This window comes from Oreochromis aureus, linkage group 15 (genome assembly GCF_013358895.1).
Source record: "Oreochromis aureus strain Israel breed Guangdong linkage group 15, ZZ_aureus, whole genome shotgun sequence".
In the NCBI taxonomy this organism is placed as follows: Eukaryota; Metazoa; Chordata; class Actinopteri; order Cichliformes; family Cichlidae; genus Oreochromis; species Oreochromis aureus.
In genome coordinates, this window is record NC_052956.1 from 35473215 (window position 1) to 35732560 (window position 259346).

General features: G+C 39.4%; 2 protein-coding genes across 3 annotated transcripts; one reads left to right on the forward strand and one right to left on the reverse strand.

Annotated features, from left to right (window-relative positions):
- Positions 1-1401: 1401 nt before the first annotated feature.
- LOC116335562 (adhesion G-protein coupled receptor D2) lies at positions 1402-90136 on the forward strand. Of its 2 annotated transcripts, none has more exons than XM_039599127.1 (25): positions 1402-1532; positions 1627-1663; positions 2576-2600; positions 3375-3608; positions 3861-4502; positions 7993-8100; positions 8261-8334; positions 9030-9320; positions 10896-11007; positions 11140-11286; positions 11444-11546; positions 11708-11816; positions 12062-12117; positions 12310-12436; positions 14112-14215; positions 15925-16027; positions 16553-16706; positions 16944-17077; positions 17271-17386; positions 18542-18662; positions 40734-40775; positions 44341-44394; positions 48313-48457; positions 67976-68052; positions 86668-90136. In XM_039599127.1, the coding sequence occupies exons 2-25, from the start codon at positions 1628-1630 to the stop codon at positions 86803-86805; spliced, it is 3252 nt and encodes a 1083-aa protein (XP_039455061.1). In that variant the 5' UTR covers positions 1402-1532; position 1627; the 3' UTR covers positions 86806-90136. The 2 variants fall into 2 exon arrangements, with proteins under 2 accessions (XP_039455061.1, XP_039455063.1); XM_039599129.1 differs by lacking the exon at positions 86668-90136 and adding an exon at positions 68748-69285.
- Positions 89592-156900, reverse strand: nr5a2 (nuclear receptor subfamily 5, group A, member 2). The gene is made up of 7 exons (XM_031759322.2): positions 156221-156900; positions 152897-153015; positions 149071-149212; positions 138995-139701; positions 117442-117561; positions 113503-113650; positions 89592-91725 (listed from the first exon to the last, which is right to left on the reverse strand). The coding sequence occupies exons 1-7, from the start codon at positions 156300-156302 to the stop codon at positions 91478-91480; spliced, it is 1566 nt and encodes a 521-aa protein (XP_031615182.1). The 5' UTR covers positions 156303-156900; the 3' UTR covers positions 89592-91477.
- Between the last annotated feature and the right edge of the window lie 102446 nt (positions 156901-259346).

A 259346-nucleotide genomic window follows, 5' to 3' on the forward strand; every position in this document is an offset into this window, starting at 1 on the left:
AAGAACCTGAAAATAGCCAACATTTATTTGTCAGCCTAATCAAACAGATGTTGGCCTTGGATCCAAACCAGCATGTTTGGTGAATCAAATTTCATAACTTTAAATGCAAATATAAATTTTAAATTTTAAAAATCATATGCACAAGTTTTACAAACAACAAAGTTATTTGCAGCCATTTACCTTTTACCCCCCCTTTTTTTTTTTACAACCATTTTAAACTATTTATATAACAATCAGGTTTTCTGCATTCAATAAGATGCCACACAAATTATTTGTGCCACTCCAAAAATTTCTGTCCACTATAAAGAAGAACATCACAAACCTGATACCTGCAGGCCTGACAGCAGGAGGTGTATCACTCCTGTTTTCTACCTGGAGACAGCAGTCACCTCATTGTTCTGACACACAACACAAAACTATCCACAACACTACACACTAACTACACAAGACAACACATTGTTTTGCCCCCTAGCTACAGGTGTTGTGCCGAAAAGTGATCGTTTGCCAGAAAGTGATTGCCGCCCGCGGGAGTGCGCACAGCTGCTTAAAGCTGTAGCGCCCAGATTACTTACAGCTACTTCCCTGCCACTGATATAAGATGCGGTAAGCTGAAGACAGCTTCAACCGTCTGTTTGTTGAAAAATAGTAATGCGACCGCACCGCATTTTCTTGTTAGTAACGGTAACAGCATTGCAATGATAGAAATAGTAATTAGTTAGATTACTCGTTATTAAAAAAGTAACGCCGTTAGTAATGTGGTTACTTGTAACGCTGTTATTCCCATCACTGATTGTTAGCTCATAATTTTTTAAAGATGTCCCTGCACTACACTCCCTAGTAATTACAAAGCAGCCGTTCTTCTAGTTTCAGCTCCAACAGCACCAGTTATGTATACAGGGACGTAATTTCCAGGGGGGTTATGGGGATTGTGCCCCCCCCCCAATAATCAGACCCAACCAATATAACCCCCCCCCCAATAAAATTATGAATTATCTTGCATAAATAGGCTGTTGATTTTCTTTACTCAATTTCAGGTATTACCAGCAAAATAGTTGCATGTTTAATCATCTGGGAATTTACCCAGATTTATTTATTTATTTAGACAGAGATCTTGACCCCCCCCCCCCCCCCAAGGTTCAGCACAAAGTTACGCAGATGTTGGATGTATATAAAGTTTTCCTTATCCTCATAATAAATTTTGAAAATCTATAGATTGTCCAGTACAATTAACTTGGACTGCTAGATAGATTTACATTTGCTGATGAGTGGAAGCCTAACATTTAAAGAGACCAGTCAAAAGCTGTAAGGCCTCCGGAGGTCCCCGAACCTTACTTTTATAACCCCGCTCTCAATAACACCCACGCCTCTGCTGCCTGCCTCTGCATCCTCCTTGCATGCTCTCGGGAGTCTGCTGCGGCTGGTAGTCTTCTTGTACTTTAGTAAGCGGCTGTGAGCACACATCAGAGAAGAAAACTTGGGTAAACTCTACAGCTTGAGATGTGAAGACGCGCAAAAAGGAGCGAATAGTTCAGGTAAAAACAACTACTTTTCTTAACTGAAACAAGGACTCGTAGGAGCAGGAAATCGAATTGGATTCCCTGCTAATGTGCATATATTTAATTTCAGGATGCAAAGGATATTGTTCTGCAGTCTGGGCCTGCTTGTGAGTAGCTGGCACATCTTTGTGTTTATGTTTTCCTCTTATTACATTTTTTGTCATCTTTTGAATGAGCTTATTTCTCCTCAAACAAACTGGCGCAAAAATGGTTTTATACCTGAAGCGGTTCACTTGTTTCGAGAAGGTAAAGCAAATCAGAAACCTTTTATTAGTCTAGAGGATTCATTTTGATCGCTGTCACTTTTTCTCACTTGTCATTTTTTTTTAACATGTCTTGTGAGCAGTAATGAGTTACCAGCTAGCGCCATATGACACCTTTTTTGTGTAATTTTATTCCTGAAGTAAATAAATAGGTTTTCCCAAAAAACAAAAAACTATCATAATTTTGGTGAAATACAATGAACGGACTTCTGTGAAAGTAGCACAACTGGATGGTCAACAATTTTAATAATGTGTACTTTATATGAAATAGTCATTAAAGGAATACTTTACAAAAAACACGAGGAGGCTAGGCTGGCAGTGATATTATGGAGGACCACGAGTGCCATAATTATTTAACCAAACAAGTAGTTAAATTAAAAAAATAAATAAATATCATTAAATAGTTGAAAAATAAATGCATCATTAATTATGGCAAATTAATCAATTGGGACAATCATTAATTGATTAAAATTCAAAGTAAGTAAAATATGCATTAAACATTTTAAATGAAGTGAATTACTACTTAATCATTATTTATGTATTGAATTAATTAATTACTTCAAACTTTAATTAATTCCCGGCCCAATTAATTATTTAATGACGTATTAATTTAATTCATTTTGGCACTCGCGACGCTCCTTAGTGAACAGGTGTTCGCTCAAATTTTGTTAATATACTGCAGTGATACGCCCAGTTATCTTTATTATTTTATACCTTTAAAAATGAGCTACATAAACACCTGTGCTTGTCTTACAGGTTTGCTTTCACAGCTATAAAGCAGGTGAGGCTCTCTCTCTCTTTCTTCACCCATGATTTAACTAAACTAGGAACTGCAGTCATTTATGATACATATGATTAAAATGTGTGTGTGTGTGTGGGGGGGGGGGGGCGTATTTTGTTTTCTTTCACCCCAATGATGAATGATCATGAATCAACTGCTTTGTTTGTCTGAAACTGCTTGTCAGTTAATTTTGAGCCTCTCATAATGTGCAACTGCAAAACCACTTGAATTAAAGCTGAAGGTCTCCACTTGCACTTTAGTCCCAGGTACTACAGTTTTTTTATTTTATCTGGAAAACGAATGCAAGGTAACTAAAATAAATATAAGAATAAGTGGGATGCAGGTGGGTTTTTTGTTTGTATGTTTATACTATTTTCTGGCTGGTGGTTAGTTGTAAATAGCATAAAAACAGCATAAAAACCTAAGTTGAGTACTGGCAGGTGCTTTAAACCCTAACCCTCCTCTGCCTGAACCGAGAGGCTTGGAAAATGGACATCATTATTTGGCTGGCGACTCACTCAAATGTTGAATGGAAAATTTCATTAGATGTCATTCGTATGATAAACAAGCATGTCTGGCCTGTTCTCGCAAATATAGCAGTGTTGGCACTGCTGATATTGTAACCATAATAACAACAATAACAAAGCCCCGGTCAGGATCTGGGCAGGATTAAAACTTCACTTGAATCTCAATAAGTTTTAATCTGTATTTTACCACTTCAGTCTGGTCACACCTTCTTACCTGTCTTCTCACATTTCTTCTTTTTTTGAGCAGCCTTTCTCCTGGAAACCATCACCCAGACTTGTGATGTATCCTACTATGCGTATGTTCCTGACAGCCTGCAGTGGAACAGGGCTGGAGAAATGTGTAAGCAGCGCTCTGGGGCGTTAGCTACTGTCTCCAACGCAGAAGAGAGCCGGGAGCTTACCAAATTTTTAAAATCCTTGAACATCTCTCAGTCTGTGTGGATTGCCAAGAAAGTCATAACACGCATCACAAGTAGATTTAGTAGGTTTTTTAAAACTTTGCATTCACATTAGTGCTGGTCCTTTTATAAATGGTTTTCATTTTGCTTTTCTTGTCCAAGACAAATTCCTGCTTACTTAATCATTTAAATGTTTTCCAGCTGTTTACAGTAAGAATAGGATTGCAAAGTGATTTTTTATAATTAGCTCCTATCTTTTCCAATATTTGTGACAGCATTTTTCCTTAATAGTCTTTTTTTTTCTCTCTCTCTCTCTGTGTGTGGTGACACCAAAGCGCCCTCCAAGACCCTCATTTTAAATTTCACCGGCTGCTCGAACACGACGCATGCCCGTCTCTTGTACAAGTTCCCCTCCATGGGATCATTGACCATTTGCACCCTTCTGCGCTTCAATCCGCACTGCTCTGGACGTTTCACAGTCTTTTCTTATTCCATTCCGTCATATATTAATGAGTTCCAGCTCCGTGCAAACCTGAACCAGGGCAAGCCTGTGCAGCTGGCTCTGCTCGTCCATGGCATTCACGGGCCTTACCATGACGCCTTCAACTATGATGACTCCTGGCACTCTGTCTGCGTTTCTTGGAGCCAGAATGGTGGACGCTGGGCAATATATGCTCATGGTCACGCTGTATCTGCGGCTGAAGGCCTAAACAGTACGGACAGCATTGGACCTGATGGCCTTTTCATTATCGGGCAGGAGCAGGACACCTTTGGGGGGTCATTTAAGAGTGACGAATCATTCTCAGGGAGCATAACAGAACTCCACATTTGGAATCGGGTACTGAACAACAGCGAAATTTCCAGCATGGAAAAGAAGTGCTCACTCGTTTCCTCTGGGCTCATGTTCAAGTGGAGCGAAGCAGCAATGGAAATAGAGACCTCCCTTACAAAGCAGTGGAGTGACAGCCCATGTCAAGGTACATTAATCAGGATGCAATCAGACAACATGGTCAAAAGCTGAAGGGTTTTTAAAGGCTATGGCAAAGCAAATTTTTTCACCAACTAGAGGAAAGTATGGAGTTTTGTGTTATTTAGCCTATAAAAGACAAAAGAAACTCAATCTATCCACAAGATCCAGCGGTAGAATTACTTATACTTGGTGTTTGCAGTTTAAGTAGGTTGGCACTGGGCCTGGGTGGAGCTGCTGTACAGAAAAACGATTACAGAGAGTCCATTTGAAAGTCATTTTTGACTGTAATCATTTCAATAACGTCAGACATAACAAAAGATCTAAGCTGGCCTGTTGTAGTAAACTCCACCTATATTACTGATATAACCCTCAGTCTCTGTCCCATCATCTTCTACACCCACATCATTACCCAGTCGTAATGTGATCACATCTAAAAAGTCAAAAAATGCTTTGACTGCTAGAACCAGAAGCTGATGTCAAGTAATGTCATGAAATAGTGAAACTGTTTAACTGCACAGAAGCAGTTTAATCACAAATGATATCTCTTAGTATTAAAAAAATGGAACTAAAACTGTTAAATGTCATTCATTTTATTTTTATTGGCTCTTTTACAAAATCAGATCATTTCCAGATTTAAAAAAAAAACTATACGTGTAAATATCCTATGATCACATGTTACGTTGTGTTTGCTAAAGTGGCAACCAATGACAACCATTTAATATTCAAGTTTTAAACATTAGTAAACAAACACAGGCACACTTTTTCTCTCAGCATCTGTCTCCCTCCCTCCCTTCCTTCCTCCTAAGGGAGCTAGTGACCAAGTTGTAATTGGCAGCTGGTGGGGCTCCTGATGTTTCTGGTAAATGCTTTTTGACTCATATCACCCCGAGTCCCACCCTTCAAAACAGACGTCTCCCCTTCTGACATCATGGTCTCTAATGAGCAGTGAAATTCCAAAAATCTCCCTTTCCCTGCTGGAGCCGAGTGTGTAGAAAGGCAGTGTGTTGGAATTCAGTCACTTATTTTCCCTCACACAATCAGAATTTAATTGCAGGTCTTTTAAAGACTATCTCTGTGTGTTTGTGTGTATTTAATGTAATCAGTGTAATGTTTGTAGGGTGACTGTTGCCTTCCTTCAGTTACTGGACTTGAAAAATCTTGGCACTGCCTGCTACTCTGTCAGGCGGGTCCATTTTTCCCTCTCTCTCGTTCTCATCAAACCATCTCAGACATACACAGTCCAGTGTCAACATTAAAAACTCCTGCCAAATAGTGGCTAGATCACCATTTGTACATCCAGAGCGATTATGGCTTGGCGTGGACTTCACAAGGCCCCGAAAAGCATTGTGTGTTATCTGGGACAGAGGCGTTAGTGGCCGATCCAGTCCTGTGAGCTGGAAAGCGGAGCCTTCAAGAGTTTACACATGTTTTTCCAGCGCATACCACATATGTTCAGTCATATTGAAACCTGGAGAATATATGGGTCAAGCCAGCACCTTATAATCTCTTGCTTCTACTGTTGTGGCAACAAGGTATAACATGGAAAAGTCCTCTATGGATACAAATTATTATTATTAGAAATAATATCAGCTTTACACTTAGAAGTTAAACATTGTTTTATTCTAAATAACATCATCTACCAGTTTATAACCATGACTGTGCTTTAGCATAAATAAAAGCAATAACTTTGATGTACAGGTCCACTCCTACTCCGTTTGAATTGAATGCCAGTTCATGCCAAGACCAGTTTCATTCAGCTTAGCGCTCAGACTTTTCTTTTACTGGAGAGCCACGCTAAAAGCGGTTTGGTATTGTGTTGCTGCAACAAACAGGCCTTCCTGGGTGTGATCAATTCACTAAAAACTCAAAATACAATAATGAGAATATCGTTGGTCACAGTTACATATATTACTTTTAATATTAAATGCCAGCAAAAAGATGCTTTTGAGCCGTGACTCTCCTTAGTGTACCATATGTCGTCAGTATGGTTGCCTGTGGTGCTCCAAAACCTGTATTTATCATTCATCGTCAATTGGGCTTTTAGTAATCCTCCAAACAATCACAGTTGTTGGCTTTTGAATTGTATACTTTAAGTATTAATTGTATACTCTTGTCTTTAGCTAGAGCAGGACAGTGTCCCACTTTACCTCAGTCTATTTTAAAGGAACTCAGCCCCTGGAAACGCATGTTTGTTTCCTGGGGCTTTGTTTCCATAGTATAGTTTTAAATAAAGCAAAGTCTTTGAGCTACAACATAACATGCTGGACTATCCTCATGTATTAACCAGAAATGTAAAAACGCACCCTCCCAATATTATGGCCTACGTAATGTAGCTGTTGCCCTACATCATGTCCTGTAATGTCGACCCCTCAGCCACCCCAGCATCCACCTGTAGGCTCCTGGGGATGTTTAACTTTTACTCCCTAGTTTCTACTATGTGTGCCTGTAAGATCATGGATCAAATCATGTTAAGCGACCTAATCATTTGTAAGATGTCATTTAATTATTAATAACTTTTTATAAATTAGTTTTGTTTAGTATACAACTTCCCTGGCCGTTTGCTTCCCCGTCTTAGTTTTTTTTCTGATCCTGGTATCAAATTCATAACAATCATAAATTCTTCCTCAGAAAAGCTACATTTGATTAATGTAGTTTCTGCTATTTTTAATCAAATATAGGCTTCAAAAGATTTGCTGATCATTGCATTTTGCTTTTATGTACATTTATTTACATTAAATAAAACAGATTTAATATCATGTGTTGCAGACCAAAGTAAAAAGCTTACGATAAGACATAAGTGTCCAGATTATGCTAGTAGTGAATAAAAACAAAAAAATACATAAACATATATATATACACACATATATATATATATATATATATATATATATATATATATATATATATATATATATATATATATATATATATATATATATATATATATATATATATATGTATATTTACATAAGATACAGTGTTTTAGTATACAAGTAAAATCTTTTCATATGAATAAAGTAAAACAGATTTTAAAATGCTACAATGGAAGAATAGATGCCTAGAGTGATGCATGCTGAGTACAATTTTGTAAATATCCAGAAGCATTTGCTAACTATAAATGAGTAATTTGAAACTATGTTTATTTTAGTATTAGTGCAATATTTATACTTAGCCAAGTTAACAAACTTACTCCATTTCTAACAGGGAGTGCAGGTCAGGTAATGCCTATCTGGGTCAATTTGAATTCACCCAGTTACACCTTACTATATTGTATTGTATTGTAAGACTTGTTGTTTAGTTATAACAAGCTTTTTTTAAGCACTGCTGTGTATTTTTAGTTTCCTGTTTGAAATATCTTACATTTGCAACATTTCTCTATTTTGTATTATCCAAACTACTGTCTATCAACATAATATCAATACTGATATTTCCCTATGCGATTTTCAACAGTTTAATATTATGTATAAGCCTCACTATTCCCTTCACCATGTTTGCAGAGAGCCATAGAACCAATGAAGAGTGCGGCATTTTTGACCCCGTCAAGGAGCATTCCGACCTAGCCGAATGCAACTCCTCCAGAGGAGCTGTCTGTCAGTGTAGGCGAGGTACAGATAATAATTATTATGCATCAACTAATGTGATTGAATTATGTAATTGAGTTTTCTTGTTTTTAAATTATTTTTAAATAGGTTGTTAGGGTGCTGTGTGTGCTTTTGTGTGCTAATGGATTGCAGCATATTATATTATATTTGTCCGTCTCTGCAGAGAGGCTGGGTGTTTTCAGTTTACCAAAGACACCCTTCTTCAGGAGGCTGAACAAGGATCTCATCAATAAACCTGTGAGTCAGCCAGCTGGGCTTTGAGGTGGTTATTAGGTAGTGCAGTAGTGGTACAGTCTGATAAACTACCTAGTATTCATGTTTGTGAGCAGATCACCAACTTAGAGTAACACGTGTTAAACAATCCTCAACAAAGAATATTCTTTGATCATTTACGTTTCATTTCGCTCGCTGGGCCCACGTCCTCATTTTGGGTTTTACAGTGTTTTAGTAGGTAAAGGTGAATGGCCTGGACATGAACTGAGGTGCGATTTGGGGAAGGCCTCAAAGGGGACTGGTGGCGGCTCCCGGACCTGGCAGATCCCCATATTACTAAATTGAAGTGAAGAAGTTAAAGAGCACATAAACGAGAATGAAAGCTTGTAGAACTGGGGGAACATATATAGATAAGAACCAGAAGGAGCATGTCTGAAATTCCGATACTTTTTCTCCAATTAAGCTGTTTTGTGGAAGATGTATCCAAGACAAAATTGACACATTTAAGACACTCTTGGAGCTATCTGATCCAATTTTAGGAGAGTCATCATCTCAACTGTATATTTGTTAGGATCAAAATCCCAGAGAATCACCTAAGAATGCTTGGTTAATAGAAGTGATTGAAGTAGAAGAGGACCAGTGAATCAGCAGCGCTGCGCTGTAGTTAAGTGTATGCAGTTAAGTTAATCTTATAACTTTGTTCTATTCTGTTTATTCAGGTAACAGGGGGGGTGGGTGCTAACAGCTCCTGGGACAAATTGACCTTGCTGCAGCAGCTGACCCAAGCTGTCCTACATAAAATAGAGGGAAGTGGCCCGCTCCTCCTGACCGCCAACGATGTTCTCCACCTCTCTCAGATGATGGACTTAACTCCACCACCTAGATTTTACTCCGCCGGAGATAATGCCACAGAGGTCATGGTGTCCATTGCCACCAACTATCTAAATATTGCGAGTCTGATCCTGGAGCCACGCATGGCTTCACAGTGGATGGGTCTGACAGATGATGGGGTGAGGCGTGATGTTTCTATGGCGATATCTCTGTGAAATCCTCCAATCTTTTTACTTAATTAAAATTGTGTGTTTAATAACATTTTACCTCCTTAAATTATTAAAAGCATTGTAGCAAATTAGTGTACCCTGGGATTTAAGAGGATAAGGACTGTGAGAACCTTATTTAATCCATCAGAAAATAATTTAAAGTTGTTTCTTAAATATACATAAGAAACCTGTTTGCATCACCTAACACAGTCTGTGTTTCTATCCTTTATTTATAATGCAAATTTAGATTTAATTACTTGCTGGGTACACCCTGGATATGTCACCATCTATATCTATTCCAACACACAGAGACAACTATTCATGGTCACGTTGCACATAGGGCTGCCACAAACGATTATTTTGATAGTCGACTAGTCACCGATTATTTTTGCGATTAGTCGACTAATCAGATCATGCATCCATTGGATGTAAAACGTTAACGTACAGCTTATTTCACCAGCATGCATCTGCTCTTATATAACTATCATTAGCTTAAAGCTTTAAGTGTTTAAGGTATGTGCTAACTAAAATTAAAGACAAGAGGATAGTTTATTAAATTTTAATGACATTTGTAGTTTGTTTGGTGGAGTTTAAAAAACTCAGCCGTCTGCTCCTTGCTATCTAAAATATAACAGGACACCGGAGTATATTCTTGAGCATCTCACACTTCTGATAATCAGTTGTCTGCTTGATGTTTATTCAGCTGTGTAAAAACTATAACTTTAATCTCAGCCAACCCGATTTACTCAGGAACAAATAAAATACTAAAAAAAAGCCAAACAATATCATTTTTAAGTTATCTAAGTGACTTATATATCATGTTTAACCTGAGTAGTGAAAGACGGCGGTGGGTTTGAAAACGATTTGCCGGGAGTCCGGTGTTCTCACCGGCTCTAGTGAGCCGTCAACCCCGGCTAGCTATCGAGCTGGTGGGTAACAAACGTCTCAGGAAACGTCGGAGCGCTTTTGAAAATATGTGATGTCTTGATAAACTGAGCAAATATTTGAGGTTTACACAGCTACATTCTCGCCTGAAAATATGTTAAACGTTTATTTTGTGACCCAGAAAGAATAATAAGAGTGATATTAAAACTAACTAGCTGCCGCCATTGTTGAAAACTGAGCAGGGCCGCGCTATGAATTCTGGGACACAGCTTCTTCTTCTTCGGGGTTTAACGGCAGCTGGCATCCTTGTACATGCAGTGCTGCCATCTTCTGTTTCAGTCCGTCATTACACTCTTAAATCCTACTACTTACTCCTGCGTCTTTTGGGATCTTACAAAGCTTCAAACGACGCGTCGACTATTAAATTAGTTGTCGACGATTTTAATAGTCGACGTAATCGTGACTAGTCGACTAATCGTGGCAGCCCTAGTTGCACATACAGGCAATTACATAGGACATAATAAAGGCCCCAGCCAGCTGGTGCATACATAACCCAGGACTCTGTTGCTTTGAGGCGCCCTGCTTACTTACTTAAATATAATTTACTCTCCAAAGATAGCTCTTCACCTCCATTAACCTGTGTTTGACCGATTTGTTCAGGTCAACGTTGGCCCATTTACTCTTGTCAAGACCATTGATAAGTTCACTGAAGCTTTTGCAGAGATGCTTTGTACTAAGGGAAGAAGCTTAAGTCTTTCTACCAAGAATATAGGTGAAAGGACACACACACACACACACACACACACACACACACACACACGCAATGATCCAAACATTTGGTGGCTCTTGGCTTTGTAACTTATGGTTTCTGTTAATATTTTCATTGCATCTGCTTGGCTGTCAGATGTGTACATGAAGTGGCAGAAGCTGTCCCAGGAGAGCTGTAATCAAGTCTACAAGCCATCTGCGGTTGGCTCTCACAAGCCCAGCAGCAGTAGCCACGATGAGTTGCTTATTCCTGAGACCGAGCTCCAGAGGTTACACACACTAGGTAGTAAACACAAACATACAGAAATGCACTTGTTCTAGATGCTGACCTTAACCGTTAGTTTACACTACAAATGCTATATACACATATTACATTGTTAGATGCTCACCTAGATGAACCAATGACCCACACAGTGTTTTTGTCCACTATCTCTAAACAGGATATGAGGAGGTGATATTTATTCATACCCATTACAACCAGCTCAGTGACATTGTGTCAGGAACAAAGGAGTCTGCACTGAGTCAACAAGAGAATGTGAAAAGGTTTCCTGTTGTTTGTTTCTCTGTTTTTAATGAACTATAATTTCTTATCTTTGTGGTCTAGTTTCAGCCACTTTTACTTTAAAGCATGGGGATTAATCTGATGGTTGTAGTTTGAATTGAAGTTTTCATGTGTTTTTTGTAACCATTACCTGTTTTCCTAGAACTCTCCCAGGAGATCTAGCATCGGCTATCATATCAGCCACGGTCCGCCATGCCTCGAACCCCGAAACCATACCTGTTGCTGTCAAGTACACCCTTTCATCATCCCAGGTGGCGCAGTCTATTGTGCAGAGGATGTCACACAGCATGATATTAGCACCTATGCAATTTTCGTTTATTAGAAATAAGTTGCAGCATTTTATTTTACAGTAATTTTCATCTCTTAGCGAGCAGCACATGGAATAGAAAGAAATAGTCATTTAAAAAATAAGCCAAAGTTTGATGACCACCCACAGATAAATTAAAACAAGAGGATAAAGATTAAAACAAGTGCAAACATATGATTCTGTTTGTAGGTGGAGTATTCAAAGAGAGTTATTCCTGTTTGTGCCTTCTGGAATTTCAGCCTAATGTAAGTTTGACCAACAGCACATTCACATAAATATGCCTGAAAATTGTATTATTTCAATTAATTCAATAAATGATGTAGGACGTAGCGTATTGTTTGATGTTTTATAAGACATGTCACTATCTCTGCAGGATGTCTCAGTCCTAAATATGAGTGTGATTCTTTATCAGTGAGTGTGTTTGTGTTTGTGTATAGGCACACGAATACCAGTAGCTGGTCCAGTGAAGGCTGCACAATGATCCTTGATGGCTCTAGTGTCACGTCCTGCCTGTGTAACCATACAACAAACTTTGCAGTGCTGATGAATTACCTCGAATCACAGGTAACTTGAGCTCGATTGTGATGCCCCCATTTAAATCACAAATCAAGTTTTAGGTTATTTGAGGTAAACTGTAAACAGTTTTGTAAAGGTATGAGTTATGTGGTGCATTTTTTTACAACATGTATATTATGATACATTTTATAATATTAATAAAAAAACAAAATCAGGTCTTAAAATGAGGTAAGTACAGTCTCAGACGTCTTACATTACACCACATCTTTATTAATTTATCAAAAATTAAGCCAAAATGCAAAAGCAGTGTATGATAAACTAAGTGCACTGTTACTGCTTCCATACATATTAAGATGGTAAGTACCTGCTAAGCAAATAGAAGTGATTACATGATCATTGATAAGTGTGAGCACCTCTATAAAGAGGTTTTAGCAGTTTGCTGGTCTGAGGCTTTCAAATTCAGATAATGTTCAGAGAAAACCCAAATGCTACACTTCAGGCCTCAGTTATGATGTTAAAGTTCATGAAAGTACATTTCATGAACATTTAATGCATTTCATGCAATTTTGCATTTGCAAAATTGCAGTTGTGCAAACCGTGAGACACAAGTGGAGATGTTTGGCCATAATGCACAGAACCGCCTTTGGAGAAAACTAAACACAGCATGTCGGCACCAACACCTCATACCAACTGTCAAGCACAGTGATGGAGAGGTGATGATTTGTGCACCTAGCAGCTGTTGGTAAATGACAAATGTAGCACTTTTCTGCTCTACCTGAGCACTCAAAGCACTTTGTACAACTTACCTTATTAGCCCATTCGCACCTATTCATAAAGGAACGTTTTTCTATGCTTTTTCTAGGCAAGGGTTTTCTATCTATTGCACACCTTCATACTCTGATAGATTCAAATGAGGGCAACTTGGGCTCAGTATCTTGCCCAAAATGAGAAAACTGTGAGAAAACAATTGAAGTTACTTCAAGTTATTGCTGATAAAGGTGGTTCTACAAGCTGCTGGGCCTTAAGTTACACTTAGTTTTTCACATACTGCTTCTGCATTTTGCTCTAGTTTGTGTTAAATAAATAGTGACGTGATATAGTAAGTCTTTTATTGTTCATCTAAGACCTGGTAAGGAATACATTTTAAATAAATGTCCTAATACGGTATAGTATTATAGCTGATGGAGGATGTACTTTATTCTTTATTGTTGTAGGGTTTTTAGCTTACAATACAAAGCACCTTGAGGTGACTGTTGTTGTGATTTTATGCTATATAAATAAAACCAAATTAATTGTATTTGAATTACTTTTTACCGTGACTACATGTCTAAATCCAGCTCTAGTTTAATATTCGATCTTGGGGATAGGATTTGCAGTACACTGTGTCCGCCAGCAGGTGTCACTCATACTGCGCCTGTTGTGTTGAAGGATGTAGAATGTAGTACAGCTGTTTTCTCTGTTTACCTAAAGAACATAAAAGTTTGTAAGTTCATCAAAGAGCAATACCATCAGCAAGATTTTGAGTTTATAAAAATGCAACCATATATGTTTTGTCCTTTTAACTGACAAAAATTCAGCGATGACGTAAGAAATCACTTTCTTTCAGATCAAACGTGGGATTTTTCAGATATGGGACAGCTGCTCGTCAACCTCTAGGACTCTCTGACAACATTCTCCCTTCTTTTGTCTTTCTCCCACTACTTGCCTTTCCTTTCTGTTTCAGTGGAGTCCAGAGGAAGAGCTTATTTTGACCAAGCTGACATTCATTGGCTGTGGCGCATCTCTGTGTGCTCTGGTGGTGACCTTGATGCTGTTCACTGTGCTGGAGTAAGTAACTGATTTTTCCTGACCTGCTTGCCTATGATGCGAAAATAGCTGCCTGTTTTCTGTTTGGCTGAGCCACGAGACGCAAGGCAGCCTCACCTTCTTTTGTGCTGCTAAACACAGCAGTCACTTTTTACACATGGTGTCAAGCAGATGCAGTGGTTCTGCTATACATATTTTATGTTGTATACTGTATTGTATTGCTCAAGTACCCACATAATTTTGAAAACAGGATCATCATTATTTCCAAAGTGAAAATAGCAAAAAACTCTCTGTATTATAGTGGTCTTGAAAATGCTAAAAGCTTATAATTTGGACTCATTATATGGAATTTATGTAGCACAAATATCATTTAGGCACTTTTTGTGTATCTTTTACACCTTTTTGGGCATTGCCATGTTATAAGAAAGACATGCTGAGATAACTGATCAGTAGTATTGTTGCTACGGCTCTGTTCCTAAAGCTATGATAGTATTGACTTGCGCTAATCCAGTAATTACTGTTGTCTACATGTGAGTCCACCCTGAAGGTTTATGGTGGCATTCTGCAGCTGTTAATTAACATTACGGTCATTGAGGGATAGCGATCAGCTGGAGAGGAGCTGCCTCGGCAATTTACGACTGCCCTAAAAACAGAGAGCGCAGCCTCGCGTTTCACGTGCGCTGATGTACATGTGTTTGTGCGCTTAAATTCACTCGCAACCAGAGACAAAGCTGAGGCGCACAAAGCCGAGGACGCTCGTATTCATGCGGCGGGATTACAGTGGTCTCAAGCAGTGATGCAGACATGAAATGAGCCTGATGGGCAGATAATGAGAGGCTCTCTAGTTAATTTACCTCTCAGCCAGTTTCAGCTGTCTCTTGTTTTTCTGTTTTCTGTTTGATATTTCAGTCTGAGATGGAAATATTCAATGTATTGAAGTCATGTAAAGATAATACGAGTAGTTGTTTTGATCTTTTTGGGTGTTGGAGGAAACAATGACATATATGGTTTCCTTATTGTGGTGCCACTGACATTTTCAATTAGTTATGCAAACAGGTGGGGGGTAAAATTAACTGGCACAAAGCACGTTGTCAGTATTTTACGTCACATATCAGAACAAAGTCAATCTGAATTAATGAGATTCTGCACAATTCTTAGAGTATCTCTTGTTCTGCTCTTTATTCTGTATGAAAAGCTTTTCTTTTATCTAATCCCTGCAGCCGCCTGAAGGCAGCATTACAGTTAACTGTTGATCAATCTGCAGCTATTTTTGAGAAGTGTAGCACCTGAGCATAGTGATATTATGTACCAGCATCCCTTCTTGTTTACCTTTATGTAATCATGTAAAACACGCAAGTGCAAGATCACTACACATATCATAGTGTCTGTTACAGCTGTCTGTTTCTTATGACCAGATATTTGGCTCATTTATGGTTGGTGGCTCCTCTCTTTTACATTTCGATTGATGTTACTGGTGACATGTGTTAATCAGCAGTGTTGCAAAACCAGAGAAATAGGGTAACAGTTGTGCTGATGTGGGACAGCTTCCAATTTCGTTGTACTATTGTACTAGGTATGACTGCACAATGACAATAAAGAGTTATTTTATCTTATCTTATCTTTGCAGTATGACTGAGATAGCATTGGATTGGTGCAATGCTGTTTAAGCAGGTTCCATAGCATATATCTTCCTTTGGATGAGGTTTTGTTATCCCCCTCTGTATCCACAGTATCCCCAAATCCGACAGGACGTCCATTCACAAGAACCTGTTCGTTGCCCTTATCTGTGCCCAGGTGATTCTGCTGTGCAGCGGCTCAGCCATTCACAACAAGGTAAATGTTATGTTGATTTTTAAAAGTAGGTTTGTGGATGTCATAACTTTTACAAAGGGTGTCATTAAATATTGTTAGAGTTACACCTATTTGCAGTATTTTCACAGTGAAACAAGCAAGTAATATAAATCTAGATTCAAGAAAATACAGAGCATTTATAACACCTACATATCAATTGTGCAGTACTTAGCTGAAGATTAGAAATGTTTGAATGTCTAAATGAAAAAACATGTCTTTAGTTGGTTTTTAATTCCTATTGCAAATAAATCATAATCATTAATTTATGCAAACTAACATTTCCTGAATAGAGGATACAAAAGCATGCATACAGTTATCTGTGATACTGAGATTGATAATGATGTCAATGGGATATTTCATCTTAAACATACAGTTTAAACATTTTTCATTTGTGTGTGTATTTAAGGACTGTAGCCATTCTTGACTTTTATTACTGAGTATCACCAATGCAAGTTTCATCTCATAATGACAAATCTTATGTTTATGCCTGTACTCGTGTGTTTCAAGGTGGCTTGTACGCTCGTGGCGGCACTGCTCCACCTCTTCTTCATGGCGGCATTTAGCTGGATGCTGGTGGAGGGTCTGCTGCTCTGGAGCAAGGTGGTTGCAGTCAACCTAAGCGAGGAGCAACATATGAAATATTACTATCTCATCGGCTGGGGTACAGTTACATGACCAAACCAAATTGTTCCTTATCGTTACGCATCCAGACGGGCTGCCAGGTTTTTGTTGTGGTTGCTGTGTGTTGTTGCAGTTTCAAATTTGGATGGACGTAGTTGATTTATTACACTATGTAATGTGCAGTGCTCTAACTGACTTTGTATATGTAGGATTCAACAAAACATCAGTGCTTTTACCTCCTCTGTGTGTATTTTTTAAAACCTCTCAATCTAACCAGGTCTGCCTGTGCTGATAGTCACCATCACACTAGCGTCAGCCCCGAGCAAGTACTCAGCTGATGACTACTGCTGGCTCAGTCTGCAGAATGGCATTATCTGGGGTTTTGCTGGGCCGGTCATCTTCATCATCATGGTCAGCAAATTTTATTTTAATTAGCTGAACTGATGTTGTTAAAATAGAGCATAACAGGGATAATAGTTTTGGACTATAAAACCTAATGCTACTACCTATCCTTAGATATTTGCATTTACTTTCATTTTTCGACGGTCTCTGTGGAGTCTTTGCTTCTTCCTCATTTCTGTACTCTCCTGATTTCATTTTGAAGGTGAACATATTGGTATTAACCAGGGTTGTGGTCATCACAATCTCCACAGCCAAGAGAAGGTCCATCATGTTGGCCATGGGAGCCAGTCCGGTGGAGCGAACGTATGAACAGATCAGGTACCAACCACAAGGAGGCACCATTTGTCCTCTTTTTAATATGTATTGGCCTCGGCCACAGGCCTTGAAACAGACAAGCTGTAGTCGTTAAGTGATTTTGTACTGCATTTTGTCATTTTAAATCAGTGGCTTTTGTTTATCAGGCAAGAGAGAGGAATACTTTTGAGTGGATTTTATTAGTGATAGCCATATAAAGGATTGTAATGTTATACTCTCAGTGTTTAATATTGTTTAAGTCATGCCAAATTGGATATACTGTCTTGCAACAGTATATTTAATTTGTGCTTATTTCATAGAAATAATTCAAGCTGTGGTGTTGTTCGGAATTGAAAAATTATGTTACTAACTGACAAATTTATTAAAAAAAAATAAATACATAAATACATATGATATGTTTGTTAACTTATTTTAGTTTGGATTAATTTAGTAGTAATTTAAAAACTAAAGTCCCGGAGTTTTGTACAGTTAACTTTCCTTGTTCCATACCATGTACCGTTGCTAAATCTGCCTTGGTACACTGACATCTCCGTTGCTGTTGCACTGTGATGTCCGTACAAAAGCACCATCCCAGGCTCCGTCCCTGCTGTCTTTTCACTTCAGTGTGATTGGAGTAAAATCCTGCAAGCTTCTATGTGATCCTAGCAGATGAAATCATGATTGTGGGCGTGTTTGACCCTACCTTAGTCCACTGGGGCTCACAGTAGGTGCTTTATGAAGGTTTTCAAAACAGGCCTTGAACTATTTGCCTGGGTGGCAGCCGTCTCGGAAACTCAAACACATTCCTCCGCTGAATAAACTAGGGCCCGTCGCATGCCATGTCATACACACGAGAACACACAGACAGCTGTTGCGGTTTGGCGGTCACCTAAGCGGAAAGCTAATTCCACTCTAAACAGAATTAAGGTGGATTTAAGGTGGGAAGTTTTCACCCCGTGAGCCTTCCAGCTGTATAGGGTTGTATATGGAACAACCGGCTCACCGGAGCTTCTCAGTTTTGACAAAAAAACTAATAAAAAGTTGGGAAAGTTGGAAATTGAATAGAAGATGATCAGAAGGAGAACCTGAAGGAAATAATTGAATACATTTTACATGGTTTGCTCAGCTCAATCAGCTACTTCAGATTGGTGTGATTGGTTGTTGTGTTTGTGGGTACAGGGCTGCAGTGAAAGCAGTGTTGGTGTTGCTGCCCATCCTTGGACTGACGTGGCTGTGTGGTGTTTTGGTACCTCTATCCATTGTAATGGCCTACGTCTTCATCCTCCTAAACTCCCTACAGGTACACACACACACACACACACACTCAGCTCACAGATGTTGTGTTCAGTGTGTAGAAGTCTCGAAACCTAAACAATATTCAGGAAAATAATATTAGTCATGACTGCAATACGCATGCAAAAGCTCGTCTGGGGATCTGTATTGATTATAGCGTATAGAAATAATACACTTGGTATTTACACTATAATTAAAATGAGATGTCTTTTTTCTTTAAACAAATCCAAGCATGCAGAATTCTCTCAGTTGTAATATCTCCAATGAGAGAAGTATGTTCATATCGCTACCCTCTTATTTTTGAAAATCTTGTCATAAAGAAAAGAAAATGGAATAAGGCTGTGGTGAAAACTTTTGAACAACTTGAAAAAAAGTTAAGACTTTTAACAGCTTTTTTTCATCAGTGAGAAACAGAAAGGTTTTCCATTATACATTGTAATTCTGCCCTTCTCACATGGTGAGGGTACACAGACTGTCAAGGTTTTTATTTGTCAGTGACAAGGCTGAGGCAGAAAGGGGAAAAAAAGAGCTGCGGTCTGGCTTGTGTTAAGGAGGTGCTTCATTTTAACAAGGAAAGTGGGTTTGTATTGTTTGTTTGATTATTTGTGTTTTATGTATTCAGAGGTCAGCATTACTCTTGTTTTTTTGTGCCTTATCAACGTTGGTTTTTAGGCTTTTAGTGCTAAAAGTCAGCAGTTCGACTGTCACAAACTTTGAACAAAGATGTATATATATTTTTTTTATTGGCACTGTTTAAAACAATACAACAAAATTCATGAGAGGTGTGTCTGTGGCCATTACAGCTCCATTTTAAAATGGTCACAATATGAAACAAACAAAAAAAAGAGTTATACCTCTGAAGCCTTACTTTCCTCAGCAGTGATCGCGGGGAAGCCTCGGATATGAAATCATGTAATTCTCTCACTGCAGCAGGCGGCCCCGGGTCAGCCAGCCTCGGCAGCGTCTCCAGATCTGCTGCTGCGATTTGTAGTTGTCTTTTAATCAGCTGTATCTTTAATTGAGTTGTATATTTAAAGGGAAAATCAATAGAGGTTTCAGCTGCGGTCTGATCATTAAGTCCGGCTCCTTGGTTACCATAAATAGTTTCTGTTTCTCCCTCATATCTCATTATATTTTTTTCTGTGTCGACAGTAATTAATGAAAAAGGTTTTCTTTCCTGGCTCTTATTATACAAATGCACTGCTTTGCATGCTAATGCATAACGTGGATTTCTATTCTTTTCCATGCATCGGCGTGTCTCCCGCTGTCCAGCCTCCGTTGTTCTCTTGCATCTCTGGTTTTCTTTCCAGCAATGTATTGTGGGTATATTGCAAAATGGCAAAGTTTGGGATCAAAATGTAAAATAAGCAGCCTCAGAGACAGCTCGCCTCAGGCCTTAGGTTTAAATAAAGAAATGAAATATTTGCAGTTACACTTTTGACATCACAGATTACAAATAAAATTTCTTAATGTTAAATACTTTCTTTGTCTTACTACATACTTTCAAAGGTAATGGATAGACCATGCATATTTCCTATGTGTGTTTGTGTGTGCGTGTCTTGGTGCTGTTGGGATTTTTGGGCAGCTATAAGAGGTCTGTGGTAATACCCAGCTGCTCTGTGATAAAAGAGCTACATAGTGGCTCTTTCAGGAACCCTACCAGGCTACACTCTGCTCTTTTGACCCCGCTGTTCTCACTGTGACAATTAAAGATGGAGAATCTTTACTTCACCTATGAAACGAGCTACCAGACAACCTGCTAAAAACAACGAAAATGATATAATTAAAAAGGTTTAAGAGGATTGTTGGTGTAAATGTGCTCAAACATGCTGATGTTTGTGCTTTAATTTTCTTTACTGACAAAAGTCAGATAACCTGGGGAGGAAAGGGAGTCAGGATGTTATTTTTACCTTTCCTATTGGCTAAAAGTAACTCTAAGTTGTTCTATCAGTGTCTGTCAGTGTCTGTTTGTGGGTCTTGGTCAAACTTTTGTCCATACTGAAATATCTTGACAGCTGCTGAATAAACTCTCACGACTCTTCATACAGAAATTCATTGTCTGCAGAAGACTTTTGATTTTGGCCCCACGTTGTTTAGCCGAGTTTGGATATTTTTCTCTTACACAGATGTGAAAAATCTGGTCCGTGATTCATTCTCCAGTGAACTGATCCTGTAATCAGGACAGTCACCATTAATAATTCCTCCTCATCCATCTCTGCTTGTAGGTGCCACTACAAACTGTATTTATTATTGTGCTATCTACTGTACAACATAAAGCGCCTTGAGGCGACTTTTGTTGTGATTTGGCGCTATATAAATAAAATTGAATTGAATTGAAATTGAATTGAACTATTATCCCTACACTTAGGGTCTGTGTGAGCATCTGTTTTAAACAAATTCAACAGATGAGGTCCATATATGTTTGAATAAACAATCTTAACTTGCAGAAAACACCGAATGATTCATATGAGTTTTATTTTTTGGTCAGCTGCAGTTAATAGAATGTAAAAACAATAATGACAGAAATAAAATAAAAGAATAAAAGCGCAAAGGCCAAAATGATTCAAATTTTCTTTGTAAATTTTTTATGATTTGAAGGTTTAGTCTCAAAGATTTCCTTGTCTTTAATTGAGCCTGTTTTTATATTTTAATTTAGTTTAATGACCCTCTTAATATGTTAATTAAACCTTGCGTTACAGTGTATCATTACGGTCGTGTAGATGCTGTTGCCTTCTATAGTATCACGGATCCCTTTGGTGTGGGAGAGTCCAGCAAAATATGGTCCCTCTGTAATGATGCTCGTAAAGATGATGAAATGTGTAAAACCTTAACAACGATGCATACACAACCTGAGCTAGTGAGTGGGAGATAGGAATAAGATTAAAAAAAAAGAAAAGCAAATAAATAAATAAGAACGTTCAGGTTTTTTAGGAAATCGTTTTTTATTTGCAGCTGTTGTATTTTCAATGGGCCAGCCAAAGCAACATAAAGCTTAAGCGGCAAGCCTTTACTGTTAAATCAATAAAACAGATAATGTTGACAAGCCTTTTTCATTGCTCTCCCTCGTGCCCTCCTCGCTCGTCTTCTTCCTGCTCCCTTCTTCCTGAAGTATGTCTACCCCTACTGTTATTTCTCAGTGCAAACCAGCTGCAGCGGGCCATTATGAGCAAACATACTGAAGACCGGGCACACAGATGCACTGTACGTCTGCTTCTCTGTGCAGCGAGGGCTCTGAATCTGAGCCCTCACTGCTGCTTCGTTTTGGGTGAAAGTATCCGACATGTGCGTGTCATCTGTGCAGAAGTTATTTGAGTTGTTTAATAATTCTGTCTGGCAAAACAAGAAGGCAGAAATGTTGATATTTTTCTTGATTGGTCCGATGGCTTGTGTGCAGTACCTTCTTGTAAAGCTATAGAGAAATATTTTTATTTTAGGGAGTTTTGGTCAATACTGCACTATTGTAAACACTTCTAATGCCCAGTAGATGTAAAAACCCACAGCAACAGCTGCAAGTCACATTTCATTTCAAACCAAACACACATCAGAAATGAAAAACTAATATATGGCATTTTAGTTTTTAAAGAGAACCATGTGGAGTTTGGAGCAGATATGATGTTCCCCCGACTCAATTCTAACTTCCTGCTCTGAGCCGGTAGTTTTTATGAACATCTTCACCATAAATGCAGACATGCCTCATCTGCCTCCTTATCAAGCTGGAGATAAATAGCAGCGAATAGCGTGTGCGCGCGTGTCGGCGAGAGAGAAAAGGGGAACAGGGGCTCTTTGGGGAGGCCATAAATTGCTCCATCCTCCGTCATCCAATCTCTTGGCAATGTCATTCAAAATCCCCTCACTATCCATTACCTGGGTATAATAGGCTCCTGGCCATGCAGTGTCCATCTTATTATTAGCCCATAACTTTAAACTATCAATAACTTTGAGGTGCCGAGAGAGACATTGGGTGGGCGGGGGGATGAAAAGAGGCAAGGGAGAAAACAAAGTAGAGAGGAAGGAAGTTACGGAGTTGGAAAGAAAATGTTAGGGTAACGATCGTTCTCAGTAAGTCGTGGAGAGCGCAACGAGTCCCTGTGGTTTGTTTTCAGTTTTTTGTTTTTTTTTTTCAAGAATGCATCCTTTTATTTCTGTTATGGCCATTCACTTCCTGCGGAGGGCAGCCCTGTGCCTTGTCATTACACTGCAAATATATAGAGAAATCAATGAGAGAATTTATCTGAGCTGTGTCATTCATAGCACATTAAGTTCTTTTATATCACAGGAATTGATGACAACAACATTTTTTTTTTTTTTTTAATGACACGAACGCGGCGACGAGTCTACAGGTGTTCTGTCCCTGTGGGATAAAGATGACTTTAGAAGAGATATTTGTACACGCCAAGGAAGAATGAGGCAGTGTATACTGGTCTGGTTTTGCCAAAAAGTTGGTCCATGTAACTGTCCCCTCCCCCCCGCCTCTGCCCCTTGCCTTTGCTTATGATAACATTGCATTGCACTCCAGTTACTTCATCTTAAATGCTCACAAAGTAAATAAAACACACTCCTGATAATCCAAAGGAAGACTGAGGTGTAATTTTAAAGCAGCTAAAGATTTCAAAAGAAATATTGTTTGTATTGTAATGAACGCCCCCTACTCAGCCCACTTACATCAACACACATTTACACGCGTTTGGCTGGTGGACGTCAGTATGCATCCATGATACAGATATGATCAATAGAGTCTCGCACCGCTTATTGATTTTTGCCATATGGGAGATTTGCTGTATAAGTGAGCCGTGCTTTTACAGCATCTGAAGCGATTGTTTGAGAAGAGGTGATTTCTCCTTTTTGCTCAGTAGGTCAGAGACTACAAAACATCAGAGAATATCTGTAAAAAATCTGTAAAAAAAATTGAGATAAAATTTGATGTTAACAAATTTAGTGTAACTGGATGTTACTGCATTGTCCGGACTTTATAATATGCTAACGCTCTGCTCATGCTGACTGAGGGAGCGGAAGTGAGAAACCACAGCAAATGTGTTTAAAGGCTTAAGTTTTTTGTTAGCTCAACCTTCCTCGTCACTTAACGAGCTCTCAGCTAAACAGAAAAGTACTTAATGTTGCCCCAAAATACGAACCGACAACTTTAACACAGAATCACCGATCCCTATCCAGTTTTTTTAAACCATAAGTCTGCCAGCGTCAACGCTTTATCCCTTTCAGGTAAAAATGTCTCAAACTGGCAACATGTATGTATTTAAAAGACCTCATATTCAGTTTTAATTCCACTTCCTGTCTGAATGTGAGATGAGGTTTTCAGGGGTTCGTCATTTTTAAAATCTTTGCACAGTCTATTTTTTTATGCTTTCATTGAAATTTGCCCAGTTTACAAGTACCAGCTCAGTTAGATATTTGCTGATAGATCAAGCAATGCCCTGCCTGTGGAAAAGTCTAATTTTGCTAACGGTTTTCAGCTTTGCCATGCAAACATCAAGTCAAAAAAATTTAAAAAAAGATTTTCATGTTCTTAAGAGCAATGCTCTGGCTTGTAAATATTTCAGAGCTCAAATTAATTTTCCGTTTCTCATGTTGCTTGTTTTTTGTGCAAACAAAGCAAATATTGTTATTTATTATATACTTTTTACCTCAATTCAAAATAATCTCACAAGAAAAAATGAAAAGAAGAAGGAAAGTGTATGCAAAGAACTGGCACGTAGTGGTACATGTGTGATCCTGCATTTCGAATTCTTGTGTAAAGTCTGGCTTTTTTTTTTTTTGCTGAACATAACGGCCCGTTAAGCATTGTGAATGTCTGTGTGCATGTGTATCTGGACAATGTGTGTGATCGCTTGTCACCGCTGCCATCAACGCCCTACAGAGTAAGGAGTTAGAAGTTATTTTAATTTCTCATTTGGCAGAAGAAACCAAAACAGCAGGACCTGGATCCAGTTTCACAGTCAGGCATCTCCGGCCCATTCATCTGGACCTGCACAACTGGCCCATTCACAGCTACAGTATTCCCCTCCTGTACTCCTTCTTATATTTTCCTACTGTACCATTTATAACTGCGGCTTATTTTTTGGAATGCTACTTTTTAATGTAAATATACACTAAGATTTTTGTAGAAGTTATGCTCGTGGAATTTCCATTCAATGTAATCAAACAAAGATTCAATGAAACACGTGCAAAATGTCAGTCAGCAAACGTTGAAGTGGTCCAACCTGTGTTGTAACACAGTTCTTAGTGCCTATAAACTCACTCTGCAAACTAACGCAGTGACACAGTCGAGAGTGTCGATGTGCACACATGGCAGAGCTCTCACTGGCCAGATTATGGAGGGAAATGTTTTTCATTTTGGACTGTTTGAGAAAACAGGAACCATATTCCCCTCAATTCCCCTGACGTCCTTATTCATTGTCTGCCGTAGCGCTGATCACACGCAATTTAAAGCAGCGGCCATCTCTCCCAGTGCAGTGGAATTTACTGGTTGCACAGAGATAGCAAGTGATTGTGAAGATTTCATCATTTCTAGTATTAGTTAATATGCTTTCACTAATTATTTTTTTTCTAATTATTAAATTGAATTTTAATTCCTTATGTATTGAAATAAACTAAAATACTGCAAATGCAACTTTGTAACATAAATATTTTACGTACAAATTATACAGCAGTGGATGATGAAATGTTTAAATTAATGTAGTCATAGGTAAAATCATGGAGATTTATTTATAAATCCATATTTTAATGAGTCTGTTGGATAATTATGAACAAACAAATAAATACACTCCTTGATTGTTTGCATTCCCACTGCCTGGGAAAATAACTTTCCCTTTGAAAAAGAGTCCACTGTTTGCGTTGCATTCTCAATTACCAGACGCGGCATTAAAACAATATTCAAACGGGATACCAAGGTCAGCACCGATTCCCACCATGCCCGTCTGAGATGGCACTTATAATGAGGATGTAGCTCAGCTGTTTTTTTTTTAAAGTAGTATATTTATAGTGTGTTTTGTCTCAACTTGTACTTTTATTTTTTTCCCCTGTTGCCTCTTTTCATCTTTTTTTGTTATATTTTTTTAATGTTTATTTTAGTTTAAATAAACAACATTAAAATTAGAGCTGTGCTGCAATATTTCATACAACCGCTCGTTCACCTGTTTGAAGGGAGGATTTCTTACAGATGGAGAGGCTTATTTCACAACCTTAGCGTCAAGGTTTGTGTACAGAAAATACTTTACAAAAATGTTCACCTAAGTACCTTTGAAATTAACTGAAAGGTAGACAAAAAAAATCAGCCTTCATTCTCATAGAATGTAAATATTAAGTCTAGGGAGTAAAGACACAGACCAGCAGAACCAAAGAACCAGCTGCAGCAGTTCAGATGGGGAAGGACTGATTGTTAGGGCGCGGAGTTCTCTTGGAGAGATCAGTTTTAAAAACTAGCCTGGGAAAATAAAGCGGCGAGAATAATAGGCTTCCTGTCAAAAGAGGCCAAAGAATTTCTGTCATTGCTCTTGCCGCCACCCCAAAGACCTCTCCTTGTGTTAAACCTGCTGGCATTTATTTGCCTTAGAATTACCTGCCAGCTCAATTTAGTAATAGACTGTGTCATAAGAAAGCAAACCATCCCCTTTGCCCCCTGCCCAATGATAACTGTGTGTGTGTGTGTGTGTGTGTGTGAGACAGAGAGAGACAGAGAGACAGAGAAAGAGAGGGAAGGAGTAAAAGAGAATAAAAGATTGCAATTATACTCAGTGGCCTTAATGCATGTTATAGTTTGTATTTGATTCCATGCTTTGATGCTATTAGTAATATTTATCTCTCTGTTTTTGTGCGTATATGTATGTTATCCCATCAGCTGACTCTAGACTTCATGACCTCACTCATCCATCACCTCTGCCGCCTTCCCCCTTGGCTAAGCCACACAGCTGACAGTGTCAGGAACAATTCCGACACCCAAAATTACCCATGTCGAAACAATGACCGTTCTATTTATAAGTTCACCGTCTTGCCTTTTGTATCGGCTGACACTACTTCGCACGCATACTCACAAATACAGGCAAACTCACGCGGCCGTATTGGTAACAGCTCGGGGTGACTAGGTTGGGGATAGTCCTGGTTTTTCTTACTCTGCCACGTTGCTGCAGATCTGTAGATTTGCCCGGCTTTGATGTATACTTCGTGGATAATTAGTGGGAACTGGGTCAGCGCAGGGCAAGAAAGCAAAACCCTGTTGTTCTTTTAGTGGGTGGGTGGTAAGGAGGTGCCGAGGCAGGGGGTTGAAGGGGGGACGAGAGTGTCGGAAGGTTAAAAGGCTGTCAAACGTCAGATCCAGTTTGCATGTGATAATAAAAAAAATCTACTTTAAAAAACAATGTATTTAAAATAGATAAAAAAATATGTGATAACTCCTGAAGCTGTCAAGCTGATAGATAAAATATTTGTTAATTATAATTTAATTTATATTGATTACACCTTAGCGATTACACTGACTGACAAACCAATGGGCCACAGACTTGCCAAACAACGTGCTCATCTGGAGGGACTTTGTGTTAAATTATGAGGCAGATAAAATGAAATGATTTGATCTAGGTTAACCAAAGCTGTGCTGTTCTTTTTACTTGAAAAGTAGCATGTGAATTCTCTCCTCATTTTGGCTAATGTATGTGTGCTGCCACTATTTCTGTTAAGTAGCTGTAATCAAGAATGTGAAGTACAAATTACAAATTAAACCTACAGAATATTCAGTCAATTTTTTTTAATATCTGATAGCTGACATCAGCTGGGAACTCGGTTAAAATGAGTATCCCTTTGAGAATACAGTAAATTATAATTTCACAATTTAAACATGACAAGTTCCCATTCAAAACTTTAATGAGGACTACCTGTACACAAAGGCAGGTCATTAAGAGACCATTTAGCTCTTTGTATATACCATGCAGAGATGATTTATGAGCACTATGTGGATGTGTCTGGGAAGCATGGCAGCTACCTGTGTATTTTACTACTAGTACAGTGTAGCATTGTGTGAAAACAAACAGTGCGATAGGAGCTGGAGAACAACAGCTCTGGCAGCAGGACACTGATTGGGATGTTGATGTCCCCACTGGCCTCTTGCCCTTCCTGCCGTGGCCCATAGCCAGTCCTCCACAGATACCCCGGGTCATTTCCTATGCATGTCAACGCACATAGATATACACTCTTCCCGTCGAGAGTTTACAGCCACATGCTGATTCCTATTAATCTGCTTCTCGTCGGGCCGGCGTGCAAGGAGGGTCCTGGAGGGTTTGTGCTGGACTGGGGGGGCCGCTGAAGGTGGTTAAGGCATTCACACACACAACCTGAAAGCCCTGTCTGACAGATTGCACCAGGCCTGGACTTCTTTTTACACTGAGCAGATGTGGTCTCCCACTTGTTTTCCTTAGTAATTATCCCTCATTAAGTGAAAGCATGTGCCAATCAAACAGCTTAGAGAGCAAGAGCAGAGCCTGGGACAGGGTGCAGAGAGAGAGAGAGAGAGTGAGGCGAGGAGGTGTATACCAGGATCTTTAGGTTTTTTTTCTTTTTTTTAAAGCATACTGTCATTTCAGAGTCATTGCTAGATTAAAGGCTATCCTTGCCTGTGCTGAAGCAGTTATAGAGCTGGCATTATTGTGTCTCAGTTGACTTTTTAGCAGTTACAAATCTAACAAGTTTAACACTTGCCATTTATCACATTAACTTTCAAACTGAAATATTGCTGTCATTCTCTGCATTGTCATCAAGGCTTCATTGGGAGGGAAGCATGCATGATGCATCTTTTTTGTAAAAAAAAAAAACGTATCAACAAATTTTCTACCTTTGGATGCCTGTTACATTGAAATGAACAAACAGAGCCCAGTTTTGCAAATGCAGTGTCATTGCTTCAGCTTGTGAGAACTTGTGAGAATGTGAGCTGAAAGCCATGTCTTCCAGTGGCGCAGTCTCTAAAATAACCTGCTCTGGAGTTGCAAAGGTCAAGGGTTTGAATCCCCAGAGTGCAGCAATTCATACATGGGCTATGTTTTCAAGTGCACTGAGGTTAACAAATACTGATAGTTTAAAAGCTATATCTATGTTTTTATGCTTTGCTTCTCTTGAAACACTGTTTTTACTATTAGTAATCAGTAACTTAGATTACTGTTACCTGATAAATGGTGGCTGCTTGGTTAATAGCCAAACATAACAAATGATTTACCAAGTCAGGGATGCAGACACTTTTCTTTGATGCTCATGTTAGCAAGGTAGGATTATGTTTATCGATATGTCAGCAGAGCTTGATAACGCAATATTGATATGTTCACAGGGGAAATACGAAATGCAGGACATTGGGATCATGCACAGGATCAACTGCAGAGAAGTAAATAAAATTATAAGAGGTGATAACAAAGGCAATCAAGAAAGAGTCCAAGCAGATAACCAAAAAATAAGGAGGCAAAAGTAATGGGGGCACAGGGTAAGGCACACAGCAAGATAAACAACTGGGAAGCACCAGTAATCTGCCAGATATGTGCATTAAGCAGCGTAGGGTAAGGCTGGGGTTACCTGCTTGCAAAAATGCAAATGGACAGCAGCTGACACCACTGCTGTAGTTGTTCTTAATGTGTTATTTTCTAGTCTGCTTGTAGTTGGCTTGTCCATGTGGAAAAATCTCAGTCAAAACAAGTTGGATGGCATGCTGAGCCCATCGATCACACTTTGATGGCAAAATGTATTCAACTCAGACCAACGCAAAAGAGCAAAGAAGAGTAACAATTGTGTAATAATGATGTCAGAAAGACAAACCAAACCAAAAATTGAATAAAAAAGAAAAAATCCAACACCCAAGACATTAAAGGAAGGTGACATGTTCCTAACAAAACAGGAAATAACACAAAATAAGAAAAATAAATAAATAAAAGAACTCGTTAACACAAATTAACATCACGACAAACAGAAGGCACTCGTGAGGTACTCTTGGAGCCCCCTGGTGGCCATACAACGCCTATTGCAGCTTTAAGTCTATTATAGCTTTACTCACACTTTACATGAATGTAATTTGTGGGACAAGCAAACTTTGAATTTATTTCTGAAAATCTGTGTTACTCGTTTAGATTCTCTTACAAACTGAATGGGCAGAATGTATTCTTTTAGTTATTTATTTTTAACTTGTGTGTCCAGCCATGGACAAAAACGATGAGCCTCACAACGAAGGGGGGCTGGGAGAAAAGATACAAGTCTCTTCCCAAAAATAAAAGACAGAAAAGAGCGAGAAAAAAAAAAATGAAGATATATGAAGTCTTCATGTCGATGAGCTATCATTCATTTTCACTTTGAAGTCCTGTGAACCGTAGTGAAGTGTGATTGCATGTGACAGTCGCCGAGTCTCCCGGTTTATCATGATGGATGCACCCTGCCACCGCGGTGGTGTTGTACCGCACGTGTATGCGCGTGCACGAACACAGACAGGCGGATGAATATAGAAAGACACAGAAGTGGGGTTATGTTGGGTAGGTGTACGCAGACACAGAACTACAAACCCAGCTTTTACACTCATGCACTCACGTGTAGATACACATTATTTTAGACCTTCTTTCTTATTGTCCTTTTCTCTCTACTTTTTATTTTTGGGGTGTTACTAACTCTTAGTGGTTTAATTTATATTTTTTTTTACATATAATTAATTTCTATGTACAATTTATTTATGTATGTATTAATTTAGGCAAATAAATAAAAAACACTATAAAACCCATATTTTGCATCCTAAAAGTGAAATTATTTCCACTTTTATCAGATGTGAGACAGATTGACAGCAGATTGATGGAAATGCAGTAGGTATGTGAAGCTCCTGCTGCTTTGTAAGGACACTACATTATAAGTTAGATGTATTACTTATATTTTATTGCTCTATTTCTTTATTTACAAAAACGTGACACTAAGTGTCTCGGGAATAGAAAACAACTTATTAGTTAAAAATAATTTATAGGTTTTTAGAGCACATTATTTTTTCATATGCTGCTAATGTGTCTTTAGTCACTTACGTCCTTTACAAATACAAGGTCACAGATTCGGCATAATAATAGATAATAAAGCAAGCAAGACACCAATCGGCAATTCACATGTCTAAACAAGGGAAAGAAGGTCCGTCTTTCTGTCTCGCTCTCTGTGATTTCTCTCGACAGACATCACTCACCTACACTTCTCAATCTTAACACGTGCCATTAACCTCGGCCGGGCTCACCTTAGTTGAGAAACAGCATAGCAAACGCATCCCATAATGGTACCTGGAGCAACGTTTTTCCTATTTTGCACCCAAAAGCAACTTGTTCAGACTTTGCATATTGCATCCATTTGTCATTGTTAGTCAAGGGCACTGCAACACGGTCTTGTCAGTGGTGCAATTTGCACAAAGTGTTCTGCTCAAATGTTACTGTGCATGCGTTACAGTTGTTTGTTTGCAGGTTCCAATGTACCTTTCAGGTGCTTTAAAACTGTTTTCATGCCCGCGAATGTATGCATATGAATAAGTCGAACGCGCACCAAGAACAATAGACCAAGGGCAAATGTGTCATAGTTCTCTAGGCAAAGCGTACACTCTTTATAGAAAAATAAATAATACAAACAAACAAAAACATAATGGTACGTATTTTGGCCCATTAGAGTTGGCACACTTTTTTGGAAAAATGGTAAGTTGAGGCTCAGGTGGTATTCAACTTCCAGACACTTGACTTTGATTCTGAGCTCGCTTGTACTTACATAAGAGTGCAGTTACTGTTTGGAAGCCACTAAGAGTGCCTGTGCTTGTGGTGGTATATTGGGAGTGTGTGTTTGTGTGTGTGTGTTATGCCTTTCCAGCTCCTCATTGCCACACAAAAATGGGTGGACAGTTAATGTCTGTTCATGTCTGTTAATGTGAACTCCTTCTGACTTGCACAATTAAAAAGACATCACATTAAAGACGTCACCTATTTGTCCTTCCCCCAAATATTCTGCGTTATTATGTACTGCAATGCAAAATAAACAGTATATATCATAAATTATATAATTTATCTATGCTATGATTGCAAATCTGTGCAAAATATCTGATACCTTCTATATTCTGAAAGCAGTTTAAATGGAAGAAGCTTACATGCAGTGATCCAACCACATAATACCAGGTGCAACATATTACTGTGTCTAATTCTGTATAAGTATACGGTTTAAGAGTGTATACAGTAATATGGTATTATGTCTGTTACTGCAACCGAGTGTGCATATATGCAAGGGCATAAAATCAGATTTATATTCGTGAGCGGCCTTTTCTCTAAACTTACCCAGGCTCCAGCTGCTGTTTTTAGGAGAACTTGTTCCCATCTGACCCCCCCCTTCGTCAGCGGGAAACTGTGAAATTAAAAAACAAGATTGACAGCAGGCTCACATACAATTTGACAAGAGGGCGCCCCAAAAAGGCCTGTTGGATACCTAAGTATTTTTAATTAAACAGCTTTCTGCACTGGCGGCCGGCTTTCCCTCAGCAGTTCAAAGACTCCTGCTTTGACCCATGTGTTAAAAGTTTGTATCAGTTTTCCGTGGCTGTGTTTTTCTTGGCGCCCAAGACACTCAACTCGAAATTGTCTTGTTTAAAAGCTAGTTTGTTTACAGTTCACTCTCGTTCTCGTGCTCTCTGTAGCGCTCCTCCATTACATTCCCACATGTGTGCCGTGTGATCAGGTTCAGGGTGTAGTTGCCAACTCCCGCTGATCTTGCGGCAGGCTTGGTTTCTGCAAATGCTCCGAAATTTGGTTTATATTAAAGAAAAATTGTCGGAAAAGCAAAAGGAGAGATCTGCCACGTGACAATTACTGTCTTAATTTGCCGTCATCCTGGTTTATTTAAACGCTAAAAAAACAAATCAAATGGAGCGGTCATCTGTTTTTCTGGAACTTCATCAATAACGTTCGTCCATCTGATGTAAAATCAATATGACACACACTGACACAATGCCAGAACAATGGCAAATGTGCCGTCATTTGTCATCGAGTGGTAATAAAGATATGTCACAATTGATTTTTGCCCATTTTTCCCCCCTTTCTCTTTATCTCTTGCTCTCCCCATCTCTTCCTTGCTCTTTTTGCCAGTAGCGGTGATGGAAAAAATAAATGAACGTTATTAGGACTAAAGCGTGGCCAGACTTGCCAAACTCAATTAATACTTGAACAAAGGCGCTGTAATAATGTGAAGACCTGTGTTTTCACTGAGACGCCTTACCAGACATTGTTAAAAGAAAAGACAAGAGATTCATAGACAGATGGATGGATTGTTAGGTGGGTCTCTTGTCCAGGAAGAAAGATTTTGTTTTGGCCTCTGCTCCATTTTTTCCTGTTTTTTTCTCTTTAAATATATTTAAACTGTAATTGCCAATCTGTAGAAAAGTGATTAAAGAAAAAAAGAGTATAGAAACTAAGATTTAACGTACAAATCGCTCCTCGTTGCTGTGCTTATAGACATCTGCTGCTGCTGATGTTTTCCTTTGTAAATTTTGTTCCTCCACAGTTTCATGTGGCTCTGTGGTGTAAGCGTGTGCGCTCCACTCTGTGTCCGTTGTGTGTATGTTTGTGTGTCAGTTTTGCCATTGCGGTTTGTTGCCGCTGGGTTGTGTGTACCCAAGTTGCACTGGTGGTAGTGAGCAACATCTGTTTCGGGCTTGTTGTTCCTCTTGGCTGCTTTTCAATTGGATTTCCTCAAGCAGGGCCAAAAGCTGTCACCTCTGCCAGGCTCTGTTAGCGATCACCGCCGGCCCCTATATTAAGTAGGTGGTTCAGGGCTAAGCTAATAACTCTCCCTCCTCTCCTGAGCCATCGCACACCAGCACTGGTGTTGCTGCTGGCTTCAGTGTGTGCCTGTTTGTGTGCGAACACTGACAGTTTTCCTCTGCAGCTACACACCCCGTGGAGGCAGGCTGGCTTGGGGGGTCCCCTCCTCAACGTGACAGCCCGACTGACTGGATGTGTGTATAGGGAAAGAAACAGGGAATCCTAAGGGCTCTTTTTTAATAGAATAACTTATCCACTTTCTCTAATAATGTGCAGTGAGAAAGAAACAGAAAGAAAACTTTGGCACATACCCAAATCAAAATTTAGCTTATTCCAGTTGTCAGGACTGGATGTATTTGGTTGCATTTTGCACCCAACAATCTTTTTCAATTGTACAAATTCTCTTTTAATGGTTGATGTCATGCTTTTGTGCACAACAGAGGCCAACTTTAAGATGATTGAGAGTGTGATGATTTATTTTCACAGCCATCTTTACAGTAGGGTGAACTGAGTTTGCACCAGTAATGAATACAGTGCTCACTTGCTGTAAATGCGAGCAATTTCAGCTTGAAAGATGTGATGCCACCCAAATCTTAAAAACCTGTTTGGTTTGTCTTTTATTTTTCCACTGCAAGCATCTTCTCTCATTCGTATCTTGAGCAGTTCTGGGTGCTACAAAGCATTTATTGGGCGGTGTTTACCTCAAACTGACAGAGTGGCAGGCTGCCCGTCTACCTGCCCTGTCTGCCTGCCTTCACTTCTTCTTGCCAGCATCTCTTTCCAGCTGGAGCAGTTGTGTGGAGCTGGATTCAAACCGAGGGCCTGCAAAGTATCAACTCCCTGTTTCACAGCTTTGACAGACACTTTGATTTGACATGCCATGAACAGTTAAAGTGAAAGTTATGTATACATGTTAATTAAACTGTTTATGTGTGGAGGGGTCAGAGACATTAGCAAGTCCCAGCGCAGAAGTGTGAATTTCTTTTCTTTTTCCCCCCATCACGGTGTTTTAACCTCTTCTGTCTCTCATTTCCTTAATGATTACCAGGTGTGAGGGCAGAATTTTTCCTCCCCTTTTTTTGCCAAGTGGAGATGCGGATAGCTCTATTTGTGAAAAGTGTCTCTGCGTGTTTGAATTTAGGCGAGGATGTTTGACGTCGGGCCCAGCTTGTTCAAAAGGCTCTCGTTTCTGGCAGAGAGTGACTCTGAAGCCTGGAATTCACTGAGGGGATGTGGAGGTGGTGGTCTTCAGTTGCTTAAGAAAAGGCTGTTGGTCTGTTTGAAATATGTAATTTGTGAAAACTGTATCTATTTTGATTTGTGATTTTCAGTTAGACAGTATAGACAGAGTTAGTATAAATCACTTCTGACATTAAGCAATTTCAGGGCCTAAAGCTCTCCTTTAAACTGTGTGGAGCATGTGCTTCTCGATTGCTCTAAAGCAAGAAACAAAGTGCGGGTAGTTCATGGACTAATTCTACATGTTTGTTTTTAATACTGGGATAGAAACTTTGAACTAGAAGTTTTTTCCTTTGTGCATCTCTAATGCAAAAATAGAGATACAGAAATGTTTACATAGGAGAATGAAATGCTTGAAGTAAAAAAAAACCCTGTTACTTGTCTTATAAGTTGACATATTAATTTTTGTGTACAGTAGTGTGCATAAGAATAAGCTTCTCATTTTTTTATAATTTGCTAGGAAAATGGGAAATACTGTACAGTTTGCAAGGCAGATACTACAATTGTAACAAGCTTGAAAATCTTTATTCTTCAGCACAACCTCAATACTCATAGGCAAGCTTTCTTTCCTGTCGAACTGTCACATTTGGCATTTTCTATAGATGCAACACAAGAAATGGGAGCAGATGTGTTTTTGTGACAGGTTGAGAGTAGCAAAATCCCTAAAGATACAATTTTAAATTGGTTCTTTGCTAAATTGTCTTTATGTCTAGACACAACATTGGTTCGTCCTTTGAGTTAGGTTCCCTTTTCATGCTCTATTGATTCATAGGTCAGTGTTAAGTGGCTTAAGTAAAAAGAAAAAGTACAACTGGAAGTTATCAGGTATAATGACTGGATTGAAAATAAGTGAAAAAGCAGCCAATGTCCAAAGAAAAACTCCTGGAAACTGTCTATAGAAATCATAGAAACTATTGCTCAAGACCACGGTTATAAAAATATTTTTAGAAAAGGGAATGGCTGAAAATTTACACATCTGTTGTATATAGATGTGTTTTACTGCAAGTCATTTGTACCACTAAATAAATAAAAATTGCAGCCATACTGGTTCTTTTTTCAATCAAACAAGCAGACAGAACAGCAGACTTCCTTGTCATTATATCTCATGTTAACGTTTAAGCTCCTTCTCATACTACAGGGAGCGTTGGGCTGACAGAGACAATACATTCCAGCGAGAAAGAAAAAGCTGCCCTGCCACTCCCTCTCCCCTTGCCAAGACACTGCCCTTCCACCTTAATCATAGTTTTCATATCTGTACATTGAAAATTTGTTTCCCAAGGACGGTGCCATAAAACTGCTGCTTTTTGAGATTTTTACCTGCCAGCTCTCTGCTTCCTTTCTCTACACAAGTGGGGAGGTTGATGGGAGTGGGAAACAGGGGCGCTGATAGTAAGTGAGGGGAGAAATGTAGAGGGATTGTTCTCTGGGAATTCTCTGAGAAGTAGAAGGGCTTAACATTGCATAAGCCATAAACAAATAGTATAATTTTTATTTTTTTTGTTATAGGAGAAAGTGGCTTTTTTTAAACACCCTCCCCCTGCAGCAGGCTTACTGTCAAAGTGAGGACAGCGTATGTGCTTGGGAAACTTGGAGCCGTTGTAGGGAATTTAAAAGTGTTCAGTGTTCATATTCAGGTTGGAGGTTTGTGTCACTGCTGAACACATGCAGGGGTGAATTCTCAGTGTTAAAGACAGAAAATACCTGAAAATGTGAAAATTGTGTTTAATTGATCATGTTGAATTTTTTCAATTATTTACAGTCAATTTTTGCAGCCCATCAGATCCCATCATCAAATTAAAACAATAGGAGAAGTTGTGTACACAAGTTGTAGCAGCCTTTAGTGGTCAGCCAGCGTGTAAATTATGTTTTAAATAATTGTCTTGTGTTATCTTGCTGAACTATTGTCGTACCGCACTGTACACTGTCCATCAGCAACCTTGTATTCTGTAGAAAATATTATTGAGCTAAACAATCAGTTGCTACCAGCTCATTCATTTTGTCTTGTCATAAAATCAAATGATTCTGAAATGTGAAAAAACCTAGAGTCAGATCTGTTCTCTGGCACCTGAATCTGTTATCTGAAATTCAAACTTCTTCATTATCTAATAACGCAGGAGTTGCCCGTCTTAATTCATGCAGATAGGCAAAAAAGACGTCTGTATTTGCCAAAGATCTGTAGTTTTTTTTGACATTTGAGGGAGTTAAGCTTCATTTAATATATTCTCTTACAAAGCAGACACTTAAAGACAGGAATAAAGCTTTTATTACAAGTATAACCAGCGGTTAATGGCTCACCTTAAATATTTAATGCACTCAGCTGATGCTTTTACGAAGAGTGAGTTGCAAGGACAACAGAGGTAAATTTCCAAAGGAGGTTGTCGACATCACAAACAGCCAGTAGTAAACAATATCAGGGCTAGCCACTTTAAATGGCTTGACTCAGAGTTCTTGAAAGTAAATCGATGTCTGACTTTGATTTGTTCTTTCTGCTTTCCAGACAAAACTCTCAGTATCTCTGATAAGTAGGATCGCGCGTGCACGTTTAAACAAATGCACTTTCCTGCCCAGCAGAGCGGATCTCTCCAGGGCGATGATGTTTTTGGTCAAACACAGTAACTTTTTAAACATACAATTGTTCCATAATTAGTGAGATGCTAATTAATTTATGCTCCCCTGTTTGATGTACAGTATGGCAATACTTTGAAAGCAACTGTGTTCGTTCTTTGCATAAATTTGTAGCGTTTTCTGCAGAGTTCAAAAGAAATGCGGCAGAGTTTAGAAAGGCACGCTTGCATTTAAATAATGCGCCCCATTTTCCCGTCTGTTTGTTTTTAGGGATAATATTAATGAATTAACATTTTAAACAATCCGTCATTATTGTTGCGCTGCCACTTATTTTTAACTCAATTAGATTTTAATAGATCATTTTTTCCTAATGTGCACACTATGTTCTCCCCACTTTGTTCACTGCACAACAAAAGATTAATTACAAATAAGAGGAATGATCAAAAACATGATAATCAAATTGCAACAATAAGTTGGGAATTGCAATTCTAATGCAATACAATAGAGTATGTGTTGCAAATTAACCACCCCCTGTCTGTTAGTGTGTGTGTGTGCTTGCTAACTTGTGTGCATGTGTCTGTGTGTGCAAACAGTATGGAGCCATGCTGGGTTTACATACATGATAAACACTTGTGCTTGTGCTTTTAAATAATAGTCAATGGACATCACAAGTTGAGATTTTAGGCTGCGTTAAAGTCACGTTTTACCTTATAGAGGCCTAATTATTATATATTTATCAGCAGAAGGACAGACACCTCAAATACAGCCCTATAGTAACAATTGTATAGTAACACATCGCTAGTGATGTGCATTTAGAGTCAGTCCATATCATTTTAAAAAAATGATAAAAAAACATATCTCTTGACTTTTCGAAAGCCTTTTACTAGCCGACATTAAATAATATACCCTCACCGTCCACTTCATTACGCACATCTAAAGTTAAACTGCTTCTTACCACAAACTTTGTGCATTTAGCCATGTAGACATGCTCATAATGCCCTGCAGAAGTTCAAACCGAGCATTTTCCTCAAAGAACTATATCTTTGAGCTGATAGAAAGGAAACAATAACTATATATAAATAGCCATTTATTACAACCAAGGTATGCAGAACAGCATCTCTGAGCACCCCATCCAGAGGGGCTGCAGCAGCTTCCACTCATGTCAGCCTGAAACAGGAATTGATACAGTTCACACAGGCTAAACAAAAGTGGTGACTAGAAGACAGGAAGGCTGGTCTGATAAATGGTTATTTCTCCTGCAACATTCAGATTTTAGGGTCAGAATTTGGCATAAAGAACACTGAAAGTGTGGATCCATCCTGCCTTGTATCAACAGTTCACACTGGTGGTAGTGTCTAATGGTGTGTGTGATATTTTCTTGGCACACTTTTGGGCCCCTTTAGTGCCAGTTAATCATTATTTAAATGCCACAGCCTACCTGAATGTTGTTGCTGACCATGTTAGGACCATAGTGTATGCACCATCCCATGAAGCTCAGGTCATTTTAAATTGGCTTCTTGAACGTGACAATGTCTTCACTGAGAGGACCATCAGGATGTGGTGGGACTGAAAAATTGGATGCAACCGTGTGATGTGATCATGCCAATATAGACCAAAATCTTGGAGGAACGTTTCGATCTCTTTATTGACTTTATGCCACAAAAAATCAAAACAGTTCGAAGGCAAATTAGGGGACCACCCCTGTATTGGCAAGCTGTACCTAACAATATGACCGGTAAGGGTATAGATTCAATTGGCTGCTAAAAAAAACTGCTGAAAAACGTCCAGGCTTGGCGTATATCTAGAGTAGCCTTTCACCTTTGCTGTCCACAGTCTCTTTGAGCTCGATGGCTGAGTGTCATCTAATGCTCGTAAACTGGAGCAGAGATGATAACAGATGAAAATATGATCTTGCTGTCACACTTGGAAAACAAGTGTGACAGCAATGGTCACACTGTGCTATGGAAATATTTTTGTTTTTGTTTTTATTTGTATCTATTTTTTGGCCACTTCACATGCGTATGTAGCAGACGTATCTCGGTGTGCGATTCCTTGTTGTGTCTTCAGAATGGCAGAGACAAGAGAAATTGTCAGTTGTACGCAAGGTGTCACCAGCCTGCGCGACAGACGGGGCAATTCAGTCCCCGGAGGACAATGTGGCCAGGTGAATTTGTAGTAGCTTGGCCTAGAGGTCATCATCGTCAGCCGCTGTCGCCCTGTCACTCCGAATGGGCCCCCAAATCATGTTGTCAATGGTGATGCATCGAGATCTTCCTCGGGCAAAAATTGGATGCTCCAAACTCAGCTTGATTGATGCATTGGGCAGGTTGTGCCTGCCTGTCTTCGGGATGTGTCCTTACCCTGGTTTAAAGATGAAGCAACAGAGACGTACTTGGCAGCGGTGAAAGCAGAGAGATGTACTTTTAAAAGTTTTTTTTTTGTGCTAGCGGTTTTCTTATCAAAGAATCTACCATATCTATCAGCCTTGAAATTTATAGGATTTTAACTGCCTTTTCATTTTTCTCGGTACATCTTTTGTGGCACGGTTCAATCAGTGTTCTGAGAATGTTGTTCTCACTGTTTTCATTGAGGCATCAGGATTACATTATGGCTCGAAGGCGAATGCACAGCTTGTACATTCAGTGGATGCCACAATGAAACGGAATGAAAAATAGCTGTTTTTCTGTGACCAAAAGTGCAGCCTTTATGCATCCAAGGGCATGGCATTCTTGGGCCCTGGGTACTAGCCGTGGAGTGTTGTGAACATGAAATATCTTCTTTTATGTGCCATTTTTTTCATTATGCTCCCTCTGTCTCTTTCTTTCTCCGCTTTCCTCCAATGGTTTTTCCTTGATGGTCTCGTCTGGCCCAGGTTGCTCTCTTTCTGTGTGTGTGTGTGTGTGTGTGTGTGTGGCTGTGTACACGTGAGTGTGTTTTAATAGACGCCACTGTTAATGCTGTCTTTATCTCCTCGTTTCTTGCTATTTGCGTAGATTTATGAGCACAGATTTTCTGTTTCTTTACATAATGCGTGTGCTCTGTGTGTGTTTGTTAGTACTCAATCATATAATTGTGTTTTTTATGTCAGAGAACACAGTATGAATATAGGCACTTGAGATTTTCTATTTCAATAAAACTGTGTGGAACCTTGGGTTGAAGCCTTTGATGGCTTAGCACAGCCTGCAACGGGGAAGAAGTCTTGCAGACGAAACAAATGCAAGCCGAGCTTTATACAGAGGTGGCCCACTTTGGATAAGTTGTCCTACTTCTTTCCTCATTACTTCCGACTAAAGTCTAATTCAGCGCTGTGCGACTAGAATAGACTTCAAATCAACCTTACCTGCATGTGTCGCTCCGCTCATTAGTTTTGATCTTTTTTTTTTCCTTCTTCTTTTATTCTTACAAAATTATAAGACAGAAAACAGGTGTAACAACTTTGTCCTCCTCTTCTTTCTTTCTCCCTTTCTCTCTTTCTTTGTCTGTGTTTACAGGGCCTGTTCATCTTTCTGATATATGGGGTGTACAACACAGAGGTAAGTCTGCATTGTGTCTCAAGGCTGTTGGAGTGAATGAGAGAAATGACAAGTTTCTGATGGGCTCCTTGCTTAAAATCAGCGTGGGTGGGGTGCGCCAGAGTGTGTGTGTGTGTGTGGATGGGTAGAGGGATGGGAAGGAGGGGAGGGGACATCGTTTCCATGCGAGCGTCCCACTGCCCTTCATGCTTGGACTAACTTATATGCATCTGAGTCCAACCATTTAACACTGACACGCTGCAGTTCTCAGCCACTCATTCCTCACCCACATTGGCTAATATTTCACTGCCTCTTTAAGTTTTTAAACTCACAGCCCTCCATTTAGCATCCTGACAAAGCTGCTGGCCAGGGCTTTGCAGGGCTCCAAGCAGTACCCGTAATCGAACCGAAAAAAAAAAGGTAGTGGTGGTGGTGGGGGGACAATATGCAACAAACAATATAGAATGAAGGGGTGATAAAATGCAATCTTACTGCCTTATTACCATTTACCAAACCATAGCTGTGCGGGGGTGGAGAATGGTGGAGCGTCTAGACAGAGAGTTGTGATTTAATGGATGAGTCGCATGTCACAAAAATCACTCTTGGTCAACTGTGGCTCTTTGTGATTCTGCATTTAAACTTAGGCCCACCTTCCAAAGTTGTGTGACAAAATAAAAAAATTCAAAAGTCTAAAAAATGTGCAAAAATAAAGAAAGCAACAAGCAACTAGAAAAGACTGTAAATCTGAATGTAAATGCAGCATAGGAAGCAAAATCTAAGACATCGTTTCTGCGGCTCGCTATTCATTTATGGTGAATACACATATACGCTGTCTTTTTGTTAGGCTTTTCTTTGACTGAATACACAAGGTCATTGGTCATTAGTCCACCCTCCTCCACTGCTCTTTTCTATTTCTCTTTCTTCAGTCTCATTTATTTCAGCTTTCTGTCATTATCACCTGGCTGCTGACCATCAAAGAAAACATCTCAAGTTTTCTGTCCTTTTCCATTTTGTTTTCTCCCTCTTTTCTTCTCATCGAGAGCGTCGAGAGCGGCGTCCCTGAGTCATAGCGACGTACTGACAATGCAGAGCCAGGCAGGGATGACCTTTCGCGCTGTAAAATACATCAATATAGCATTCTTGCTTAAGTGGCTTTTCAGTGCTCGGGAATTTGTTTTCTTACACTCATGTTGTCCTTGACCCTGAGGCCCTCGTGGTTTGTGAGCAGCTCCTCTTCAGGTTTGATTTTCAAGAGGACCTCACTGTTGTGGTAAAATTTTGGGGAAACAAAACAAAACAGAAAACCGAGTACTCTTGTAATTATTTCATCTGCTCCCACTGATCCCGCCATCACCTCTCGAAGAGTAGGGAGCTTTTCTTTTGTTTTCTACTTTTTCCTCCAGATTGTGACACTTGGCAGCGTTGGCTTTAGGTTTCAGCCTTCATGACCCCTTAAAAGAAAATATTTGCTTGGCAAAAATTTTATTATTTTATTTATTTTTTGTAAGGGTCCTGTGAGCAGGATATACGGTGTCCTGGCATTTTGATTCATTCAAAAGCTGTGTTGGCAGGGACTTTCAGCGACAGCTGGTATAGCACACGGCAGGTACACAAAACACACAGTGAGCACGCTGTGTGTAAAAACTTTGCAAAGTTGCTGTTAGTTGTTAACATTTAAAACAGATGAGTCTAACCGCCTCTGTGTCAGGAGATTTCGCTTTGATATTCTTAAGGTGGTGAATTAACTAGTGCCTGAAAGTCAGGACATGCTCCATTTATGAAGCCGGTTTCTAGGCTGAATAATTACAATTGTGTATGGTATGGAAGAGAGACTACATCTGCTGCTATTACCCTCAAAATGCATCGTTTTAATTGCTAATTACCTGACAGTAGCTTTCCATTATTCATTGCAATTAGCTTTTCCTTGGTGGTCACCTTGTAATCCCACGCTTTGATGACCTTTTATTTCCATCAGCTCCAAGGATGTCGGCAGGTGTTGTCGGGCAGACTGCTTTAATATGGTAATCGCTTAGCACCCATTTACATGGGAAACCATGCTTTGCATCCTTTGCATCATTGCGAAACCTTGAGTGCGCGCAAAACCCCTTAAACGCATAACGATCATCTAAAACAATGCCCTTCCCCTCATTGTCAAATGATTAATTAAGTTGTGTCATGTAATTGCCTCAGCTCACTGGCTGCTTTTGAGATCAGTGAAACCCCCGCGTCTCATTTTCCCCATTAAAATAATGTTAATATAGCGTCTATCCAACATCTGCACTGTGTTGACGACCTCCTTAGTATCTTGTCAGAAATAATAGAAGGGTTTTTGAAACGCGATGCTGGCATTGTTGATTCTGCCTTGTCACGAGGCTTAGGCTCTCTTCATTATGTCGCCCTTCAGCAGTGTACGTATGCAAAACATCTTCTGCATACACATGCTGTCTCTGAGACCGTGTGTATGCGTTCACTGTGGTGTCATAATTTATAACACGGCGTGACTTAATGAAGCCATAAGCCATAATGCATATTCACTAACGTTGTGGGCCGGGCTGGGACGGGCTGTAGTGATAAGTGCCCAGCCGATACAAATTTACAGTTAGTGCTGACAGAGGGCACAAACACAAGAGCGCGCACGCATACGCAAACATACACACGCTCACTCTCACAAGTACCAGAGGATTTTGAAGAAGACAGGAATAACTGAACTACTGGCAATTTTTTTTAACCTATTTTTATTTACTTATGTATTAGTATTTTATTAGTAAGCAGTGTAAAGAAATTTTAATAACAAAGTAATAACAGCGTCTCAATAGAAATGAAAGAATAAAGTTGGCTTAGTAAAGTCAAAGTATAAGAATAAAAAAAGTAAGAATTCATTTTTAATTTTACAAATTATATTTGTATCCTGTAATATTTATTTTACTGTACTGAGAAATTAGCAAAATGCAATTGAACCAAAGCAGCTTTTGTGCAAGAATTTTTTATCAGGATTTAATACTGTATTTTAATCAGTCAGTTTTTGAATTATTGTGAAATCATCGCCTATGTATATATATATATATATCTATATATATATCTATATATATATGTATATATATATATATATATATATATGTATATATATATATATATATATCTCAACTTCTGTCTGGTATTTTATGTGTTAAATGAAGGTGTGCAGTACACTGTTTCATCTGAGTGTAAAAATGTAATCTGTTCTGCTAGGGCAGTCCCTTCTCCTCCAATAGCTCCCATTTGTTGGTCCCGGCGCTCTGTGTTGACAGATGATAGCTTGAAGTCGTCTCCTTAGTTTGCCAGCTCTATGTGTCACTTTCAAGTCCCATTAGCCGCTGGGACATGCTGGAACACCCTCTCGCACACACATACACTATCCCAACCACTGCGTGTCAGTGTCTGCAAACTAACCCTCAAAATATGTTCCTTCCATTCCACATTTTATTCTCCCTTCTCTATTTTTACACTTTGCATACTCGCAGGTGTTTGCTGTGGAAGATATTTTGTTTTAATTCAGGGAGCGCTGCAGTTATCTCTTTTGCTCCCATTCTCTGTGTCTTTCTTTCAGGTTCGAAGCACGGTCAACAGGATCAAGGAGAGGAGAAAAGCGCTTAATTTTTCAGTATGTAATCTTCCATTTTCCTGTGAACAAGTGTGTGTGTGCACATCTTTATTCTGTTGTGTGTGTGTGTGTGTGTGTGCGTGTGTGTGTGTGTGTGTGTGATAAACACTGGTGTGACAGACTCAATTTTCCTTAAAGCGTTCGCTTCTCATGAAAAAAAGAAAGAAAAAAATCCCTGCTACAGCAATGCCACAAAGAGTCTCTGTACATCGGCTCAGCTAGTCGACAGTCCGTGTTAGATGCCCTTATACATCAAACATACACCCATAATAACCCCCCCTTCCCTGCCCTCCTCACTCTCCCCATTGCAGCACCTTCATCGTAGCAATGTCAAGCTCCACGGTGGGTTACAAGTTTCTAATCCAGGACAAGCCGTCCCCTGACATTAAACTGTCAGGCCAGTATTTATACCTTGGTGGACGCCGTTTGGCTGAAATTGTGGGATGCTGCACGTGTGTCTGTTGTGTGTGTATGTCTTGAGAGATTATAGCCTAACCAAAGGACATTAAAAGTAGTCACAAGTCTGTAGCACACACAAACATGCACATGTCAGACACGCATACGATTGCAAACCTTAACGCCTTGACAAACTCTCATTAAACTTATCCCCAACCTCATCTTGCAATTGCATACACAGGTGCATGTGCATGAAAAGCCTCTGCTCCCACTCGAGCACACCACACAGCACCTCCCTCTGCACTCTAACCCACATATGTGACCCACCTTATAATAAAAAAGGAACGCAATAAATAAGTTGGTTAATTAATGTTTTGTGCATGTGTCCCTGTATGCATGTCTATGCATTGGGGTTGTGTGTTTGGGAGGGTTGGGGGGGACTTGCCTCCTGGTGCAATCTGATATATTGGTTGCTCATGTTATCAGTGAGCCCCCCCCATCTACCATCATTTTTACTGCTTCCTCTCCCCTCTGTGGCGGCAATTTTCCAATCCTGCTGGGTCCCGCTATCAGAATGCGTTTTTTAGCCATCACCGTTGCCTGACAGTTTTTAGCTAATGCTATCTTGTGCCATAAATCCTGCTTGAAATACTGTATCTACCTGTCTTTTGGTTAGATAGGAGACATTTGGCTCTAGATGACCGCACATGCCCCCCTATATCCCCTTGTTGTAAAACATAGGATTGGGTATTGTGCCTTGCCGGGTGAGGGATAAAGAGGCTTCAGCGTGTTACTGCATATGGGGTCATTTGAAGACAAATGGCTCTTCAGAGATAGAGGGATTTATATGTTGCATTACTCATGAGTGAAGATTTACCCAGAAAAGGATGATTCACAGTAAATTCATTTTAGGAATTGAAAGTGGTTATTTAAATACAAAGGACCATTTTAAGCTTTCATTGTCCTCTTATTCCTTTATCGTAAACATTAAACGTATCCAGTACTAAGCCGAGTTATGTCAAAGCCACCGCAGTACTGACTTTTGGAACATGCCTTCATCTCTAGGCTGATTATATGTCAGTACAGTCATGTAGTGTCTCTAAACAGTGCAAAGGGTATAAATGCACAGTATTCTGCAAAAGTCTTGATACACCCATCATTTCTTTATATTTTGCTAAGAAAAGGGGAAATATGTACATAGATTTATTGAAATATGCAAAAATAAATGGAAAAAAGTATATAAGGCAAAAACAGAGTTTGAAAGTAGATATTTGGTTTCACTATCTTTACTCTTTAACGCAGCCTGAACTCTCGTAACCAAGCTTTCTTGTCATTTCTTATGCTTTTACAGCACTGGCAGTATGTTTCTTATGCTAAACAATGAAGCTGTTGCCAATCACACCTTTCCAGATTATGTGACTGTACTTTTCTGTGTTTATAATTCCATGAATGGTGGTACAGTCTCTGCCACCACCAGTTGAAATTCAGCCTCAAACCATGACAGAGCCTCCACCGTGTTTTATAAATGGCTTTGACACTCGCTGTTATACCTCCCTGTTTATCTCCAGGGGAGAAAAACCCCACACAGATCATGTAGAAGTCTCAAAAACCCACAAAACCTGTATCAAATATGATATATTAGGCATTAAGGGGTTAAGGAGATAACGTTCAGATGCTTTTATCAGCTGTAGATAGTGTTTTAGGCCTGCCACTTGTGACCCCCACCAGTCTAGTTTCCTCAAGGACACACTGCATACTGTGCTAAGATATGCTAAGTGTTTGGCTAATAGCTCTCTTAGTGAAATCACGTGGTTAGTGCAAAAATACTATTTTATGCCTGCAAGACTGCATTATCTTTGGAATTTTCCATAGTATTTTTTTGGTATTTTTCATTTCATTTAGAGAAATTGGAACATTTTTGTTCCTGCTGCCAGTAAGTATTTCTGTTTCTGTTATGTGTAGACTGGTTCATCATTTCAGATGCTTTTTTTGAATACTTTTTTGATTCATAGGTCAGTGTTCAGTGGAAATGAGGGGTGGCTCAAACCTTTAGACACTAGTGTATGACGGTCTGGTAAAAACATAATTTTTCGCTGGTGTTGCAATATTTAACTTAAAAGTCATTGGTCTTGCTATAGTCTGCTATAGTTGAAGAATTTGCAGGTGGCTAGATTTAAAACGACCAATTAATCTGCCATACATGGCTGTGAACTGTGGAAGAAAGCTGGAGCACATGGAGAAAAATCCACACAAGCACAGGGAGAACCACCTACTTTGACAGCTTCTTGTATAAATTCCACCAAACCTAATCACACACTATCCCCTCTTTAATTCCACACCACTGTTGACCTCTTTAGCCCTTTTCCTCTACATGGGTGTGGATCTCAAACAGGGTTTTTTTTCCTTGTTTGACCCCAGGGAGCACAGTTTTATACACACACACATACACACTGCCACTTTGAACAGTGTCGCCTGTCTGTTTGATACCTCGTACCTCTTGACCCACCCTGACCTTCTTCTTGTACACTCACAGCCAGATTGCTTTGTGAAATAAAGCTGTCAGTTGTAGGACCCAAATAAAAAACAACCCCCCCTTAGTGCTCCGTGCCCCTGACATCACTGAAATATAGATATAAATTGGAAGTGGATTAGTTTTTTGATCTTAATTCAAGTTTTGACAAGATATAGGAAGCTGCATGTAGAAGTTACAATTTAAAAGAAAAAAATGAATGGGACTAGAATTTGGTGTTTCCTTTCTTGTCTTTATCTGGTAGCACAAAAATATGTGTTGCTCAAAATACTTTTAATAAAATGCCATTTATTTTTGTTGCTGGCACTGCTGGTTAAAGTGACTGACAATGACATGTCGCAGTGCATGCATTTGCCTTTTTCTATTTGCAGTAAGACAGAAGAGCAGGGTATAAAAGACATTCCAGCCTGATATAGTACAGCACAAGACTTAGGAAACCCTGGAACCTTGTCGTTGGCCTCCTTGACCCCACAACTCTGTTTGAGAGCCATGCAAATAAGTGGGTTTTGTGTGATTGCAGTTTATTTTGGTCTGGATGGAAGATGCATGTGCATGGTGTAAAACAAAGAGCTCTTTCACTTAATTTTCTACATCAGCTGCTCTAGCTTAGTGCTCACAGTGTGGGAAGAATAACACAGTAGGTATCAATAGCCTATAGGATTTTTTGAAATCGTGATTAGGGATAATCAAGGGGAAAAAGGCATAATTTAATATGGGAATATCTACCACTGGTCCATCTGAGTTTAGTAAACATTTTCTAAATATATGTTTATGTATTTATTTTCCAGTTTTTACTTGAAAGTACTGTTAAAGTACTTTTCTTTAACATTTTAAAACTTTTAAATACATAAGAGTGCAAAGTGGAATAGATACAGAAGGCAGCAACATAAGAATGCTGATAATTGCAATTTAAAAAAGTATATATGACTAATTTGTATCACTAATGGGCAATTAATAAGCTGCTGATGATACTGCTTTCTTATATCTTATAGAACTGTGCCAGTTCCCGACCATCCAGTTCTGTTACCAACTCTCGTCCTGTCAGTTTCCCACTTGGAACAACTCCAAGCCAGGAAGAGGAAGGCTATGCTTGCAGCACCACGCTAGGCGCAGCAATGCAGGAAGAGAACAGCAGAGGTGAGCTCTGACTCCAGTGTCATGCAACTGTAAGTGGAGTTAGTACACCAACTTTGCATTGAGGCAGTGTTGTCTATCATTATCTTTCAGTATCACACTGCAATCATCGTTAATCAAAATATAATTTTGGGTCTCAGTCATTCAGTAACGTGGAAATTATTAGACCACATTCACAATCCTGGAAACAGTAAAAAATGAGAGAAATTGTAATGTCCAAAAATTATCGTGCAGCAGTGATTGACTTCTGTCTAGTGATAAACAGTGAAGACCAATCATGGTGCATGTATAGAGTTGGCAGTCATGAAGGAAACGTTCTGTTGTTTCTTCTGATTAACCAAAAAATTCATTAAAAAAGACTTTTGTCTCAATTTAAGCAGTAAAAGGGCCACATTTCCAGCATAATGATTCCACCTAGAGAAATGTAAAGCAGTTACTGTATTGTATTGCTTTAAATAGTAATCTTTGTCTTTTCTTGTATCACTTTAAAATATAACACAGTTGCCCTTTTGTTTGGCAGTTGAAAAAAGCAAAGCCTTCTCTGATTCAGTTTTCCACACAATCTTTTCTAGTTTTGCTCCAAAGACGTGCAATAGCATGCAGTCTTTGGAGCTAAACATAATAGCAGGTCACAATATTGCTTGCTAATTTGATTATTCTGCTGGCCTTACTTCTTAAAAAGCACAACCAACCCACCATCACTTAAAAAGAACAAGGAAGGTCACCTATTCTGTGATTTCTTTAAAAAGTATTATTATTTTTGTTATTTGAATGAAAGTTTCATTTCTTTAGAATAACTGAAATATTTTCTTGGCCGTGTGTCTTTGTACTTCATCTTTTTAAGACGGCAGCACCTGTAGCCTTGGTTGTCGAAATTTTCTGCTCAGCAGTAGAAGTTTTCAAGTGAAGGATTTTAATTTTCACTGAACACTTCAGTACAAGAATAGAAGAAGCTTTTTGAAAGATTTTTTTTTAAGGAAGCAGTGAGAGTGACGTGTTTAGAGGGGGAAGAGTGGCCAAATAAGCAGCCAAAAGATGTGAAGATGGGGTGTTATTGAATCCGAGACTCTAAAAGTTTATTTTCTGTGCACAGATTATGAATTAAAAACTAAACTGATAAAACACTAAATTCGTGGGGTGTAACAGCCATCCAATCAGTTTCGTCTTCATCATGGTATGGAATCTATGCATGGAGTTCAAATTGAAATGCTTTTCCATGATCTTTTTCCAATTTTTTTATGGGGCATTAGGAACAACGCTGCACTCTTAGCCCATTATTTCCAACAGCCCTGATCAGTGTCCAGTTGAATTGATTACATATTGCTTTGGGTCTGAAAGCCACATGAATAAATTAATGAGTAATTGATGAAATATTTCAGATTTTACATTTGCAAGGAAACACAGGACACTTTAAGTTTTAAGAGTCTCACGTATCATCGGATTATCTACAAAAAGAAAAATAATGCCACCTCCATACTAGTGCGACACCATCCCTGGAAGTGTACCTCATGTCTTTGATTCATATCACATTATTTTGAAGAAGAATACGATGACCTCAGTGCATATATTGAAACTTGGACATCACTATACTTGGACCTGGATTATAGGTCTGAAGGTTTGGTGTTGCAACTTGTGCGATCCCATGCAAGATGATCTGTAGTTTTGAATGCAGCAGTGTAAGTATATTCCCCCTCTAGCATATCTGCAAGGCATTACCGCAAAGCATTCTCAATCTGAGAGTAGCGGCTGGCCCTATTGAGTGAAATCAGACATCTAAAGTATTCTGTTAAACTTTAACACTAACCAGACACCCTGGATTCAATCTAGCTGCCTGACCCATGCTGCACTCAGCAGGGTTGAGACTCATTTTATTGTTGAAAAGATCGGTGATACCAGTTTCAAAGAACGGTAAGAAAGCGCTAGAGGTCAATCTCAGGTTTCACTCTGTCATTTTTATTCTTTTTGCTGATTTTCTTTTACTGTTTACTAAAAAGTCCAACAGTTTAAGACCAGTTTAAGACCTGTGAATCTACTTATATGGGAATATATTTGTGAATATAATGTAATTATGTATTTGACATGGACATGGACTCTACAAGTTAGAACCAAAACTGATAACTTTACAATCTTCAGAAGAACTTCTACAATCTCCCAAAAGACAGCCTTCTTTTAAAAGTGCTTTCCTCTATTTGGAGGCTTAGGACAACAAAATCACTAAAACTCCACAGGTCATAGATTTCTACTTATGCCCAAATACAAAAGTTTAAATTTGTAATAATTTAATTCTAAAAGCTAAACTTTCACATATTCTATATTTATTAGATATAAAGTAAAACATTTCAGACAGTTCAGACAGATTATAGTTATATTCAAAAATCGACTATCATTTTTTATTATGCTGTCTGAAACAAGTCTCTCTTGTAAGTTTGTGGCAGCCCCACAAAATCCAGAGCCTTAAGGGACTCAGGTCAAATCTCATCCACCCCAACTATCTCATTGACCTCAGCCACAGTAATGGGTGAGCCACCCCCCGCATCTCTAGACTTTTAGACTATACCTCCTTTGCAGGAGCCCTAAGATTCTTAAGATCCTCCAGGTACCTTCCAGATTAGGTCCTCTGCAAGATGCCCCAGTGCACCTGCACTACACACCTGGCCTGTACAGCATCCTTCCCTGCCACCTGATCCAACTCACCACCAGGTGGTGATCAGTTGAAGCTCTTCGGTTCAGTTGAATGTCCAAGACATAAAACTGTAGAACTGATGATACAATTACAAAATTATTTATTGATATGTAGTCTAGATTATCCTGTTGGACTGAACATGAGCAAACTTTCATTGGGACAAGAGCCCAATAACAGAAGGGCTTTGGACTGTTACTTCCCATGTAGTACGTGTCCACACAGATATATTTAGAATGAGTAAACAGTGCTTGTTGATTTACTTGAAGATGCTCCTTATGATTTTCTTTAATCCAGTGACATCTAAATGTTTGCTTTAGTGGAAAATAGTAAATGGCCTGTATTTGTATAGCGCTTTACTTAGTCCCTAAGGACCCCAAAGCACTTTACACTACATTCACCCATTCACACACTGGTGATGGCAAGCTACATTGTAGCCACAGCTGCCCTGGGGCACACTGACAGAGGTGAGGCTGCCGGACACTGGCGCCACCGGGCCCTCTGACCACCAGCAGTAGGCAATGGGTGAAGTGTTTTGCCCAAGGACACAACGACTGAGATTGTCCGCGCCAGGGCTCGAACTGGCAACCTTCTGATTACAAGACAAACTGCCAACTCTTGAGCCACGATCGCCCGTGGAAGGAAGGGAATTAAAGAAAAGTGGATTTATTCACAGGTTTTATTGGCAAAAAACACAAAATTGGGTCAAATTTGATTGCTGACCTAGAAATAGGAAAGAATCTTTCTCCTTTATTTACTGATTATTAATTGTTATCCTCATGATTAGATACGGTCTCTATTAGAAAATGTCCATTAGAGAATTAGTCCTTTTGTCGCTAACCATGTGTTGTTAGAGGACATAGAACAATCGAGCATCACATTACAGTCTAGGTCTTTAGTAGATAAATATTATGTGGGTAACAGTTTATGACTTGTACAATAATGATATTCACATTTGAAAAGTACATATGCTGTGAGTTATTGCTCCTTGTTGCTGTTCTGTGCACCTCTCAAACTGTGATTTATAGCATTTCCTTTGCAGCTGATCTGCATGATCCTCAGCAGTATTACCGCCTCTCTTATTCATACGGGGCACAGTAGTTAAATCAGTCTATATGCCACAGTTACATGACTGAACCTGCCATGCACCAAGACAAATTAAACTGAGCGGCAAAAAAATAATGTTTTTGATGTAACACAACTGTAGAAATAATTGAGTGTCAGATATTATTACTTAGCCCATTTGGTGCCCTTCCAATTTGCTTCTGTGCTATGAAGTCCACTGCAAATGCAATCACCTGCATGTGATTTAGTGGGGTTGTTGGCCCAGAGCTCATACACCACTACATTGCTATTATTTTGTAGCTATAACTTCTATTATTACTGTTCTAACACAGAGTGTGTGATGTTGTGAAAACACTAATATACTAGTTGATCCATTTCTCACAGTGACAAGGAGGCATTTCTTATGCTTGATTGAATCAGTAATAAATTCATAAAAATAAACAAAATCTGGCTTTTTTATAAAGTCACAACTTTATAATGATTATGTATTCCATTAAGGTACAAATAACAAACAGATAATTTTCTTTTTTCTAACAATAACCATTGGATCTGCTGAGTGATACTGGTATCTTACATATATACGTTCAAGCAGTAATTGTTTCTGAGTGGGTGTAAATTTCTGCATGATTGGGACAGATATTCAAAGCAGACAGTGAGCTATGTTAAGTAGTGATATTCAGTGAGAAATCGGAACAAAAGGGGAGTAGGTAGTGAAGTTTGGGGACACTGGAACTGAAAGGGATGTGCAGATGTTGGTGTAAGTGTTTTGTTTTTGATCAGAAGGCCCCACGTAATAGCTGTGTGGAAGGTTGCGAGGCCTTTTAAAGTGAAGTAATGCTAGGTCACTAGGTCACGTCATCTCTTTACTTTGTTATAGCTTCTTATTCAGCAATGACGGACAATTGCTCATCTTTCATTTGGTGGTTCGTGTTACGAAACTCAGAGGTTATTTAGCTTTTCTGTTGGGTCTCCTTTGCTTCAGTGGACTGTATTATGGAGCTTTCTATGGCTTTTTCATTCTTTTTTGTGTCCAGTTTATATCTAATTATTTCTCAATGTATTTTTATTGCAGTTCTAGTTGTGCACTTTATAGATTTTACTAAAGGTCTGATGTAATTTTAATTTAAAACCTACAGGCCCAGTTATAAACAAAGAGAAACTGATGGGTCACCTGCCCAAATTCTTTCGCTTTCCAGGTGACTCTAATGAAGAAAAGGTGTTGTGAAGTGTTGTGCAGTCTTATAAATTTATAATTGTAACTACAGGGGTCCAACAAAGAATGGCCACGCATCATACTGATGTCTTCGGAAATTTCTTTCTCTCTCTCTCTCACTCTTATTGTCTTCAGACACCGTGAAAACTGAAGAAACACAAAGTTTACAACATAAATGTTTTGAGCTTATCAGAGTGTCTCTCATGTCAGTGTCCATAAACAGTCTTGAGCAAGCAGAACAGAAAAAATGCAAAATAATGGATATCACTAAAATGTCCTCTTATTACCAATGTAGAACACATATGAAACAATATACATGAAACCATACCGTGTGCGCCTCTTGGACCACATGCAGACTAACATTAACGTTGAGGCTGTATATGCATCTGTAGCTCTGTATCCATGCTAGCTCCACAATGCCATGGTTGTGCTCTCAGCCAAACTCTGGTCATGTGACCATTACAAAGTCTACCTCATACAAACTTTACAGCACTTTACATATTTAACAAACCCATATTTTGTAATCACATATTTTAGACATGTTTTTTAAATCAATGTTACACTTTTATCATCTTATCTTATAAATAAATGAACTAAATTGAGCATGAATCTATCACAGAAACATATGAAATAAACAACTTTATTTTAGCTGTCTCAGGGACAGTTACAATAATAGTAAACCATATTTCTGGTGTCGTTTCCAGTTTGAGTAACCTTACTTGTAGGAACCATATGCCTGCACATTGCTGACATCTGACACCCTTTTCTCTTCCTCTTTTCAGAACATGTGTTTCTCAGTATATCTTGCAATTAGGGGCCTTGTCGATAGAAAGTGGTGTGGCGGTATATTGCATGCATCTCTCTGCAGATTACACACAGATCACACAGACACTACCAGAGGGTTGTCTCCCCCTTACATCCCTCCACCCGGACACCATCACTTGTCATGCATGTTTAGCCCAGTTCATTGACATGCAACAGGATCCCCTGCTCCAGAAATACACAAAAAATTGAAATATTCCCTTGTGGAATGACAGCATGTTTCAAATTCACGTGGGTGATTGCTGTAGTATCGCTTTCTGGATTTGTATGACAACGTCTATAGGCCAGTGACTGTGTGGGCTACAGGGCTGTGTCAAATGTCATGATAATTTCACAAATAAAACCCTAATTCATGTGTTGTTAAGCAACATTAGTAGCTGTATCATTACATTATGAACAGCAGTGAAAATATATGGAAGCTGATTTAACATTTACAAATGTTAAATCTGACACAGTTCAATTAAACAATATCTAAGCTGCTATTATGTGACGAACACCTGTTTGACCCTTTTATTTCTGCACGCTTTTTGTTTTAGTTTAGTTAGATGTGCATATGTAGATCTGTCAAAATGCATTACGATTAAAATTTCCTTGATTGCAGATTGTGTAAAATGAATTGAAATGCGATTACAGCTTTTCATAATGTCAAGTTGTGATATCCTTGCACCTTGCATACAGGCCGTTTGTAATTACTGTTTATTTTTCCACTCATAAGACAAACTTAAATAGCTCAAGTGTGTCTGGTGTTAGCTCTGTTTTGACTTAGTTTTTCTTTGGGGACACCAAACCTACTTCAGGAAGAAGAAGAAGAATCCATTGATATCAAATTGATAATTGCAACAACCAAATCACAGATCCTGGAGGAGAGGTGTGCATGTGTCTCTGTGACAGAGAGGTATTTGGCCTCTGAACGGCAGCTTGTGTTCAACGTCTCGCTGATACAAAGTGATGTGTGCTAATTCTACATCTGCTTTAACCAAACAGGGCTCAAAAGTTCAGCCAAGTCCCCCCCCAAAAATCACTTCCTCACAAGTTACCTTCCCTTGCTCTCTCTCTGTGCATGAATTAAATTGCATTTCCCTTGTATCAGTTTTGAAGAGATTTTGAAGTGATAGACGAATAACTGGATAAGTCTTTGGGGCTTGGTGTGTGCTTGTGCACGCACGTGTGTTTGTGCAAACTGAGACTTGGCTTGTTGGTTTGGATGTTTAGAGCATGTGTGGCCCTGAAATGGGTCCTGTCATGTGGGCTCAAGCTTTGAGGAGTTGATTGTAGCCTCGCAGTGTAAATACCCAAACAAACAGCCAGCGGTCAGTTTGCCATGTATTTACATTCCTCTTCCTCCCTCCAACTCGGTTTCTCTCACTCGGGCTCTTGCGTCTGATTTGTTAACTGGCATTCATCTTTCTTCTGCTCCGCCTCTGTGTGACCTGCTCCACTTCTGTGGTGTCGCTTTTCTACGTAAAAAATCTCCCCGAAATTCTTAGGCCATTTGAAACACTTAAACAACTGCATTTCCTGAACTTGTATTACATCCTGACATTTTGTTATTTATCACACCCAATAAGAGAAATCCCGAGATGAAATATTGAACCCATTTGGTTGTTCTTAAGTGGCTTTAAGCGCAACTGTTTATGCATATTCGCCCAACCGCTACCGAGCGTTCCAAGCTTTACGAATTTGTTTTCCACAGCTGTTCTGCATAACAGCTCCACGCTATCATGCGCAGGCGAAAGTCTGGTGGAGAGAATCTATTCATAATTCAAAGAAACAACACGGCACAAGCTGTGGCGTTGTCAGATATAACAAATTGAGGAGGAAAAGAGTTGAATTTGTATCTGCTTATGGAGGTTGACTACATTATACATACTGCAGGAGCCGCTGAGTGTGGGGTAATAGGATATATGATGGATGGCCAAGCTGCACGGGCTCCCATTCCTCTGGGTTATTCATCTATTTATCTGCTTATTTATTTATTCCTTCACCCAGAGAGACCCTCACAAACCTAAGATTTGCCTAAGGTGCATAATAGTTCAAAAAGAGGAACACTGGTCAGTATGGAAATGGATTTGAGTTCTTGAAGTCCTCTGTTGGTCTTGTGTCAGCTGCACTGATGTTCACTGGGCCAGCAGTTTGCTGGAAACTTTTTCCAAACCACAAATTAAACTCATATCGCACACACTGAAATACCCATACAAACTTCTCCAGTCGAATTTCAACACAGCCAAGTTTTTGTGTCTTGAAGGATTGCTGCATGCAGATGCTTTAGTTGTTAACGATGAGTCACATGTAACTCTTTTGCTTTTGAATCCACCGAAAGCATTTTCACATCTTTGGCTGCTCAGCAATCCCACGATCTATCAAGCATTTTTAAAAACGTGTAACATTACGTTTTAGTTTGTGGCGTCAAAGAGCATATTGGTGAAATTAAAGCTAAATGAGATTAAATCAAACCGAGACACCTGAAAAAAATATTACATTGATTTAATTCAGTAGCAGTCAGCTGTCCAACATGAAACCAAATCTTTAGGGATTCCTGTGACATAGAGTCAGCACCTGCCACATTTAATTGTCAGCTAAATGCCTTTTATGTTTAACCCTGTCACTGCTCCACTATCAAGGGTGTCATTCAAGGTCCTGCATTTGGCCAGGCGTAGGTCACCTCCCCTGGGTCAGGCTGTTTTGTAGGTTACCTATACCCCCTCCCAGCAAAGAGGGTACACTGTGCTCTAGTAAGTGTGCATTTCATAAAGCAGAGCCACAATATGCAAAATCAGCCTAAATTAGAAGCTGTATGTTTCCATTCTGTTAGTGACATATCCAGGGTATATTCTGCCTCTCACCCAAAGTCAGCTGGGTCCCTGAATTACATACATAGTTCAGAAAATCGGTGGATGGATTTCCATACTTTCTTTTTTTACTTGCACCTCTTTCATATGTTTACACACATTACACATCACACAAACCAATCTTTTCTGAAAGTATCTTAGCATAGTGCTAAAGCATTTACCACTACTTCCATCGCACAGCTGCCAGCAGTGCCTCTGAACCAATATCAGTTCCTCCGCCACCTCCCTCAGAACATTTTTCCATCATCCCAATCTAAACCGCCGATGGTAACGGCATAGCTGCTAGCTTACGACAAAGCAAAGTGGGGAAAAGGGAGAGAGGAAGGCAGTAAGGGGTTGGGGGTGGGGAGGTTAGGCCGTAGATCAGGGCAGGGAGGATGGCGGCGAGACCAGGAGGTGACAGGGGAATAACATCCCTTTCTCCTCAATCGACAGGGACCATAACTCCTGCCTCTCCAGGGACAGATTGAGAAAGGCAATAGCCCTAGGGGCTGTGAAGCACGGATGCTTAGGAGAATTGAAAGTTAAAAGAAAAACGCAGTTTGCCGAGCCACTGCCACTGATTGAGCCAACAGCAACACTCGTAGCCAGTGGAATTTTGTCTCATTTCTTCTAATTTTAGAGCTGCAATAGAAAGGCCCAAGTAGCATACCATTTATACTGATTCTCAAACGACAAGTCCCCGGGGTTATTGTTGAGCATTGCACAATTTTTAGAGCATGTTCTTCTTAACTAGGTGGTAGTATGAGCATGTCTTGCTTTTGCAGTGCCATGAAATGTTTTTGGATCGGAAAGTCAATAAGATGACATGAAAGTGCCTATATAGAGTTGCACTTCATCCTTTTACTTTTTTACTTCTAGTTTTGCATTGATCTTGTGAACTTGACCACTGTTGCGACACACAAAAATAAAATTTAACAGACTAAATCTATCCCTGTAAAATCTTTTTCAAGTTGCTGAAGTGTAGCCACATGATAGAAATGCTGACATACTTGCTGTACTAATTATATACTAATTATATTAAACATGGACTAAGTCAATGACATGCCAGTGCTAGTGTGCCCTAAACCTGCATTCTTTCTAATGACCTGCAGGAGGCATACACATGGACTTTATTCAATCCCACACAGGGGAAATTCACTGGTTACAGCAGCACAAGGGACAGGGAGAAAAGGTGAGGCAGAGATACATTAGACAAATAAAAATTGAAACAATAAATAATGCAAATAGTACAAGAAAAGCCAAAGTTTGTAAAACAGCTGAATTTGAACTGTAGAGGATCAAATTTTCAGGGCAGCCAAATAAACATGCTGACCTAGAGCATTACAGTTTCTTTGTTTGGTTTAACTTTCACACAAAAAGAATAAAAAGTGACAAAAAGAAGACTTGAAATGCATAAAAACTGTAGGGAAGTGTACTGTATGCCTTGCTGTGTTAAACATAGTAACTAGCTTAATTGAAACTAATTTAATTGAATCAGCAAATAAATCACAGCTCATCTCTCCCAATCATATTACATATTTGTATATATACAATATATACATATATACATATATGTATATATATATACGGTTGGTTGTTTTACATACATTTTATCTCCTTTTCTAGCTTTCTTCTCAGTTTTGGTGTCTTTCTTTTCTGTAGTTCTTTATCCATCTTCTCTCCTCCACAATCATAATGCTATCTTTGGGTTTGGAGCGGCTGGACAGCAGAGGGAGGCAAGGACGTAGCAGCTTTTATAGCTTGATCAATTTTACAGTGGCTTACCGAATAGCTTTTAATGCTGTCCTTTATTTTCAGTTGTAAGCTGCGGAGTGTCTGCCGCTCCAGGGCTGATGTAATGGCTCGCTAGAGAGAGAGAGGGAGAGAGACAATAAATTTTAATACATTGTCTCTGGAAAATTACACATGTTTAATCATTGATTTTTATTGGCTCATCATGATAACATTATACCAGTGGGTGAGAGTGGACTCATAAAAGAAAAGGGACTGAATTAGTTATGACATTTTAAAGACTGAATTTGAGAAAATTAACCACAGGCATAACCCTTTTTCTTTTGGTCTAATACACTGTTTATGGATTGGTGTGGTAACTATCCATCGACAGTTTGCCATTTAAACCAATTTGTAACCATTTAAATCTTACACTGCTGTGAACTGGAACCTTGCTGCTCTGCTCTTTAATCTGCCCTTACGTCACCTCTTCTTTTTGGGAATTCATCATTGAATGGAAATTAAATCTGTAAAGAAGGAAATGAAAATGATTTGCAACAAAGACCAGCGGTGTCAGTGTTTTCCAGTAGTCAAGTCAACATCAGTTTGAGATTAAGTCGACAGCAAAGACCAGCTGATAAGAGCCATTTGCCCTATCTTTATCCTTTACAGAGACTTGAAAATGTTCCCATTAATAACTGAAATTTAGTGCTATTAAGTTTGTGCAAAGTTTGTATAAATACAAAGACATATAGAGTTTATTTCTTCCTTACATTGCACCTGCTCTTTAGTTGTCCTATATTTTTTTAGCACACTTATTTGACTGTTAACCAGACGAAATTGGAACAAAAAAGCAATGCATGTTATTTATACCTGATGTAATGAAGCTCCTGACGTACCTGCACTATTATTATAATCTTTGCTTTGCTCTGCCTTTAGCGCTGTCACATTCTCTGTGATTTCACCTCAGTGACTACAGTATAGTGCAAGAAAGGTGAAATTTAAGTGTGTGCACCAAGATTTATCGACTGCATATAAAAAAGATATCAGGGTCATTAAGTCCAACTGTACTGCCATCAAGCTGATGAAAACTGGCAAACACATACTCTTCATAATGCCTGCGGTGTGTGCTTGTGTGTGTATAAGAGATGTGATAAGGTAGATTGACTTCTAATATAAATGGTAGAGGTGTCTACTGACACCCGTATAGCAGTGCCCTTTGTGTCCCTGTCTGGCAACCTTATTCTGTGCTTGTGTGTGTAGGGATACTAGATTTCTTGTGTGTGTGCAGCCATTAAAGATTTGTATATCCTTGTGCGTCTTTGTTTCTTTCTTAATTTGTTACCTTGTACTTTTAGATATTATTGTTTGAGATGCACAAGAGAGTAACTTTGGATAACTTAGGGGTGAATTGAGGGAGCAAATGTGTGGATTAGCTTACATGTGTATCCACAAATTTCTTCATGTATGTTTATTTGCTTCGCTGACACACACATGCACACACATACATACACACAGACACACACCACATAAAACACACAGGTTAGCCCTCCTCTACACCGGCACCTGCTCCGCTGAAGGTGAAAGAAGTGCTCACTTGAGCTCATTGAAAAGTAGATGTGACAGTAAATTTTTCAGGCCCTTGTGAGATGGGAGATCTTGTTATAGCATTCAGGATGGGGGTCAGGGCAGTGGCTGCTTGATGATTGAGGAAAAGAGAAGTAAATTCATTCTGCTTCGGGCACTTTGTCAAGTGCCAGTAGCTTACCGTTGAGAGCCACTCACCCATCACCGTGTTACGGCCCCAGAGGTCACATCCACCGCCATAAATCTGCCTCGCCTCCTCGCCTGCTAAACCTATTGCCTTACCCTGGCTGAGCACGAGTAGGGAGAGAGGCTGCAGCTGCTGCTAGTGCTGCTCATAGTCACTCAAATGAAAAAAAAAGACAGAAGGGAGGATATAGATTCTTCTTTTGATGCTGCTGATGGTGTAAGAGCAGGACACTGGGTGTGCTGTGTAAGAGCATGCGAGAGATGTGTCCATCGGGACGGATGGTTCTGTTGTGTGCGTTCATGTTTGAAAGGATGAAAGTATGACTAGATGTTTCTAAGGAGGGCTGTTTTTGTATTAAGATGCTGCCCTGCATGTTTCCACATAGAATTAGTTATGAAGTCACATATTTTATTTGTGTGTTTAGAGTAGGGTTGAGATTTGTGCCCAGTCTTCACTGGGGTGGCAAAATGTAACAGAAAAGTTGGCACTTTGAAGATGCAGAGTCAGCTCTTTTGAAACAACTGTGAAAGGAATAACTGAAGTTTGTAATCAGTTATTCTAATTCTGCATCTGCCTTACTCATCCTGCATGACAACATCAAATACCTTCTCATCCTACTCTAACTATATCCCCTTTGAAACTGCGTTCCCTCACCTGTCTAATGGGTTTCTCCTCTTCTAAAGGTCAACCAGTTTACAAGTTTTTTCACAAACGGTATTATAGAACTATAACTCTGAAAAAGTTGGGACAGTTTGTAAAGTTTCAACAAAAACAAAATGCAAACCTGTTTTTGTGAATCTCACAATGCAACATAGAAACCATACAAATATTCAACCGAGAAAATGTAGGAAAAAATAAGGTAATTTTTACTTTGATGACAGCCTGTGGTGGGGCGTGGTTCGTGGTGCGGCTGCGGGGGAGGCTGATACGCCTGAGCTCAATCAGCTCATCATGCCTCCCCTGCATGAAAGGAGTGAACTGGGTCCTGAATTGTTGTTGTTGTTATGTGCAGGACACTGCTGAAAAGCGACGTCCGTGTGTTTGTTAAGACAACAACAGGAACTAAAAGGAAAATGCTGAAAAGTGTTGAAACGTGGTCAGGTTCGTCATTCCTCTTCTATAGTGATGCCGAAACCCAGGAGCGTGGCATGGTAGAACTGTGACCGGGCCAGCCAGGGGAGGTGCTAGTGGCCACGCAGAGGGAGCAGGCGACGGTATTTCGCCAGGACCAGCTGCAGGACCAGTCTGAGCACCATATACAGCTAATAGCACTGCATGCAGTGATGTAAAGCACGCTGCCACTGGATTCTAGAGACAGTGGAGACGTACTCTCTAGAGAGTACAATGAACCCATCTGGGTTTGGTGGTTACCAGCTGCATGGTAGTTTTCAGACTACATTGTGCTAGGTGTAAAGTTTGGTGAAGGGAGGACTATGGAGTAGGGTTGAACAGGGTTTTTGGCAATTTAATGCTTTGTGGGAACATTTTGGGGATAGTCGCTTCCTGTTCCAACATGACTGTGCACCACTTTACAAAGCAAGGTCCATATAGACATGGATGACTGAATGTGGTGTGGAATAACTTGACTGGCCTGCACAGAGCCCTGACCTCAACCCGATAGAACACTGAGTGAGGACTGCGAGCCAGGCCTTCTCATCCAACATCAGTGTCTGACCTCACAAATGTGCTTCTCGAAGAATGGTCAAAAATTCCCATAAACACAGTCCTGAACCTTGTGAAAAGCCTTCCCAGAAGAGCTGAAGCTACTACAGCTGCCAATGGTGGGCTGACATCATATTAAAACCTAGGGATTATGTCACTCAAGGCAGACGAGCAAATACTTTTGGCAGTATACTGTATATGACTTCTTCTCTCCATGAAAGAGCTTTAACCTGCATTTCTGGGTGGCACAGCCAATGATTTCTGGAAGTGTTCCTGAGCCCATGCAGTGATTTTCATGACAGAGTCATGCCTGTTTTTAATGTAGTGCTGGATGAGGACCTGAAGACCACAGGCATCCAGCATGGATTTTTGGCCTTGTCTTTTGCGCACAGAGATTTCTTCAAATTCTTAGAATCTTTTGATGATATTATTTACCGAAGATGAAATATTTAAAGTCTTCCCAGCTTAATTTTTTTTGAGATTGTTCCACAATTTGTAGATGCAGTGTTTTTTGCAATTGACTCTTACCTGTCCAATACACTATTTTCATAACTAGTCATGTTACTGACCTGTTGCCAGTTAACCTAATTAACCTGAGCTTTCTTTTAGTGCCATTTCCTTTTACAGCCTTTTTTTGTCCCTATTCCAACTGTTCTGAGACATGTTGCTGCCATGAAATTCAGCATTTTGCATTAAATAGTAAAATGCCTCAGTTTAAACATGTGATATGTTTTCTGTGTCCTGTTGTTAATGAAATATGAATTCATGAGTCTTGCAAGTCATTGCAGTCTTTTTTTATTTACATTCCCCACAGCATCTGGCATTTGGCGGGCTTGGGATTTTTGGTTGTTTTTTTTATTTTCCAAAAGAGCTTCCTCATACTATAATTGGGAGAGAAGAAGAAATGCATGCCTTGTATGTTCAACATGGTAATAAGTCACTCAACTAAAAAATTCCAAGCATGTGGGTTATAATAGTACCACACATTTATCAAATGACACATTTTTGTCTTTGTGGACAACCTAAGAAATGTCAATAGATGAAACGGCTGAAAACCAAGGTATGTTGTTAGGAAGAACATGTTTGTCCTTTTTTGCTTACTGGCCAGATCCCTAAATGTTGCATTTCTCGTGCTTCCCCAAAATTGGTTCCAAGTCCATGTATGAAGACTTGATCCTAATGGTTGAAAGCCTTCAGACCTCTCTATTTCGTTTCTGGAAAATATCCCTTGTGAAGCCAGTATTAACTGGTGAAGGTAACATTAGTTTAAGAACCATGAACCAAGGCTAATTTTTTTTAATATATGCCAACTGTACTTTGAACTACCAAAACCATTACTTTTGTTATATGGACATGCTTGTCCATATATGTACAGAGTGTGAGTGATTGCTTCTTTCTGAACTTTGTCTTGGTGCACCATAATTACACCTGCCCCAACTCTATGTGTCCGTATGCATTCTTCTTCTGTATATTTGTGTATGTGTGTGCACGCATCTTCCAAGCTTGTTATATGTAACCGACAGCCTGCTTTCAATATAACCTCTTATTAGATGGTGATTATCCTGCCTGCATCTGGCTTTTTTCAGCAATTGACTGAAAGTTGGAAAGGCCAGGGGCATGCTGGGTGGAAAGAAGTGAAAACTTCCTGTACCTGGCCCTGGTTCACAGCTGTCTTTTGGAATGTAATTTTTTTTTTTTTTACAATAGCTTTAATGCAACTTGGTAATAATAATAGTTGTAGTTTAGCAATCGTCTTACATAATTGTGTTATCCTGGTTGGATCTTTATATAATCACCAGCAATCTTAGGAAGGTTACATTTGAGCAGTAAGTGAATAGTTAGGGGTGGGTGATATAGCCTCAAGATTATGTCACAATATTTGTAGGTATTTTGGGATAGTGATAAATAAAAAATGAATATTTTACCAGTGAGTGCAGCTTGTTGGATGACAAAATTAACAGCATTTTATATATATATGTAGTCATACCGTTTCCTTGGTTTTCTTGTTTAATTAGAAAGAAAACATCTGCTTAACACTTAAGTTAAAAAAAAAAGATATACCTGGCAGGATGCGTCTTGGGCCGAGCTTCTTAAAATTTTGCCTAAAGCCCTGCCTTTCCACCGTTTGGAATGGTATCATGCCATTAGCAAACCGAACCCCATCAATAATTTCTATCTATTATTTAATCTGCGTATCGTATGGTAGCAACTACAGTAACTTGTGGGCAGCACATCAACTGCTATTAATAACTTCTCATTGCATGACTTCATACCTTGGCTGTAGTCAACAGTGTATTTTTGCTTCAAGTGTTTATTGCATTTCTAACTTTAGCAGGAACACTTTTCTTGCATATTTTGCAGCGCTTTGTTGGAGGTGTGGACTCTAGCTGCCAAACCATTTCCTTACTATTGAAATACCTTTTAAGGCACTAAATCTTGATTGGAGGCTTAGACATGTATGGGCTTGTACTAGGAAACATAAATGCATTGCATTGCTATATCATCGATAGCATGAGACAATTTTTTCACACCAAAAAATTTATACTGGTATTCTTGCAGATGGGATGATATGACACCACTTAGTAGTAGATTAGAAATTACTAGATAATAAAAATTTAACAAGTAAATAATAATTTACTTGTTAAATGTTTACTTGTTAAGCAACTCAGCTTGCTGGATGCACAAATATAGAGGTTGCTCTAACAATGTGGGCAAGAATAAACTATATTTATATACTAATAGTGATAACGCTGCCTTGTAGGGTTTGAGCATTTCAGTCTTGACATGATTTTCACAGCTGGAAAGTAAGCTTTACACCTTGATGTAACGTTAGAGCCGATTTTGTGATTTAGCAGCTAAATATTGTAGAATCAGTCAGTTTCCTGACAGATATTGCCATTCAAAGAGATGGTTATTCATGTTGGAGTGATCGTCTGAACTCTGGTTGGTCATGTAGTATACAGTGGTTTGGTTTGTAGTCGTACAAACGCATATAAGACAACCATTAAAAAACAACAACTTACATTTAGATTACAAACTGCCATAGGTTCTTCTTGAAATTCTAAACTATGGTGTTACCCTGACATCCATCTCAGTGGCTTTTCTTTTTGTCAGACACAGAATTAAAAACTGTTATCTTGTAACTCAGTTAGTGTTTATCACCTTATAGCTGAAAGTATGTAGTTGGATTCAACCCTTTTACGTCACCATTCACCATTCACCATACATCACCATTAATAACTGAATTTTGATTGAATATTTTTTTCTAATGACAGAGTAATAGATAGCACTTACATTTCATTTGTTTATTTAATTACATAACTTTGTATCTATAGCTTCTATATCTACTGAATCCAAAAACCACAGCTAATAAATGTCACATTTGGATCCCTTCCATAGCTTGTCCTGTGTTTGTAGTGAAACGATAGCGGAGATGCTATAACATGCAAATTGCTACATGTCAGTCTGCAAGCTACTTTATATTGCCAAACACAGCCAAAATAGGAGGGAAAGAAATGGACAGTACACAGTGTGGCAGGATCCCGAGGGCCTGGCTGGGATCTTTGTAAGAGCCCAAACATCAGCTGTTCTCCAATGGGCTTCCAAAGAGCCATAACAGAGGAACACAATAGACTGGACAGATGGTCCCAAACAAACTGCACTGGGTTTGATGCTATTGAAAGCTGTTTACCTCATGCCAGACGCCAGCAAGTGCAGAGGATGCATTGTGTGATCATTTCTGGATGGCTGAATGTGTGCTTCTGTGTGTTTGAGTACCAGCTTCTGCTGCTTCTATAAACCCCCTGGTCTGTTTTAACCACCAAATGACTACTCATAGCTGGTAAGATGTGAGAGTGTGTGCACTTTTGTCATAATTAGGCTACAATCAAAGAAAAGACATGATTATTAAATGCAAACCATGAGTGATTTGCACTCAGTGGCTGCCAGCCAAGTCTCTGGGCCATGACAAACCTTTGGCTGATAACCAATAACCACACAAACATTAAACAGACCCCCCCCTTAACCTCTTTCTCTGTTTCTCCCTGCCTCCCATGCTCTCCTCCCTCATCTCCCCTTCATCTGCTTTCCTAAAGAGCAGTGCTGACACCTCAGAATGATGAACTCCTTCAGTGCTCTGACCTTTCTCCTTCGGACTAGTCACCCACCCTCCTGCCCTCTACCATGTAGATGAGACAGAGACAGATGAAGATATTTTGTAATGTGTGTGCATGTCTGGGGTTAGTGGGGATGGTGGGCGGGAGTGTCACGCAGTGACACAGTTAAATTAGTTTTGCTGTTGGTGGATGGTGGCCGTTCCACCTTCAGATCAGCAGTCAACCAGGGAGATTAATCCCGACACTGGGGGCCTGTTGAAGAGCGGTTATGACAGGCCCTGAACCAGAGGAGCGAGGCAGACAGGTAGACAGACAGAAAGGGCAGATGGGTTCACGACTATGATAAAACCGACCAAGATTGTGTCCATATATCTGTGTGTAACTTTCATGCTTAACATACAGATTGTCAGACAGCCGGGGACATAAAAATGTAAAAGCCGAGTTTCTGCCCTATGACATGTACAAATAATTAGTAGGTAGCAAAATTCCTACGATTGACTTATTAAAACATGCATCTATGTCTGCTGTTGCTGCTTTAGACAGTTTCCCTAGCAGATTTAACAAAGATTTAATTTTTATCATAGGCTAATCAAAAGAAATGAAGCATGATACCCAGTCGTGATTCCAATTTAAGCCTTGTTTATTAATTTGCAGATTATTAGCTAGCTATTAACTAGCCATGCAGAATTTTATATTGTATTTAAATTAAATTACTAGTGTAAATTAACCTAACTTAATTTTAACTAATTGATCTGGAATAGGGTGACTGATTCTTCAAATTGCTATTAGCAGTATTAGCACAAAAATACACATCTGTAATAAAAAAAAAGAACAAACCAATTATTGTTCTGCCTCAAAGTAATACATTTGGATGCGCTGTTGCATTTTTATAACTTACATTTTATTAGTTTCATGGTTATTGTAGTCTTATAAGTATATGGTTAGTAAAGATTTGAGACTGGAGCTAAATTCTGGAGCACATTTTACACCCAAAGGATGCCACTGCAAATCTTTTCGATCCATAGTGATATCAGGGTGTCATGTTAATTATTGATACTCCATTGAGTTCAGGTATTGTCACCATCTGAACCGTCCTTGAACAGTTACTATTCTTCTCATTATTCTCATCTCATGTAATAAAGGCCAAATGAGGATATCAGATACGTAGCATAAATTTAAGTGAATGAGTGACAGAGGTTGGTGAGTATAGTATCATTAGCCTTGTCTACCCATTTTTCTTTTTCTTTCTGTTTTAATTGACTCCAGTTTGTAATCCTGTCCCTTTAAGCCATCCTTTGTATTTCTGTCTTGTTTCCTTCTATAATTGGTTGAGATAAGTGCATCTTACGGGCCACGCAGATGGAAGAAATCCCTGGATTATTCGTACTCTGTTTAAGTTGAGGGTTCACATGAACACTAAAACAACTTTGTGTTGTTTATTTTAATAATTTTGCTCAGGTTATGCCATTTGTTGGAACTGATACCTGCAGATAGTTTGTGAGATAAAAGGCAAAGAAAAATAAAACTTAGTTGCTTAAAGCTCATGTGTATTCAGTTACTTTTCAGTAGTGGGAAACACTGTTGGCAGACCTAACTTTATGCATCTTTTTGTGTCTTTATGTCTTCAGTTGAGGTGTCCATTCCTTGTGTACCAGAGATAGTAGAAAATGGCCAAATGTCCGAAGGCACTCACCTGGATACAGAGGTATGTTACATATACTTTCAGTACAAGTGTGTTTAATCTCTTTAGCTCAAAAATGTTTGGACGACACATTGTGCAAGTTTTGAAAAAATGTTGTATTAGTTTAACATATTCAGACAGTTCTCTGGTTTTCTAGATTTTTTTTTTTGCATAAATCCTGTTAAGAGAAAAAGCGCCATTAAAAGCCTTCTATAGCTCATCACACTGTGCAATAAAACTCAAAGATTATTAAAATTATTAAAAACTATTACTGACAAACTGAACCAGGTACTATGATAAATACACTGACATTACACACAATGACAAAGAAGCAGCAGGAGTCACATGGTACTTACAGTTTCTCCTTCTACACATAATTGTGATTTCATTCAGACAATTGTGATTTAAAGCCATTGTAACATTAAATTTAACACAAAAAGAACATATTTAGTTAAAAAGATATAATTCAAATTATGCTGTAACATGCTTTTTTGTTATTCATTTGTAGTACAAGTTAAAATAAAAATGAACATAAAAAAACAAGTGATATGTGAGTGAATTTTATTTTACCACGGCCACAGTTACAACATTTTATATTAGTGAGATTTAAAAATGATAAAATGTCAGTGCTATTGCGGTTAGAATAGAGTAACTTTAATAAAAACTACTTATTAGGCATAACAAAGATGCTTTTTTATCTCCCACTCCCTCTTCCACAGCCTCACATGCCTGCCTGACTCTCCAGAATAAAATTAAAACTTCCAGATCAGCTCTCGGCATGTCCTCGTCCCCCTGGTGGCCAGCTCTAGAACCACACCACACATTACAACCCCCCATACACGACTGGCTTTATTATTTATAAAATGATCATTTTAAATGTTTTATATTGAATAGTAATTCATTGAATATCTACAGTTATTTTGACAGTGAAAAACTGCTTTTATAAATCTTGCTTCAGCAAACAAATGAACTTTTGTGTAAATGTCAGCTTTTATACATGCTGCTTGTTTATAATTAGCCATGCATGCTTTGTTCTTTCATTCACTGTGAGGTTAAATATCTAACACAAAGGCATCAGTCCATGCAGGGTTTTTTTCCCAGGTGTTATCCTACCGCATTCTGCCTCATAAAGTTATAAAATTAATCTGATATGATAAAAGGTAACTGTTGGGAAGTGTTGATAATTGTCTTATGGTGATTGCTAGCAGCGATTCTTATTTAATGTCATAAATCAATTCGTTACCTCCACCAGCCATTATGGTTTTGGTAATTTTTTAAGCATGTGTGCTTGCGTGTTATCATTTTGATTACAAGCACTCAAAAAAATTTGAATGAATTTGTATAAAACTTTATAGGGATGTCAAGTGGGGTCATGTTAATATTTCATTAAAATTTGATTTAGATCCACAAATGTCTTCATGGTCAAGTTAATGAATTATTGGTCAGAAATTGACAAAAAGCTTAGAAACAGTTATAGAAACACTTCTTACAAGTATGGTGTATGTTGTCACCTGTATAACGATGAAATATCATTAGCTGTTATACATAACAATTTAAATACAAGTACAATGCATAGTAGCATCATATGTTTTTGGAAAACAAAATGAAAATAAAAATAAAAATAACAAAGAACGCAAAATAAATATATATATACAAAATACAATACTGTTGCTTTAAAAGCAAATACTGTCAGGAGAATAAGCTTCTTGTCACTTTTTCTTATATATATAAGTGAAAGATGTTTTTGAGTTGTGTCATTACTTAACCTCATGTGTAGTTTGCACAAATGAAGAACGACAGTCCTAAAAATTGACAAAGTAACATCTGACTACAAGTCTGAATCTAAAACAAGATGGCAGACTGTAACTTGTCTTTAAGGTAAATACTACCTAAAAATCCCTCCATCCTTTCTTTTTTTCTTGCACTCTTTGAATTGCTATCACACAACAACTTTCAAACTGTCCAAAGCTGACTTTGCCAGTGTTGTTTTTCCTCACAGCCACTGGGTGGTCCATGCCCTTCTCTATCGCTTTCTCTCTCTTTGACTTTATGGCAGTTTCGCTCATTGTCAAGATCACAGTGTCTGTTTCTCTTTGAGCCCTATGGGACCCAGGCCCAGTCTGAAACCTAATACCTGAGTGTACACAGTCAAGTTCACACCACAGGTTATTGTGTGGAAGTGGGGTCTCAAACAGAATGTGTCGGTCAGGACCGGTGGATGTGAGCTGTTTACTGTGTGTGTGTGTGTGTGTGTGTGTGTGTGTGTGTGTGTGTGTGTGTGTGTGTGTGTGTGTGTGTGTGTGTGTGTGTGTCTGGTTAGTTGGTCAAGGTTAACTAAATGACTTGAGACTGATCATCTGGTTCAGGCACAGGAAAGAGTCAAAGACTGTCCTGGTTGGTGGTTGCAGTTGGAGATTTGTTTTGACTTGAAATTGAACTATCAAAGAAAACTTGCTAGAAAGTGTTGAAAATGTTTTCAGCTTTGTTTGATGATGTATTAATGATTTTATATGTATACTGTTAGGAATTATACTCCTTGTGCAAGGTTATAGTATTCCACCTTGCTGGTGTGTTGGGAAGTGTACTTTTTAAACATATTGGTGTTGTCAGGCTATGAGACCAAAAGTATAATAAACTTCCTATGAGGAAAAAAAAGGTTGGGATGCATATAAAATGTAATTATAATATGAATATAATCATTTGTGAATCCCTGAAAAATCATAGAATATATAACATATTATTAGAAGAAGCCATACTCTTTAAGTTCGCAGCCATGCTGTTGGCATACATGCAGACTGTGACTGGTGCAGTATCTTCTCTGAAAAACATTTACTCTCTGTAAAGCAGCATATGCTTCTCAGAAATCTATACATCGTTCAGCATTAATGATACCTTCACTGATGTACAGAACATACCATCACTGGGCAACTTGATCCAAGCCACATAGTCCTGTTTGTCTTTGGAATTTCAAGTCTCTCTGATTTGGTGCACTTTGACAGACATGTTTATATATTTATCAAATATAAATATTTATAACATGATAAAAAAAATAAAGTTGCTCTGTGTGTGCATCATTGGGAAAACACACATTTAAGACATATTTGTTGTGTAACGATCTTTATCTAGAAGTGTGACTAAACAGAAACACTGTAAGCCCATCAATCAACTGTAAAAATACTTTGCCTGCCTATAAAACAAGAGGCAGTGTCCTCTGTGTCATGGGATTCTTCTCCTCCCTTCAGAGGTCTGTTCAGTTTTGTTCTGCTCTGTTTTATCAAAACCTCACTCTTATCGAATGGGTAAAATATGTGAGCCTAGGCTCTAAAAATACAGGAAGAGCTACAGGAAAGAATCAAAGCATAGGCACCGCATTAAGCCAGCTTTAAGCCACCTCACACCGCACCATTTATGCATGTGTTGTGAGAAAATCTTAAATCTCATTCCAAATAAATGAACAATCCGGGTATAAACTAGAACATGCTTTTTTCCCTTCATTAATCAATTCTTTTAAATTGCAAATAAATATATTCTTTTTTAATAGATGTTTTTATCTTAACTCTTTTGATTCAGTGACACAAAAATCTGTGAACTTTAAAGCAAAAACCGACCACAGTAAAGATATTTCTAAATTCATCTTTTCATAGAAAAACTTCAATAGTAAACATCTGCTTTGAGATTAGATTTCATTCAAATTAATTTATTTTGTACTCTGTTCTCTTCAAAGTTTACTCTGTGCCTTATTTTAATATATGGTTTCTTTTGGCCCAGTACACAGAACAGAAAAACAGTATTCCTGGTTATGCCCAGCTGGGATCACCCCAGGTGACCTTTTCAGTCTGTTGAGTGTTTCAGTGTTGGACCTGTTAGCCACAGTTCCCTCTGAGTAACATTCACACGCGATTGGGAGTCCCATGACAGGCCAGCTGGAATCTCCAGTCCACCCCTAGAAACACATACAAATACTAATCCTCTGTGGAGCCACCACTGGCCAGCCAGCCTGTCAGTTCATTGGGAGGGTTTTGAACTATGTGTGTGTGTGTGTGTGTGTGTGTGTGTGTGTGTGTGTGTTGGGGATGTTGTTAGGGTTTCCTGTTTGGCCTGTTTTAGTTCTTCCTGGCAGGGCCCTGCTGGCATCGTAGCTGAGCTTTAGCATTAACAATACAAAAAAAAGTGTTGGAGATTTTGCAGTGGATATCTAATCCTTAATTATTTTTCATTTAAAAACATTGCCATTATGCTACTTAACAGTAGCATTTAATAGTGATTGCATTTTTGTTTCATTGGCTGCATGACCTGCTAATAAGCATTTATGACACTCTTCTTTCTAAGAACTGTAATTGACAGCCTACATAAGCAAAAATCGAATTTCTTTCAATGCAAAATATTATTTTCCTAATATTAATAATAACATGTATTAAACTTTACAATTTTTAATTTACAGGATCTTCCTTAAATAATTGAAAATAAAGTGCTCTGCTCCTTGAAATAAGTAATAATTAACTGAAAAAAGGTTGTCGATCTCACATATTTTACAGATTTATGTAATGGAACAAATGCCAATTACTTACATAATTTTCCAGTATGTTTATAAATTCACCACATGACAGGACATCCACCCTTTTCTCTTTTTCACTCACTTCCATAATTTTCCTTGTAACAGCTTTCAACCTTTGACTGAGGCTCGTGCCTTTACTAGCTTCTTTAAAATATCCATGTTTAGCTGGTTAATGGGGATTAAAGTGTACAATCGGGTTTGCAGTTTACTTTGACGAACTTTGTATCTTCACTCACCGCAAAGACCTTCCACGCCAACAACATGTCAGCATGTTGCTGTGACTGTGTGTGCAACTATTTGCCTGTGACCTGCGGGTCATCGGCCAGGGCTGAGAACGCTGAAAATTGATGGATTCCATGATCCTGGCCGCTCGATCTGTACGCCTCTAGCATTTAAGCTGTGTTATGATGTGCTTGTGATGCAAACCCTGCTAAATGTCCGCAGAAATGAATGAAATGACACTCCATCAAACCAAACAGGAGCAATTTCTCCGGACAGACATAAACACACCCCTTAACAGTTTTTTTTAGTCAGATTCTTGTGTCTCTTGATGACCGTGACAAACCGTTTGTCAAAGTTCAAGGTTACTGTGACTTTATATCTGTCCTTTTCTCACAAAGGTGCACCTGTAGGTGTTTCCATGTTAGCTCATACTTAGACTGAAGAGTGAATTGGTTAAAATTTGTTGGAGAAGTAACTGTTAGCCCCCAAAACATGTTTTTGGCTATAAATCGGGAATTGATGTGCTAATCATAACAAAATGTCTCACAAATGTCCAAATGAATAAAATGCTGATGTGATGAAACTCACAATGTGAAAAGAAAGAAATGTCTATAGTTTATGTACAGAAGAGATCATGACCATTATTTTTTGAATGGCTGTAACAAACAAACAAACCTTCCAGTTCACTCTTATTTAACTGTCAGGTCTTGGATCTACTCTAAAAATGTGTTTGTTTTGTTGCAGAACTATCAGAGATTACACTATTAGGAACATTTTTGATTCAAATTTTCTTTGAATCTTTTTTAGCTCAGGAACATTCTTAAGCAGTCATGATTTTATCATCTACTCTTTCTTGCCTCAATGATGCAAACATATTTGTTGTGTTTTGGAATACATATAACCATATGCATGCTGAATTGGTTTACCTCACACAGAAACACACATGCAGTTACGCTCTTCATGTGTTGGGGGTGGAGGGGGGCGGGGTGCCAGTCATGTTCCATTAATCTGAATCAACATGTAGTGATTGATCAATTAGCCCTGCTTAAAGCTGGGGCTCAGGCTGATCAATAGCACTGATCACCGGCCAAAGGTTTTTCATTAAGACCTGCTGCTCTGCATGAACAGACTCCATTAGCACAGACCAAATGGACTGTGAGGAATGTAAAACCTGTTGTGGAAAAACATATATACATCCTGCAGTTTTGCCCTTTATTCGATTTATATGCATGTTTGAGGCATATATTTAACGGCGTGTGTAATAATTTTATCTAATTTGCAAATCATTAGTGGTCGCTAAAACCGATTCCAACATAAAATCTTATTTTATGCCTCCTGGTACCAACGATGTAGGTATAGGTGGTTCAAAAACTTCAAAAATAACAAACAATTCATTCAAAATAATGTTGGTGTATCATGTTTTCATGAATGGACTGTGGGTGTGTGGAAAAGTACTGTGACCATATTGTCCCACATAATACTTGGTGCTTACACCGAGATAAAAAAAAGTATTTATTTATTTATTTTCACACTCTACCACACTCTGAGCAGACAGTCAGGGCTAATCAGACCTTATAATGTTGTAGTTTATACAAAGTCTGACAAATGAATGATATCAATTATGGAACTATTTTTTAATGGCCATGAATATTTTTATAGTATAGTCCTTTGTATGTAGGCAAAGACTTGCGTGCATATGTTTTACATTTCCTCATTTAATCCCTGCATAATCACTCATATTGCTTCTAAATATTGTTTTCAGTTCCATGGGTGGGCATGCCTGACTGTATTTCCTTTTTCAGCCCAGTCATTGTCAGCTTGTTTGTTAGTTACCTGAAAAAAGAAGCGGATGTCGCTGTGCCACAGCGATATGTCTGATCCACGACCCCATCAAACCCACGGGATCATCCGTAGCCTGAAACACAAAAACACTGGTCAGCCACCACTGTCAAACTCACCTTTCTCACCCTTTCCTTACCCTCAGTGGGGCCAGGAGCCATTGTTTCACTTAAACAATCCTTATTGAATTAAATCTGGCCACATGCTTTGTTCAGTAAGACCGATGCGTACTGCTGTCATGGGTCCTATCGTTAATGTGCCATCACTACACCTCATATCCTTAGCAGACACGGAGCTCCATTTCCTCCATCTGTAGGTGAATGTGTGCGCACATGTCCCTCTATGGGCGTGTGGGAGTGACTGAAACCATAAAAGTGTGCTGGTAGATACGGTGAATGAGTAACCAGGAGGATGATGGGTGGGAATGTGTCAGTATGTGTGAATGTGTGTATGTGTGTGTGCGTGATATTGAGCATTAAATCACTCATCAGAGAGAAAAGCAGATAAGCAGTTTGACATTAGTGGCTTTAGTCACTGTTAGAAATGCCACAGAGAAACAGACATATAAACACCCTAGAAAAGGCTTACGAAATCCATATTAAATCCAACTTATTCATCTCTAATGTAATAGCACTATAGCCCATGGTCATCCCAAAAAATCTTCAGCAGCTGCTCGATCAAAAAACCATAAAAGTCAATAAGAAATGTCATCAAAGCAAACTCCAACACCTTTGAGATGTAGTTTATATATTTTGATCTGTGATTCACTCGTATTTGGGGCGACTTGTTCTCCTGATTGTTTAGAGAGTGCTATTAATTTAAGGTCACAGGACTGGATCCTCTCACTATCAAGACCATGTGGCTATCCTCCTTACGCGCTTTGAAGTAAGTTCTCTCTGTGGCATTGTTTTTTTTTTTTGAGAACTTTTAATAAAACAATTAAAGGGAATATTAAATATTCCGAATTATAGGAAAAAATAACTAATGTGAAAAAAGTATTGCAATTGTAAAGCTTGCACCTTTTTGCCATTTAATGCCAAACATTAGGGAAGCAAGATTAACATATGTTTCAGGTTTGAGCAACAGCTAGGGAGGTAGATTTGTTTTTTAGGAGGGGTGTCATAATTGTGATAACACTTGCACGTGTTTGGACACATGTGGCTGTATCTCAGTTTAGGCGGGAAGGAAGGGAGTTGGTCATAGAGATACTGTGGCAGACAGGAAGAGATCATCCTCATGTTACCATTGCTGGGGTTAAGCACTCTAACTCCCCAAGCCCAAATGTAGTGTAGATTCAGAATATTCTTAAGAGATTTACACACTGGTGCATACAGTGTTACAAACATAAACGTCTTCTCCCTCATGGTCTCTCATCTTTTTCCTTTTTACAAGTGCCACACAACTATTTTGTTACTATGATAAATTGGATTTTTTTTTCCTTTCCTGGGATTGGATGGCAGCACGGACATTTCCGTGAGTGGTCGATGGGATGGATGCACGGATGACACAGTATCCACCCCCACTGGGGAAAGGAAGTCCCTATCAGAACAAAACAGGAAAGAGGCAAAGCAAAAACAAGTGCATGTCTTTTTGGACATTAAATCACTTCCTTTAGGACTCTGAACTGCTTGCCCCACCATCCTCAGCTTCCACCTATCAGCACACACACACGCACAAAGATGTGTGTGTATATGTCCATATAAAATTGCAAGTTATTCGGTTATTCATTTCTAAGCAGTAGCGTTGATAAACTCAACTAATTAATATCAATAACAAAGAAAAGAGACTAGAGGGCTCATTTAGAATTGTAAATTTGCTTCAGTAGTAGGAGCTGATGCCCTACAGCGTATGTCCAGCCTACCAGTCTTATTGCTTTAAGTTGCAGATGCGATGGGAATCATAGGATGTAAGTGGCATATAAATCCATGTATGCTGACAGATCATAAGCCCTGTCTGGATCCAGCGCCTTGATCTTAATCCAAAAACAAAAACAAAGAGACCAAAGTTCTTCTGTAGCTAATGCAGGAAAGGACAGGAAAACGGTTGCAGGAAAAGACAATGACCGGAGTTTTCATCCAGAACAAAAACACTAGTCTCACTCTGTCTTGGTAGTCGCTTTTGTCTGTTTGATACTTTGTGGCTCATTTCCGATATCTAGTGCAAGTCTTCTACAGATATTAGAAATGCAGCTCTCATATAGTGTTGTGCTCATCTCAGGGCACAGCTGTAAAAAATATGACTTCCTTCCTGAAAGCAATTTCCTGTTTATGTCTGAATGCAGGTCAGGAGAGGGGTATAGTGGTTCCTAACTCATCCACCGTCATGGTTCAACCCCAGACCTGATGATGCAGGATGTTATGAAGCTCATTGCCATTACCTTGAGCAAAATACCTGTCTAGGGTTGGCTCCTCCTTGAGCAAGACACTGAACTCCAACTTCAGTGCATGTGCATGACATGCATGTCTGCATCTTGATGTGTAAATTGTAAATTGCTTTGTCCTTTAAGGTATAAAAGGTCCACTTACATTTTCCAGTTCTGTCTTTTCTCTCTTTCTTCCTGTATACCAAATCGAAGCTGTCTACTTTAATCCACAAAACACAAATAAGCAGATATTCACTAAGCAAACACACTGTTGTGACATTATTTACGTTTTATTCTCTCCACAAGACTTAAGAGACTTCCTCCACACCCCCAAATTGTCTCAATTGCACACACATGGATCTTCCTGAGGTGCCCTGTTTGTTTCATTTTCTGCTGATTTGCCTAAAACAGGCAGCGGCCGCTGCTGTCAATGTTTAATTTAAGAGCTCATGTTCCCCTCTGCACGGTATCTTGTGGTCGGGAGCATAGATGGGCTTTATGGGGGGGTGCGATGGGTGGGTTGAGGGAAATTGGGTGGGTGGGTGGGGGGATTGATGGAGACCGGTAGGTCTCCGGGCGCCGTCATTAAGATGGCTCCTCGGTGTGGAGATGAGAAAGCATGCTCTGCACTCTGGGCTCATTGAAGATGCTCCCCTGCCTACTTGGAGCATCCATTATTTATAAGTTTTTACAAATTCCAACTGACATTTTTATCAGTTGGGAATGTCTGTTTCTTATTTGCCTACTCTGGGCGTGTCTGTCCTGCACCCAAAAGTTGGAATTTTAAAAAAAAATATAACCGGTTGGCATTAAAAAGCACTTTGCAGCTGGCTGCAGTTATCTTCGACATCTATAATTAGGTTTTCAAGTTTTAGTTTTTAAACAGTATTTTCATAATCAAAGGGAAATAGGTGATATTGTTTGTAACAAAGTGGCATATTGGGTGGTGGCACAGAATGAGTTATTAGTCATGTCTCCTTTAAACCTAATCACTTTGATAACATTATATTTAACTTTACCCCTCAAGATTATTGAACATTACAAGAAGTAGATGTCAGACATGATAATCATATATCCGAATAAAAGCATATGTGCATTACTGACCAACGCAGGTCTATCAGGAAGCATCTCTCTGCCGTCTACCACCCCTTTCTCGTACATCTGTGGCAGAGCCAGTATTGATCTTACCGCTGCCCTGTTTGGTGTTCACAGCCTCGGGCTTCACACAGCCTTACCTCAACTTACATACCTCATATTAGGCTCTCAGCTTGATATGCACTGTAAGGCTCTGAGACACTCCCACTTGTAAAATGTCAGCTAGGATGAACTCCCATAAAACAAGACAGAAAGCCCACTTACACACACATACAGATACATTTTTTAGGAATAATCTTTTGTAATACTGAAAATGTAGAAAGATTCAAATTAGAGGGAAAAAAAACAAACCTGTGCCCCACAGAGTGGTCTATAGTGGTCCATTGAGGAAGGCAGTAAGGTGAATGAGGGCATCTGACTGATCGGACAAGTATGAAAATCATGTAAATCTTACTCCATGGTCTTTGCAGTTACACCTCAGTTGAACAGCTATACAGCTTCAACCAAAATAAACTTCTGTCAAAGATTTTTTTATTGATTACACTCAATGACTACTTCATTAGTTACACTTTGGTAGTCCCAGGTTTTGCCTTCTGAACTGCCTTAATTCTGAATTGTGGCACAGATTCAACAAGGTGCTGGAAACATTTGTCAGAGGTCTTGGTTGATATTGACATGATAGCATCAAACATTGCTACAAATCCCACCACATCTCAAAGGTGCTCTGCTGTATACAGAGTGCCTGTGGAGGTCATTTGAGTAGAGTGAACTCATTGGCATACTCAAGAAACCAGTTTGCGCTTTGTGGCATGGCGCGTTACCCTGCTTGAAGCAGCCATCAGAAAATATGCATACTATGGTTATAAAGGGATGGAGGTGGACATGGTCAGCAACAATACTCAGGTAGGCTGTGGCATTTAAATGATGCTCAGTTGGTACTAAAAACCTAAGCAAATATCCCCCAAACCATCACCACCAGCGTCAGCCATTGATATAAGGCAAGAGGAATCCATGCTTTCATTTCGTTTACACCAAATGCTGATCCTAGCATCCAAATACAACAGCAGACATTGACTTATCAGACCACGTAATTAAAAAAAAAATCTTCTGTTGTCTGATTTTGGGTGAACCAGTTTCCTGTTCTTAGATAATAAGAGTGACTCTTGCGTGTGGTCTTCTGCTGCTGTACCCCATCTGCTTTGAGACATGTTGAGATGCTCTTCTGCATAAGATGGTTGTAATGAGTGGTTATTTGAATTACTGTTGACCTCCTTTTAGCAGTTTGGCCATTCTCCTCTGGTTTCTGAGATCATCAAAGCATTTTCAGCCAGAGAACTGTTGCTCACTGGATGTTTTCTCTTTTTCAGACCACTCTCTGTAGAAATGGTTGTGTGGGAAAATTCCAGTATTTTCCAAAACCCTCATACCAGCCTGTCTGACACCAACAAACAAGTCATGGTCCAAAGTCATGTAAATCACCTTTTTTCCTCTTTCTGTAGTGCCAAAATACAGCAAGTTGCCTCAAGGCACCTTCTATTGTATAACCCTATGGTAATAGAGAGAAAACCCCAATAATCAGTCAATCCCCAATGAGCTAGCATTTAGCGACAGTGGGAAGGAAAAACTCTTTTTAAACAGGCAGAATCAGGCTTAGGGAGAGTCAGCCATCTGTCATAACTTGTTGGGAGTGAAGGGACAGAAGACATATGAATAAACAGTGCTTTCCACAATCGCCAACATAATACACAGTGGGATAATATCTGTCGGACAAATGGTGTTCCATAAATCAAGCCTACTTCCAGAGATTTTTAGAATAAATGTCAAGATGCACTGGAACTGTTCTTACAGCATGCAATGGTCCAACACCTCAATAAGACATTTTTATTATTTTGTCTTCATTTTTTTCACCCGTAGTTTGTTACAGAAAAAAATGTCTTTCTTAGCATCTTTCTCAGGATTTGTGGCATAGTTTCCATACCACCATGTTTTGTTAAAGTTCATACATATACACACCCTGTCATTTTGACTTCAATACATAAATGGTTTTAAATGCTTTGCCCAAGGGCACCTTTGCTGTGATTGTCTAACCCAGCCAATTTGGTTTGTCTCGTCCATTTACTTTATAGCTTGTAGTAATGTGGTGTTCATGAATGACAAATGCACAGTCCTGACACTATTATCCTGAGTTTGGAAGGCTTATGTAGCTTAAAATGATTTTAAAGATTTAAAGTGACTTTGTGACATTAAGAGGTGCATATTACTCGACAGTGGTGCAGACTGCCATGTGGTGGCTTTTTGCCAGACTAAAATTAACCACAGACAGCAATGATTAGAGTCAAAATTTAAGATGCAATGAAAAAAAAAAACCACCCAAATATACAAGAAGTTGTCTTAAATGTATTTCATTATGTTTTCATGTAAATGTTCAACTTCTAGGGTATCAGCTGTTTGCTCACCTTTATTTCTTGTTATCTGTGGTTAAACACTCAATAAACAGCTGGGCAGACTGTTAGCTTTGCTCATGTATTCTTCATTGAAAAGCTGTGTTGTGCACACTGCGAAAAAAAAGGACACACCAACTCACCACTATAGGATGCTGTGTTATTTGTGGTGTAGTACAGTTAGAAGGCTATTTTGGGAATTTTGTCAAATTGATACAGTAACTTGATTGGAAATCTAAGGAGGCAAAACACAGCATTCACAGCTACGTAGGGCTAGGTCATGGTCTGGTGTTTGGGGTAGGCTGTGGTCTGGTGATGAGGGTAGCAGCTGCCTTGATGTCCAGTGCCAAGCATAGTAATAACATCCAACAATGCCCACGCAAAAACTTTACACTCAAAACTTTTCACTATCCTCACTATCAACCACAAAGCACAGAATCTGTAAAACTACATACTTATGTCATTAACGATTTAATACTTCTGAAATGATAAATTAGTGATTTACTGTAATAGATTGAGCTCAACCTTTGACAGCCTTAGAACTCTAGGTGATGATAGGCAGCCTTTCCTCTATTAACTTGACTTCTGGTCTTTATAAAACAGAGCTAGTGTCGAACAGATGCTGAGGGGATGTTCCCCAAAGATCTTCCATGGGGATTATACTCCTAATTTTACTTAGCTATGTTTAAGGCTGTGGTGTTGCTTCATAGGAGCTTCATTACAGTGTTACTGCTGCCTCTGGCAAAGGACTGAACCTCTTAAGAGTCTTAGTAGCTTAGAGAAACTGCTGCTGTCTCTAGAGAGGGACAGCAGACTAAATAATCAGTTTCCCATCACAGTGACAATGTGAGAGCAGCTGTTTGCATCTGAAGGCCTGCCAGCAATTGTCAGTTGTGCTCTGAGACACTGAAGGAAAGAAAAGAGGCACGAAGGGAGTGAAAGATAAAAGAAAAGTTTCTTTCTGCTTGATTCAGGCTTCTAAAGGGTTTTGATATTGATTTCACCAACAGACCTGTAGATGTGTGTCTAGAGAAGGGCTAAATCTGTCTGTGAAAACACGTTACTAGAGATAGAGACAAACACATGATAAATTTAAGCAGAATCTTGTATTTTTGTCAAATGTCTGTGTGCTGTATGCTAAAATAAACAGTACTTTTTGAGTTATGATGCACATTCTTCATTTGTGTTACACCAAGCCTCCAAACTCTAAAGTTGTTTTGATGGAAGAAGAATGCTTTTTTGTCTATTGTTTTGCTGTCCACTGAAATATTTCCTCTGGGATTATAATAAACTATATCTCAAGTATAGTGCATGTTTACATTGTAAAAAGTGTATGTGCAAATATGACAATGGTCCCCAGCTCAAGACTATTGCTGGGTGGTCACACATCTTTGGATGTGTGATAAAAACATATACATATATATATATATATATATATATATATATATATATATATATATATATATATATATATATATATATATATGTATGTATTTTTCCTCTGTCCTTTCTCATATCCTACACTGTTGTGCTAATGAATGAGGGCCGCAAACCTATGAATAGAGTGGCCACTCAATCAATCAAATGGCATCTCCCTCACTGATAAAACAAGGCTTGTCACCACTGAAGCCTCTCAAAGCACAGAGAGCTGGTGATCCGCATGTGAGGACTAGGTGCTGCTTAGAACAAAGACCAAAAACATATTTCCTTACCTTTGTGCTAGATTTATAAACCTCTGTTATAAACTGACCCTACTTCCATGTGGAGGAACGTTCCTGGCCATTAGAGCTGGAACTCAGGCTATGATGAGCAATTTTTAATTTACCAGATGCATGCTTTTTTTCAGCATTCATGCAGACAAGTTTTCAACCATGATTTTTTTTCTCTGGCACAGTCCAGTCACTGGTAATTGTAAGCAGCCTTACTTTTGTTTACTACCTTAGAAATTGGCGTATTATGCCACAGAAATTCATTATCTTTGTTTGGATAATTGACTACCATTTTGAAAGCTCTGTTGTTAGATGCAGCATCCAGCATGATATGTCAGGTGGCAACCACAATCATGACGCAGTCACAATTACCAGAAGACCATCAGAAAACGGCAGCGGGTAGAAGAAAAGTTGAAATATAATGAAACGGCGTAACCACCAGTCAGAAAACAGCTGCACCGGAACTGGGAGTGCAGAGACAGACTGTAGATTGAGGGACAGACGGGGATTGTTGCTTGAAGACGGATGGCCAAACTGCAGTGTGTAAGCCACACACAGATTTATAGTTTTACAGTCAGAGCAAAAGCTACTGCACACGTCACACTGACTCAGCTGAGACATGTCAGCATGTTTCCAGGCATATTGTAGGGACCACAACTATACGAGGGGTGTTAAAAGTAAAAATTTAAATTACAATGACTCGAAATGGCCCAAGAATCCACTGTGCAAAATGATCAGACAGGTTAAAAAAACATCTATGTACAGCAAGTACAATTTTCTTCTTGCTCCTTTTTCTGTAATTTTTTTTTAATTTAATTTTTTAATTATTATTATTATTATTATTATTTTAATCATCTTTTGTCTGTCTCACTAAGAAATGCTTGGAGGTCATAGCAAAAACATACATATTTGTCTGGATTTTTCCTACGAAAACAGTCGCTTTACCCAGAACTCTGCAGAAGAGGAACAGTGTCGTGATATTCAGGTTGTCATGTCATTACAGATGCCACATACCTCTTTTTGTAGCTCCCATAGAGGACTCTTTTTGATAATGTTCACGCAAAGGTCAAGATTCCACATGTAGTTATTCACCAGCATTCACCTTCGCCACTTGGCTGAGGTCTGGCATGATTAATTCTTTGTGTCTTGCCATCTCTCTGTGTGCCAGCTTCATCTTGCTTACAATAGAGCCAAGCCAAGCAAACACAGGAGAAAAGTGTGTGCCTGAAAGTGTGTGTGTGTTTTTAAAAGACATTGGTGCAACCGTTTTAACAGGGCGACTCTGTTTGAATTAGATGTTCTAACCCCCCGCTTGCTAAATGGATTTCTAAAGTGGCTGTAGTTGGAGGCTTTCAATCGGATGCAACCTTGAGTCCTTTTTTATGTGAGCTCTGTAGGATTTAAGTGCCGGTATAACATGAGCACGACTGAATGCATGCTCCTCATTTTTTGAAATTGAAAAATCTCCAAAGGCTCTCCCCATTGTGCAGGCAATTAATGGAATGCTGGCAGCGAGGTTCAGGTGCTTAAAAGTTGTATTTTTTTCCTCTCTCTCTCCTGATCTCTTTTTAATGACTAATAAAGGATAATCATCGTGGAAAAAACATCATAATGCTGTAGGCTTCCTCTTTATGCACAATGATGTATAATGCATGCTTTGAAATGAAACGGCAGCGGCCTTCGAACCACTCCATCTCCAAACCTTAGTGTATTTGTTTTGCATGCCACAGTGAGGCTTTTGCATAATAATTGTGAGTGTTCCCTTTAACAGTGCTTGCCTATTAATTTGATCTTTACATTTTTAAAGTTTGTCCATCAGGCCGCCAAACAATGGCTCCTCCAGTCGCTGTTTGGCGTAAGTGATTGCAACGTAGGCTAATTGCCTCTCTAAAGAGTTGTTTCCTTTTTTATCCTCTTTGTTTTTTATGCTTTAGAGTTGAAGCAGATGAATAAATATAAGTGATCAATAAAACCTTTCCCCTTAAATTTTTAAACAGCCTTTAACATGTAAGAACTCCCTTTCTTCTTATATGAGGTGAATATATAAAAAGCTAATATCAGTTTTCATGACCTTTTTGGAGAGGGTTTTTCTTTTGCTGTTTAGTTCGTTTTAAACTTAAAATGTCTTTGTGCTCTGCTTTTGCACCGATGATCAGGCGACCCTGGTTGGATAAAAAGGAAAGGTTAAAAAGGTTAAAATCACACAACGTTGTACTCAGAATTTAAGATGGTACAATGTGCCAAAAAGTCTTTTTCAATGGTTAAAGTAAGTTGTTTTTTATTTCCCTTTAAAGTATTGTTACTGCCAGAACTACTTTACAGGGAGTAAATTTGATCACTCGTTAATCGACATTGGGGGAAGAGGGGGCTTTTTTTTCAGTTGCTCCAGTAGTAAAATGCAAAGTTTCTGATAAGAGGGTAAACCACTGCCTACTTTTGGTCTAATGATATACAATGACTGAGTCGGTACATGTGGCTGTAGATATTTAATTCAAACTCACAGCTGTCATTATGTGTTTTTAATAAAGACAAATAATTAAGACCAAACATACAGTAAAAGTTCAGCTCTCTCGTAAAGTCACTGATTAATTTTATTTAGTGGTTGTGCTTGTCTCCGGCCTGTCGAGCCTCCGGGCCTGCCTGAAACTGGACTGAATATCAAATTTGCTTATTCCAGCATTCAGTTGCACGTTTTCTTGCAGTCTTGGAACCCATCCAATAGCTTTCTTTCTCTCTTTCTTTCTTTCTTTTTTTTCTCTCCTCGTGCCCTCAATCTCTTTCTCTTTGACTGTGCTTGACAATGCAGGGAAACATACAAGCGCATCTCGGTAAATTCGAGTGATGTGGTTCCAGAGTTTAAAAGCTTCACATAACACTAGCAGACACAACTTGGGGCTGTTTGTGTGACGGAAAGGAAAACTTGTTTAGAAACTGACAGCACTGTGTGTGAGAGAGATTTAAAATAAATAAATAAAAAAACTGTATGTGTGTTTATGTTGCTTTTGGCAAGTTATTCATTTGTATTTTTTTTCTTGCTCTCTGTGTGGTTATCTTTTGAGTTGGTTGGTTTGGAGCTGATGTCCACCTTCGGGGATGCACATAGCATGCATTTCTGAGTATTTTCACCTGAGGCTGCACTTGTTAGAGTCTGTGGATAAATGTATATACATTATTTATACAAATTCAGGGCGAGTGAAAGCAGGTTTAACACATTTACAGACAGGAGGCCAAGCACTGAAAGCCAAGCTCCAAGTGAGGATTGCAATGCTGTGTGAGGGGAATCGAGCTGGCCGCTTGCTCATCTGTGACCAGCATCTTTAATGCTGCGTGTGAACACAGACGGTATTATCTTTACCGCCTCAGCAATTAAATGATCCCTCATATCAGTTGCATCGTAGGAAGAAATTAAAACTAATAGCCTGTTAAAAGTTTGGTATTTACAAAAGGCTCTTAAGAAACCTCTTGGCTTTGTTGCTGAATTTTTTATTTTCTAAAAATGTAGAAAAGCACTAGTGACTGTTCAACAACTTCTTCTTCAGTTTAGAAATTATGTATGTATCTTTAAGAAAACATGAGAAGAGATTAATGAACCTAAGAGAGGGATGGGGAGAGAGAAAGGTTGGCTAGAAGGCAGAGAGAACTGCAAGGTGGATCAAACTCATGGCAGATCATGTCGTGTGGGGAGTAAAAAGACAAAAATAAAAAGGACTTGATGAGTATTTGCACAAAATTACACTTGCTGCCAAAGTACAGCTCTTTAGATCATTTATCAACCTCATGTCTAGATTCACATTGTAACAGTAAAATCGTGCTTTAATGTGAATATTGTGCTGCTGAAGGCTGTTGAGCACGAGTGAGCAGGACAGCTTTTTACAATTTAATCGCTTCTTCTCTGTATTTAACTTTGAGACCTCAACTGTAGACCTTAATTAACGTTCATTCAGTCACTCAATAATGACTAAAGGGTTTCATTTTAAAACGTTGTACTGTACACAATAGTTAGAAATGATTGGCGATTGCATCCGTTCGTAATATTGTTAAAAATTGTTGCAAATGTTGTAACAACAGTAATTTAATAGTGGGGCATAAACATGGATAGATGAATACTATAGACATGCAGGAGGGTCAAGAGTAAATGATATTAGTGTCATACTAGGAAACGTGACAAAGTAACTCACAGGACTCACAGGATGCGTGATATTCAAAATGTTTTTTGTTGTAGTTGCATTTTGGACAGCACGTTTTGGGCTCTTCCGCCAGTTTCGACTTACTTCAGTGACAAAGCACTAGATACTGTACTTCATCTGCCTCCCAGCATGAAACGAGAGTTACCATTTGTGTTGCATTGTTACAGTATAGATAAGTACTGCTTCCCGAAAGAAATTTCCCACTTACCCATCCCTCTCCTTCATTTAGGAGCTGCCTGCTTCAGAAGTGGATGCCTTGCCACCTGGCTGCAGTCTTCATGTTCCCATGGACCTCGAGTTTTCTGCTTCCTGTTTCCCCCGCAGCCCTACACCTCAGAAAAGCTATGATCTTGTCCACATAGACTGATCTGCCATAATGTTTTTGGTGTTTCTGTACTTCTTATTTGACATTTATCTGCCCCCCAAATTGTCCTTGATTGTTAGCCTCATAAACTTCCTTTACGACGCCTTGGATAATAACGTATCGCCTCATGTATGTATGTATGGTTATGATCTAAACTGAACAATTAATGATGTGTACATAATGATTTTAAATATGTTTGTCTTTTTTATCCAGGAAAACAATGTAATTATTTCTCATTGCTACAGGTACTCATGTTGCAATCATACACATAATTTCCCTAAAATAACAAACGAAGTGGAAGTGGGCAGCATTAGTGTGCAGAGGGAGTGAGAACCTGGTGTTATAAACATAAGAATTATTTATTGAGATATGAGAAAAAACTCAGTTAGCCCCATTGAGAGAAACTCCCCAGGACCTGGAAGTGATGGGAGCGTTCAGAATGTCAGCAAAAGGGTGAAAAAAGTCAAATAGCATTTAAATTTTTTGTCTCCATCTGTTGACAGTGCACATGAGCATATAATGCACACAAGTAGTTGTTGTTTGAATCCTGTGTACAAGTCTGTTTCACAATCACTACGTGTTCTACAAAAATGTGTTGTGAAGCAAACAGGTGGAATTTACACCATTTATTATAACTTCTCACTGTCAAGTTACCAGAAACACTTCCTCAGACCATTTATTTGAATATCTCCAAACATAATTGTCTTAGGTGTTGGAGCAGGACTGCAGTGATGATACAACAAACATGCAGTAAAAAGCAGGACTTATGCATTGCCACATTAGTGGCTTGTGTTGCCTACATGAGTTGTGGAGTTCACTGTATGTTACAATTAGGTCCGTAGGTTTATTGTGGATTTTAAATCGCAGGATAAAGATGTGATTGAAGTGCATGCTTTCAGCTTTAATTCAAGGTCTTTAACAAAAGATTTGCATTTACTGTTTAAGAATTACAACTATTTTTTATAAATAGTCTCCTATTTACAGAGGCTCAAGCTTTAATGACTGACACACAGCTACACAGACAGGTGTCGCCTGTTTCTTTGTTATTTTATGGCAAATGAACCAGACATAATATCTAAAGTTTAAAGTTTGTTGAATTTGTGTTTTATAGCTTTTCATTAGAATTTGTGTCAGTGCAAGTGAGGGAGTCCATCACTGGGCTGACAAAACAAAGTAATTCTGTCAGAGAGACTTTAGCAGTGTTCAAATCAACAGTCTGGTTCATTCTTAAAAAGAATGAATGCACTGACCCACTCAGCGACAGCAAAAGGCCTGAAAGACCAAAGAAGACAACTAACTTGGTTGATGACAGAATTTTTTTCCACAGTAAATAATAAAAATAACTTCGCATCTAAAAAAGTCATGAATACTTGTATTATCAAGAGACCCCAGAATGAATGGAAACACGGAGGGTTTACAACAAGGTGCAAACCACTGGTTACAGTCACGAATGAGAAGGCCGGATGAGACTCTTCCAGAAAACATCTTAAAGACCTGCACACTGTAAAAAATATTTAAAGAGATGAAACCAAGTTTTGCTTGTACCAGAATGATGGGAAGAGATAAGTATGGAGAAGGCGAGAAACAGCTCATGTTATCTGTTGTTATGGCATGAGCATGTATGGGTGGCAGTGAAACTGGGTCCATAGCGTTTATTGATGATGTGACTGCTGAGCAGGATGTAGCAGAAGTAGCAGGATGAATTTGGGCCATAGTCTTTGCTTAGATTCAGAAAAATGCCACAAAACTGAAGGTCGCTGGAGTAAAGGCCTTCAGAGCATCTCATCGGTGGAAGTCCATTGGTTCAAGACTTCAGGCAGTCGTTGACTGCAAAAGATTTTCATCCGCATATTAAAAACAATCTTTGCATTTGAAATGTTAGCTTGTTCAAATAATTTTGAGCCTCTAAAAATGGGGTTCTTTGTATAAAAATGGCATGTCATAATCAGTTAATGCAAAACTTTTGTTAAACTCCTTGAATTAAAGATGAAAGTCTGCACTTTAATCAATCCTCGATTGTTTGATTTAAAATCTATACTGTTGTGTACAGAAATTACAAAAATTGCACCTTTGTCCAACAAATTATGGACCTAACTGTATATGAAGTCTATGGCAGCTGCAGAACCTAAACACTGACTTTGAGAACGTGAATGAGAGGTAAGATTGTCTGACCAGAAGACAAAAATAATGATCGGATTCAGAAATAACTTAATGACTTTTCTGTACATTAAACATGCCACTGAAAGACTTCAGCTCATTCCATGACTTATTAACAAAATGCTGTAAAGATAAAAAGAAAAAAAAAACACAGCACAGGTTGATGTGGGAGGTAAGTGTTGGGACATTGTGATAAACAACTACTATACATATGGAGAAACTTGGCAAGAGAATAATTTAGGCTGCCGTGTTTTTTTTTTTTTTTTTTTTTTTTAAAGCTGCTTTTCTTAACTTGGGACACAATAATAGAAGTCACAGCTCACAGGGGAAATATGCAGTCTTTGGTATAAGAGCAAACTGGACAGAACAATGATGCAGGATGTGAATAAGTAAAACTTAACGTGGCACAGACGTCTTTCACACCTACTCACTTAAACACAATACTTGTTTCAATGTACAGACTTGCATGAACATTTAAAAGACTGAAAACTTGTGATTTTTCTTTCTTTCTTTTGTGTTATTTTTCTTTTTTTCCTTCTTTTCTTTTTCTTTTTTTTTTTATTGGAAAGCCTGTTATTTTTGCTCCAGACCTGCATCGTTGAACTACTTATGGAAACGAAACAAGAACATGCTACAGTAAACAAATTTATTTCGGCGTGGACACCTTACGTCATGTAACACAAAGATGGAAATATAGCGACGCAATAAATTATCTTCATTATTAAGCGTAACCAGTGACATACTATACATCAAAAATGTCAAAGCACTGTAAATAAAAAACAAACAAAAAAAAGCAAAAGGCTTTTACAAATAAAAAGGTCGGAAGCTAAAAGGAAGTCTTACACAGACATCAATGCTTAAAAAACCCCCCCAAATAAAACAAATGTTTGAATGCCAGCAGACACAGAAATTAATATTTTAAGTGTGATTCCTCCTTGATTTTAGTGTCTCACGACATAATTTAAGTACTGCTCAAAACAAATAAAAAAATAAAACACTATACACACACCAAAGAAAGCAAACCAGAAGGATCTTTTTTTTCTCATGAATTTCTTTTTTCTTTTTTTTTCTTTTTTTAGGAAATCATTGCTTTGCAATTTATGCGTCATCACAGTTCTCTCCCATTTGACCACATGAATGTAAACAACTGCTGAATTATTCTTTTTTTTTTTTTTTTTTACAACATTAATACTTTTTATATATATATATATTTATATATATATATTTATATATTTGTACATATTTTCATTCACATCTGCACGGTTAGCTAGCATGGTAATGAAATAAGGCAAGACTCACATAACTGTGACATCACAATGTTTTTTTTTCTCTTATAATACTGATTATTAAGGTATTTGTCATTTCCTTCATCTGTTCTGCAGCAGGCTTTGGTCTTTTCGGACAAAGGCAGGATCGTTCCTTCTCCGTCTCCAGAACCACATTTTGTTTTGTTCCAGTTTTAGTGAAATAGTGGACTTTTTTTTTTCTTGTTTGTTTGTTTGTTTTTTCGCGGGAAACAGGGCTATAAATACAATTTAAGCTGACATTAGTTAATTGAATTTATTTAACACTGGTCTTTCTGAGGTACATAGTCTAACATAACATGGAGAGATGGAATAGGAAAGGAGAACTGCATGGCGACCATGAGGAGCAAATGACTTCAATTACAAGAGAAAAAAAGACGTCTTCTTCTTATTCACCCATTTAGCATTTTGTTCGCTAACAAATTTGACTTTTATTTTTCAACTTTCAGTTCTTCCCTTTCAGTTAGGTCGAGCTGCCACTCATTTTTTTGTGAGTTAAAAAAACAACAACAAAAAAACAGACGTGATGGTAGCTGAGAGTCTCTTGCCTGGTTGACAGCTTGTCATTTTGCCCTTACAGTACCAAACAGCAACTAAAAGCCAGTTTTTATTGAGAGAGCGCAGAAGAGAATCATTGACCAAAACAAGCCACCGCTGTAGTCACAAAGCTCTTTTAAAGATGGGCAGTGTTATTCAGCTTCCCTTTTTTTGTCAGCACAGAAAGCCTCTCAATGGCATTACCAGCACTAAAACATTTGTGGGCTCTTGAATTCTTAAAGTTGCAGTCTGACAGTCTGATAGTCTTGCTTGTGCAGATGATCAGAAATCATCTTGTAGAGTCAAATGCAGATTCTGCTTCAAGTGTTTGTTTTTTTTTCTTTCTTCCTTTCAGCATTGTCTTTTTCTGTCTGTGGTTGAGGAAAAGCGACTTTTCTTTTTTGAGTTTTTACTGTTTTTTTTTTCTTTCTACAATAAAGGGATCCAAATGCTGTTTGTCTGTGCACGTTACGAGTCTCTGTGCACGTGTTCGTCCACTTCAAGTTGTAACTTGAACCACAAAAAAAAAAAAGCTCGATATAAACTCTGCTCCCCATCCTCTAGGTCACCACATAGTCAAGTGTGAGCTGGAGGTTTGGTTTTGGTGAAAGCATTATTTGGAGTTTCTGGACTGCTGCAAAACTGCACAGCTGCACTGCGGGTAGGAAAGTCGCCTCCTAAGCTCTTTTGGCGTGCAGCATTTCAATGAGCAGGTTGTTGCAGGGCACGTCGCCGTTCAGGTGTTTGTAGTATAGGTATTCTTCGGCTTGCAGGCTGATGGCTCGTATCTCGGGTAGCCGGAGGAGCAGCTGGCCAAACTTGTCCGTTTGCTGCGGGTAGTTGCACATGACGTAGTCCAGCAGCGCTGCGTTGACCTGCTCCTGGACGCTCTCGACCAGGTGAAAATTCTCCAGGTTCTTCACATCTACGGGAAGGAGGAAGAGAAAGGTTAGTTAAAGTCAGGCTCCACAGGAAATGTGGGTCAGCGTGAGAACAGGTGAGGGAACTCCAAACCAAGGTTACCCACACTCAAAAACACTTAAAAAAATCCACAGGGTTCATATTACAGACACATGGATTAGTTCTTTGGTTGTTGCGTATTTTCATCTGGCTCAAAATCTGGCACTCGATGTTGACGTATCCCTCCCTCCTCTTCTTTTTTCCTCATAATCGTCTTCTGGGACTACAGTGTAGAGGGAGTCAGGTAAAGGCAACAAAAAAAGAAGGTTCTTCTCCTGAGACACGAATTCCCCAAGAGCCCATGAATTATGCAGGGGAGAGTTGTAGTCGTATTAGCACCAGAGCTGCTCCTTAACCTAACGCTTTCACCACACTTTTGTTCCAGATTAAAACAATTGTGTTCCAGTTATTTTATTTTTAAAAAAATGTGCAGATAAAAGTTTGCAAAAGCATCAATCTGATGAATAATAACGCTAACTTTAAATAAAAGAGTAGACATCATGTGCAGGAATCCATCTCAAAGGAAAACCCCTTTTTTCACCATTAATTCCTCGTGCAAAATACATTTTGCATCTCTCTAAAACCCTACCTTTCTGCGCAGCTATAAGCACTTTTCCTTGACAATAATAAGCTCACTGGGGGTTTAAGCAGATTATTGCAAGACAAGACAAAAAAATTTGCTAAATGGATAATGGTGAACCAGAGCGCTGTGTGTACTTGTCATGATTATGAAGCACAGGGCTGCAGAATATTTAATCAGGTAGCAGCTCTGTGTGTGCGTGTGTGATCTTTTATTAATCTGTTTGACCCCAGGTCGAGTGTGCTCACAGTGGGCTAATGTGGAATGACAGAGTCTGTGTATAGTTGACACCTCCGGACCAGCACACACGCACACACTAAAATATACCACCCTTCCGACTTAATCTCTCAAACACGCACACACACCCGCACTAATCCATGGAAATACACATAATATTTCTTTCTTTCTCACACAGTACCCTCTTCCCACACACATACAAACTTACTCACACACACATGCGCCCCATCCACCCACCTAGAGCATTAGGAGGAAGGAGGGGGAGATAAATCAGCAGCTAATGAGGTCTAGAGAATGAGAAGCAGGTCCTTCAAGGCACTTCCATCTATGATGCACTCTACCATGCTATTGCAATCTGTATGTGTATGTGTGTGTCTGCCTGTTCTTGTGTTGCTTGTGTGTGTGCCAGCATGTACTGTGTTGATGCTCACCCTGACCTCTGAGTGACACGGCGGGGGGCTAAATAAGGCCAAGAGGAGGGCAGGAAAAGGGGGAGGGGTGTGGCCTGTGACAAAGGAGCCTCCAAACAAACATGACATGTGCTTTTTCCTGCTGCCACTCAGCTGTCTGACCCCACTCAGACTCCAGCACCGTCTTTCACACCACCAACACCTCAGAGAGGCCTTTATGTAGCCTTACATAAGCCAGCCCAGTAGACTGTCGAGTGCGCTTTAAGCGTTTCCACATAGACGTCCTACGCAGGTCAACAAGGAAAAAAGTCTTCTTCTTCTTCTTCTTTAAAAAAAAATCTACAAATGAAACAATTTAAACGTGGGAAAAACATTTAAAAGTTTCTGAGTCGCTCAGAAAGTTTGGAAAAAAATGCAGAAATCACTGAAAGTACTACTGTTTTGGATTTTTGTTGTTGACTGTTAAGTTATGTTTTGAGCGTGCGCTACAAAAAAGAATTATGCCGAGCATTTTTTAAAGGACTCAACATCTGTGGCATTGCTGTACGTATCAATGGACAACAGATGGGCATAGCTACATCTCTTCAAATTAGAGTGTTTTTTCTGAGAAATCAATAGACAAATACATTTATATTTTATTAAATTAAGTTTGTCAGCATAAAGGAAACAAAACTGAACCTACAGGAATCTTTTTACAGAATAGACATATTTGAATTTTAAGTCATGTGTCATTATAGCATCAAAAAAATCATTGAAAACTAACTTTTCGTGAACACACTGTCTGATAACTTCTATTACAGAATGAGTGTAGCTTTACTGCTAGCCATCCTCTCCAAACACTAAATACCACACATACATTAAAGAACACAATCAAATTTAAATAGAAAATTCTGTTTAGTATAATCAAGAATAAGATCTTCTTGGGCCATATAATATAAGAATAAATGTTTTCTGCAGAGCAAACACTGTAACAACACCACATGCTGGTTTGTCAGAGCATCTTCTGAGTCACAGCAGAGGCATGCCAGGTATTACCGTGCTTTCTCTGAAAGATTTGTCTCTGTTTTGTGTGTGACTACTTTAGTTAGATGTGTGCGTGTGTCGATGTTGGGGGGAGAAACTATGGAGAATTAGGATCCAATGTCTCTGTCAAGCTAATTAGGCAAAAGTGAGGCAATAAGACAGCATTTTAATTGCTAATTATTAGCAGAGCCTCTTTTGAAAAAATAATGAATCTGGGCTTCTAAAAAAAAGGGAAAAAAGGGAAAAGTACAAATGACAATAGCATAATATCGATTCTCTATTGGAAAAAACTGAAAAAAAGAAGAAAAGGGTTGAAGAGTCGTTTGTTTGAATTGTGCTGCTAAGCAAATTAGAAAAGTGAAAAGCTACTAGAGCTACTTTCGGCTGCTCCCTTAGTCACATGAGGCCTCCACAGCAGGTAGCACTGCATATTTGATTTGGCAGACCCTTCCTGACACAACACCAAAGGGATTTGAATCTCTTCCTGGGGCTTGAACCAGGGATCTTTGCTGCTAAGGTGATGTACATGAAGCCACTAAAGCAGAAAAGTGAACTCAGAGTAATTTAGTAATTCAAAGGCATGAATGCGATGAATTAAAACAAGCAGCAAATAAACAATTTATCAGTGATTCCCAGACAGTGGCAGGTTGGAGTATTAAATGTGCTAAGCACTCGCTCCTCTTCCTTCAGTGCCCCCCTTCATTCCCCCTCCCCTCTCTCTCTCTCCCTCTCTCCATCTCATCCTTCAGTCACTGTGGGACTAATTATCAACTTTTTTTCACATAAAACAGCCACAGTTCGTTGCAGTGCCGCGTCCGAATACTCAAAAGGAAACCCCGAGGTCCCGCAGAATACATTGTTTCATTTGACGGCCGATCATGCTGAAGCCAGCGACCTAATGCAAGAGCACACACACACACACGTACACGCACACACACACACACACACACACACACACACACACACACACACACACACACAGATTAATTCTCTCTTTCACAGAACCCGTGAAATCTCCGCTGTGCTTTTTAATTAGACTGGATCTGCTCTGTGCTGTGAGTGTATGTCTCTGTGTGTGCTTTTACACTCTTTCACCGACCCTTACAATCAACCTGCTCCAGGGACACGCACACACACACACACACACACACACACACACACACACACACACACACACACACACACACACACACACACACACACACACACACACACACAGAAACTGCACATTCAGTCATGCAAATGCTTGCTCCATTATTTCACTCTGATCACAGAGTTGCCTCACAGAGTGGACAATGTGTTGGGAAAAATATGACCAGAAAAATAAAAACAACACATACACTTAGTTACACCAAGGGTTTTCTTTTTTGTACATTTTTCTTAATTCTGTAATTATACTTAGACTATTTTAGTGTTATGTTCATCGGTAACAGGTCGCTGTAAATGAGATTCTTGTCAGTCAGGCCTGTTGTTTAAATAGTAACTATGGGACTGTGCAGTATATGGTGCCTACTGCGATTATTTGGGCATCTGACATCCCTGTCACTGGCCGAACTTCAGTTTGGGTGGGGTTAAAGTCAGTTGTGATTAATTGCTAGCTGAGAGCTTGGCCAGTTATTCAATCCTGCCCAAATTAATGTTTGTTAATTAGGTTCAAACGTTAGGGACATGTCATGTTTCATAGACGAAAGAAAAAGATCTTAAATACTATCAGTGGGGAGTTCACTTGATACGTTTACATTAAACTAGCACCTGTTTTGTGAAAACACTGTTATTTGCCCTGTAATGACTGCAGTTATTACAGGGCAAAACAACACCGTGTTCTCTTGCATTACACTTTAAGGGCCTCGATCAATAAACCTCTGAGTCACGTGCTGCCCATACACACAGCCTTTCAAAACTTCACAACATGTGTTTTCTGCCGGCTCCAAAAACAACACATAAAACTGGTGGGTCATAAATAGTTATTGAGGGAACTGCTGTCAGTAAAACTTGTCCAATTAAATGCGAGTGGAAGACAAACTCGTTACTTCCTGCATAGGCGGGAATTAGGTGGCTCGGCTCTTCCAATAGGTGCTCTCAAAGGCATTTATACGAGCTGATCAAAGCTGGAGGACCTTTTACTACATCTGCGGTGTGTCAAAGAGTGAGGAGCTGAACGTGCATCCCCGCTAACTCCTCTTTATTGTGCCCTACTGGACCGTTATCAAGTCGACGCTGTCCACAGCTACTTTTTCCACTATTAATCTGCCTTACAGCTTGGCTCCAATCAGAGATGGGGGCGTTGACAGACGAGAACCCGGCGACCTTTGACTCTGAGAGAAACATATGAGGACTAATGACTTACTAACTATCACAAGTGAAGTGTTGCATGATCACTGGGAGAACTCTGCTGTGTCTGTGTTTAAAACACAGGGCAGCAAAGGCAATCAAAGCAAATAAGAGCCACAGGGCAAGGAGCAATGGCCGAGCGGTTAACACTAGCACTTAAGTAGCCTATTATAAGAGTTATGTTGCTTTGCCCTGAAACATAATCTTTGATGAAAAACATTTTGTTTTACCCCCATTAGCCTCACAGCACCATAAAGTCGTGGCGTACACAAACATACATGCTGCAGATACATACGCTCACCTCAGCTCATATCAACACTCCACTGACTACATTTCATGTGGAAGTGCATGTGTGTGTGTGTGTGTGTTTCTTTTCTTCTACAGGATACTCTCCTTCCCCATTAGAGTATTACAACTATCTGTGCTTGCCAGAAAACAGGTTCCCCTGCTCCTTGGAGCTCTCAGCTACCTTGTTTTCCTCCAAGTCCCGTTTGGGGAATTCCCTTCTCAATATGAAGCCTCCACCTTAGAGGCGAGTGAAAAAATAATGGAGGTAAACTGCAGATATATGCCTCTTAACATTTAATGGGGGAATCTTTGAAACCTGATACTCCAAAGGGTAAAAGGATAACGAGTATCACAACAGTCTGATCACAGAATGTAAGATGAGGATGTGGAGGAATGTATCTATTGTCTGCTTTAGGAACGGAAATTGATCTCAGACAAAAACATCCAACTATGATGTAAACCACGGTGGTTAAGGCAGGGATATACTAAAAAACAGTATAGAAAAAACATAAAATGGATCACTTCTTCCAGGAGGTAGGTACACTGTGGTCATAAATAGATGAGCATGATTAGGAACTGTGGTGTTGTTCCTGGAGATGATGGTATCAGTGGAGACTCATCAGACCAGGCAACTTTCTTCCAATCCTCTATTGGCCAGTTAATGGTGAGCACCAGCGAACTGTAGCCTCAGTTTTCTGTTCTTAGCTGCACACCTTGTGGTCTTCTGCTACAGCAGCCCATCTGCTTCAAGGTTCAGAGAGATGCTCTTCTGCATACCTTGGTCATTGGTTTATTGTAGGGTAGCACCTTGAGGTAACTGTTGCTGCGATTTGTTGCTATATAAATAAAACTGAACTGAACCGATTTGAACTGCTCAATTTGAACTTTGGCACTTCGCTGTGATGTAATTGGCTGTGATTTGCGTTAATTAACATTCAAACGGATGTACCTAACAAAGTGGCCTTTCAATGTACATATTGGTTTGTGTAGTGTTAGGCTCATTTGTAAACAAAAAAGAAAGGTCTTTCAGGCTTGAAACGATGAACAAGTTTTCTTTTGTATTTATTCAAATGATTTTGTATTTACTCAGTGATTGGCTCACTGAATGCATACTTTATACTCGGGTATAAGAAAGGTCTCATTAATCTCTGTGCAGTGACCCTTTATCCTAAGTAGTGACCATTATTTCACCAGCATACATACTGTAGCTACATGCCCTTAAGCTAGCATAGAGCCCAATATCCAGAGGCCAAATTTCCTCTGTGCCTGCAATGAATAATAACTGTCTCACAGTTTCTGAAAACAGGCCACCAATGGGAACATGCTGTTGTCAGCTTGTCAGAAGAAAGCATTAAGGCTCAATTTGCCCGCCGACTCATCAAACCCTCACTTTCTCCTCTCCAGGGGCCAAATGCCATGTGGCTGTAAAAGAGAATTAAGCAGCTCCGGTCCAGTTGGGAATATATTAAGTCAGATCTAAACCTCAGCTGACAACAATGCTATTGTTGTTAAGCTAAACAGGTAGCGGCTGCTTGAGTTCTGTCGCCCAAGGATGGGTCGGCGGGCTCGGCGGGGTGATGGAGAGAGGTCGAGAGATATTGAAAGGGAGAGAAATGCGCCTAAGGTCTGATAAAATAAATAAGAGAAAAGGTGCTCGGAGCAGGAAGGAGACAAGCTTCTCTTATTGCCTATGCTGGCTGGAAGGTGCTGGGGATTTATCTTGAGGTGAAGGGGAAAGCAAATTTGCACCCTGAATCAGTAGGTCCTGTCTGTGGCTGCATTAGTAAGGGTTCCAACAGATGGGCACAGCCAGGGAGATTAATATCAGTGGGGATACATATTAAAGGGATAGTTAAGACTTCTCTACATAGAATGGCGCGGCAATGATATTGTCGTGTGGCTATTACAATAAATCACACATCCCGCAAATAAATATGTCCACAAGATGAGTTTGTTGGCCATGTTAACGATCGTATGGTTAATCAGATGAAAAAATAAATAATTGCCAGACGAATCAGCAATGAAAATAATCCTTACTTGCATTTCTAACATGCTTCAGACCTGCTGGGGTAAAAATCATATTGCTGGGGAAGAAAAAAAATCACATTGTCTCAGCATTATGAAAATCCATTTGCCAGAGGGATACTAAGAGACTTGAATCAACAATGAACCTGGTGCTTAGCCCTCTGTGGTCCCTCTAGTCCTCCCCACCTCTGCTTCTTATTGCCCCCCCACTTGTTTTTTAACCCCCCCCCCCTCCCCGGAGGTGGAACCAAAAGCCTTTCAATGAGCTGCCCTCAGAGTGAGTGATGCACCCACAGGTCCCTGCTCTCCCACCTTCCTGACGCTGCGTGGACTGTGCAGAAAGTTAACACCCCCTCGCCACTCACTAAACAGCTCCAAGTCATGTAGCTACGCACAGCTAATGATGCTAACGCTTGACTGACAGGCTGAGCACTAACAGGCAGCAATCCAGATGCAAAGTCCCTTCGTTTGGTGTAATGCGAGGAAATGTCGATGGAGAGGCGAAAAGGAAAAACAAAAAAGGAATCTAATGAATTAGAAATCAATATTGCTGCACCTGTGAGGTGGCTCTTCAGCCTCCCTGTGACTTTACCTTGTATTTCATTTGTACCTGTCAGCAACAGTAGGAGCAGGCACCGTGTGTTCCTGTGTCTGTCTGTCTGTCTCTCTGTGTATCAATGCATGCATGTGAACCTCGTTTAGATTCAGTGCACTTTTGCACCCGTCGGCTAATTACACCCAGGGTTTGTTTGTTGGTGGAGGGGAGGGCGCAGAGAGTGGAGGGGCATGTCAACCTTTCTTGTTTATGATAAAGTGACAGAAAATCATTGGGGGGTCAAGTATCGCCCCCCCCTCGCCAACCCTCTGCTGCCCTGAAAACTCCTGCAGCAGTACAGAAGGTGCATGGTGTGGGATGCCTCCCCTTTAATGAGACCATTAAAGGGCCCGTGTCCCCGTCAATAGATTTCTCTCATTCTTTCTCTGACAAATTTGAATTAATAATTCAGCATCAAGCGCCCGGGGATGTATATTTTCAGCATGAAGGACAGTTAATCCATAGTGTCAGTTTCCCACCTCGCTGTCTCTCACTCAGTCTTTCCCTCATGCGCTCTCTCGTCTTACATCCCACCCATCCCCTCTCCTTCCTCTTCATTCGGCTTCATTCTCTTTTGATGCCGGCAGGTAGAGTGCTGACTAAAGAAGAGTGCGCCACAAATATTCCACACCTTCTTTTGATTTCTTTGTTCTCTGTGGGATTTTTTTTGTTCCCCGTTAAGTTGACTGCACTTTTCACATAAGTGCAATTTGGGGTTTCATTTATTTAAAAGTACTGGATGACTGCAGCTCTCCCCCCCACCCCTCCAACTCAGAGTTAATGGGAGATGGCATGTTTGCAGGCTGCTTTTCAAAGCTGAACTGTAGATTTTACTGCACGCTCCCGCTGCGCCAAATGTTAGGACAGTCGTGCGCACAATTCGAGAAAGTCAGAGGAAATTAGTCATTTTGAAGATAAACCACAAGTATGCTTACTTATGTCCACACATGTTCTGGTTTGACGGTTTCACTGGTTTTGAGTGAATGAGTTTTAACAAAAAATACAAGGGCTCCTTCACTGTGCGGTCTCGTATTCGTCATTACACGCTGGAGTAGTGTCTAACTGTGAAAATGAAATTCCAAAAACAACAGACAATAAAAGAGGAACAAAAAAAAAAAAACACCTGCGCATTCACTTTCTTGAGGATTTCCAGATGTTACATTTTGTTCCTCTACAGAACAAAATGTAACATCTGGGAAAACAACACCAGTGTGCTTAAAAAATCAGCTGCGTAGCCGGGTAATCACTGTGAAACGAGTTGATTTTTAGCGTGGCTGCTCTCTGATTAAATTTGAGATCAGTGTGTTGAACTTGCTGTGAAGAAATGTATCTAGTAACATTCAAACAGCTTTTTAAAAAGTATAAATATATTATTATTCATTATTCTGTCAGTATTGCATCAGTGACAATTACTTTTATAAGTTATCTGCAGTTCTGTAATAATACTGATCGTTGTCCTGAGCATCGTATCAATTTCCAAGCTTGCAGTGTAATGCCAGGGGTAGCTTTTGCTATCAGTGCCAGGTGGCACTAAAGTACAACTTTATGCTCTAAGGCAGCATGCACAGGCACAAAGAGCTGGAATAGCAAACGCCTGCTACTGCAGAGCATTATTTTATATTACATAGCTTTGTTTTCTTATGATTTACTGTATGAGCGCATTCTGTTGGCGTGTCTGTGAGAACAGAAGGTTGATTGATTCATTTTGTTTCATCATGGGCCGCTTCTTGGCTCTCTGACCCCTTTCTTTAGCCACAATCACTCCTCTCTTTCTTGTTTTTCTCCCAACACAACATAAAGAATCGTTTTCCTTTCTGTGTACCAGCTCCACGCTGCTAAAAATAAGTTTCAGCACGAGAATGAAGAGGCACGAAAGGAGCTGTGATGGTTCAAGAGTGAGGGTGTAATGTCACCGGTGGGTGGGTGGGGGGGCTCAGTGAAGAGAAAGAGAGAGAGAGAAAGGGTGAGAGAACAAGAGACGGCAACTGTTGGATCATCTGTGCTTTAAAACATTTAATCACTGTCTCCGGTTGCACACAGACACACACACACACACAGACTAAAGCATGAACACACATATCATCTTAAAGCTCTGCTGTTCTGTGCTGTGACAGAAGTATCTTGTAACTACATTGTCCATAGACATACACACACACGCGTCCACCAGAACAGAAGCTCAAAGAGCAAAGGGTGTATAGACTTATAGCAGCCACCTGACCACCATATAGCTTACCAAAAAGTTTAAAGGCATGCCTCTGCACTATACATATTCACAGAGGGATGCAGAGACTGATAATCCACAAGCCAGGCAGTATTGTAATGCCAGTGAGCTCCGTTTGTAATATCAGACCGGTAGGTGTAGATGTAGGGGATTATTGCTGCTCCTAGTCTACTCAGCATTTTTCATGCAAAGTCACGCGCTTGCAAGTTTAGAGTCATTCCCATTGCTTAATCCTGACTTTTGATAGAAAGCAGTTCACTTATGGAAACTACGAGTTTCATTTAATGGGCTTTCCGAATAACTCAGTGCGTCATCCCTTTTATCTTTTTTCAATCATTACAACTCTGCGCTCACGCCTTTAGCATTTTGCATAAAGTAATGATTGTCTAGTGAGTTACACTAATGACACATCATGAGCTATACAAGGATCATAAATGTCTCGTCGTAAAGATTTTTTTCTTTTTTTTTTTTACACAACAACTGCAGCAATAACAGTGTAGCTCCTTCTGAGATATTGATCGAAAGAGTGAATGGCTTTACAACTTTACAAATGATTGACAAGGCTGGTGTGTGTGAAGCTTGGGGCCCAACTGATTACGTTTGTATTATTGAACACTTGACTGGCAATAGACTTAAAGACTTAGAGGCCACTCCTTTGGCCTAGATCGCAATGTGTCTTTGCGCACGTTTTCTTGTGTGTGTGTGTGTGTGTGTGTGCTACACGTGATGGCTACATGCTCTCTTTATGTAACCAAAAACATGGCAGTTATTGCGAAAGCATGACATTTAAATAATTTTGCTCCGATCACTATACTTTATGACAGTAGTAGTCAGTCTGGTGTGAACCATCAGTGCACATACACACACACACAGTGACCACAGTCCTCGTCTCGCAGCACTGTTATACTGTATTATGACTGAAATATTGATGCCTCTTCGATTCCTAGGACCAGCTCTGTTTTGTTGACTATTTGTCTTTCCTATTGTACGGCGCTCTGGGGGTTATGCTTTGTGACTCCAGAAAATTATCGTATTGTTTAAACTCATTGTAACGACATGATAAGTATGAGAAGCTGGTTGCTCTGATATTCTAAAGTCGGCGTGATAAGGTTCTGCGGAGTAAAACCAACAGGTCCTCTAAACCCGTTATTAGACTGCATAAAATCACTGCCAGGGACTAGATGATGCTTGAATCAAGAGAGGGATTATCTCATGCACTCTGGTGTATGCACAATTTGTTCTCCGAATCTGTTTTCCTTGACTAATGTGAGCCTGTTCTCCGCAGGGCCCCAGATAGCCCAGGTCTGTCTCCCCTACCCCAAACAGACATCCCTCAGTCTTTAATTGGAGACGAGTAGCAGCCCTGCTAGCGCAGCGTTGGGACCTGAGCTGCGGCCACTGAGAATGCATTAGCATTAGCATTGCAGCGGACCGACCTGTACATAATGATAACCTCAAGCTCTGCCCACTGGGAGCAGCTCCTGTTCACGCACGCACGCACGTACACACCAGCACACGCTCCCTTCCCCCTTCTACCCTATACACGCAGCCACGTAAACAAGCAAGTGTAATGCAGCCCCAGTGGTGGGCTTCTCGACGATCAGAGGAAGGTGGGGTGGAGAGAGAAAAAAATCAGTTGCCGCCGTTCGGCTGAAAAGTGTGTGTAATGAACTTGAGTTCCATTGATCGGGACTCAGAGTACAGAACCAGGGGCTGTTTGTCCCAGAAGGGCTGCCATACCGTTGCTCAGTAGCCCCTCATAAATGTTTGAGAGGCCTCAGCAGCTCCAGATCCACCCTACCTGGGTTAAGATTCTCTGTTACAACACACATATCCAGGTTGATACCGATGATGGATGGATGGTGGTTGAGGGGATCATCCAATATTTTAAGTTGATGACATTTAGGTGGTGTACTCTACAAGTGAGTCATGCTGATGGTAGTGCTAGAGAGAATTTTTTTCAAGCAGACAAGATTTTAAGACAAAAACTTTGTGCGCAGACGTGCAACTAAGTTGAGCATAGAGGCTAACATTTGCAAGGATGTGGTAATTAGGTTGGCATGCTATTCCTTCTCAAGCTCTAAGGCCCTCAACTGGCCCCTGAAAGCCCCCGTATGCTATAGACAGGATTGATATTACTGCAGATATCACTTAGAAAACACCTGATGTGCTCGGCCGACCATCCATGCCTCCTTTTGACTGCTAAGTATCAGCTGGCGGGAGGTCCTCCGCGTTATGCAGCAGGTAATAAAAGTTGAACATTGATTTTCTGTAGCAGCTTGTAACTGTTAATGTTGAGACATCAATAGCCAAAGCAAAGCGCTGGTGCCTTAATAGGAGGCCGAGAATGTGGAGGGCGCGAGCAGAAGCTGACTCTAAATCACAGAATCTATCCTTGCCGATCGATAGGACAGTAACTGCAAGTGTCCCTCTGCTTTCCTAATGTTTTATAATAAACTGACAGCCTGTAATAAGACCAAGGGAGAGGGAGAATGAGAAGGAGGGAGAAGGGAGGAGGGAGAGATAGAGGGGAACAGTTTCTCCATAGCCTATCTTGCCTTAAATCACCCCACATGGGAGTGCAGGAGAGAAACACAGGGTAAGGTAGAAGGGTGAATTTTTTTTCTGGTAAAAAAACCAACACTTTTACAGGAGCATTTGTCTGGATGTGCTCACTGCTAGAGTAGTTAGTGAGTGTATTGATGGAGGGGAGCAGAAGTTCAGGGGATATGTCCTGAATTGCTTTGGCAGGGCAGTGAGTTAAAGTGCATTAAATTCTGCTGCCACCTTGCAACAGTCATCATATTCAAGAAGTGAAGGGCTGGGCTGCACATAATTTGATTTTACATTCAGAGAGATCTAACTACTTTTGAAACACTACTTGTACAGCAGATGATGAGAGTTTTCATTACTATGCCGTTGCAATGAGGCTGCTGCTTTGGAATCATTTTCAAAGCTTATTTTTCAAAATGAAAGTGATGCTACAAGAAAGATTTAACATTATACATGATATAAGGATATTTGTATTATATGTGGTACAAAAACTGTACTGAATAAATAATAAAAAAATGTGCTGAAATTAAACTAAAATCACACACACTATAGCTCATAAATACAGCAAATGTAAAGCACTATAACATGCGTTATTATCTGAAATCCTTAGAATGCTGTCTTTTAAAATGTGTCTTTTGTCCTGTCTCCTTCCTCTTTCCCTCACTTGGTCACAGAAGATGGCCTATCCTTCCCTGAACCTGGTTCTGCTGGAGACGTGTTTCTGTTAAAAGGGAGTTTTTCCTTTCCACTTTCACCAAGTGCTTGCTCATTACTCTGATTATTCAGGTTTTCCCTCCAAACCTCTCTCACATGTTCACCACCTTTAAGTCAATGTTACACTGCATGCAATAACCTTTACACATACTGGATGTGTCCCAACGCTCTATAAACTTTTACACATGCATTTGAATTGTTGCAGTCTCTTTTCTATAAGTAATTTATTTATAAACAATAGAAGACATCATTCAAAACCAATATTTTGGGGTGTAGTTTTATGCAGCAATGTTGTTGCAGCAATCTACTTCTTGTGCCATCTGTGAATCTCTGCTGTCACATTAATTATGATACATCACAGGGATGACTAGGGAGTTGCGCCTATTCACATGTAATCAGCTTGTAAAAACTGGGAGGCGCATGAACAGCCAAATAGAGACAAAATGACCCCATGTGGGTTTGCTGTGTGCAATAGCACATAATGAGCATAAGCATGGCACCAACTCAAGAACATACTCTGTTTTAGGCCCGGGCTAGAGTTAAGCATTGGACTGTCTGTATTTACTGTCTGATAAATGTCACTGCTTAACAGTGTCAACATAAGTGTTATATAATTTTCTGCAATAATGGAAAAAAGATCTATAAATCACAGCCTGAGCTGTAAATGAAGGACTGGTTGGAGATGATCTGGATGGAGATGCTGAAAACTGAAACTGTACCCAGGTGAAGATATAGGGCTGAGCGTGAAGGTGGGGTTAGTGATTCTCACTCTGTCAGCCACCACCACCAAAACTCACTGCAACTTCTGCCTAATGACAACAGCCTGCAGTATTGCCAGGTAATAGTGGTGAGCTGGAGCTTTTATTGCTTGATAAAGTCTGAAAGCCTTTTAGACAGCCTCATTACATGGAATTCCCTACAAAGTGGCTGCCACCATCAGGAGCTGACTGCTCACCATGTTAGATTTCTTAGGATAAAATTGACAGAAAATATACAGAAGGATTAGGTTCATTGCTTTAGGGCACACTCCCACCTACTCCTAATAAGAAGAAAGAAAATGAAAGAAAAGTCAGGACACTCAAACATGATTAGCTGGATTTGGCTCCGTCGGAAACCAAGTTTGAACAACTTTTTTTCAATTTTTTTTTGTTTGTTTCCTGCATCAGAATGATGCCTGGAGAAAACAGACGGAGGGTAAAAAGATTTGTTTGAAAGGTAGATGAGAGTCCAATAGTTTTCAATCAGCACATGTTTGCCGAGCACTTCACCAAGCTTCAAAACAAAGTGATGAAAAAGGACTAGATGCAGCCGCTCAATGCGTGGACTGCACTTTATGAACCTTATACATATATAAGGTTCAATCACCACTATTGCATTTGACATTACTGCTGTCAATGGACCAGTCCACTGACTGAAACTAATTTATGGGACGCAAACATTTGTCAGAGCTGTCTGCACCGCCATGAACTCGTACACTGTGAGGCACCAGTCATGCCACATTTCAAACACATGCATCTCATACTATCCAGCTCTTTTCTCATGGAAAAAAACTATTGTGGTGAAATCACATCTGACCTGTAATACTTCACACATGAAACTGCCTGTATGAATTCTCTCATATGACAGCAACAATGCCAGATTTGTTGGTACCTTTCTCTGTTTTTTTTTTTTTTGTTTTTTTGGGGGGGGGATAAAAAAAAAAAGAGTGTTTAAGAATATTTAAATGAACAGTTTAAAATAATGATAAAAGTAGACAAGGTGAAAGAAAAGTCTGACACTTCATATAAACAAGGTTTCTGCACCAAGAACTACAAACGATTTTCTTCTTTGTTGGAATTCTACCCAATTCATTTATCAGATTTTACTTTCATCCATTATATTTTGCATTTGTTTTGTTCTCTTTCAAAATGAGACCAGTGCGTTCACTTAATGGTGCATTCCTTAGTAGATGTACATCATGGAGCCAAGAACAAAGACTTGTACACTGGTCACCTTTCGTCCGGGAAAGCCTAAAGTCACACAGTGCACATTTGGCTGCGAACCTTGTTCAGGCTATTGTAAATGCATGATTTACACAGTGTAATGTGCATTATCTAACTAGGGGAAACTCTTCTAACCAGTCATGCCAACAGGTTAATCTCTGACTAACAGTTCTAAATTGACATTGGGGTACATGGTATTTGTGTTTCCACGAGTGCAGCCTCGGAAAAAAACAAGCAACCTAAATGAGGTAAAGTGTACATCTACTGCAGTCCTATTAAATGTCCTAGTTTGCCTAACCCAATTTCAGCACGCAGCAGACCAGCTGTCAGGACGTTTGAGCGATTGTGCAATGGGCTGCCATGTCCTCAAAAGTCTTAACAAATGATTAACTCATTTACTTACTTAGTGACAGCAAATGTATTGCAATAGACAATAATGGAATGGAAAACAGTGATTAATTCACAGCATGTAATTCTTCAGTCAGATTAACGATCCAACTCTGGAATAAAAATGGACAAAGCCATGAGTCAAATGACCCAACTTAGCCTAGGTGTAAAGTGTCACTGGATACATTGTTAAATAAAGTCTAAAATCTATTGGATAATGACTAAATGTTGGAGTTATCAAAATCAGGGCAAAACTCCAAGATTGCTGTCATAAAGACGCCTCTTATATTTACACTCCTGTACAGTAAATAATTGTGTGCCATTCATATTATTAGCAGTCTTAGTAGATACAGTGGGGACTTTGTTTCTTTTCTATTTTTACACCGGTGGGTTCTGTTGTTTCTTTTAAGTTATCAGTTTCAGCATTTTTTTTCTAGTGTTTGCTTTATGATTGCCACATGTACACAGGGCAAAGTTTTAACAGATTACGCAGATTACATTGTGTTGTTTTACTGTCACTTTTTGTGTGTTACTGTAAACAACAGTGCTTTTATTCTCATTATTTATTTATTTATTAATTTAATGTATGCACTGGCTCGTCCACATGACTCCAGAGAACAGGAAAAGAGAATCATATTTTGTGTTTAGTCAAGACGAGGGCATAAGAACACATGTACACGCTAACTGTACTTTATTCACGTATTGATCAGGCCAAAGGTACACATCATGCTCCATTTTGTTGACTTTTAGCCAAGCGCAAGTTTGGCTCCAAAATAGGGAAAAAAACAATCTGTTAAACTGTTAGAACATTATTAAACACGGATTACTGAGCATGCTCTGTTAAATGGCTCAATAGAATAAATGTTGAACTGTCACTGCTTCTCAGTTTTAATCAATTCCTAAATGAATTTTAAATGATTGGATTCTTTTCAGGAAATTAATATTTGCCATGTTTTATGGGCATGTGAGTGTGTGTGTGTTTGTGTGTGTACGTGTGCGTGTAAGGGGGCTTGCGTTAGCCAGCTCCCCTGCTCACTGGCCAGGGATCAGTGCATTGATTCTGAGCAGCCTCGGCTGTTGCTTAATTAGGATGTACCTGTCTGGGAATTATATCTTTTTTTCTCTCTCATTGTGCAAGGAAACAAATATGATAAAGAAATACAGAGAGGGAGAGAAACTTGTCTGTTTTCATCAAGGTTAATCACGTTTTCTGCTTTTGTGTTGCTGTCAGCAGATTGGTGTCTGACCTCGCAGCGCGCAAAAAAAAAAAAAAATGGAAAAAATGTTTTGTGTGGGACACAAAACATGCTAATGAAAGATGTTTCATTGTATGGGGACGGGGGTGACGGGGTGCTGATGGGCTGTAAAAAGTGGAATTCAAATGGCGGGGATGGTTAAAAGCAGTACGTTGAATGAAAAATCTGCCATAATGGTTGTAATCTGAATTAAATTCAAATAATTTTAAAATATCTTCACTATCAAAGCAGTTACTGGATACTATTAGATATTCAACTAACTTAAATGTTATTTTTTTAAGTTGAATCCATCCATACATTTGATTGTTTGTCATGTTGGTCATGTTTAGGGATAGAAAAAGAGGTGCAGTGAAAGTTGGGTGAGGAAGTAAAGAAATAAATAGTGAATTAAGATGAATGAGGACCAATGGAGGTGGATGTGGTGATAGAGTAGTGATAGATTGAGCTGTACAAAGATGGATGTTAAAAAAAACAGAGAGAAAGGACAGAGCAATGAGACAAGAGACAATACAGAGGGCTGGATGGATGGAGAGGGATGAAGGGTGGGAAAGACTTGATGGGTGGGTGTCTCTAAACTCCAATCTCAGCGACTGACTAATCGCTTGACAGACGGCTAATGTGTTGAGTTGCTGAGGCAGCTCTTGAATCACTGGCTGCCCTGTCTTGATTTCTTATGAATGGACAACACTGCACGTTTCTGATCACTAAAAGAACCACCAAGTTTACTTTAACAGACTAAACAAAGCAGCATTGGTCTGCATCACTTCCAAAGATTACAAATATTCATATTTTTAGTTACACAATGCCTGAAAGAAAAACAAATGATAGTTCCTATTGTTGTTTTAATGGCAATAACTGGGTCTATTTTAGACACATAATAGCCATCCCCATTTAGCTTTTATTTGGCTGTTTTTAAAATTTTAATTTAATTTCATTTATTCCATCTCTAAAAAAAAAAAAAAAAGAAACATGCAAATAATGAGGAAAAACCAAAAACAATCAGCTGTACTTGTATTTAATAGAGGAATAATATAACCAATATACGGTTGCATTGCACAGAAAGCATAATTATGCATGATATAATAATCAATAGAAACTATTTTAAGCAACATAATGAATGATGAATAATGAACGATTACAAAGTGAGCACAGTTACACATTTTCAGCACGCTACTGCCCGTGTTCCTGCTAAATGCTGCAGTATGAGGACATTATTTAGGGCTACAGGTATGTCCACAAATGCGCTCTCTCCACTGGGACCATTTACCACCCTGCGCTGGTCTGGCAGGTACTCTGGTTCTCCTCTCAGTTCACAAGGATTGGCAGCACATGTCTCACCAAATTACAGCTGATGAGGTCTGAACCACTAAGCTGGGTTAACTGGTTGCTGGGTGAGCACTCTGTGACCTCTGTCTCTGTTTCTGCTTTCCAAGTTTGGAAACTATACATGATGAACCAGAAACACATCATGATGATTTAGGATAAAAGCTGATCATTTTTCCAGGATTCAAACTTAAAGGAGGGTCTACGTTCTTCTCAAAATAAAATCTCTTTCCTCCATAACTGGGGATGGATCTAGTAAGAGCAGCCACAGCAGCAGGAAGTCAATTCTCCCTAAAATATAAAGAGGAGACCATTTATTTTTACTCAGCCTGAATTCAAACGTGTCCCTTCACCTCTGGTAATGCTCTGTAACCCAAACAGCCTGTCAGTCTTTCTGTTAGGTCTTTAAGTCTATTAAAGGAAATCAAAGGCCCATTAACAGTTTCTTGACACTCGACGACTCGAAGTAATCCTTCTCCAAACTCTGATCCAGACAGCCCTCAAACTCTCACTGCCGTTATGTGTGTCCTTTGCTCAATGCCCAAGACGTACAATCATTGCTCACAGTCCTACAAACACTTAGTAGATCAATGATCTCAGAGTGATAATCTCCTCCTTGATAGAGGGTAAAAGCCTTCACTGAAGACAGGGAGTGACAGGGGAAAGTGAGAGGCAGTGATGGAAAGAGATAAAATAAAGCAATAAACAAAAAGAAAGCAAACAGGATGTATAACTTCGAAAACAAGTGCACATACAGATCATGACAAGTGTCTCCTCTCAGCTGGGTTGACATCTATATCTCTGTTTTTATTGACAACTGGCTTAACTAAAAGCTCCTCTGCCAGGGAGTGAATGACTGACTGCCCATGTACAGAAAGAGAGGGGGGATGACTCACATGGGAAATCACCAGCTGTATGTAAGTGAGTGAGTAAGTAAATTTTATTTATAAAACACCTTTCGCAGACATGTAGTCACAGAGCGCTATATCTCTAAAATCATAAAATCTAGGAATAAGTGCAATAAAAAATAAAATAGAATAAGAAATTGTATTGTTGGTACTAATGGCCCACTGCTTCAAGCTGAGTGCTTGCACAAAAGGGGAAGTTTATAGACGACAGACTTATGATCTGGTACTGCATGCATATACTGTAAATAAACTTCAGTAGAATCAGTGTAATTTAGTTATGGTTAAAGTTATCAAACCAGACAACTAAACTATTTCTCCAATTACCGAATAACCAAAACAGCACATTTGTGGGGGCTGGTTAAATGAAAGCATATTTAAATAAAGTTTGAGAAAGACTAAATTTACAGTTAATTATGGGTGCTACCAAACCCAGTGTCTTCCTTTTACTTTCCACCTTGTTGCACAAGAGGACACTTAAAATACTGCACTGCACGCCATGTTGGCAGTGGCTGTCAACTGTAAGGTGTGGGGCTCAAATGATAATCATAGCAGCGATGCATTGATAGCAGCTGTAATAGCAGCAGTAGCAATCATGATAGCAGTATCTGTGATAGGAGAAGCAAAGCAGCACAAACAAATCTATAGAGGCCACTTTATTAGTTTTGTAAAAAGCTGTCATGGCACAGAATCATTGGGTATTTCTCAGGGTTTAATCCCGTACCCTTGTTTTCGTGATTTAACATGCTTATTTAAATAGATGCAAATGTAGTGTGTGCTAAGTAAGTAGAGCCACGGTGTTAAAGTAGTGCAAACAGTTCCTAGTCTCAAATCTGTCGTAATGAACACATCCCTTTTAAATTAGAGAGTAAAGTGACCAGTATTTGAGATTAAATTAGGCTAATAAAGAGGAAGAGTCTAATCTTTTAGTTCAGCAGTCAGTGTACATCTACTTTTATGCCTCATTTCCCTACGACCCTTATTAACTGGCTCTGCCGGTAGGGCACAGACAGCTGTGTCGCAAATTAATTTGACCCTTCTGATAATGTGTTTTGATAAATAAATATACATACAGCGGCTCTACCACTACCGATGCTACGCACATTATGCACATTAATTCCCCAAAGTAAACATATCTGTAGCTCAGCCTTCTCACAGCCAATTACATACTCAGTTTCAGCTGTATGTGATATTAATCACATAATGTAATCTCCCGGCTCTACATAGCTCGAGCCTCTCTCCTCCCCTCATCCCCACCAACACCACCTTGGCTAACGCCGATCCCCTCAGCCAGCTCTACGGCGTCTGTGCCGGGCTTCTTTTGCGGGAGGCCTGGGCAACGCCGGAGAACAGGCACTGCCGGGGGCGATACACATCCCTCAGCTGGGCCTTTCATTATGGATGATGTTTCTGCCAAATTATTTAGACCCTGAGCCCCAGCAACATCCCCACCCAGTAAAAAACTGAAACAAATACATGCATGCACACAGATGTGTACACACACACACACACATTCCCTGTCTCTTTCTTTACAAATGCGCGCAAGCATTAATTCCTCCTGATCGCATATATGTGTGTGTATGTACAGTTCATTAGTGCTGTTTTATTTGTTCAGAGGTGTTAAAGAAGTGAAAGTGTGACTCTTGTGAATTACATGTTGTCAGAAGGGACTGGAAGCTAAGCATGAGGAAAATATTCATCACATGTATGCCAGTGTTGCTCTCCGTGCCATAGAGGGCCCTATGTTGACACTACTGGCTTCAGTAATGTGGGATGTTAAACAGGTTTGGCTCAGTGTGTGTGTGTGTGTGTGTGCGTATTCCTCAGAGGCAATTTGTTGCAGACTCGTTAGGAAAGAGTCAGAGATGACAGTCTCCTGGCAATGTCTGACCTCGGCTTAGAGATTGGAGAGCAGCTTTGGGATACAGACACACACACCAAGGAGAATGCATGCACACACACCACATGCCATCAAAGTTACCCTTCTTTTTGTCCCTTAACTCATCAAGCTTTATATCCCTCCACTTACCTTCCTTCCCAAATCCCATGCACTGTCTCTCCAAAACACTTCAGGCTGGTGCCAGCCTTCAAACAGCATGACCAGTTCAATTCCCACTCGCTCTTCATCTTCCTCCTATTTCCTCCTTCCCTTCCTTCACCCTTCTTTAGCTGAGATCCCTTCCAAATCCCTTCTTTCCTTTCCAAAGCTCTACAGCAAATTCTGAGAGGAAAAGCGGAATACCCCCCCCCCGCTGACCCCTTGCCCTCTCACCCGTTCCAAACTCACATCTCATTTCTCATGCACAGCTCGCTTCTCAAATACTGGTTATGAGTTACACTGCACTTGGCATAATCCTGCACACACTGTGATTCATGACTTCTAATATTGTTGATCCAGGATCTGATATTTAATTTGCATTTGTTGCAGCAAGTCTGCGATGCCAAACACCAACAGCTAAATTTCAGAAAAGAAAAATGTCAATATTTATTTTGTATTTACACTTCATATTGACATACTCTCTTTCTCAAGAAACTTTGTACTTTAGAAACTTGAAGATGCGGTGGAAGATCAGGTGAGAGATTTGCTGCTGGGAATGCCACCGATAGATTTATGTGCAAGAGCTGGCTAATAGAAAAAGTAAACCTGCCTATAGTGGATCTAAACTTCCATCCATAGTCCTATATCATCTCTATGGTTGCACTGTACTGAACTTAGATTTATTGAGAGTTGTACTCACCAAAAATACATTTAAATTTTAGACCCAGACGTATATACAAGAGCTGCCACATCCACCTAAAGAAGACCAACCACACCTACCTCACATCCATTTTCCCCTTTGTACCTTTCAGAACCACCCCTTCCTCTCAATTCCCATGTTCCTCCTAGCTGATATAAAATATATCTGACTTACCCAGGCTGAAAAGCACCAGGAACTTCAGGCAGACAAACTCTCGTTGATCCAGCTGCAGAGAGCGTAGTTTGGCCACCAGCTCCTGGGCGTGGCTCAACAGATTGTTGAGAGTTGCTCCTGCCTGTGAGGCAATCACTGCGTAGTCCACCTTAAAAAAAATAGGGAAAGAAGAAGGTAAAAATGTGTGCATTTAGGTGACACTAACTGGAGTTTGAGCAGAAGTTTTGAAAACATAGTTCTAGATACTAAATAGAACACAATGTCACTTAGTCGATCACTGATTTGGGAGTTTTACAGCCCCATAGTAGCAATAATTGGACAGTGGTTTGGTTTGGAAACAGCATGTCTGCGACAGACTAAATCACCCATTTCTAGTCTGTCACTTCTCTTTCAGTTCTTTCACATGGATACAAAAATGGCTAACGCGCTTCCTTAGGTCTAACCTATAAACATTAACACCCACTTACACACTCCTTTTGCAGGTGTGCTTCAAACCTGCAGCTGCAGCTCATTTGAATGGGAGGCAAGTCCTTAGTCGCCGCTCACCATAAGCAGGACCATATTAAATTTTTATACTTATTGACAATTCATTACCATAATTGACTGTGTGAGGGTTTCCAGGGGAAGGTGGATGTTGGTGTGAGTCAGGAAGAGGTTCCCTGCGAGCTGCCATTTGTAATTATAAGCAGCTGTGAGTTTGGATTTTACTTACAGTGTAAATAAGATGACTAGAATACTTTTTTTTCATCTTTTTTTTTTTCCCTTTGCAAATAAGAAAAGGGTCAAAGGGACATACATGTTGATAATGCACCAATTTTTTTATTTCTTTATCTGCCTTCCCCTCTTAGTTTACCTTACGTGTGCTTTTACTACACTGCACTCTCCCACTTTGTCCCGACGCCTCTGTCCCTGTCTTCCCATCTTAACACCTTCGAGACAGAAAGAGCTATGGCTCTGTGAAAAGCAAACACTGCCCCCCTTCCAAGGTGTCAATCAATTTACATAAAATCAACTGTGCATGAAATAAGTTCATTGAAGGATTGGACTGTTGATGGTGATGCCTTGGGTTATTGCCTCCCAGCCTTAAGTAAAAAGAGAGACCAAATAAAACGCTATAGTGTCACTATAGCAGACTTAGCACTAACTCTGGTGACCTGCGTATCAATCAATCAATCAATACCACTTTATTATCACCCCCGGAGAGACATAGAGGGCGAATATATGATTAAACCTTCAAATCTTAACTTATCATAAATATAGTCTTTGCTGAACATTAGGATGAATATGAAGGGTGAAAATAAGTTGGTGCTGCTATAGATGGAGGATGCAGATGGAAAAAAGACCTCGTTTGAAACCACAGAAAAGTGTGCGTATATATATATATTGTCATTTGAATTTAACACACACCAGGAGCACTCTTATAGAGCCGGCTGACTGCCACACTGTGAGGCCTTGCTAAATCATTCAACAGATCAGTCCAGCCTTTGTCATTTCATGTTTGCTCACATTTGCACAAGTTCCACTGTGTGTTTGATCCTATGACAGGATAAAGAACAAGCACTCATGGCCATTTCTCACTGCTGTTGGTGACATGCAGTAGTAAAGAGAAAGAAAGGCAGAAAAAAAAGAAAAAAATTAACAAGCAAGGGACAACAAACATAGGGACATGAGACCGGGCAAGACAGAAGGCAAATGACAGGCTGTAGCAGTTAATCTGCTAGTTCAATGGATTTCTCTTCAAATGTCAGTATGAATGGAGCATATGACTGGCAAGAGCAAAGAAGCAGCTTGCTTCAAAGCAAAAGGGAAGAAACATCTGTTTAAATTCTCCATATGAGCAAAGCTCTGGTCCTTCAGTCACATTTTTTTAATAAAAGCAGTACAATATCTCCGGTTAAACTTTGTAAATTTATTTCAGAATAAATGTGGTGATTTGCCTCAATGCACTTGAGGACAAAGTGCAATCAGTTTCAGTGCAACAATGGATTAATTACGGCATGAACTAAGGCCTGTCCTCAATGGCTGCTTTGTGTTATGGCATCATTTGGTTAATTCCTCATAATGCACTACATATGTGCATGCAGCGTGCATTCTGGCAATTCAATAGTATAAAATACCAGCTGTGTAATTTCGTTTGGGCTGCCAAAGGGAAAAAAAAATCCACCTTGTAAAACTGTAGTATCTGTTCAAAATTAAGATTTTGCACACTCTGCATTCTTGGACAAACGGCCCTCTGTTTTGCTGTTGGGACTATGCTTCTAATCTGATATAGCCACTCTGTGTAAAGCTTAGAACTACAAATACATGATCCTTTTTAAAAATACTGATATATAGTTTATAGACCAGAGGACTACATGTATTCCATGTACAACACAAATCTTAAGAATATCACAAATTTGCTTCTTACTGGGCACTAAGGTCAGAGAAGGCTTTTGCCAGACTCGGTGCAGCGCTCTCCCATCAAGTCCTGACTGTGTTTGTGTAGCATTTGCTTTGGGTGATGTTGCTACTGCAGTTTAAATATCCCTTGTATTATCACTGTGCTGTCACCCCTGGCCAGGTGGAGAATAATAGGAGATAATGAACTGTTTCAGAACCTCCCCCTACACACACACACACACACACACACACACACACACACACACACACACACACACACACACACACATGCATACATTTCCAAACACACACACACACCCTCAACACCAGCTGTTCATTAACCAAAGTATGCAAAACGAAACCGCCATCCAGCACCTCCCCTGACTATCAGCCCCTCCTCCTCCTTCTATTCCTGCACCTCGCTGCTCGGGCCTCTTAAAACAGCCTTATCTGCTTCGCCTCATCATCTTCTCCCCGATCCCTCCTCATCTCTTCTACTTTTGGCACCTTTCAGCCTTCTTCTACCTTCTTCTGCCTCCTTTCTTTTCTTCTCCCTCCTATTCTCCAACTTTAACTCAATCTCCTTCCATCAGTTTACTCCCTCCGTCCATCTGTTCAACAATCTCGCACCACTTCTTCCGCCTTTTTATTTATTTTTTTGCTCAAACTCTCCTTTACCTTTTACCACTATCATAGCACTATTTGTTATAGTTTGTAGTTCCCACTAGAGGCAGTACTGGCTGCTTCTTCGCCCATGCTCAGAATCGACTGTGACCTTGTCTTCATTCAGAATCACGGAATTAAAAGGACTCCCCCTGTACACAGTGCACACGCGCTCGCCAGAATCTATTGTTGTAAAACATTTGTCGAAAAGCAATGTTTTTGCAGTGCAAGACAATCAATAATGCATGACTTCTCAACTCACTGACAGCCATCTGATTGGTCAGAGGCATATTCATGATGAGCAGTTTCGCACCTTTGTGACCGCACACACTCTCTCTTTCTCTTTTAAAATGTGCCTTTGTCTGTGTGCGATTTTGAGAATCACCGAAGACCAAGGGAGTCTTCTATGTTTGCTTTGGGTTTGTGTATTTAAAGACAGCTTGCTTTGTGAGTGCTTGTGTGTGTGTGTGTGTGTGTGTGAAGCTGAAACACAAATCAGCACACGGCATTCTGATGCATTGAGATTTCTCGTTAGGGCTTCAGGCACCATCTCCCACCAACTTCCTCAAAGACCCCCAGTAAAAGAAAATAACACATTTAGCTGCATTCTTTATCTGTCCACCCACTCACTATGCTACAGCATGAGTGTCTGAGTGCTTTATTTATTCACTGTTTGAGTCTTCATGCTCTGAGAAAAACTGTATGAGCCTATAATCTTAGAAAGAAACCCCAACAATCAGGCGACATGTTTATGAGCAACCACTTGGCAACAGTGGGAAGGAAAAACCCCCCTTTAACAGGAAGAAAACTTTAAGGGACAGTTTTTTTCAGAGTTCGAGTGATACAAGATTGGACAAAAACAAAAAAGGAGTGGAAAATACTGGAAGTAGTTCTTACCTGTTGGCCAGTGACCAATAGGATGGAGCCCTCCTTGGCATGCACCACCTGGCGGAAAACGTGGTCGAGAATGAGGAGTTCACTCCAGCAGTTCTGCAGCAGCTTCATCTGGTCATCCACCTGATTAGAGATGCATATACAAAAATCCACATCAGGCCAGGTGTTTATTTTTCCGCTCTTATAAAGCTGTAACAACAGTCTCTGTTGAGACTGAATGCCAGATCTACAATACTTAACTGTAACTGTCATCAGTGCAGATTGCATGTCTTTCATTGCACTCCTTTATTAGATGTCAGGGCCTTTTTGTAAGTTATTTAGACAGGTTTGCAGTCATCAACACACAGAGTTGCGTGTTCAGGCGGGGCGTAGAAAACATGCAATGTGCGAACTGTACAAAATGTGTTTAATGTTCCAAAAATTAAAGTCTTATATCTGTAAGTCACTGAAAACAAATCATGTTTTAAACAGGAACTTGTGAATAAGCAAAGTCACACTGTTAAAATTTGTGGTTACGATTGTGTCATAAATACTGTAATCATTTTACAGGCTCCATGATCAGTCTATGAGGTCAGCTGCTCTAAACATTTTTACTGCATGTTGGGTTTTTTTCCCAAATGCTAAAAATGCCTGTTAGAAAACCCCGTAAGTCAAATAATCTGAAACTTAGAGCAGTGATAATATTGTATAAAGACCTTGAGAAATAAAGGCTCCAGCCAAATAGTATAGAGCCACCCACAGAAAAAAAAAGCGCTGAAAAAAGCTGAAGCACTTTGTCAGCCTTAGCGGCTTGTAAATATCACAGGCAGCTGTTTGCCGGGTAAGCTTTCTCACAGGTCAATCACTATTGATCAGTAGCGTACCACGGGCATTTTTTTTTCCAACCTTACACAAAGCTCAAAAGTCCCCTGTATGCACTCTAAAGCTTTCTCATGTGAACCTTTCCCCACACAGTTAAGCACTTTGCTGCGTGCCTGATTTAACAATGTTGCCAGGTTTATCTGTTTGCCCATTGCCAGGAGTTTCTGAGTGATTCCACAGATGATAATGATTAAGTAGCCCCCCCCCCCCCATTTGTTTTTTTCCCCCTCTAATATCAGCCATCTGCTCCCAGGGACCTGACAGGTAAACTTTGGAAGCTGACACAGGTGAAATAGTGGTTTTGGGAACCAAAACAACCCCCTCCATTGTGACTGCTAGTCTCTTCCCATGCCCGACCGTGTTAATCATTACTCTACATAGCTAGACTCAAAAAAAAAAAAAAAAAAATTGCGAACACATTGAGAGGGATGGAATGAGGAAAATGTATAAGTAGTTCTTTCTTTCTTCCCCCACCTTTTCTATCAGTAAACAGTGTGCACTTTGTGGCTTCGCTGGGAATAATGTGTCTTTCTGAGCACACGGGGGTCTGCTGCTTTGAGTATGTGAGAACTGTCTGTGATGGGCATCCAAAGCTTGCAGTGTGAAGAATGTGGATCGATGGTGTATCGCGGAAAGGTTTGAAAGGAATGTCTTTTTCTTTTTGGTGCTCCGTGGAAATCATAAAGGGTTCAGATTGTTTGATATCAAGTGACCTTAGTTACTCATTTCATGTCAACAACTTTCACTTCACTTTATTACCTTGTATGACACGACAGTGGATATGGCCTAATCTGAAGTCTATTTCTTGTTGATTAGGCCTGTTTTGACTGGTGATCCAGGGCTGTGGTAAACAGTGTTTGTTTACCTTCCACAAAGACACAACAATAGACAACACACTTGGTTAGACGACACGTGGGCTGCCTGACTATGCTTTTCTTGCACGGCAGTTGTCATTTAGTTGCTGTATTCCTCCTGATTGGATTTACTTTTTATTTTTTACCTTGATAGAGAGCAGCTCTTTGTATTTGTATTTGAATTGTCGCTCCCCTAACATAGTTTTTCTTTTCAAAAGTGATTTGGTTTTGTTTTGACCTTAAAAACAAGCATTTAGCGCTGACATTACGCCAAAGTAGGAAGGATTTCCTTTTTTCTGTGGGATTTGTTTGATCACATCTTTTTGTTGTTAACCAAAAAGTGAGGTATGAGTATCTGGCATCTCCTAACACAGGCATTACATCATTTTCTCTTACTACAAGGTAAATGTCATTAGTTTAAAAAAAACATATTTGAATTCAGAAAAAGTCCACATGGAGAGGATCGTTATGCTTCTAGCACACTTGTGATGGAATAAAATGACGCGTATACGAGAGATATGGCACGGTGAGAAATTTGCCTTGAAACGTTTCATGTCTCCCACTTCTCTTTCATCAGCTCGGCAGTGCTGCTGTGACTTTTTCTAGCGTTTTTGACAGCATCACGGGCTCTGTCTCTCTCCCGCCTCCTTTCTATATAAATCTATTTTTGTGGTTCCACTCTGGTAGTCACTCAAATGCAAGGGAAATGCCTTCATTAAAACCATCAGAAAGCAAGGAAGGCGCTCAAAAGAGGGTGTTTTCTATATTGTGCCCTAATCCAATTCTCTTTATCTCCCCAACCTCAGGATGTTGGAAGTGTGTGTGTTTGTGTGTGTGTGTGCGATTGAGTACATGTAAGGCCCAGGCTCTTCAAAGGACTCCACTGTATGTCACTGGTGCTGGCAAGTATCGGGATACTCATCAAAGGCCTGTCCTCACTCTGCCCGCCTGGAAGCTCTTCTCTGACAAGAGTCCTGGGTCATCAAAGGGGGGCAATGGGAGGCTAGACTGGGGCAGGGGACACCCGCTTGGAAGAGGGGGACTGGTGACAGACAGACAGACAGACAGGCGTGTGGGCGGACCAGGGGCAGGGGTTCAGTTCACTGACCTTTTAAGTTCCAGTGACACGAGTTGTTTCCCTGACAAGCTCTTCCTTTGCTCTGTCAAATGAGCAACAGTCACGGTGCCTGATCTTACCAACACTGCTGCCTGTTCGCTCAGATAAAATGAACTTTCTGACACGGCATCGACGACCAATTTGTCTTGTGTTTTTACACGAGGGCAAAAGGGACGAATATTATCTCTGTGCAAAGAAAACGCAGTCAGAAAAAAAAAAAACTGGACGACTGCCAACGGCTGATTATAAACATTGCCTAGTTTAATGTATTCACACCTTCGTATGGCGCTGCAAAGTTCAAATAAGCAGTTTGTTGTGCTCCAAAAGAGCAATAAAGCAGGTTTATATAGTGGTTTAATTCCTGTCTCACCACATAGTCATGGAATATTTAGATAAGGCTTCTATAATTGCCAACCGTTTCCAGCAATGGTGACGCATAGTAGGAAAAAAAAGCTGTTGTTTTTCCTTGATGCTTTTTCTTTATCCCTTCCTCATTTCGCCAAGACATAAAAACACTTGCTGCTAGGCTGATGTTCTTTACTGAAATTGGTTGCTTCCTCGAAAACTGTAAATATAGATAATGACGTAAAGATAACTGGCACTCTTTTTTCCCACTACAATGATTTCCTTAAATACATAAAGGCAGCTAGCACGAGTATCAAGTACAGCCAGGTCATTCAGTGCTAACAGATGAAAATGTTGTTTGATTAATAACTCAAATTGACGTGAACACATTTTGGTAAGTGTGCGCAGCAACGGTGCTACAGAATAAGTTCAAAGTTGGCACACATTCTGCAAAATGAATTTTTCTAAACAGAAAAGTTGAAAAAATGTAATACTGTTGGTGAGGCACTGTGAAGGTGAAGGAGAGAAGTATTTTTCAGGTAATAATGGAATTCCCTTTGAGATTTTAATTTCCACTAGCATCAGACTCAAGGTAATAAAATCTGATAATTACACACTGGTGAATGGACACAGCAGTGAATACTTTTCATAGCACATGAAAATACTTCACATGCTCACTTGTAAGCCTGACCAAAACCACCACAGACGAACAACAGGAAGGTCTTGTTCTTGAAATTCTTACCAAATGCCAAAACCACCCTATGAAATTGGTCAGATGGTGATTTAACGTTGCTATCATTTTGTGGCCAAAAAAAACATAAATGGATGCGAGCCATACGAACTTAGCCATACTCTATGAATTCAAGAAATAATTTAGGGCAACATGAATGAAAAAACACTTCTTCTCCTCCTTCAACTTTACGCATTTGAACAATCCCAAGTTGCTACCTGTCCTTGGATGAAGCAAAACTCATTACAGGAATTTAGCTTCTGAGCTTGGCGCTCATGCAGAAAACAAGCTCCCCAGAAATCGCTTCAAACTGGCCTCAAAATACACATTTACAGGTGCTTTTCAAGGTGTGATCTAGTTAATATTTCAATATCATCACCAATTTTTGGTTAAGAAATGAGAGAAATTCCGAGCAGGAACTTGTACTTGCAGCAGCCAGTGATGAAAAATACATATCCTCCAAGAAACCAATTTAACACCTTTATGATCGTTCAGGCGAGTGGGATCAATGCCCTGGATCAATCGCTTAGCCCATAGCTTTTGTTCAAAACCACTGGCTGAGATTAATGGGATTTTCCAGAGAGAGGGAGAGAGAGGTAGAAAAAGAAGGAGAGCCCAGTTGAGAAGGGGGGAATGGAACTGCCAGACAGGGAATGGGAGAATGAGAAAAGACTTGGGGGAAATTGAGAAAATAAAACATAGTGATTAAGAGCAGATATTCCCTCCATTTCTGGGCAAATGTAAATTAATTGGAAATGGAGCATTCAGATGCTCGCTGACAAAAGTAATGTTTATTCATAGCCCCCTGCTAAGAGTAGAGCAATTATCATGCTGCGTCGAGTCAAAACAGGCCAATGTACGAGAATCTTTCTCCCCCTTTCTTGAGGCCGGGTTTTGGTCTAGTGCCACGAGCATTGTTAAGCTTCGTACGGTACGGTGGGCTTTAACGAGAGTACACAGCTGGATCTGATTTTAATAAGTAGTTCCATTTTTGATGTGGCTTAATGAACAGATTAATAGAATCTCCTTCTGTGGAGCCTTAATGAATGGAGAGAATTGTGTGTTTTTTTTAACACAGGGGGGAGAACACACACATTCGCAGACCGTGAGTTTATTTGCCTCAAACGACTCGTACATAAACAATAGCTGTGCTTCTATCTTTCCTCTATCTCTGTTGGACAAGAATCAATGCTGTCTCGGAGTACTACAGGTGAGATTTGAAGCTGACATCAATGCCTGCGCGTCTCTAGCAGCCATTCTTTGGTGCAGTCTTGTCTTGGCATCTGTTCGCCTTGAGCCAAACAGGCCGTGTATTCACCTGGGAATGGGCATTAATTTACCTAGAACCGTGCCCGTTGTTCTCAGAGTGTGGCAAACACTTAATTACGCCGAGCTTGACGGTGTACCGAAGCTCGCTTCCAGTTTAGCTCGTTGATTTAATTGAGGAGTGAGTAACATCGGCAGCGACGTGTTTTTGGTGTTTTTCTTTTTGTGATTTGGACAAATTAGCCAGCAATGTATCAGGAATCATAAAATGGTTTATATTTATTTTACTTTTAGAGCACACACAACCCCGATGACCTGAGATAAAACCTCACTATCAACCTGTTTATTTCTTTATTGCCATTATAACATCTTAACAAAGACCAAGCTACAATAAAGGCACACACACAAAAAAAAAAAAAATCAGGTCACCATTTGATACCATCAAGGCAGCGTCTTGTTTTAGGTCAAACGAGATAGCACATGCCTACTGAATCCTGCTGCAAATCATTTTTGACATCCTTAACTTGCCCAAGCCACAAATAGAGTTATATCCATCAGGAAAAACAATAGACTGAGTGACAAAATCCCCTGGATGTTCCAACTATGGTATGTGAACTGGTGGGAGGGCCGAGATGGACGGACAGTGTTCACGATCCAGATGACGTCCCCCTTTTCTGTTCGTGCTGCAGAGTGAGAATAGAGGACCGGCATTCGCTCGTCTCACTTTAACAACGTCAGCTTTTGCTTATCGTGGTCCTCCAGTCCACGTTCGGCCTCGATCCTTCGGCTGGCACAGTGATAAGAATGTTGGGAAAATGAGCAGGTGGCAGGTGCTGCTGCTAGTCAAGCGGGAGGGGGCTACACAGAGAGCAGAGGAATGATAATACTGGTGGTAATGCACCCAGTGAAACTAAATTTGTCAAACTGCAGACAAGCTTGAGGAATAAAGCAACCAGAGTCAATAATTTCTTACTCGCATACGTATTTGTTGCCTTTTGAACTGATGCTTTAAGTCCCTTTACAGCCACAGACACTTAGTAAATGAAAACATTTAGCCTTTGCTGGATTAAAACAAGAGATTACCTCAACTATATACAAAATGCTTGTTGTTACACTCTCAACTTCATTGCAGCTGTGTCTATTGAACCTTAGGTTAACAGCACAAAGGTTCACTTGGCCTGGCTGTGCTATATAAGGTATCCAAGGCAGAGTTTCATCTTTATCTATATTTTACTATTTTGTAATGCGAAGTAAACACATTCTCTGCTCCTTCGTCCAGCTTTGAGCTGGCCTGCGACAGTACGTGACACTATATACTGTATATATATACATCGCACGAATGCCCATCAGCATGTCTATAGCACCTGTTTGTTGTATGTGTCTATCTTTAATCCAGCAGATCAGGTAATGGAGAATGCCGATGGGTTTATCTCCAACTGAGCATACAGAAATCCTAGACTGTTATTATGTCTCTTAAGAGCCATTGAGATGCCACAGGCCATCTGTGAGCTCAGAAATATCACACAAGATGCAGCAGGCCTTGCATCTTTCTTTCACTCCAAAATGAAAGCGCTTCTGGTGGAAAAGAGGTTCTTTATTATATCAGCTTGCGATGCGTGCTTTAAAATCGTACATGCTCTATTCATTTGTTTTGCAATCAGTCAGGCACAGTATTTCTAGTCTCACCATAATATAAATTCACTCACTGCATGTAGATGTAAAGGTTTTTCAAGAGGAGTGTCAAGCAGTAGAAAGTGCAAATCTTCTTTCCTCCAAGATACTATTCAGTACTCAGCAGTGCAGAAAAAACAAGCAGTTTCTTTTCAAAGTAAGTACTTTTCTCGTACTGCTTGGTCTATCTACCTACCTAGATGCTTTGAATGTGCATTTGTGTGTCTCTGCATATGCACTTACTGTGTGTTGGACTGAGAGCAAAAGCGGATTTGTGTGAGTGGATGTGCACTGTCCTCTGTGCGTGTGTGTCAGAAAGGATTCTTTGTGTTCCGGCGTGCGTGTGCCCTGATGTCTGATCGATATTGCTGAGGCACTGTGATTGATTGGTTCCCACGGTGACCGCATTAACTGACTCCAGAGGCCGACCTCTGACCTCTACAATACCACACATTCGATTGGCAATGCTCTTTCTCTCTTCCCAGCTTCGCATCGTCTCATCTCTACACATTCTGGCATTTGTTTTCTTGTCCAGGTCCCGCATTAAAAAACCCCAGCAAAACAAAAACTGAGACAGTGATTGGGTACGGACTCTTTCCCGCCCTGCCCTTGCTCACCCTGTCTTCTTCCATTCCGCTCCGAGTACATGTGTCCTGAGCCTTGTTGAGCTGAGAGGAAACAAGACACAGACCTGACGTGCACTCTTGCCTGGGCTTTACCTCAACACACACTGATGCCACTAATATAGCAAACTGCTGTGACGAGCATAATTAGTGAGCTTAATAAATATGTAAATAATGAATTATTAACATAAAAAGATGCTTTTAACAGCATAAACTTGATACAACAGCTGTTGCAAAGGGGAAGAAATAATGGATCATAGCGCATAAGGTCAAGTTGTTAGCTTTAGCCAGCCCTATGCACACAACTGCGCACACAGGCTAGGAGAAGTGTGGCACTACATGCGAGAGAAAGAAAAAACAAAGCATCTCTGCGGGCCTGGGTGTTGCAATGGGAAGATTGTCTTGTTTTCTCAAGGTCGCTGATGATGGCAACAAACACTCCTCTCTGTCTGATATCAGTGCAGGGATTTGAGGATGAACCAAGCACGCCCAAACTTTCCTATTCTGTTTTTACTTGATGCATAAGCATATGAAAGATGGAAAAATCAATAAGGCAAGAGGAACGGACCAGTGAGAGGCCAGACCTGAATTTCAATGGATATCTTTTCATGCATGCAATGTTTATTGTTGTCTGAAACAACTAGACTGTTTACTAGACATGCATAAAAAAAGTCTTGTAGGTAATGTCAGACATTTTTATTTTATAAGTATATAGGTAATGACTGAAAAAGGCTTTATTTTAATCTTGCACGTGGTTCAAAAACAGGGAGCTGCAGTAAATGTTATTCCGAGAGAGTGTGAGACACGTTGGCAGTTAATGAGAAAGAAATGTATGTACTGTTGCTTAATTTCTGAGGAAAGTTAATCCATGGGCGCATGACTTCGAGGCACTATTGTTTCCAAGGTACCTTAGAAATAGATAACTTACCCCCACCCCAGCCTGCGTGCACACACAAACACATACACACAGACTTGCACAGACACACGTATGCAAGAAATCTCAGGGCTTAGAGCTAAGAAGCTATCAACTAATTATCAAAAACACAGAGAAGCCCTAATCAATTATTCACATGAACATTAGACCGCTAATACACATGCAGCCCAGGGAATGGCATCTCCCAAAAGTAACCCTTCCTTTTACACTCAAATGCACACACACACACACACACACACACACACACACACACACACACACACACACACACACACACACACACACACACACACACACACACGCACACACACTTGGATGCAATCAAGTTAAGACCTACATAGTTGCAAATGGGTGCCAATAATATCCATACCTACATGAATGTTTCTGCCTTCCTGTTTCTCCACTCTCCCACCCCACCTCCTCCATCAAATGCAGTGAGAAAATGCGTGCCATAACAAAGTCAAACGAGTAACGCTAGTAGACTCTCTATAAGGTTCCTGGCTGGGAGGCACTGACCACAGAAATCCTATTGATCCATCAGCAACCCCCCACCCCCCTCGTAGATTCCCCGAGCACACACAAATACACACCCAGAGCTTAATCTACAAGGCGATTCCAAGGCATTAAGCCCCAGCCATTGGATTTTCACGCTGTGCAATCATTATTTGAGCTAATGCTGCAATTTATGACTTGGTGTTTGTGTGCTGGGTGTGAAAGGCATGTGGAGGGGATGCATGGTACGCTGGGGAGTAAAAGACTGTGAATATATGCAAGAATGGATTTGACTTTGTTGTGATTGTGCGCTGGCTAAAATTGTGGCTTTGGTTTAGTGAAAGGTTATGACAGTCAGATGTAAATGAGAAAGAGGGTTTAGGCACAGGAATCAACAAACAAGTCACAAAGTAAAGGAAAAAACCTTTACCTTTTACCCATAAGTGAAGACATCCTTTGGCCTCGTTATGCTGCAGGGGAGGGTGGGGGATGGCGTGGATTTGGCTCGATTTAGCCCCCTCAGAGCCAAATGTCATTGCAAATCAATAACAGAATGACAAAGCCCTCATCTATAGGGCCTTAGGGGTCACTTAATAGTTTGATGAGTATGAATATTATGTAAATCATAAGCTATGAATTTTCTAGTCACCTGATCTCATCTGCTCTGGTAGATTTGAGAGCAGGTTTGTTAGACTGCCCGCTCCACCAGCATCAAAATCAAAGAGCAAAATACAGGAATATCTTTTGGAAGAATGACATCCCGTTTAGAGAGTACCAGAGACTTGTCGAATCAATGCAAATGCATGCTGAAGTTGCTCTGTTGAAAAGTGGTGACCCTTTACATACAAAGTAAAAACCTCCCTGCGTATGTGTAAGTCTGCTCTGGTGTAACTGTTTGTGTGTGCGTGTGTGCGACTTCCATTGACAGATGCTGGAAAATTTGCCAATAATCCTTGTCTGGATGTCTGGATGTTAAGAGGAAAGAAAGACACGCAAAAGAGGAGCCAAAGAAGACAGGAGGCTGAAGCCTTCACCCTTTTGTATTATTCAGAACAGCAGAGACATTCTTCTTTAACTCGCTTGTTCTTCCTCTCCCACACGCAGACAGACATATACCCACAGACACACGCATATGCAATATACCTTAACCCAGCATAGAAGACCAGAGCTGTTTTAAAATGCACAGACTGACGCTGTGATGCTTTCTGTCTGAGAGGGTGGGAGACACATATTCCCATTAGTGTGTGACGCGCTGGGGGAGGATGGGGTTTTTTTCCCCCTTGTTTTGTTTTTTCCTTGGGGGGTTGTAATGGGGTTTAGGTGGTGGATTTTTAAGAAAACAGCTGTGAATCCACATTTAAATGTGGCGCAGCTCCAGAGATCACTGGGATCAGAGCCCTTGATGCACAAATTAAATATCTGAATTGCTTAATTGAGCCTTTCCAGAGCTCTTGTGATATGTAAACCGCCGAACACAGAGGAAGACGAGGCATCAGAACCGCAGTGCCGCGGAACAGATGGGGCCCTGCTTTTCCCTGAAGTGCATCTCCAGGCCTTCTCTGACAGAAACTGCCACGAATGCATCTGGATTCGGAAAAAGATATCTCTGTATAGCACGGCTGCTGTGGGCCTGGTGGTGCGGCTGCTCATGATGGGAAGTGCAGTGCAACATGTGGCGTGTAAAGCATTGCCCTGAGGGAAGGTGAGACTATGGCTTGCCACCTGAAAACCTTGCATTTTTTTCAGCTTCACTGGTTAATTTCTAGAGGTTTAATGACGTTGTCGACACCTCTCCCAACAAGTCCCCTTTCGGCATATTTGGTTTATTGCTCGTCATTGTTTCAGCTTTGCCCGAAAAGCCTTTTTTTAATCCCCCTCTGAGAGGGCGCAATCCGAAAAGAACGCAGGGCCTGTAATGGCTATTATTAGTGCCATGCCTTTATTTCACATGTATGGAATCGTTTATCCGTGGCTCGTGCCAGGTTCGCACTTATGGCTTTTGGGGAGAACAGAGAAAGAGACTGACAGATTGCGAGGTGAGCAAGAGGTAATGGTGTGAGAGTCATAAAAAAGTCCTGGTCTAGTGCAATAGAAATAAGAAAAGCAAGAGCAAAAACCGGCAAAGAAAAGAGCGGCTAAAGTAGGAATAGGGAACAGGTGCTTTTGTCCTACTTTGGCGGGAGGGCTCGGGCCGTTTTCTCGGCTGGGTCGCTGGCTGGCGTGCAGCCTCGCTGAAATTTCTCGCCTGTTGTCATAACACAGCCACAGTGTCTAGTGTTACTCCGACGAACTGCACGCATCAGTCATCGGTGTGCAAATTCAATCACCGTTGAATATAAATACCGCTCGAGTCTTTAAGTGTAAAACTAGCCAGCAAGCTGTTGACTGTGGTCCACCACTGTCTTATCTATTGTCTCCTGGACCCCCCGGGCCCCCTGAAGCTTCCCCACTCCCTGTCTAGAATAGATGAGCCATAAATAAGCATCAAAAATAGACATAGGGGCACAACTGTTGACAGCCTTGTGACGAAAGCAGCAGACACGGACCCAACTTGTAGGCAGGCTGGATTACACACAGATAATAAAGGCCACGTAAAATGGGCACATAGGAACCAAAGGGCACTCTGTGTGTATATTGCTTAGTTATTTATTTTTTATCTGACCTAAAAGCTAGGTGTGTTTTCTGGTAAATGTGCGAAAGACAATCAAGTCATTGTCTAAAGAAGATACTCACACTTAGATACCCAACCTATAAATATCTCCTTCTATCACTGTAGTAGGTGGAGTTTTCCACCATATAGAACATATGTGATGTAACATGCTTAAACTGTATGCACTGAATTTAAATCATGTAGATAACTGTTGAGTTATAATTATGTAAATCTGATATATGTTATTCAGCTACTCCAGCAATGAATACTGGATTTTACTTTATTTATAATATATAACATGCTGTGGTTCTGGCGAGCGCAAGAGAGGAAGATGAATTGGCTGACATGTTTGCATACTTTTGAATGGTGAATTTAGTTTAGAGGTTGGGGGGTTAGCTTAAGGTTGCAGCAGCCACACCTCAGCCCCTGTGACCTCCAGGAAACCCTATAGCAGGGAAGTATTTAGAAGCAAAATGCCAGGACTTGTCTCTGTATATTTCCCAGTCGTCTGACAACATAGTGCCACCCTGTGCGTCTGCAAATCACAATGGGTTGCATTTATCCTTTTTGGCTTTCAGTGTTTCTAATGGGAAGTTGGGGTGGGATGGAAAGGTTTCTGGATAAAAGGCAGATTTAACATGGCTCATAATTAGAAGCACAGCAGCATGTGTGTGTGTGTGTGTGGAGGGGGGTGGGGGTGGAAGGAGCGAGAAAGTTGCTTTGTACTTTGGAGTGTGTAAAATGTTTACACTCCCTTGAGTTGATTTGTTAGCAGCCCAGCCAGCTAAATCAAGTTCCAATATTCACTTTGTTTACCCAATTTCTTTGTCTTTTATTCCCACTTCCTTTCCCTTCTATCTCTATCTGTCCGTCTCTCCCGGCTGATTTGACTGACTGTTGCCAACTTGCGAAAGAACAACTGTGTTAGTTCGGGGGCCACAGAGGCTAACAGCACAGCCCAGTCACCTGCGCCACCGTCTTAACAAGCAGCATGACCTGCCAATAAAAAAGGCTTTTACCCTGATCATCCTCAAACAAGACTTAAACACAACCTGCTCTTTCTCCTGCCGGATGCCCAAAGTGCTCGCAAATGCGAATCAGCCCGTGTTAACTTGCTTGAAAATGAAAAACTACGAGAGGAGGTGGAGGCAATTTTTTTTATTTTATTCTATTTTTTTGCTTTTCTTTGCTGCTAAATCAGCAGTGGGTTCAAGACGAGAGGGGGGGAAATGGCGAAAGGCCGAGACAGACAGAAGTTTACAAAAACAAAAAAACAAATCTCTTTTACAGGTTTAGTGGGGTGGTGAATATCCAATGATGTCCATCTGTCAACAACCGAATGTCTCGTCAGTGCTCTTGCATGCCGAGTTCCAATTTCGGTTAAGAGTCGAAACAGTGGGAAAAAAGAAAGGTCCTTGTGAGAGAAAGAAGTGGCGCAAGGAAGAGATAATGCTGAGGACAGTTGAGTCTATCATTGCTCGGAGCTCTGTAAACTTGTACTTCATGACAGCCTTTCATCCCTCATCAAAGCAACAAGTAGATGAGCAGACTTTGCACATGCTTAAAACGACCCAACCCCCGTCGTCTCCTTAAAGCTGCCGCTCCTTTGGGACAGGTGACCTTAAATCTTCTCTTTTAACAAGTTTCCTGTTCTTCCTTCCGGCCTCCCGCCATCCCCCCGGGATGGACCTATGGGACCCGTCCAGTATTTGAAATGGCTGTATTTTGAAGCTCAGTCTAACTATCAGGGGAAGTGAAGAGGACATTGGAAATTTTGCTTTCTGTCAAATCGGCGGTTGCTTGCAGTCAAAGCAGCCTAAGTCGTATAGGCTGTTAAAAAATGCAGACTGCTATGTTAGGAAATAAATATTTATTTAGAAGAAAAAAAACAATATTACACTGTAAAAGCTTCAGACTAAGCAGGTGCTATCTTGTCACACTGGTCACAGAATAGCATGATTTTTATTATTTATTTGTACTGTTCTGCAACGGTCCCTCTGACGCAAATACAATATTTTACATGGATTTCCATGTTTCACTTGCACGTGGGACCTGTGAGAACAGCATTTCACGGTTTCCGTATCTTGCAGCGGGACACTTCAGTGTAAGGCTCGTATTCAGGACGTCCAAAATGGAGCCTTCTAGCTAAAGAACTGCCTCAGTCATGTATGATTTATGGTTTTTTGACTGCCCATATACTGTCTTTAAAACAGATCCAAAAAAATCGACTTTTCCCGTTTTGTATTGCAAAAAAAAAGAAAGAAAAAAAATCAGGAGGGCCTTTTTACACTATTTATGAAAAAGACAGAGTGATGTCTGTGTGATGGTCAATAATTTATGAATGAAAAGAGGCCTTTGTGAACCTACACCAACCTCTCCCTCCTATAAGTATCCCCCGAACTGCTGCTGCTCCTACCCAGTGCTGCTGATCAAAGAGATATTGTTACAACTAAAATAGCAACTTAAAAAAACACACAGGCGGCCGTAAGACCTGCCGGCAGCCAGGGAGACACATAACAGCATAAGGGAGACAGTGAGAGAGAGAAGGAAGGAAAGAAAGAAAGACAGAACATATAATAGACAAGTAAACAGGGACAAATAGCTAAAATAAGTGAGGCTGGTCATCTGCCGACTTCAACAAAAAAAGTCTGTGCAGAAGCAAAGGGGTGTATGTGTGTCTGTCACAGGGGGACAATACTGTACATGCATTTGTGCGTGTTTTAGGGTGGGTCACGCGCGCGCGTGTGTGTATGTCATCTATCACTGGACAAATGCTGGACTGTGGGGGGTGTTGGTGGGGGGTCGGGGGGGTGACGGTGGGTGGAGGGGTTGTCGGCCAGAATGCTGCTGCTCCTCAAATGAAATAATATATCTTTGAAAGCCTACGCCCCGCGCCAGGCCCAGGGCCCATATATCAAGCCCAAGAGCGTCTGGTGGATCTGCTCCAGGCCCATTAACCTTCCACCTGTTCCCTCCTTACACCCCGCACCCTACCCCACCAACCTACCGGTTCTCTTTTCACCCTCCCCTGTTGTCCTTCACTGTGCCCCCTCTTTTCCTCTTCCTCCTCCTCCTCTTGCCCTTGGTTGTTACCTCTCACAGTCCCTTGTTCATCTTCCCATGTACCCCCTCTCCTCCTCCTTATTTCCCTCTTTCTGTCCTTTTCTAGCGACCCTTCATTATCTTCCTGTCATATTTTCTTAATTTCTTATCCTATATCTCTATTATTTTCCTTTGGTCAGTTTTTTTGAACCCCTTCTTTCTTTCTCTTACTATTTCTGTAACTAATTTAAACATCCCGTGTGCCGTCTTTCCGCACACTTGGCACCATCCCTCTCACTGTCCTTTTCTATAGCTTCTTCCGTTTATCCCCTGTAAAGTAAGGGTGCCGTGGTGTGTGTGCGTGTTTCCAGGGTGCGGCACAACCTGCAAAATAATTCAAATTCAATGGAGCAGGGACACAGTTACAAATCTCTGCCAAACGCATGTGTCCGCCAACCCCATCACGCTTGCAGTTTGTCAGGACTGGCGGTGTTGAGAGAGGAGGTTGTTGCATGGTGGGGTAAGGGGTGGAGGGGGTTGACCTCTGTGACAAGACAGACATTGCAGCCTGAGGCTCCGGATCTCTGCGTGTGTGTGTGTGTGTGTGTGTGTGTGTGGATGGTGGTATAGATATACCACTTCCCAGGGTTCACAGATCACGCCTAAAACGACTTATTAATTTCCACTCAGTTATGGGGTGTGAAGAAAAAAAAAGAAAAGGTGCAATCACCGGTCAACGCAGTGCAGGGGCAATATACCCCCTCCTATTACACACACACACACACACACACACACTTAAACACACACAGAAACGTGCACATGCACCTTGAAAATAAAAGCTGCTTCTGAATAGGTTATAGAAAAAAGAGGTGGGGGTGTAGACTACATGTGTGCAGAAGGGAGAGAACCAAGACTGCAGGAAAAAAAAGACCATCCAGTCTGAACTTGTAAATATAATTTTACCAAAGTAAATTCATGTAATATTTATGGATGTAGATGGGAAAGAGGTTGAGGAGGGGGCTGAAATTATGCACCGGGGCAGAGCGGGGGCACATCAGAGGACCTTACATTATTCACTCAGGTAAATCTATTAGTTGAGAATATTCAGGTGTGAGATGTGAACATCAGCTCTTCTCTTGTCCCACCCGAGGGATCTGTCATCCGGCGTGATTGACTGACACGCAGCAGCTGAGAGGAGTCGATTAAACTGGAGGAGAAGAGTAAGCGCTGTAAATAATTCTACTGCTTAAAACTACTTGTCTAATTTGTTAGGCTGCTGCAGATTTCTGCAAATTTTGTGTGTTCATGAAACCTTTTGAAATGTATTTAATTATAGGAACCAATAAACTAAACTGGAAGTAAAATTTAAGTACAAAATAACACAACACAGTGCTAATTTGGTATCTTAGCGGATTGGTCTGTTATGATAACAACACTTTATTATAAAGCTCTTAAAATTTAAGTTATGATTTGTATTCAATTTGGGGCTTATTAAATTGTTTGTATTCCTGCCTATATTTGAAAGAAAGCTGACATAAAGATGTGAGGTATGACCTGCAACTCTCCTCCCTTTTCCCTCCTTCTCTCCTCCACCCGCTCCTCTTTGTTATTCCCTCTCCTTCCCTTCCCTCTCCCCCCCACTCTCTCCTCGCATTCCTCGTCTACCCATCTCTTCTCTCATCTCCCCTCTTTGTTTCACCTCTGTTCTCCTCGCCTGTCCTTTCCTCTCCCCCGCCATCTGTTTATCCAATATGGCCGTCCCATCTCAGCTGGGAGCTTTCCCAGGGAACGAGACTTCTAATACAGTTCCTCCTCAACATAATGGGCCTCAGTTCTGCTTTTGCCATTGCCGCTACATGCAGAGCAGAGCAAAACAGAAAACGAGAGAGAGAAACAGAGAGGCATAAAAACCTGTATGGATCTCCTCCAAACAACTGTCGCTGGACAACTAATAGAAACAGTAATGCCACATTTAAAAAATGTCACGGGTGTTTTAACTCTCTGCCATTTTTTTCAGGTGGATGGACTGAGTATACATATACAGTTACACAGTTTTTGGTATTTGAATTATCTTTTAAAATGCTACGTCACCTTCAGCAGATAATTGAAGTAACATGCAGTTCTTGCTCACCTTCTATGAGACATCTGAGATTTGAAAAAAAAATAGTACAAATGTCTTTGAAGCTGGGATCTAAAATGTATCTAATGGCTAATAATGTGGAAAAAGAAATGCAACACTGCCAGTGAGGCAAAATTTCATAGTAATAGTACAGTAATAATTTGGAAATGGTAGTTCACAATGCACATTACATCATGAGTTATCATATTGTTGCCCCATTTATATTCATTTTAGTCTAGTATTACTCACAATTACTGCTATGTTATTACAGAGCTGTACTATATTTTCTTTACTGTGCTATTGCCACAGAGTAGTAGCTTTACTGCACTACATTACCTATGAGCCTTTGTCTGATACGGTGCTTCCTTTTACTACATTAACTTCTGTATGCTGTGTGTTGACAAGGCACGCAAAAGCGCTTGTTGTCCCACCACCAAACACACATGTTTTTATTAAGGGGTGTAGAGAGGAAAGAGGGTGGGGTAGCTGTGGTGAAAAGGGAGTACAGTTAGGAAGGTAAGATATAAACATATGAATCATCAATAGTCCCTATCGCCCTGCTAAATTCTCCTTCCCATTGTGTTTGTGGTGGGAGTCAGGCTAGCCATCTTTACGCTGGAACAATGGAGGAGAGGGTAGCACCGGACCGCGGTATGAGTCACCCTCACCAACACGAACACACACACACACACACACACAGTCCAACTACACATGCAAACACTTGTATTCCAATTTTCAGTAAAAATAGGAACAGAGTGTTTATTTGTTTGTTTTTTTAATGGCTGTCTTCACCGGTTTTACAAAAACACATGACATCGTCTTTTTAGTCAAAGTGTTTAAATGTTGTCAAGGAGCAACTTAAACTATTTGATCCTTTTAAAAGTCTGATAATTTACCTCACTTGTGTACTTTAAAAGCATTTGTGAGACAAACCTTTACTTCTGTTACAAATTCATCTCTTTCAAGGGCGGTTTAATTTATTACAATTTCTTGTTTTTGTTTTTTTTCTGCAGCTTGTTCGTTGAATCACTTTGCTTTACTTGCACTTTCATTTTTGTGTTCTTGCTCTGTCTTGTTTTCAATAGCCCCTTTTTTCATGATTATTATAGTGGACACTGATTTATATTCCTGTGTAAAGCAAACTTTAGTTTACGTATTTCTAAATATCATGGGAGGTTACTGTTTTACATGAAATGCTTTCATGAAGTTGTTTGTTGGGAGGTTTTGTGTTGTATTTCCATCATTCTGCTTCATCTAGATTTGCTTCAGTGAGAGAATTCCTAGAAAGCCCTTCTGAAAAGTGTGCCTGCTAACACTTTACCTATGGGGGTCATTGATTTGTTCTTTATAGGGGTTACCATCACATGTAATACAGCTATCTGTGAAATCCAGTAGCACCAAAAAGCAATCTTTATGCAAAACTTTCAAGACCAAGCACTGCCTGTAGCTCCCTTTAAGAGCATAATAAAGATTTTTTTTTTCTGTACCATGCACAAATGTATCGGGGCAGGCAGTGGGGTTCATGGCAGGACAGGGGATGAGAAGGGTGGGGAGGGATATCACAGCATCAGCCCAGCGCCAGCAAATGTCTCCGAACGACAAACGCATTGTCAAACACACATCCCCCCCAGAGTGAACAAACTCTGGGATACACTACATTTAAGTGTGGAACACAGTGGATTAAGCGTGGTTTGTGTATACTTTTGTATACACAAATAAATCCCTTTTTTACCTTATTTACCCTTTGGAAAATAAGACAAATGTACTGTCAGTGGCTGTCAGAGAGGCAATAGAAACAGGTTTCTGCACGCAAGAGCAAAAACTAATCTTTCAATGAAAAATCATTAAAACCATTAAAACTGCATCTTTTGTTGGCAAACGCAGGGTCAAATTCTGATATAACTAACAGAACACACATACACATGTACCTACACAGTCACGAATCCACCTGTTTTCAACTCACTTACAATTCTATAAAACCCCGAACGCTGCCAAAGCATTCCCTCATCATGCCACTTTTTTTTAAACTGATTTTAAAACCAGTGCACCAGACCTGCCTCGATCTAATTGTCAATGTGTTAAACCAATCAGAACTGAAGTAGTGAAGTAGGCTGGCGGAGAGAGCCCACCCCAACTTCTCAGATCCAAGGTGTAAGAAATAAATGTTCCTCACGTCATGCCTCATTCCCAGAAGTAAAGAGAGGGAGGGCGAGAGGTAGTGCGCCGCACTGGAAAAGAATAGGGAGTGCTCTTTAGAAGGTCCCCCTAATGACTAAATATTTATGAGTCTTGTGACCGAGGCCAACTTATGGAAACTAAATCTTTAAACACTTTTTTGGCAGATGCCTCACACACACCCTTCCAGCTTGGCTCTACGACCAGAGAAATTCTTTTGTTCTTACGGAGCTAATAATAGTGAAAGGGGCTGTGCTTTATGGGTGAGTGGTGTCCGTGTCTTAATGTGGATATCTGTGTGTGTGTGTGTGTGTGTGTGAAAGTGTATTTATAACTTCCTACAACGCCACACTACTGCAGGGACAAACTTTTAATTCCACTCAGCTTCCTCTCTTTCTGGTCCCAGGCTCAACCTCATGTCTTATAGTGAGATTTAATAGTTAGAGGAGCTGATGAAGGATTTATACATGTCTTATCAAATCAGCAGTCAGAAATGAAACACTACAACCTGCACCATTAGCTGTACCAACACAGACACACACACATAGTCAAAAGGAAACAAAGATTTGTTTACAAGGAGATAAAGGTGGAGAACAGAGGTCGTGGGTGGGTTTTTCTGCTTAATTTGCATAGTAAAAATACGTAAAGGATGGCACCACGCATTAACACACAATTATTAAGCTCATGTGGCTGAAAAGCGCAAAGCAAATACTTTGTAGATTTTAAAATGCGTTCAATAGCAGCATCAGACAATCCAGAGTGAGCTGATCAGTTTGGCTAGCCCGTGCTTTGCATATTCTCCCCAGCATTGATCTTTCTTCACCAGTCCTCCCTGTAGCTGTTAATTAGAAACAAGCGAGGAGATGAGGACTGTGGGAAAATCTGTCAGCGCCGCAGCTAGCACATTATTCGTCAGGCCCTCTTGTGCTTCAGATGACCCTTCAAAAATAGGGGAAGTGGGGTAAGTTCAATTATCTCTCTTACTTGAGTGAAACGCGGTCCCACTTCCCCAAAAACCACTGGGTCTTGTGCAACACAAGCAGGAGATTATTTTTTGTAACCGTTTGGGGTAGAGCAAGAGGTTTCTCCTGCATAGAGCCCGGGTCATTTTCTACCTTTGTAACAGGCACTCGGCTCAATTACTATCAAGCTTCTGTAATATGGGTAGTCATTAGGCAAACATAATGACAGCCCATTCAGCAGCAAATCAGGGAGTGACAAACACAAGTGGGTGAGATAATTGAATTAGGATGAGAGTGAGAAAAATAGAGATGCTTGACAATGGAGCAAAAATGATCATTCAAAGTTAATTGGCAAGCCACACACAATTATTAGCTGTGGCCACACCCTACAAAGGTCCTTTGTGTGTCTGTGTGTGTGTGCCTGTGTGCGCTATGCATTTGAGGTAAATGCAAATACAGATCTCAAAAATGTCAATAGTGGGGACACGGCGCGTGCTAAATGTCAACATGTGTTTTTCAAGGACTCTTCTCTGTGCTGTAATTGGCTCTGTTTTTTAATATTGCATTTTTTCATTTGTTATTTTCCCCTTTGAAAACAAAATAATATTAAATATTTGGAGGGGATTTTGCAACAGGCCCTGGCCCATGAATATGCAGCTGAGCCTTCGGCGATGCGGTGTGAAACAAACAGAAAAAAGAATCAGACAAGGGGAAGAAAAACAGGTGAGGCACAGACTAATCAAATGCCTTTCATGTCGCTCTGAACATTAACCTTCATTCAGAGCAAATAAAGTGCAAGTGTGCAAACACACACCAGAAAATCTCCCTTGTGCTCTGTGATGAATAGGAGAAAGAATGATCACGTGTTACAGTGAAGCATTTGTGGATGGTATCCAGTGGTCAGTTGTAATTGTGATCGGGACAAAGGATACAATGTTGCCATTTTAATAGGCTTGGCAGATTACATAAACCTTGTAAAAAGCTGGGTTAGGAGGAGCAGAGTCTTAGGTTTAAGTCGGGAACTCTTATTTAATCAGAACTCAGTTTAAAACAATTTTATATTGAAATTAAAACGCAAAAGCCTTTTTTATTTTTGCTTTTATAATCATAGTATCACATGTCATCACACAGTGCTTGTCTATGTAGATCTGAGAAGTATTTAAAAGGGATGGTATTCTGTTCACGTAAAACCCTCAGACTAGGGCCTTGTTAATGTGAAATGTGCCTGAAGCTCACAGTCAAAGTTTTCAAAACCCATAGCAAAAATGTGTCATGCACGGGGTAAATACAACTGGCTGCTGAATTTTGATCAGGCAATGGGACACGCAGCAGTGGCAGCAATGGGCAGACCTGCCACTGCCCCCCACAGCCTTGTGCACTCAGTGTTAGCGTGCAGCCGTGGCATTAAAAGGGAGATTAAAGGTCTGCTGAAGATAAAGGATTAAGCACATGTTTGTGAACTGTGTAAAGTATTGTCAATTATGAATGGCAACATGGTGAAAGATTTATCAGTGGAAAGAAATGCAGGATAATTTATTAAAGGCATGAAGACTTACTGCAGATGGAATTAAAGCTTAAACAGTATGCTGTCATAACTGATCAAAATGATGGGCCAAACTATGAAAACAAGTGTTGGCTAATAATTCAATTTATGTAGAGTAAACAGCTTCTCACATTCAAATATAAACATATTTTAAAGACTTGTGCGCACATACCTTGAGTTCTCGGAAGAAAATGCTGCTGCGTGCCCACTCCACGATGGAGAAGAGTGTTTGGTCGGCCATCTTGCACATCAGGCCAAAGGTATTGAGCTTCTCGTGTTTGCCCCGGCTCGCCTGCTCCTGCTGTAGATAGGCTAGGATCTTGGCCTGAACCTGCGGCTCATCTGGCTCACATTTAAGCAATTCTACAATCAGGTGTGGGAAGCTGGGTGGTGAGCCCGACTGGTAGGCGTCAACGTACGCATAGCCCATGATGGATTCTGGTGAGCTGGTGTATGGGTCTGGGTACTCGGACTTGATGGTGCGAGTGCCCTGGAAGTGTCCGTAGGCTGCCTGGTAGCCCTGCAGGCTGCCGGCATGTGGTGGCATTGCCATGCTTACTGGTGAAGTGACAAACGGGCTGCGGTCGTAGTCTGTTGGGGGAAGGGCTGTGCCGTGGTGGTGGTGGTGGTGGTGGTGACTGGTGTGGTGGCCAGCGTGGTGGCTCAGTGGAAGGCCCTTGGAGGCTGCAGAGTGGATGTTCTGGATGGCTGAGGAGATAGTGAGGTCAGTGGGTACGGCCTGCATCACCTGGCTCATGGCCTCAATCTTCAGGCCGTTGGCTCGAATCAGCGCCTTCTTTTGCTGCTTGAGGGCTCGGTCACGTTTGTACATTGGGCCGAACTTGTTGCGACCGCCCCGCATGCGATCCGCTCGCACAGCTGACAGGCAGAGAGATGAAAAAGAAGACAAAAAGGAAACAGAAAATCAGCTGCATTTAAACTTCATATTTATCGTTCTTAAAGAGGTTTCATAGAAGAAGCAGTTAGTATATGCAATCCTAACTATTTTTCACATCTTCGTCCAAAAGTTATTTCGTCCAGAATGATAAATCCATCCAACAAAGAGATTCATAATCCGAAGAGACAATAGTCTGCTAGAGATTACAAGCGCCTGATAACCTCACATGTGCTGGTAAGTAGAAAAAGCCTTTAGAATACCATTCCAGACTGTAAAAGTAATTATGATGTTTGGATATGAACTTTTCATATGTAACTTGTATGTAGGGCAAAAGTTTTCCTGTGGTGATTGCACTTGACATTTACCCCTTGACTCTTAAACCCCATAGAGCTAACAGATAGCAATGTTACTCATTGACTAGAAACTCTATGAAACACTCTGCAGAATGATCGCTGTGCAGCTGGCTGTCTCGGTCTGCCATTCAGAAACTATTCACCTCAACAGCTAGATGTTGGTATAATCTCACAGGATACGCCAGCTCTCTTTCCAAAATACATGTTTTAAAAATGTATCTGAATATGAAGTTTCAAAAACCATTAAAATACCACTGTCAATTACCAGAATCTTTTTTCTTTTTAACAAAACTCCCACAAAAAAAAAAACAAAAAAAACAAAAGCTTAAAAGCCTGACAATAAGTACATTGTGTCTCTTTATTCTGGTGAAACAAACATACCCATGATGCCCCCTGTCTCCCCCCTCGGTGCAGGATCCTGTGGCGAGGATCACAACGAGTCTGTGCTGTGGGTATTTATAATGAACGAACTGGGCACACAGTGGACTGCTACGAGGGCCATGTGTGATCTGTCGAACTGCTGCCATGGGGAAGCCGCTCTGCTGTCTCTCAGTTGGGGGGCGCTGGTGTTAATTATTCATACTTAATTACCTCTTACTCTGACGAGGCTCGCTTTGCCCAGTGTGCAACCAGCTAACGGACTTCTGGGACACTATGCAGCAGAAAAACACTCACTAACACCAATATTTCAGAATATCAACTTGTGTTTTATTGTAGACTTAAAGGTCTTCTTTCTTTTAAAGAATTTCACATACACAAAAAGAATATGCTAATCAATGCACATATATTTGACCTGCTCATACACACTGAGTAATCAGCTATCATAGCGAGTCAGCCTCGATCCACTCCGACTCTCGATGTCTTGACGGATGAATGAAAGAACAGAAGAAGAAAATTGAAGAGGGGGTGTTGAGAGGGTGTGGTGGGGGATTGAAGTTCGGGGTTAAGATGGGCAGATACCCGCACAAAGGCATACATGAATAGACACGCGCTCACACGGACACCGAGCTGCCTTGGGAGTGATTTTAATGACCTCCGTCACGAAAAGTGCCTGTCACTGATCTGAGCGAGAGGAGCTGAAAGGACAGACGCACACACTCGCACAACTACATGCTGATTGTGTGTATCACCGTTTCATACGCTCACACGCAGAAAACACGTGCAAACACAGAGTCCTGAACGCAGAAAACATCAGACACAAAATGGCATAAAGAGACGGGGGCACGCTAGACAGTCAACTTGGCGACTGTCGTCTCGGCGACTTGATTTTACATGCAAACGTTCACACAATCGCGTCTTAACACGCTTGAGGTCAACCCCATGCAGTGCCCACTCAGCCAGGCTCAGGGATTATCATGACCCTTCAAAAATTGATTATACATCAAAAGAAAAAAAAAGAAGAAATCAGGAGCCATGTCAAATGTATCCATTATACATTATTTTGGAGCAACTTTAACTATTAATGATTCTCCACAACAGCGTAATTAATGAGCTGAGAAACTAATAGTTGGCCCTACTGGGAAAACAAAATTAAGCCCCGACTGCCTTTCTTGCCTGCCCACACCCAGGGACCCACATCACATCATGAATATCAGGATTGGGGGGTGTTGGTCTTGCCACACACACACACACACACACACACACACACACACACACACACACACACACACACACACACACACACACACACACAGACTCTTTGTGTCTAATTAAACAAGGTGATTTGCATTCATGTAACACAGATTAATATACAAGGGGGAGGGAAAGGAGGGAGGAGGATGGTACATGCCTGTGTATTGGGGTAGAGGATGAATGGGTGTGAGTGAGGTGGAGAAATGTTAAAGGGTTGGATGCTGCACAGACTCAGCCTATGATGAAAAACAAATCTTATGATGCTGTAAGTTTAAAGGATGAAAAGCATGAGAAAAAGGTCACTCCATTAAAAACCGAAATCTCCAACAGTAACTGAATTTCCTTTTAACAAAACTTTGCAGACTGTTGCAGACTGAAACTTAAACTTATTGGCAGCAGTGTCAGGAAAGGGATGTTTGTGTTGTTTCCGATTTTAGAGGCATAGACTTGTGTAACTGAATATTACATAAGACAATGACAACCACCTACAAAAAAAGCAACCAAGAAGAAAAAATACAGTAACAAAAGAACAAAGCGAGTGTACTGCACACACAGCTTGACTGACAGAGGTTGACAGGAGTTGTATGGAAATGTGATGAATATGTGGGTGATATAAAGGCAAAAATAAAGAGAATTTGACAAACCTGAGATTGTAAATGAAAAAGATGCGAGTGATGCAAGAGGACAATGCATATATGGAGACAAAACATTGAAAGTTCAATTCAGGTTGATTTATATTGCACCAATGCACCAAATATATGCAAGAATCACTTCAAGGGGCTTCAAGGACCCTGCAGTGTTCTTTAAAAAAACCCTAAAAATCAAGTGACCCTCTGTAAATAAGCACTTGGCAACAGTGGGAAGGAAAATCTCCCATTTAGCAGGAAGAAAGCTGTAGCAGCAATCTGAGCCTAGAGCAGCATAACTAAGAGAATCTCTTGCTTCAGCCTTAACTATAAACTTTGTCAAATTATCTGTCTCCCGAATCTAAACTGGAACTCTGCCTCCCATTCTACTTTTAGAAATTCTAGGAGCCACAAGTAACCCTGAAGTCTGAAGTGCTCAATTAGGATAATGTGGTACTATGAGGTCTTTAAGAGTTGATGGGGCGAGATCATTTACTACTTTGAATCTGGGGAGAAGGATTTTAATTTCAAATCTAGATTTAACAAGGAGCCAATGAAGAGAAGCGAGAGAAATATAGTCTCTTCTTCTTGTTCCTGTTCATATTCTCAGTGCAACATTTTTGATTAAAAGTTTTTAAAGAGCTTTTACAACAACCTGATAATAAGGAATTAAGATAGTCCAACACCCTGAATGACATGTCTTAGTCAAAAATGACTCCAAGATTTCTCACAGTGTTACTGGGGGTCAAAGTGGCCATCCAGAGTAAGTATCTGGTCAGATACCATACTTGTAAGGATTTTTGGGACATTATTTGGGACATATAAAATAACCTAAATTTTGTCTGAATTTAGGAGGAGAAAATTACAGGGGACCCAGGCCTTTATATCTTTAAAACATTCCTGTAATGGAACTTTTTGATTCTTGTCATATGGCTTCACAGCTAGATATAGCTGGGTATTATCTGCATAGCAATGAAAATGTTTGTAGTGTTTTCTAATAATATTGTCTAACTGAAGCATGTATAATGTCAAAAGTATTAGTCTTAGCACAGAGTTTGAGTCTATTAGACAGATTCAAACCACTGCACCCCATATGATTTAATACCCACAGTGTGCTCTTTGTAATTTCTGGAGTAAAATATTGTCATCAGTGGTTTGAATGCTGCACTGAGATCTACAGGACAACCACAGAGATGAGTCCACACAACTCTTAGTAGTGCTGTTTCTGTGCTGTGATGAACTCTAAATCATTATTGAAACTCTTTAAATAGACCGTTCCTCTGAAAATGATCAGTTAGCTATTTTATAACTGCTCCAACAGTAGTTATAAAGGAAGGTAAGAAAATTGGTCTATAGTAAGCTGAGTTAGCTGGATCAAGTAAAGGATGTTTTTTAATTTTTATTTTTTATTTGTGATGAAATTCAAAGTCATTACGAGTAAAAGTTAAAGGAATACTTGGTTCAACAGAGTCTGACTCTATGACAACCTGGCTACAATGATGAAAACAAACCTGGGTTTTCCACTATCCGTGATGAACAGTAAGATGTCATAGCTTTATGGAGGGCTTTTTTATAGAGTAACAAACTAGTTTTCTATGCCAAACAAAGGTCTTCTGAATCACTGAAATGCCATTTTCTCCCCAGCGTATGGGTTATCTGCTTTAGTATGTGCATTTGTGAGTTATAACCGGGCATCAAGAGTACGGATTTGTTGCCTCTTTTTCAGAAGAGCCAGTATCCAGTCATGTACAATGCAAAATTATTAACAAAATAATTATCCCATAAACTTTAATCATGGGAGTAAAGTTTAAGTAGCGGCTTTGCATTGTGTTGGGACATGTCATTGAAGAAGATCAAGCTTCATTAAATCTATTTTATCCATTTAAATTTATTAGACTTTACTTTAAGTCTAATCTTTGAGTTGATGTTACATTTTGAAAAAAGCCAGTTGAGTCTAATAATAAATTAGCTGCAGTGTGAGCGCTGATATTTTCAACATATAAACCAATGTTAAAATCAGCCACTAGAATTATTTTACCAGAACTGAGCATCAAATCAGATTAAAAGTGAGAAATTAGATAACAATGCTAAAAGGGAGGTTTTTCAATCAGTGCCTAGGTCTTTGCTTTATTATTAAGTTAGAGTGAAAGATTGCTGCCACTCCTCCTCTTCAGCCTGTGCTACCAGCATTCTGACAGCTCATAACTCGGGGAAGCTGATTCATTTAAACAAATGTATTCATCCTTACAAGATTTAGAAGAGAGTGACCTATTGTTTAATAGTCCATATTTAGTTGTTTTGCTATTTTGTACAGTTAAAATACTTCTAAGTTTCATTTTGATTTTTAATAATTAAAATGTATTTGCTGGTATTTCATTTTTTTAAGGAAGGAAAATTCCTTTTTTGTCTTCATGTACTAAGACTCAACTTTATTTTATCACTGTGTCTGAGCGAGGGGATATCATGGGTTAGCTATGAGGCTTTGGGGCCAAAGCTAGGCTAAAAGGCTAATGCGACCTTACATTCTGAGCTCACCCTTTTTAAATATTTGAGAGCACAACAAATGCATAAACCCAGGCACACATCATCCATAAATTCCAAAACTGACCAAACCATCATCTCCCAAGTGTCCAATGCCCCCTGTACCTCTCAAACCTGTACAAACACAAACACATGCACACACTGAATTTTTATAGCAAGTACAATATCTCAGCAGACACCTACACATAGCCACAAACACACTCCAACACATCACACATACAGCCCTCGGTGCTTATATCCTCTGATTTATGGTTGTTTAATATACAGGAATATTAAGCGTGCGTAGGTGAGGATCCCTGTCGGCTGCCGGCATATTAATGGGTCCCGCGGAGACTTGCTGACACCCTGTTTGTCATGTCGGGGCCCCGGCCCCTGCTCTGGATGCGCCCTATCCCATGCACACACATGAATACCTATGATACCTATGCATAAGTAATGGGACAGCTCCCCGGCTTCCACTGCGGGTACTAGGAGGCTGATGGAAGACAAATCAGAGCGAGGAAGATGGAGACAGGGAGGAAATAAAAAATTGGAACAAGAGGGATACAAGGAGGAATATACAAACACTCAGCTGGTGCTGCTAATTTCAGCTGAAGGGCTCTTAATAAATTTACATGTTACAGAGGACTGCAATGTAAAAAAAATTGCAGGAGTCTGGAGTTCAAAAACCTGATTCATATTTACTAGTTCAAAAAAAAAAAAAAAGCTGTCCGCTTTAATATGTGCAGGAAACTGTCAGTAACTTGTATTACATCATTAAGCTTTGCGTTCTTTGTGTCTGTTGAAATATGTCTGACGACAACTAAACATCTTGCATCTTCTCTTTCCTCACACGGCACACAATGGAACCAATGCTGATTTAAACTCTCAGTATCGCAAATACAACCGTTATGCCCTGTCTTTGATACATTCTTGAAGGAAATATTAAGCAGTTCAGTGAAGCATATGATGCAAGGCAACTACTGTATTACTGAGCAAAAAAGAAAACTGCGCCAGTGGGAGCTGTTTGGAAAGGGCACGCTTCATCAGCTTTAGTGAATGACGTTCTAATGGATCAAATCTTTTTTTTTTCTAGATATCTTATTGAGTTACTACAGCTAGACATGCTATACAGCAGATCAAGAAGCATGTGCCAGACCCCATCGTCACCATGTTTGCTTGTATGTTTTTCTTTCATTTTTTGTTCTTTAATGGTAAAAATCCTCCAAAAATAAAAAGAAAATGTTGCATTGACTGAATGACCACAAAATAGAAATTATTTACTGTACTTTTAATAAATGAGAAGAAGAGAAACACAGCTAAAATATTAGGGTTAAGATCACTCTCATCCAAATTAGTCTGATGGTTAATTGTTGGGATTAAAGTTGGGGTTAATTTAATAATTTAAATTTAATCTCTGCAAGCGTTATTCTAACTTTCCCAGAAAGAGGCAGTGTTTGTTTCAGCAAACATCTTGAATTTTAACAAACTGGGTCAGAGGTAAATCACTTATCCTGCAGCAAAAGCGTGCAGAGGAGAATGTGATGTGTTGCAGCAATGTTTAAATTATTTCCGTCTGACGTCACTGAAATGTAAGGGTTTTTTTGTTGTTGTGTCAGAACAGTCAGGACTGATCTCTTAGTCCTGGGATAAAGTGAAACACAAGCGGCTGCATACTGGTAACTATAAAGGGCATTGCAGTAACATAGAGCAGACTTGCATTCAATTTCTAAAAACTATTCTGAACTTGACAATAAATACATACCATAAATGTGACTGTGTAAACGGATTAGGGTTCCCACACACAGACACACAAACCTCTTTAGTGCCACCTCCATTACACTAGTCTTAAACGCTGCACGGCCTAAAAAGGGCCCAAAAATGCAGTTTAAGTCAACTTTCAAGTTTTCCTCACATTTGGTTTCCACTTGATGCCCTGAAATCACATGTTGCTGCAAGCTGCTGTGTAATGGAATGAAAAGATTGCAATAACAAAGCACATGACCCCAAACCTCCTTTTGCTATTGTACACATTCTTTCAGATGAAATGACAGCTTCTCCCTCTTGCCTGTGGCCTTCTGAACACCTTTCTTGGGCTTCTCATGAATATATGCATGTGTTTACCGGGGAGAGCTCTATGTGTGTGCAAAGTTTGTGTGTGTGTGGTGAGGGGTGTCAGCCGTTCTGCATGGGAGGTCTTTACCAGCTGTGGCAGGAGTCACCCATTGCAGCTTCTGGCCCCTGACAAAGTGCTGCAGGGCCCGTCTTGCCCCCGAGCTGAAAGTTACCGCCAGCAAAACAAATCAAACGCTACCCCCTCCCCACCCTTGTCAGCTGGAAAATGACAGGCCGGGACATTCTGCCCAGCGGCCATTCACTATTAACGGCAATTAATTACACCATACATGGCAGGTAAAGGGAGAAGCCTCCGGAAAGATTTTAGTTAGGCTGTCTTTGCTATACTTTCATCCTCTAAGGGTCTTATTTCTTTAACATATTAACTTTGCTTAGTTGCATGTGATCATTTCAGGGATCTTGGGATTTTTAATTTAGTTTGAATTTCAAATGGGTGAAGAATTTTGTCTTAATATCAGACTGAAACGAGATGAATAGCAGAACGGTTGCTTTTATTAAAAATACTGAAAGAAACTGTGCAGTCATTTTGTAGGACCAAATCAGCTGCAACCGTTAGCTTTAAAACTGTTTTTCTTTCAAAGCTGTAATTGAAAGATGACCTTCAGGCCCCTTTATTCACTCCAAATGTAATGATTTCAGAATAGAATACATTGTCAATGTATGTGTGGAAAAACTGGAGGTTTTAAATATTATTTTTGAAAAAGCTGAAACCTCCCCTTTTTTTGCCTGCAGTCCTGTCAGTTCTGAATGGGCATGTTTGACCACGGTTCTGAGCCGTGTTCAAATTAAACAAAGAGGCCTCAAAACAGCCAGCCAAAAGTATCATCATTACCATTCTCAGTCTGCTGCCAAGTCTAATATTTTATCTATTACTTTGTCTGGCAACTCTAAGTGCACAACGGCTACCAGATACCCCCAGCACCCCCTGACCCCGTGACAAACACTAATAAGCCATACTGGATTTCAAGGCACTGGTTTGAAATGAAAGGCTTCACTTTACAAGGTTCTCTGTATAGAGCGGATATTACTGAGATGTTCACCGTTAAATGTTTAAATAAATATATCCCTCTCCTTTCGTACGAGCATTCATTTTGTCAGAGCACATATTAACCATCTTCTAAATAGTGGATATCTCAATGGGAGGAAATTATTCACATGCATATTGATCATGGAAGAATACTTTCCACAAAAAGCTAATGTGCAGCTCAGCTGCGAATTAATGGAAAAAAGACTGGCTGTGTCATTTCACCAGAACTTGGGTAGAGGTTTTTTAAAACACCTCTGTGCAAGTCCAGAAGCACTCAACCTCCAATTTTAGCTGCTCGATGTTATAATTTTTTCCTCCACAACTTTCAGAAACAGTAATTGCAAACAGGCATCATATCTTGAAAAATATATGATGCAGCACACACAATGTAAAAAAAAGAAAGAAAAAAACCCAGCCTGTATCTGCTTTTCCACTTCTGCAGATGTTTACTGTAACATCGAGATCATATTTTAGTGAGTAGTGTTTACTATAAAACCCCAGAATAGACTAAATATGTGGTAAACTATTCATGAAGTTGTAAAAAAACAGTACTGTATAAGTGCTATAAAAAACATCGATATTCTGAGTAAAATGTAATTTTGAAGGACTTCTGGTCAAAGCGAACCTGGAGGCTGTGTAGTGCATTCAAGTGGCTTAGATGCTGACTTGTTATAGGCAGCAGTGGAATGTAATTGCGAGCACTTAACTACAGGAATTTTGAGGTATCTTAGCTGAGTATCTCCTGTTTTACTCCTCATGCAGTCTAGAAAACGTAAGAAAGATTATTTCTTTTTTCTCCACCACATTCATTCTATAGTTACTGGTTACTTTAGGGAATGAGACTTTACAAACAACACAAATGATTAATGGAGAAAAGACTTTTAACCACTACACATAATGCACCGCTGCTGCTGCACGTTCAACACATTGCTTCCCGACAGTTTCCCATGTTTAAGCCAAAATTAAATCAAATTACAGAAGCCAAACATCAGCAAAGCTTGTAATTCCTAGTTGAGTCGATAAGCTAAACTGCGTAACACAAATATGTTTTTGTACCTTCTAGCTTCATGCCGACGGTGAGGCACTTTTGGAAGCGGCAGTATGGGCAGCGCTTTCTCTGGGTCTTGTCAATCTGGCAGCTCTGGTTCTCTATACATGTGTAACGCTTGTTGTTCTGGACGGTGCGCTTGAAGAAGCCCTGTGGAGAGAACCAATTAAGACGTCAACCCGCTTGACCCCTGCAATGCAATGGTAATTGGCCCATTCACACTCCCAGACAGATGGAGAGGGACAGACTTAATGGATACACACACACACGCACACATGCAGACACACACATGCACACGCAAGTTTTAAAAGCTATATGCCCATTGATGTGGTGCTTTATAGACACGTGTAGATGCGATATATATGAAGCAGACACACTTTGAACCCTTAATGAAAACTGAGTATTTACAATTCATTTATATTCATGTAATAATTTATTTTGCTTTAAACAAAAAAAATGCTGCAGATATGCCCATTTCACATACTTTTACTTGACAGCTAATCTTTTCATTGCATTGCAAACTACTTCATAAAAGGCAGGAATTATAATTTGTTTCCTGTCAAAATTGCATTCATATTTTCAATATTCTCTGTTCAAGTAAAAGACTCTGGGAATTACAGAGTAAGCATCTTTTCAACTCTGCACTTAATTATTGAAAAATATGACCGCAGGAGTCCAAAAAATCCAATAAATTATATCCATAATTCACAGTTCCGGGATTACAGAGATTCATACCTGCAACATGGAATTTATTATCAGCAGCAGCAGTGAAAATCAAACGAAGGGAAGATGGTATTAACGTATTCTAGATCCATAACCTAGGAGGAGAATCCGTAAACCTGGTCTTTAAAATAAAATAAAAATAAAAAAGAACCTGTGGCTATCAATATTTCACCAGACACAAATTTAATTGACAATCTGCATTGCCTGACCTGTCAAAAAAAGAAAAAAAAAAAAGGCAGTGCACGCGGTTTTTGGATTATCGACTTCTCAGTGCCAAGAAATCCATGCTTCAGAGAGAACTTTCTCTCCAATTTTCCATTTAGCACACAGTGTGTGTTATAAATATCTGGACCAAAGTGGATTCAAACGTGCTATAAAAGACACACAGTACATCGTCAGGAGAAGCCGACGACACCTCACTGAAAAGCTCCAAGTTGAGGTTCATTTGCACAGCTGCAAGCAACTTTTGTTGCTTTGACAAATTTACAAAATAACTAACAAAATAAATTGCGCACTAATTGACATGAAATAAAAAAATCATTCTTCCTAGTGTGAAGGCTGCAAAAGTATCTAAAATTCACAAAATTCATGTTAACTTGGTGTCAACTTGGTATTTCTGCACACACACACACACACACACACACACACACACACACACACACACACACACACACACACACACACACACACACACACACACAAACAGCTACCAGGAAATGCAATTTGCTCTTTTTCACTACCAAACAGCAACTCAGAAAGAAAAAGAAATGAATTTCACTGTATTTCACTGCTTGATGTCCTCTGACCGTTTCTCCTGCAACACCATTTTTCTTTCTTGTGTCTTTCTGTCTCACTTGATAAATAAAAAAAATAAAAAAAAGATCCCTTTGAATGTTTGATATGAGCACCGTGCATCTAAGCACTGACCTCTAATTTGCTGTTTGCAGTTTCAGCATTTTCAGGTCATTCCTCTGTGCTCACACAGCTAGCCCCCCCAAAATAAAAAAAATAAAAACACAAAAAGAGCTGTTGACTAATGCAGCCCATTTCATTGTTCACTTATTTTTACTTCAACAAGAAGGTTACATTTTTACTTTACGCAGGCTGGTGTGTATGAACTGAAAGTGTCTGTGTGCACGGATAAACGGGATGTGTGTCTGTGTTTGCATGTACACTTGTTGAGTGCAAAGGTGGGTTTAGGGATGTGGTAAATCAATTGGGGATAAGAATCTGTATGTGTGTGTGTGTTGGGGGGATCTTTCTTTTTCTGTGTGTGTGTGTGTGTGTGTGTTGTGCATCTGTGTGTGTCAGCTCAAAAATGGAAGCCAAAGCAAAGCTCCAAAAAAATGTGACCCTGATAACGAGTGTTATTCACAACTTTGCTCCTGGGGCTCAAAGGGTGGAAGAGGAGAACGGTGCAGGCTCGCAAAAAATTGTGACATTACTTCAAAATTACAAAAAATCCAACAATGAAAGGAAATCTTTTATTCTGATAGAGCATAAGAAAAAAACTGTAATGTACATAAGGCCGAGACTAAAATGTAGCTGCTCTGTTTGTCCAGCTTTGTTCAGGAGACACAATAGATACAGATTGCTCTGCCTATCTAACAGAGTGTGTTTAATGTAAAAATGAATCTGTCGAGCACCGGTGATTATACTTTTAACGGGACAGGCTGCCTTCATTTTAGAGATAACCAATGACAAGCTTCAGGTGAGTATCAATATTATTAATGTTTCAGCAAGGATACACAGCACTTTATCAACGACCTCTTCATCTGCATCGTGCGTGCTTCCATACATGCAGAGCAGAGTGTTTCAGCCAAACTGGAAAATGTGTGGACTGGCTGTCCTGCGTGAGCCTTCGCTGAGCCTGGAAAGCAGCAGAGATGCCACTGACTGCTCCCTTCAAGCAAATGCTTAGCATTTCAAGGTCATAATATGGGATAAAATCTATAACATCTGCTTTGAATAATGACCACATAGGCAAGAAATGTGCACTAGCGCATCATTACTGAGAGCTGCAATTTTACACTGAATAGAGTTAACACAGAGACATTTGTCTTAGCTTAATTTTGTGCTGACAGCTTTACTGGTTGAGGGGAAAAAAAACTTGGGAAATGCCTGTTTGCTCTGCTGAGGGGAACAGTGGAAAGACGCAGAAAAAGACAAATAGGTTGCTGATAGATCTCAAATTAAGCTTTAACAGTTTGATTTGCGTGGCTTCATTATTAGCCTGCACATGGAAACATCGTGCTGTTGAGGTCTTAATGAACTTGTGATGAGAGTTTTAGACAGCAGGGTGCAAGCCTGTGCAAACAGAAACTCTGCTATTGTACGCTTTCCTTCGTGGGTTAAATCCCCCCCACCAAACACACACACACACACACACACACACACACACACACACACACACACACATACACACACACACCTCCTGTGGTTGGTGGTTGCAAAAAAAAATATTGCAAATACTCTTTGCCTGCTTTTGAACTCCAGTGTCTTTTCCAAGCCGTTCCACACTTTACAAAAATCCTCTGACACTCACAGGAAGAGTTTGTTAGATCAACTGTCACAACAATATTTGACCCCTGGCCTCTTTACTGTTGGTTTTCCTGCAATGTTAATGGTGAGGAGCTGAAATGTTGCTCTACTATTACACTTTTTGGAAATCATTCTTTTAAAAAAATCTGCTTAAATGCTTGTCGTGCAAAAAAAGAGAGAGAAGGGCAGAAATGACACCATCCAGATAAGCAGTGTTTCTTTACAGTGGGCAGCCCGTAGTATTTAGGAAAAATGGCTGACACAAGAGGAAGTATAAAATCAGAGAGCACATTAAAGTCATGAAGACCACAGTTTAGTCTGTGTAAGCCTCATAGTGACACATGTTGATGCCCTACAGGGACTTTAGAGGCTAATACAAATAACTGCACATATATAATTAAATGACACTGCACAAAGATAGACAAGAGTGCACTTGAATATTTTATACATCAAAGCAGTTAATCAGAGGTCACCACAGGCACACAGTACCATGCACACTTTATGTTAATAGGCAAATCTTGCTGAAATAGTGCGGCATTTGTTTTCTGTTTAGGGAATTGGGGCACCAACCTTGCAGCTTTCACAGGTCAGAAGTCCGTAGTGATAACCTGAAACCTTGTCTCCGCACACGGGACACATCTCGTCCAGGTCTTCGTCATATGAGTAGTCCATCATTTTTAACTGAGGGGCTGGAGGAGAACACACGGAGACACACACAGAGATAAGTCTATTTAAGTGCCGGGGAATCTCTTTTCCAAAAAAGCCCTCTTTCATCCATCGTGATGGATGAAAGAGGGCGGGGAATCGCGCGGCCAAAATGAATGAGATTTTTCAAAGTTCTCGAAGACTTTTTTTTTTTAAGGTTAAATTTGAGGAGCGAAAAACGACGAATAGTAGATTTTGGATTGAGAGAGTTAGAGGAGGGTTAGAGTTGAGAGGAGGCGATCATTTATTACTCCCTCTTCCTCTGCTCTTCTACATCCGTCTCAGACAGGAGCCAAAATAATAATAATAATAATAATAATAATAATAATAAAAGAAGCTCATGAAAGTGAGCCTCATACATATGCAATATGTATCCGAGTCGTGAAATCGCTGGGGGAAATCGAGAGATATTAGACTTAAGAATTGGAGGAGAAAATGTTACCGCCCACAAACAAATGAAGACACACAGAGAAGCCCTTATCTCTGCAGGCGAGGGAGAAAAAACCCCCAATCCAAGCCCAACTTGAACCAACATTATTCTTCTCTATTTAGGAATCAGCCGCAGTACAACAGGCCATTTAATTTTATCTGCTTTATAGTGGTACAAACATTTTATGTGGCGCTGTGCGTTGCATTTTAAAAGTTCTCAATTCATAATTTTCCTGGTTACTGAGTTTTAGCCATTATTTATACTGAAGAGAAAATAATGACAAAGGCTGGAAATAACTAATTATGTAATTTTAAATAAGGGAGGAAAAGCATAAAAATTCCCTCACCTTCCTTGCAGATTTCCCCCCTTTTCTCTTTAAAAAAAATATTTAGGTCTTAATAATCTACATACCAATATGAATATTTCTGAGGTGTCTAGCCCTCTTTACCCTGTTAAAAATACCCACCTGCATAAGTCTCTGTGTGTGACAGCGCTACAAGCAAACAGGCATGCTGACATTTACAACAGTTGCCTTTATGGTACTAATCATAAAAAGCAGGCAGGATCAAAAAGGAAACCTCAGTGGATATGGCTGTAAAAGTGGAAATATTTTGTCAACTACGCCTTCCAATGCCTTTACATGGGCTATTAGTACTGCTCGACTTCAAAATCCACTCATCTGCTCTCTCCGAGACCTATTAATTAGACATGATTTCTAGTTTGTTAGCGCGTTGCCCTGCTGGGATCCGCGTATTCCAGCTGAAGCAACAAGTTCCACCAAGCTCCCGTTTTTTTTCCCTTTCTTTTATTTCCTTCCACAGAAATTCAAAGCAAGCTCGATTTTCGAACTTTCTCCTCCGTTAAAGCGCAAGAAGGACACGATTTTAAAGGCCTGTCCTTACGACTTACCGCAGGTGCATTTTGGACACCTTTTCAAAAAGAAAATAAACACTATCTGAGCCCTGGTTGCAGTTCTGATGACGCAGTGGAAAGGAAATAATAAATTAAGATATCCGAGGGGTGTCCGTCCTGAGGCCGACAATAATGAATATTTATTTTACAGGATCCTATCCAAATATTTTCTTTCTTTGAATTGTCATTGCTACAATGTTCCCATTATTGTGTACAGTGAATTTCGCCTTTTAATGAGCTCTAACAACACATGATGCGACGTTATGCCTGTAATTATAGTCCAAATAGTGTTTTTTTATGCACAGACAAATTGAATATAATTCAGCACCTCGTTGTATAACTGACAGACGCAGGTGAATGCATACAAAGTCTGTGCAGATTACCTCCAGAAACACATCGCCCGGCCGTCAATCATTTACTGTTCACTTGCTCATAAAATAACAAAAGACAAACCAAACCAACAAAAACAAAAAACAAAAACAAAAACAAAAACCCAACAACCTCCAAAAAAACCTGGTGATTCTGAAAGAAATTAATTTCAGTCGGAGCTTCCTTGTTTTAGCTGCCTGTAAAAAAAAAAGTGGGGGAAAATAAGAAAAAAGGTAAAAGGGTTCGCAAACAAGCCACTCATTGTTTAAAGTGAGAATATGTTATCAACGTCTCATAAACCGAGAGCGGACTAATTGATTGTCCGGTCATACTGCCGTGGAAAGACATGCTGGAAATGATCAGGGTTATATGAGTTTAACTTGGCAATGAGGTCAGAATTTCTTCAAAAATTTAGCTGCTTAATGCGCAGCCTACTGTGGAGATCAAAAAAAGAGATTTTTACGGCATGCCACTAGGAATTTAAATAATTATGCTCATTCTGAAAAAATTACAAGGGTCCAAAAATTTGCTCTTAATCACAAAAAAAAGACCCCGATTTCGAACATCTGAAGGCCTTACGCAGTTCTCCTCGAATTTGAGGTAAAAACCTCCAACAAGAACAGTTTAAAGGGTACAAAAATGATTCCACACTACAGCAATTAAAGCAACACCTAAAACCTAGTGATTTAGTTTAACTTCATTTTGCAGCTGTATTTAATTTGAGAGTAGAATCAACTTGGCTATACTGCGAGAGAAAGCTATTGCCAAAATAGGTGTTGGCACACAATTACCAAGCTCTTCTTTACCGTTTGTAAAGTCAATAAACTAGCTCATAATTATTTTCTTCTTGGGTAAAAGTTTGCTTTCCTTGGTCAAATATTTTAATCTTAATCAGACACTGACGTTGTCCAGTTTTGCTTCGACGTCAACAACTCTGCCACAGCAGTTTTCTTTAGAGACAAAACCACGAGCAGGTTTGAGATATTTCTTATTCTGCTAAGAGAAAGTCATCTGTTTCATTCTAAAATCAGAGAAATAAAAAAAAGAAATAAAAAAACTCAATGTAAAATTAAAAGTTACATTGACAGAATACCTCTGCTCTGTTTCTTGCTTTTTACGCGCCGCTGCCGCTCGCTCTAAGCGTGAATGACAGGTAGGTACCTGTTTGATCGCGGGCCAAACTTTTAAAAAAAGTGCTTCCAAGTTGAAGTGGAAGAACATTATCGAAGCCTTTTGAAGATCGTATTGAACAATAATAATAATAATAATAAACCCTAATAATTACCTGCTACGTACGTGGAATCAACGCGTTCCTGTATTAGCATTTGACAGATCGGTAACTGTTCCTCATTATAAGAAAAAAAGGTAACGAATGTACATTTTAGTGAGTACACTCTCAGCCGGAAAACACTCCACGAAGACAGCGAAGTGGAAGCTTCGGGCAGGCTACCGAGATTCAAATGAATGACAGTTCTTACCCTGCATGTTCCTTGGCATGTGCCCCTGTTCGCCATACGATCGAGAGAGTCCCAGGGATTCAGTCTCGAATTTGGGCAGCATGACAGCACTGCCGGCCTGAGATAGAGACTCCGCACTGCACGGCGGGACACCTGGACGTCAGAGACAGGCGTTTGCACAAACACCCCCCGAAAGACTGTCCCGAGCGACTTCTATCGTCCTATTTCTTACTTTATGCTTCTCTTTCACTTCCAATTATCAGATAATGCTCCAGCGATAAAGCCAGATTAAGACTTTTTTCTAAACGACAGGCTTTCATAGCCTATGTGTCACGCTGCTTTGACTTAGCTACACTGATTTAAAAAAATTAAAACGCATTTACGCAAAAAAGAAAGGAAAAATCTCAGAAATAGCGCAGAAGAAAACGGAGTGATTCCTTCTACACTAAGTAAGAAGCACTTTCGCGAAGAGTGTGGGAATCACTCTGCACTTAAGAAAACAGCACAAGGTCCGGATTAGAATGCGATGGTAAGTTTCCCTTTATCTTTTCCAAAGTCTTTAAAGCGCGTCAGCCATTAATGTGAGACTGTCAGTGTAACTTTCAGCCTTGAGCAGACAAGCACGAGCCGCCGGGGCCGCCCTCTTCTGTGCGTAAAGTCGGATTCGGTGAGTCGGTCGGACTGTCTGGAGATGTGGAGACCTCTCCTCCTCCTCCTCGCTGCTTTGTTTACTCCGCTCTCTCCAATCCGAGACGCATGCGGTCGTCTGACATCATCTTCCTCCGATCCAATCAGGAAAGGAGACCGGGAAACATCGCCTCAAACTCTCCGGTTCCATCTCTCCAAAAATCTCATCTATTTAATCCCGTTAATGACGGACTTTAAAAGCGGAGGGAGAACAAGGAAATCAAGAGAAGTGATGCAACTGTAGTGAGATCCCCGACTGCGTCTGGGCGCACGGAATGCAAATACAAAGCGCAAGGTATGTGGATCAGAGCGCTTTAGCACACGCACGCAGAAGGAGCGTGAGAGCGCGCGTTCCTATATGCTAAAGTAATTATTTTTATATTTATAGATATACAAACTTTAAAAGATGAACTGTTGTGATAAAATGATACTCTTTCTTTCTGCCTTTCTTTCTTCTGTGTGCGTGTGTGGGTGCTTGTGTGCGTGTGTGACCACTCCATCTTAAAATACAGGTGAAGGACATTGTAAATTCTCCATAAGGCCGTATAAATTTCGTGGAAAACTCGAGCATCACCGGCCTCAGGCTTGAAATGACCTCACTGTCTAATCAAATCGCCCGGTTTAGGCAATAAATTATACCTTTGCTTCTGAATCATTAACAGTAATTGTCTGATCAATTAGTGATCTGACGTCACTGCCCGTTTCAAATTAAATACACGCAAAAAAGAATTACACTACAGCATCCCCGTGATGCCCCACGACCACAATCACAAAAAGCACGTCTAACTTATTTTAGTTCGCAGACCACAGAGAAATATCCCGCTTTTGAATCAATTAGAATTCTGAACTATTTTCTGTCTCGTTAAGGAAACGATCCGGATTCCTGTTGTCTGCGCATGTCTCTTAGTGAGTTACTAAACTCGGAAAACGTTATTGTTTTGAAGTACCGTTTAAAGGAACGCCACAAAACCTTTAGTTCCCGCAGGTGCGTATATACTAGTCCAAAATCGGTTTCGGGCTTTCCTAATCACTGTTGTGGGTAATTTAGTCATGAGGAAAACTGACATAAAAGTGATCCATATATTTGAATGGCAGAATACCGTCACTTCAAAACATTCATGAACCAGAAATGTTTGTGTGGAAATGGCGGTGGTGTGTTTTTATGAGTGAGGGAGACACGTAAAGTCACCAGACAAATCTGACGTACGTAAAAGGGTTACAGAGGGCACACACACAAATAAACACACACACAAACGCACACACACGCCCAATATAGGGCAAAAAACCTGCTCATTATCAGAAAACGCAAGGAGCACAGAAAGGTGAGGTCCCACTGATGACAACCATTCCTCTTGTTTTAATATATAAATATATAACTGATAACATATTTTACAATAACATATTTTCCTTGGAACACCAAGTTCCATACTCACTGCACTGGTCAGGTCCTCTTTGGAGCATTGCCCGTTTCTCCCAAAATGCTCTCATAAGTGAGTTGTCCCGTCTTTGTGAGGATGCTCTATGCAATGTATTTGTGTGGCTGTTAACATTATCCTAACTCAAACTTAAATTTTACAATAAACTTTAATGAAGTCATCACACTAAAATAAAAGCTATGGGGGCTTGTTTTTCTGTACCTGCAATGTTAATCTGTAAACAGACTGATGCTCCTACTTCATCGGTATGCTGTTCAATTGTACTTCATGTGTTCACAGGTTCTCTATGTGTGCTCACATACACACATAAACACAGGCATACAGTAAGTTTCCGTTATACTTCCAATGAAAATGTTTTCTTTAGACAGTGAACTGGAGTTGTCTTTGGAAAACAAGTGAGATGTAATATATTCAAATGCACAAAAATATAAAAAATCTCAAACTGAGAACTTTGGTTTTGAAATGAAAGTAGTTACCCTGCAAAATAATCTCTGTAATCCACACATAAACAAACACAAACAGGTCTTTTTTCTTTTCTTTTTTCTTTTTTAAATTTTAGACAATGACTTGGTGGCCAGCCTGAGGTTCTTAGGTTTGTCAGGATCCTGGGTGGTGGTGGTGATGGGGGTCCACCAATCAGCAATACATACTCAGTACTGAGTTGGGATTGGTTGAAACTGTGTTACTTGTAGGCAGTGGTGGGTGGAGTCAGAGGTTGACAAGCAGGAGAGGACAAGTAGGGGCTGAAGGGTGAGGGGGGTAGCAGGGTAGGTTATAAAATGACACAGAGACTGATAAGACCTGTGGCAAGATAGCTCTACTGGAATGATTAACTTATTCAGAGAGAGAGAGAAAGAGAGAGAGAGGCCCAGTGAGTGATGGTGAAAGGTAATAAGAAAAGTAGAGGCACAAAGGAAGTAAGGAAGGATAAAGATTATGACCAAACTTTGAAGATGAAACATGAAGAAAATAATGTTTGATCATAACAGTCACAGAAACTGTGAACTTAATTAGATAGATAGATAGATAGATAGATAGATAGATAGATAGATAGATAGATAGATAGATAGATAGATAGATAGATAGATAGATAGATGCACAGATATGTAAGTAGTAGTACTTTATTGACACTGAGTCTTTACAGTTTACAGTCTGAGGTTGTAAAATGACACATTAAATGACGTACAAGAGTACAACTCAAACTTTGGACTAATCACCTCCCATGTTATGGTTCCAAGTTTGGATTTATCTGATTGGCACAGGCACAAGCACACACAGTGACAATTTGAGCAGCAACACTGCAGGCTGTAAAAATGATCTTTTGCATGCATGCATGGTAAATAAAAGCGCAAAAGAATTAAAAACTTCATGCAGTCTGTCTTTCACATGCGTGTCATGTTTTTTGCATGGATGTTTTCATTTGTAGGGCTGACACCTTGTATGGTCTCAGCTTGCGTGTGAGTTTTATGAGGGAGTGTGTGTTTGTGTGCGCACTGTGTTCATGAATGAGTGTATTCCTGTGTGTACAAGTGTTCTGATCAAATAACAATAGCCTTGGAAATGTACAGCAACACACACTAACATCATTAAATTATAATCAACCCACATTTGCTATTCATAAGCAGGAAATCACCCCCTCCACCACCACTCACTGCCAGACACAGACACCCACATACACACCTCTCTCCCCTACCTGCTACTGTTTTCTGTATCGAAGATGTAATGTAAACAGTCATTTGTTCTAAAAATACAGCAGGACTCAAAGTACAAAGCAACAACTCACAAACAGAACTTCACTGAGGTAAACAAAACACGAGAGAAAGATGTAAGGAAGTAGCTGTCAGTAGCTTTGAGGTTTCTGCGCTGTTCTTAGGATGGCAGTCTACAGGAAAGAGACCTCTGATGTTGTGCCTGGAATCTGGTGGAATCTATCAGTTTGGGGGTTACGGCTCCTAATGTTCCCATTACCACTGGGACCACTTTGTTTTCCTGTGCTCCTTCTTTCTGATGTTGCTGTCCACTGGGATTGCCACATCTATCACAACTGTGGTCTTGTGCTCCTTGTCAACCACCACTATGTCTGTTTGGTTTGCCAGCAGCTGCTTGTCTATCAAGAACCTGGAGTCCCACAGGACCTCAGCCCTGTTGTTCTTAACCACCTTTGGGGTTGTCTACCATCAGGACCTGGGTCCTTCTAATCCACAGGCAGCACAGAGGTTTCTGTACACTATTCCAGCCGCTTGACTGTGCCTCTCATTGTATGCTGTCCCAGCCTGCATCTCACATTCTGCTACAGTGTGCTGGACAGTACTCCGGGGAACCTTTGCACAAGTTCTGTTTGCTGTGGTAGACTTTTGCCTTTATGGATCTGATGTTTGGGCTTGTTCTTGCGCTGCCATAATCAAAGCCTTGGTGCTGTCCTTTAGGTCAGCCTTTTGTAGCCACTTGTAGTTTTTCTCAATGTCAGCTACTTCCTCTAACTCCACACCCCATGCAGATGCTTAATCTTCCACAACTGTTTCCTCCTGTTCCTCCTCACTGTTTTTCTTCAGCTGCCATCTCAGGAAGTATTCACAGATGCTCCGTGTTTCATCCTGAATTGTGGCTGTGACACTCACTAATCCTCGCCTTGCCTCTTTCTGTTGTTTGTTGAGGCTCAGGGTAAAGATCACTGTGCACTGGGAAGAGTTTTTGTTTCTTCACACCGGTGGTATCTATCTCCACCTGTGGCCAGCGTATTATTCCAGCTGGGTATGTGGTGACCCGTGGGACATATATGTATTGTTTGCCTGGATTTTATTCCCACTATTAAGCTGCCCTCTCTGCACCTGCCTTACCTTCTTTAGGTATTTGGCAGTAGCTGACCTTCTTGCATCTTCTTCATGGTTCCTGTTGGCCTGTGGGATACCCTTGTAACTGCCATGTAGATCCACTATTTTGCCTTCAGTCCAGATCACCTTCCCTCTTTTTGCCACCATCTACCATCCAGTCACCGAGTCGAAATCCCAGTGTTCTTGCTGTAGATAATGGTCATATGAATCTTGCTTCATGTCTTCCGTGTACAGAAGGATGCCGACGGTTACTCCACCCCTAACTCTAAATCTGTAGCTGCTCTTTGTGACAAACTCTCTTAGGGGGTTGAGACATATGTAGAATAGCCACAAGGACATCACTTTGTTATATTTTGTGCTTGAAGGTAACTTGTGTGACTGCCTTGGAGGTGGCCTCTAATGATGTCTTCCACAGTCCAGTTGAGTTCCTGATGAATATCATTAGGGCACATTTAGTCTTGTACAGAAGGCATTCCGTGTGCCAACGTCAGTTCATTGAATTCATCTATTGTAGCAGGATGGGAATCATTCTGTTGTGTCCATCCTGCTTAGTTTAGGTTGATATTTACTCTTCCTTTGATTCCTGAAGGTAAAACATTGACTCCTAATCTCCTACATGCTCCTTTAAATTCACCAGCAAGTCGCAAATCTTGTCTGCATAAGAGGTTGCAAGAAGTAAACAAAGAACATGAGAGATTATTAATCATTTGTAGAATATGAGGTGTTGTGAATCTTTTTTGCTTTTTTTTTGGAATGAAGACGATGGGTTTTATCCACCAACCAAAAGAGAGAAACACTTCTACATAGCAGTAGCACAGCTATGTAGAAGTCCAGTTTGGTTTTGATACCCTATATTATAACTTAACTGATTTATTCTATGTTGTGCATTTCTTGTAAAGCCTTCCATGTGGACAGTTTTGGGGCATTGAAGTCATGCTGAGAGACTGAAGGTTAATTCTACTCCTTTTTCTAGACACTCTCTATGGGAACATACTCTGCCGACTCTCAGCTTTCAGTAACCATTCAAAGCATCTGCTATCAAACATCTAGAAAAAGTAGCAACTACATTTTGATTGTGGTTCTTGTGTGAATTCTATCGCTCTTACACTAAAAATCACAAATCAGATCAAAGAGTTATTAAACTTATAATAATACAAGTACAGATTAATGATTAAAGCTGTATTACATGCTCGCGATACTGAAATTAAAAGTGTGTGATGGAGAGACAACATCAAAACACTCCATATGCTTCTCTCCAAGGAGTTCTTTTCAACAAGCTCAGTTTTTAAAATAAAAAGATATATTTCATGATGTGTTTTTTACATTCTTGCATGATACCCTTACATTGTTTCTTATTGTCTAATTCTCTAATTCCTCACTATGTCTTGTACTCCTTTGACTTTCTATTGTGCCCCCAGGTCAGCTGCTGTTACCTGCTGGTCCCCAGTTCTTTGGATGAAGGCAGTCAATGGAGGAAACAGAGTGTGTCAACAGCAAGTGTTGACATTTGGCTTAGGAGATAAACCTCACAGGGGATCAAACAAAGACTGGCTCTTTTGACTGGAGAAAGGAGTGTGTATGAGTGTGCGTGCGTGCACATGTTTGTGTAAAGATGTTTCAATGTTGCAAGATTTCTGCTGACGTCCTGAAGTCGAAGGACGCTGATAATTGTCTGAGGGCTTTGGTTATCTCCATGTCAAAAGGCTGAGTGAACTTAAAAGTGAGATGAGGTGCACAACACACATGCAAAGATGTTTTAATTATTCATAGTTTTACAAAAAAATAAAAAATATGAAAGATATAAATATAAAAAAGTAAAGAGAATATTTTCTGACACAACTGGCATCTATGTGCTCAAATACAAAGTCCCACAGAAACACACGCTGTAACAAGTGAAAGAATTTTTGACTCTTTCACCGCAGAATGAGAAAAATGTAAAGATCATAGAAAGGTTCATTTCTAAATGACACTTAAAAGGAGGTAGAATCTTCCAGTGGTTGAATAAAGAATGGGCAGCGTTATTTCTCCCCTACAGAAAAGCTGCCGTGTCAATAAACATGTCCAGAGACCAGCATTAGTACAGATACATATCAATATGCTCGTTGCTACAGGGAATGCAGTGTTACAGGTTATTCACATGATTCCAGGATGTCTTTCAAATTTCATCTAAAAAGTGCGTGACAGATCATTCATTCATGCCTCTATATTTCTGATTTCAACCCTGTTTAAATCAGCCTGTAGGTTTAAATACTCAAAGCCAAAAACGTTTGTATTTTTCCTGCTGAAAAAAAAAAAAGCAGGGGCTCTGACTAAGGAGCTTGGCTCTTCTTACACAATATATAATGTTTTTAATGTGATGGGAGTTTATTTTTCACACATGCCCTGTCTGGAGATGCTAACAAAATAGGCAACTGATGTTAGGTTGCACTATAGACCGAGGGAGGACATGAAAACACAGTAATCCAAACCCAGTCGTTGTTTATTGGTTTTGAATTGGCCTTAGAGCTTCAACAATTTCTGATGGTCGTTTAGACATAGCTGTGGTCTGTGGGCATACATTCAAAACTAGTGGTAACGCTGGCCATACCCTACCTTCAATGGTTGCACAAATATATAGGCATTTTTCTATTGTGTTCACATGGGAAATAAGAATTTAGTCCACTGGGTCTCAGTTCCTCTGAGTGCATGAATAGCCATATGCCCACTCTTGCAGCCAGCAAAAGAAAACTGGCCATGCTTTTCTCTTAGTGGAGCTTTATAAAGTTAGCTCAAGCAGCAGCAATGGAAGTTCTGTATAAGGCTAAATGTCCTGCTAACATCCCTAACATAAAGGACAGACAAGGTGTCTGTTTTTGTGTACTTTTGAAACATCACAATTATCGAAAATCCATTAAATTTGGTACAGGTTGTTCTTGAAGGTCAGGGGTTGCAGTAAATTAATATATAAGTTTGTGTGATGTGGCATGAACCGCAACACTCTACATAAAAGCCAGATATGCTACAAGCCTTCATCCATTAAGGCCACACTGTGGTTCATCTGTTGGTTCTCAATTCCACTACTGAATCTTCATGTATTCATTTAAATAAATGGGTTGTAAATTTTAATAAATAAATAAATAAACTGACGTAAGCACTATAGTAAACACTTTATCGAAGAGGATTATGGTCACTGTAAAAGGGAAAAGGTGGGGACGTCAGAATTCAGAACAAAAAAGACATCACTTTTTTCCCCTGTTGCCCCCAGTCCTCTTACATAGCGCTTCCATATACAACACAAGGTGACTAAATGGCAACCATCCATTGATCCAGTTTCCTAAGCCTTTATTCGGGTGAGGTTCCAGGGGAGCTGGAGGGTATATCTGAGCACTAGGTGAGTGAAAATCTACACTGTGGTGAAAACAAAATGTATCTAAATCATATGTTTTGTCCATCACAGTAGATTCAAGACTAGACATTACATTTCCCCAACAGCATTTAGACAAAAATCTTGTGGAAGGATGCTGTTCATTCATGGGTGACACAACACTTTACAAAGACGTATTTATTTTGTCACTCTTCTTCACGTTACACTTGTGGCGCTTGTTTGTTTCGCTCATGTATGAAAACACAGACATGCATGCTAATTTATCATGCTATTCTTTTAATCTTCATTACATCACTGTGTATAGTGAAATGGAAAAATTGCTGTTCATACATAATAATATATTATTCAACAAATTAATAATCTAAACATATTTTTATCACTCTTCTGTAACGTACACGTAATGTCAAAAATGTACACGTAGCATAGACGTAATGTCGTCATTCATTTTGAGATCAGCTACTATGTACATCTAATATATACATAATTTGTAAAGGTTGGAATGTTATAATAATAATTCCCAAAAGCTATATAGAAAATCCTGATAATCCTGGTACCTTAAATAATTTATAAAGTAAGTTTCTTGGAGTTAATAGACATACCTATGCAACAAACATTATAATAAGATTAAAAATCCAGCAAATGATCTCACAGCACTGGCAAATATCCATGCACAAATTATTGCTGTCTTATAGTCATCTCCTGCCTTCAATAGCTAAATAAAGGAAACAATAATTAGTTAAGTCACTATTCTGATAACCAGAGTGTACTGTGCAGTGAACACACATCATTTGAATAATTTTTTAATGTGCAACTATTGAGTAGATAGGAGACATATATAGTGTAATAGTCACAGAGTAACACAGGCAATAGTACAGTCAGCTTTGTGTTGTGGCTTCAAAGTCTGCTCTAAACCCCAAGAGAGAGAAGTTGGTGGTATGCTGTCATTCTGTGTTAGTTTCACTTACTGAATGTTATCCAGAAGACAAACTGTAGCCCACTTATTACACATAACCGAGGATGACTGGAGAATGCTAGCCACGAAGAAATTGGGTTTATGTTGATGAAAATGCTTTTGTCATGGGACACGCGTCATTTACATTGCTGACAACAGACTACAGCAGATGAGTGCAGGAGGGAATAAGACAGTTGAGGTTGCTGATGTTATATATGGAAGATTATAAAGAATTCAAGTGGAGAGTGTGAGAAAGTGAGCGCACACACACACACACACACACACACACACACACACACACACACACACACACACACACACACACACACACATACATACAGTTTACTCTGGGATAGCATAACATTATGTCCAGAGAATGTCTAGGAATGCTGTGGGAACTGTGACTCATACAACCTAGCCACTTCTCCCAAAACACACACATATGTCACATACGTCCACACGTCCAAGATAATAGTTAATCTGGCATCTTGTTGGTTTGTGTCCAGGCTCTTCTTTAGAAACAGATGTCTAATTGTTATATCCACATTCAGACTGCTCCAACTTGACCATCGACTTCTTTTTACTTGTTTCTTTAATGTGGGCTGCGACTGTGAGACAGACGGCAGATTAATTTGTACATAAGAGTTAGGTTAATATTAGCAACTGTGGCCATTCACAATACAAATTCCAGGCACCCTTAGTCAGTTTTGCCTTATGTCCTCCTGCATGAACAATGCATGCTGAGACCCGAGAGCTGTTGTAATCTTTGTCCCGGCACTCTCAGTAGTGCACAAACACATATTTATTGTGTATTGACCCTACAAAAACACATACACAAACTCATTCATCCTTTCTGTTGTGCTTGTCACTTTTTTTTTTGTCTGTCTCTAGTGCTCTGTTAACACACATGCATTTGTTCACACACATAAAAAAAACACAGCGGCTGCTGGATCCATTAGCAGGTCATGCAACAGTCATTGTTCATTGCTTCCTATAGGCTTCTATTTTCTAGCGCCAACCGGAGGAACAACAGTCCAGGCACATGGTTGGGTTGAAACTATAATAAACAAAGCAAAGCCAAACAGTTTATTTTGCTGCAAAGCGAATACAGCATTGATAGTATGTGTGTTAGTATACTGTGTTTGTTCTGTTACACAAACATAAACTAATAATGTTGTATATATGAGTGTATATTAAACCTTTGTGGTTTCTTATCTATTTGCATTTGTTTACAGCTGCTACTATTAGCATCGTCAGGTGAAATTCCAAGCTGAGGCCCTGTAGGAGCGTGCGAGTGCCAAAAACAGCTGCCGAGGGAACATCAGCTCATAGCATTGTTCTCCTTAGACAGTTCCTATCATGCATGATTACGTTTTAAGTTTTTTCTAAACTGCGGATGTCTAGCCAGGACACAACTAAGAAAATCGGAGAACATCTGCTGTTGATGAATGTGATGACTTCCATCACATATTCATTCAAGGAAATCCAGTTAAGATTCTGAAATTTAAGACACGGGAAACAAATGTTTTCTGTGGCTTCTTATACATCTGACAGTTTTGTCACTGTGAATTAGAAATCCAAAATAATTTTAATCAGCCCGACGTTACCAGCTGGGAAAATATTAGTCTGCGATTTAAATATCTTTTTCTGCAACATCTTGCCAGCTGTGTTCACATGAATATGAGCAGAGACTTAAGAGTCTAATAAATTATATCCTATTAAATCACCACATGCATGTGTTGAATCATGTGTTACTTATGCAGTTTTTAAACTTGCTGTTCTTAGTCACCACTAGACATTACTGCTGTTCAATGAGATAATCTCTCTGCTTGTCAGTCAGTGACATGTGATGTGTGTTTCACCTTAATCCCAAAGGTTTCAGTAAGCCAGTAAGTAAGTGCCTCAGTAAGTCAAGGTGTGGTGAGCGGGTTGAGCCAGAATGGCAACAGACAGGGGAAAACTGCACAAAGTTGCCACTATATATAATACAATAGGAAAGAAGCAAAGAGTCATTGAAAAATAATATGTAAGGTTGATTATTTGAGTACAAAAGCAAAAAAAAAATCAGTAATTAGGGCAGTGTTAGCCACAAGGTGAATGTGCGGTCATTCATGACAGAGGTGCATTTACACATACAAACACACACCTGACTATAAATGCTCGTGTCTGTTCGTACTGCTGTTTACTCAGGTGAATCCTGGGATATTGTGTGGGTTGTTGACTTTCTTTTAAATTCTTCTACCTGAGACAGACACACTGATTCATACACACACACACACTGACGTTGACTCAGGGGTCAGTGTGCGGTTGGCTGTAACAGTCTGGACAGTGAAAAAGAAAAAGTGGATGAGATGGACTGCTCTTACTCAACCTCCCTGTAGCACTCACACACACACACACACACACACACACACACACACACACACACACACACACACACACACACACACACACACACACACACATACAGACACAAATACTAGTAGCTTCTTGACTGGTGTCTGTGGTTGTGGAGCGGTCAGTTGTAACAGACACATAGTATCCCCTCTGGATGACCCTTTACGATTAACACAATTACACACTCACACAGACATGCACAGATCCATGCCCAATGGACCAGTCATCTGCAGAGCTGCTTTGCCATTCAACACTACGCTAATGACACAGAACACCTAACAGGCCATCAAAGAAATACACACCTCCCACTCTTCCACCTTGCATAACATTAAGATGTCCACTGCAATCAATTTAAATTTACATTTCACACATTAGGCAGAAAGTCTCAGCGAGTCCAATCAATGAAGTCAAATGTTTGTAAAATCTTTTTTTATGTATGGAAATATTCTGCATTTCATGACTGCAAAATAATTTTTTTTGAGATGCACATGATTTATTGAAATAAAAAAAAAAGAAACATTTAAAGTAAACCGACAGCCAGGGAGCACATTTACACCGGAAAGATTTGCTATTTCTGGCTATGTAGTTAATATAAATAATTGTGAATGCCAGGACAAGCACTTCACATTTTTTGTTCCTGTGAACATTTCTGATCTTATCTGATTGCTGTCAGGTTTGCAGAGTTTACACCTCAGTGTGTCGCTATTCAATTAAGGAAACTATTGTGCTGGGTCTTTAAGGATAATGGCTAATAAAGCTTAATTGGAGCACAGAGGCTCATAAAATCCAGCAAGTAAAGATACTGATAAAGCTCCTTTATGGGTTAGCCAAGTTGAGGGGAATGGGCATTGTTCTCACATGATAAAGTCCTGCACCAGTCCAGTGTATGTTTACTTGCTTCCCTGTGACGGTATAATTTTTGGTGGCATGTTCTTCTGTGTGTTTGCTCACCTCTAAGTGACAGGCAGAAGTGGGTGATGTGCAGGTCACTTGTTAATTATGGCAGCTTTCGTGTCTCTGTGTTGCTATGTGTACTAGGACTTAATGGAGAGTAAATACAGAGATCCTAACCATTAACTGCAGCAAAATGTTTGGTCATGGAGACACTTAGAAACATTATCTATAGCCAGTTCCTGTTTCTGACTGAAGGAATTTGATCCTAACATTTATTTTCCTTTCTTTCTTTGATTTTTTTAATCTCTTAATCATATCCATGTGAGCACACAGTGTGAGAGGAAGACAGCTGTTGCATTTCACATAACCAAACCTGGTGGATTTTTTATTTGTTCAGAGTAAAAGGTTCTCCCTTGCAAGTGTAATTTTATTCTCCAATAAAAGAAAAAAAAATTTAAGTAGTGACATCTAATTTTACTTCAAAATACAAAGATCTGATATCCAAGCAGAGAATGTAGATTGTTTATTTCTTAGAGCATTGTTAGATGTCTGTAGGGGTCATGCCTCTTCCTAGCACTGGAGACTTGTCAGATAAGCTGCTCTTCCTTTCCTGTAGCCTCTCAACAGCTCTGCAAACACCCAGAAGACTGGATGAACCAATCAAAAACAACATGGCAAATTTTTGTTATATTTTGAAAATCCATTCCATCCCTCATTTCTTAAGTAATTTTTAGCATTGCAGGGTAGCTGGAGCTACGATAGGGTGAAAGGTTGGGTACATGCTGGATAGATCGCCAGGCCACTGCAGGGTCAACACAGAAAGGCAGACAGCTATTCACACTCACATTCATATCTAAAGGCAATTTAAAATCACCAGTTCATGTATTTTTTGTCTTATAGCCTGTGGTGAGATCACAGAAATTAAAATTAGCCATTCTTTTTTATCAACATTTAAAAACTCAACTAGCACACTGGGAAGAGATCTCAAAATAAATTATGGCTAACAGTAGAATTAAATTTGCAAATGGCGATAAAAAGATTGGCTGTATTCACAGATTGAGTTTGAAACAAATGTATTAGATTCTGATGTATTTGGATCTAAAATTGTAATTGTAAAACAGTTCTTACACTAAAGATGCCACAGATTTTGAAAGATTTCACTTTTAAGAAAAGAAAGAAAGAAAAGCAAGGAAATGACAAGTGGCAAAAGTAAAGGTCACAGAAAATCAGTGGCCTGTGTAGGACTAAACATTTACACTGAAATACATGTAAGCCCAAAAATACTGAAGCACAAAAAGGCTTGAAGGATCGTGTCCCTTCCCAACCCAAGACAGTGTCACAAACACACTTCTGTCTGAGACTGAATTTACCGATGTTAAGCTGTCTGCTTGCAGGTTTCAAACGAAAAACAACATGGCTTCTCATTTCTCTCTCTTGATCCACTGTGATGACCCTAAACACTCAGCGCATCATTTATATATATATATATATATATATATATGTATATATATATATATATATATATATATATATATATATATATATATTTATACAGATTTTGTGATTTTTGACACTTTTAATAATTTTTATTCTCACAAAACCTAAATCAATTCCACAATACATTTTAAGCAATGAATTGCAAAAAATGATGGATATAGGAAATATACAAAATTAAAATGTATATATGTAAATTAATATTTGATTCTTTGTCAGAAGGTTCAATAGAAACTTTGTTTGAAAAAATGTAATAATTTTCTGGCAACTAATTCGTGGTTCTGACTTTAAAGGGTTAAAAGGAGCAGCAGATAGAAAAAGAAGAAGAACAACTTGTACAAAATATAATTTAAAAAAAGTCTATCAGACAGAACTATCAATCATATAAATAATAAGCTGTCACACTCATAAACCCTGTCTGGATTGAATTTCTTGATTTAAAGATGTTACATGAAATCTATAATTTTCCCCGTAGTTCTGCTTTCTGGTCTGGCAGTATTTGATTTCAGCAGCAGAAGAAGCTCCTGTAGTGTAAAGATCACCGATGCATTTCTTGTAATTCTACAGTCCTGTCCAACAGCACTAATACTGTGTTTAATCATCTATTGAAGACCTCACCTGCTTACTCTCAATTAAAGACCATAAGCTAAGTGTCGGACATGAAAAGCGTAACATTCCTCACTGAAACCGAAGCAATCATTCTGCAGTCTTAGTTGACATGAGGAATGGAGAAAAGAGGTTGGCCAGCGAGTTTTCTGACAGAAGTTTGGACAGGAGGAGAGTTGAGTTCATTTTAGCTGGACAGAATCCCTTCAGCAATGAATTATTCATTCAGCCAAACGGCCAGTCAGCCAATTGGTGCGGCAGCCTTTGGGCTCTGTCTGTCAGTTGATTAGCTAGGTCCGCCACCAAGATTCATTCATACAGTTAACAGGGCTGTGAGCTGGAAAGATGATCATTTACCATCAGTGTCGGTGCTTACATTTAGATCTTCTACCAACTAGCTGTTGACTTAATTAGCTATCTTTGTCTTAGTGGCAATAAGAGCTAGAAAGCTAGCAGATGTACAAAGTCAGATTTGCTAGTAGTGTTGTGTCTCGGAAAGGCAGAAGGACCGGAAGCATGGGGTACGTTTGATGTATATCCTTCTGAGCGTATATGTAGAGTCGGCGTAAGTGTGCATCTGTGTGCGCTGTGTTATGGACCACCCGTAGGCCTCGAGCATCTGGGTGAGGCTTGGACCTCGATGAATTATAGTCCCCCCTACGAGATGGTTTTGTGGCAAGTTGGTGGGGGATGGAGTGGGCTTGGGTTTGTTACACCTGCGAGCTCTGTCATTGCAAACCTCAAGCCAGTTCCCTGATTTGGGGAGGTACATGTGTTGGCCAGGGTGCAAATGACTCCCAGCTTTCCCCCCCCTGTAGGCTCGAGGGGAAATCTCACACATATGGTTCATATACTCGTTTGTTTAAAAAGTGAAGAAACTTCAAGAAGGAGCATGTTTTAAGGAATGAGAAAATTCTGGCTTTCCAGCTGGATGTGGGATGTGAGAGCAATTTTCTGAGACATGCAGACAGAGTCCCCTGTTGTGGAGATATATGTGAGCTGCCCTTTACTGGAACCCCAGCAGATATAAATGACACTTCTCATCTCTCCGGCAGTGGGCCTGCGACTGTTACCAAGCGTTTGAGGTGTTTTACCTCGTGCTGATGCAGATAAATCTGTCACCTGGTGGAATCCGTCTCCAGGCCCACAGTCAGGGGGAACAAATTGTGGCTTTTGGTTGGTGAGGGGAGAGAGGGGCAGAAGGAAGGAATGAAGGAAGGAAGGAAGGAGGAAAGGATGGAAGGAAAAAAGTGAATAAAACAGCAAGAAAGAGAAGTGACCTGTCAGCTGAACCCATTTATCATCTAGACAAAATGGTTGCCTTCATGTTTTCCTGCTGACCAGCTGAAACATCCTGTGGTAAGCAAGTTTTGAGGTGTGTGCGTTGCTGGGTTTCTCCGTTTTTTGTTTGTTTTATTTTTATTTTTCATTAATTTATAAGCTTATCAATATGACTAACATTTTCTTTTGTTCTATCCCAATGCTTCCTCTGTTTTCTTTGCACATGGTGCATAAAGACTGTCTTCTGCGTCTTCTCCCTTGGCATCAGTATTTAAAAACGCTCCATGGGCTTCAAATAAGATTAGGTCACTGAAGTCTGGCATAAGTACAGAGTCAAAAAAAGGAAACTTGTGTGTGGTATTTATAGAATGTGGTGAGACGGCTTCTTTGGTCACTCTTAATTATTTTTTCCATACAGCAGCAGGACCCGTGATCCGATGTTGTACAGTTGTGCGTAGCTATTAAAAGTTGGTATGCTGTGGACCACATTAATGAGGACCTCCAGTTGGAGTGGTCAGGTGGAGTTGGGCCTTTAGTGGCCAAAAAACTGACAGATTCATCCTCTGGAGAAAATGGTGAGCCAGTTTTGGTTTGGCAACGCTGTGTGTGCGCATGTGTGTTGACGAACATGTCTGGGAATTGTGCTATATGTTCGAATATATGCACAACTACACATCAGTACAAACTCGGATATGATTCACAATTTTTAATACTACCTTAAAACTGATATGTGTGGCTCTTACACTTAAAGAGATGCATGTTAAGAAAAATGCAAAACCCTGCCGTGCCCTGGCCCAAAAAGATCAGTTAAACTGTTCTACACCAAAGTCCAGATCTTGAAAATGTGCTCAAATAGAGGCCAATAGAGACTAAGCTAAGCAGTCTAAGTAATATTAAAACCAAGGTATTAGATTATGATAATTCCTTTGACTTGCACTTTCTTTTAACATGTTTTTAACAAAGATATAACATACTGTAAATCATAACTGCATGACAAATCTCACATTTGAAGGAAACAGGGGATTGCTGATAATTACTAGTTCAGTTGGTGACAATGATGGATGAGTTTATGTGAGCTCACTTTAAAAATGTCTTCATAGAAATATGTCTGTAAATTCACCTAAATGGAAGTATTAGCATAAGCTATAAACCTGTGATTGAGCTAAATATTGTGAAGCAACTTTGTTTTCCATTTGGTCTTCACATGCAAGTAGTTTGATGTTCAGTGTCTGCCTCTTACTTTTTGAGCATAATGCAAAGAAATAAATTTTTAAGAAATTACATTTACATTTAGATTTCTTACCCTTCTCTTCACCCCACTGGCCCCATTCGAGTGTGAACGACTGTCTCTCTGTGATAGGCTGGCGACATGTTTTGGCTTATGATAGGTGGAACAGGCTAAACCCTTCATGTTCCCCCTTTGTGAACTTGATTTGGATAAGTGGTTAAGGATAAGTATATTGATATTATGCTTACGCATTTCCATTTTTTAATAAAAAATAAATTAGTTGGGATTCGTTTGATCTTACTTTTTGTTTTTGCTTTTTTGTTTCACTAGAAAATAACTTCATCAGTTTTACAAAAAAAACCCCTTTTACTTATGCTGTCTTACTTCATATAATCAATACTCTTTGATCTGCTCTGCACTATTCAAAATGCATGCTAAAACATCTGAAATGCAGAAGCTTTGTCAACCTTAAACAAACCATCAAAATCGCATACATTTCCAAACAGTGCACCATATATCTCGATGTTCATGTACAGTGTGCAGTGAATGATGGCCATTAGTGATGGCCTGTCAATAAGCAGCATGGGCAGGAAATAAAGAGATCCCCTCTTTCCCCAATAGGCAGCAACATAAAGAGAGGTGGGGTGGTGGTGAGAGTGGGGTGAGCAGATAGATCATAGTAACAGCCAATAATAAATGGATCATGCTTCTATGTTTTTAAAGCCAGTGGCAGCTGTATTGAATGGGAAACCTTGTGTGGGGGAGAAAATAGAGGTTTATTGATCAGAGAGAGCATGTAGGGTGGAGTGCAGTTGGGGCGTGGGGGCTTTGAGGCCTGTCGTCCTCCAGGAAAATGATGTTCTCACTGAGTTTTCTATTTCATAGACATCCAAACCCCCACACCTCCGCACAACGCTTCGAGTCACTCACCCTCATGTCACGTGCATTCCCACAGCACATATGCACAGATATAAACATCAGGCCGCGGCCACACAGAGAAGTAGTAGCCCTCGTTCGTGTGTTTGTTTGTGTTAAAGGTCAGGTCAGATGGGATATTTCTGTACCCACCTTTGTTGTTTTTCTCGTGGTCATGAGGAGTACTGCGAAGTAGGCTGCAGCAGTAAGTGAAAACACCCACAGTGTCTGTGAAAAACGAATTGTTATTTGCCTGCAAAAAGGCCCACCACCTTCGAGCACTGCTCCGATGTGCTGTGCTGCAGGAAGCACCCTTTGCGTTGGAAGTGACTGCAGTGTTTTCACATAAATATCGTTTAAATGTCACAGTTCTACTGGCTGAATCAAAACTTCTATGATTTCATTCAATGCAGACAAACTACATCTGGATGCCAAAGGAAAAAAATGCATTTTTGTTTTTTTCTAGAAGTTTTTAGAGATCTTCTTTGTATCTTGTTATTGAGTCTACAAGCTTCAGGCGCTCTGTCGGAGGGTGGATCACTTCTTTCCAAAGATATTTCCTCATTTGATGTTTCGATGATACTAAAACATCAGCCCAGAATCTCCTAAAGGTGTGTAATTGGGTTGAGATCTGGTGTATTTGAAGGCCAAGCATGTGACACATCATTCTGATACTGATCAATGAGCTGGATGGAGGCGTTGCCATCCTGGATTAGACCACGACAGAAATATTTCATCAAGAGGTAAAGGTGATCACTCAGAACAAGTTGCTATTGATTTATATCGATCCTTCCAAATAAAGGTACAAGCTGGTGCAAATCATGCCGGCAAAATCACCTTTGCAGCATTGAAGAGCCACCAGATCCCCTATGGTTCAAGGGTTAACATTTTTCCTTTAATTTGTCACATGTGTTTCTCTTTAAAAAAAAAAAAGAAAGTACTTTCCAACATGATTTGGTTTAAAAATGTTAGGCGCCGCTCTCTCTCTCCATAAAACATTTAACACACTCATGCTGTGGTGGCGATTTCATTTGGAGTAACGTTCATATTTATTTTCTCAGTTGCCCTCGCCAAGCTCAAATTCCGAAAAGGATTTTCTCTCATTTGTTTCTTCTCTTTTTTCCCTGGTATTATTTTTCGTTCTTTTTGTCTCTCTCGCTGCCTCCAAAACCCCAGTCGCATGCAGACTGGGTTGCCGACCAATTTAAACAGCAAGGTTTTCGGCAGCTAAACGTCGGCTAGCAGCAGTTCTGTGGTCTCTGCAGTACTTTCTCTGTGGCCACACAATTAAGGATTTAGGTGTGGCGATAGGAAGAATGTGGAAATTGGATCCTGGCAGCACACACCCTACTAACTCTCTGTTTCTCTCTTGCCCTTTTTCTTTGACTTCACCACTTTACTCTTGTTGTTTCCTGTCTTTGTAAGTCCTTGTGTCTCAATTGCCTTTTCCCTCTTTCTCTTTGCTCCATTTCTTCCACTCTGTCACTCACCCATTCCTCTCCAAACACTCCTATTGCCCTCATTATTTCCTTTTTCTTCATAAATGTATTTTTGCTGTCCCTTTCTTTTTCCGCAATCTTCTTTCTCTTTCTTTTCTTCTCTCCACCACCACCATACTTCCTCTGTTTTACTCTTGTACCCTCATCCCATCTCAGCTGCACACTGAACCCACGAACAAGCATTTGGGTTTTCCTCTTCCCTTCCCCACAGACACTGAACCTGGAGAGAGAGAAAGCCGAGAGTGTGTGTGAAAAAGGGAAGTAAATGTTGGGTGCATACATTTCATAGTGAAAAAGGGAAAAATTTGGAAGCAGGACTGCAGAACATAACTTATATGGGATTGCATTTTGCATCCTAAGATAAACGGGTTTAAGCAGTTTGAGCTTAATAATTTTACTGTACTTGCAGTTATACAAATATAGCAGAGGACTGATTGCACCTTGTGCAATTTCTCAGACATGAAGGTCTGCGTTTTTAAACGTGTTTCTGAGTTCACATTTTAATTTTTATATAATGAAATGAGGCGGCCAAATTGTGTCCTGTCATTCTTTTGGTAGGGAGGGTATATTAACCTTTACATGCCTTATCAAATTCACAGATACTTGAACATGCCATCTGTAATGTGTGAAAGCAATGGGAACCCATCCATCAAACAGGATCACACTGGGCTCTTCCTCTTACCGGATCTCTGTTTGTGTGTTTTTCTTATGCATTGTGTTCAGTACAAAGTCACTTAAAAAAAAGACAAAGCAAAAGAAAATAAACACACAAAAAATACGTAGATAAAGATTGTCATGGTAACATGAACTGGTCAAACTTAAAAAAAAGTATTGGAGAAGCTACAGAATTTTAATACTTAAACCACGGTGACCCCCTTCTGTTCTATATAGCAGTATTTTTTTTATATTTATTGTAATTTTCCACTCAATTGTTAATGAAATATACAAAAAAATGCGTAGTAACGTATACTCAGGTGACACGGACACCTGCCTTTTCACCTGATCTCTTAAAAATCCACTTGAATAACATTTAGTGGATGCTCTCTCTCATAAAGAAAAAAGCAAAATTTTTTAGATGAAGTTTTTGTTTTTCTCTTTAACTGCGCTTCCATGAAGTACTTGTCTTCCTTTAGTCACATAGACTGGGCTGTTCTATAATTTCACAGGGTTATAATACAATTCTGTTCTCATTAAAAATGAATTCTTTTGGCAGTTATACACTGAAAACTAAAAGTAAAGTTAGCAGCATTGGTAACGTCAAACTCGGGTACATCATTAACTCAACCTAGGCCTGATCTTCAGCTAAGACTGAAGATTTTTTTTCCTCACTGTCAAAGCAGAAGCTGCAGAGCACCTTTTGGTAGTCCAATGCCATTGGACAAGCCTTTGTAGTTGTGAGTATAAGCTAAAGTTAATTTAAGCAGATTTGAAAAGGAAAGATTTCTGCTGAAGGATGCTGGAGAAACTCAGCTCACTTGTAGTCCTGAAGAATAATGTAGACTACATTACAGAGGTCGTTTGACTTATCCATCCATCCATCCATCCATCCATCCATCCAACTTCCTGTGTGTTTAACTTGAAGTCGTGGGTGAGCTAGAGCCTAACGTCAGTGACAGGAGGCGGGATACACCGTTCTGGTCACCTTCGTCACCTATCTCATGGGTCGTTCGCCAGGCCCCTGCGGAACATCTGGAATAACTGACAGCTGCATGGAAAACCAAATTCTCCTGCATACATGGAGACAACATTTTGAAGGATGTTGAACTGCAAAACCCTGGCGTAGCATTAGCTACTTTTATGAGTACAATGCTCATCATGCAGATACAGAGTGTGTTGGTTAAACCAGTGGATCAGCTCACAGGTGAGCAAGTCATCTACTTCAAAAAACTGGGCTCCTGTCCGTTGAATTTTCCAACCAATGATTTGCATCACGCTCTTGTAATATAGTGTTCCTCCTCTGAGGCGGTTGATTATAAATGATCTTTGTTTGGCCATCTTCTAAGATGCTGTGTAGTGTGTATGTGGAGCTCCGTTTTATATAGTGTGTCTGGAAAACTTTGCTGAAACCACTGGGGATTGGAGCAAATGCGCTACTGCTTCTTCAAAAGAGAACAATTTGTGGAAATCATTCATTTAAAAAAATCCTGAATGGTGTCATTAGTTCCTGTAACCTGTTCTTTCACATATATTCTCATTCAGATGATCCCATCTAAAGTTTGGCAGTCAGCTTCGTTATTTTCAAGGAAGTATTTTATCGCACTGTTCTGATTATCCAGAAAGTGGAGCAAAAAGTTTGAGGCCAGTTTGAGGCCAATGACATAAGAAGAGAGGGACAGGCGATGCTTTTTAAAAATGGCAAATTGTTTTGGCCACTTTTTGATTGAAGCAAACATTTTCATATGTGGTTTCAGCTGCAGTCAGTGGAGGTGCCCCAATATATTTAAAACATGCAACATATCCTAAGGCTAAGATTCTGCTTCAGTTATGAAGGTTCCCCTCTGCTCCAGGCCTTTCACGGAAGATCACTGTCCCTTGTCATTGATTTTAAATATTATTTATTATTAATATTCATTTTTTCAGTTCAATGTTATATCAGCAATTGCCACATAATGTTTATAGATTGTTCAGTATTGATCTATTGGTAAACAGCAAACAATTGGACAGTTAATTTAGGTAATCTGATCAATTTCCACAAACTCCACAATGTTAACAAAATATATTATATATATATATATATATATATATATATATATATATATATATATATATATATATATATATATATATATATATATATATATGTATATATATGAACTTGAAATGTGAACTTTTAGAATTTATTGCTTGTTTACAAATTTATCAAATTCACAAGACCATCCTGCCTTTTGACCCATAAACTTTCCTCATTATTCTCTATGCTGTCATCAACTTATGATCCATGCTCCATAAAACCGCTTCATTCATCACTTCCAATTAAATCAATTATCATTCCTGGAATTGGATCTCGACAAATCACAGCGGGCAATGGGCAGGTAGGCATAGGCCAGTGGGGGCATTTGGACAAGCAAAATGAGACAGCGGACAGATAGAGTCATCCTTCATGCTAAGTGGGATTGTCCTGACGCAGGCTGAGATAGACCCTGAGGTGTAATGGACCCCTTTGCCTTGACTTCCTCTGGCCTCAGTGACTGTCTGAGGTGGAAAGTAGACCTGTGTCAGACAGCTGCTGACTAGTTTGACTCCAAAGTGAAATAACTGCCATTTAAAATATTACAAAGTGATTGATGCTACAAATTTTCAAACGCGCCTACATTTTAAAATGACAGTATGTTTTATTGGTAATAACAAAATAAACAGAAAGTACACAGTCTCTTAAGTGTTTGTTTTTTTTATACACACTATATTAACTGTATCGTGTTCAGTGTAAACTATTGTTTATTAAAAGTAAAGGAGGAAGTCGTTGTTATAGCACTCCAAAAATGGGGAAAGCCTTTATAATACAATACAATACAATCAAGATAGCTATTACTGTAATACTGTAGTTCACTTGGCCATGGTGTTGATATTCTTGCTGTATAAGAACAGAACTTAAGAAATGTATTCAATGTCTTCTTAAATACCTTCTCACGTAACTTTGGATGATCTGCTTCAGATAGCTTCACCTGCTCTAAGCTTTGTGTGAACTTGCATGAACTCTCTCTTGCTGTGCTGATATCTTAATAATGTATAAATGATATAACGAGAGCTCAGGGCCAGCGTCCTTCAAATGATTTGGAATTCCTTCAGTACAATATTTGTTACAACATTTTAAACATACTTTGGCCCATTATTTCCTTCCAGCCTCAATCCTTTTACTCTTACTACTGGTGATCCATTTCAAAAGTTATTTTCTACCTTAATTGTCTATACATATAATTTACATCTGATGCCTTGTTCAAGCACTTTTCATTGACACCAAGTAGATTAAACAAAAAAATGTTTAATCTAGACTTGACATTGTCTATATATAAGTAACATTCTTTGTCTGGCACGCATATGTGTTTTTTTTTTAATGTGAATTCTCTTAACACCTTCCTGTTATTATTATTAATTAATTAATTGAATTAAACCCTTTCAGAACATGTTAATAATCTGTCAAAGATTTCCATGCTTCTTTTTTGTCATCAAAATGTATTTGTTTTGTAAAAATAATTAGCCTTATTGATTTGCAGTTATTTCTCACTCGCTGGCACACAGGCAGAATGAAAAAAATAGAAAACAATTTAAAAAACGTACAAAAATGTGGGAAGAGGGAAGCATTTGAAAGACTTGGTGAGAGAGAGCGGCAAAGAACAAGAGAAACTGAAGAAGAGAGCAGAGAGAAAGTAAAGGAAGGGAGAGTGAGGTTGAGGCCTGTGGTGGATTGTGGGCTAGGGCTGCTGCTGCCTCAGCATAGTCAGCCGACGGGTCTAGCCTGAGGTGATATGTTTTCCTCAGGAAATATCTGCGGAGGCTAGTGGGTCTAGTGCTGGGAGCCGTGCCGGCCCTGAGCAGCCAGGGATGATGGGGGGTGGGGGAAGGGCGTGGAGGGGGGGTGGGGGGGACCAGCATGAGGGCTTATAGCAACCCCAGGAAAATACTCCCTTCCTGGGATAGAGATATGAGTGAGGCAGACCTAAACAGACATCCAATGTGATAGAATTTTTATTTCAGTGGTATGAATACATTTGAGACAAACGGTCGAAAAATCATAACACAGGTTTTTTGATTACATTTTTGGCCACTTGGACATTGCCTACGCTTCTTTCAGTTGAAGGTACAGTACATGCATTGGCAACAGCTATGTTTTTCCAGAATGCAACAAAAGAGGGAGTCCTGACATCTATATATTTGACATCGAACACTAGTGTTTTTACATATCCTGCAGTCATAAAACTCTCTCAGCACATAATCAGTCCTTCAAAGGCTATTTAAACTAAAAATATACAGTTGTATTCTCTTGAACAAGTTATTTACATTTTTTAAGCTTCTACCAAATGCCATGCACCATATTCACGAGCAGACAGATCACAAGCATAGTAGAGACTTTTCAGATCAGAAAAGAGCAGTGTTTGGTATGTTTGGCTAATTCTCAGTTAAAACAAATAAACCCTAAAGCTTGACGTAAAGAAATTGAAGATTGAGATGAAGTTTTTATAATGACATTTGACTTGGAAGCTATAATTTAAAAGTTTTAAAGTTTAATTCTAAAAGGCATATCTTCTTCTTTTTTTAAACCACTGGGAAATGGTAAAAAGAATCCACTTCTAAAGCGGATCTAGATGTAGAGACACTGACCAATAAATCTTTGACAATGATTTGTTTTCCTTTCAAATGGCGTGAAACGCACTGCTCCCAGTGAAATTAAAATGATTTATTTCCATCTGATGAGTCTGAATGTCTAGACAATTCCACATTGTCTGTTCTTTTTGCTTTGCATGTGTGAAGAGATGTCAATGTTTTCCAGGAAGTATATAAATGGCTTATTAATAGAGACCAAGTAATTGTCATGTGAAGGATACAAAGGAGAGACAGCTGAGATTGGGTAAGAGTGCTCATGTTCACCTCTGCAGCCTCCAAATGTCCCCCACAGCAAACCCATCTGCTATCTGTGTGTTTATATAGATACAGGTGTGTATGGATAACTGTATGTATATTTGTCTACATTAGGCAGTGTTGTGCATTTGTGTGAGATTGTATATTTTAATTTGTATGTTTTGCTTTGAGTGCAGTGGGAACATATGGGCGCTTTTGTCAGGTAAAATCCTGTGTGTACGAGTAAAATGATCACATGTACATATGTTCCTGCGTGAGTGTATTTCATGTAATTCCTCCTTTGTGTGGAATTCAACAAAGTCAACCAGGATTCACATTTGTTGATCGCTGAGGGATAGGACTGAGATTATGCCTGGATTTCCATGTTTCAAACTTCATCAACCAGTCAGTACAGAGGAGCAAAACAAGATGCCTGTGGGAACTAACTCATGCATAGAGATATAGTCCCAAATGCACAAATGTGCATGCTGTGTTTTTAATTTTTAGCTATGAGTTAGATTTTAGTCGTGCTCCCAGTCATGCTCACTACATGCTTATATTGTTTGCATTGTGTGTGTGTCTGTCATGTTGGAGGGCGACTTCAAGTTGACTTAGCAGGGTGCTACATAGAGAATTTCTGTTGTGCAGAAACTCTGCACAAACTCTGCACAAAATGTGATTCAGTATTAAAGTTAGTTTGTCTACTGTTTTGTCCACAGGTGCGGGAAAATGCTGTTTGCATGTGCACTTCTGTGTGTGTCTGTCTGTGTGTAGATGTGACACATTGGAGTCAAAGCACATTTTGTACAATGCCATAAATTTCCAGGAAGACTTGAGCATGAATTAAACAGCACAAATAAACTTAAAATTAAGTTTATGAACTTAGCATCTTTCCAAAAAAATAAGAACAAAGCATCAAAATACTGGTTGCATTTACCAATATGTTTTAAGTAGACCTAAAGCTACTGTTTAACATGGTAAGTTCTTCTTCTCTCATGGCCTAGACTAATTAAATCAAGTAGTATTTTCTATACAGTTTCTGTTTCTGGTGTTTTTGTCCAGGACAATAAATAATGATGATTTCCTTTTCATGTGATATGAATTTTAAAACCAAAGCAGGTGAAAAACTAAGTAGTTTGAGAGTCTTCTTGCAGTACTGAAACAATGCAACAAGCTAGTAAATAGGAAACTCCTCAAAGCACAGCGAGAGGAAAAGGTGTTACGTAAGAGTTCAAGAAAGCGTGGAAGTATGATTCAGTGCATTAGTCTATTTGCTGCATTTGTGTGTATGGTTGGTTGGTTGCAAATAGGTACTTTTTAACAGCTTGCATAAACGTATGAGTTTATCTATTATTTGCCTGAGTGTAGTAACAAGTAGGAAACAGCACCTTTGTGCATGTGTTTGTATCTGCTGTTTGTCCAGTTACTCTTTGCTCTCTCAGGAAGCGATAGAAAGTTCAAGTCCGGTCTTGATCGATGTGCTCCAGTGTTGAGAGGAAGCAACAAGTTTGCGAGTGAGTGTGTGAATGTGCAGGGTGTGTGGAGGGAAAGGGGGCAGTTATTTTGGAACTGTCCAGACGGAAATGGGACCGAACCCAAAGAGGATGCAGATAGGACTGTCAACTCGTATACACACACATGCACACTCACACACACTTTTAAAAATGCTCCCAAACGTGACAAAAAGAACTTCTGAAGTAGTTAGGCTGACATTCCACCACAACAATGGCCACAAACACATACACATGCACAAACACTTAAGTGAAGAGATAATAAAAGAGTTAGTCTGCTTTTTAAATTTTATATTCTATGTCAAAGCACCTCTAAACACACACACACACAAACACACACACTGGGGACTAACTTTTTAATCATCATGTGTGGTGATCACCCCTTTCTAAGGGCACTAGAGGCATGAAGGTGCTTTAACCACGGTTGTATTAGCTTATAAATGCTTATACATGAAACATGAAACATTTGAATTGATGAGGTTATGTCTGTACCGTGCTTAATGGGATCTTATGCAAAGGTACACAAATTACCTTCTGATTTGTAGGGACCTTGAAATATCAACAAGAGTATTACTAACAGCAAATAACATTCACCAATATGAAGTCAGTCAGGGGATTAATGCATTTTTTAAATATCACGGTTTAATGTATAACCAAGTAGAAATAAAGCATACTGTAGTAGAACATCGACAGCTATTCAAATTCTGAACTTTAGCATTGCTTAGTTCTTCATAGCAAATGTTGAAATGTAATATTAGACTCAAAAATTGTTCTAGTAATGCAAAGTATCAGTCTTGCCTATAAAACCTAGTGATGTCCATGTAGTTTTCCATCTTCACAACGTACCTTAATTTAGGTTCCACCACAAAAATGTCACTTTGCTGTAAAAATCCTTCCTAATAAGGACCAGGAAGTGGGTGCTATCCTGCATCCATATTTATTATTAGTGTGTGTCTGAGCAGCCTTAGTTCAGTACTAGCCAGAATGTATCAGGGGGCAGTACTGTGCAATCCACACACACACACAGGGAGAGAGAGAGAAAATGTGTGTTATGGGCCAAAACTAAAAACCACAAAGTTGCCTTAAGAACAACTCCTGTATTCATTTAATAACGTTTTCCTTGTGGTTTTCCTAATTTGTTCCGTCCCCATAGCACAACAAGTCCCCATGATGTGACCGTGTTAAGGGTTTCTGTGCCCACAAAATCATAATTACCAGAAGAGACACACATTGCACTGCCTCTCTCTATTTCTTCTCAGCCCAAACAACTAAACATATATGATTCTCTTACATTGTCCAGCACAGTTCTTAAAACTCAAAATCTGATGTTTTTCTAAATCAGAGTTATAAGATCAGATAAAACACACACACACATAGAAATAATAGTTTTGTGTTTCAACAAACAGGAAAGATACAAATATCTTCCAGTATCATTTTCTACGTAGGTGGCTGGTATTCTTAGTTCATTCATTTAGAGAGGGGGTAATAAATCTCTACAAGAAAAGTCAAACTGCTGGAGAGTTTTTCTCTAAAAATAATTTCTGTTTCCTTACTCAGAGGTGAGAGGGCTTCACGTGTGGTCTCACCTTTAAGAAAAAGTTAATATCACAGCTGGAAAGTGGCAAACCTTGTGGTTAGGACTCAGAATAATAAAAAAAAAGTCTCACCTCTATTTTCTCATCCACCTTTTTACACTTCCCTTTAACTGTCTCTTGGAGATTTAGGACATTTAATATTTTTGTTAACAGCCTTTTGTATCCTTAAAAATGTGGCCATAGAAAATGTTTTCTTGCAGGCAAGCCTCCCCTCTCTTTGTCCTTTGAGAATCACCCCCACCAGCATCTCCTCATATCCAGTCCAGCTTCATAAGTGGTGGTCAAACCACAATGTTTTTACAGGGTGGTTGGTTACACTGTTCTCCACCCGTGGTTGCTAGACCATGGCAGAGGAAGAAGCTTGTTCAACATGTTTCCCCCCCTTTTTTACATGAAAAAAATGTCTGTTCACTCCCTTCTTCTCCAATACCACCCAAGTGTTGGGTAGACTCCTACGCCAAGTGAGGGTAGGTAAAATGTGTTTAGAATGAATCTTGTGACATCACATGATTTAGACTGTTTCAAGTACAGACTGCCGATGCATGTCTGGTGCCCAAAAAATAATTCACCTCAAACAGTGGTGGTCCATAATCTGGGATGCATTAGTAATGTCCAACCACAGTTGCAGAAATGTATTCCACCAGATTTTTAGAGAAGTACAAGTATTTAAGTATACGATGGAAAAAGGTTATTCAGAAAATATGTTTATACGCTTATTGCTACTGCTGCTGCAGAGAGGAACTATTTCTCTGGGTCTGACTGATAGAAAGTATTACAGCTTCAGTCTATGGTCTAAATGAGCATTTTAAATTTTAAAAATGTAAAAATCAGCAGGTTAACTGATTTCATTGGTCTCGGGAGTTGTGTGTTTGGTGTGTCATCTAATCAGATATGTGCAGCATTAGAAAAACAGTTTTTAATATTGACTGCTTCCCATGCATTTCACCATTTTTTTGAGCTTATTAAATCAGTTCCTATCAAAACAGCTATTTTTTAACCCACTCATCCACTTTTTAATATTTAAAATATATTTTTATGACAAGTGTGACTATATTTTGTCTAAGCTTATCAACATAGCCCATTTCTGCTGCCCAGCATTAGATTCCACCATTAGTGTACGTTAATAATGTCAGTTCTTTGATGTCAATCTGAAGCTTGAAATATTCAGTCCCATCAACATGTAAAGCAATTTGTAACCTACTGCTTCTATCCAGGTGTGCAATTAGCAAGTAACAGCAGCAGGGTAAGGCATCAACAAGAAGGTATTGCTGGTATGGCCATAGCAGTTAAAACAGGGCTACTTTGTCAACAGAGGCCAGTATGAAGCTAGAATTACGGCACTTAATCCAAAAAGGTGGAATTTAAGCATTTTTTCCTCCTAAACACAGGTTTTTGTGCAGCTATATTGAAAGGCTAAAATGATACATTTGCCATCATGCCTATTAACCAAACATTAACCTATCCTGTTAGTCAGCAGCCGTATTAAAACACATCGGCACAGTTGTGTAGTTATTCTGAAGCATTATCTAAGTTAAGGTTCATTTCAATGGTCACTGGGACATAAAAACCGCACGTATAAAATATGCAGATTTGATTTTACAGCACATAAGTATTGAACAAAGATGTACTTTTTAGCCATTTTTGGTGATATTTGTGTTTGAAACATTCTGTTTGAAAGGTTGTAAGTGATTCCCCTGTGTTGGTGTTGTTCCGGCAATAATTGTTGGTCACAGTACAAAGCTGATGATATCACAGTTTAGCGCTTTGGGGAGAAAAATATTATCAAGTTAGGTTTGCTGTTAGCCAAATGTATGTTTTTCATGTTGGGTTGTTGGTGATAGTTTTAGTGAATGCTTAGACAAGGTTGGTCAGTTCCAATGTTAGTTCTGGATCAGCACTGTTATGACAGTATAGGAACAACATAAATATGAAATTGTGGCATTTGGAATAGCCTGCCTCTTGAAATAAAATGACTCAGTTTATGTTTGCACCTCTTCTTTAGCACGAGATAAATGCTGAAGAGCCAGCACTATAACATTTCTGCACAATCCTGGTAATAATAATAATAACAACAACAACAACAACAACAACAACAACAACAATAATAATAATAATAATAATAATAATAATAAAGTACATTTTACTTGGATTTCCCATGTGGAACAAAACATTTCTCATATTTTAAGAGTTTGGATGATTGCCACCAATCCTAAAATTGTCTTCATAATTTTAGATAACCTGCTTTGATAAGTCATGTTCAGCTTTCACTTCATCGGCATTTACTGTGTACCAACCACCAACTCTGCTGTCATTTAAAAAGCCGCTTTCTATTTGTTAACAACGGCACTTGTGACCTCCACACCACAACTCATGAGATGGTGGTAAGTTCCTCTTATTTGGATGAAGGAAGTCAATTAATTCATAAATACTTCAGCACGTTTACAGTAATGCAAGGGGAAGATGGCTATTGATTGATCCCACTAACACCGCACCCGCCCCCCTTCCGCCAAGCAGAGTACTTTAACGAAGCAGGAGCTTTTATTAATCAAGAAAACAGAGGAAAACATAATGATTTTTTTTTACCCTGGGTTAAGTGGGAAGGACTTGGCATATGAATTGGCTTTCTGTAAGGGAAGGTGTCAGAGAAGGGTGTAATAGGAATATTAGTGATAACGATTATTTCGGAGCTAAAACAAAAGCATGTGAAGAAATTATGCAAAGAATGAATGAGTTACACTTTAAAGGTATTTTAAAGAACATATAGAAACAAGGATGTTTAAAAGAAAGAAAAAGAGAAGCCAGATGGCTGCAGAGTCCCCTGTCTTGACCTCTGAGAAAAATTTGGTGAAACAGCAGAAAAAAGTGACCTCATTTTTACAGTACTAAAGATGGTCACATCTATGACGACCCAAACAGACCAAAGCATCACAGAACTCAGCACTTTGCAGAAGTAATTTTCACTCTCTGGACACAAAGAAGAAGTGATGATGCAAAATCTGAAAAAGAAAAAGAAAAATCTTCTTTCTTCTTTTCTGTGTAGGAAACCAGCCCCCATGTTTTATAGCCTTTTGACAAGGAAACCTGAAAGAATTAGTCTTTCAGCTCAGTAAAAGAAAATTCCTGTTCATTGGAAACTGTTTTTCTATTAGGAAAGTCCATGCTTGGGCTGTTACTCCTACTTAGGGTTATGAATTACCGGTAGCCCATCAGCCAAGCAATATCTCAATAGAATAAAATATGGATGCACTTTGAAGCCAATTTTATGCCGTTTAAAAACCCATGTAGATAAATGGATGTGTGAAACACCTCTAAGGCCAACTAATGTGGGAAATATTGAGCTAAGTAATTGCAGCAGTTTCATCAATACATTTGCAAAAGTAGATCATTACCGTGAAATGTGATTAACACAGAAATTGTAGGGTAGTGTGGAAAGGCATATAAGCAAATGGAGTAAAGTACTGCATAATTTACATAGTGCAGCTTCCTGCTAATGAAAAAAAAAAGATTATTGTGCATACAGATTGAACATGACACACCAATGCTTAGTATAGACTGTCAAAAAACCAGTAACAATGCTGGTTTAGCTACATTTAATGCTAATGCCTTTAGTAATTCTTCTGTAGGTGCGTAGCTATACAGCACGTTGAAAATGTAAGTCTATATTGCTGGTTATTGTTTAATGATTACTGCTGTTTATTTTAAATTCATCAGAAATGACTGAGTATTTAAAGTGCACTTTATTTAAACAAAGTAACTTCTAATTATGTCTTTCTTAGCTGAGAAATATATTTCCATATTGCACAGTGCAAAAAAACATAACACACTCATGACATTTTGTTTGGTACCAACCATTTTGAAAATTATATTTTTTAGATGCAAATGGTTTAAAATTAAATGTTCCAAAATGATGTTCAATTTAAGACACGAGTTAATAAGAGAAAATAGCATCACAGCTATAAATGTGTTGCAATTGTTTGCATGTCCTTCTGGGACATGGCCGTATGTCCTCTTTCTATTCAGTGTGGCAGCCGTTATATAGGCAAGTATTTTTATAGTCTATTTGCAAAATATACAGTAAGTGTGATAATGAGTGACAGAAGAAATATTGGGTGATAAGTGTGTGTGTTTGTGTGTGTGACTGTGTGTAGACAGGCAGGGGCCATTTGTTTTTCTCAGGGCCCCTGGAGTAATCAGTCCGTCAGCGGAGGTGGGGAACAGCTAATTTCCCACCCCTCCTCTCTCCCCTCACTCGTTCCCAAGACGGATGCTTTGGGTAATAAGGCTAATCAATACACTTCCTCACAGCCCTCCCCATCCACCCAGTCCCAAGACATTATCAGCCGTTTGTCATCAAGAACGTCACTTGTTCTTATCAGGTATCACAATCTTGTTTACATTGTGATGCTCCCTGCCTTCCTGCACACACTGTCGTACACGTATAAGCATGTATATTTTAATAGCAATGGTCATATATACAATGAGCAGACATCCATACATTCCTGTATAAACAAACTACATCTTAACACTACCAAATGATCACACATATATACAGACAGTGACCACCTGCAGCATATAATATATCCTCATAAACACATATAGTAGTGCACCACACTCCAGATTTACACACACAGTTGCACTATAAAAGGACACAGACACACATGCACACACCCACACCTCCCAGGCAGTGATGAATAGACACATGGGTGCTCTGTGACAGGTTACACATGCACAGCGGTGTCAGGATCTATACGGAGAAATTAATCAACAATGACAACAGCACTGATGGCTTCCCTCTCCCAGCTCACACTTCAACATGCTGTAATTTGCCCAGTATGATTACACCAGGGTCCAATGGGGGACTGGCACCCCCTTTCTTAATTAATTAAGCTTTGTGCCAGCACAGAATCCTCTCAGGAGCGCAATGCAGTTGCACACACAGTGCCTTTGCCTCAAGTCCCCTTTCTGTATTTTCTAAGAACTTTTATAGCTACTTGTTTAGACAATAATAGAAAAAAAATATGGCGTATTAGTTTGGTTTCAATAAATATAAAAACTACCTATAAATTTAATAAGAATTAGAATGACTACAAACTAATTCTTATTTTTTGTATTTTGTCTGGACCGGGCACTCTTATACCTGAATATAAAAGGCTGATTTAAGGCGGTTTGTACTATAATCTGGGAACACTAAATCACTAACTAAGAAAAAAAATATAATGTGTTAAAAGAGAAGTAACAATAAATATTAAAAAGAAAATCTCATACATGACCTCATATTATTTAACAAATAGAATTTAAATATTATTATATGTTAATTTTTTCTTTTTCTTTTTTTTCTTTTATTTTAATATTGCATTTTGATACAACATCAGTATTACCATGTAGGCACCACTAGTGCAGGAATAATAATCCATTAGTTACGTGATAACGATTAAGCCTGTTTCTGAAAAACTGACAAATGGCCATGCGTCTCCTCCCCAGCTAATTATTAGTACTATTCATGTGCAGCACATCTTTGAAACTCAGAGTGTAGACAGCAGCCCGTGGGCTCATGATGTCCATGATACCAGAAATCTGAAGACTTCAGGAAAGAATCGCTCTTTGGCCGACTCAGATTTAGTTTGTCATCAAATCCATGCAGCGAGTAATAGTGACTAACTTTTAGTCATGCTGATTATGGTTTTCTGGTAATGTTTTAGATTAGATCAGGTTTCCCAGCATAACGCCACATTGTAACCACTTGATCAGTGGTTTTCACTGTGGTTTCCACCTGCTGGTGGTTACGATGTTGCAGCTGATTGTGTACATCACAAGAAGGTCAAACTGCTTCTTGGTAAATCTTCGCTTTACTTCCTCCTGAAGCAGCAGGAAGACATTTCAAACCCTCACCTGCTGCCAGTGTAACTTTCCACTGGTAAAGAGATAGATAGTTTTTATTCCCCTGAGGCACAGATGCTGATGGGCTGTGGGGGTGGTCCATTTCAAAGAGGAGACAGAGATGAGAGGAGGCTGACGGTGTTCCCAATGAGACCATTGTTTGCCTCCAGTAATGATCAGGGGGCTCCAGATGATATGGGAGCCTTTGATGGATGACTAATTTATCAGTAGCTGTCTTGGCCTAATGATGGTTAATGATGCCACGAGTGGCTCTGCTTGGGTTAACAGTCAAAAAGGAGTTGATATGAATCATTTGAAACAGTTTTGCAGTAAATCTAACTGAAAATTTCCAACCTTGTATAAAAATGGTCTGGAATATTGCGAGAATACAGTGTATGTTGGAATTTCTAAAAATATTTTCTGCTAAAGTTTTACATACTTTTACATTTTACATGCAGTTTTCTTTGAACAGCTACCAAAAAGTCTGAGCAAATCTGAATTTGTAAATAAAGTCCAGTTTGTGCCATAGAGGAAAATAATAAATGGAATATTTAGTAGAAATGTTCCATTCTGGATTTATTTAGGCCTGAACCAACATACGCCCTTGTGAACCCTGGATTTATTTATGTAGTTTAAATCTGTTCACACTAAAATCATGGCTGCATTGTTGATTGTATTAAAAGTACTTTTCCTTGTTATTAGTTTGAGAAAGTTTTAATAAGAAAACAAAGGGTATTTTCAATAAAAGGTCTTGATGCCTCTACTGTGTGAAGACCATAGCTTTCATCATACAGTTGTTCCAAGGCCTCTGTGCCATTGTTCTTTTAGCTGTTCCTCTCTGGTTGTAGACCCCACTGGAAAACAGGTGAGGCAAAACAATCACGCAACTTCCCATCACTCTCTCCACTTTCAACAATAACACTGTCTGTATCTTTCAGTAGTAAACACAGCCCCTACACACAGACCCCGGGTGAATGTTGCTCCGGAAACAAATACATTGTCGGACACAGAGCAGGGAAATAGAAGACAGAGGCCAAAGCGTATTGGAAATTGGAAAACAGCTCTCTCCTCCCTTTGAAACAGTCCTGGTGATGAAAATATGTAATATAAATAAAGCTGTGGATGCTTTGAAAGCCAAAGCCTTCCTTCCTGGCCCAGTCCTCTGTGGGGGGAAACGCCCACTTCTGAGCCCTTGCTCTTAAATTCCCAAAGACCACTCTGTCATCAGGGTCCCAACTGCTGCTTTCAAACACGCAATGGCCAGACTCACTTCCATCTCCCGCTCTGTCTATCTGCCCAGCTCTTAGTCACTTTCTCCCCCTCAGTGCTTTCATGTGTACCCCCTCCCTGAACAGGAGCTTTTCTACTAGTTGTGTCGCTTAAACACCCCTCAGACAAGCTCCAATTATTTCACCAGTGATGTGTTTCTGAGAACTGAGTGTCATGACTACAATCTTTGAGTTGATGCTTTAGAGTGCGTCTGATATTGGAACCTGCCTGGCGGATGCAAGGACAGACATAATGACAGATGACTGGCTGATTGGCGACAACTATGGAACAGGGCATGAAATGACACATGGTTGTTTTGAAGCAGCATCATTTCACTGGTGTCTCCTCATAAGAGCTTTAATGTTTGCTGCAGGAAACAGCCGCTGTCTTGTCTGTGTTTCTTGGAATTGTCAGTACATTGTAAAGTTTTTTGTTTCATGGCTAAATCTGGTCAGGGGCTTTTGTTAAACTACAATAAACATGCTGAAAGTACTTAGAAAACTTCAAAGTTTTAACTGAAATGTCATACTTGAAACATTCATGGGAAACGTAAGGAAATGCAAAACACTCACTGCCTGTGAGAAGTCTGATAGGCAACTAACTAAAAGCCATGATGCTTTTGTTTGTGCAAAAGTTTGATGAGGAAGGAAAGGCACTCAACAGATTTGCTACACCTCGAGGAGTGTGTTTGGGGAGTAACCCTGAATGTAAACATAATGTTGGTGTGTTTACAAGAACAATCCAATTGGCATCACCTTAAAGTAGCATCTTGGAGAGCAGGAAAACGTGTTTGGTACACTAACAGATTTGTGAATATGAGCGTTCACAAGCAGTATCTGTATGCACAACAAAAACTGGAGAGTTTGGATGTATTTTTGTTCAGCATCACCCCCAAAACTCCTGCATCGTACATCAAAATCAACCTGGGACATAAACTGTGCTGTGCTTTGACCCTCAGTGGCAGGGTCCCTAATGATATCCACCATCTTGGCTGAAACTGTGAGGCGGTTTCCACTTAGGGCAGGCCTTTTTGATCTATCTGCTGAGCTGGTGGAGTGCATGGGTCATGGTGAGAGATGTGCTGGGCAGCCCTAACGGTCAGACCTGAGATGAACTCTGGTTAATTGAAAATGACTCTCTGTTCTATCATCAATTTTGCTTACAGCATAACCTACCATATATTGCATGATAAACGTGTCTCTAGAACCAAACATAATTTTGTAGTATATTCTATATTTCATGCACCGTAATTTGAAAAGGAAACTAAAGAAAAGATTATTGCAACAAAGATTTTCTTTCAGTAAATGGTTATCTTGCACACATTCAGACACACAGTGAACAAATGTTATGATTGCCAAAACAGTTATTACGTCTGAAGTATTTATTGAACTCTCAAAGAAGCTGTATAAAGCTCTTGCTTTTGACCAACATAAAAAAACAGGACAATAAGTAACCAAAGTTCTTTATAGCTTCCTGCAAGAAGAAACCATTAAAGTGCAAGACATTGTCTGGGGGTCAGACTGAAAATGTTGGAGGAAGCACATAGTAATCAAGTGAAAGAGAAAGAAAAAAAAATACTTCGTGAGAAACAGACGTAAATAATGGACCAGGAAACGGGAGATCAAAGCGCCGGAGTCAAGCCCCCGTTTGTTTTCATACTCACCCAGGCCTCCCAATAAAACACGCAAGAGTCACACTTCAGTGGAATGGCGGTGATGCAAGGAAGTGCTGAAAGCGGTTACGTCCTATCCTGAGGCTCCAGTGCCACTATCCCTATGTTAGGGAAAGGCGTCAGGTACAGCACTGTTTACCAGGAAAAGGGACGAAACGTCCACATCAGAGGGGACTTAAAGTGGCCAGGGGCCGTCTTGTTAAACACAGACCGTGTGTTTATGAAGAAACCTTTTCCTGTCAAAGCTACATGCAGTAGCACTGAGAGGAAAAGGTGTGCTTTAAATGGCACAGAAATTTCACTCAAAAAAAGAGGACCGTGCAGCTTGTGTGCATGTTTGTATACCTTCAAGTAGCCCAGATGGCGTCAATGATTTTCTAAGAATTGGCACAGGATGAGTTTACAACCATGACAACAAAACACAACACAAAATACAATGTTCACGCAATTTTTTTCTCTGACCCCCACTGTTATATCTTGACGTTTAATTTTCCTTCTCATTGAAACGGGACTCATCTGTTAGGAAAACTCTCTCTCTCTCTGTGTGTGTGTGTGTGTGTGTGTGTGTGTGTGTGTGTGTGTGTGTGTGTGTGTGTGTTCATATGTAAAACACCAATAAAGCAACTATAAACATACATTATTAGCCACTGAGTATAATGAGTGTTTTGTCTTTTTGGAGGTCAAATGCTAAATTTGGCCAAGCAAGCTGGTCAGCAGATAAAGCCCTGATGAAGGCTTTCAGTCCTGATGTCTTTCTCCATTGCTCTTCCTCTCATGGCTCTCTCTTTTCCTTTTTCGTGAGTTGTCGTAAGATTTCTCAGTATTAAAAATTCTCAAATTTATCTTGAAATTATGACAGCATAGTGGTAATAGTGGTAATTAATATGAAACAAATATGATTTTGATATGATGAAATTAAAATGATAAAGTGAGTAATCTAAATTTTAAAAAAGCTGTCTGTATAAAACTAGTTTTTCATTATTAACAGACTAGATAGGTGGCTCAATTATCCATGCCACTGACATAATTTCCAAATGTCCATCTCCTCAATGTTCCTATCTTATAAAGAGGTAATATAGCAATGTCCAGTAAATGTCTTAGCGAGGAATTCCATTTCTTTTAGAGTGTGTTTGTGACCTCCAAAATCAATACCATTTTGGCCCCAATTTGACTCTGACCTCAGTCTTTTAATAGTGTTTTGATATGCAGGCAAATTAATTCTCCTTAATGGAGCAGAGGGGTCAATGGACTTTGATTCCATTTGGACTGGAAGGCTGGAAGAGTACCATTTAGCTTGGTGAGGTCTTCGATGTGTGTGCTCGTGTGTGTATTTTCACGTGTCGCTGTGTGCCAGAGATCCTAACTTCACTTCACAGGACTACAGAATGACCCCCCTGGGTTCAATCCTAAGGAACTAATAGCTCTGTTATGTATAATTTTAAGATTGAAGCACAATGTAGATTCATTATATTGCCATTACCAGGAACATCACCTATACAAATGTGTAAATATCCATCTTAAGCTGCTGGATTTTTCTACTTAACATACCTCTATCACACTCGGTATGAAGCAGTACAGATTTAGCAGCTGACTTAGATGGATTTCGTAGAGAGCCCATTGACATCCAAATAAATTCAAGTTTGGGGAAGCTTTTCCTGCCGCGCAGTGAATCTTGTTCTCTGCATCCCTTGCCTCTCCAGTCCATTCATATTGATCTCAATCTCTCAGCCTTCTCCAGTAAAGCTGGGTTCACGAGTTCATTATTACAAGAATGGAGGTGTAATTGGCTTTCAGGCATATAAGAGGCTATTTGCTCTAATATATCTGGTGAGGAAATGTCAACACTCACTTTGAATGGCACAGTGTGAGCCAACTTTGCACTGTGGTCGTGTGGTTTTGAAGCTATCAAGTCAATCAATAAACACATAAAACAGATATACTGTAAAACCAAGGGTTTACTGATCTGTAAAGGAAGACGAGTAGAATTTTTTAATTTTTTTAAGCTAAGAAAATGTATATTACAAAAAAACAAAACAACAATAAAAAACAATAAAAATCCTACAATGGCAATCCTTTGTTTAACACATTGTTCATGGATATAGGAATACAAAAAATCATTACTGGCTTGGATAAATTAAACACAATGAAACAATAAAAACCCCCCACAAAATATATATGTAGGAGACAAGTTAATAATATTAGGAAAAAAACAGGAAATTATCAAAAGAGAGGAAAAGAACTTGTATTTGACATTGTTGGATAGGCTGGACATCAGATGAACAGATTCTCAGATTAGTGTCATATACATGACTGTCATCTGCATAAAAATCAACATCCAATTTATCTGGCTTTTTAAAATGCAAACTATAAGTGGACAATGGTGTTTCTGTGAGACTAGTTTAACTGTATATTAATAATGAAAAGACAATGGCAGTGCTTTGTTCAACACATTGTTCATGGTTATAGGAATACAAAAAATCATTACTGGGTTGGATAAATTAAACACAATAATATTGATAATAATAAACTTAATTTATGTAACACCTTTAAAACAGGGTTTATGTAGCGCTTTAATAGATATACTCAAAGTGAAACTTTTAACAACACATGAGACAAACAAGCAAATTAGTTCTAAAGTTGAGGAGCTGCTTTAGATTTAAACCCTTATTTTCGAACAGCCAACTGCTTTTAGGGTCACAAAGTCTATTCCGAAGGTATAGTCATGTGTCATCAGCGTAGCAGTAAAAGGAGTTGTTGCAGATTCATACGTTTTTAGCAAGTGAAAACATATAATTAAAAAATGTTTATAAAATAATAAAACTTAAAATGTAACCTTTTAAGGTCATGTGACCTTTGATGGGGAAATTACCTATGGTGACTGAAAAGGTTCTTTGTAAAAGATCTGAACATGTTCCTATAAGCTGAGTCCGGCGTGATGCAAAAGCTCTGTTCATGAGTTTTTTTGGTTGGGAAAAATATTGACATCTGGTTGATCTGGTGATTTATAGTAACTACACAGGCCAATTTTTAATTTGCGTTTATTACTCAACCTTAAAATATTACAAAAAATTCTTAGAAATACACAGCTGTTGCTACTCATGTTGACTGTTACACAACATATTGAAATAATCAGACATAAAATATAGCTGCAGCTTTCCAAATAAAAGAAAGTCTTGAGATCTCTCCTGAGTACTCATTAGTCATAGCCATACCTCTGTCGGTTGGCACTCACAAAGCCAGTCTGAACACATGCAGTTCCAAAATAAATGCACAGTTCCATGGTATGGAAAGTAACTTTAAAATAAAGGTTCACTAAACAGCAGGGATCACATTTACTAAATGTTACAAAACACGCAAGACAAATGAAAGCCTGACAGATGCCACACAGCCCTGCTCTGCTTTCTACTTGTAAACAGCAAGTTGAAGTGACTGAGAAAGGATTCTGGCTTTCCAGGGAGAGTAGGTGTGTTTGGTGTTTGAGGGAGGAGAATGAGGAGCAAGGGATAGATGGATGTGAGCCAGCAGAGGGAGACCCCAGCGGTTGTGTCGACTTCCTATGATGAAAGGGTCATGGGCATCTGTAAATCTGAGCAGCTGGAAGAAGTACGAGGAGCAAAGCAAGAGGAAGAAGTTGGGGCTGCTAAGCTCACCACTGCCCCTGCTGCTCAGCTCTCTCTCTCTCTCTTTTCTTTTCTCTCACTTACACGCATGCACAGACACACACACGTTTTATTTTTGTTATAATGGTCAATCGTAGACATTTTTTCACTACCTGTGTAGTTTACATAAATATAATCAGAGCCATGAATTAAAAACTTCTTCAACAAACTTCTTAAAAGCAAAATCAGTTAGACCTTCAAAAAATACTTTTACATCACAATGTCCTCAGTAAACCCGGCTGTTTTGACTCTTTTGTCATTGGTCATATTGGTGTTATAAATTAATAGTTAGGGTTTATACTTAATATAATCCCTGATGCTAATGAATACAATGAATAGTAATACATATAAATATATATACTATATATATACCGATGTTATTGCATCTCATAGAAAGCAAACGCATAAACGTTGTAAGCTGTTTTTCAAGAAAAAAAAACCCCCATTCCAGTTAAACACACTGTTTAAGTAATTATATCCACTCTGATTAAGATGTTGATATATTTCAGTCAGTACCTTGCCCATACACTTGGATAACACTTCTTGTAAGTGCAGGTGCAGAAATGTGTGTAATTCAGCTGTGTGTGTGTGTGTGTGTGTGTGTGTGTGTAGCTGTGTTTATGTGTGATCCTGCCAGGATTTACTGCCCACTGCTTCAGGGCAGCTGGTGCAGGGCAAAAAGGCCTGGTCAAGGCTGCTTCCTCCTCCTGCAACCCAAAAGGATACAATCTGCTGACAGATACCTGCTCTGAGATGACAGAACACTTCCTCCTCAAAATATGTACACATTACATTTAGATGACACACTGTATCCACAGTGACTTAACAAACGCCCAGACGGCTGATGTTGTTACACGGACCATTTGTGGTATTTGTGACGCACAGCGGCTGCTCTCCTTGTTGAGACCAAAAGGAATTATAGGAGAACAATACTTTGATGCTTCAGTGTCCCAGACGCTTTGTAAATAGAAAATATTTCCAATATTCTTTAAATTCAAATTAAGGTTTTACATTATATTCCCTCACATTACAAATGGACATATAGTAATTTAGGTGTTTTTAGGACTGATAAACCATGTCACGACTCCACGCCTGATTAAATTTGATACTGACTGCAAGGATTTTCTGTACTTTTCCTTATTCAGTTGAAGATTCTTTAATCACTCCGTTGACAAAGCAAAATTGTTCTGTTCTTTTGAACTTGTATTTCTAATTGTGATATTGAGTCCACGGGTTGTCCTGCATCTGCAGACTTGGTAGTGAACACATGTTAGACCATGTTCTGAGATGCACTATCTACACTGCCTATTCAGGGATCAGTTGCAAGGAAACAATTCTTTGTGACCTTTTTTTTAATGACACACAGCCAACCAACAGTTCTGAAAAAGTCACTTCTGATTATCCCTACTTTTGCCCACCCCTTTTAGTCCTCCTGCAGTTTACTTGTTGGTCGTTCAGACTGCAAACTGTTGGTAATACAATCCCCCCTCTGCGCACTTCAGTGTCAGCATGCCTCATGTCTGTCCAGGGAGCTCGGGTCACTGTCGCATTGTTATTTTGGAAGTAGCATGTGTTTGTCTAACTGAGGCTCGGGTTTCCTGGTCCTCAGGCGAGAATCCGCTTGCTTTGGTCTGCAAAGGAGCCATGACGGACAAGAGAAGTGTGCAGTGCTGCAGCTGCAGTAAAGTGGTCAGATTTCAGTTACTTGGGTGAAGCTAATTTTGGTTGGAGCAGGTGTCCAGGTTAAATATTTCTGAAGTGACTAAGTTACAGTGATTTTCTTTGTTTCATTTAAAACATCCACTACAACAGGAAGACTCCAGTTTTATGAAATGTAGAATATAAAAACATCAGCAGAAACTCTTGTATTATGAAAGTAAAATAACAGAATAATTATGTATTTATAAAAGTAGCCTATGCACTTTTGTGTTTTCAGTGTACTGCGGCCCTTGAGAAGGAAATTGAGTGAGATCAGTCAAGATGGACTCTTGACTCTGCACGTGAATGCGAATCTGCCATGTTATGCTTCATTTGATAATTGATAGAGCGGGTTAATTGCCTTGATCAAAGGTCAGGAGATTTAGTATTCTGAGGTTAGGCTGTAGGATTTGAATTGGACACGTCAAATGTTTATAAGATGAAAACCTAATGCAGTTGTGGGACTCTGGCCAATTAAGAACATTAAGGATGTTTTATTCTAATCGACGGTGATATCAGTTGCAGACATCCACATTAAGCCTGATGAATATTCATGAAACCTCTTCTCAGCCTATCGAGCGCATATTAATTTCAGAAACGTGTGTCTGGAGTCCGGAGACGTGATCACATTTCCCTCTAGCATCAATCCTAATATGCAGATGAAAGCTCTTTTAAACCTAGCATGAGCCTCTGAGGTACATTTGATATTTCATTCATGTGAACAACTATAAGCGAAAAAAAAAAGAAAAGGAAAGGAAATGGCTAAAACAAACAAAAATACCCACAATGCCCTAGTGTGAAATCTCCAGAGGTCGTGCATAATTACCCTGCGGAGCACCTACCTGAACACCTCTCGCTGCCTGTCAGCGCTGCACACACACACACAGGCCACAGAAGCACACAGCAAATACCCCACTCACACAGTCACAAAACCCTTGCTTCTCACTTCTCTCTCTTAAACACACACACATACTGACTAACGCACACACCCGAGTACACAGACCGACACATCAGCAAAGAGCGCTGCGGCTCTGCGGCCGACCACGCCGTCCACAAGGGAGAAATCTTCAGCTCATTTCTGACCCAGGCTGTCGAGGTGTTAATTGCCCTCCTGAGTCGGCAGAATTTTCAGGGTAAAAGGTGCTATCCTTGATGGATCAGCACTGTTGCCACCAGTGACTGATTCTTTCAACTTGGACATGTACCATGCATATCCTATATCTCATTAAAACAGCCAGCAGAAAGGGCTGGTGATGCAGAGGTGTGTAGATGAACACATTTGTTTGCAAAAGAAGCTACATTTGTATCTAACTGTCACACAAACGGCAAGATGAAAACTTTTAAGTGACTCGATTAACTCAAAAAGTTGACAGAGAGCTGAAGGCTTGATACGACTGACAAATCTTTGCACTTATGTGCAATATTGTTACTTTGTCTGTCTCTTTCAGATTTCTACTAAGCTGATTCAACATAATGTCTGTCTTCAAGTCAAGATCCTGTTTTAGTTTTGCACAGGTCAGTCAATTCAAAATGCTAATGAAAGCTTGTCTTAATATATAAATAGTAAAAGCCTCATTCTCTATTCTTTCAATTATGCATTAATACCTGAGCGCCTCTTCCGGATGGTGTTTATGTAGGAAATCCACATTGTGGACCAATTAAAGTCAAAGTCCCTGCCTGTTATAGATGTTTCAGTGATGAGTGAGAAGCATTGTTTAACAAAGAGTAGATCTGGCCTTGTAGCGGCTCAGCAGGCGGGACAGAGAGGCTTTGATAAAGACACAGATTCAGTTGAAAGGAAGCATGTGTTGCTGTTTGTACGACTGCTCTATTCTGTTGTATATGAGACAACAATCTGTAATAAAATTGATCTATCAGAGTTGTTTTTAAAGAAAGTTAATATGATATATAATCTAATCTGTTTACATTGCTTTTTACCAAATATTGCTGATATTTGGTAAAACAAAACCATTAGTACGTGTTTGTTAATCCATGTTTTAATAGTTTCTTAGTCCAGTTTAACATGTTTTTCACACACACACACACACACACACACACACACACACACACACACACACACACACACACACACACACACACACACACACACACACACAGAAATGTTCTTAAAGATGGATGAGTATGTAGAAACACTACACTCATATGCACAGAAATACAGAGACTGGCAGATGTGTAGAGGTCTACATTCACACATACATGCAGTCACACTCATAAACATAATCATTTGCATGGGCTACATATTATGTACAGTTGAGGCTTTTTGATATTAGATAAACTGTGTAAAATCTTCCCAAAGCTTTTGAGTTACATCATCTCATTTAGTTGGAAATTTGAATAAATTACAGCTGTAAAAAACAACCAAAAAAAAGTATTTGCATGAATTCTTTCCCAAGAGTGACGTCAAATATTAACCTTTCCTGTCCACAAACTGACACCAAACCACCTGAAACCTGAATCCCAGGAATCCCACTCTAAATTCTAGATAAAACTGCAGAACTATCTGATAACATAAATGGGTGACATGGTGGTACAGGCTTAGCACTGCAGCTTGACATCAACATAATTCTGGGTTTAAAATCTGCTGGTTGACTTGGGAATTTCTGTGTGGAGTTTTCTGCCTGTTTCGATATGGGTTCTCTTCAGGTATTCCAGCTTCCTCCTACAATTGAAAGACATGCACAATAGATTAATTGGTTATTCTAACTTGGCTGTGGATGTGAGTTATATACAGTCCTTGAGGTATATAGAAAGAAGTGCTCTATTAATATATGGTTACAAATGTCACTTTTAAGTGGTCATTAAAATTATAAAAGCACTCTATAAATGTGAGCTATAGCTTTAACTGAGGTTAAATGAATTGTATTTTGTATAACATTTCCAAATGAAGGGAAAATATGTTATTTAAACTACATCATGCTCAAACAGAAATTGTGAATAATATTTTCATCCAGCTATATATATTTATTTTTCATGTGATAAAATCATTATTAAACACCAGTGTAGCTGTACATGTGCTGTACATTTTGAAACACTGAAAGATGATACATTCACTGAACATTGACACTCACCCATACAACATTTATTGTGGCCTTGAGGATACTTTTTGTCTGATACGATTGATTTAAGTGAGACATGAATCCATGGGCGCACCCAAGCTTAGCAAAACATGAAAAATTGACGGGAAAAATTTGTAGCCCAACAGAAAAATGAACATTTAATTATGTGTAATTGTCCAGTCAGAATCATTTAATCCTCCAACCGAATCACATTCAGTTGTTAAGGCTAATGCTTTGCCATACAGTTTGTTTTATTTGGAGTCATAAAAACAAAACAGCTGTTCTCAGTATCATTAGTGAATTTCCCATTGTTTAAACATTTTTCAAAGACATGGCCGTTACACTAAGCATTCAGTGTAAGGGGATCACAATATGCAATATGAATGAATTAATTGAAACCAAAGTAGATTGATTTGTAATAAGATCCAGCTTAGCTGGTTAAAATAAATCCTTTTATCACTGTTCATAGGAGAGAAACTCAAACAAAGAAACAAGCATGAGAGAAAGACAGAATATGACTCATATGCACACACACACACAGACACACACACAGCAGGGGGCCTGTGTGAACTGGATCAGATATATGGCTGCAGGTCCACTCTCAGGCTCTGTGGGCTTTAGGGACTCCACTTACTGGTTCCAGGCTCTGTGTCTCCGCTGTCATCAGTAAAAGAAAGAGTCCAGTAAAACACCTGTTCTACCCATCTAGGGAGTAGCATTACTGATCAGCTATTACAGTGAGAGAAGTGTAATTGGGAAAACAGATAAATAAAAAGCATCTAAATATCTAAAAAATTAAAAATGCAATTAAATTGCAGTTTCTACATTTTTGTTGCAAAGGTCATTCAACAAACCAGGAATGCTTTCATATTTACTGTTTTACTTTTAAAAACACCTGATGTCGTTCCTGTGAAAAATCAGCTGGTTGGTTAGAAACCAGCTGTCAGTAAAATCACACCCTCAAACCTTGTAGGTGTAGCATAAGGGCCTGATGTAGGATTCGTCAGGCCTGCACTCTTATTGGATGAAAGAAGTTGAATATCATTTACAGTGACTACTATTAGCAATAGACAACACCCACTACAGTACACTGACAATTGTCCCAAAATGCTGCCTTCCTGTTACCAATTAGTAGCGCTATCACTACAATTGAATATTTACTAGTAGATGTGACCATATCTTGATTGGATAATGTACTATGCATTTACAGTACAAAAAGTACTAAAAATCTTCCTTATCGAAGATAAAATAACCATCTTCAGGCAAACAAAGACCAGTATCACAGATGGTGACAACACAGTGCCCTTTAAATGCTCAGAAGCCAGTCAAAAGGTTAGCTATACAACCCCCACTGGATGTTTGCAAGGATGTCATCGCATGTTTGATGACATAGGTGCATAGAAGTGATTGGGGCAATCACTGAAAATGAACATGGCTTAGCAGCTGAGAAACTAAGATGGAATTCAGGTTTGGATATAAATTTGTTTGCATTTAACTTCTCAGAAATGTGTGGATGAAAAACAAGATAAGAGAACAAAAGAAAGGAAAGTGCACCAAAGATGTACTGGTATAAAAACCAGCTTTATAAAATTAAACGTTTTAAAATACATGGAAACAGGAAGACGGGTTACATTACTTAAAAGGTTACATTAAAAGTGACAAATTCATTAATTTACCAAGCCTACACAGGCATAACTAAACAAATAAACTTTTCAGTTTACACATTGGGTACCTTTAGGAGTATATTCTACCTAATAAACATCTCAACAAAATGAAGTATGTGTTAACAGACTCATTATGGGCTAAGTGTTAAACTGACCTATGTATAGCAACACTGGCATTTCTGCTATTTAGACTGCTTTAAATACAGTCGAGCATGGCAAACTGTTCAAGATCAAAATAGCAGAGACAGACAGGGAGATGATTTGAGACAACTGATGCATCATAGCTTAAGAGTGTCATCGTCACTAGTCATATAATTCTTTAATATAAATAGTTAATGTAAATAATGAAAACACAGATTCTTTATACATTAAATCCCCATGTTTATCATTATGAAAATGAGTGGATGGTGTGTTAGATTTACACTCATATTTTACATTGTCACATAATTGACTTGGCACTGTCTAAGTTATAGGCTCAATCAGTTATATCTCTTTAATTGATCTATTTTTACTAATAAAATATGCTTTTGATGAACACAGGCTGAAAATAAAATAAAAAAGATCATATGAAAACTGTCCTTTACTAACACAATACTGCCATCTAATGACAGACACACCACATAGATTAACCTGTTCCTTGTTTGATATCACACACACTCATTCACACATGCTCAAAGAACAAAAAGGTGATTATACTGTAACGTTGTTTATAGAGCATTCACTGGAATGTGATGCCTAAAGATATATCTTTGTAATGTATACTTTCATTCAGTGCCAAGAATTCACATTTTACATTGTTCTCAGTGTGGTGCAGTGAGAATTTTGATTTTACTTTTATAACCTTAACTTATATTATGTAAAGAACAAAATCCATTACAATCACAATATCTGTAATAACTGCACTTTTAATAAACTTAATTGGTTTTAATGTCACACTTTGCCTCATTTTAGCAACTTAATGAAAAATGAAGTTTTTCCTAACATATGAATTTAGTTTTGTAGAGTTATTGGTTTAGAGTACACTCCTTAGTGTTGTTGACTAGTACAGCTGCTGTGCATTGGACCATCAGTCACCCCGGCTGGATTTAGTCACAAAAGCCAGCCTAAAACTGCACAATTTGAAATCCTTCTGGTTAGGTCTTGGAAATTCTTCTAGCATGTGTCATTCTCAGCAGCATTTGTTACTTGATCAGGGCCCATGGATGTTACAAGGCGGCATCTTTTAGCCATAATTTTTCAGTGTACGGAGTAGCCCAAGAAACTTTAACAGAACTCCCTCAACACGTGAAACAGATGCCATAAGAAAAAAAAGTGCTTGTCTGATGTTTACCTGAGGCAACTAAGGTTAGTGCAGATGCGTGTTAGAGATGGGACCGTGTTTCTAACCAACTACTTTTACTGCCAAACACTGAGCAAAAATGCTTCCAGGAAATGGTTAATCAGGTGGGTAATTACAACCATATTGCTAATCACTTGGGATGTAAGACCTTTAAATGCGTAATGACCCTATTAAGTCAATTTAAACTGAATTACCATCATCTCCAGATAGACATTCAGGTTAAACATCCAAATAAGACCTTAAAATCCATAATGCATGGATGCTGTTATATAGTTAATAGTTATATAGTTTGTCTAGTTGAGCAGGCAAACCCCTATGTTGAAGGTGCTGCAGGGCCCTTAGTCGGAGTTCCCCAAGCTTTTTTTCCTGCATGTCATTTTTCCTACTCTTTTCCTGCTTTGGTCACTTTGAATTATCTTATCAAATAAAAAGTTTAAAAAGATGAAGTAAAAAAAGTCCATACTTTTGTAAATTCATAAGGGAGCCCACTTTGTGTATCTTAAATATTAGCCCTAGACTGCTTTGTGTGGAAGGTCTGCAAGGGCAAGGCATTGTCTCAATTTGATGCCTATCCAGTTCCTTGGGTGGATGAGCTCCATGATTAGTTAAGCACTGCTGGATTTGGCCAGTGGCTACTGATTCAAATGCCTTCAGAATATAAATAAAAAACTGCCTTCTTGGTCCCAATTTGTGACGCTTTCTGCTTGTTCTTTGCTGTGTAATACTGCAATGCTGCATCCACACAGTGCAGACTGTCTTCTCAATGTCATTACCCCTATTAACAGCTGGGAAGAGCTTATGTGGTGTTGGCTTCAGTGCTGGAGTTCACAACAGCAGTCTAAGAAAGTTTGTGGTTAGATGTAATGCTGTATATACCGATTCTAGCCACTGCACCCTGTCTGTACCCCACGACCAAAATAGAAATAAGGTAGGTCTTGGAGTTGGTTGGTTTTTACTGGAGATTAATCCTGAACTTCTTAGTAGTTTTCTTTTTTCTTTTGCTTTCATCTTGTTGAGGCTATGAATGTGGCCTGGTAGGAAAGGTAAAGGCTAGATACTTTATCAGAAAGTGTGTCAATAAAAATGTAGTTAACAAAAAATGTTGGGATTTTTTGTTTTGTTTTGTTTGTTTTTTAAACATAAAGGATCACTATGTTATGTTTTCAAGTCACTGGAAAGGCAGACACCATTCCAATTATTAGGTTAATTTTTAAGAGGAAAAATGGGCACATGGAGAAAAGATTATACTGCACATGCTTTTAATAAGGGAATTAAGGATACACAAATAGAAACAAATAAACCCCCAAAATATTCACTCAAACCAACACTAAAAACACATACCCAGCATACACAGGCTAAAAACACAGAAATGCAGAGTTACAGGTCACTGGCAGGTCAGCCTCTCACTGGAAGGTTCCTATTACTCCCCCCATTATGTTTGTCCTTTTCCTTCCATTTCATTTGTGCTGTGGTTCAATACAAATCGTTGATTAAAAAAAGGTCATAGGATGATGAAAATGAAGATGTTTTGTTTTGTTGTTTTATGTTGTTCCAGCATAGTATTGTAAGTCAGTCACTTCTATTTTTCTCTGTATTGTATACGCGTTAGAAGTGAGATTGCTATATTTGCTGAATCACTGCTTATTGTTCACAAAATGTGTGGCTCCACAGTGAAGTCAGTGTCTGTGCACTTGCTGCAAACAATGTCATCTTTCCTTCAATCCTTCAATCTCATTCATCTCTCTTCTATTCCTCTTTACTTAAAGAGTCTGCCCCTCTTTGCCAGCTGGGTCCTAAGGGAGCTTGGCCACTCATCAGGGACCTATTAAAGGAGGTGGGGGGAGTGGGTTTGTTGGGAGAGACACGGTGGCAGGTCAAATCGCTTTGTGGCTGAGGAGAACTATCATTTACTGTAATTCAGGTCCTGTCAGGCTGAAGGAGAGGGAAGGTGAAGTGGTGTGGGGCACCCTGGCTCTCATCTGTCTCCCCTTCCACCCCACCTATCATAGACAATGGGTGGCTGATGGTGGATGGTGAGTGGGAGGATGGGCACTGGAGGAGATATTCCAGCTACTGTCAGGTGCAGGTATGATTTGGGATTTAGTAGATTCTTTTGCCATTTAACAACAGATAGTCACTGTGTGAGCACATATGGATCCGGTGCTTTGCTCCAGGATACTATGACAAGACATTAAAGTATTATCTGAAACAAACCTCTATTTTTAAATTCATAGTATTACTTAGAAAAATTAAGAACATGATGATCATCCAAAGTACATGATTATCATTTTGTTTGCATTCCTGCGCAAAGTGGTTTCTTTCTGTCTTTTTTTCTTTTTCCCCTCAATAAAATCTGTTATCTGTCAGTTGCTAACAGTTGACCTTGCAGCCATGCTCCTGTCACCTGTGATGTCATCACAAAGGCTTTCATTTTTGTTGCTGACAGCGAGACAAATATCTCTTTATAGATTTGCTCTGATTCAAATGGAAAAATGTCTGTTTTCCACTGTACATGTAACATCACTACGGAAGATTAAGGAGATGCTTTTTAACAAGTATGCTGATTTTTTTTTAATTTTTACATTTCTCTATTTAAAACATCCTTTAGCTTTAACTCTTTATTGTCATTGCACAGTCATGCTTTGTACAGTTGAGGTTTTGCCAACATGTGATCACTTACCATGTCAGCCATTTTTGATATTTATAACAATCCTGATGCGTCAAATGAGCGAAAAACCTACTAAACATTATGTAGAAGAGATAAACCATAGAAACTAAAAGTAAACAAACAAATGTACAGTATATACTCTCTCAGAGGAAGTAAAACACTTTCATGGCAAGCATCTTGCTTATTATGTGGAGAATTTAGGTAAAGGAGGGCTGAAGACAGATTTTTTTTCTTAAACCCTGAGTGTGTTTACTGATGCCTTGAGGTACAACCCTGGCACTGTCCCTGACTTCCCAACACTCAAATTATTCTGGATGAGCTCTGAAGGCCTACAAAAGTTTTATCGGTCACGATATTCTGCCTGGAACTGTCGTCACTTGAACAAGTGGACACTGCCAATGTATTTACCTGATTATATTTGTTATATATTTGCCTCTCTGCGTATTATCCCTTACATTGTCAATGAGTCAGCGTAGCTCATTTGTTATTGTTGACAGTGATACTGAGTTTAGCTGCTGAGAATATCTGTAATTATGAGTTATTAGACGTGATTGCTTCTGGTTACCATGTCCAATATGGCGGAGAGGTCTCGAATGAAGTGTGCATAACTCGACTAATTAATTACCATAAATAACATATCTTCATATATATATATATACAGAATTAAATATACAACATATGAATAGTATATGAATAATACATCCTCTGATTTTCATACAAATCCTATTAGTTGAAACAGAGAACACATGAAACACACTAATGAAAGAAAATTATTGAATTTGACACATTAAAGCTCAAATACTCCCCATCTGAATGAGAGGTACACCAAAGAGAGAACTTTTGCCCAGTTCTGTGTTTCTGGAGGGTTCCTTTGATCCTTTCCACAATATGTGTGTTTGATTGACTTCAGGACTTGCTGTTCCGAAACATTACCTGTAGTCCAGTGGCATGCAGTGACTGTCACAGAAAGGCAAGCAGAGATGATGATGACTAACTTGCTGGTCTCCTTTCAGTTTCCTCTCAAAGACCAGAGGTTTATCCACAATGTGCATGTGCAAATAATGAAAAAAGCTGCTGGCCTCTCAGCCTGACAGGCTCAAGCCATTGTTAATGGATTTAGCTTCCAGCTGAATCACAGGCCTGCTTCTGTAAGTAAGTAAATGAGTAAGTAAAATTTATTTATATAGCATGTTTCACAGATAAAAATCCCTAAGTGCTTCACAATAAAACCAGAAATATAAATACACTAATATAAAACAATGAAAAAATTAATTAAAAGCTAATTTGTATAAAAATGTCTTCAGCTGCTTTTTAAAGGATTCAATGGTGTCTAGACAGCGTAAAGACAATGGAAGAGAGTTCCACAGCCTTGGTGCCAGTGCCTGAAAAGCCCGATCCCCACGTGTTTTGAACCTAGTACGTGGGACCAACAGTAACCTCTGACCTGAAGACCTAAGTGCTCGGGATGAAGCATGAGGTTTCAACAGGTCAGAGATGTACTGGGGAGCTTCACCATGAAGAGCTCTAAAAGTTAAGGCTAAAATTTTAAAGTGAACCCTAAAATTTACTGGCAACCAATGAAGAGAAGCCAAAACTGGAGTAATATGTGGCCTCTTGTTTGTGCCAGTTAAAAGTCATGCTGCAGCATTCTGTACAGTCTGAAGGCGATCCAAAGCTGATTTGTTGAGACAAGTAAAAAGACCATTACAGTAATACAAACGAGAAGAAATAAAAACATAAATAATCATCTCAAGCTCTGCCTTTGACACCAGAAGTCTGAGTTTAGAAATGTTTCTTAAATGATAAAAACAGTTCTGGACCAGTTGTTTGGAGTGTTTCTCAAGAGACATTGAACTGTCAAATATAAGACCTACGTTTCTGAGACTTGACTGAAATGAAGGGTCTAAAAAAACGGATATGCTGCTTAATTTCTGAGAACATGTGATCAGGAGCAATAATCAAAGTTTCTGTTTTATCTGTATTTAACTGAAGGAAACTGTCATTTAACCATTGTCTGATTTCTGACAGACAATTCTGACAGACAATAGACAGTAGTGAACTGCAACCACAAGATGGCAGTAATCTAAAGGATGGATGCAAATCCCCAAAAAACTTTATGACCAACTGCTGTTTGAGATGAAAGTAGAGGGACTGTTTTCACTTTGGTATCTTTTAGTTGATATCTATTTTTAAATATTTGTTACATGTTTTTTTCATAAATGTAACAAATTGTAATGAAGAATTTCTGATTGACAGGGCATAAACAGGAATTAAAGTGTAGACTATTACTTACTAAATAGTGGAAAGGGTGTTTGTCTCTCTTTTTCTCTGTTGTTGTTGTTATCCCATTTTAACATGTTCAAAATATAGATTCAATATAGATGTCACTGAACAGGCCTTGCTACCCCTGATGGAAAGCTGCTCATCTTTGACCTTTTTTGGTGAGGGTTGTTGTCTAACTGCAGGACTCACTGTCTCTTTTAGAATTTGCTCGAGTATTTTAACATTCATTCCTTCATCACTAACAGTCAGCTGCAGTAAAACACATTCAAACCATTGTTTCAGTGTCTCAGTATTTCACAGACAGATATATACATATATATATTTTATTAATCTCATGTTGGGGAAATTCAGTTGTTACGGCAGCACAAGGGTCATGAGTTCATACTATACATAATAAAATACACTAGAACACATGTCACAGAGTCACAAAAAAAACCCCACTTACCACACAGGACACAAGATTTAAGGCTCCGAGTTGAATATAAAGTCTAAAAACAGCTAGGAATATTTTTGCAAACCCACCTCACAGAATGTTGAGTAATAACTTTGATGTTTGCCCTAAAAAAAGTGCTTAACAACTTCTCTCAAAACTTCTCACACTAGTTTGAGCTTTCAGTGTGGAAAAAAATGAGAGATGTTCATTTGCATATTTTTTAAATAAGATCTCATCCCAAAACAATGCTTTCTTCTATTTTCTCCATTTCTGTGCCTTAAAATTAACTTTCTTTAACAGTTTCCCCAGAGGAATAGTGAATAGACATGTGTTTCTTTGGTTTTAAAATTAATTGTTCTACTTTTAGATTCTGTATGACAGAATCTGTGAGTGTTTTTTAGGTAGGGATTACATACACTTACTTGCCACTTTATTAGGTACACCATTTCAGCTGCTCTTTAACACAAATATCAGTAAGCAAATAAATGTATTCAGGCCTGTAGACATGTTAAAGACCACATGGTGAAGCTCAAATTGAGCATCTGTGACCCTAACGTGGCATGCTGGTGAGCACCAGACAGGCTGGTCTGAGTGTTTCAGAAACTGCTGTTTTTTTCACACGGTCATTTCTGGGGTTTACAGAGGATGCCAGTACTCAGAGGAGACTAGCTAGTCATTTGATATAAAGGTTGTACTGGGGAATGCAAGATCGCTCACCAAAGAAATTTTTTAATTAGTTTTATATGGTGCTCTTACAGACTGGAAATTCTCTGTGTGAATGGGACCTGGCTGACTGGATTGTCCAGCACTTTCTCTGAACATTTTTTTTTTTTGAGAAATATGGATTTTTTCATTCTCCAAGGATAATCAGCAGGGAAATGTTAAATGTTCCCTCATTTGGACAACATTTTATTTCTTGGTGATTTTAACATCTATGTTTGTTGTCCTTTAGGTCCTTTGTCCCTGGACCTATTCATGAGCTGGGCTTTGTTTGATCTTGTTCTGTCAGTTTATCACTCCATATCTGCATAGTTGAGGATGCTGCTTTTACTGAAAACATGCATGCCCATGTTGAAGTTGATGTTCTTGAGGTAATAGTCATCACCAATATCATTGTTGTAATGACTTCTTTTTATATGAAAACCTTTGTTTTGTATTTGTATCTTTTAATTGTTAGATTATTTTTATTATTATTAAATTCATTGTTTTATCTTCAATCATTTGTTGATCGATTTACTGAGATTGTATTTGTGATGATGTGATGAACCCCTGTGAATGTGTTGAATCTCTCCTGAAAATTGCTTCGCCAACAGGCAGATCACACGAAGCCCCATCCAACAGCTCATTTGGAAGTACTGTATAAATTACACCTCTAACCATCCTCTCCGAGACTGATTTGAGATGTATGTTATTATTGGGAGCTATTGTGTCAAAATGCTTCCTAACTGCTAAAATGTTTTACCTTTTTGCCTCAAATCACATAGTGAGATTTCAGAAAAATGGGACCTCATTTTTCTTTGGTCACGTGATATTCCGAAGAACGATACGGGCCTCGACACGGGCTTTGTTTCGACACGCCCCCTTTGGTCAACACAGGCCTAGGGGCTTCAGTTTTAGACATAGCATCACTACTAAGCATGGATTCCTGTCATTTGCTGTGTTTGAATGTGGTATATGTAAAAATTGAGTTGTTTAAATGCGTTTTAGTGTTAGGAAGGCAAGTGTTGCTCAAATAAACAGTCTTTAAAACCAAAGTATGCAGAAGACATCCCAAACGCACAACACGCCAAACCTTGAAGAAGCAGGTAATTTCAAATGTAACGCTTCTATCAGTTCAACAAACATCAGCAAACACACGAACTGTTTGTATGTAGTTTGTCTCACAGTGTGTTGCTTGCTAAACGTCCAGCTGCCTATTTCACAGGAAGAGAAAAGAAAGAGAGCTAACTTCACTCAGAGATGGAGAAAGGATGGGAGAGGAAGAAGACAACTTGTATTTAAAGGTAAGGACTGCTCAGTGGTATTTGAAAAAATAGATATTTAAAGCTTACATGTAAGATCTCGTGTTTTTAAATAATAATTTCCATATTTTCGTTGTAAATGTACAATGACGATAAAGGGCTATTCTATTCTAAATCGGATATTGGGTCTATACGTCTGACATGTTTTTTTTTTCATATTGTGAAATACCAGCTGCAAAACAAACTAAGGTAGACTAACTGTTTTATTTAAAGGTTGCATGAAAATATTCTGCAGGTTAGTTTGCTGTACTGTGATGGATATAAACAGTGTATGACTGGTGCACAATGGCTGTATAAAGTTAGTATAAACAGAATACTGTCAGTGTAGAGCAGTGTTGGCTAAGTTACTTTAAAAAAGTAATTAATTACTAATTACTAATTACTTAGTCAATATTGAATTTAAAATACTTATCTAATTACTGTGTCAGAAAAGTAACTTAATTACTAAATAAGTAATTTTACTAAATACTTCTTAAAATCCCTATAAATGTTGAGTGGGCAAACAATAGAAATTAAACTCTTTAAATAATAAATACATTTTTTTAAAGACGGAGACTCTACAGTACGCAGCGGCAGCATCTCTTCCACAATGTAGCCTGCAATCATTTTTTTAAGCTCACCTTCAGACGCTTTCTGTGCTGCTGAAGTAAAATCAAGTTTTGCCTGCTTAGCAGGAGTTGCCGAGGTGTTATCCTTGGATGATGAACAAGGATCACTCAGAAGTGTTCGTCTATGCTCTCGTGTCAGGCGCGTCAGTAGATTACTCATGCTATTAACAGCGGCCGATAGTTTTTTCTCCCCAGGACATAGCTTACATATTACTGTAATATTCTTGTCTGCTTGTTTCAGAAAAGTGAAGAGATGGGAATATGTCCACTTCATAAAACAGCCACACGCTCCAGCCGAGTCCGACATCTTCCACTTTAGAATACGACTATGCAGCAAACTGGCGTGAAATGACGTGCACCTGCACTACAGCGATGTTAAAGCGGCAGAGTTTACTTCTACGTTTAGAAGATAAATTATTGAAATTAAATGATGATATTCAGCGAGTTTAATTATTTTACAATGTAACGCAAGTACATTGTAAGTAACTGTAATTAAAATACCTAAAAATGAACAGTAATTAGTTAATCTACTTTTTCAGTGGAAAAGTAATTTAATTACAGTAACGCGTTACTTTGTAACGCATTACACCCAACACTGGTGTAGAGGATGGAAGTCAGCCAGGACAACTCATGAAACATTTGCTTACTGTTTGAATTCAGGTGTATAAATCTGGAAAGAGCAGCAGGTCAGCTGATCAAAGCCTGTACATTAAGAAAATCTACTGGAGCTCATAATAGAAATTATTGTTCTGCTTGTTTTCCCTGCTGAGCCATTAAAACAGATTTCAGGGTCAGATTGGTATCATGTGCTGTTTTTTCCAGGAATGCCGAGGCATATGTCTAGCACCTTGTTGAACGCTTTGTGTGCCAGAAGAACCCAGATCAGAAGGCAAAAGTGTATCCAACCTTATACTAATGTGGAGGTATGTAAGGACAGGAGAGCTTAACACATTTTACTCCAACTTTAATCTCAGCTTCGCTCAACTGGTTTCACAAGGCAAAACCCAGAAACATTACTTCTCACCCGAACACCCAGCGGGGTCTCTTACTAGTCCAGGACCCTGGGCTTTTAGCAAACAGCCAGAATGGCTGAACCTGGGAGGCGGAGAAATGGTAGAGGGAGTCCTAGCCTGAGTATGAGGCCAGCAGCCAGGAAAGGCTGAAGAAAACTTGAGCTCCGGCGGTCAAGAGGTGCTGCTAGAGGGAAAACCAGAGTCCATTAATCCTGTGAAAGGTGGTCGGCCGCGGCGGGGGGCCTGGGCCGGTGCTACATTGTCATCCACCAGAACATGGCCCGGTTTAAGTCTCTCCACACATACAGTCTCGCTACGCCCGCTGAAGTCCAAAACAAAGTGCTTCTCGCTGGGTGTGAGTGGAGTCCCCTGGTGGTCTGCCACACTAGTAAGGTGTAACTAAGTAGCTGGTAGTAGTATTTGGTAATTTAAAAAATAAATTTAAAAAAAGTGATTACTTTTTTTATTTCTGGCACATCATTTATAGTATAATTGTTTTAAATTCATCCTTATACCTTGCGGTCTTTTCAAAAATTTGATTTTTTCCTATTGGAACTTTAACTTTTAGAGGTTGTCAGGGTGCTATAACATAATTTGTCACTAGAGGACAGCATATTCCTTTTTAGTAACATTTACCAGGCCAAAGGAAACACCCTTTAAGTCAGAGCTCATTGAACACTATTGTTATTTTTTATTTTTTGGGGGGGTCTTTTTCCCATTGCTTTGTAGTGGATAGTAACCTGAAAAAAATATCACCATTCAGATGATAAGCACAGTATTTTCTTTCTTAAGAAAAAAAATTATATAAGGCGTTATCTCAGAGGTGGTTACAAGTCAGCACGATCTACTGACATATACTTCAGCTTGTTTCTACGTAACACCGTAGCTGTTATGCAAACATTTGTTGTGTTGGGAAGGAGATTTCCAGGCAAAAAAAAAAAAAAAAAAAAATCAGGGTGCGCTATTGTCATAAAATTTATGTAGATTACAGGCTGTTGTACACACACCCACAGTCTTTTTTTTGTTGAATAAAGATGTAAGGTGAAACTATTGGCTGCTCAAATTTCCTTTATGGCTGCACAGACATCTGATGTAATCATCCTTTTGTGCTCGCTAATGAGGATGAGCACCAACATGGAAAGCTGGCTTTGATGTCAAAGGAAACAAAGAGGGGTGATAGCGCTTCAGCGATGCTTTTATAAAAAAAGGTAATTTGTGTACATTTTACACTCCTACATGCAGTCCTGTAGTTGACAGATGGAGCATTTTATCGAAGCATTAACACAAGCAAAGATATATCTTTAAATTGAAAATGTGAAGGTTTCAACAAATTACTTCAAATCTCATCTCAGTTGACCTGATTTTGAAACAGGCCTCATTTGAATGTATTAATGAGATGGACTTCATTGCTACTCCACAAGGGGGAGGTGTTGGGCTCAGCGTGGCATTTTTCGCCCTTCAGTCATCACTTCATTAAATAAAGCCTCGCACAACCGCCATACCAAATCACTTATCGTCAGCATTTAGAGAGTCACACAACGACAGATGAGAACATGGCCTTTGTCTGTCTTTCGCCATTTAACAACACAGTTCTAGCGTACAAATCGCTCCCGATGCATCGTCGTGGACCGATTTTGTCGGTCGACAGGCAAGTGGGGTTTGTGGATAAACCAACACGTTCCCAACCCAAAAATAAGCCCTCTATGTCTCCTGCTTTGAAATGGGATCTTAAAAACAAGAGCTTGGCCCAGCCGCACTCTTTAATTAGGGAGGCCCACAGATGCCTGCATTCTCCCCCACCCACACATACATACACATAGAAACCACACATACACACACACACAAATTACAGAAAGACAGGAGAGATCAAAGAAAAGAACACACAGTATATAGTAGTTTGTGTATTTAGAGCAACCCCCAGAAATGACAAGCAGCAAGTGTTGTTCTGTTTTTTTATGTTGAACTGATGCTGCGTGTGCACTAAATGCCTTGAATGCTGCCTCTCCCAGACCTTGTTGGCACACCCATTGGTTTCTGTGTGCGTGAATGAGCTGGCTGTCATTTTCTATCTATGCGCTTTTTCAGTAATGTGTCACATGATCAGGGAGGCAGCCCTAGCCAGCCTTTATCATGCTAATGTTTTTCAATTTTCCTGCACAAAGAGCATACATAGCTCATACAAAAGATGGCTTCATACCGACCCGTAACTCTCCGTCTCTATTAAAGTGTGAGTGTGTTTGGGAGAAACACAAGAGTCCCGTTTTAGTGACCAGAAACAGCCATTTCTTTTCTGATTCATGCACTGGGTTTCACACACGGACCGTACACTCAGCGGACGTGTACATGCACAAACAGAGCCATACGTGAGTTGATACACTCAAACTGAAAAAACACACAAATGCAGACCCTTATACTCATCCTCACAGCTGGTTGTCCCTCTGAATACGAGCAAGTGGATCTTATCACTGGTACATACACAAACACAAGCACGCACACAAATTCACTTTCTTTCTTTCCTCAGCTCACTCGCTCTCCTCTCTCAGCTGCCTGTCCTTGTTCAATCCCCAAATAATCACATCCTCTCAGCTTGCTAACAAGGAAGCCCAATCAAGAGATCAATGCCTTTTTTCTTTTTCTTTTTTTTGCTCTCTTTATTCTGTCTCTTTCCCTCAATCTTTTCCCTTCTGCTTCAAACAACAAACATAATTTACCCATTTATTCTAATTTGGGTTTGTTCTTTCCTCAATAAGTACACAGTCAATATATAAAAGCCAATATCTTGGCAATTAGCGCTGTGTACAGCTCACTTGCAAAAGCAATGAACCAAGTAAGCGAGGTTTGGGAATAGAGCGTTACTGGGAATAGGGAAGAATCAACTGCATGTTCTGCATGAATGAAGCAGCGATATGTTTGCATTTTATGCTGATTATTATGTTGATGGCTTCGTTTAATGTCTCGATTATTATTCACCGTGTTGCATTACAAACTGAGGTGGCCACTCTTTGGAAATAGAGTGAAAATGATTCATTAAGCCAAATAAAGAGCTAGATTGTGAGATATCAAATACATCAAACACGCTTGGCTGTAGTCTTTTATTTGATTCTGAGAGTTTGTTTGCTTTAAATCATGTATGATTTTTTTACTATGATTTTTATTTTTTGTAACAATCAGCCATAAAAAGAATATACAGGCCATTTGTCCTATAAAAACACAACTTGCTGACAGTCGACCTAGCTCCAGGCTATTGTATCTAATAACACATACACACAGACACATACACAGATGCATGCATACATGCGGCAAATTCCCTTCTCCCTTTGAATAAATCAACACATGAAGCATATAATTCTCGATGTAGGGGCAGTTTAAGGGGGCATTATGGCCCATTTTAAAATCTCATTAGCAGGGCAGCTGCACTTTGCACCCCATGCTGGTGATTGGGGCTCTCTTTTTGTTTTGTTTTTTGTACTCGGGGACCCATGCAGAATCCCTTGTCCCACGCCCACCATCTTCCCCATTCTTCATCCTCAAAATAACATCAGCAGTGACACCCTCAATAGCAAAAACCAGGGGGCAGACAGCCACATACAGTGTGTATACAGTAGTGAGCGCACACACTGGGTACATTTACATCTTCCGATTATTCCCCCTCAGAGGGAACTGACATGTGATATTTCATAATCGCTGTGAAGCCCAGAAAAGCGTGCAACTTGTACTTGAATGCCTAAATTGGAATTTGTCGGCATTGTTATGTAAACAATAAATAAACCCTCGACCCTTCATTTGGGATAGATGCCATTATGCCAACATTTTGTCATAACTTACATTTGTAGAAGCTATAATAACAAAGGAAGCAAGGAGAGACTAACAGAAAATCCAACAGGTCTACCACAAATATCTCTTAAGTAATGCAGCTGTAAAATGTAAAATAGGTAAGGTGCAATCCAAAATTAAATTTAAAAATTGCTGTTGGTCATGTTAATGTTATTATTTTGCCTGGCAAAATATTTTACCAGTACATGATCATAGGAAAAAAAATCAACACCTGGAATAGCAGAAACATTTTAGATAAAAACATTAATTTACTGATTCATCTTGATTGAAAATGGCCAGATCTTCATTCTGTGTCGTAGCCATTATTGTAAGAATTTTGTAAGAATCATAGAAAGATTGTGTTGAATTAACAAAATGGTTTAAAATATACCCCAGGAAATTCACTCATTTTTCATTTTCTACTTTTTGGTGAATTTTAAACCACTAATTTTCACTTTTTTCCACCACAATAGCTTCATATGTAGACACAATAGTCAGGTTTCAATGAAAAATAGACTACAATGAAAAGCAGTCTGGATCATTTTCAGATAATTATTTTCTACATTCTTATTTAATATTACGCATCAACACATATCTGACATATATCTGTGTTGACAGTAATAGTAAATTACATAGCCTGTAGCCTGGCTATCCTAACACCAGGCTACTTTTGTCTCTTTTGTTTGGGGTATGTAACCTCTTTAAATATGCCACCTATGTGCTCTGTGATATTTAAAATCACATTCACTGATTTTCAAACCTTTCAACAGTTCATGTTCAAAAATTTCAGCAAATTTAAAAAGCATCACATAATTGTATTTTCAGGCACACGCAAACAGCGTGACCGAAGACGGCTGAAAACTAGACGATCTTAAGACTAGTTAGCAAAATAGCAACAACACTTCAAAACTTGAAAAACATTGTTGGGATCCCAGCGTACTTGGTTTTCAGACTTTTGAGGGAAAATAATTCTCCTGTTTTCTCCCTTATGGGTCTGCTGTTGTTATCAACCTGCGCGTGTGTGCACAGGCCAGATGAGAGGCTGTGCAGTTAGTGCCTGAGATCACAACATGGTGTGTGCTTGTGTAAGGTAGGCATAATTAGATTCTCCACAAAAAGTTCAGTCTTTGTACTAGCCCATAATAGATATTTTGCAGAAGAAAAAAAGACTGTTATCTGATAACTGATAAATAATGTTATCAGTGTTATAAATAGTGTGCTTCTTTCCCCCCTGGACAATTCCTCTGTCTTTCCCCCTCTTTTAGATGAAATGTAAACCTATATCCTTCATGTACCCTGTATCCTCCAGATATAAGGGAAATTTTCCCACAGATTGATTTCATTTTCTTTTGTCGTTCCAAAAGAGACAAAAGCTTAACTCTTCAACTATAACTGCAACTACTAACCTTCTGTTGCATTTTGCTTTTTTCACACCACGACACCCAGTTTCCAGCTGGTCCTTAACAATGCTAGAGCTCGATACGAAAAACTGTTCATGGAAATATTAATTTCACACCTTGTCTGAGAGGATTCAGCCCGTTCCATTCACATTGAATTTTAGTGCAATTTAGTGCTTTTTAGTGCAACAATAGATCTCAAATAGAGGAATTTGCACACCTCTGCTGCACGGTGGGAGCTTTGTATAGCCACAAACAAACTGAAAGCTCACATGCGTGGTAAGGGTGAATATGTTAGGTGACGGGTACGCACCTTTGGGCATATTTCTGGCATTCTCTCGGTACAATATGCAATGAAGGGTGAGGTAGAGGTGGCAGTGTTTGCAGGAAAGAAAGAAAAAAAAAACCCTCCCTCGCTGTCAAAATAATTCAGTGAAGTGTAGAATTTAGCAGTGACTATTTTTAAACTGGGAAAAACCTCACAGCCTGTACTTTAAGAGAAGGTCATGCGAGGCGAAATGGAGGGGTGCCATGAATGAGGCTCTGGCAGATGTGGAGCTGTCGTTTGGTTTCTTTTTCTCTCTCTGTTTCCTTTCCTTACTTCCTTCGTTACCCATATCACCCCACCCCACCCCCAACTCAACACGTGTGAATATACCGCTTACTGAAACTGCCAGAAATGATGAAGTGAAACCCCAGAAAACACTCCTGTCCATTCTTTTTGAGTAAATTATACATTTTTTGATGAAGTTAGCTGTCAAGCTAACAAACAGCTTTTTGTAAAAATTTGTTGGGGTTTGGCAAAAATGGCTGTTCAAATGGGAGGTACACTGTTTGCTCTCTGGTATTCTGAGTCAATATTGCCTCAGCGGTTACTGCTGTATGCCAACAGTAGGACTGTGGGAAAAAAATAAGTAAATAATGGTTTTAAAATCACTCGGTGTGCTGAGACCTTGAGTTGCAAACGCTATTCTGAGAATTCATGTGTCAGCGGTGTCAAAGTCATACATCTTCAGAAAGCTGACATTTTCTTTGTTCAAAAAATACTAATTTAGAGATTTTCGCTTCCCTCCTTAGATAGCACTATTAAAATCATCAGTGTTAAGAAGCTATGAGGTCTCAAATTTCTTTTCTGAAGTGCTTTCCAAGGTTGATCAAGGCTGTCTTTATATAAACTTCAAATGTATACAAAATCTAATGTAAACCACAGGCTGATTTTGAATGTCAGGTGCACTAATACTGGGGTATTGTCACTAGATGACATTTGAGGAACTATAGCTTTGTTTTCTTAAGCACTTGCAATGATTTTATTTCCACACGCGCCTCATCAAGCTTCTAGTTTGTGTGTTTCCTCTCCCCAGTAATCTGCTGCATGTCCTTGCGACTGAATGTTAAAGAAAAAAAAGATGAAAAAAGGAGAACATCAGATATCTGTGCGGCTGTGTCCTCCCTACACCGGATCCAGCTAGATGGACTGATAGATGTGAGGCTGACAGAGAGTATACGCCCCAGACAGGATATTAGAATGGACGTTTCCTTCTTCCGTATGCCACAGGCAGGGCCCTCTCCCACTTGTCTTCTCTGCAGAAAGAAACAGAGGAAAGATAAAGACGTGAGCAGAGCTGACAGGCTGTTGGAGACATGATCCCCTTCGCTGTTTGCATCTTGAGACGGTTTCTGATTTGATCCTTAGAGGATGATTGTGATAGGGGCTTTTTTAGGTATGTGGACAACAGATGGTAAGGGATGATGCAGATCTCTGTGTCTGAGGTGGTTGGAAGCTATTTGATGGCAAAGAAGGCTATTTGTCTTGTTTTAATTTAACCTTTATTTAACCATGTTGCTCCAGTGCGATAAGGGATCTTTTTATCCAAGGAGAGGGGGTCAAGATACATTTACGGCCAAAGAAAACCAACAACACACCCTAAGAAAATGCAAATTTTAAACAAAGTCACCTGAGAGGTGAGGCAAAATATGGAACACAAAAGCAAAAGAGCTGTCTTTCCTAGAAGCAGCAAACATCCATGAACATGCATGTTTATCTTACTTACAAACCAAGAGCTGGGTTTTTTTTATAGACAGTTGTTTAAGGGAAATCAATGAAATCTATCTGAATTTGAAAAACTTTGGATTTTTGTCTGTTTAATAAACAATTATGCATCCGTTACAATTTAAGTTTCCAATATATGTCCAACAATATCTTGCATGTATTAGTGGGTAATTCCCAATATGAGCTTGTGTGCATGCATGCACATATGACCCCTTAGACCTACATACTTAAGCTGCAGTGGTACTTCATGTGACACGTGTGCATAAGCAGATCATGCATCTTCACCATCACTGGCTCACTGCAGCTCCTTCACCTACTGAATACTAAGTTGTCCTAATGAACTACACTAACAGGCACTGTCCTTTTTCCTTTTTTTTACATGACCTCATTAGCATGTAAAAGTGAATCCATATGTGCGTGATGTGCCCTTGCATGTGAACTGAAACAGAATTTACATAGTTAACAACCAGCTAAGCGTGAATAAAACATGTGAACCGTAATGCAATGGGCAATATCGTGCAACATATGTCCTGACTGGATGAACCTTGATCCTCTCTACCTCACGTCATTAGGACCTGGAGCAGAACACCTCAGTGCCCCCAGAGCCAGAGCTGAAACCGCTTTCTTTTTATATTGTAGGATAAAAATTATTTAAAAAATCTCCATGTGAGAGGAAACACCATTTGCTGTTACCTTTTTCAGCCCCTACTGTGTGGTGGAGTTAAATATGGAGTAATTTGGTGTTGCGCTACACAGGATAGGGTTTGCCAAGATCTAATATACATATGGGATTACTGTTTGTCAAATCTGGACACAGACAAATGCACATAAGTATTTACAGGGTAGACTTGTTAGATGAGTATGAATTGACAGGAGAGCAAAAGCACACCAGGCAACTGTTTCCTCTCTCCATTGTCTTGCTACAAATCCTATCCTAGAATCCTGTGTATGTGTGCAGGTAAAATGCTGAGAAGGGTAGATTATTTTAGTGCGCAAAACTCGATCAATATATAATTTATTGATATGTATTATATACAAGTATGCAGTTATTTATATTCATCAGCCCAGGAAAGCCCAGGAGTCCTCTCCATAGGTTAAGGTAACAGAATTGGGGTAAATCTGCACAATATTCAATTTTAACAGTTGGCTATCAGACAAAAAAAGAGAAAGCGAGTGAGAGAACAAGAATAATATATAGTATAATATATATATATAGTATATATGAAAATAGCTCCACTGAAATAAAGAAAAGCACAGTACTTTACTGAGGTAATGTACTATGAAAATGTCAGGAGGGAAAAAGGAAAGGAACAATATAACAACAAGCAGCATCGCCTCTTTTTTCAACCAATGATCATAATGACACTTGAGAACGTGGCTTGCATTTGTTGGGGGTTAGCTGTGGTTGTGCTGGGCAATGTCTAGGTGTGAAGTTACAGCAGATCAATTTTAGGGGCAAAAAGGGTAAAAAAAAAAGGGGGGATTAGAAATAATAGTGAGAGATTATTCACAGAGCTGAAAGAAAGTACTTAAGGTCTCTTTTGCTTTGTTCTAGCTGCATCTGTCAACCGTCTTCAGACACGGTTCCATAAGCCAAGGCATTTGTGGTTAGTACGGTATGGTCCCTCTTTCATATATATGCTCTGTGAATGTATGGGCCAGACTGAGTAGACAAAGCCAGTCTTCCAACGCCAGCAGGGCTGTTCAAACCCTGTCGATCTTTCCATCCGCAGAAATGCTGGAAGAGTTCCCAGAGTTACAGTAAGCCGAAGCCGAAGTGATGACTTCACACGGAAACGATCTAATTGGGGAGCTGACAGCTATATTATGGTTAAATCCCCTGTGAAAAACCTTTGGCTTTAGATTGTGGATCAATGTGACAGAGTCAGAGCAAGTATTAAAAACTGGGGTGGGTTGTACGTAAGAGGATGGAGAGGTAGTGTGTCTGTGAATGGGCAATCACACGCGCAGTCCCTGACCATGCCACCAAATACTCACGGCAGGGGCCAAGGTAAACACAGCTGTGAAATATCCTGAGTGACTTCACAAATGACAAATCTGTATGGGTGCAAGAGGCAACTGCTAAGCTGTCACTCCTTCAAACCTCTGTCTGTCTGAGTGTTTATCTGACTCTCCGTCTTTGCCAGAGGGACAGTAGCAGCCAACTGCAAACAGAATGCAGTGACTGTATACAAATGAAAGACGGCAGCAAATCAAGAAGGATGACAGAAACAATGACAACATGCATGATTTGGAAGTATTGTATATTTGGCCTCATCCATCCATCTGCATTTATTCTCCATTTGGGCAAGCTGTTATTTTGATGCGCTTTGCTGCTTAGAAGAGTGTGAAATACTGTGGGACAGAATTCATCCATGTGAAGGGAATAGACAGAATTGGGCTTATATATTTGGTGATGATTGCTATCTTTTACTCCAAATATATATTTAATTATATGTGTGGATGGGCTGCTTTGAACATATAGTAGTTGCAACTAAATATAAATACACATTTGAGAATTTAGCATATTTCTGTTGGCATTTTTAGTGTTATTCTTTCATTTCCCTCCAGAAAGAATCGCACAGTTGCTTCAATCAAGACAACTGATTTCTCATCACTGCAATTGTCACCTGTTGCAGATGGATGCTCAGGCTGCTGGGCTAAGGTCAGTATGCACTCAGCTTTATCATCACTCTGGGTTCCAGACTAGCTTTGCGTAGCATGCTGTCTGTGTTGATGCTTGCAAAGATCTAAAGTTGTATTTGCAGTATAATGCATTTTTCTCTTCTGAACACAGCTGGCACTTTACCATCACACTCTTGCCTTTTTGTGCAATAAAAATACAAATAATTTCCATATCTTGACTCCAAAAAAGCCTTATTATTGTAAAATTGCACTAAGGAGTTCTGGCACGTGTGGCGATACACAAAGATTGATTTGGGCCAGAATGGCGTGAATTTCATCATCAAAGGGTGAACACAAAGTTCTGTGTGGATGTCTGCATGCCCTACAATTTCCTGTGACAGTACAAGCATATTTTCGACAGTAACTACTCATACGTCCTTCAAGTGGACTCCAAGCTAGCTAGAAAACTGAGTATCTCTGGTGTCCGCAGCTATCCTTGTGCACATTTGCAAGTGGGTATAATTTCGGCCTTAGGCTTAGGCTTAAAAAGGTTTGTAACCTTTTTAAGAGTGCAGTTTTCCTTTGGAGAACAAAAACATTTCACTGCACTTCCCCCCTCACATGCCTAGAATGACAAATTTACGGAGTGCATATTACTGTATTCAAAATTAAGACAAATTATCTAAAAAGGGTGAGCATTTTTAAATGGAACTGGCCAACAGGCATCTCTCATTTTCTCACTCTCTTCTATTTTGCCTCTCTGCTGTGAATGTGAACACAAAGGTACAAATACACCGAGGTTGTTCTCAATCTTACAGTTGAGAATTCAGCTAATGTTGACTTATGTCTAGCAGTTATATAGACTCAGCATGCAGTTGGCCTTGGTTCTCAAATAGTTCACAGCAATTATCTGAAAGGAGTGGATTAAATAGAATTCTTATTGGCTACAATAAAAATGCCATTTTTCTTCACTGTTGACATCTGCTTAAACACCAAAACTATGCTCAAATATTCGTAACATTTATAGAAGTAAAATCCGTAGTTAGAGTCGTCTACATGTTTAAAAGTGTGATTGCTTGGTTGCCCCATGCTGAGCTGTGATAGCAGAATCCTCCCCGAAAATGTGCTATGCCAATTGGAATCTTGTGACTTAGAGTATATTGCCAGGGTAGGGTTTTTAATATCCCCTGCCAATAATCTACTCTGCTAAAAACAACAACAACAAGGAAATAAAAGTCAAGAAATGCAAAAACTCTGTTTTCCTTTCCTAACCTTTACTATATTTGTTTGTCACGTTCACTGTCCTGGAGGGGTCCACTGCAGGTGTAGGAATATTGACTTTGTCGCTGCTTTTCGTTGTTTTCTTCTTGTCAGGAGGTGTTGAATACCCTCAGAGTGAGTGCAGAGGAGGAAGCCAGGCAGTTTTTTTTTTCTTTTTTTTTCCCACTCAGACATAACATGCCCAAAGCACATCAGTGCTGTCCATGTCAATAATGTCAGACAGAAATGGTGCTTGACTGGTCATGAAGAGATTAAGTTTGACCACATTCTAGCAAGATTATGCTCTAAATTATGCAGATATATTCCTGTGCCTTAACACTTTTCTTTCTGGTGTTGTGACGCAGAATAGCTTTTAATAGTAACAGTTTGAACCGACACTGGAGGTTGGAGCAAACTCCAAAGTTAGTTATAGCTGTGACCTGTCAAAACAGCAACTAATGAACTAATTACATACAACAACTGTTACAATAGTCACAATCTACTATCGCCCCTGTCCACACAACTTTTATGACTTCACAAAAGACAAAACATCCCTCTCAGACTGTGTTTTATAATTTGATAAATTTACTGTACACCATTTAAATTTTGCTTGAGATGGATCATCATATAAATTCAGGAATCACTGACTGGAGTTGCTTATATTCACAAAGTCACTGCAGAAGATTCATGGGAGTCCCACCGTCAAAAAGTCATATTTTTCAGTCATGGCCACAATTAAACATTTTGCTGTATCTTTAAATGCACTTTCATATTTGTTTATGAAGGTGTGTGTGTGTGTGTGTGTGTGTGTGTGTGTGTGTGTGTGTGTGTGTGTGTGTGTGTGTGTGTGTGCACTGTTGATTGAGTCACATCCAGCATTGCTGCTGTGGGTGCAAAACAGCCTCCGGTATTAGCATGTATAAACAGGCTTATAAATGGAGCACTATTTGGCTGTTCATTTTCATCCTCTTAACAGTAAACAAGGCGGAACAGGCCCTGACACCCTCAAATAAATACAGACCAACACACGCAAATTCAGCCGCAGCGAGGAGCCGAGGAGGCTTGTTTGAGTTAAGGTCAATCCTGTTTAGATTGCTTTCGTCGTACGCAGTTTCTTTCTTCTCTTCTGCCCAGGAAATCATATATTCATTTATTCTGAAATCTGGCGTTGTAATGAATTTGACTGTGTTTATTTGTGCTTTACGATTGTTCTTTCGGTGTACAAGCGAGGATGGTGGCGGTGGGGGGATTTGCAAAGGAATGAGCAGAGTGGATGCACTCACATGCAGAGGTGCACTTGGCAGAGGCTCATATAAATATACAATGTATTGTAAATTTATGGGCAGCTTCAGTATGTGACAAGTGATTCTGTCATATGCCCCTGTCGGTCTTAAGATGGTTTATTAATTTATGTTTCAAGCCATCAGAACTCTGGCTGGGAACAAAACCAAAGAGGAAGCCGACAGCTGACCTTCAGCATTAACTATGAACACTGCTATTAAGTAGGTCATGCAGGTTTGTTTTTTAAGCAAATAAATAAATTAATAAATGATTTAAAAAAATCTTTATATTTGCTCGCAAAAAAGTTGATTCTGTTCGTCTGGACGTAGTGTTTTCAGTGGGAGAACATCATCCAGGCGACTTCTTCAGATTTCCTTACCTGGATGATTGAGCGTGCATCGAGACTTTATATCTGCACGTTTTTTGAGGTCAGAGGAGACCTGCAGTGTCTCCCACTGCTAACGGAATAAAATGAACATACAGTAGAACAACTAGTGGCAGCTGTTTGGAGGAAACTTTGTGCTTCCTATCTCACACAAAATGTTAAAGAGATAAAGAAAAAACAAGTCACTGGTAAAAAGCAAGCTAAAGACCTAGATAACAAAGCTAAAAGGTCAATGCTGGATCCATCATTATGCAAATGAATAAAAACTGTTACAAAGTAGTTACCTCTACCATTACTGGGTTACAAATAGAGGCACAAATTCACTACATTTGGATTCACACTTCAGTGTTAGACTGTACGAAGGATTATACTGTCACAACTGTACAGGCTGAATTGCAGTTAGACACCAAGCAATGCATCTGACACTTTCAGCAGGGAAAATTTACAGCATGCCTCTATTGGCTGTGGTGTCTTGTTTTTAATTACACCACACAAAAGGATAATGGCGAGTGTCAAAATGGTGGACAGGTTATAAATAAGATCCATTCATTAAACACTATCAGTCTTTTCTGAAGGAGCCATCTAGACGAGAGCACTTGAGACAATGCAGCATGTCATTGTGATAAGTTCCATCTTGGCTTTTTAGCGCTTTGCTGAAACAAAGACCGGATTAAGAGCATGGATCGGAATGGTAAATCACAGTCAAATACATTTGTTTCTCTAACATGGCACAGTCTCCAAGCTCCCTGCAGCGACCTACTCTGAGTTATTTATGATGTCGAAATTAATCTCACTTAGCGCGATGGGCTCTAGAAGAGGGGCCCTCCTTCTGAGTCAGTTGCTGCGCAAGGGATGAGAGCGAGATTGAAGAGACGAGAGAGAGCGCAGAGCCACCAAGGACTTATTCAAATCCTCCCTCATAGATTAGCAATCGCAGCTTGACAAGCCGCCCCGCAACTTATTATTTATTTAATTTTTGAAAATCGAAGCCATTCCTTACTAACATGTCAGAGACAGGGGGGTAATCCGTTTGGAATTTACGAGTGATGAGACAGGAGACAAACTCGACGACATGTCACAGAGTAACTGAGGCTGGAGGAAGTAAAATATGCAAATGAGGTCTGCATGCTTTAAATCAGCTGTCTTTTCCATTGCTGCTCTCTGGCATTGTTTCCCTATGATGGATAGAGGCTTTCGTTGCAGAGAACCATTAGTAGAACAAATATTATGATTAATGATTACATAGGATACAAATTTGATTTTGTATTGATGCAATGTTGTTTAAGAGTACAGTCTGTTATTGTTCTCATTTTAGGAAAAACAAGACTCTGCTTTGATTTTCACTTATCTGCGTGTTGAGGATCCAAGAATGATGCAGTTTGGGCAGTGATGGTATAATTCCCAAGTAAATTAAAGCATTTATGAAAATGCAAACATGACCTGAATTAAACTGGACACATTGTTTAGTGTTTTCACTCTTAAGACTTAACTCATTAAGATGATCTTTCTTCTAACACAAACAAAAAGGGACAAGGCCTGTCCGAGGGAATAAACAGAGCCTTGCTATTAAAGCTTCCTCACTCGGACAGTGTTTTACACCAATAAATAACAAATGCAAGTGAATGCTAGGCATTTTCACATTTTCATGAATGCTTTCATTTATTTTGGAGTTACACCATCATGGTACCTTCTTATGAAAATTGCTTGCATAATAAGAGCCCAGCTGCTTCTACAGAGATCAAGAAATAGAATAAGATATGAACAGTGACAGCTAATTAACATGAAATACTCTCTGTTAAACAATATCTGTCACTGTGAATATTATACTAAGAGAGGTTTTGCTGAAATATGAGTTGGTGTAAAGTCAAACTTGTACTAATTTCAGTTTCCTGTTTCAAGATAGTCTAGTCTTCAGCAGCATTACCTCGGTGTAGCTTAAACATTTTGGCAGGGAGGTAAAAATATGCTCTTGACCGCCCTGTGTCACTGCAACATCTTATCTCTGTCACACAACAGGCCTATGTTGCTGACCCCGGAAGTCAAAAGGACTTGACAATTCAGTGGCAGGTGCAAGTTGGTTCTCTATGCTATACATATATACATGTACAGTGCTGTGGAAAAGTCTTGAGCCAACCTTCATTTCTTTACATTTTGCTAGGAAGATAGGAAATTGATACATGCAGATATATATTGAGACCCAATATATGGCAAAATCATTTTTGTACAGTTTAACAATCTTGAAAATCAATATTTGGTATAACATCCTTTAAATACAGGTAATAAATGAATGCCAATTTTAATTATTCAGTGAAGTCTGAACTCTCTTAGGCAAGCCAAGCTTTCCTGTAATTTATTGAAGTAGTCTTCATGAATAGTTCTGGAGGCTTCTTGAAGGACATTCAGCTCATCTTTCTATGTTGACTGCAGACTCCAGATCATCCATCTCCAGATCATTCCACACTGCTTTAATATTGTTGAGGTCTATTGTTGAGGAATCTGGGTAGGCCAGTCCATGACTGATAGTGTTTGACCCTGTGTTTTTCTATCCAGATGTGCTTTCACTGCATTGACAGTCATTCCAACGCTTTCCACTTGGCACAATCGTTTTGCATGATGGATCAAAATCTGACTGTGTTTGTCTGGGTTCATAATTCCATCAGTTTTGACAAGATCCCAAACACCACTGACTGAATGCAGCCACACACTATGACACAGCCTCCACTGAGTTTTACAGCTGGCTGTAAACACTCACTGTTATTCTTGTCTCCTCATTTCCTTCGTACATATTGATGATGATTGGAACCAAAAATTTCACATTTGGATCTATTACTCCATAAGACCAGTTGACATTGATTTTCAGTGCAGGTATGGCACACCTCAGCTTTTGTTTTCCATCATTAAGAATGACTTCATGATAGCAAATCTTCCAAAGAGACCATTTCTGATGAGGCTTCAGTGAACAAAAATGGATCAACTGAAGGGGCAGGTGGATCCCTCAGGTCCTGTGTCAGGTCTTTGCTGGATTTTTTTCCTATTTCTTAACTAAATACCTTAACACTTGTTCCGATTACTCAGATTTTTTAAGGATATATTGCACACCATGCCAAGATAAGCCATGTTTTTGACTAATAGCTCTTTGGGAATCACCTCGTTAGTGCAAAATACTATTTTATGCCTGTCAAAGTCTGTTATCTTTGGCATTTTTCATAGATTTAACTAAAGAAATTGGAAGAAATTATATGGTTTTACAAGAGGCTGCTTGAATGCCAAACAAAATGCCTAAAGATTCACTTTAAAATTGTCTCTTTGCTAAGCTGTATACATAGACATAACACTGACTGACACTGATTCATCCCTTGAGGTAGGTGTTTTTTTATGCTTGAATGATTCAAAGGTCAGTGTTAAGTAGCTTAACATAAAACTTTCCACTGAATACAGTCAGGTATAAGGACTGCCCTGAAAATAAGTGAAAGAGCAGCCAATGTCCAAAGAAAAGCTTTAAAATACTTTCAGGAATCCTGGAGAACTATTACCCAAGACCACTTTAGAAATTACAAGAAAGTCTGGTTCCTTGGAAGAAATAGATAAAAAAGGCTCAAGACTGTGGACATTTATGAGTCATCAAAAAGAAACATAAATTAAGCACAAACATTCACTTGGACCCAATATGAAATGATTTAAATATAGTACTTAAAGGTTTTTGTGATCTCACAAAAAGTATGATTTTCACACAAATGTCAAGCATAATGAAATGATACAGTGAAGACATTTCCTAAGGTCAAAGGTCAGGTTCAGACAGATATAGATGTTGACTAAAAGTTTTCAGTTAGTTGTAGGCGTAAAACCTGGGCGGTAATACTATGACTACCCATGGAGACAAAACAGCTGAACAAAAATAAACTGAATTTTGTTTTAATTGCATTTTTTAATAATGTGTAAATATCCGTGGGATATAATAGGTGATAATTTGTGAAAAAAACTAAAATAAAAAAGAAATTTGAATTAAACACACCTCAGTTCATCTTGTAGAATATATGTAGAAAAGGTCACCGTAGGCTGAATTCATTTTCAATGTCATGCAAGACATTGAACCAACTGACTCATTATAGCTGGGACCCTTACAGACTCTGCTGGCATCATTTGGAGGCCTTAGCTCCGTGACATTTATAAATATTTGACAACAGATGAGTGGGCTCTGTGGGATGCCACTCGAAGGACCGCAGACAAATCTGCTAATAAAGCAAAGGCCATCAGCGATTTCTCAGTTAAAGACTGTGCTCAGTATACGGTGGACGAGATAGTGATGAAAATATACATACAGACTTGGACACACACACACATACATGTACGCATACCGAGTAACAGTGAGCCACTCATCACAATCAGTAACAGAGAAAATGAAAAAGCAATTAGATCCTTTGTGAGCGAGTGCATTTGCCTTGGCTGTGCTGTGACACTTGAGACAAAATGTAGCAAAAGTATGATTATGATCCTCGCTTGCCAGATGAGCAAGCATGTGTGTATGCATATGTGTGTGCATCAGTCTTGTTACCAGGCAGCTGTTAACCTTCCAGGTTGAATGAAAAACAGGTGGTGGTGGGACCAAGTCCAAAAGCTTGGCATGGAGGAAACACTAAAACTGTGCAATATATGACGAGTCACCAATAACACAAAAAGTGTTTTTTAGAGGTGTCTTGAGCAATGGTACTGTAACAATAGAACCGCTGCACAATTTTGAAATTGTGCATGGTACCGCTTACTTCTGCACATTATTTGTTTCTGCATGCATTTGCTCCCTCTTTTATCTCTACCCCTTCTTATCACTATCTTAATCAGTGATTACTGTCCCTTTGTTCTTGCTCCCTTTCCCCCTTTTCCTTCCTCTCATTCTTCCATCCCCCTCTGTTTCTGTCCATCTGTATGTTGCTTTCTCTACGTTGGCACGTGTGTTGCTGTTCCCCTGGTTGGTTCTTGGCCAGCTCCCCCACCCCTCTATTCTTGCTCTTGTTCACCCACCCCCACCTTCCTCGCCATCCTCTTCTTCTTCCCATTTCTGCATGTGTGCCAAGGTCTGGGGGGCTCGACACAGTGTTCAGCCCAGTGGCCTAAAAGTGAATACTTACGTAATTGCCAACTGTCTCCAATCATTAGGGGCAGCCCTTAAAAAAGATATGCTTCGCCGACAGCTGCGTCCCCTTGCCTTTGCCAGCCTTTCAGATTGCATTTGCTTTAAAGGGCTTGTCCGCATTATATTTAACCCCAAAGCGTTTTGTGCACCGTGGACAACAGAGGAAACGCATAAAGGATACAATTTTTGAAGTTCTCCAACATAAAGTATGAAAACAGTTTCTCTCAACACGTCAAATGCATTAAGAATAACAGTGTCGATGTGTATTATTTCCCTAAGTAATGCTATGGATTTTGTGGCTTGACTGCTTACACTGTGTGAAATAACTACACACTAATTGCAATTTAAAGTGCAGCAATACAACAATATATTGCAATCTTTAATTACCAACATTGTTCGGTCGTCAACTAAGTTGCTACACAGGGATTAGGTAGAATCTTTGAGATCTCGCTCAGTGGATAAATTAATAACGCAGGAATCAGAACTTTGGCCTTTTTTATACGCTTTCACAACTTGTAGGCTTTGCTGCAGCACACTATGTAGAATAACAAAACCTTTGTTTCTGTGCTCCTGTGTGAATTCTTGATGAAATCCACAGATACATTGGGAGAAATTAAGGTTGAGATGTGTTCAGAAGAGACTCATTTGTTTATATTAACTACTGACAATTCCCTGCCAGTTCCTGCTTAGAGACGAACGTACATTTTATTTCCGTGCTTTCAGAGAGACCTCCCACAGTATGGTTAGTGACAGCTGGGTCAGGTCCCCACATATCGAGGACACAGCTGCCCTGCAGACATGTGCTCAGATGCACACACGCGTGCGCACACACACACACACACACACGCACACACGAACTCCCTTGCACCAGGCAAACAGGAACAGGAAAGCAGAGCATCTGAACAGCCTCGGAGCTGAAACATACAGCCACATTTCTCTTGTCTAACAAAAAGCATACATGCAAAAAGACATTTCAGATTAAAACAAAGGAGGGTTAATTTAACCCTAAATCACCTGTGTTTACTGATTCTTTTTTCTTTTTTTTTTTTTTTACAATAGAATAAGTTTTAAAAGTCCATTAAAGTTTTCTGCTTAAAGTATATTTTTTTAAATATATATATATTTTTTGAAGCTGTATGTACAAAACCTGAACTCCTGTGTCTCCAAATTTAGATCCCTACTTCTCAGCGTATCTCCTTGGCTGACAAACATATTGGCATGTTTCAAGCTGTTGTCCAAGGGAATGCTTGTACCCAAAACTAATTACCTGAAGCAAGAACTCCTAGAATAACTCTTGCAATCAACTTTAATGTGTTGCTATTCTCAACTTGCACAGAATAAATCCAGTGGCTTTTGACCAATACAAGTTGCAGTCAAACTTATCGAAAAAGCAAAAGCAATTCACTAGTTTATTTTTGTCTTTCATTACTGATTGACACAATATAAGCATGTTTTTAAGAGAATACACATGTTAAGGTCTTAGATCCTGGCTTTGGTAACAGTAAGAGTGAAAAAAGAAATAAATGATATCACTGAAAAAATAGAAGTGTTCTTTCAGTTCTCATGTTTAGTGCCTATAAGGTGTGATTCTCTTCCTGCACTTGAGTTACACTCAGCTGATTTCAGTTTATGTGCTGGGAGGAGGAAAATGGTGTAGGAGCCTCTAATTTTTTAAGGAGTGAAGATATGGACATAGCTTTCATTATTAACACATGAAAGGACATTAATGCAATGGTAAAATGCATAATGCGTCAAGGACAGAATCAGCTGCGGCATGCTGCTAACATAGTATCAGCTCTTTGCTAATATCTGCACAGACAGCATGCTAACTCTAAGCTATCAAAGAACCTGGAGCCATGTTAAGCTGAGTGAATGCCAACCCCAGCCGAACATCCTAAGCTTGATCTTCCACAGTTAACAAAGGCTTGTTGTTACCTGTGCTTTGAAATCTATTTAGACTGGGTTTAAACCTTGCTTCGTGTCCAATGATTCATGAGTTTTACGTGGTTCTCAGTCGGTATCACAACAACAGCAGTGGCTGCAGTGACTCCAGACATGCGTGCAAAGGTATGGGACAAGTTTGATTACTGTAAACAGATATGCTACACATCTGGAGGGGATCATTCTAGTTTTATGTGTAAACTTTATATTTAATTTTCTATTTTAAATTTTATTTCCATTACTTTAAAAAATAGCCTTTTGAAATCAGATTATTCTTTTCATTACACCTGATTTAATGAACAAGTGTGAAAAATACATCCTGAAAACATTCACATTTCAATAACTATTCATAAATAAGTTGAAAGTCCTTCAGAAAAATTACTAAAATTGCAACAGTAAAATGGATCTGTTGGAGAAAGACATAATTCTTTGAATCAAACAATCAAGCTGTGATTAAAGTGCTGACATTCAGCTTTAATTTGAGCGATTTAACAAAATTATTGCATTAAATGTTTAGGAATTACTGCCCTTTTTATAGATAGTCCTTCATTTTCATAGGCTCAAAATTAATTGGACAGTTGACTGACAAGCAGTCAGTGATGGAAACGTGAGGTCTGTTCCCTTGTTATTTCAGGACAAATGAAGCAGACATAATATCTGAACTTGATTCAAAGTGTTGAATTTGTATTTTACATTAAGTGGCCAAGGGGAATTGTAGAGAGGCAAAACTGCAAAAATTCAGCTTTTTGCCCAACAAATTATGGACCAAACTATATACCTGTGTTTTCCCACATTAGTGTCATAAAGAAATTCTGTTTCTAATAAAGAAACTCATGTACAGCCTCTAAACAAGATGTCAGGATTAAATGTACTTTACTTTTACCGTACATGCATCAGGAGAAGTGGTTCATCTTTTTGTCACTGCAGAGTCACAATAAACCAACTCATCTAAAGGGAAACTGCATTTACCATATATATATAGATAGATATATAAATTTCATTCTAGTAAATGAATTAAATATATTCTGTGTTTGAATGTCTAATAGTTAACCTGGACTACTTGATTGTCTTTTAGCAGAAAATCACATTTACTTTGCCTTCTTTGTATTTTGTCTATAAAGAAATTGAGGTGAACTATTTTCAGGAGGTACTTGCTGAAGAGAATCAGAAGTAAGTTTCTGAGGCTGAAGAAATGAGAATGCTTTTAAGTAAGAAAAAAAAAATACATTCACAAATAAGTGTGTCAGACTGACGGCTTGTGTAAACAGTCCCCAAACAGAAGCTCAGAGGGCCATGAATCAACCATGAAGGATAATCAAATCAAATGCAAATGCAGTTTGTGTGATTTTTTTTTTCTGTTGCTGAAGCTTTATGCCCTAAGGGGCCTTGTCAGTTGTTAGGGGAGGGGTCGTACATAATGAGGGGTCACGCTTGAGGGGCCCTTTATAGACACAGTGAGTGGGAGACCTTTTCTTAGGGACAAAATTGTGGAATTACTTCAAGACAAAGGGAGCAAGAAGCACCCTTATTCTCTTGCAAACCCACTTCATAGACACGCACACACACATCCCATTTTTATTCATTCCCTTTTCTTTTATGAGTGGTTGTGTGTGTTTGCATATGGATATTGATATGCTACAGTCGGACTCTTTATGAAAATCTTGGAAAGGACTTAAAAATGGCCGCCTGAAGCAAACAGGTCTTTGGCCATCTGTTCGTGTGTTTTTCATTAAATAGATCATGTCTACGGAAATTTTGAGAAGGCTGTCATTGTTATACTTGGTGTTATTATTTCAAAGCAAAACAGTCCCAGTATATGTTCAGTTCAACTAAATTCTTTGATATTGTTTTTCTTCCTCAGCACAAATCTCTTCCGACACCATTTATCATACTCACGCTTTTTTTGCTTAAAAGCTTTAAGACACCTGAAGAGAGTTCGACACACCGAGAGATCTTTCCATTATACACTTAATCTAACATCAGCAATCAGGATAAGCGGTCACACAAAGGTGGTTATCAAATCACTAAGGTTCTCAGGGTTTCTTCTGCATGTTCACATGCAAGCGGTGGTTATTTTACAAAGGAAGATGAAACTGGGTATGGGTAAAATACGAAAGGTTAAACAGATACAGAATGAAAGCAGACAAAGCAGCAGTATGACTGTGTGGGGGGGGGGAAGTACTGTAGTGTTAAAAATATATGCTAAGTTTTTCGGTCAGTAACACTGGGAAAGAGCGACTATAGCAATAAAGTGTAGCCGGGTTAAAGCGAGAAAAGTAAGCTGTCAGAAATGCCAACTGTGGAAGTTGACAGAATTACCGATATCACAACTGTCGCTTAAAAGAATCTTCAAAAGATCGTTTTGGTTTATTATTATTCTTTCAGCTGAAGCCTTGGTGGTGTTTAACAGCCTGAGAGCAAGGAATTCAACTGTAGGCTGACTCTATGTACAAATTTGATGTAAGGTCAGCAAGTACAGTATAGGAGTATTTGTTTTCAACCAACAGAACAAAAATCAAGGAACAAAGCTGCATCTTAGAATCTGTATGTATCACATTAGTTGCTACTAAAAGTCTTGGTAGCAGATAATTTGCTACTTCTACTGTTCTCAATGTTTGAGAGGATTGGTGACACTGTTTTCCAGAGAGCTGATTGCTCAATAGATCATTATTTCATTCCTGTTTATAGATAGCCAAATATAACCTGCTCTGGAGAAGGTTACATTTGCACCATAAATTACCATAGATTTTACATTTTGTTTAATAATTTATCACCAAAAAACTCAAAAATAGAAGAATTCTCTCTCTTTCACCACAATTTCTGTCTAACTTGCTGCTGAGCACGATTTTCATTCTACAGTCATCATTTTACCAGCAAATGAAAGGAAAATGTATGTTCTTTTAAAAATGTCCTACTAAAATCCAATTTATTTAATTTATTTATTTTTTTCTGTAGGCATTAAGTAAGTCAAGTGACATCTAATTGCCCAATAGAGACCTGTGCTGGGCTGAGCAAAACACAGATTTCACTCTCAGGTATGCACAGAATGTCATCACCATAGTAATTGATTATAGGGCCTTGACTAAAATGAACTTGCACACATTTCAACCCATTTAAAGCTATTCATCCATTTGGAAGGAAGGAAGACAAACAGGGAAACAAGAATGAACAAGAAGAGGTGGACAAGGATCCCTTCATGTGAATAGTCTAAGATATTGCTAGTACTCTGGTTGATAGAGAGCACCATGTCATCAGCATCATGAGATAAGTCATCGCAGACTACATAAATTGTCACAGTGCGGCTGTGTGTAGGCAGGAGAAGGACCCAAACGCAAAACTCACCGAGACAAAAGTGAACTCAAAACACTGCTTTATTGCAGGCTAGCACGAAAAACAATACAAAACTAAACTGGGAAAACTAAAGCACAAGGAGCCACAGGGAGAATCACACAGCTATGAGGGAGAACGCGACACAGAACTGAGGGAGAGGCAGACATAAATACACAGAGGGTTAACGAGGGAAGTGGGAGCACACGGGGAACACAGGTGACACTGATAATCATAACAAGACACAACAGGAGTGAAAGCAACACTGACGGGAGACTGTCAAAGTAAAACAGGAAGTGCACAGAGGTTCAGACAGGAGGAGAGAGAGCACGGGAGAGCACAGACATAACGGGCTGGGTAAAACATGGAATAAAACACAAGGAGAGACGAGGGCTCAGATACACAGAGGGGCACACAGGGGGTAAGAGTCACAAGGGGAAAAACACATAAGGAAACAACGTAACAGAGCAACTCAGGAAGCATGGCCTAAATAAGGAACAAAATACATGAAAACTAAGAATACTGGGCCAACGTGGCCCAGGACCATGACATAAATAATATGCTATTACATTATAAAATTGGAAGGTCAAGGCAATCTGTAATAGGACCCACACCCCTAAAAGTACTGCACATTTACAGAATAAGCTGGGCAAATATTCTTTGTTTTTATGCTGAAATACATGATATCGCAAAGTGCTTAAAATTACTTACAGTATAATTTGTTTTTTCTTTCCTGTATTTTAATGTATCTACTGGTCAGTAATAATATGTAAAAATAATTACATTGCAATTTCAGACAAAATACATTGGAGTTCCATTTAATTCAAGGGGAATTACAGCCTTACACATGTCATTTGGTTGTTGCAGTTGATCAATCAGAAATACAAGTATATTCTTGATGCTGTCGGGTATTTCTGGGGATGATTTAATCTCCATTATATCAGTATAAAGAATCAAGACCGGGAAAGTTCTGTTTCATAATATATTTAATCTTTAAAGTTTTTATTAGATTATTTGATTTGAAGTAGTGCAAAAAAAATTAAAGTCATATTGAAATTATGATAAATATTCACATATAATTTTAAAAACCACTGAAGGATTCATTTCTGCTCTGACATATTTTAGCCTTTGAAAGCCACTAAGCATGCTTGTGGGTGGGGTAGCATGTGATGTGGCCCCGAAGGAGCAGAAGATACCAGACAATGTGGAAAAATAGCATTAAGCCTCCCACCTGCCTCCTAAACATCATGGAAGGACAGTAATTCTGTGTAGGTAGAGAAATGTTACCAGGTTTCTTACAACAGCTGAAGATAACAGCACAGCTTGAAAAGTTGAGGTAGAAGCTCATATTACTGTATAGTCACTTCATAAGATCACACTGCCACTTTCTTCAAGTGAAGCATTTTTCACTAAATTTGTAATGCCTGTGATTTTCATGTAATGTGGATGGGTTTCAGTTAAACGTAGCACTTACTCTCTTGGCTTACATTGGAATATATCTCCACAGGGAAAACAGTCAGTGAATTCAAGCACCTATGTTACAGCATGGCCTTTACACCCAATTAACTCTCGTTTGCAGATGCCGTCAAATAGCTAATAATTATAGAATTTGTTTTCATTTTTTTAGTTGCTTTTTTCAGGTAACCCCTTAAGCAAAAAACACATTAGCTAATTAATTTCAGTTCTATTTTGTGAAAAAAGAATCTATTTTGGAACAACCTTGACTTCTAAAAGAAGTGCCTCCATAAAACTAAAAGCATTAAAACTAAATTATTCAGAATTTGCCTAATCTTTAGAAGAACCGTAGTTAATTTCATTGACAAAAACAAAACTTTAACAATTTAGCTTATGTGATCCACATGCAAAACAGAAGAAGTGGGCTGGTGTGTAATTAAAAAAACAAGGGGTCCCAATAGCATCGTAGTTGAAGGCAACGCCCAAGCCCAAAGAGGGGTCTTGGGACTCTAAATAATATTGCAGTGAGGTTTAGCACACTTTAAAAGCCATAATGGACGAGAGTGGAAAACAATGGTAGGCTAACAGGACTGTGCTTGTGTGTTTGACCAGGACTGTAAGCTCTCTGTTGTCTTTTCAGTTGTAGTCTTGCTGAAGGGGAAGTGAGGCATACTGATGACAAAAGGTGCGTAAAATTTTGGGACATGTCTATTTAATGAATCCTTAAGCAGCCAAGCATTGATGCAATCTGTGCACTGAGTTTGACTGGGCTTTAGCAGCTGGAAAGGGGCAGCAAAGCTCAAATTGAGTTCTGGTAGATTTACAGCTGTGTGCTGCAGCATCTACTCCTTGGTTGTTGCAGCATACAGCAGTGTTGCTTGAATTATTAGTGTTTTCATAGGCTGCCTATGACCTTGTGCTAGTCTTTTACACCTTTTTCTGACTTTGAGGACATAATGGAGGACATTATTTTTTTTTACCTCTACCCCTACCCTAAAAAGTTAGACATAATATGTTTCATATTAAAACAGCTTTCTAATTCTGCCAACTAGCACCAAAATTTATGTGGCTGAAAATAATAAATTGCCTTGCCTAATGTACGCAAATGTATCTCTAATGAGTAGTGTCCTACTTGTTCAATTCATTACAGAGATTTTCAGAGGCTTTCATCTTGTGCACATGCCTCTGTGTAAGACTACAAACTATGTGTGTCACATAAGTTGTCCATGCTTTGTATGGGTGTGTGTGCGAGAGAGTAGAAGTAGTTTGTACACATCCATATTATCTCTTTCTGCTCATCCGCCTGAGAAGCTGGCCTTAATTACAACTGTCTGCTTGAGTCACTAGCATGCTCCCCTACCCACACAAATAGACAGCAACAACAGGCAGCATCTCTGAGGAAAGGCAAGAGTGGTTTTGCCACGTAGCTTGCGGGCAACTTCTCCCTGCCAAAAAGATACAAAGGTACTGTGGGCCCACATCCAAATGGATCCCTAGACCCTTTTCCCTTGGGCCTTGTTGACTTCCAATTGCTGTGCAGGGCCTGCAGTTTGGATGGGCTAAATCCATTGTTGGTTTGTTTGTTTGTTTTTTTAGATACTTGGTTAACTGGTTTTGTTCTTTCATTTCTTTGTCTTTCTAGCTTTTTAAAATCAGCTGTATCGAATCAACTCTGTGCTTTGAAATTGTGGCTGAGGGACTGGTTAGGAATTAGGCAGTAAGTTTTCACAGAATGTACTTCTGTCTAATGCAGACAGTGATCATCCCAGAGGCATGGAGTTATATCTTGTCTGGCTGCTTAGATAGAGTCTTCATGTGTAGGCATTTTTTCCTCCCTTAACACACTCCCATTGCCTGAAATGTTTGACTCAAATGTAAAGCTTAACATGGGAACTTTTGGAAATTCAATTAAACATCTGGAAAAATCCGACACATCCTAAATTGGGTGGAAAGTGGGCTGAGAGTTTAAATAAATTCCATACATTTTCTGTGGTCAGAGCACACCCCAGCATGCAAAGCGTTTCATTTGATGCCTCTATAAAGTTAAGACAACCTTTGGACTGCCGCCAAGAAATGTTGTTTTCTCACTATTCACGATCTTCCAGTATAACATTTTAATAGCTGGCACTGATCCACTTACAGCCAATAAGACTATCATAAAACGGCACATTGTAGTTACCTGTGTTGATAAAGGGCCATAGATCCAAAGAGATTCCATGTAGCCTCATCAAACATAGCTTGCTATTATCCGAAATGCTGCTTTCTGCAGACTTAAAAAAACATCTCCAAAATAAGCTATATTTCACATACAGTATAGTGCGGTATAATTTGATATGTATATATTGTTACAGTTCTTTGAGTTTTAGGACTTTTATTTGCATTGCCTACCTTTGGTCACCACCTGAGAAGACTAATAAGCCAGTTTGTGCTTTTTTCTATTAATTGCCTCAATTTATGTTATTTTGGATGGCTGCATTGAATTACATAATGAGGTTTCATTGAAATTTTTTCAAAATGTCAAGGTGACTCTTACTGCATAAATCTGCATTGCAGATAAGAAAGAGTCATACAGTTAAATCTGTCTAAAATTTGAAATAAATGCACTGCCAGTGGTCTCAGTCTTGTAGCTACCAAACCATTCCTTAGGAATTCTGATAGAAAAGCAAAGCAAAGTACACATTTCTGAACAGTTTTGCCAGAGACACACAGCCAAAACGAAGCATGAAGAAAAAATGACACTTCAGATAAGAAAAATGATTCTGAACACAAAATAACATTAGCAATGCCACTGTTCTGCAAGCTCAGCACAGAGAACCATTGATGCTGTGTTATTAGTGTGCATGATGGAGTTTGTTCAGTAAGTCACCCGGCGTGAGGTGGTGGCTGTCTTTGCTCGCAAAGCCACCTCTCTCACTGCATTCACAGCAGGGAGTCGACTCCCAAAGCCTGGAAAAGACACACTCCATTAAGTCTCCTACAGGACCCAGATTCTGCTCAAATACACGATGAGGAGGGGGAAGAAAGGATAAAAACCACCCAGGTCAGTAGAGATGGAATATGCTGTCTTTGATGTACAAACATTTGTGATCATGTACAGTATCGTACAACATGCAATACTCAGTTATCAACGGAGCTGAAGAGCAGACTTGACTGAGTATATAGTTAAATGTCAGTTAATTTACAGCTGAATGTTGACAGATGGAAACAGAATGTTTATGTGTATTTGGGCTGAAAGATAGAGGAGTAAAAATAATTCATGCTTTTATGTGTAGTAGCATGTTTGGAATGATGTAGAGTGCCATATGAAAGCTCTGGGGAAGCAAACCTCGGGATATTTCACATTTACATTAGGGCTTATAGCAGTATCTCTAGTAACTACAATAAGAGGAATTCCAAGTGATTTTTCCAAGGTTTCTTTTTTGGCTTCTTGAAAAGATTAATTTTATCCTCTAAATCTGAGTGAAGGCTCCCCCATTTCTAATAGCTAATTGCATTATTATGGTTTGTCCTGTTTGCATACTAGCAGTGAACTTTTTAAAATGATAGAAAAAATACATTGACTTGTCATTCCACATTGGCATCAGAAAATATTTATTTCATTCCCATTTAATGCTTTAGATCTTAATATGTAAAGGTTTCTGAGCCCTCCTCTTCCATTTGACACAAATCCAACCCTTTGTGTTTTAAATTGCATTTTCCTGTAGGAATACACACAACATTTTTGTTATAGGCTGATTTGTATGGATATTGATTTGTACTATTTCGCAGGAGGGACAAAGGCAGAAATCAGCCTCTTTCTCATCACATGGATACATCAAAATAATTGGCAGTACCCAATTATCCAGTGATTTGTGTACAGGAGATATGACGAGTCGACTGAATTTGTAATCAGGAAGCCTTGAATATGAATCACAGATGAATTGCTAGAAGGTCAAAACGTTTGGATTAAATAGGACAGTGAAAAAAAGAGAACTGTGCTTTTTTCCCCCATACTCTTAATATTCCACATCAAACGCACTGCTTGCCTTTTCAATACCAGTATTCAGTTTTTATTTATGTCACACCAGTTCACAATAACAGTTGTCTTGAGAAGCTTTATATCATAAGGTAAAGAGGAAATATTGTTCAAGGACAGGTGAAAAATGTTTCACTAATTATCTAAGTGATTGGGTTAAATCTAAATGTATGAATTACCAAGTTTTTTTTTTGGCTACCTAACGTAAACATACATAATGATTTTAGAAGCTAGGTAAGCCAAAAGTGTACCTTGTTAACCCCACTCGGTTACTTCCTCCCTTTATCTTTTCTAACCTGGGTGATGGACACTCACAAAGAAGAATATGTAAAGTCAAAACCCACAGATGACATAAACGATCAAGAAAAATGTTCAGTCACTTCCCAGGGAAGGACACGGTGATAGGTCAAGCTTCAGACAAAGCACTCAGAATGTAACCTCCTGACCATAAAATGTCATTGCTGTCAATCTGTGAGCAAATGGGGTTTAAACTGGCATCAGCTATGGCACAAGGTGGCTTCTGACGACTTGTTTTATAATAGAGTTTTATAAATATTAATAACAACAATAAATATGTTAAACAATCTGATTGAGAATGGTTTGTTATCTGTTTCTGAGCATGCCACATAATTACTCGTGTACAATGTCAATTGTGTGATTTAGGCCAGTGACCTCTGCACAACAGAACAGTTAACACAAATGCATGTAACACGCTGCTACTGCGTTATCACCAGTTCAAATCATTTTTCTTCAAGCATGTTATAAAAAGCCGTTTGAGATAAATGACAAACTCAGCGGCCATGCCAGCGAGGCAGGCGCTTCAGCGGCTTATGGTTGAGCGAGCATGTAGGGCATACGCCACGGATGCACCGCACACCCTGAGGTGAGTAGGGCAGTTTTTAAAAATGCATTCACTCTGCATTCTCGTCATAAATTTTGTGATGTTTGCTTATATGGTAAAAACAAGTGTTAATATTTTATATGAAGCATTTGTGGAACAACATGTGAGGATATCTCATACGCAAATGTTTATAAGTGGATGTATCTTGAAGCAAATGTAATCTGTAATGTAGTTATTGTTATTTACTTTCTTGCAAAACATATTAGCACAGTAGAATTTCCTTTTTATTTATCATTTATCATCTATCTTTACCACAATGGTGGAAGAAAGCAAAAAGTGGTTAAAAACAAATAAATAAAAACTTAAAAATTTGTTTCAGAACCAACTGCTGTGTGTCAAGATAAATGTTTTTGCAGCTCATCTATCCATCCCAGCCTCTCCCCTATAGACTAACTTTGTCACCTCATTTGCTCCCATTGTAATTACTATGCTCTGTAAATACAAGGCACTGCCATTTAGAAATGTAACTCTGAGCCACGTAAGCCACTTGCTCAAATGACCTTGGTGGGTCTTTTTTTAATGTTAGGGCAGTCTTGAAATAAACATACTGATTGGGCTGTGGTTTACTCTGCATCTGGAATGTGACCTATCAAATCTTATGACAGAAATGGGCAAGTCTTGTTAGAAATCCTCGGTGAGATTAGATGTGAAAATTTGAATATGAATAAGGATATCTGGGCTAATTATAACCCCTCATCCAGCTGCCTCGTTAGCACCAAGTAATATTCAGCGAAATCAAAAAACTCTGGGTTGAAGGGAGGAGGATGAGTAGGAGGAGGAAGAAGAAAAGAAGGAAGAGAAGAGAGGAAGAAAGGCGCAAAGAGGGAGGAGCCAAGGCATCAATGCCTATACTTTGGGATTATGCATGCTCAGATAACATCCTCCACCCCACCACCCCCACAAAGATATGCTTCCTTTCAGGGTGAATGTTTCAGGGCTGCACTAAGTGATTCACATCAACACACATGCATACACAAAAGCACCTTCACGTATACACTGCACTCCCCATCCGGATAACGCTGCTGGCCAAGTTTGCACCTAGCTGTGCCGCTACGGTCTCCAAATGCGATTAGCACTTATCTGAAGGAAGACCAAACTACCTTCATCATCAGGTTCATCATCATCATATCCATATTCATGCTGTTCAAATCCCCTCTGGAGTAAAACTAAAGGGATTCAAGCACCTGAGAAGACGAAGTGCTTAGCGGAGGAGGAAGGATTGCAAATTTCTCTATTGAGGTCACGGCTCTGTGTGATGCATTTGAACAGCTTTGTTCTATGAAGAGATAGCCACCAAAAAGACGACTCTTTTCACACAGTGTATTATTGTGCATAGGTAGTACAATGCCCACTGTCATAAGCATGTTGGCATGGCAGCATCCATTGTCACAGACGGGTTCAGTGACAGTGTCAAGAAGAGCCTTCCAGCCTGCAAATGATGTTGAATGCAGTATTGTGCTTACTCTGATCTTCAGCAGTACACCAGACATTTTTGAAGTAAAACTATTTACTTTACTATGTAAAGTTATTTCTCAATGTGCAGAGATATCTTTTTTCCAAGAATATTTCAACCCAAACCACCATTTTTCCTAAAACTAAGTAGTATTAGTTTTGACTGCCTAACCTTAGAAAGCAGCAAGTGACGATGAAAGCAAAAATCAAGTCAAAAGAAATCAGATGCACCACATTCTTGCAGTCTTCTAATTTGAACCACACTGCTCTTTAACAAAATGACAATTATCCTCATCTTGTATTGGCACAGCTGATATGTCAAGGCACCAAAGCTACAGGACATCTGTGTGCATCTCACAAATGCAGACACAAGGAGGCAGGTAGCAAATCCAGATGCTTAAAAGTTCATAATATGCGTGGGTGGTAAGCACTGGCTAGCAGGAGAACAGAAAATGGCTGTTAAATCAAGGTAAAAACAGCAGGTAATAAAGAAGTAAGGGTGAATCCATGTGGTGAACCTAAACACAGTAAACAGTGCTGAAACATCAGGGACCATTTTTTTTCCTTAAAGCAGCAGGGTGCATGAAAGGGAAAGTACAGTAATGTTTGGAATTAGAAAGTGCAGACATCTGTGAGTCCTTATATTGTCCTTCTATTCAAAAACTATGTAAAAAAAAAAGTAGGTAGGTGGAAATGTGCAGAAGTTTATTCAATAAGATAACCACAACTGTTGGAGATACAACATGTAGTTAGATTTTTTTAACGAAGCATTTCAGAAGGGTTTGCAGTTATAACTCACCTGCGGTGCAGATTCAAAACAGAAGTATAAATCCCATGTTAGACTAAAAGAGTGCCATATAAAAAAAGTTGACTTCAAGAAGAAAAAGCTGGCAAAACATGCACGAGCTGGTAATGTTATAATAACACCTGCATTTTCCTAAATGAAAGCTTTCTTAGTGTGTGTAAGTTAAGAAAAAATATAAATGCAGTACGCAGGCTTGGTTTAAAATAGGAACAGATTTCTCATAACAGAAACATAAGTTACAGAACTGTATTTTTATGATATATTAATTTTAATATGGCAATAATTTGTGTCTCTTTGTACTGTCTTCATAAGAATGTAAAACTAACACTAAAACTAAAACTAACAATTTTTGCAAGTTCCAATGCTTCAGTTTCCATCAAATGACGTGAAAATCGTATAATATGTAGAGCAAAATAAAGCAAATTGCAGCTACTGGGTCTAGGGAGGAAATGCCAGAAATAGCAAGAATTATGTGCACATTTAGCCTAATTTTTGCATGCATGCATGTGTTATCTTCCACTGTCTCTAAAATGGTGTGCAAACAGTATAAGCAGCTGCCTTTTCTTTACTCTTTAATGTATTCACTTAACATAGAGCGTAATCTGCCAAACACTGCCTGGGTTGGTAAGTTTTAAGACCAATTCTTTAAGATGTGAAGTTTCATCATTTTGCAGTAAGGCGTGTTTGTCAGTGTTACTTTGAATTCTCATTGAACTTTTCAGTACATCAGTTCATCAGTATTAATAATGCAACATTACATTTAGTATGGGCTTTTTTTGGTTCATTTTGAGGCTCAGAAACCAGTGAAAACAGAGAGGCAGGCAGTGCTCAGGGTTAGGGATAGGCATAAATGACGACAAAGCCATTGCAGAAACACAATAGAAAAACTGATGAGGGGTAAATGGGAGTGGGCTAGTATGCCACACACAACAGTTGGTTTATGCAAAAATGAAAATAGGTGTATGGAGGGTGGGAAAGTGACGCGATAAAGATTGGGTGTTACTGTAGAGCATGTTTGAGTATTTGCATTTGAAATTACAGGGCAGTAGGTACATCACAGCGAAAGCTAGGCAAATGTGAAAATGTGAAACTGTAACTGGCTAACAGCTGGCAGTACAAGCACTGAGGCAGTAATGAACACCATAACACTTTTTGGTACAAAATAGGATTAAGTTTGCATGTTTCTTTAAAATTAAGTCTTCAGCTTGCAAATATATACTTCTGCACTTGTCTTTATCTTTGTGTCTTTACTGATCTAAAAGCAATGTTGTAAGCGTATGCTTTCTTTTCAATTATTCACTCTTCTTTCCTTGTCTTTCAGTCTATCTAAATAAATTCTTTGGTCTTTTTTACACGGTCTTCCTATGCCGCGGCTGAACCTCTTCACCCTACTGTAACGAATGTTTCCCATCATCAGCCACATAGCCCTACCTTCAAAACCACGGCCTCAACGGTTTCTCACCGCTTCCACCTCCTTGTTGACTGTGTGTGTTTGCGTGTGTGTATTTGTGTGCCTGTGTGAGTGCTGTATGCAGCTCACAGCTGCCAAAAAGGCAGTCGAAACTTTGATAGCATCGTCACACAGGAAAGAAGCAAGCGAGCTAGACACTAGCTTCTGCTGCTAAATTTGGAGGAAAGGGGAGAATTGGGGTTGAGTGCTAATCTGTCTCTGTGGATGAAACAGATGTTCAGCAAAACTGATGGGAACTCATCAACCTTTTTCACTGTGGTTTCTTTTTGGAGGAGAAGTTAGCAGCTTGTCCTTACCCAAAGTTCGTTACCACTACTAATTAGCCAAGATGGGTGTATAGTACGTGTAATCAAATATCCACACACAGGCTTTGGGCAACTATCAAAGGGATGATGAAGATGCACTCTTCCTACATCCCACTTAAACACTTTTACATTTTTGGAAGGATTATTATTTTGTTTATGTATTATTTTCCCTCATCCTTAATTGCTTTAAGGGCCATTTTTCAAATCCCCCCTCCAAAAGTACCAACAAATGGTAAGTGGGCATGTTGCAAATTGAAAGTACAGTTGGAATATTTCCTGGAAGAAGAAATTTGCGATAATTTTATTGTTAGAGAGGAAGCTTAAATATTATTTTGAAAGGAAAAAAAAAACTTGTCAGATGGCATTTAACAAACTGGAATTTTAAAGCTAACACATATTGTCCACAATCATGTTAGATCATTTAAATCAGATAGCGGATCTCTTCATAATGTGCTGCTGATGTTGTTATGTGGTTGTTTCATACTGAGAAAAGTCTTTGAAAAATAATGAAATGATAATTCCATGTAATTAAAGCAGCATACTGGACAGTAACTGCAGGCTAAACTGTGCAGTTAGCAGAAACATGGTACTGTTTATGGGGATGGACTATGTTGGATTCCTGCAGGGTAGAGTGTGGTATCCATGGTCATTAAGTCCCGGGCATGAGGATATTATAAGAAAGAGACACAGCAGTTGAAGAATTTAGAAATGGGATAGGGCAGTTTTGCAGCAGCATAAATGGTGGTATAACTTTCAGTCAAGCAGGCTTTTACGATCTTATTTGTGGACGAATATTTCTTAGAATTGACTGAATATTCTGTACATGCACTTTTTATGTCTCTTTGACCATTGAAATAAAAGTTCATTTAGATAACGCTTCAAAATAATTGCCTATATAAGTGCTTATATGTGCTGATGGGCTTTGGTAGTTATCAAATTGAATTTAAGCTGATGATGCTTTTTGATGACACTTACCAAATCCCACCCTTACTTGCTTTACACTGACTAGAGGTTTTAAAGAAGCCTTTTTAACAGCTGCTTATAGGTTGTAGAATGTAGATGGCTACATCCACAAAGAGCAGGAAACCTCAGAGCAGCATCACAGGTCAGTTGATCACAACGTGTACAAAGAGAAACTCGACTGGAAATTGCAACAGAAATTATAAGTGAGTCACTTCCCCCCACTGCCTCGCTACACCGGAACACAGGCTTCACCCATCTACCAAATACACCTTTAACTCCTGCTAATGCTACATTCATGAATGTGTTGCTCTAAATAATTCTAGTATGTTGGCTTAGTTTTCATTGATTTATTGTGTAAGGTTAATTAAATGTTTACATTAAAAAAAAAAGCACATGGGCACTGCAACTATTATTTTCAAATAAATAAGTAGACAAATTTGTTTAAGGCTTACAGTGCGCAGTCACATGGGTAGATCTACTCCAAAAAATAGCCGATTGAAGAAGTAGAGCGCTGTCAAACTTTGTATGTAATTTTCCACCGTTATCACCTCCAATGGCAGCCTTTGTGCAGCTATAGGTTAGATAAACACACCCTAACTTATTGTTACATCCCTAGAGTTTTTTTCACAGCATTCACATTATTGACGCTTCTCTGACTCCATAATGAGAATGTTTCATTCTAAACCAAAGCCATCCTGACTTCTCTCAAGTTTTAATAATAATAATACTTTTAATTTAGTTTTATTCCCAATAGATATGTATCTGTCCACGATCTCGTCTCACCAATCAGCCAGGCTAATATGCTGGAAGTCAATTCTGTACACATCCCACATGGTCTTTCCCTGTCCCCACTTCCATATCCCCTCCTTCCCTTTCCCCCTTTTCCCTTACTCTACTCCTTTCATCACTCCACATCCACAGGGGAGATGTAAAGCTTTTGGAGTAAATCAAGGCTCTCTCCTTCATAAACGCCTGTGCAATTAACTTAGCTTTTTCTCCTTCTGATTTACGGCATGCATGTTGGAAACTGGAGTCAGCCAGGCCCTCTGGGTTTCAAAAGAAAAGGCTAGTTGGCTAACTTCCCTCTCTCTCTCTCTGTCACTCTCGCTCACTTGCACACACACTTTCAACCACTAAAATTGTATGCACGCACACAGGCTAATTCACATCTGCTCCTCTGAAAAGAAAATGATGATTGAAAAGGATGAAAAGAAAAGAGCAGTGAGTGAAATGTTCAGGCTTATAGCAAAAAAAATTGATGATTGAAAGAGCTAATTTGTCTGACATTTGCCTGTTTTTTAGAAAGGTATATACTCAGTTACATAAAACTTAGAGGTATATCAAAGACAGTTATTAAGCATTAACAAAGTTATAAGTTTGTCATTAACTTTAAAGTAAGTCTAAGAGTTTTGTTGAAGAATCTTTGTAGCTGCATTGCACCATAACATAGAGATGGTACATGCAATTTGAAAGAAAAAAAATGTAACAATCTTAGCATTCTCCAAGTGGCTGATACAGTTTAGAAAGTCAGTGTTTATAGGTTTACCCAAAACTTTCCCACACAGTTCTGGCCTCTCCCTTTGACAAAACATCTGCGTGTGTCTTCATTCCTCTCAAAATCTCACTCTAGTAAAGAAATGTGGCCTTGGATGATGACTAAATAGAAGGTACGCATTACTGGAAAGAAAATCAATTTATGCTGCATGAATGCTGAACAACCCAGCCTTTGTACAGAAAACACCTGCAGTGTTATTTCTTGAACTGGAACCAACTGTATGGTTTTTATTATCTTTGAAGATTTGCAGTAGAATACAGTACCCCCCGCCCCTCCAGCTCTGTAGTATTGTATGTAAGCACAGAAGGAGATGAGAAGATGTGTGGTGGAATTCCTTTTCACCTTCATTCAACAGCTGTTATAAACTGTTTCGCGTATAATGCAACAGATACAACAAATTCATGGCAAGCAGTCCCAATACAAGGGTTTGCTTTCATAGTCAGTGTGAGGGTTTGTATCTGTTATTGCATTATAAATATTGTGTTAAAGCATTTTGTGCATACACACACTGGTGTATTTTATAGAAGTAATATGCCAGCTGATGCACTGGGCAATGGGAATAAAGGGTGGGTAAAAAAGTTGATGCTACTATTATCCTTTCCTTTTTTTGCTTAATTTTCTTGCAGTGAAACATTTACAGGAATGACGTAAACGTCATTAAAAAGCAGTAAGATAAGGAATTAAATTTACATTTCAAAATGTTGAGAATTTGACTCCAAAGATTAAAAATTCAAGCAAGAGAAGAAGAAAGGTTGATGGAATGGCTGACCCAAACTAACCCATAGTTCTGTTTGTTTCTCCTGTCGGAACAATTAAGAAAAGAAGGACAAAAAAAGGAAAACTTTTTTTTTCTTTATTCTTTTCAGTAAGCTGCTCTGATCTGTTCCTTCTCATTGTAACCTCTTCCCAACATCAAAGGAGCCTGCACTCACTTCCTGATCCCAAGTCGAATAAATTACTATACACTATGACTACAATTACTTTTAAATGCTTAAATTGCAATACAGACAACCCAGCTGTCATTAACCCTGTGTTATAGCATCAGCACCAAAAGATTTCTAACTATTAGCAAAAGTGTAGTATTTGCAAACCTTTCTGTCAGAATCTGAACCCATTACTCATAAATCTGCTTTAAATGTTTACATTTATGACTTCACTAGTACAACTGGTAGCCACTTTGTCCAGACTAGCCATGCTGGCAAGCTGTAATATTTACAATGCACAGCTAATGCACTCTGCACCACCTATAGTAATGCTTAGCTGTAAGTGTATTGTGAAACCAAAGCGAAGGAGGATTGAATACATACAGGATAACACACATTTAAGCTTTGGTAACTTTTAGATGTGATGTATTTCATATTTATATTGTTCATATTTCTACTTCTAGAATTATCCAATTTTCCCTGCAGGAAAATTTTAACCTAATTCTCCTCATTGTATTTATTTCTATTTGATACCCTAGAAGTAATTGTGCACCTTCTATTTTTTTTCCTGGTGACTAAGATAGATCTGTGAGTGTTAACTTGCTGTGTTTGCTAGTTCTGCGAAGTTCACTGAAGTTTCAGCTGACAAGAAGGTGAGCAGAGAGTGACAGTCTTTTCCTTTTGTGTTCAGTATTTCTTTAAAAAGGTGGCTTTCTGCTCAAATCCTTTGAGTGCTTCTTTTAGACAAGCTTCTAATTTTAGCATGGAAACATCCATGATTTTAATAATTTATTTTCAAACTAGCCTGCAAAGATCAACTCTCATATCCTTCAAGGGTTTTGTGCTTTAGATGCAGCCACAGATCTCCAAGTTTGTCATATTATGACTCCAAGAGCATCTCAGATTCTATTTGGGACTCTGTCTATTTACTTACTGTAAATTCATTGCAAATGTATAGATCAGGGCCTCTCTCCAAACCTACCCACATTTTCTAGCCTGCTGTGTCCCCAACACATAGCCTTTCATACACACATGCATATCCCCCTGAAAACCCCCGGCCCTGCCCTTGTCTGCTAGCTGCCTCGCATACACTGGCTCCATTCTTCCACGCCACAGACTGAGATGGCTGGTGTGTCCATGTGTGCATTGGTGTGTGTGTGTGTGTTAGAGAGTAATGGTGCATACAGTGCATTGAGTGTTCTGGAAAACCAGTGTATATGTGTGCTTGTATGAAATCTGTGGATTAAGGGCAGCATTTGTGTGTTTCATGTTTTTGAGTGATTATGCTGTTAGCATGTGTGGAAAGGGGAAAAACTGCAGATGGGTATAATTCAACTGGGAGACTAATGTGTGTAGGACTGTTTGCATGTGACAAACGGATACATCATGTCAAAATGAGTGCAAGTATTCAGGCAGATGACCCTCTATGACCCGCTATCCCTCTAGCCTACTCCCCCTCACAAACCCATCCACCCCAAACAGATCCAAACTTCACTGTGCTGAGACCAGACTACACGGGCTCTCACGGGAGCTGGACTGTCATCTCCTGGCATCAGCTGTTGGAATGCATGTAAGTGGTCACAGTCAGTCCCACAGTGTATATTTTCACTCATGGTTAAGTCATGTCAAAAAAAGTTTGTACTAAAGAATCTGTAAAAATACCACGCAGTGCAGTGAAAAATGAAATCATTTTTGTGTGCATTTTGTATATATATATCTATATATGTTGTTTTTTGTTTGTTTTTGTTTTTTGTTTTTTTGTTTTTTTTCCATACATTGAATGTTACCAGCAGAAAATTGTACTGGCAGAAAATTACCAGGATATTTTCTGTTCTACATATATATGACATTTACTATCATTACCTTTTTAATTATCTATTATGTTTAAAACTAATTTTGCCCATTTCCCTTTTCAGGTCCTTGTGCACCTCTGGATCTCATCCAGCATGGCCATAGAAGGCGCCGTTGACTCTCTTGTCTATGATCATCATTTTTGATAAGAGCTTGGTTTCCGGCTACGACTCAGAAACTGAAGAGCAGTTTACAGCTATAGAGTCCACAGTGTTCAACTCTCAAGGCAGCACATCAGATCAGGAGCTGTAGAGTTATGGATAGTGAATTTGTCCCCAGGGCCAGACTGTCCTACTGTAGTGTCCTGAGATGTCCGATGAAGAAAAGTCCATTGTGAGGCAGCACATAGTGCATGAAGAAGTCAGGATTTTTTTTAAGCCATGTGAGCACAAATGTTACTCATACCCTTCCTATTCACCAGATTTGTCCCATTGCAAGTTAAATGAAATTAAAAATTAAGGGGTTTCATTTTGACAATAATGAAGGAGATCTGCTGCACATCGCAAACGCACAACTGCAACTGGTCAGAATGTGACTTTGAGGAAGCAGCTGACTGGAAAAGACCTTGAAGGAGAGAAGTGCCAACTCTGTATCAGGCATAAGTCTGCACAGAGATGTGGAACATGATGATGGTACCATGAGTATTAAAAAAAATGCATTCATGAAATAAAAAAATCCAAAACTTTTATTTCTTATTCCACAAAGATGATCTTACCCTCTCTTACAACTGCTCTTTGATAATCATGAATAGAGACAATAAATAAACCTTAATACAGCCACAAAAAATCTGACAAGAAGACATGATTTATAATACTAAACGGTGGAATTATGTTAGATTCAGAGTGAAATTATACAGAATAGAAGAAGTTGTGTTATTGTTTGTGGGGTTTAATTTCCTTGCCACAAAGTAATTGCTCATTATGCTCTCCAGTCAGATATGATCTGGTGGTTCACCATGTTCAGTCTGAGATTTATTCTTTGTAATTATTTTTTGTTTCTTTTTGATCGCAAACACAACGTGGAACTGTGTTCAACTGAAGTAGGTTATGATCAAAACTAAAATGTAAACCATAATGGTCCACGGCATGGTGCCCAAACCCCTGAACCTGAAAGCTGCCTTTGCTTTCCACTTCTTGCACCACTTGGGCACTAAATCACAGAGACAGGAACATAACAGGAGCTTACCTTGGTGTCAACCCAAAGCACCAAGTGCTTTTCTCCCTCCCAACATTTTCACTTTGTAGCCCATGCCAAACACTGTCACCCCAAATCTCCTACAAACCTGCCTCCTTATGGCAGCGGCACTCACAAGGCGATCGTAGTAGCACGGCAAAGCCACACAGCACCATCTGCTTGGGCAGGACACGTTGTGGAGGAGAAGCATGGGCTTCCTCCTCATCTTACCCAGTCTATGTTCTTTATAGAAATCCTCCATCCTGTGTCATGTAACTCACTGCACTGACCCCCCCCCCCCCCTTCCCTAAAGAAAATCCTCCTGATAATTTTCGAGGAATTATCAGGAGGACTGCACTTGGATTTATGAACTCCCGATCGTGGCCATGGCAACCACAGGCAACTTTGTATTTCAGGAGGGGAATCATGGGGTGGGGTTTGGGGGGGATAAAGATTTTTTTTTACTGGGTAGGGAGGGTGGCAATAAGATTTTGCTCGCTCTTTCTTTCTGTGTCTGTGTGTGTGGTGATGGTATTGGGAGGTGTCTAATGGAGAAAGAAGAGGCATTGTTGTATTGGTATTCATGGTGTCAGCAAACCAGAGTAATTGCTGGGTCTTAATAAAGGGGAAGAGGTAAAAGCTTGTCTAGGGGGTGCAACCTTCTAAGTACTCCCAGCACATGATAGGAGGGAGTAAACACTCACACTATATTATATTATATTGCCTGTTGACTGATATATATATATATATATATATATATTGTTGTCCAACAGTGATGGAAGGGTCAATTCAATTTGTCTGGGAGCAAAATGAGACGTGGCAGGGATTTTTTTCCCTTTTTTTTATAAATGCATCCTTTCTTAGTATCCCTTTACCATCTTCTTAGGTGCAAGAAACTTGGCCAGTCTTATATGTTTGCTCTCTGCATCTCTGTATGATATGCTACATGTAAATCCAAGAGACATTATGTATGTGATCTGTTTACTGTCTTCCTGACTGTGTATCTGCAGCTCGCTCCCGGATGTATATATCTGCTTTCAGCTCCTTATCAGGCACACGCAGTGTTCCCTGTAAAGCACAGACTCCACCACTATAGAGATGTACTCACTGTGGAGGAAAAAAAAGAGTGAGACAGAAAGGGGAGGAGGAGGGGTTAAAAAAAAAAACTCCTGACACCTCAGACTCCACTTCACAGCCAGTGAAGGAAGAAAGTGAGCAAGCCACTAAGCCTTCCCTCCCCACAGCCGCCTGCAAGGTGAAGATACTGCTGTTCACATTTGGACAGATGCGAGGATCCCGCTGCACTGTGTGTGCGTGTATTTGTGTGCGATTGCAAGGTTAATGCCTTCAGCTGTCACTGAGATTTTCATATAGACCAAATGTCTACGTTTGATTTTGTTCACATTTTCAGCCTAAATCACACAGTCTAAAATAAAGAAGTCATCTATCTTAAACTTGAAAACGAATACCCATTCCTGTGCAGTTGAAGTTTAAGCAATTGTTTGCTTCTCCTTCAGGAGAGTTGAGCGTTTTCCGGGGAAAAGTGGATTGCTGCTGGGATTCACATACCCCAAACGGTCAATACAGAGAGCCCGTGAATGGTTTTGTTACGGGCAAAATTTCAAAATGCACAGCAGGATTATTTCTGAGTGTGAGCTTTAAAAGGTTTTATGATTGAACTGCCAGTGGGAGCAAAACAAACATACTGCAGGATACAGGGACCCTATTCATTGTGAACTGTACAGTGTAAGACAGTAATAGCTTAATCAAACGTTACATGATATTATTGCCCTTAAATGTCAACTGCTGACAGAAGAAAGTGACGTAAGACAGTAACCGAGCGAACGAGAGCAAAGCATTCCAGTTTGCACAAGGCTGAAAAACTTTAAACAAACAGCTCGCTCAAAAATAAAAACAGCTTCAGTCAGCATATGGACGTACACAAAATGGATAACAAGGTGGAAAGTCTGAGTGACTTGTCCAAACCCTAGTCTCATGTCTTATGCACTTTCATGTTGCATTATATTTAATTATAGATCATACCGGGGCAGCCCTTAACAGAGTCTGCTTGCCTCACAGGTACAAACAGTTGAATAATTCATTAGCTGGCGTGTAGGATAGGATGTGGTGTGAGTGCAGCAAGAGAGTAAGCTTACTGTTATTCAACTCTCAGCTTCATCTTGCTGCGGGACAAAATGGAGTTTCAGTAAGGTTAAATGGCAGATTTATTGAGCTTGTCATCTGCACCTTACAGGTATCCAAGAGAAAAATACCAATGTTACAGTTTACAAGAGCCGGCCAGCAGCTGACAGGTATTTTATTTTTAGCGCTGTTGGCAAGCCACTTATCTGAAAATCGATTGTAACCGCGAAAAAAAAAGTAGAATATTAAACCATGTCCAAGTTTATATTCTTTACACACTAACACAGGTTGGCTGTACAATTGACTGCGATTATTCTCAAACAAATCCACAGCTGTTGTCATTCTTTCATGTTGTGTTCTCAGTATCCTTTTAGGCATTTTTACTGCAGTTGAAGCTATTAACAAAGAAATGTGTCATAGCTTCAAGCAGAGAGAAATTGCCATTTTTGTAATTCTGTTTAGTGTAGCAAATAATACACTCTGTAATGATCGGAAGCAATCAAAGTTATCCAAGTGATCCTGTTTTGAGTTTATAATGACCCCAAATATGGGCTCACTACTAATGCTTCCCGGAAACTACATGAGACAATGAATGGCTATATATATTTAAAAGCTAAGATATATAATGAGATAATCTAGCCAATTTGCATGATAGCTATAAAAAATGGTGAGCATATTAAAATTCCGGCATTTCTGAATTAGTTTTACAGCCTATAGAGAAAAAAGTTCTTTCATTTTTACAAACATAGTCAACTTGATTGGACTGAAGACTCTTAATGCTGATCTTGAATTGGAATTTGCAGACTGAACTTTATTACTGCTTAACAGGATAATTAAAATTACATTGTGATTTTGTTACGTATATTTTGCTAGGCCCCCTTAGATTTTTTGGCCACACGTCCATGAACTCTACGATGGCATGGGGTGGAATCTCCCAGACCACTACATCCCAAAGGTGCTCGATTGCAATGAGATCTGGCGTCTGTATGCCATTTGAGTACAGTGAAGTCATTGTCATGTTCTAGAAAGGGGCTTAAGACAATTTGACCTTTGTGATATGGTGAGTTATCCTGCTGGAAGCTATCAGAAGATGAGCACACTGTCGGCATTAAAGGATGGATATAGTAAGCGAAAACACTCAGTCTGCCTTCAAAACATCCCCACCATTATCCTGAACTGTTACAAAGCTCGTTCTTGTTGTTCATGTCAAATTCTGACCCTACCATCTAAATCCCACAGCAACAAAACACGACTCATCAGACCGGACAACAGTTTTCTCATCTTCCATTTTCCAGTTTTGATAAGCCTGTACATGTTGTGGCCTCAGTTTCCTGTTCTTGGCTCACAGGAGCTGATCCCAGTGTGGTCTTCTGCCGAGCATCAGTTCAAAGAAGCTCTTCTGCATACCTTATTTGGTTTTACAAGTGGTCATCTGACTTCCTGTTTACCTTGGATTACTGTAAGAAAAAAGGCTAATGAGTGTATGATTTTTTTTTCAAAGTTCTACTCCTTTCTGACAACTCCTATATAAAATAGTATAATGCACAGTTTATATAAGGATATAACTAAGCATGGATTAAGTTTCAAATTAGTTTGCTGTTATTTAGTGTCTTAACTCAGACTGAACTTGTTGCATTGCTTTTATTTTAGTTTAGTTTAAACAGACGATATGGTATAATGATGAAATATACATACTTTCTCAGCTGACGGTAAAGTAAAATGTAGAAAAGAGTGCAGAAATGGTATGGACTTAATTTTACAGTACATGCATACTTTGGGAAAATAGGCTACAGTCACATCAGAATAGAAAGGATGCTTGTACCAACATTTTTAATGCTTCCAGCTGCTGCTGCTGACTGTGTAGAAAAGAGGCTTTGGATGCACAGCGGGAGAAAGGAGTGGTGCGAATGTGTTATGCTCCTTAGTGGTTCCCTCTAAAACTTTACAATGAAAACTTTGGATATTTGTGCCACCATCTTTGAAAAAAAAGTGCTCACTTCTGCCAAACACACAGGATAAACCAAAAACTATGACTTTTTCTACAAATTCAGGTCAGGCAATAGTAGTTGGAATGTTTTAGACCGCTACTGTTTTAGTGAACCATGTTCTGCATGGTTGGGATTTAGTTGGTTGTGCTGTTTAAGTAAAAATCAAGTGCGTGAGAAAATAGAGATGAGTTACGAGGTAGATAGCAAAAGGAGGAGTAAAAGGACAAAATGAGAAAGGAGAGCGAGGGAGGAGTGGATGCAACGAACAGGAAGCATCCGGAATGAATTCCCAGAGATGTCCACGCATGGCTGGGCTGAAGTGGCCTGGATCTGGGAGGTGGAGACTGGGTGGGGGGTTGAGAGTCCAGCTGGACAGAAAGAGAGAGACAGAAAGAAGACAGCGAGAAAGAGAGAGGGGCCCTGGGCGCTGACAGGTGTAGCCCTGCACTCCAGCTGAGGCCTCACAGCTGACCTGGATCTCTGGATAGTTCTCTCTGTCTATGTCTCTCTCTTGCTCTCTCTCTCTTCCTCCCCCTGTCAAAACACATGCTAGTCCTCAGAGGGTTACACACATGACAGGGCACTTTATGTTTCACCATGTTCGCTGTTCTTCATTTACTATGGCGAGTCTTCCAACCAGGCTGCAAAACAGAACTTTATTAAATACTAGAAACATCTGTGTTCATCTTGCATCTTATAGTTGATAACTACTTCAGACTCTGATTCTTAACAGTACAGATTACTCTCTCACAGATCAGACACGTCAACAATCATGAACAGTAATAAGTGGTTAGATAAATATGTCACACTCATCGGGGCAGCTGGAAGGAAAGCAGCAATGGCGAACAACAGAAATCTATGGGATGACACGAAATGCCTTTGGTTGGAGACGCTGTAATTAAATGACTTGCACTTGCCGTCCAGCTGAACATCAAAGAATTGCTAAAAGCAATCAGCGTGCCGGCAGTTCAGTGTTCATCAGCCATATTTCACTAATGATGAAATGATTAAAAAAAAAGAACAGCAATGTTTAATAAATATCAAGGAGACATCTCTCTGCATGTTATTTTCTATTTGGCTTTGTAAAGAGGCCCTATGTACTCAAATAGTTTTATAAAATAATATCAAAAATGTCCATTAAAAAAAACCACCCTCAAGCAGCAGTTTTGATTTGCACTAGCTAATCATTCCTTCTGAAAATCATTGAGGTAATTATTATATTAGCTTAAAATGATAGGTACAGTGCATTTAACACATCGTTTAGGTGGTTTAAACAAATATACATACTGCACGAGACTATTCCATGGGCTTCATCTTAATGCATAATATTACATTAATAAATTCAAGCAGGTTTAACTTTTGATACATTTTACGCTATCCTATCATCCCCTTTATTTTGTTTTAACAATTAGTGTTT

Excerpts from the sequence above, each read along its gene's own strand:
- LOC116335562 (XM_039599127.1), top strand. The coding sequence starts at position 1,628 with ATGCAAAGGATATTGTTCTGCAGTCTGGGCCTGCTT. Across the intron at positions 11,817-12,061 it reads ACACCCTTTCATCATCCCAG|GTGGAGTATTCAAAGAGAGT; the intron begins GTGGCGCAGTCT and ends TTCTGTTTGTAG. Across the intron at positions 18,663-40,733 it reads TCCTCCTAAACTCCCTACAG|GGCCTGTTCATCTTTCTGAT; the intron begins GTACACACACAC and ends CTGTGTTTACAG.
- nr5a2 (XM_031759322.2), bottom strand. The coding sequence starts at position 156,302 with ATGCTGCCCAAATTCGAGACTGAATCCCTGGGACTCTCTCGATCGTAT. Across the intron at positions 153,016-156,220 it reads CATGCCAAGGAACATGCAGG|CCCCTCAGTTAAAAATGATG; the intron begins GTAAGAACTGTC and ends GTTCTCCTCCAG. Across the intron at positions 117,562-138,994 it reads TTTTCTTCCGAGAACTCAAG|GTGGATGACCAGATGAAGCT; the intron begins GTATGTGCGCAC and ends ATCTCTAATCAG.